A 244,482-nucleotide genomic window follows, 5' to 3' on the forward strand; every position below is an offset into this window, starting at 1 on the left:
GGCATATCCCCAGTAGGGGGTGTGCAAGAGGCAGCTGATCGATGACTCTCTCTCATTGATATTTCTAACTCTCTATCTCTCTCCCTTCCTCTCTGTATAAAATCAATAAAATATATTTAAAAAAAACAAAAACATAATAAGTAGTCAAAAGAAAAATAAAATACAGGATTGGTAAAAGTATGTTTACAGTTGTGAGTATGCAAAATAGAGTTAATAAAGCTATTGTAATAATCATAACCTACATGTCTTTTTTCATATAAACAACTGTAAACCTATTTTGCCCACCCTGTAATTGTAGTACATGTAGATTTTTATATATAGCTGGATCTGTTATATTATATATTTCTGCCTGTGTTTTTCTATATCAATAAATGCCCAATTTTAAAAAATATTAAGACTTTTTTTAGAGCAGTTTATTTACAGCAAAATTGAGGGGAAGGTGCAGAGACTTCCTATATAGCTCTGCCTCCACACATGCACAGTCTCTGCCATTGTCAACATTCTCCAGTAGAGTGGTACATTTGTTAAAACTGATGAACCTACATTGACACATCATAATCACCAAAGTCCAAAGTTTATATTATGGTTCACTCTTGGTATTGTACAGCCTATTAGCTTGGACTAATCTATGATGACATGTATCCATCATTATGGTATGATAATGAGTATTTTCACTGCCCTAAAAGTCTTCTGTGCTCCACCTCATCATCCCTCCCCACCCAACAATCCTTGGAAACCACTGTTTTTACTGTCCCCATAGTTTTGCCTTTTCCAGAATGTCATGTATCGATAGTTGAAATCATACAGTATGTGGCCTTTTCAGATTGGCGTTTTCATTCAATAATATGCACCTAAGGTTCTTTCATGTCTGTTCATGACTTGACAGTTCATTTCTTTTTAGCACTGAATAGTATTCTACTGCCTGGATGTACCACAGTTTATCTATCCATTCATTTACTAAAGGATATCTTGATTGCTGTCAAGTTTTGGCAATGATAAATAAAACTTATAAACATCCATGTGCAGGTTTTTGTGTGGGACATAAGTTTTCAGTTCCTTTGAGTAAATACCAAGAACACAATTGCTGGATCATATGGTAAAAGTAGGCCTCATTTGTGAAACTGCCAAACTGTCTTCCAAAATTATTGTATTTTTCATTCCCAACAGGAATGAATGTGAGCTTCTGCTGCTTGACATCCCTGCCAACATTTGGTGTTGTGTTTTCCAGATTTTGGCCATTCTAATAGGTTTGTGGTGGTTTCTCATTGTTTTATGTTTATTTAAATTTATTCCTTGTTGAAAGTTATTAAAGATATCCCCTTTCCCCCACTGATGTTCTCCACCCCATTGCCAAATGTCCCCTGTGGTAGCAAAATTACTCCTGATCAAGAACCACTGCTATGAGATCTAAGGGACGATGAAGCAAACAAATAACCAAAGTGAGCATGTGAGGTCAGCTTACAGGGTGCCAGTGGTGAAGGTTGTGTTCCAGGCAATTCAAAGTCTTGGTCAGTTGGTCTCCTGGAAAGGAGAAGTACAAGATACCCCACCCCAACTCTGCCACATCCTGGTAGAGGAGGTGGGATGGTGGGGTAGCTGGTTTCTTAGGATTGTCCCAGCATCAGCTCAGGTGGTGAAAAAGCAGACCAGGGGCAGAGACACAATTTGCTCATGGCCATCTGAATAAGGGAGACTGATGGCACAGAGATATTTATCTCTGAGAAAAATTCCAGATTTGGGGTGGAGAGAGGGAAATGACAGTTAATTTCACTTCAAGGTGTTTACTTAGTGCAGTCTTGTAAGATGTTAACTAAAAGTCAGTTTCCCTAGTCTGCAACAGCTGTGGAGGCTTGCTAAAATGCCCTTACGTGAGATGGGCTGGAGTTATGGGTCATGGTTGTGGAAATCAATTTATCCAGACAGTGGGCATTGTGAACCTAGTGAGGAGAGTGCTCAGCACAGGAGTATGCAGGTGCTGCTGGAAATGAAAGGATTGAGTTGGGGAGGGTACTGAGAGGTAGGGGCCAGCATTTTACTATCGAATAGAATGCAAGGAGACAGACCTTAACTCCAATCCCCATCACCTAAAGAGAGAATTAAATGTCTGTAAATAGGTTTAGTTGGACAATATTTTCCCTAAAGGGTTTCTATAGCTACAGAGAAATGGGCAGGAAATGAGGAAGGGGAACTCTGAAAAGCTTACTGATCTATTTTTAAGAGAGCTGTAAAATAATTATCTGAGAGCATTGATAGTTGGAATCCAAATGAAAGGTATAAATTAAACTCAATTGAAGGAGGCTGTGTCTTAGACTCTATAAAGGGAATACTGAGGAAGCAAGTCCCATTAGTTCAATCCTATCTAATAAAGAGGGAATATGCAAATTGACCACTACATCATAACAAGATGGCTGCACCCCCAGCAGAGGCAGGGATTCCGTAACACAAGATCTCTGTGCCCCCAGCAGAGGCCGAGTTTTCCTAACGAGCCTTAACAAGCAATCAGCAGAGATCTGAGGCTGTGTGGTGCTGGGCCAGGGGACCAGGGAACCTGAGATTGTGCCTCCTGCTTGGTGAGGATTGACAGGGACCTCAGGCCATGCCTCCTTCCCACAGGGCTTGGCAGGGGACCTCAGGCCGTGCTCCCCACCTGCAAGTATTGGCAGGGGACCTCAAGGCGCACCTCCTGGCCCAGACCGGGGGATTTCAGGCCGTGCCCCTGCCCCAACACCGGGCCAGGTGACCTGAGTTGTGCCCCCCACCTGGCAGGGCTTGATGGGGGTAAGGCTGACCAGGGCAGGATCTAGCCCAATGGGGGTGGGGCCAGCTGGGTCTGGGTCATGCACAATTTCAAGGCACACATACATGGGCAGGGACTTGACTCTGGTTCCCATGGCACACACCAGACTTGGACAGGAGGAAGATTTTCATATATATTTACTAATTTACTAATTTTCTTTAATCTCTGACATTTCTATTATAGAGAAAGGGCAAATAGCAACATTAAAATATTTCCTCTAATTAATTCCCTTTTAATGTGCACGAATTTTGTGCACTGGGTCACCAGTCTCAAATAAAAAACTACTTTGGGTAATTCAGATAGTAAGAGGTAGTCAGAGGAGGTGCCAGTAAGCAGAGAAACCCTATAGATGGGGAGCATAAGGGATCCCTTCTCAATGCTCAGATGTGTATGGAACCTATAAACAACTGACTTCTATTCAGGAAGACAGACATAGGGGCTGGGCTAATATTTAGCTAGGATGCTCCAGTATGGCAGCACTAATTGTTAACAGCTGGTATCTCTGTATGTTGGCTGGCACTCATACTGCACAGGAAATATCATCCCTCCATGGGAGCAAATATCTCCATCATATAGCGAATCTAGTGAGGCCAGAGGTGATCTGTGGAGTATCAAATGGTAACAAGGCCTGTCCTCAACCTGTCCATTTTCCCTCCTCCCCTTCCACCTGGAATGGAGGGATGGTTCCACATAGAAGTGGTGGCTAGCAAAATTCTGCTATGCTTTGGGGTAATATGTATACAGATATTACCAATTATATATGCCCAAATCATGCCAGGAAAATATGCCCCAAACCATAACACTGCCTCCACCAGTTTGAAGTGTCATACTCATGCATATGGGGTGCATGCTTTCATGCTGTTTCCATGAAATTCTCACTCTGCCATCTGCATGGCCAACTGGAAACAAGATTCATCGGTCCACGTGACCTTTTTCCAATGCTCGGCTGTCCAATCCTTGTGTTCCTGTGCGAATTGGAGATGTTTTATCTTCGTAACTACAGACAGCAAAGGTGTTCAAACAGGCCTTCGGCTTCCATATCCCATACGATGCAGTGTACGGCTAATGTGCCTACAAACGTCGGGTGGTCATAATAATCTGGCCACTCAGTGTGTGTGCCAGATAGTGTTCTCTATGTGTTACATACTTGAATTTTCACAACAATGTTAATAGTTACAATTTTGAAGATGAGAAAATGAAGGCACAGAGGTTAAGTAATATGCCCAAGGTCCCAGCTTGGTAAATGACAGAGCTGGGATTCTGATCCAGCCAGCAGAGCTTCAGAGTCTGTGCACTTAATGATTGGGTGCTATATAGAAGAATTGCCAAAACTCTCAAAATGAGAGTCCTCATTAGAGGTCAGCCAAAGCCCCCAGGTGAGATATAGGGACTAACTAGCCTATCCCCACCAAAGAATCTCATCTAGAAGCACAGAGTTATTATGAAATCGCTGGGGTCATCACAGTGGTGGCAATTCAAAGAGAAATTAAAAAAAAATCATAAGATGTTTAAACTAATGGGGACAGCTCTGGACTTTTCCTGGCTGAATATCCTCTTTCCATGCCTAAACTCTGAGTTTTATTTCCCTAACAAAGGAAGTGTAGTGGTTACTTTATTTTAAAAAACAAATATTCTTTATATATATCCAAAATTATTTCCATGAAAATAATCTCTTACATGTGACCTGAAATGTATTCAGATGACCCTGTAACTACTTGAGGTTGTGGTGGAATAGTTTCCTCCTGGAAGTCTCTCATTTTCATTGCACTTATTTATTCTATTAGGGGTAACTTTGTCAACTTAGCCCCCCCTTTCTTCTCATCCCTTTAGTTTGTGTGCTTACCTTTAGTCTGGGATTAGGAGGGAGGGCACAGTACTTTTATCATGCTGATACACTGGCCCTGGAGGCCTCTTGAATCCTAGCTATGCCATGGAAAAATTCTGAAATAATTCACTGCATGCGCACTATAGGATCTGGTTAGCTTTGCATTGAACATAACTCCACATCTACAATGGCTCTGCTTTTGCTTCTAAATATTAAATGTTCAGGTATATCAGGACTAAGCACTATTATTTATATCTTTCAAAGAGACATAAGATGTTTCTCTTCAAGGATACGACATTCAGAAGACTCAGTGACTGAAAAAGACTACCCTTGGATTACCTATGAGATTATTAGCAGCTTATCTGCATATCTGCCCATTGAATACTGATTGTCTCAATGATTCATATGCCTGGCTTACAGTGAGTAATCAATAAATGTATGATGAATGGTCTGCAATTGCCAGATTGTAGCCATGATCTACTCATATAATAGCTTCCATTGTTTTCTATCAAAGGAACATGCAGGCGACATGCAGGATGAGGAGTCCAGAGCCTTTAAGATTCTCAACTCTAGGAGATCTACTGAAGCAGTTATTACAAAATACTATAATACAGAAAGAACAAGACTTATAGGTTAGAAATTGAGGTTGCCTGAAAAGTTTTCTACCAGGAAAACAAAGCAAATTGAGCATAGTTTTTCTGGACAAAAAGAAAAGGCTGATTTACTCAGGTTGAGTCTAAGACAAAAGGATAAGGGAGTCAGAAAAACAAGACAGAGAGAATGTTATCTGATTTTATTCTAATATTATTTTTGCTTTTCATGTTCCGTGCAGTAGTGGTCAGTTCATATAACAAAATGAAGAAGTTAATTTTTAATTTCCTGTTAAAAACTCTGCCTAAGGTGCTTCCTCAACACACACACACACACATACACACACACACATACACATCATATTAGTTCCTACCCTCCTTCAAGGCTCTGTCCATGCCTGTTTCCTCTGCAAGCTTATTTTTGTTCTACATCTAGAAGGGTTCTGTCTACTTAGAAACTTGTCATTAGTACTGATTTACTATAAGTAGACTTCTTCGTATTCTCTTTTTTGTTAATCCTAATGCAAGGATTTTTTCCCATTGATTTTAGAGAGTGGGGGAGGGGAGAGACAGTAAGAGAAGCATCTATGTGAGAGAGACACATCAATTGGTTGCCTCCCACATGCACCCTGACGTAGGTCGGGGATCCAGTCTGTAACTGAGGTATGTGCCCTTTATCAGAGTCAAACCCAAGACCCTTCAGTCCACTTAACAAAATTGGCTAGGATTGTATTCCCCACCCCTCCTTTCTCCCTCTTTGTGCTGAAATCCTCACCCTAGGATATTTTTCCATTGATTTTTTTTTTTTTTTTTTTTTTTTAGATAATGGAAGAGAGGGGGAGAGACACAGAATGAAAAGCATCGATGTGAGACACAACCACTTGTTTCCTTATGCATGCGGGGATCCAGCCTTCAACCCAGGTACATGCTGACACTATCCACTGAGCCAAACTGGCTAGGGCTGTATCCTTTTTATACGACTATATTTTACCGTACAATCTCTTTGAGCACAGTAATACTGTTCACGTTGCCTTGTACAAAGAGAAGGCTCCAGAAGTATCTGTTTGTCTAAACTGGCTTTATTTCCTTGAGACTGCTTAAACACTTATTCTGTGCCAGGCACTTTTAGGTTTTGGAGAAAAAGAAGTGAAAATCACAGACTCTACCATTATGGAGCTTACTTTTTTAGTAAAAACATAGAATTGAACCTTTTTTGGTCTCCCTAGAAATTGCAACAAACCACAGGATATAATATAAAACTAGAGGACTAGGGCATGAAATTCATGCAGAGGGGGAGGTTTTCCCTCAGCCCGCTGCGCACTCTTGTAATCCCTAGGATCAGGCCTAAACCAGCATTCAGACATCCCTTTCAAAATCTGGGATCACTGGCTCCTAACGGCTTGCCTGCTTGACTGCCTGATCGCCCCTAACCACTCTGCCTGACTGCCTGATCGCCCCAACCACTCACCTGCCTGATCACCCCAACCATTCACCTGCCTGCCTACTCAGTGCACATCATAGCAACTGGTCATTCTGCTGTTAGGTCGATTTGCATAGTACCCTTTTATTATATAGGATAGCTGAAATACTATGGACTGTGAGTCAAGATACTTTGGTCTCATTCTAATTTGATGTGTATATTTAATACATTTCTTAACCATTGCCATCTATTTCCCTATATGCCATATAGGAATAATATGGTTACTATAAGAACAGAATCAGAAAACAGATGCAAATCATACTGGAGGGGAATTGTCTCAATTTGATAAAAGGCACATATGAAAACCCCACCCCTAACACCATACTTAAAGGTAGAAAGACTGAAAGCTTTTACCCAAAGATTAGTAACAAGACAAGGACGTCTGCTCTCACCACTGCAAGGTTCAAAGTAAGAAAATTAAAGAAAAAGAATCAAGATCTGAAATTAAGAAGTAAAAGTCTCTGTATTTTCAGATGACATGATCTTATATAGAAAATGCTCAAGAAGCCACACACAAAAATAACCTTAAAGCTAATAAATGAACTTAGCAAGGTTTCAGGATATAAGGTCAATATATAAAATCAGCTATATGTCCATAAACTAACAATGAACAATCTGAAAATGAAATAAAAAACTCCATATATAATAGCATTAAAAAGAATAAAATATTAAGGAATAAATTTAACAAAGTACATGACTTGTACACTGAAAACTACAAAACATTGCTGAAAGAAATTAAAGACCTAAATAAAATTTTAAAATTCTGCATTCATGGATTAGAAAACTTAATTTGTTAAAAAGGCAGTAACACTCACATTGAATTATTCACAGCAAAGCCTACCAAAATCCCAGCTACCTTTTTTTTCTCTGAAACAAAATTGACAAGATGAGTCTAAAATTTATGCAAGGGAAATGTGAGGTACTCAGAATATGCAAAATAATTTTGAAAAAGAAGAACAAAGTTGGAGGACTCACACTTCCCAATTTAATAACTTACTACAAAGCTACAGTAATCAAGATTATGTGGTACTGGCATAAGGACAGACATATAGATCAATGGGAATAGACTAAGAGCCCAGTACAAACCTTTACACTCATGGTCAAGATATTAAAGAATTACAAACTGCCACTGAAATTTTGAGCACCCTATTAAAATACAAAATTATCCTTAAATAAATAATTTCATGTGCCCCTGAAAGCTTAAAAATGACATGTAACGAAAAATGGCCAAGGGATTACTAGCATCTGGTCAAGATGTCAGCATATGTAAATGAGGTATTCACATTCTTCCACAACCACATCAGAATTACAGCTAAATAACAAAACCACCATTGTTCAGAACTGCCTGAAATCTTGCTGAACAGATGTCCTACAACTACGGATATAAAGCAGCAGTCATATTGAGGCTGGTAGGAGGGACAGAGATGCAGAATGGGTTGGTCCCACACCCACAGGCAGGTAAAAATTGGGAGAGATATCTCAGCTGCAGACATCACCACTGAGGAGTGAGGGGCCACAGCCTGAAACCCAGGCCCCTAGACCGGTGTTCCAATGCCAGGAAGAGAAGTCCCCATAACTTCTGGCTGTAAATACCTGTAGGGATTGTGGCTGAGTGAGACTAAGGCTGCTGGAGTCCCAGCTGTTCCTCTTAAAGGAGCCATAGACAGATTTACTTGGACTCACTCCATTTGAGCTCCAGCACAAGGGCAGAGCTAGAAAGGCACCAGGAACATATGGGGAGAAACTGAATTATCTCTCTTCCTCTCACTCTAAAAATGCAATAAAAACATATCATCAGATGAGGATTTTTTTTTTTTTTAATCACTGGTTATAAGGATGCTCAATGAACAAAGAGATAGAAACATAAAATGGAACTAGAAAACATAGAAAGGAACCAGTCAGAAATGAAGAATACATGAACTGAAATGGAAAATACATTACAGGGAATCAACAGTGGAATATATGAAGCAGAGAATCAAGTCCAAGATTTGGAAGATAAGGAAACAAAAAACTTCCAATCAGAACAGCAAAAAGAAAAAAAGAATTAAAAAATAAGGATAGTATAAAGGAGCCTGGAGACAACTTCAAGCATACCAACATTTGCATCATGGGGCTGTCAAATATTTGAAAATCCTACACAAAAATATAATGATAGAACCCTACCTGGTTTGGCTCAGTGGATAGAACATTGGCCTGTGGACCAAAGGGGCCTGGGTTTGATTCTGGTCAAGGGCATGTACCTTGGTTGTAGGCCCTGGTCAGGGTGTGTACAGGAGGCAACCAATCAATGTGTTTCTCTCACATTGATGTATCTCTCGGTCTTTTCCTCTCTCTTCCATTCTCTCTGAAAGATCAATGGTAAAATATCCTCAGGTGAGGATTGACAACAATATATATGTATATATGTGTGTATATGTGTGTATGTGAGTACACATATATATATTCAAATGGAGCATACTGAGTGGAGAGAATGGTATGTGTTATTATATAAATAACTTGGTATTATGATGCTATCTGGCTGAAGATCTTACTTATTTTGCAATTTAGAGAACATAGACAAATCAGGCATTGAAAGTGAGTATGCATGCCTAAGTGCATGACTTTATTTTCATCTGTAATGACCACATGACTGGTCACCAGGAGATGCATTGATGGGTCCTGTGGCATGGTGGGTCTGGTGTCTCACAGTGTGGCAGATCTGGGTGAGGCTGCATGGTGTGTGTCAGGACTGGGGGACCTGAGGCTGCACACACTTGCCCTCCCCCTCCCCCCCAGCTCCAGCACCAAGGGACCCGAGGCTGTGCCCTCCACCCAGGCGCCAGGACATGAGGCTGTAACCCCAGCCTGGCGGGTTTGATGGGGGTGGGGCCGGCCAAACATTACTATTATAGAGAAAGGAAAATAGAAATATTAAAATATTCCCTCTAATTAATTCTTTTTTAATGTGCACGAACTTTGTGCACTGAGCCACTAGTTAATAATAAAATGGCAATAAATACATATTTATCAACAACTGAATCTAAAAGAGCCAAACAATCAAACAAACTGAATAGAAACAGACTCATAGAGAACTTTTTGATAGTTTCCAGATGGGAGGGGATTTGAGGTGGTGGTGAAAAAAGTGAAGGTATTAAAAAATACAAATTTGTAGTTACAGAATAGTCATGGGATGTAAATTACAGCATAGGAAATATAGTCAATAATATAGTAATAACTATGTATGGTGCCACGTGGGTATAAGATTTATTGAAATGATCACTAAGTTATGTAATGTCTAATCACTGGGGTATAAACCTGAAACTAATATAATAGTGCACATCAACTGTAATTGAAAATAAAAATAAAATAAAAAATGGCTAATCAGATGCAGAATCTTAAAGATTTACTTGATCATGAAGTATTTAAAAAGCCAAGGCTCCATACAATCCATTTATATTTCAGTGTTTGTTTCTTGTGTTTGTGTCTGTAAAATAGGCTAAACTACATAAGAAAAATAAGTCTAACACTTAAAATTTACATGGAAGGCAGCCAAAATTATACAGATAATTCAAGCTAAAAACGTTCTTCACATCTTGGTTTCTACTGATTTATTTAGGTAGTCTGAGATTTCTTTATTATTAGAAATGCAATCCCTAACTTGCAGTTGTTAAGTCTATGCTGGCTATGTATACTGACCCAAGAAATGCTGCAACCATCAAGTTCTATTAATATACTTCCTAAACTTATAAACTGAAGAAAATAATCATTACAAATCCACACCTCAGACTCTGCTGCTAAAGCGTAGAAGTTGCATAGTATGTACTGACTGCAGATTCTCAGAAATGTTTTGTTTAGCTTTATGGATAGTCTCAGATGATAAAGTTCTGGCAACAAATTCCACTTGCTAGGGAAACCCATGCCACATAGGAATCCCTTGTCTTGTGTGTTTGAGAAGACCAACTTGATTACCTGGCATCATCAGGTCAAAACTTGAAGGAAGCTTGGATGGTGTTGCTCAGTGGTTGAGAATCAACCTATGAACCAAGAGGTCACAATTCTATTCCCATCAGGGCACATGTCCAGGTTGCCGGCTTGATCCCCAGTGGCGAGGGTGGTGGTGTAGGGGGATAGAATGCAGGAGGCAGCCAACCAATGATTATCTCTCACCATTTTTTTTTTAGAGAACGTGGGAGGGGGAGAGGGAGAAACATCGATGTGAGAGAGACACATCGATTGATTGCCTCCTGTAGGCACCCAAACTGGGGCTGGAGAGGCAACTGAGGTACATGCCCTTGACTGCAATAGAAGCCAAGATCCTTCCAATCATCAATAGGCTGAGGCTCTATCCACTGAGTCAGACTGGCTAGGGAAATTCTCTCTCATTCCTTCTGTCTCTCTCTCCTTTTTCCTTCCTCTCTGAAATCAATAAAAACATATTTAAAAAAAGACTCGAAGGAGTATTTTTTTAATGTATGTGCTCTTTTTGTGAAATTTTCCTTATTAAATAATGCTTTTGTTTCTTTTGGCCCAGCATGATTTCAAATTATCTCCCCAATTGGAAATACCCATGTTTTATGGAAATTTGATCATTTTTTCCTCTAAGGATTAGTATAATGAATTGAGCTTCCTGTCAAGAAAAATGCTAAGTTCAAAGTATTTTCTTCACTTCAATTACAAATAAGTTTTACCTTTTATTGTGTTCTGTTATACAATTTTACATAGTACCATTATTATTTTAAGCAATAATTAAGCAATTTGGATTAATGTTTTTTGAGCTCTATTTCTCAGTATATAGATTTACCTAAAAAAGTACAAACTAAGCACAGGGGTGCAATTTTCCAGGCACTTCCACGTTGCTTAAATATTTACAAATATGTAAGCACCCTGTTTGAAAGCATGAAAATTTTGGTGTCAGAAGGGAACACTCCATGTATATCAAGTCGTTAAATTTTAACATTTGCACAGCTCCAAATATTCCTGAGAAAGGTCAGTCTCGTTCTCACTTTACATCTGTGGATCCTCATATTTCAGCGGCATATCTTGGGGAACCATAACTTCTGTCACTCGATGTACCACTAATTGCACAAAATACATGTAATGTGTCGTTCATCCAGGGAGAATGCATTGTGTCTTCTTGTATTATCTAAAACAAAGGAAATATGCATGTTTATCATGAAGCAAGCAGCTACTGCCAAAAAAGTATGCGTATATGCAATTACAGGCATATTCAATTTATCAATGACACAGCTATTTAAAATAACATCAAGCAAAAAGAGCAAAAAATAACATTACCAACTTAAGTCTTCAAAGCTGTATTACAAAGGCAGCATAGTAAAAAAGCAGAAAAGATCTGGTTATTCATTAAGAAAAATAAAAGACTGTAAAATGCAAAATTCAGTGAGAAGTGAGAGGTAATATTATCTTTAAAAAATATTTTTTAACACACGGTCATAATAAGAGCTCTAAACAGTAGACTCTTTTGACATGACTTTATGGACCATCTTCTAACACAGTGGTTCTCAGGATCACCTGTGGGGTTTTATAAACATGCAAATACCCATGAACCTTCTCTGGAGATTTGGGAAATAATATTAAATGAAGAGAAATGTTATAGTGCATATTTCTAAACACACACTATAATTATATAAGCTACTAATTGATACATAAGATTTTTATGTAAATGAAGAATTTCATAAAATATATTTTATAGCCCATAAATATAATATAAACATGTATATTCCTATTAGTATATTTTTAAATCACCTATTTTGTGTGATCAAAAGAAACAGAGATCTTATGTTTAGATTAGATGAAATAAAATAGCACACACATAATATCCAACATCTTTAAAATTATACCATCCCAACTTAGGTTTCAAATTTTCAATACTTGCTTTCCTCAAGTTAGCTCTGAAACTTGAGTATTAATCCTGCAAATTGGTCCATAGTGGCAGTAATGCATCATATCACTTATATTGCTATAAATCATGTCTTATATAAAATCCATAATAGAGACAGTTCCTCTTTACAACAATCATCATGCATGACATGTGTCTGAAAGCATGTTTTAAGAGATGACTAATTGCCGAAACCGGTTTGGCTCAGTGGATAGAGCATCGGCCTGCGGACTGAAAGGTCCCGGGTTCGATTCTGCTCAAGGGCATGTACCTTGGTTGCAGGGACATCCCCAGTAGGGGGTGTGCAAGAGGCAGCTGATCGATGATTCTCTCTCATCGATGTTTCTAACTCTCTGTCCCTCTCTCTTCCTCTCTCTAAAAAATCAATAAAATATATTTTTTTAAAATTACCTTTCAGATGTAATCAGTGAAATGGGCAACTCAATGGCCAACAAAAACTCTATTTAATCAATAAATCTGTAATTAATAATTTTAAGACATTATAAGTCCTTTTGAAAAAGTTAACAGCTTGAAGAAGTTTTTAAACTTCTTTTTAAAAGGACTGTATATTTTGGTATACTGTGACAGATTATATTGAAAAGAAAAAGCCAGGCTATATGTTTTTGTTAAGTACTCATTTAGCAAACTCAACAAAATAAATCATATTTCAATACACATTTTTAAATTTTGTATTACATTTTCCTTTGGGAAACAATGTCTCAATGTATATGACTGAAAAGCAGTTCTCTTTTATATGAGAATCTAATAAAAATATTGATTTACAAAAAATTCACTATAAAGTCAATGTTTTCCCCAAGTAAGGCACATTTGAATAAGATGTATTATGACAAGAGAGCTTGCATAAATATAAACCAATAGAAACTAAGATTTTTTCTTGGTTATCTAACAATATATAATCTCCTGGGTCTAAAATATTGGTCTCTACAACTAAATAAAACAGTCATGATTTATGGAAATTAAATGAGACACGTGGAAATTTATAATAGCAGATTTGTAAAATTTATAGTTCAAGGAAAAGAAACTATGAAATGACTGCTCTAAATATCTTGATCACAGTCATTGCAATAAATTTAATAATTGTTTTCAATTTGAATAACAGTTCATGCAGCTAGGTCATGCAGTTGCATGCAAATTAAACAATTTTAATATAGTACACACTGGCTTAAAATAACGTGTAATTATTTTATATCTTTTGTGAAGGAGGAACTTTTGCTGTTTTTCCCCCTATGGATTGTGAAGAACAGAAACCCATAAACTGGACAGTTTCTAGGAATAAATTATGTCATCTATTTGATAAAAGCATACCTCAGAAAAGTGATGGTAAAGAAAGGTATACCCCCTATACTGATGAACTGAGCTTGAGAGAGAGACAATAATGAAAGTGGAATCGTTCCCCACTTTCCTAGTTTAGATAACCTGGCTGCTTTGAGAAAGACTAAAAAGAGCCTATGAAAACTGAGCAGCAAAGGGATGCATTGGAACAGTATGCACTCATTCCTAAGGGGGCTAATAGAAGTAAAGATAGAAAAAGAAAAAAAAAAATAACACTGACTCCAGATTCCTTAAGCCAACAAGATTCCCAGCCATAAAGAAGGGCGAGTAGGAGATTGGGACAACCAACTGGTCATTTAAAGATGGGATGATGAAAGTCTGGCTGACTGGATTCTCAAACTATGACGATAATGAAAGTTAGACTTCTGTCACTCAATGCAGCCTTAGGCTAATAGTAACTAAATTCCCTATTGCTCTTCCTTAGAAAAAGCAGACAAAATAAATCCAGAGAAGTAGAGCTTGATTTAAAATCAACTACTTGTTTTCCTGGAAAAATTCTTCTTTTCTCCATCTTACCACTGTAGTTCTTTGGATGCTAACCACTGTCAGCCTGTTTATTATTATTATTATTATTATTATTATTATTATTTTATTAAATTATTACTGTCAGCCTGTTTGTAAGTACACCCTTTGTGTGGCAGTCTCACACAGGTGACTGCCTTCAAACTATCACTGAAATACAGACAGCAGAACAGATGTTGGTCTCCTTTCCGGAAGCAGCTTTAAGAATGTGTTCTCTAAATGGCTGTACTTGAATGGCATAATTTGGCTCACCATAAAGTGGTGAATGGGTCTTTGCTTCTACACTTTTCAGGTTGGGTTTTACCAAGTTAGCTATAATTGTCATTAACACTCAGTCATAGATTAAAATGCTAATAAGTTTTATGAAAATAGGGAGTTTTGCAGGCTGTATGGGTATTAAGACAATTTCCAAATTTTGGAAGTCACTCAGGATCTCACCTAAATAACAGTATCTAGTTTCTTATAGCCACAATAGGGATAGTCATTTAGGGATTTGGCTATTGAGCCAATCATTAACTTCTTTAGAGACTTCTAGAGAGACTCATCCATGTTCAAAGCAGAACTATGAAGACTTGTTCTGCTAGTCACTTCGAATGGCATTGTTACGCACAGAACAATATGGTTTATTTCTTACCATTGCCTTAGCAATTGCCTCAGATATTTGCCTCAAATTTGATTTGCATTATGCCATTTAAATGATTAATAATATGAGCAAATTTTAAAATACAGACTGAATAATTTCAAGGTAATGCATTTCAAACAGATTTTGTTAAGTAACACTTAAGGATCCAAGATCTTGTTTTCATATTCAACCACCCTAATACTTGCCTGCTCGTGGATAATGTCAGACAATTCTTTCACCATTTCTCTGAAATTTGACTTTAGGCCTTCATGGTATTCTATTTGATCCTCTTTAATTAGCCGCTCATTTAGTTCAAGTGCAATACTGCATGCTTGTATGAATTTCCTGTGGATGAAGATCAAAGATAAAGGTTTTGTTATTTACTCCCAGAAAGTCTCATTGATAATCATTTTGACATTAACTTTAACTATGGCTTTCTTATCTATAAGGAATATTAGAATCCTGTAATCTATCACTGTGTCTTTGCTAATGCCACATCCTATCTGAAATACTCTTTCTTTTGTTTTCTATCTTTTCTCTCAAGTTTCTTATGTCGTTTAAAACCTGGTTCAAAACATATAACCTTTAGGAAGCCTACTTGTTCAGTCATTTACTTGATATTATATCAACTAAATTTGTGCTAACATTAATTTGCATTTGTAGATAATGAGTCATCCACTCAAAAATACTTCATTTGGTGCTCACTATGTACCCAGGATAGTGCTGGGTGCTGTAGGTATGAAGTATTTGCCCCAAATTCATAAGAGTGGGGGCAAAGTTGATGACTTGCCATGAAAGTACTTATCCATTATTTCGTGTATTTATGTTTAATATCCATAACTAGAGTGTAAGGTCTTAGGAGACAAAATACCTCATTGCCCATTTGTTTTTTATTCCTGTCATAGCAACTAGAAGAATATTTTTGTACATGCCAAGCCCTAATAAATATTGGTGAATGAATAACTACTGTTATTCTGCAACCCAGAACAGCTGGTAACACACAGGAAAAGTAAATGAAATAAGTTGGGAGCAAATGAATGGGTAATTTTACTCTATTTTACTCAACTGTCTCTCTTATTCTGAAACATTCCTTAGCTTACAGTGATGCTCATTCAAGAGAAGTTATTACATGTCCGAGACTGGCAGAATTCAAGTGGATTTAAGGACATAGGACAGGAGGCAAGCCTCTCCAATCCTCCCAGTTCCACTTATATTCCTACCCTAAATGGTCAGAAATGCTGTGGCATGAGGTTAGTGGGGCAAAGGAGGAAACTGCGTAATGAATTTAGGCTTGTGTTTGTGTCACAACATCCAAAGCAATAAAGTAAGTTGGTATGTTTAATCTCTTGCATCACTAGGGCATTGTTAATGTTCTGCAGCAAGAAAGAGATCCTGCACTTACTCTCTAATTAGCCTTAGGAGGTCACTTAAATATTGTAAAAGAGAACAGAGAATGTCTTTTTCTGGACAGATATTACTTGGTGAACATTTTGGTTTCTTTAAAGAAGAAAATGGAGTACAAGAACAGTGAAAACTACAAAGCACTTACCTAAACATATCTTTCAACTCGCTGACTTTCTTAGATGGATACTTGCTAGCTTGGCTGTCATTTAAGAAAGCTCTTGCATATGCTAATGGACCAGCATTTACCTAGATTACAGAACAAGAAAAATGAGAGTTGTTAGAATGTAAATTTTTGCATTTCTCTTAAAAAACAATACCCAAATACATTAAAATTCCGCATCTGAGAAACATATTTACTATTCTTACTATAAGCTTACATGAGAAATGATTAACTAAAGCAAATAATCTGCAAAGATGACATGCTAATAAACTAGTTAATGATTTCTGATTGTAAATACAGATCTTGGCTATAGTCAGAAGGATTTATGTTAAAGTCCTCTGACATACACAACATTTATTCAAATTGACATAGTTTCTGTATTGAATTAATCAAAATTAATGCACAGGTATTTGTACTCGATAGGACTATATCACTTAGGAAAGCAAGAAAACACCAAGAAACATCTAAGACATGTTTGACAACCATCATACCTGCACTGAAACACAGCCCTGCAATTTCAGTTGGAGCTGAATCATGTCCACATCAGCAGAAGAGCAAAGTTTTTGCAGCTCTGCAGTTTTATCTTTTATTTCATCAGTAGCAACATCAATTGGCTTTAAGTTAATCTGCTGTTCATAGTTTATAGGGATCCTCTTCTTAACATATGGAAACGAGTTTGAAGCTATTAAAATATTAAGATAGATTTACAATCTCAAAAAGTCATTTGTTCAAACAGTCAAATTGATTCTTAAAAATTCACTGTGCTTAATTTTCCCAAGGCCTTCTCTAGACAATATCTTAGGGTACCACCTTATTACTTCAGAATTGAGAAAGAAATTATCTTTATGAGAGACTTCAATCATGATTTGCATATAGAAAAACTATGATTTAGCACATACCTATGTTTGTACAAGAACAATGAATGATTAAAATTTCAGTTATATTTTCTGGCTGGCCAGCTGCTACCTGTGTTTATTTCAAAGGACCAAGTCAAACAAGTCATATGCAAAGTCCTACTTACTAGTCAGGATTGTACGACGTTTGCACTGTTCTTCTATGCAGCCTTGCTTTTTGCCAGATAATGTATAAGGAGCCTCAAAAACAAATTTGTTGATATTATGGTTTCTTTCAAACTCGGTCTTTCTTTCTGTGAGTTCTTTGTCATCAAAGTAAGGCTTCACGTAAGTGACTTGGATATGAGCATATTTTGGATCAAGCTCTTTGGCATTTACCTATAAATAAGAAAGTTCTGGTTTTTATTGAATAAAATGGAAAAGGGGGTACAGGTAAGCTACCAACTCTTTTGAGATTAATTGAGGTACATTGCCACTATGACCATGTTCCCAAATGAACAGACACTTGGAGGAGGTCTTTGTTCTTTTTTAGGGATCATTTCCTTCTAGATATATAGAAGTTACAGAAACCTATTTGGAGATTACAGAAATGCAGGAAGAATATAAAAACTATAATCCTACCACTAAGTAGTGACCATTATTCACATTTTCATACATTTACTCCCAATATTTTTCCTATGCACATATATTTACAAAACTGAAATCATTGTTTTATAATATGAATCCATACAAATATATCAAAATTATTAATTGTATATTTGAATTCTGCCTCAATAAACATGTATTAGAGAGAGGACTCTGAGATGACAGAGCAGCAGAAATCTACCTTTCTACCTAGAAAACAGTTACATTGGCAGAATCTGTCTGATGAAACTATTTTGGAACTCTAGAGTCTGTTGATGATTTGCAACTTCTGGGGGAAGACTTAAACAGAAAATTGCAGTTGATTTTGATTTTGGTCAGTTTCTGCTCTTGGCACAATGGCAGCTCATACTCCTCACCTCAGTCCCATGTCAGGCAACTGTGCACATGTTCCTGGAACAGCATTATTCATAACAGCAAAAACATGAAGGCAACCCAAGTGCCCACCAACACATGGATAAACAAAATGTGACACACACACACACACACACACACACACACACACACACACACAAAATAGAATGTTATTTAGCCTTGAAAAGGAAGAATATTCCACAATATGCTACAACGTAAATGAACCTTGAAGATATTCTTTTTTAAAAAAAACACATTTTATTGATTTATACAGAGAGGAAGGGAGAGGGATAGAGAGTCAGAACATCAATGAGAGAAAATCATTGATTGGATGCCTCCTGCACTCCCCCCACTGGGGATGTGCCTGCAACCAAGGTACATGCCCTTGACTGGAATTGAACCTGGGACCCTTCAGTCCACAGTCTGATGCTCTATCCACTGAACCAAACCAGTCAGGGCAAAGATTCTAATTGAAATGAGCTAGTCACAAAAAGACAATTCCACTCATATGAGGTATTTAGAGAAGTTAAAAATCACAGAGACAGAAAGTAGAATGATGGTTGCTATGACAGAGGGGAGGGGAATGAATTATTGTTTAATGGGTAGAAAGTTTCAACATTACAAGAGAAAATGGCTTTGAAGATGGTGAGTGGTAATGGTTGCACAACAATGTGAATTAAGTTCATATCATTGAACTGTACACTTAAAAATAGTTAACACAATATATTTTATTAGAGGCCTGATGCACAAAAATTTGTGCAAGAATAGGCCTTCCTTCCCCTGGCTGGCTTCCCCTAGCCACCAGCAGGCACCCAGGATCCTGGTTGGCTTTGCCTGGACCACCTGCAGGCACTCGGGACCCTGGCTGGCTTCGCCTGGGCCCCAGCTTCGTCAGGAAGGATGTCCGGAATGAAGTTTGGAAGACGTCCAGTCTAATTAGCATATTACCCTTTTATTATTATAAATGTATTCCAGGTCAGTGGTTGCCAATCTTTAAAACCTCACAGACCACTGATTGACAACCGTTGTTCCAGATAGTGCCCAGTACCCTCTTTCTGTGTTTAAGCCAACTAATATTGGCTTGTGTTGTTGCTAATATCCTTATATTTTATGATAGTCAGGCCTTTTTGTGTTTAGTGTAGGAAGCAAAATATCAAACAAAAAAACAACAGAAATCTTCTAAGAAATAGTCTCTGTAACTCTTTTTCCTTTCACATATACAGGGTATAGAAAGTTTCTTACATCTTTTTTAAAAATATATTTTTTATTGATCTTTTACAGAGAGAAAGAGAGAGAGATAGAGAGTTAGAAACATCGATGAGAGAGAAACATCGATCAGCTGCCTCCTGCACCCCCCACAGGGGATGTGCCCACAACCAAGGTACGTGCCCTTGGCTGGAATCGAACCCGGGACCCCTCAGTCTGCAACCCGATGCTCTATCCACTAAGCCAAACAGGTTTCAGCTCTTACCATCTTTTACCTTCTCCAAATCTATACTACTTGCTTTTACATAAAAACCTAAAAGCCTTTTTCTAGAATCCTTAACCTTCTTTTAGCTCCCATTAAAAAGCTAGATCTCTCCAGAAAACCATCAGAAGATAGTTGAGTTAATTATTTGGCTAAGACAAAATGAGGAAGGAAAATTAAAAAGGCCATGCCTGAGTTTAACTTTATAAAGTGAATTATGTGTGATAAATCATTCCAAAAGTACACAAGGGAATATATAAAAAGCAAAAAAAAAAATGTCTTTCTTCCCATGTAAGACTCTAGTTCCTCTCCTCAGGGCTAACTAGGGTTAACAATTTTATATGTATTGTTCCAGAAATTTTCTAAGCATAGTTTATACAAGTGAGTATATGTTAATAAGTTTTTATGCAAATGTGATCATACTAGCTATACAATCCTGCACCTCATCTTTTTCCCTCCTAAGCAATATATCTTGGTAGATTTCTAAGTATTGATATGAAACTCTTAACACTTAGGTTACTATATCCATTGGGGTAATACTACCATTTCTTTAGCCATATGGACATTTAGTCTGCTTTCAGGTTTTTGCTATATAAACTTTGCCACAATAAATACCTATAAACATATATCTTCATGTATGTACATCTACAAGATAAAATTTTAAATGAGCAACTGTTGGGTCCAAAGAAACATACAGTTTAAAATATTGGGATATTTTACTGAACTGCTCTTTACAGTGTATGTACAATATTGTTCTTTGGCAATGTAAAAGAGTGTTTTTTAAATTTTTACTCTCAAACATTAAGAAATAGGAGGAGAAAACAAGATGGCAGCATAGGTAAAGACCTAAACTGCTGCCTCGCACAACAATTTCAAAACTACAACTAAAAGACAAAACATCTATCACCCAGAACCATGGGAAAGATGGCTGAGTGGAAGTTCTACAACTAGAAGAAAAGAGAAAAGAGCATTGAGATGTGCACAAGCGCTGAAAAGCTAAGATATAGAGGCATGCAAATTAGGCTGGTGGCAGGCATTGCTTTTTTCAACCTGAAGGGAGACAAGCTCCCGATTACTCTGAACTCCAGTTTCTGGGGAGACACTGGGGACCCAAACTCCTACAGGGAGAAGCTGGACTGTCTGCCATTGGGTCAGAAAGTGAAGGTGGCTTGCTTGTAGAGCTGCACGCAGAAATCATTGTTTACTGCACTGGGACATGAGACATGAGGATGCAGAAACTCGGAGACACAGAGACAGCTGACTGGCAGCCATCACTGTTTTCCACACCATAGCCTAGTGACTCCCTGAGATCCCGCCCTGCACAATCTACAAAACTACTCAAGCTCCAAGCAGCAGCTTTTGCATATAAATGGCCTGCCCTATCACAGCTTAACCTAACAAACTGCAGCTCTTGCCAAAACTGGTTTGGCTCAATGGATAGAGTGTCAGCTTGGGGACTGAAGGGTCCCGGGTTGGATTCCGGTCAAGGGCATGTACCTTGGTTATGGGCATATCCCCAGTAGGGGGTGTGCAAGAGGCTGCTGATCGATGACTCTCTCTTGTCGATGTTTCTAACTCTCTATCTCTCTCCCTTCCTCTCTGTACAAAATCAATAAAATATATTTAAAAACAAACTGAAGCTCTGGTCAGATAGCTCCAAAACCTCCAAAACCCAAGCAAAGAGGAGAAAACTGTAGTTCTCACTGTAGCTCCTGCTGGGTGCCCTCAGACAGTAGCTGAACTGCACCCCACTGGAGATCCAGAAGCCAGTGTACCTAGTGGTCAGTGTGAGATGACACCAGATTTCAATTACTCACATCCATAAGTGACACATTCTAGAGGTAGACTCAGTGAGCACCAAAGCCCCACTCAAACAAGTCCTGCCCCATAAGCATGTCTCCAGCACAGCAGTTCTTCAATTATAGACACAGCAGGTCCTCACAGCTAATTGGCCTGGAGGTCAATTCCTCCCAGTGTACCAACAGCAATCAAGGCTTAACTACACCAAGACTTTGCACTCAGCCCACAAAGGGATGCACCAAGAGTGTCCACCTCAGGTGATTGGGGAGGCTGAGCCACTGGGCCCTATAGGTCACCTACCACACAAAGCTACTCTATAAATACAAGGAAGCAGCCAAAATGCAGAGACAAAGAAATATGTCACAAATGAAAGAAATGGAGGAAAGCAAACTACTGGACATAGAGTTCAAAATCACATTTATAAGGTTACACAAGAATCTTCTAAAAACCACCGAGAAACTTGATGAGACCTCCGAGGAGGTTAGTGAGACCTACAAAAACCTTAATGTGAATGCTAAAAAAAAAAAAAAGGAAAATGACCAGTCAGAAATTAAGCATACACTGTCTGAAATAAAGAATATACAGAAATTCAACTGTAGATCAATGGACCCCAAGAATCAAACCAAAAATCTGAAATATCAGGAAACAAAGAACACCCAACCAGAAAAACAAAAAGAAAAAAGAATCCAAAAATATGAAGATAGTGTAAGGAGCCTCTAGGACAACTTTAAGTGTACCAACATCTGAATTATTGGGGTGCCAGAAGAAGAGAGAGAGCAAAATATTGAAAACATATTAGAAGAAATAATGACAGAAAACTTTTCCTACCTGGTGAAAAAATAGACTTACAAGTCCAGGAAGTGCACAGAACCCCAAACAAGAGAATCCAAAGAGGACCACAGCAAGACACATCATAATTTAAATGCCAAGGGCAAAAGACAAAGAGATAACATTAAAAGCAGCAAGAGAAAAACAGTTAGTTACCTACTAGGGAAAACCCATATGACTGTCAGCTGATTTCTCCACAGAAACTATGCAGGCTAAAAGGGAGTGGCAAGAAATATTCAAAGTGATGAACAGCAAGAACCTACAACCAAGATTACTCTGCCCAGCAAAGCTATCATTCAGAATTGAAGGTCAGATAAAGAGCTTCACAGACAATAAAAAGCTAAAGGAGTTCATCACCACCAAATCAGGATTATATGAAATGCTGAAGGGTACTCTTTAAGAAGAGGAAGAAGAAGAAAAAGGTAAAAATAAAAATTATGAACAACAAAATGACAACAAATACGTACCTATCAACATGTGAATCTAAAAATCAAGTGAATAAAAAATGTGATGAACAGAATGGACTGATGAATATAACAGAATCAGGGACATAGGAAGGGATTGGACTGACAATTTTCAGGGGGAAAGGGGTGTGAGTGGTGCAGTAAGAGATTGGACAAAAATCTTACACCTATGGATGAAGACAGTGGCGGGGCGTATGGGCATGGGTTGGGGTGGGGAATCAGGTGGAGGGAAGCAATGAGGGGAAAAAAAGAGGAACACCTGTAATAATCTGAACAATAAAAATTTATTTTTTAAAAAAGAAATAGGATGTTAAAAGCAGCAACTTCTTATATCTGTTGCCTATAGGGAATGACTAAAATACTGTGCATACAAATAATGTCAGGAGTCCAGGCACCTGATGGTGGTTTGTCATTAGCACATGTTGTCCAGGTTTTCAGAGGCAGAATAAAACAGAAAACTGTATGCTGTTCAGCAAGCCTGGATTTCCATTACTTCCCCATTTATAGTATCAGTAGTGTGGCGGCAAGCCTAAGACTATCTGGCTATAAGGAGATAAAAATCTTCTGCTCTCTTAATCCAATAAAACACAAAATAGTTAAAACTAGTAACGAAAGAAGCCAGGAGGTCCTGCCAAATATTAATGAATCTTGGACCTACCAGTAAATCTATTTTTAAGATATGTAGATAAGTCTACAAAGTGAAGAGATGATTTACACTATGGGCAGTGAAGTCTCCACCATTGCCATGGGCTTTGCACTCTGACAATGCTGCCTACTAGCTGTTAAAGGCTTTGCAAAGCACCATTTTCCATGGGGAAATACTGCTGTGATCTACAGATCCTAATTGTATATGTCCTTTATACCTTAAAGATCAGCTATCTGGTATAGCCACTGTGGCAAAAAGTATGAAGTTTTCTTTAAAAAAAAATTTTAAATGGAGTTCCCATTTGACCCAGTAATCCCACTTCTAAGAATATATCATAAGAAATCAGACACACCAATCAGAAAGGATATGTGTACCCCTATGTTCACAGCAGCACAATTTATAATAGCTAGGGTTTGGAAACAGCCTAAGTGCCCATCAGCAGATAAGTGAATTAAAAAATTGTGGAATACTATGCTGCTGTAAAAAAGAAAGAACTCTTATGATTTGCAACAGCATGGATGGACATGGAGAGCATTATGCTAAGTGAAATAAGCCATTCAGAGAAAGATAAATATCACATGATCTCACTCATTCACTCATTTGTGGAATATAATGAACAACATAAATTGATGAACAAAAACAGATCCAGAGACAGAGAAGCATCGATCAGACCATCAAACCTCAGAGGGAAGACAGGGGAGGGTGAGGGTAAGAGATCAACCAAAGGACTTATATGCATGCATATAAGCATAACCAATGGACACAGACAGTAGGGGGGTGAGGGCATGTGCTGGGGGGGGGGGGGGGTGAGAGTGGCCAGGGAGAGATCAATGGGGGAAAAAGGAGACACATGTAATACTTTGAACAATACAAAATTTAAATAAGAAAATATCAGCTCTGTTCCTGGGCACTCCCACAGTAACTAAGGAAGATCAGGAATTCGTGCAATGCTTTCCTGAAATTCTGTCTATAGGGACCTATGCATTTCCCAGGAAAGAGCCTCTCTTGATGGAACCTTTCTCATGCTGTCTTGGCAGGGCCTGATGAGATGGATAACCTTTGGAGTAAGACCCAAGGTATCTCTCCTTAACCCACTTCATTATAAATGTAACTACTGAACTAAGGATATGTTTAGAATAAAATGTGTGCCTCAAGATGACTTTAATCATTAACTATAGCATTAAGAATCATGATGAGCAATGGCAATCAAAATAATAGCTAACCTTTATTAAGCATGCTGGCTTCTATTATTCTTAATGTTTTTTATATACCAGAAACTCTAATTATTTTGCATATATTTACTCATTTAATCCATATAAAACTCCATGAGGAAGGCACTTATTATTATTAGTAGTAGTAATAGTAGTAGTATTAGTAGCAGTAGTAGTAGTAGTATTATCAGCTGTTTCCTGAACGCCGCCCTCCACCCCCCTCACTGGGGATGTGCCTGCAACCAAGGTACATGCCCTTGACTGGAATAGAACCCAGGACCTTTCAGTCCGCAGGCCGACGCTCTATCCACTGAGCCAAACTGGTTTTGGCAGGACATTTTTTTTATTGATATGAGAGAGAGGGAGAGGGGGAAGGGAGGGAGAAAGACACATTGATCAGTTGCCTCTCATATGCACCCTTACTGGGGATTGAACCACAACCTGTGTATGTGTTCTGACTGGGAATCGAACCTGTGACCTTTGTGTGTATATAATGACACTCCAACCAACTGACCACACAAGCCAGAGCAAAGGCACTATTATTATCTCCATTTTACTGAGAAAAATAAGGCACCACAAGCCAGAGCAAAGGCACTATTATTATCTCCATTTTACTGAGAAAAATAAGGCACAGAGAGGTTAAGTAACTTCCCCATGGTCATACAGATAGCAAGTGACAGGGAATGGAGATTTGGATCCTGCTCTCTTTGACTCCAAAGCCCCTGTCCTTTCTTTCACTATCTGGAAAGACTCTATTTCCATGCTTCTCCTCCACCAGCTAACAAAAAAAGTCAAGAGCAACATACCATGCTTGGAACTACCAATTAATGATTTCACGATGTAGGGTATAGTTACCTTGTCTGAATCCTGAATTATTTTCACATTCTCTGTACCAAATTTTTCACCATAAAGTTTAACAAGTCTCAAGGAAATCTCTGAGAGGCCAGTAAGCTTTGGCTCTTTGTAGATGTACTCCTTTCCATCTTCTTCTTCAAAAAATGACTGTTGTAAAGTTAAACATACAATCATTTATAAATAGTATGAGAAATATTATTTAAAGAAAACATACTAAATAACTACCAATAATGCATTTGAAATAAAAGTACTAAAATCCAAGTCCATATCTTCTCCCTTTTAACATCAGATAAATGAGAATTTTTCAAATTCACAGTTATATGAATATGACTGGCCTACAAATTTCCACACTAGATTTTTCTTGTTCTCACTATACTTACCTATTTTTTACTTGAAGCTTGAACTACTAGATATTAAAAATATACTTTTAGAAGCTTCACAGAAAATGAAAGAGAGGGAAAAATTTAAATGTTATATGCTGGACTCTGACCTAAATGGGTTTAGATATGACAGCCACAGTGAACTTTGGACTTACAACAGAGGCTTCCTGCGGTTGTGATCGGCACTTTATCTGGACAGAATTCTAATAATGTAAAGGTGAATATTTGAAAAGAAAAAGAACTTTATGAACTAATGTTTACTTACTTGGCCATAAAAAGCAACTCTGAAGAAAGTGCCTAAAAGTCTTTTTTTTGTGTGCATAACCTCCAGAATTTTTGTGTAAGCTCCATGAAGAGTTCTATAAACTTGAGTTAGTTTCTGAAAAAATGAGAATATACAAATCAGCTTTGTCTATTGGTTAAATATTAAAATGTATTTAAGATAAATGCCCAAGGGTAAGAAGAAAAATGCCCGGGGGGGGGGGGGAGACACACAATATTTCCTTGTCAAAATGGTTTTGGTGGGGTCATTCACACCCCCATCCCTACTATCACAATTAGACAAAATCTTAACTTTAGGTCTAAGGATAGAGCTAACAAAGGTCAAACAATACTATATTTTTAAATATCATACTTTATTCCATTAACATCTCAATGGTAACATGCACTTTAAAAATACTACTATTATTACTGACTACTATTTTCAATATTTCTGAATTATTTAAACTGAAACAGAAGCAAAATGTTTTCCTTGAATCCTTAGGTGGAGAGGTAGAATAAACAATTCATGCAAATCCAGGCCAGGAGCGGCCAGGCCTAAAGCGGCCGGACCCGGAGTGGCCGGACCTGGAGCAGCCTGGCCCAGAGCAGCCGGGTCGGGAGCAGCCAGGCCTGGAGCAGCCGGGCCCAGAGCTGCCAGGTCGGGAGCAGCCAGTCCCAGAACAGCAGCAACCAAGCCCGGAGCAGCCAGGTCGGTAGCGGCCAGGCCTGGAGCAGCAGCAGCCAGACCTAGAGCAGCCAAGCCCAGAGCGGCCAGGCCCGGAGCAGCCGGGTCGGGAGCAGCCAGGCCCGGAGCAGCCGGTCCCAGAGCAGCCAGGTCGGGAGCAGCCAAGCCTGGAGCAGCAGTGGCCATACCCGGAGCAGCTGGTTGTGGAGCGGACCAGAGCAACAGAGGCCAGGCCCGGAGCAGCCAGGCCCGGTACAGCTCGATCCTCGTCTGCCCACGCCCCAGGGCTGCCTCTCAGACATGGCTGGAAACTTTTGGGGGAACTTGAGGGTCTGCTGAATCGAGTGATGAAGGCTTAGATCTGGATGTGTTGAGTTAGTATAGCGCTGGGGTGTTGATCTGTGAGTGCCTTGTGTGGGGTCTGGATGAGGTTGGTTGATCTTTTGGAAATGTCTTTTGTATGAAGTGTATCCTTGGGCATGTGAAGGTATTGATTTGAGAAAATGCTAAGTAACTGATTTACTATCTGAAAAATCTAAAGTTCTGAAAGTTTAAGGTCTCTTGCCAAAAAGAAGTTTTAAAGCTAACACCTTAATTTTAATGGAGAAAGGGAATGACAAGCCCTTCCCACCCAGAACAGGTAATCCAATTCCAACCAGCAGCTATCTTTAAACAATGTGTTCATTTACATTTGAATGGCTACACCTTCTGATAGCCTAAGGGCAAGTTTACATGTAAACAAGTTTGCTTTTCAATTCCCAGGGCAGAAAAAACAAGGTTTAAAATTATTAGATTTTAAAATTTATTCTTAGAAGTGTAAAAGTTTATTAATTAAAAAACAACAACAACAACAACAACAAAAGGAGATTGAAAAACCTGATGAACAATATTAGCTGTTGATGGTAGTAGAGTCTGAGATAAGGGAGAGGAGTGGCCTGACAGTTCTTGGGGAAAAGGGGAAGTGGTGGATGCGGGAAGAGACGGAACATAAACTGTGCACCTAAGGATGAGGACAATGGGGGGAGGGGAGGGGGAAGAGGGTGGGGCGGGAACCTGGTGGAGGGGGGAAGAAATGAGGAACCTTTGTAATAATATGAACAATAAAGATTGATTTAAAAAAAACAATTCATGCAAAAACTTTTGGATATAAAAATGAAATACAGATACAAAAATAAGTAATAGTATAAGCCTCAGTGAGGTGTGCTTTTATACATGTAGACAGATGTTTTCAAAGAATATGTTCTTATGCACACCCAGAAAAGGAGAGCACATGGTGCAAAGAACATTATTAAGAATGTGAAATGACAATCTATAGAGTGGGAGAAAATTTTTGCCAATTAAAATCTGAATGAAGGTTTTGGATTAGGAAAATATTGAGAACTCTCATAATTAAAAAAAAGACAAACAACCCAATTTTAAAGTGGGAAAATCAACAGGTACATGAAAAAAGATGCTCAACATCACTAATTATTAGGGAAAAGCAAATAAAAAAGATACCACTTCACACCTGTTAGAATGGCTATTATTAAAAAGGCAAGAAATAAATGCTGGCGAGGATTTGGAGAAAGGGAACTCCCTGTGCACTGTTGATGGGAATATAAATTGGTGCAATTACTATGGAAAACAGTATTGAGGTTCCTCAAAAAATTGAAAGTAGTATAATCAACTGATACAACAATTCCATTTCTGGGTATTTTTCTAAAGAATAAAAAGAAACATGCATCCCCATGTTCATTTTAGCATTGTTTATAATAGCCAAGACATAAAAACAATGTAAATGCCCATCTATGGATGAATGGATAAAGATGTGTGTGTGTGTGTGTGTGTGTGTGTGTGTGTGTGTGTATTCACAATGGAAAATTATTCAACTATAAAAAAAGAATAAAATTTTGCCATTTGCTACAAGGATAGACCTTGAGAGCATTATGCTAAGTGAAATAAGTTAGACAGAGAAAGATAAATACTGTATGTTCTTATATGTGAAATATACAAAACAAAACAAAAAATAACCACCCAGAGCTCATGGATATAAAAAACAGATTGGTGGTTGCCTGAGGCAGTGAGTGGGAAGTGGGCAAAATGGATGAAGGGAGTCAAAAGGTACACATTTCTAGTTATAACACTAGTAAGTCATGGATATGTAATTATAGTACGGTGACTACAGTTAATACTGTATTGCATATTTGAAAGTAACTAGAAGAGTGGATCTTGAAAGTTTTGATCACAAGAAAAAAAATTGTGTAACTGTATATGGTGATGGATGTTAATTGGACTTATTGTGGTGATCATTTTGCAATACAAATATTGAGTCATTATGTTGTACTCGTAAAACTGATATAATGTTATATCAATTATACCTCAATAGAAATTATATATAAAAGAAAAAAATATGAGCAAAGGACTTGAGTATACATTTCTCCAAAGGAGAAATACAAATGTTCAACTAGTACTTAGAAAGATGTTCAAAATATTTGGTCATTAAGGAAATACAAATTAAAACCATATCTGATACCACTTCACACCCACTAGGATGACTTTTCCCTAAAATACATTTTTATTGATTTCAGAAAAGAAGGAAGAGGGAGAGAGAGAGAGAGATAGAAACATCAATGATGAGAGAGAATCATCCATCAGCTGTCCCCTGCATTCCCCCTACTGGGGATCGAGCACACAACCCAGGTATGTGCCCTTGACCAGAACAGAATCATGACCTCCTGGTTCATAGGTCAATGAGCCATTCCCAGCTGGGCTAGTATGACTTTAATAAAAAAAAAGTGTTGGTCAGGATGTGGCATGTATACTTTGCTGATGGGAAATAAAAGGGAAATCATAGAGTTATATGGCCCATATATTCCACTCTTGGGTATATACCCAAGATAAATGTAAATATGTCCATACAGAAATTTACAAACAAATGCTTACAAAAGCACTATTCCTAATTGTCAAAAGGTGGAAACCACCCAAATGTCTGTCAGTGGATAAATGGATAAACAAATTGTGAAATACCATTCAGGCATAAAAAGAAATAACATTCTGATACATGCTACAAACATTATACTAAGTGAAAAAAAGCCAGCCACAAAAGGTCACATCTTGTATTAAACCTTCTTATATGACATATCTAGAATAAATCCATAGAAACAGAAAGCAGATTACAGGATGGTGGATGAGTGCACAGTGGTTGTTATAAAATGAGTATGGGGTGTTTTTCCAAGGGCTATGAGAACATTTCAAAACTAAAGAGAGGTGGTAGGTGTACAATATCATTAATGCACTAAATGCCACTGAATTGTGCATTTTAAAATGGTTAATTGTAAGTTATGTGAATTTCATCTCAATAAAAAAAGGAGAGTATAGAAGGTGTTCTATCTAAAATTCTTTCCATATTATTTCCTGCATTTGAGCTCAATTTGAAGGAAATTTTCCTTACCTTGATGGTTGCTATCTTTGACATTTTCTAGCCTATCTTTACATACCAGCATCCTAAAAACAATTACTTTATCACATGCACAATGCTAGGGTATCTATAATACACAGGCCCTTACATCCCTACAAGAAAACAGAACTCATTCCTATTAAAAAAAAAAATTGTTTCCTTTAATGTGTAGGGAAGATATATTTTCCTTTCCTCACTATTAGTTGACGGAGTAGCAAAATGCTCCATGGATTTCTAATGGCTTGATATTTAACCTAACAGCAAGAAAGTACATATTTTGAAACTTTTCACATAGTATTGATAGGAGGGGCAATGCCAATTCTTGTCCCATAGGCTATTCTTTTCCATCTAGATGACCTAGATTTATTTAACTCTTGCTTAATTAACACAATCACTTGACCTCCACTATAATTTTTCAGGCATGCTTCATATACACCAAAAGTATGGGAGAGAAAGACCCAGAACCTGGGAAGAAGATGTGAGTTTCATCAGAGCCAGTTTAGAGAGGATATTAGAACACTATCCATATGATGATATTAAGTATCTGTATTCTCAGTCTTGGAAACTTCTTCAATAAAGAAAGACAATCTACCTGCTTGCTATATTTAAGTATAAACAGCTTTTCTTTTCTTTTTTATAATATATTTTATTGATTTTTTACAGAGAGGAAGAGAGAGGAATAGAGAGTTAGAAACATCGATGAGAGAGAATCATCAATCAGCTGCCTCTTGCACACCCCCTACTGGGGATGTGCCCGCAAACCAGGTACATGCCCTTGACCAGAATCGAACCCGGGACCTTTCAGTCCGCAGACCAACGCTCTACCACTGAGCCAAACCGGTTTTGGCAACAGCTTTTCTTTTTAAAAAGAAATGGCTTGAATCCTAAATGAAGCCTTGCTGGCACAGAAGGAGCAGAAATCATGATGTGGACTCAGAGACAAAATTAGAGAAAAATCCTGTTTAATGTTGGTGGCAAAGCTGTCAATTATACTACTATTCTTTATGAACTACCCTTTATCAATAACTTTATCTGGCAAATTAAATTGGAAAAACTCTTAATAGAACTATTACTAGTGTCGTATTACCTCTCCAATTGTCACCTGCCAGCACCTTTAGTCTCCCCTATGGAATTGCAAAGAATAGAATCAAGTTTATGCCTCCTCTGGGGCAACATGAAAATTCAATAGATTTTTAAAGTGAAGGTTTAGTGAAGTCAATATTGATTTTTTATGCCATGAGGGAAATTAGGGAGGTGGCTAGAAAGAACCTCTGGTTTCAGAACCACTGTTGCAATCTAAATTTATATTTTGGATGTTTTACCCTTAATTTCAATTGGAGCATTTATGTAAATATAAGGTAGGATTCTGAGGATTGAACAGCATGTTTTTTTTTAAACAGAGGAATGTCTCTTATTTTATTTTTAAATATATTTTATTAATTTTTTACAGAGAGAAAGGGAAAGAATAGAGAGCTAGAAACATTGGTGAGAGAGAAACATCTATCAGCTGCCAAATGCACTCTCCCCAGCGGGGGTGTGCCCGCAACCAAGGTACATGCCCTTGACTGGAATCAAACCTGGGACCCTTCAGTCCGCAGGCTGATGCTCTATCCACTAAGCCAAACCAGCTAGGGCTGAACAGTATTTTTAAGGATTCTAACTTCCCAAGTGGACAAATGTGTCAAAGTGATACATTAAGTATTTATATTCTAGGATAAGAAAGAAATGACATAATGTAATTAACCTTTCTTTCTTCAGAGGTCATATAATAATAGTAACATAACTATATTACTACTTTTTCCAAGACCAAAATAAAATATTAAATTACAGATTTAATATCTAGAAAATATAAAGAATTCTCACAATTCAACAAAAATGGGCAATGATGCAAATGTGCTTACCTCAAATTCACGGCGTTTCTCATAAATTGGAATGATCAGCTTGGAAATCTCAGAAATTACTTCATAACGTTCTGCTTTCCATAAGCCATCCACACATTGTTCTAGCAACTCCAGCAAAACTTCCTGCATTAAGAGAAAAAATGTAATCAGGAATTAAAAATAGTTTTAGAATTCTGGGCAAATAAATTATGAACCATTTCAAGTCAATAAAGAATAGACTGTACTAATCTAGGGGAAATGGTGAACAGCATAGACTGATGAACAAGAACAGACCCAGAGATAAGGAGCCATGGGTCAGACTGTTGGACCTCAAAGGGAAGGTGGGGATAAAAAGGAGAGATCAACCAAAGGACTTATGTGCACACATATGAGCCTAACCAGTGGTCAAGGACAATAGGGAGGTGACGGCGTGAGTGTGGGGGGTGGGGGATTGGAATGGGGGGTTGAGGACAAATATGTGATACCTTAATCAATAAAGAAATTTAAAAAAATAAAAAAAATGAAATGCAAAGGATTATACTTGAAATATTTGAAATTAAAACCGTTCTTAAAAATATGAAATGAACGTTGACAATAGTAAACTACATTCATTTGTTTTGTTTATGCATATAATGAAGATGTTAACTATACTTACAAATGTTAATATACTGAGAAGGATTATCTTTGAAAAGGGTAAATTGTTTGTTCCAAACTGAGGAGGTCTGAATTAAATTTTATTATTATTGGTTTAACTCGTGTATTTTAATACAGGCACTAAATCAGGAGTGAAGAACGTCCAGCCCATGGGCCATATAAGGCCCATGATATCATTTGGTCTGGCCCTGCCAAAGTATTAGGGGTGAGTTAATTAAATTTTTGACCAAATATAGCAGGCTAATTTTTAAGTTGATAATTTTATATGGCCCAAGAATGTTATAAATATCCAAATGGCCCTTGGCAGAAAATAGGTTCTCAACCCCTGCATTAAATGGACAACCATTTGTATTTTTCATTTAAATAAACTTAGAAATCAATATCATTTATTTTTCTATTGGCTAGGGTATAAGGAAGAAGCCTTATTAAGTAAACTAAAACATAAAAGAGCACTTCCTAGAACATGATTTATCTGTATATATCAAATAAAGTATATAAATTATGACTGCAAATCACAAACAAGTTGTAACAAACTGTTTACATAGAACACTGAGCATAGTTATCTACACTAATCTACATTAATAAAAGAGAAAAATGACAATTGACCGTGCCTTCGCTATGCCCACAGCCAATCAGAGTGTGCAAATTAATACAAGATGGAGGTTAATTTGCATATGGAGGCCAGAGTGTTGTGAAGCCTGCTATGAGGGGAAGGGGGGTGGCAGAGGGAGCTACTGGAGTGATGCTCCAGACAGAAGTGAGGACTTGCTGGCTCTGGGCGGCTCAGGAGCAGGGACTTGCTGGCTCTGGGTGGCCCAGGAGCTGGGATATGCTGGCTCCCAGGTGACTTGCCGGCTCCCGGTGGGAGTGGGGTCTTGCTGGCTCCAAGGCAGCTGGGGTGGGGAGCAAGGACTTTCTGGCTCCTGGGTGGCTGGGAGTGAAGCTAGGGGCCTATTTTTGCACCAATATTGTGCAACAGGCCTCTGGTTGTCTAATAAGAAACATTACTGCTTTCCTTGAGAGTATAAAAGAGAGTCAGGCTCAAGGACATTTCTATGAATAAGCCAAAGCTGTTGTTTTGGAAAGCAAGGACAAAACTAAAGTTGTGCGGATCATTTAATTCCCCTGAACTTCCTGGAATCTTTCTGCTGCCGGCCATAACAACTGGAATTCTATGGAAAATTATGTAAGATTCAAAAAGTGAATTAATTTACCCAAAGGGTCACAGTCAGATAATGAATTGGAATTAAAATTCAAGTATTTTGATTTTGTTAGCATTAATTCAGCAAACATGTTTTAATCTAGATACTCTTCTAGATTCTGGGCATAAAAAGAAACCTCACTCTCAAGTAAGTCAGTGATAAAGCCTGACATTTATGCAGCATTTAATGACTTATAAAGAGCCTTCAGATTTACTGTGAAGTAACCAGGGTAGTATTACTATCTTTATTTTATGGACCAGGAGACAGACCCATACAGAAACAGTAGGAAAAGCTTCCAAGCATATCATTTTAGCTTAAGTAAACTAGAGCTAATTGAGATTTGTTTGTATTATAAAGAACTACTAATAAAGTTTTTGTGAAGTGTGTCTCTATCACTTTAATCTGACTGCTTCTTGTGTTTCTTAATACAACTTAAAAATGTATTCATATGGGACTACAGTTCCTCAAATCTCCCTGCTTTTGATTTCTCTCTCTCTCTCTCTCTCTCTCTCTCTCTCTTTCTCTCTCTCTCTCTCTCTCTCTCTCTCTCTCTCTCTCTCTCTCTCTCTCTTTTTTTTTCATGTTCCCATTCTTCAATTGTGAACTTCTGTATGGTTCAGTCCTTAGTCCTCTGGTCTTCATTTGCAATATTATCTCCCATCCTCACTCTGCTTTGATTCTTACACAGATATGACTTCCAGATGCAGATTTCCAATCCCGATCTCTCTGCTTAGGTTCAGTTCTGAATTTCTCATGGCCTAATATTTATTTTCATTTTGATAATCTTTTACTTCAAATTCAACACACATCAAAAACTGAATTCATAATCTTCCCTTTAAAATTATCCATCTATCATTTTTCTCTAATATCCAAACCTGAAACCTCAGAGTTATTTTGACTCCCTCCCTCCCACAGCCAGCAAGTTTTCCTCTTTGTGTCAAAGAGTTGCCTGAATTGGTCACTATCTGGTTTAGGCCAACTGTATCACATCTGGACCCTTAGGGTAGCCCCTTCTCTAGCCTTTGCCTCTAGCCCCCATCTATCTACTTCCAATACATATTACCGCTGAATTAACATTTCCTCCTTTTTGCTTTGACCTTATCATGATTCGGCTCAAAAACCTTTAATAGCAATTCAACAGTCTAATGAATAAAGCCCAAATATTCAGTTTCTCAAGATTAAGACCTCAGCCACTATTTCTCTCTATACAAACCCCTGGTTTAGTCCAAAGGATCCATTTACTTGTGCCTAAAACCTGCCTTATACTTTCCCACCACTTAACTTTTGTGCCTGCTATTCTGTTATTCCACCTTCAGAGTGAACTCATTCTTCAAACCCTTCTCTATTCTAATACCTCCTCTGTTCTACCTCAGTTCAAAGGCATCTCTTTCACCTTTGACTTTGCATGGAACATACTGTTTATATTATTCAAATGGCACTGTCTTGTTTTCATTCTGTGATGGTGTCTTATCTCTCAGGTAGACATTAGAGGCCAGAGATCAGACATATCTAATTATTTATAGCTCCTATATCATCAAGTCCAGAGCTCATAAGTCAGTGCTCAGTAAATATTTGTTGACTATGTGACAACTGAATCCATTTTCTATCCATATGAAGTTTATAGTAGAAATTTTCCATTTCAAAAATATTTGTATAGATCCTCTGTTTAACTACTACCTTAAAATATTTTAATGGAAGATTCTCCAAACTATGCTGACCCTGATCTGGTTAATGTGATGGTGATTTGAGGATAATAAATGTTGCATTTATAAAACCAGACAATAGGAAGAGTTCCAGAGACAGGATTCTCCACATTCCTAACACAAACATCATTGCTCTGGGCAATCTTAATGCTTACAGTTCATCAACCCTTAGTTATCTTCCAAATTAAGTTAGTTGTAATAATTGTTAAATAAACATATATTTAAGAAGTTTATATAACTGGCAATGCAGGCCCTGGAATCTTACTTCAGTATAATGGACATCCATCATTCCAGCATCTTCTTTCATTGCTCCTTCTTCATCTATATTGGGAGTAATTTTCTTGAAGGCTGCACATCCATTAGGGAATAATTCTGTGTGAACAAAAAAAACCAAACAAACAAACACACACACACACACACAAAAACAGTGAAGTAAATTTATATAAGAAAGTATATTGTAAATAATAGCCTTACAGTGATTAGTTACCCTTAAAAATAAACCTGGGTATTTTTTTTTTTTTTGTGAAAATCAAAGGTATAAGTACAATTTTCAGTTACAAATTTTTTAATAAATTGTTTTTATCTATTACATATTCTACCAGTCTTTCCCCAAAAAAGTGAGCTCAACTTATTTACAACTAAGTTTCATTCTCCGACTACATATTATTTTCACTGGCTAGTACAGTAAGTGTTTCTCTAGTGAGATCTAAAAGCTGTTATAAATAATTTCATCCTGTGTTCAACTATGGTCTCGCCTAAACAAGGAGGGCATGTATTTTTCAGGTAATCACTGAAAGAGTTTCTGTTACCATCCGTAGCTCCTAACTTTACTGGAAATTTTTTGGGAAAAGTCGGTTGTTGTGGGAGTCCTAACCTAGAACTTGTAAGACAGGCAGAATAATAAAACAGATGGTGCCCAATGGAGCAGCTCAGTAGTTGAGCATCTACCTATGAACCAGGAGCTCTTGGTTTGATTCCCAGTCAGGGCACACGCCTGGGTTGCAGGCCTGGTCCCCAGTGGGGGGGGGGGGGGCGTGCAGGAGGCAGCTGATCGATGATTCTCTCTCATCATTGATGTTTCTATCTCTCTCTTCCTCTGTCTGATATACATAAAACATCCTATAAAATAAAGAACTAATAGGCTAATTAGATTGAACAGCATTTGGATGAAGCTGGGACTATGAGGGCTGGTCAAGGCAGCTGGGGCTGAGCCTCTTGCATGATTTTCGTGCATTGGGCCTCTAGTATTTTAATAAAATAAAATAAAATAAAATAAAATAAAATAAAACAAAACAGATGGAAAGTATGAAGCATTCTTAGAAAAACAGGACAAGACACAGAAGAAATAGAGACGTGGAGTTAGATATACCCATTTCTGTCACTAATTGTTTGCTTTTAGACATTTATCTCTCTAAGACTGTAAAAGGTTTCATCACCTGTAAAACCATAACTACCTTAAGATAATTAAATGAAAGTAAAGTGTTTAGAACAGAACCTAGCATTAAGAAGTATTCAAGCCCTAGTCAGTTTGACTCAGTGGATAGAGCATAGGCCTGCAGACCTAAGGGTGCTGGGTTGGACTCCCCCAGTCAAGGGCAAGTACCACAGTTGCATATTCCTCCCCTGCCAGGGCCCTGGTCAAGGTTTGCGCAGGATGCAACCAATCAATGTGTTTCTCTCACATCAATGTTTCTGTCTTTCCCTCTCTCTAAAAATCAATGGAAAAATATCCTCGTGTGAAGATTAAAAAAAGAAAAAGTATTCAATGAATTGTTATTACCAAACAAAGCTGCCAAAAATATACTAGCTTTCCCAAAATAGAATAAAATAATTGCTGCCAGCTGGTATAGTAAATGACTCTGCAGCTGGATCCCTGGGAAGTTGGAAGAAAGTTCAAGCTGAGAACAGGTGCTGTAGAATCGTGGGCCAAATTGTCACTGTCAGGCAGGAGTTCAGGTATAGAAGACTACATGATTGCCCTACAGATTCTAGACAGAGGAATATATCCAACAACTGCTGTTGTTGCTATTTTTACCCTATCTAAGTAGGTAGTTTTAGAGTTAAGAAAAATTCAGCCTCCTTATGACAGAATCTGCTAGTCAGTGAAAAGTAGCTGGTCACAAAGGGAACAAACTCCTATTGCAATCTATTCTACAATCTAGATTGCAATCTAGAAAAACCTATTCTACAATCTAAGTGATGCTTAGAAATAATAACTACCCAAAGCTAAATATCTGGTAAGCATCCCAGGTGAGAGAGGTTGGATAAGGAAGAAGGAAGGTTTAAGAAAGCCAAATCACATGTTGCGATTTCTCAGAATTCCTGTGGGAAAAAGTCATGTAACAGGGCTTGGAGTTTGCCAACTCTTCTTGTCTAAATGAAAGCTAATAAGACATACATATATCTTCTGATAAGATGCTTAATACAATGTGGGCTATCAAGTAAGAACCACACTATTATTAGAGAGACGGAATTCTGGCGAGGGAAGATGGAGTTACTTTAAAGTACTTTGTCAGGAGTGGAGAAACACATAGGGGATGGTCAGTGGATTTCTGTTAAGACAGAAAGCGTGTCAGAAATAATGACATTTACTGGACTTTAAAACTGTTTCTGTTTAAGCATATTAGCTAATACAAACCACTGAAGAAATAGCATGACATATTTCTTTTGAGAGTGTGATACACTTCATTTCTGAAGATAAGCATGCCTAAAATGGTCTTTTATGGACTTCTCTTCAAAATACTGACCACAACAAGATACAGAACCCACACCAGAATGTAAATCAATTCATTTCCTTCTTCGACAGTCTTTCCATGAAAAGAAAAACAAAATCAGGTGAGCTAAACATTGTGCTCAGTGACACAGTTGATTTCCATTCAGGACAACATTCCTCCCTATTGAGGACAGTAACAAACAGGTCTTAGATCGGCAGCTGGTCTGCAGGGCACTCAGAGTAGTCCTGCAGTAAAACGTCTCAAATTTAGGAGAAAGCCTTCCACTTGATCACCTCTATGAAATTAAGAGCCAGGCAGTAAGGAATAGGGCCCCAAAACTTGAGTGAAACCACCCCCCGTGGAGGGTTGGGCAGTGGAAGAAGGGGCAGCAGCCAGGCAGCCTAGGTTCCAGAAGGTTGTCGGCACTCGCCTGCCCCTGAAGCCATAATGCCAAGAGAATGGTCAGTTCCACCAAGGGGGCAGTGAAGGAGCCCAGGAGAAGGTGGGCAAGTTTGTCAGCTAAATCTGCTCCTGCAAAAGTATAAACAAACAAAAAAAAGTACAAACAAAAGGGGGAGAGCAAAGGAAAAACAGGCCAAAGTGGCTAACCAGGAACCTAAAGATCTGCAGAAAATGGAGAAACTAAAACTGAGGGGAGTCCAGCCTTGGATATAGCAGAAGAGAAAGAAGCCAGGTATGATTAATATCCTGTACCATGTCTCATCAGTGGTCCTGCCTCCCTTGTATAATCCAAAGGAATATTTTTATCAACCATTTTGGAAATGCAATGTTTGTAATATAATAGCTCTAGAAACATTTTTAAGAAGGAGGGAATTCCACCTCATCCTATTTTTTAAGTCTAATTTTAGCTTCTTTTGCTGGATTTTTTTTTTTGGGGGGGGGACAACCAGAAAATAGTGAGATATTGAATATGGGAGAGGCTTTGATTATCTTGGGTGTCAGCTTAACATTCCATAGATGGGGTAGTTTTTATATCCTATGATATAAAAGCATCCTAAATGGCAATATGGAGTTAGTCATGCATTTAATATGCCTTGAACATATTAAATTACTTCTATTCTCGTGTTTTTGGTAGAACTGTTTCCTAAAGAAAACCATTCCTTGATCTTGGCCTCTCCCTTTCAGGATTTTGTGCATCTGTAACAATTTTGGTGTAGTAGTTCCAGTTTTCCTAGTAACTTTATTAATGTGCTGTGAAAGATTGAAGATTTGATTATTCTAGAGCATATGATATTAAATTGTGAACTAGTGGGACTTTGATGTAACAGCATATCAACATTTGAAGATATTGGTACTTGATACTCTATTAAGGGAAATTGCAAACTGCACATTTTAAGCTGGAAAGCTGCTGAAATAACTGTTTAGAAAAAAATCACAACCACATAACTTTTTAGAGTTTGGTTACGAAAGTTAAGAATTGTGTACAAACTGAAATGTCTATTACTTATCCTCAAAACACCTGATAAGATCTCAATTATGAAAGAAAAAAATGTGAGTGAATAGATACAGAATGTAGTCTTTACAAAGGAAAGGGGTCAGTCCTAAAGGCCTCAGGCTGCTAGTCCATGGCTGGGGGGGGGGGGGAGGGAATTCCTGTCTGCTCTGAGATTATCACTTTAAGTGATTCCCAAATCTAGGGATTTTCATCATTTCCTTCTTCAGTGATGTATATAATGCTGTGATTTGGGGGAGGACAAAATGCCCGAGATCAGATGAGGTTAAAGCATCTTGGGAGAGTGCCTTTTAGAAGGAGGGTAATTCGGTGTCTTCTCAGAAACAGGTCAACATCTACTTTTGGAGGTTGTGTCTACATCATCTGGTATAAAGGCTTCTAGCATGATTTTCAACTTCAGAGTCTACTGTTTTTGCTTAAATGTGTTATGTGGTCCCTATGCCTGATGATATCTCTACCTAGAGGAGACTATATCTCCTTTTCACTTACATTATCAACACCCACATAACTATCCAAGGATATGAGGGCCCTTTTGTTAGTTACCATCTTAAAAATACTTGGGGGGAAATTCTGATTCCCCTTAGTTCCAGAAAGGTTTTCAGATGAAACAAATTACTAAATCTAGAAGTGACCGGTGTATATATCACAAGAGAAGGAGGCATGTATTGGAGGGATCTCACAAAGCCCTACGTAGCATTATATAAAGTGGTTTTGGAGAGTTTATTGGTATTTCTGGTATGTGACCTGGATTCCTGACCTTACCCTTTATAAACAGCTGTCACTTGTGTATTCCTGACTGCTATCCGAGGGAAAACAAGATGCAAACTGTCCAACCATTGATAAAATAAGACCCCTAGTCAGAAGAAAGGTAAGACATAAAAGTCCTGAAGGGAGGGCCAAAAAGAAAAAAAAATGTGATTTATAAGGCACTGGGGAATAAAAAGCTTTGTAGAACTTAAACTACTAGATCTTGAGTACAAAAACTTGGGAAAGGGATCAACATTACCCTATAAGGAATGAAAATAACAGACTATCTGGGAAAGAAAATTCATTTTCCAGGGTTGATGGGGGAGCCCTACAGGCCTAGAGCTTTGCTGAATCTTGGGTGCTATCTGGCGGTGGAAGAATGCAGAAACTTGACTCTGGAATTCCCTGGGAGAAAACAGCTGTGCCCTCACTCAAAAAGAGATACATAAAGTCTGACCTCCAGAGAGTGAGATTTAAAACATTTTGAGGTTTTCAGACAAAACAGAAGTAAAGACATTTGGGTCTGTTATTTTATATTTTTGGGATGGGAATAACAGCCAATATAACCACCTCAAGGTTGATAATCCTTAAGGTCTGTCTAGTATTGATAGAAAGAACTAATGCTCTGGCTGTAGAAAAGATGTTTGAGGCTGGGGGTGGGGCCGGGAGGACTGTAAGCCCCCCCTTTCCCCTTTCAATTCAGTGTCTAAAACATGAGAAAAAGGATCTGTAGATACCCCTGGGGAGCAAGGGCCAAAGTCCTTGCTTGTATAGGCAACCTCCCAACCAGACAAACTATTTTTTCTTAAAAATTCTATATAGGGAGAACTTGTCCCCAATGTGACAGCTGGTCACTAGTATTTCATTCCATCTTGATTTAAACAATGCTTCATGCCCTAGCTGGTTTGGCTCAATGGACAGAGCCTCGGCCTGTTAACTGAAGGGTCCTGGGTTCGATTCTCCTCAAGGGCACATGCCTGGTTGTGGGCTCGAGGCAGGTGATCAATGATTCTCTCTCATCATTGATGTTTCTCTCTCTCCCTCTCCAGTCCTCTCTAAAATCAATAGAAATATATTTTTAAAATTTTTAAATAAACAATGCTTCACAATGACTTCAAGAGAAATGGCATACGACTTTGAAAAAACAAACTTTTTGGCAATTAGTATGACAGAGATTTATAATACAGCTAACTCTCCTTCCCTTTTGTATTCATTATCAAAGGACACTTAATGATAGAAAAAGAAAGGGCTCCAGAATTACTCAATTATTTTTGTTAAATAAGTTTGTCTTAAAAGTATAAATAATTTTTTTTCAGTTCTGCACTCAAATATACTTTCATTTATTCTGTGAATATCCAGGTCTTGCCTAGATCATGGCATTCTCTGACTGGATGACAAGTTAGATGCAGTTTTTAACTTGTTTTATTTTTCTAAATTTCTTTATTGATTAAGATATCACATATGTGTCCTCATCCCCCATAAATTAGTAGTCTGCTTTAACACAACTATCATAATTTGGTCAGATAATTAACAAAAGAAGGTGCTTTAAATCATATGAATGATTGGATCTAAGGGGGAAAAGTCTGAGGATTTTCCCACTGCCACCATTTTAGAATAAGGTTTTCTAGTTGTAGCAAGTAGCATAGTCCAGATTTAAAAATAAACAGCACCTATAAATAAACATGTAAACTTTTCCTAAATTTAACATTATTTCTATTTAAAATGAAAAACATTTTTTCCTACTCAGACAGGGCTCTTTGGTTTCTATGAAGTATAACTTAAAAAAAAAAACACCAACCTTGAAGGTATTATAAAATAATAAATAAATAGTTAAAAGCACTATTTCCACTTGTTGAAACATGTCATAGTGTTTGGTGTTCAGGCAAGCTGCCTCATGCTAACATCCAAAAAAACCACAGCAATATGTATATTCTATATTAGTTGCTATTTTATCTCCTATTGTTATATTTCTAAAGCTTAAGGATTAAGAATGGAGATAAAAAGTTCTTGAATTTTGTTTCATTTTAGGGCCTTTGCACTTTTGAAAAACAACTCTAGGAAAACATTTAATATATTTAACTATTTAAATATCTAAAGAATATAGTTTTATACTTAGCAGACAAAAACTTATTTCATATGTCTACTAATTAAAAAGATGAGATAATATAAACCTAATTTCTCTGAAAGATACACTTAAAATTTATTCAGAACTGTCTTTAGGATTCTCATATCTGTTAGCTTATTTGGAATTGCAGGTGTTCAGCTTCAATATTTATTTTTACTGTAATTTCACATATGCACCAAAAGGAGAAAACTAGAGTATAGCAATTGCAAGCAAATGTATTGTTCAAAAAATTTTTTCAGTATCAAAGCTCTAGGTGTTGGCTCAGTGGATAGAGTGTCGACCTGCAGACTGAAGGGTCCTGGGTTCGATCCAGTCAAGGGCATGTACCTTGGTTGCCTTATGCAGGAGGCAACCAGTCAATGTGTTTCTCTCACATTGATATTTATCCCTGTCTTTCCATCTTTCTAAAAATCAACGGAAAAATATCCTCCATTGAGGAATGAAAAAAATTCCAATATCAAAGAGCAAGTGTTAACTTAAAATATAAATAAAATGAATCTACATTTTAATAATGATACTAAATTTGGAAAGACTCCTTTTAGAAAAAAATTCTCCACATGCATGGTATTAATAAAGGCAATCAGACTCTGAGCCTTATATGTGAAATGAAAGATACATAATTCTGGCAGAAATTCTTTAATTAAAAAAACAAAACAAAACATGATTGTATTCTCATAGCCAAAATCAGAGTGATATGACTCCCACAGGATGGTTTCATTTTTATCTAAGATTACTCATTCAACTGCCTTAAAAGAAGTAGGTTGGCCATTATGATAAATAGTGAGAGACTTTTTTGCAATGTCCATTGCCAGTTATTTTTTAATATACATAACACTGTATAAGTTTAAAGTACATGTGTTCATTTGATACACACACATACTGAAAAATTAATACAGTAATGCTAATCAGAACACATAATTACATTTTTTTTGGCAGGGGAACATTTAAGTTCTACTTTTAGCAACTTTCAAGTATATATTGTTAACTATAATCACTATGCTATATATTAGGTCTCCAGAACTTATTGATCTTGTAAGTAGTAAGTCTATACCTTTTGAATAACATCAATTAAAGCCAAACTTGTATAAAAACCATTGTACTGTTTTTATAGAAGTTTAGCTTTTTTAGATTCCACATATCAGTGAGATCATATAGTATTTGTCTTTTGCTGTCTGACTTAATATAATGCCCTTGGGAGTCCATCTTTGTTGTCACAAATTACAGAATTTCTTTCTTTTTTTGTGGCTGAATAATATTCTGTTGTATATTCTGTTGCCACATCTTTATCCATTCACACAGATCCTTTTCACATGTTTTCATATTACTAATTAGCATCCTTTTATTTTAGCATGAGGAACTTCTTTTGGCATTTTCTGTAAGGCAGGTCTAGTGGTGATGAATTCCTTCAGCTTTTGTTTGCCTAAGGAAAGTATTTGTCCTTCATTTCTGGACAGCTTTGCTGGATAGAATATTCTTGGTTGGCAGTTTTTTCTTCTTTTAGCACTTTAAATATATCATCCCACTCTATCCTAACTAAGGTTTCTGCTGAGAAATCCACTGATAGCCTTATGGGGGTTCCCTTGTAAGTTATGTGGATGAAAGGGGGCCACATAGTGAACCTGACAAGCTCAGGGGTCTGTGTGACAGCCCTATAAAATCAGAGACCTCAAGTAACCATAAAAGATTATCTGAAATTTAAACTTTTAAAACTAAAAGCAGTTTACAGCAGGTAATCATGTCCTAGGCTAGAATCTTCCTTAACAAAAGTCAATCTTGACCTTAACTGAGCCTGAGCCTGACTATTGTCTTTTGCATCTGTGATAACAGGCCTTTGGAGTGTCAAGGTAATGTCTGAAATGTTTTTCTGAAAACATTTCAGACATACCACCACCAGAGCAGAGACCATAAATCCCCTTATTATTATTGTTATCATGTTATTTTTTCACTGTTATCTATCCTATAACCAAGTAAAATAAGTTTATGTCTGTTATTTTACTTTTTATCCATACCCAGAGGTCCCCCACCCCACTGCTTTGCTTTCTTCAGCCTCCCTAATCTGTCACCAATGGATTTCACTTCGTCCTCCTCCTCTTTTGATTGTAATATATAATAAGGTACAAAACTGTCATTTTTTGGGAGCATTTTCCCAATCCACTGAGGTTTGGCTTCCCAGAAATTATCATCCGTTTGGCTAAAAAGTCTCATAGAAATTTTAACAGGATTGGGTGTTTCTTTTTAAAAAAATATATATTTACTGATTTTTTAACAGAGAGGAAGGGAGAGGTATAGAGAGTTAGAAACATTGATTAGCTGCCTCCTGCACAGCCCCCACTGGGGATGTGCCCGAAACCAAGATACATGCCCTTGACTGGAATTGAACCTGGGACCCTTCAATCTACAGGCCAATGCTCTATCTACTGAACCAAACTTGTTAGGGCAAGGCTTGAGTGTTTCTTAGGTTGACACTTTCTCCATTATTTTCTCTCCTCTGACTGGATAATTTTAAAGGTCCTCCCCTTTAATTCACATAGTATTCCTTCTGTTTGATCCTGCTGGTAATGCTCTCTATTTCATTTTTCACTTCATTGTATTCTTCAGCTCAAGAGTTTGTTTGGTTCTTTTTTAATGATTTCTAGTTCTTGTTTAACTTCATTTTGTTCACATATCTTTTTCCTGATTTCATTGAATTTTCTTTCTATTTTATTGTAACTCAATGTGGTTCCTTAAACAGCTATTTTGAATTCTTTATTAGGTATATTACAGATCTCCAAGTTTTTGAGTTTGATTACTGGAAGGTTATTGGTAATGTCATGTTTCCTTAATTTTTCATGCTCCTGTAAGTCTTGCATTGCTGTCTTCACATTTGAAGTAGCACTCACTTCCAACTGTCTTTACTAACTGACTTTGGGAAATGCTTTCCATCTGCCTTGCTAGGGATTCTGAGGCTTGCACATATTTTTTTATGGATACATCTTCTCCATACTTCTTGTTCTCTCTTGTGGCAGAATTTGTAAGCTTGTATGCCTTCTCTACATTATACAACACACTGATCCAGGTGCTAACAGCCTCCATTTGTGTTTTCCCAAGAGTGGTGATAAAGTTCAAGTTTGTGGTCTCTCCCTGGCCTACAGATTCTGGCCTACTTATTGCTTGTTCTCACTAGCTGGCTGCTAAAGCTTGCTCTTGTTGCCATCAGGAGCATGCATAAGCAGTTGGCTATAGAATAGGAGAGGTGTGGTTGAGGCACACGGAACACTGGGGGGTGCTTATGGGCCAGTTGGAGGGAACCACAGACTAAATGTCCCTAGCAACTTATAGGTGAGTTTCTTGATCTAGTATATGACCTGTGTCTCTTTAAACTTCTGAGAGTCCTATATGCCACTTTTCCAGCTTCTTCCTGCCCCCACCCCAAGTCATGAAGCTCACAACTCATCACTCTGGATGGGGCAAAAGAGCAATGAGCCTATCTGCAGCATCCTGTACATCTGGGGAAGCCAGGTGGCCATTCTCATGCTCTCTTTTCCCATGAAAGAAATCACAGGCAAGAAGTCTCTCTTGGCACTGAGCTGTGTCACCTTGGGGAAGGGGTGACACAAGTAAACTTTACCCTCTCCAATGCATTTAAACGTGTGTGCCTGTGTGTGTGCATGTGTGTGTGTGTGTACGTGTGTGTGTGTGTGTGTGTGTGTGTGTGTGTGTGTACTCTAGTGGCATCCTGGAATTTCTCCACTGGACTCCTTCATTTCCACCAAGGCTCTCTTGTCTATGGATCATTATCTAAGACTAGAGGCCTGGTGAATGAAATTCGTGCACAGCAGGGGGTCCCTCAGCCCGACCTGCACTTTCTCCAAACTGAGACCCTTCTAGGGATGTCCGACTGCCTCTTGCAATCTGGAACCACTGGCTCATAAGTGCTCACCTGCCTGCTTGCCCCTAACCACTCTGCCTCCCTGCATGATCGCCCCTAACTGCTCCCCTGCTGGCCTGATTGCCCCTAGCCACCTCTGCCTCACCCCACACTCGGGACCCAGGATTCCCTCCTCTGGCCAGTCATACACATCTGGGACCTGGGCTTGCCTCCCTCTGGATGCCAAAGGGTTAGGATCTGGGCTGGCTGCAGCTGCAGGGGACTGTGGGTGGGCGGCTTCCCTGGGCTACAGCCGCAGACACCTGGGACTGTGGAGTGGGTAGCTTGTCCCTCTCCTGGGCCGCAGCCCCAGCTGCTGGCACTCGGGACTGCAGGGCATGCAGCTTGTCCCTCTCTTGGTCAGGGCTGCAGGTGCAGGTGCAGCTGCTGGTGCCTGGGACCTCAGGGCGGGCGGCTTGTCCCTCTCCCGGGCCACAGCCCCAGCTGCTGGTGCCATGGACCATGGGGAGGACGGCTTGTCCCTCTTGTAGGCCACAGCCTGGCTGGTCCCATTCCTCTCTCACAAGCTCATTTGTGCCTGGCTGGTCCCCATTCCTCTCTCCCCAGTGTTATGTCTGAGCTGTTACAGCATGATGGTGTGATGACCATTTGCATATTAGCTCTTTATTATATGGGATTATATAGGATAGTATTCGCCAGGGGCTCCTAGACTGAAGCTGGGAAGGGCTGGAGCCAGTGCATGAGCCATTGCAGGATCCACAACCAGGACTGATATCTGTCTGCCTATTACCTAATGCAGAGGTTAGTAACTTTCCTCCCAAGAACTAACTTCCACAGTTCCCACAAAGGCAATTTTGTCTATGAATGGATGCCAAATTGTTGTTGGGGGGGAGGGGACAAATAAGGGACGTTTTATTTGGCCATCTTGATGCTGTGCTGACTACTCTTTAATACCAAGGTACTGTTGCACTAAAGTGACTGTGGAGATTAAATCTATGGGCAGTTGTTGGTGAACTTGAGGCAGACGAAGGGAAAATAAGTGATTGGTATTATCCAGAGCTTCTCATGAGCCTTAAGAAGAATTTAATCTGTGGCAGACTTCCAGGAAGACAGTGTTGGAAAATAAACATTGAATATCAGGCTATTTAACTCTGAATGAAAGCAGAAGGCAAAATGAACAATCCAGTTTTGTTTTTTTAAAGAACAACTTCTGTTAAACATTGGATGAGGCTAAAGGTGAACATATTTTTCAGAGCTCAATTATATCACATTCACAGTTGCAAGCTACAAGGATAAAAACTACTACACTAACTGAAATTCTCCCCATCTTTAATGACAGAAATATCTTACTTTTTCGATGAAGAAACTCTGCAACCAAGGCTGCTACATGGACATAACACATTGCTGCCTGAAAAAGGATGACAAAGAAAGAGCTGTTAGAATGTGCTCCAGGGATTTTGCAAGACTGTGTTTAGAACAAAGCCTTAAGTAGTTACCTCTGAAAAATCTCCATTTTTTACATGGATCTTGGCCATGCTATCAAGCCAAGTTTTCCTGAGCTCTGGGGTGCTTGCATAGGACTTGGCTAAGCTATACTGGAGATCAATTAGCATTTCAGGATCTTTCTCATGTTCCTTCATTTGAGCAGTGGCCATAAGAACAGTACGAATTCTCTTGGTCAAATCTTTGACTTCTGTGGGAAAAGCAGTTGCCTAATTTAAAAACAAACAAAAAAACATGTTTATTAATATTATTAATGTGCTCTAAGTTTCATCATTCAATCCTAGGAATAACACACAATTTTTTAAAAATTGATTTTAGAGAAAGGAGAAGGGAGAGGGAGAGGGAAGGAGAAGAGAAAGGGAAGGGGGGGAAACATTGATGTAAGAGTGAAACATAGATCCATTGCCCCCTGCACACATCCTGACCAGGGATCAAACACACAACGTGGATATGTGCCCTGACTGAGAATTGAACCCACAACGTTTTGGTGCACGGGATGATGCTTCAACCAACTGAGCCATAACACCTGGGGCAACATACAATTTTTTAATCCTTGTTACAGTTCTGGGTATTGGTTCTTGGCATGGGACATGTCTAAAGAACTTTCAATTAATTCTTTTTAATATATCCAATTAGCTCAGGCTTTAAAGCACATGTGTCAAACACAAGGCCCGCGGGCCAAATCCGTCCCGCCAGGCCTTGCAATGTGGCCTGCACCGCGCTGTCATCACTGTACCCCACTGCGTTTCCATCACAATGACAGTTTATGACTGTTCAGTAAACCATTCGGCCCGCGATTTAGGCTGGATTTTAGATTTTGGCCCCTTCTCTGATTGAGTTCGACACCCCTACTTTAAAGGTTCCAAACTTGATGGCAGTATATTAACAATATCTAAAAGCATGGACACTGGAGCCATACTACCAAGCCTTGAACCCCAGCTCCTCCACTGAATTTTATAGCCATGAGAGTAATCTATAGTCACCTTATTATGTAATTTTAGTTACAACAGTAACTAAAAATGTTTTTGTTGTTTTCTTCTTCTCCCTTATTTTATTTTTTCATCATCATTTATCACTTCTATGCCCATTTCCATCTCCACCAACCCCCCTCCCCTGCAATCATCATGCTGTTATCCACGTCCATGAGTTCTCCCTATTCTTTTCTTTTTGTTCAATCCCTCCACAACCACCCCTAACACCTCCACACACACCAGAGTTGTCTTCCTGCTCTCTATGAGTCTGTCTCTATTTTGCTTGGTAGGACGATAACTAAAAATTGACAGTTAAAATATAATAATTCATATTAGGCAGTGGTCTAGGCATTCTTACAACAATCCTGTGAGTTAAGGACTATCATAATTCACTTAACCAACAGAAACCTGACGCACACAGCAGTTAAGTATCTTGGCTAAAAACTTACAGTTGGTAAGTGGCAGAGACAAGATTGACACCCAGGTAGTTTGGCTCCAGAGCTAGTGACCTTAGTCACTCTTCCATACTGACAAGCATACCCACCCCATCCACCAACTATACATACATACACTAAGGGGAACACCATACTACAAAGTGCCTACTTATAAAATTAGAGCTTATGAATCACAGAACACTCTTGAGTTTAAAGAGATAATTAACCTCTCTCAAAGTGTTACCTTGGTACCCCAAAACCAGTAAGTTAGTTTCCTCTTTCTTATGGCCATTAAAATAGTCTTATCAGTTTCTCTTAACCCCACTGGAGTAATCACAATTATCTGTATGATTAAAGATATAGGGAGGGGTTAGGGAGTTTTTCAATGTGAATATAACCCAAAGTGGAGGAAATAGTTTTTAAAAGTGCCTTCTTTATCCTTTTAAAGTAATACCCGTGTTTCCCCCAAAATAAGACATCCTCTGAAAATAAGACCTAGCACAACTTTGGGAGAAAAAATTAATATAAGACACTGTCTTATTTTCGGGGAAACAGGGTACTTCTATACATAAAGTACCTTCTTATGTATTAAGATTCCATTTACAGGGGCAAGGCATTCCTTGCTGTAACAAAATTTATTGGCAGTGACTGGCCAATAAACTAAGTGACTGACTAATAAAACTAAGTCATTTAAGAAATCAGTCAATGCAAAATATTTCCTATCAAGAAAGCCAAAACAGACCCCCATGACTGTGAAAAAGTTGCTCTTCTAACTTTTATATAATATGGAATTAAGGATCCTAAGTGACAGAGGCTGTTTTTGTATTCATGGGATTAGTTGGAGTATATACTTATATCCTGGGGAACCAGTAGAACTGGCTGGAAAGCAAACTTTCCCAGCCTGACAGTGTTTTGTTTTGTTTTTCCTTTTCTTCAGTCTAAGCAATGTTCCTGTGGGAATGTTTTTTGCTACATAGATCTACATGTCCCAAACATCAAAGACACTGACTGTGAGCTTTATTTTTTTCAGATTTTAAACAATATTGTCCAATTATGTTGGAAGATGACCTTTCCCAAGAATGCAGATGATTCCTCTGGGAGAAAAAAATTCTTTATTGGCAAAAGATTCCTCTTCCCTTGTACACATATAGCCCTAAAGATCAGAACTTGCTTTTTGTGCAACAAATGAATTTTGACAATGGTATAGGTTTTAAGCATATAGGTAAGAAAGAAGAATGGAGTTCAGGGTCTTTGCGAGTGCCAATAAGTATCTTTGGCAAACCTGACAAACTAATCCAAAATAATATATTCACCCTTATGCTCATAGCAGCATTATTTACAACAGCCAAGATTTGGAAGCAGCCCAAGTGGCAATCAGTAGATGAGTGGATAAAAAAGCAGTGGTACTTTTACACAATGGAATACTACTCAGTCATAAAAAAGAAGGAAAACTTACCTTTTACAACAACGTGGATGGTCCTGGAGAGTATTATGCTAAGTGAAATAAGCCATCAGACAAATACAAGCGCCATATGATTTCACTTATATGAGAAATCTAATGAATAAAATAGACTAACACTATGAGACAGACTCATAGATACAGAGAACAGACTGACAGCTGTCAGAGGGGAGGGGTTTAGGGGCTGAGTGAGAAGGGTGAAGGAATTAAACAGAAAAAAAAAGGAAAGACTCATGTACATAGACAACATTACGGTGACTGCTAGAGGAAAGGGGGCTGTGGAAGAGGTAGAAGATGGAAAGGGGAGATAAATGGTGATGGAAAGAGACTTGACTTGGGGTAATAAACACACAATACAATATACAGATGATATGTTGTAAAATTATATACCTGAAATCTGTATAATTTTATTAACCAATATCACCCCAATAAATTCAATTAAAAAAAGGAAAAAAATTGTCTATGGCAAGCCACAATCAGTTAACAGATGATTCTTAAAACTCATCCTATCTAGTAAAGAGGGAATACAGTAATTGACCCTCACATCATCACAAAGATGGTGATGCACACAGCCAATAAGGAGGGAATATGCTAATTGACTGCCCCACCCTCAAACATGGCAATGTCCACAGCCACAAGATGGTGGTGCCCAGTCCCCTCAGCCCTGCTGGGGTGGCAGGCGCATGGCAAGGCCAGGCCTGCCCCTGCCTCTGGAGTTCCCCAGTCCCCTCAGACCCCAGCTGCACAGAGCCAGCCCAAGTTGCAGGCAAGTAAGTCTCAGATGTCAGCTACCCAGGACTGGCCTGAGGCACAGGCAAGCCTTGGATGGTGGTTGCCCAGCTGCCTAGGGCCACCTGAGGCTCAGGAACTCAGGGATGGCTGAGGCTTGTGCTGTCAGCAGTGGCAGCAGCAGAGGTGTGATGGGGCATCACCTTACCCTGATCGCCGAGTCACTTCCTGCCCCTGAGGACTTCCGGACTGTGAGAGAGGGCAGGCCAGACTGAGGGAACCCCCTCTCCAGTGCATGAATTTTCATGCACATGGCCTCTAGTCAGATAATAAATCCCTTCTGTGCAGGTTCTCATCTGTTGGCAATGGATCAGATCATCTGTTGGCAATGGATCCTTTCCTATAAGCAGCTGTTAACTGTTCTAAGAAGTGAGGTTTTGTGAAATTTCAAACTCAGTGCTTAATTAATCAATATGGTAAATAGTTAATAACTGTTAAGAAAGGATCCATTTATATTCAGAGTAAGTTTAGAAATAAAGACCAGAAAAATATTCAAATCTTACTAGCCATCACCATTTATACTGCATGCACAGTATAGTCAATCGTCCATTCATTCAACTAACATTGATTATCTGCTATGTACCAGGCAGTTTTATAGGTGCTAGAGATACAATGGGGTACAAGACAAAGCCTGGAATAATGAAGCTTACATTCTCTACCTCTATTTAAAAAAAATACTTTTATTGATTTCAGAGAGGAAAGGAGAGGGAGAGAGAGATAGAAGCATTAATGATGAGAGAGAATCATTAACTGGCTGCCTCCTGCATGCCCCCTACTGGGGACTGAGCCTGCAACTTACGCATGTGCCCTTGACCAGAACCAAACCTGGGACCCTTCAGCCCACAGGCCGATACTCTATCCAGTGAGCCCAAATGTCTAGGACTATACACTATTTTACTGAAAGTCATGAACCTGCCCTAGCCAGTTTGCTCAGCGGTTAAAGTTTTGGCCCAACTGAAGGGTCACAGGTTCATTCTGATCAAGGGCACATGCCTCTGTTGCAGGCTCAATCATAGGCCCTAGTCAGGGCATGAGAAGGAGACAACCAATCTATGTGTCTCTCTCACATAGGTGTTTCTCTCTCTGTCTCTCCCCCTCCCTTTCAGTCTTTCTGAAAAATCAATGGCAAAAATATCCTCAGGTGATGATCAACAACAACAACAACAACAACAAAGTAAGTCATGGACCCAATAACAGTTTAACTCTAGGAGTGTAAACTTTTTTAATAGTGAAGGCGCTTCTAATTTATTACTTGAAGTGAGAACATACCTTCATAGGTCTGTCACTGTTAGCAAAATTATTGATAATGAATAAAGACTCCTGGAATCTTGATCCTCCGCTTAGTGCTACATCAGCTATCAGCTGACTTACAGCAATTATTATCTGTGGGAAAGAGCAAATATTGTTTTTCAATTGTCTTTTGAACAAATGCTACTTTCATCATTGTATAAGCCCATAAGCACGCATATGAAATGTTTCTTTTAAAGATTCTACACAGTTCCACCATAATCTACTTTCTTCAGACATGAGGAATTTAAATTATTTTATGGAAATAGCAACTTCAAAGGCTCCAATTTCCAATTTTATTGGGACTTTTCTTGATTAGATGTGAAAAAATTTTCTAAGCTCATGGTACAGATAGATCCAAAACTGTTTCATAATAGTGAACTGAAAGAACAGTGAGTCAGGTCTCCATTTTGAACAAGCTTGCTAGGTAGGTAGCAGCTATGGCCAAGTTGGGAATAAATGACATTTTCTTCTATGATTTCTCATTCCTTTTCATTGGTCTATTTTAGTGTCTTGAACTTCCAACTCCAGCACCTCAGCTCCCTTCTTTGTTTCTTTGTTTCTTTTATTTTGTTTCGTTTTTCTCTCCCCCACCCCTTATTCGTTTCTGACTAGCACCTACCTAGTTAAGACAGCCCTACATGTAATGCCTTTGGTTGTGCTTTTTAATCTCTCAGGATCCCTTTGAGGAATGCCTAAATGATTCATGGTAAGGTGTTAATGGTTGGATGCTTTACCTCTGATCTTGGGAAGCAGGAGCTATGATTGCAGGCTCTAGAATCAAACTGCTGCAGATGCAAATCTTGACTTTATCAATTATTCACTGTGGGGCTTTAGAAAATCTAACCTTCCATTCCTCACTTTCTTAATTGTAATATTGTTATGAAATGTTCTGAGGATTAAAGAGATCATAATCATAATAATACTAGTTAACTCTTTTTTGAGTACTGTGTCAAACATGGTTACAAGTCTTCAAACTTATTAATTCATTTACATTTGAATAATGGACTTGAGAGAACTAATGGTTTGACCCAGAAGAATACACCCTAATGGGGAATTTCAGGCATACTGGCACACTAATTGCAGAAATGTTTTGGGGAAAGATGGCATTCAAATGACACCTCAGATAAAGATGAATTATAAAGGCCCTTACATATAACCTTGCCCCTACATAGCAGATTTTTTACAGAAAGAATGCACTTCAATCGGACTTCCACATCACTGATGACAATTTTAAAAACCTGATATGGCTGTCTCCCCATTTATAACCCATTTCCAATAAACAACTGCAATGGCACCATGGCAGTGAAAAAACCAAAGGTTTCCCATACTACAAAGAGGTCTACTAAGCTAAGAAGTCCCAATTGTGTTTTAGTTCAAAGCAATTTCATTAAATAAGCAGAAGAATATGGAGATGTTGAATAGCAACTATCATTTACTGAGTGTCTATTACATGCCAATCATTGTGCCTGGCACTACAAACACTTTATTTTTATCCCTCCCTACAGCCCTGCAAGGTGAAATATATTTGGCCTCATTTTACAGATGAGGCAAATAGTTAAGACAGATTGATACCCTTGTCTAGGGTCACATAGTAAGTAACTGAGCTACAATTAAGCCAAGGTAGGTCTAATTCCAAAGTTAATTCTTTCCACTACACCTTGAAACTTCTCTCATGTTTTACTTACTGGTGATGCTGGAATGTGAAACACACAAACTGTATTATGACCTACTATATAATCCTACCTAATAAAAGAGTAATATGGAAATTAACCATCACTCAACTCAAGCCACACCCACCAGCTACGCCTGCCAGCCAATCAGAGTGAGTATGTAAATTAACCCCAACCAAGATGGCTGCAGCCACCGAGAGTAGTTGAGAGGCTTGGGTTTCCCTGGTAACGGAAGCCACACTTTCCAGACACCCTGGCCGACCTAGGCCTCGACTCAAGGAAACAAAGTTTCAATTATAGAAGGTAAATCCCAAGAAAAATGGCGGCAGCCACGGAGCTGGAGAGAGCAGGCTAGGGTTGTCCCTGGCAACAGAGGAAGCCAAGCTTTCCACCTGCCCAGCTGGCCTAGGCCTCCACTCAAGGCTACAAAGTTTCAATTATAGAAGATACATGAACCCCAACAGAAATGGTGGCAGCCACAGAGCGAGCAGGGGGCTTGGCTCCCATCCAGGCTACAAAGTTTCAATTGTGGGAGGTAAATGAATCCCAGATATCAGGGACTCTGCTTGGGTTGCCAGGGGGCTTGACTGGCCTGCAAACCACCACAGGCCTCTCGCCTAGGTGGCCCCACACCTCAAGGGAACCCCCACCCTGATCCGGGATACCCTGCATGGCAAACCAGCTGGCCCCCACCCGTGCACCAGGCCTCTACCCTACATAATAAAAGAGTAATACGCAGATTGACCATCACTCCAACCACAAGATGGCTGCTCTTATGTGGTCAAAGGTCCTGCCCCCATGTGGACACAAGATGGCCACCACAAGATGGACAGCAGGAGAGGGCAGTTGGGAGGCAACAGGCCTGCAAGGGAGGGCAATTGGAGACTATCAGCCCTGCAGGGGAGGGCAGTTAGGGGTGACCAGGCCGGCAGAGGAGGGAAGTTGGGGGCAAACAAGCTGGCAGGGGAGCAGTAAGACATAAATCAGGCTGGCAGGGGAGTGGTTAGAGGGTGATCACACTGGCAGGCAGAAGCGGTTAGGGGCAATCAGGAAGGCAGGCAGGCGAGCAGTTGGGAGCCAGCAGTCCTAGATTGTGAGAAGGATGTCCGACTGCCCGTGTAGGCCTGATCCCAGTCTAAACAAGCAGTTCAACATCCCTCAAGGGGTCCCAGATTGGAAAGGGTGCAGGCTAGGCTGAGGGACACCACCCCCCTTCTTCCCCCATGCATGAATTTCATGCACCAGGCCTCTAGTCTATTTATATAAAGAGGTAATATGCAAATTAGCCAAGATGCCGTAATATTACAACTTCTCAGGAGAAGGCTGTGCACACAGGTGGGCATGAGGGGACTGCATGTGCGATGAGGCAAGCCACGGATGGCGCAGGCCCATAGACAACAGGGCCTGCCAGCTGCTGTGGTGGCGAACAGGCCCTATGAGCAGGCCCACAGAGAACAACCCTGTTCTCTGCGGGCCTGCCACCCACGAGCACCGGCAGTCCCACCTCTTCACATGAGCTGCAGAGGAAACACCTTTTCTGACCGCTCATTGGTTAAGCTCCCTGTATGCCACTCTCAGTATTCTTGGTAACTTGGGTAATAATCCAAGAAGGTGATCTAGGGTTTTTCCACCTTACTTCTGGAGGAAAAAACGAAGGTTCACTGCTGGAAGGGCTAAGAAATGTCATATCCTGCCCTAGCTGGTTTGGCTCAGTGGATAGAGCCTTGGCCTGCTCACCGCAGGTCTGGGTTCGATTCTGGTCAAGGGCATGTACCTAGGTTGCAGGCTCCTCCCTGGCCGGGGCCCAGGTCAGGGCTCATGCAGGAGGCAACCAATTGAAGTGTCCCTTTCACATTGATGTTTCTCTCTGTCTTTCCCTCTCTCTTCCTAAAAATCAATGGAAACATATCTTCAGGTGAGGATAAAAAAAATAAAGAAATGTCTTATCTTATGAAACAGACATATTGAAAATGCCTAAAGAAAGTTGTCATTTTTTCATGGTGAAGGGACTGGAATCTACAATATGTTGATGAAAACATCTTGGCGGCTGCAGTGGCCAGCAGTGGCAGCAGCAGTGGGGTGATGGAGGTGGCACTTTCCCCTGATCACCCGGTCACCTCCTGCAGAGGGAGGCCAGACTGCTGCTTAGGCCCATAGCTGTCAGTAGGACATCCCCTGAGGGCTTCCAGATTGGAGAGGGTGCAGGTCAGGCTGAGGGGACACCCCCCATGATGCACAAATTTTGTGCACCAGGCCTATAGTATTTAATAAGTGTCTTGTTTGTTATTTAAGCATCTCATTTAATCCTCACAACAATTGTATGAGGCAGGCACAAATATTTACCACTATTTTACATATAAAAAAACTGAGACACAGACACACTAAGGAAGTAACTTTCTCAAGGTCATACAGTGTGTGACCCTAGTCCTGAAACCTGAAGTAGGGTCTAGCTCATAACACCTATGCTCTAGAATAGCGCTTTCCAATAGAAATATGAAGTGAACCATGCATGTAATTTTAAATTGTCTAGTAGTTGCATTAAAAAGTAAAAAGAGCCCGGTTGGTGTGGCTCAGTTGGTGGAGCATCATTCCATGAACCAAGAGGTCGCAGGTTTGATTCCCTATCAGGGCACATGCAGCAGTTGTGGGCTCATCCCCAGTAGGGGGCTTGCAGGAGGCAGACAATCCATGTATCTCTCTCATGGATGTTTCAATCTCTCTCTCCCTCTCCCTGTCTCTCTTAAAAATCAATTAAAAAAGTAAAAAGACACAGGTGAATTTAACATAGTTTACTTAACCCTATTTCAACATATTGTAAATATAAAACAATTGAGTCATTTCACTCTTTTTGGTATTTAGTCTTCAAACGCCAAATTTAGGGCACATCTCAATTCAGAGTAGTTACATTTTAAGTACTAAATGGCCACATGTGGCTAACAGCTATTGTATTGGACTGGGTAGCTCTAGATCTTGATCTAGAGCAGTGGTTCCCAACCTATTTTTGGCCATGCCCCCTCTAAGCATCTCTAAAATCCTGATGCCCACCCCCGTGACATATAATTCTTATTATTCAAAAAGGGAACTCCTACTCACATGGAGGAAGCCTAAAGGTCATTAACTTGGTCTAAACAAGCTGCCAAAGAACATGGCATCCATGAAAAATAAAAGAACGAAAGGACAGTTAAAGTACTGAGGAAGAATCACTAAGGAATTATTTAAAAATATATAAAGTGATATGAAAAATTAGCAAATAAAGTTTTAAAAAAATATAATAGAGAACTGAAATGTGTAAATATGTCACAATATATATTTCTATACTGTATATGAGGCCCCTGTAACCATAAGAAATGCAAAAAATTCACTGTTAATAACTCATTCTTAAATTTCCCCCCTTTAAAAATCAAATTGCCCCCTTTGGGATGGTGCCTCATACTGGGAACCACTGATATAGAGGCTAAAGACTCAATTGAAGAATAGGAGCTTTGGTTTTCACTGACCTGCAGATGTGTCCTCAGAAAGGTTTTCCTCTTGGTGTATTCAAAGTTGTTTCTCATCAGAAGATACAAAAGTGCAGATGCTTCATTCCTGGTTGAGCTAATCTTCGAGGTGCAGCACTTTAAAACCTCATAGCAAAATGCAGCACACATGTTTACCCTTCCTTTGAAAAAGGCCGAGGGAAACTAAAAAATAAGACATAAATAAGTATCTGAAAACCCAATCATCAAAATAAATCAACTATCAAATACCAACTATATTCTCACCTAAATCTATACTAAGTGCCTTGAAGATACATAATGAACTTAAGATTAGGGCTCTGCTCTAGAAAACATGAACTAGTTAAACACACAAAGGCCAGCATGTGTCAGTGACAAAACAACGCAAGTCAGTACACAAGTCATTACAACAATGTGAGGTGCTAACAATAAATGGTACCGATTGAGAAGAACTCATCATGATCTGGAAAAAATGATGTTTGCTCTTGATAATATGTGCTAAATTAATGAATGACTGAAATGATGAATGATTGATGAGTCTCCATCTGACCCTTAAAAATGGGAAGGGCAATCTACATTACTTACTCTTTTGATTTATATTTAAACAGTTTCTTATATTATGAACTTCCAAATGCTGAGAAAATTATACTGGGAATCTATTGAGCAAGTTGACCTTTTAACAAAATGGGGGATAGATGAAGTGTAGATACACAAACATATATGTGTCCTTTACTAATAAACTGTGTTAATTAAGATAAATTTTTGAGCCTGGCCAGTGTTGCTCAGTGGCTGAGTGTCAACCCATGAACCAAGAGGTCCCCAGTCAGGCACATGCCAGGGTTGCAGGCTCGATTGCCAGTAGGGAGTGTGCAGGAGGCGGCTAATCGGTGATTCTCATTGATGTTTCTATCTCTCTAACCCTCCCCCCCTCTCTCAAATCAATAAAAATAACATTAGATATATTTTGCATAGGGAAATTAGTCAACATTATCATAACAACTTTGGTGACGGATGGTTAAGAGGCTTACTGTGGTGATCACATCTAAGGAATGTGTAAATCACTATGCTGTATACCTGAAAATAATATAATATAGTATGTCAACTATACTTTAAAAGATATATATTGGCATAGAGAGTACAAAAGTGGCTGTTACTTTGAGAATGCATTCAGTCTGCTTTGTAGAAGATAAAACATTCATATAACATAAGCTTGTTATAATCTCTCATGCTTACATGTCTAGGCAAGCAAGGAGTAAACTGCTGCAGGGCACACAATGGATGCTTTTCAGGGAATGTGAAACTAGAGGGCCAACCTTTTCAAAATAACTTCGTGGGAATCTTGAATATAAAACCATGTTGTATAATTCAACCTTCTTTTAATCACATTAAGAGCAAGTGCAATACTATGTATCAATAGATACGAATGTTTAATAAATGTTTTCTGATTGGCTGCCTGGAAATCTCACCAACAGGTTCACCAGATGAAAACAAACCTTGATGGACAAGATATTCTAGTATGGAAATGAAAATAAAGGAGTATGAGAGGACATAGCTGTAATGTAGTTAATTCATTATATTAAATCTTCTACTCACATTACTTCTCTGAGTGGGCAATGGCCAAAATCATCAATGGTGACTTCCTAACTGGCCCAGTCACCCCTAATTGCCTTCCCCTACTGGCCTGGTCACCCTTCACTGTCCTCCCTTGCCAGCTTTGTCACCCCTAACTGCCCTCCCCTGCAGGCCTGGTCACCCACAGCTGCCCTCCCCTGCTGGCCATCTTGTGACCACATTGGGGTGGCCATGTTGTGTGAGGGTGTGATGGTCAATTTGCATATTACCTCTTTATTATATAGGATTGTATCTCCAGTATCTATTACAGTGCTGGGCAGATAGAAGGTATTCCATAAATAAAGTATGGATGAATATATGGATGATGACTTTTCAAGTTTACTAGTAGTTAACTCAGATCTCTCTCCAGAGCAAAGATCTATATATCCAATTGTCAATCCTATCAGCTCTAACTGCATATCCTTGAGGCACCCTAAACTCAACAGACCCACAAAACAGAACTCATTATCTTTTATCCCCAAAACTGGTCTTTTCTCTACATTTTATATTAGCCACCATGACCCACTAAAGAATCACTAAATTGATGACCAAATCCTATAAATTCTATATCCTTACCATGTCTAATATTTGCCTTTGACTCTCCATTTCCACTGCCACTGCCTTACTTTAAGCCCTTATTTTTTATATTTTAATTTTTAAAAATATATTTTATTGATTTTTTACAGAGAGAAAGAGAGAGGGTGTGCACGCATTGACACAATACTGGACCATATCCCCAACACAGTGTCTAACACCAATAACAACCTATCCAGTAATTGTTAAATAACCTATTTTTTAAATCTCTTTCCCCTAGTTTCTTATAAGATGCTTATAGTGAACTGAGTTTTCCATTTATTTATTTATTCACAAATTGTATTAAAGAATAATTTAAAAAAACCTTCAAATCCACCTAACCTCTATATCAATTAAATGCAATAAGTAATGATGACAAAAAAGTTTTCCATGCTTAGTTATCCTATTATACAAATCAATTAATTGAATTTCATTATCTTGTTAAAGTTACACATACCAGAGAGGAAGGCCTGAACCGGGCCTTTCCATAATTTTTAACTCCATCTTGGTTTATGATGTTTTTTTTTTTTTTTTATTACATTTAAAAGCTATCAGAAGCAGACCAGAAATAAATCTTTGCTAACAGTTTCAGTCATATTTACTAAAAGTCTAGCCTGAGGTTTTTTTTAAATGAGGTAAAGCCTGAAATTTTACAGCCCACAGATACAATTAGCATTGAAAGGGAGGGCTCATTCATTTGACCCTATACTGAGTGTCTCTCACTGCTTCCCCACTCCCTTCTACCCTCTCTAAGAAAGTCAATGGGAAAAATATCTTCAGGTAAAATTTAAAAAAAAAGATAATATCCTGTTAATTTAAAAATGCTTTTAACCAAGATTTTCTTATAATTACATTAACAGGCTATTTTTTTTGTTATTAATTCACTGTTGTTGTTTTTTGTTAATCCTCACTAGAGGATAGTTTTTCCACTGACTTTTAGAGAGAGTGGAATAGGGGGAGAGAGAGAGAGAGTGGGGGGGGGGGAGAAAGAGAGAGAAACATACATGTGAGAGAGACACATCAATTGGTTGCCTCCCAAACACACCCAGACCAGGCCAGGGATAAATATGGCAACCCAGGTACGTGCCCTTGACTGGGAATCAAACTTGCAACCCTTCAGCCTGAGGGCCGATGCTCTAACTATTGAGCAATCCACCCTTATTTTTAACAAATTTTAGTGGAATAGGAAATACATTGGGGAAAAAAAAACTAGTAATTTTACCGACATAAATAAATATATTTACAACTATAGTCTGAGTATTTAAATCCAGGAGTCACACTGCTCGTAATCAATGTTCAGTGAATAATCAGCATGTGATCACACCACATAACACATGGTAATTGGTTCTGTTGTAAAATGGCATGGCTTTCTGCAGCAGTTTTGTAGGCAGATGTTCCCACTTTCGCTAAGTCATGCCTATGCATTTGTTTACTCAAGGTGTCTGGTGAATGCATGAATTTACTAGGCCTATCCAGTATAAATTTAAAATTACAGTAATACATATAGAAAGCTTTTCTGTGAAATTAAAACTTTTCATATATACTTAATTTTAATTACACAGACATGTCTATTTAAGTAAAAACGGGTAAACTAATTTGTCAAATTTTTAACATATGCATTTAGAAAACCTACTTGATTACATAACAGACTTTCAGCTTAACAGAAACCCCCTCGCCTGAATTAGTCTGTTATATGGAGGTTTTACTGTACTGACTTAATGGGTTCAGTGTCTGAGGTTTGTAGATGTCATAACAATAATCCTTTTTTTCTTGCCATGAAGCAAGCCCACTAGCAGCTATAAATTTGTCCTTACCTTACTGATGAAAGCTCTCAATGAAGCAAATACATGTTTCAGCGATACCTCAGATTGTCCATTTTTAAGAAAAGCAAGATGAATATCAAATACTTTTTTCATTAATGGGTTGTGGCCATCATTATTTAAAAGTTGACTCTAAAAAACATGAAAATAAATATATTTTGCAGAAAGTTTATGCTACCCCTTCTTAGAGTGAAAGATCTGACTTACCCAATACCTGTTTATCAATCCATGTCTGAAAATTCCAGAAAAACAAAATGTTTAAAACATCTGTGTCATCTTTCAACTTGGAAATCTCAAAATACTACATCAACTTCATCTATACTTGCTTCCATCATTTTATGCATAAGATGAAAAAAAATATTTTTCCAATGTAACACACCAAATACAGAACTAGTATGGAAAGAGTAATTTATATTAACCTAGCCAAATTTAAAATAAATGGATACAAGTGTATTTTTCTGAGGTAGACTAAATAATGTAAGAATTAAGGAAAATATTAATCATATTTTAAAAGTATATTATCTAATTTAAAGTAGGTTTACTATAAGATATGTTTAGTCATTGGTGAAAAATTAAACCCTCTATAAGTAGAGGTCATAACAGTATTACAATTGAATAGACCATATAAATTGTTTAAATGTTCCTTGTAAAGAGACATAAATGAAACGATAAATTGTAGAGAGATATCTATTGGTTTATGAACCTTTAAAAAACAAAAAAGCATTGGTTAACTTCTCCAGCCCTATTCTCTATCCCAGTGGTTGGCAAACTCATTAGTTAACAGAGCCAAATATCAACAGTACAACAATTGAAATTTCTTTTGAGAGCCAAATTTTTTAACCTTGAACTTCTTCTAATGCCACTTCGTTAAAATAGACTCACTCAGGGCATGGTATTTTGTGGAAGAGCCACACTCAAGGGGCCAAAGAGCCACATGTGGCTCACAAGCCACACTTTGTCGACCACGGTCCTATCCCTCAAAAAACTAGCAGGTTACAACCTGGCCAAAAACAACAACAAAAATCCACAAAATAATATTCATAGTTTTGACAAATCTAATGGTAACATCAACAGCCAGAATCCATTAACGGTGTTAGATTTTTCTGGCTCTTTCCTTAGTCTATTTCGAAGCATGATATATGGTTAGGAGTATAGATCCTTTGATAATTGGCCTAGATCTGAATCTTGAGTCTGCCACTGACCAGCTATATGACATTAAACTCCCTGTGAGCCTCAGTCTGCTCATTTTTAAATGGGAATAATAGTATCTATGTCATAAAGCTATATGAAGACTAAAAGTTAGTTCATATTTGTATTTTTTAGTTTATTAGAGTATAATTTATATACCATAAAATTTATTTTTTAAGTGTATGGTTCAATTATTTTTAGTAAATGTACAGAGTTGTACAACCATCATAATCCAATTTTAGAGCATTTCCATCAACCCAAAAACATCCCTGGTGTCCATTTGTAGTCACTCCCATTTCTCCCAGCCCCACTATAAAAAACTGATTTAATATTCATAAAGCACTTAGGGTAGTACCTGAAATCTACCAAGAGGTATGTTTATTAATAAATGAGATGCAACTGAATAGGAGGAAGAAATACAATGCAAGCCTTGAGGCCAGATATTCTGTTATTGGCACAATTAATTTGGTTTGCATTTTAATGAGAACTTAATATTTCATAAAGGGATACTGTAGCCTATTTCTTATTAGTATCTAATTCGGTTTTCCTTCATGAGCCTCTTGAAAAGTACAGAAGGGGGAGAAAAGAAAAAAAATTATCTATATAACTCAGGTGAAAGTAAGCACAATTTTTCACTTTTGAGTTCTCCCACTGATATTACATTACAGCTATGTATTTTTTATTTTTCAAACACATCTACTAGCCCAGTTTACTCTTTTAATAACCCTGAAAGTTCATTGCTTTTGCCTTATTCTTTTTAATGATAGCAATAATGATTTGTACTGAGGCAAACATCTGAGAAAAAAACACTAAGCGCCTGACTAGGGAAGCCAGCCAGGCTGCCTGGACATCATCTAACCTAAAAAGACACCTAATCACAACAGGCATTTGAGAAAACCAATTCAATCATGATTTGGGCTAAAAGTTACTGGATATTTTAATAAAAGTATGAAAGAGATCTATTTTTAACCAGAAAAATAAAACAATTGGGCATGGCAGGTGAGTCTTGGTGAATTCCCAAGGTCACACAGTAGCCAAACTCAGACTATCATCCAAGTTTCTTGAGTGCTCACTGAGGCTTTTATTCCTATGACTGGTTACGTTTTGTTATAATGTTTTCTTTGCAATGATGCCATCTGAATTTTAAGTCTTCATTTTTACCTTGAAACACTGGGTAAAAAATGATATGGTATCTAACACGGTTAAAGAAACTTCAGTAGCAGTATTGCCTTCTAGAAGTGCCTGATGGAAAATGTCTGCTTCAGTTGTTGTAGAACCTAAGATTAAACAAAAAATAAATTAAAACTGTTGAACACAGAGATTAACATAATAGCTTTGAATTACTCCCCCCCCCCAAAAAAAAAAAAAAACACCTCAAAGACAAGCAAGAAGAGAGGAGGCTCTGGATACTTGCAGACCTAATGAATTTCACTGTTTGTTGCTAAATCAATTATAGTCTTGATTAATCAAGTCTACCAATTTTTACTTAGAGCTGTGTATCAACAGCTCTGCACACATAATTAGGTGCCCACTCCTTTGGAGACAAGATTTTAGTGATGCACTATGGCAAAGTAACTAGGAAATAATGTGGGAGGCATTTTAGGCCATACAGGCTGTAGGTTGAATTTTTTAAAATATCTTGAGTCTGTCTCCTTAGAGCACATCTGCTCAAGACATTCGTTTTTATTATTAGTCTTTATCACAGGCCACTTTTGCTGGCTTCCTTCTCTGCATCCTCCAGAGGACTGTATGGAAATGTAAGTTTTTCTCTTTTTATTAATATTTGCATTTCAGGGCGATAGCTTCCAATTATATAACCCTCTAGCTTTCCCAGATGGGCAAGATTTCTCTCCTTGCCCTACTTGCCTTATCAATACTTCAACCTTTGTGAACACTTTTGTTAAAAAGTATTTACAGTTCTTTAATCTCTTCATTCAGCACAGCATGTGTAATCCCTTAAAATCATTGAACAATAACTCTAAATAAATATTGCATACACTATTATTTTATACTATTATGCTAATATTTGCATTAAAGTTTAACAGTAGAGCCCTGACCAGTGTGACTCAGTTGGTTGGGCGTCATGCTTTGCATCAGGAGGTTGCTGGTTTGATTCACAGTGAAGGGCACATGCCTGAATTGTGGGCTCAATCCCCAGTAGGGGCCATGCAGGAAGTGGCTGATCAATGTGCACTCTCACATGGATGTTTTTGTCTCTCTCCCTTCCTCTCTCTCTAAAAATCAATAAACTATTTTTTTAAAAAGGTTTAACAGTAGTAATGAAGGATATCCAATGTAAATAAAAACAATTCAGTGAGAAAAATTGATTTAATAATGAATTAAGAAAAACCATACCATTACCTAAAATTGCTGAAAAATCCATGCATATTTTATTATAGACATATATTATGAAATGATGATATACAAATACACAGATATGCAAATAGATTTTGTCTGTGAAATAATTTTCAATCATATTGGTTATTTAAACCAGAACTTCTTTAAAGTAAAATAGTATTACATATCTGTTTCAAATGGGGACCCCACACACATTTTCACTTACTGTGATTAAGTGTAAATGAACTTTCCAGGCTACTGAGATGCTGAAGCCGGGCCTGCATTACTCCTGATCTGTTTCGAAGAGCTGGCATGGTTTGAGATTTTCGGTCTACTCCAAAGTGTTTTGACAGCCAGGCATCCTGTATCCTAAAATAAAATTTAAAGTTAGGAATTGGAGTAGTCTTAATACTATATCTCAATGTTAGATTTTTTTTTGCCTAAAATATGATTAGGTTTCCACATAAATACAATACTATGATCAATATTCTCCTATTAGTTGGCTTAAATGAGACATCACTGGAAATTGTATGAAGTTTTAATATATATTTAAAAGAGCTGATACTATAAGAATATAATTAAGGAATTTAGAGAGTTACTTACTTCCCTCTTTCTCATCAAAAAACATCAGCATAAAGTGGACAACACTCTAATAAGATTCAGTCTTTTCTCAGGAGATGAGGAAGGGCAAGAGCAAAGTTAGTAGGAGGGCTGTTCAAAAGATATGTGGGAAGGGATTCCTGAATGTTGAAGAATGAGTGTCAATCAAATGTTTCTAAACTTGAGTTAACTTGGACCAGAAATTTTTACTCTTTAAACATGTCTATTGCAAGAATTTGTAATTTTTTGTTTAATATTAAGGTTCTATTAAAAATTACAACTGGTTCATAGAGGAACAAAAGGACAAAAATAGTTTGTCTAGGAAACATGTCTAGAAAAATAGTCTAGGAAACAGAATGTTAGCTGTTAAGGCTCATGGTGGTAGTAACCATGCCAGTTTCAAATTATGGGAAAAGACAATGGAAAATATCACCTGAATTACCCATTATTGGAATGTTCCAGAGACTCGGCAATTATAAACCCTATCCAAACAGCCTCTTCAGTTTTTGGAAGTGCAATGGAATTCAACATTTAAAAAATGAACTCTATTTGTGTTGCTTTAATGACTACAAGCTCTACCCCTATAATTTATCTCATTGAAACAAGCAAGTAATAGTTTCCTTAGGGTCCCTGAAACATGTTTAAATTATTTATTTCACTAAGATTTAAACAGCAAAAAGAAAAAATGCTCATTTATAATGTTATCCCAATCACTGTTTAGAATTTCTGTTTACCTTAGCAACTGAGGTGAGTACTGATAGGTTGTAGATAAAAATACAAACCTTACAACTGTCCTCAGTTTATGATTTCTGCCTTCTCTTGGGTCTAGCCCTTCCTCACACATCCTTTAGAAAAGACAGCATCTGTTTCAGGATTGGGACAGAAACCCTGCATATAGGGCTAACCATTTTCCTTTGAAAAACTTAAATGTATCAGCTAACATTAGTTTAATTTAAAGTTTGAGTTGATATATACATAAATCATGGGTTGTCCTTTTTAAAATTTGTATTGAATTTACTGGGGTAACATTGGTTAATAAAATTTATATAAGTTAGATTTCAATTCTGATTTTTATTGTAGTTTTCTTAAATAATATTAAAATAGCTCAGCATACCATACAGGGTGGTGCAAAAGTAGGTTTACAGTTGTTAGTATGGAAAATAATACAATAATTAATAAAAATTATATGAGAATTCAAAATGAATAATGTACTTTTTACATGGCATGATCAAGACTGCCCTCTGTTGGAAAAAAAACAAAAAAGTGAAAATTGCCATGCTATGGGAATTACCTTGCTATGTTTCTTTTTCCCATGTATCTAAAGTGAAACAAACATACTCTAGAAAGAAAAACAGTAGCATGTTAGTAAAGTACTATCATTCTCTGCAATTTAACAAGTAATATTTGAAATGTCATGTGCCACAAAGAATGATTACTTAACTCATATTGTAATGTATGTTTTGATAGAAATATACACATAACTAATTGGGGGCTTGCCATATTATATTTCTCCACATTAATTTGCTAAAATTACATTGGTATCAAAAAGGTCCATGTCTTCATGTATAATTTTAACAACCCAAAAAAACCTATCAATGTTAATCATCCTTCATGTTCTATAATATATCATAGAAAAAAATCTCTAGTATAGTTATAAATACCTAAAAAAAAAAGTTTCATAAGCCCTAAAAGTTGGAGTAATTGCTATGCTTTTTTATAATGACATTAAAATACTTTTTATTACTAAAAATCTCTAACACATACAGAATTAGGGAGGATAGCATACCAATCTCCTACATACCCAGCACCCACCAGCTTCAACAATAATAAATTCATAACCATTTTTATTTAATGTCTACCCTGAACAGGTTCTCTGCTCTCCCTCCATCTTCCTTACCTACCTACTTCCTATAGTTTTTGACCCAACATCATATATTTTCATTAGCAAACATATCACTATAATTAGAGTAGTTTATTTTCTTTTTAATCTTAAGTGCTGTTCTGATTGCTGCTATTTTTTTGAAAATTTTTGAAATACTTTAATAAATATTTATGAATTATCCTCTTTGTGGTTTGATAGACATGCACATATAATATATATCTGTACTATTTATTTAAGTTTGCTAGATTTCATTCTAATTTTTATTATAGTTTTCTTAAATAATATTAAAATAGCTCAGCATACCATACAGGATGGGGCAAAAGTAGGTTTACAGTTGTTAGTATGGAAAATAATACAATAATTAATAAGTAATGGTATAAGAATAAACTGTTTCAAGTAATCACAACTGTAACTATTTTTACCATACCCTGTATACAACTTTCCACTTCTATCTAGAAAAGACTAGATTTTCCCAAGTGCCTTGGAATGGAGATATCTTTATATATATTAATCTATCAATCCATCATCTATCTATATATCTGTACATTTCTGAAGTGGATGAAATTACTCAGCTCTACTTTATAGTACAAATTATAAATTCTAATAAGTTAAGCTGCTCTATTAAGCCAGCATCTGCTCCAAATGATTTAGGACAGTTGATGCCACTTCTAGTTTTCCAGAACACAAAAAGACTCCTGCCAGGCCATAAAAATGGTCTATTATTGGCTACACTTTTCTATATCACAATTATCACCATGTTTTTTCTCTATATGTGAAGAACCTGAATGTCAGCATTTATATTATCAAAATTTTCTACATTATTAGCAAATAAGATGTTGAAACCAAGAAAAATGGTTAACGTTTTATTATGTATAAAAATTAAGCTTCCCAAATAAGGGGATATACATGAAAATGTCAACTTACTCTAAAAGTATGAGAATGTTTATGAGCTCCTGAGGAGATACTTTATTCCAGTAAGTTAAGAGAGTATCTGAAAATGAAATATATAAAGCGTTAGATCTTGAAATAGAGCAAATAGCGTTGTGAATCTCAAAGTACCAATAATTTAGCTTAAACAACTATCAACTCATGGTCAGTTCTGCACAAAACACACACTGTATTCTTTTGAATTAATTCCAAATATGTATTTTAATCTGTAATTATTTTAATTTCAACATTTTTATTTTATAAATCTGCTTTTGGATAGCTTATCCCAATCTTCATATCATCCCTGAAAACAAAGGAAGGAAGCAGACCTGGGGTTTTTAATGAACATCCTAAAATTTTATACAAGATGGTGCATTTATGTGCGTTTTGCTGAATGGTGGGGTTGTCCAGTACCTTTGTGTGCTCTTCAAAGGGTTCTCTGAAGCAACAAGCCTAACAAATGTAAACTTTGGAGGGAGGTAATTTTTTCTCTTCTTTGCCATTGGGTTATAAACTGTGAAGTTCTGTCAATACACACAAACGTAGTATTTCAGATAGAAAAGTCCCTGAAATTAGGCGACCAGACGTCCCTAGTTTTAACAATTTGTCCCACATCCCACGGCATTTTAAAACAGTCCAAAAGATTTTTTTCCCAAAAGTCGAGACTTTTTTAAAATGCCGCGGGACACGGGACAAATTGTTAAAAATTGGGACTGTCCCGCCAAAAGCGGGACACCTTACCTTAAATCTATTACATGTACTTATCCTTTTTGCCTATTTCTCTTCCAACACACCTACTTATGGGTATTATTTTTAATAAAATAAAACTGCCGCCACTTAACTGTCTAAGCCTTTCTCATCCTACTCAGATATGTCAGCAGATGCTCTTCTAAAAGGTAACCATCTTGTAGGTATCGCGATAGTTGGCAAAGATCGAATTGCAAACCCCTCGTGAGCCTCCAGCAGACAGCAATGTAGGGCCAGGCAATGTTGGCCATACGGTGGGGGAGGACTCTAGGGGTTTTTACTTGACTTACAATTTTTTAAAGACCAGGAGTATTGACAGTTTCTAATGATTATAAAATACTGCTCGTTAAAAATAATAATGCTCGAATTGAGTCCAATTAGATTTGTGGTGCCTTTTAAAATTAAGCTATAAGTGACTTCCGGTTACCGCAACCCCCCTGCCTTTGGATGTGTTTGAGCTGGGCTCCCAGAAGTCATCGGGTTTCCGGTTTTCAGCCTCTTCAAAACCAGTTGACTGAGGCGCCATCTTCCCTTTGTTGCGGCGCCATTTTCAGCTGCTGCACACTGGCTTTTCCTGTCGAAAAGCTGTTGGGACTTTCCACCCCTGAGCTACCCAGCCTCCACACCATATCCTGAGGCAGCGTGGATTAAGGTCTGTAAAAACGGTGAAGGGCTTATCCCTGCTGTGGCCTGTCGGAAACTCTTAAACCATCTTCTAGTCAGCGGTGGCAGCGTCAAGCCGCCGGCCAGTCTCAGCCGTTTCCAAATCCCAAATCGGTGAGACATAATGCAGGCAGGGAAATATGGTGGAGAAGACAAGAGAGATGATAGGGCCCTTTCAGATTCTGATAAATTAGACTTAAGTATGTGTGACGTGTCAAATGACGAGTTTAAAAAAGCCTGGCTAGTACTAAAAGAGCTCCATGACAGAGAGCTACACCGTTTACAGACCAAATTAACCAATTTGAGGAAAGAGAAATTGGGAAATGGAAGGTGGACAGGCTCCATAGCGAGAATTAAAGAGTTAACTGAGCAACAAAAAGTCCTCAATGGGACCATTCAGACTTTGCGAGAACAGTTGCGCTCAAAAACCTGTGACCGCTGTTCAGTTAATGAAACATACAAGAGTACACTACAGCAAGAATTTTATGATATCCAACAACGAAACCTTAAGTTTATTGCCGAGATCACTGCAGAAAGGAATAAACTAAGAGAAGAAAATAAAATGCTTTCTGAAAAACTTAAAGTGACTCGGCAAAAGCTTTGTTGTTCTGAGAGTAGTGAAGACTTCCTTCTTAGTGCTCAAAAGGCTGTGAACGTTTTTACAGTCAGGGATCCTACAGATGATAATCAGATGCTTATGCCTATGAAATTCAAAGAGCAGCCAAATACTGCACAGATTAAATCTAAAGGGAAAAGGGAAAGGCAACAGAGTCAAGAGTTAACAGTTCTACCTCAGAGTCCAGACCTCTTTGACATGGCAGAGACATCTTATGATAAGGCAGCTTCTAATACCAGTAAGTCTACCACCGAATCCACCCAGAAGACACCTACACTATTCCCCTTGATATATACACAGAGTACTCAAAGGGACAATGAATTGCAAGTTATCTCAAACCTTCCTGAAGAGAAGCCTGGCCAGGCAAAAAAGTCAGAGCTATTTACACACAAGAATTCCACACAGAGGACCCCTACTCAGATGGACTTCACCTGGGCCTTTTCCAATATGGGTACAGAACAAAACCCAGTAATTGAAGCAGTATCTGAAACTTCAGAGGAAAACGTGCCTGAAAATAGACTCACAATACAGTCTTATTCAGAGAGAAGGCAAGCACTCTCTAAAAACATATTTCCTCTTGACTATACTTCAAGTAGGAAAAGATCATCGATTGGTATTCCTCGTTACAACATTGGGTATTCAGAGAGACCTAGCAGTTACCAGAGATCTTGCATGACCGTGAAAAAGAATAATGAATCTACTGTGGCAACAGGGTATGGTGCTGACAAGCCTCAGTGTGATGACCAGAGTTCCACTGTGGGGTCTAGGATAAAGAGAAAAGCCAAGGTGCACACTGAAAGAAGAAAGTAAATCTCCCTCATCCTGCTTTTCTTTCACAAGAGGACAAACTATTAACTAACTGATAACCCCTGACCCTGACTCCATTTCTAAGGACATAATAAACCAGGCAATAAGACTTAAAACAATTTGGAAAATGTCTTAGACTTTGAAACATTTATTTGTTACCAGTCAATAAACTATAGCTCCCTTTACTTTCATATACAATAATCTTTTTGATGAAATTTAGTTGCTACTGTTTATGAACTAATAAAAAAGAAAACCAAGAGAAGACCTGAAAGGAATTCTTTTTGTTGTTGTTGAAATTAAGTTGCTACTGTTTATGAACCAATATAAAAGAAAGCCAAGAGAAAACCTGAAGTGAGTTCAACATTTAAACACATACAGAGTGACTAAAAATATTTACCGGATGAGACAACTAGACTACTTCTATTGACAAGGACCTACAAGCTGATATTTTTCAGAATACAATGAATGTGACTTTATAGATATAGCATGACTTTACATGTATAAAAGCTAAAAAGGAGATGTGACAATGACTATGCACTACTTATTAAAAATCAAAAAGCAAAAGCTGAAGAAAGAACAATCTAATGAAGATCAAATGTTTAACAAGTAAGATAAACATTTACAAGATAAGAAGGACTTATGAAGTTCTCAAGAAACAAAGCAGTTATGGTTTTCCCCATGACATTAAAAAAGCAGCCAGAAGTTTGTCACTGGTATCACAGTATATGGTGTGTGTGTGTGTGTGTGTGTGTGTGCATGCGTGTATCAAGCACGATGCCACAGTACATGGTGTGTATGTGTGTGTGCATGCACGAACCATGTGCATATTCCACAGTATATGGAGGGTGTGTGTGTGAGTGTGTGTGTGCATGCGTGTATCAAGCACGATGCCACAGTACATGGTGTGTATGTGTGTGTGCATGCACGAACCATGTGCATATTCCACAGTATATGGAGGGTGTGTGTGTGTGTACGCGTGCGCCTGTGTGTATCAAGCATGATGCCACAGTACATGGTGTGTATGTGTGCATGCATTCACATGTCATGTGTGCATGCCACAGTATATGGAGGGTGTGTGTGAGGGTGTATGTATGCGTGAGCATGTGTATGCATCATGTGCATATGCACAAGTATTGGGGTGGAAGAAAGGAGAGCTAGTTAGCAATGCATCTCCCACCTTCTTTCTTCAGTCTGCCACCCCCAACCCAATTTTACTTTCCTTGAGCTGTGATGGTGGTGAATTTTTTCAGGTATGGTTTTTATTTTCATGTGTCTGTTGGGTCTTTTTTTTTTTTTTTTTTTTTTGTAAACAAATTTATTGAGAAAGTAAATTTGCCTTAAAACTCACCCATTTAAACAGTACACAGTATAACAGTTCATAGTATATTTGAAGAGTTGTAAAATCACCACAGTTTTAGAATATCTTCATCACCCTTTGAAAAAACCCTGTACACATTAGCAGTTACTATCTACTCTTCCCTACTTTTCACCTTGTGGGAAAACAAAAACAGTGAGTTGTAGTTGTCAACTGATCCATCATCTACTAAAACAAAAACTACCAGGTTGAAAATGCTCTCTATTTGTTTTACAAAACATGGAGGCCCATTATATAGCCTCAATATATTCTTTTTTTTTTTTTATAAAGTACTATGTAAGCCTAAACATACTTTTATTTAAAAAATATTCTTTTTTTTGTAACAGTTTTCTTTTTTAAGTGTTAACAGTATTGCAGATGCCCCCCATTTCCCCCACTTTGTCCCCCTCCACCAAACCCCTGGCCCACCCAAAACCCTCCCCCAACTATTGTCTGTGTCCATGGGCTATGCATATATGCATATGTTTTCTTTGACTTTTACTTTAAGTTCTTTAAAGATGCTATTTATTTTATATGTTTACAGTTTTATTAATATGCCTTAGAATTTATTATTGATTTGTATTAATATCTCTCTAGCTATCAACTTATTTTGTTTTTATTACTATTTATCCTGCATTGTTAAAAATAGATTTAAAGCAAGTTATATATATATATATAATAGAATTTAAGTAAGAGATAATGACTATGGTAATCAGAACCCAGGTGCTTTTAAGTTCTTCATTCCTGCATTTTTTTTTTTGAGCAAAAATATTCAGAAAAGAAAGAAAACTGTATGAATAAATGTTGCATTTGGAAATAAGATAACCTGATTTTACTTCCAGGTCCAGAAGACATAAAGTTTATGAAAATCCTTTGGTTATATTCTACCATATAATATAGGAAGGAAATGATAATACTATTATATAATTATATAGCAAGGAGAAAAAAAAAGTGTGAAAAAGAATCTGGAAACATACAAAACCATACAATTGTACTATGTAACAATGGTATTCCTTACCCTCAAAGAATCCTTCCTATTTTTTTGTTTGCTTTTTGTTTTCCAAATCCTGGGTCAAATAAAAGTTAAAGTATTAAATATGACTTCTAGTTAATGTTATATTTTCCTGTTTACATTGGTGATTTAATGCATTATTTGATCTGTATGAAAAAAATGTTCAGCACTTCTAAAACTATTGCCTCATTTTAGAAATTAAATTTTAAAATAAAAAAATATTTCAAAGAATCAAATGTATATGACTAAAATGAACCTATTTTAAGTTAAAATACAGGAACATTTAAAAGGTCAGAGTCTTTAAAAATCTGTTTCTAATAAGCATGTGCTTATTACAAAACTGAGCCTGTGAGGGTAAATGTAGAGTTCAGGTTTAATATGCTGGTAACTCACCTTCAGAAATCATTTTTACGATATACAGATAGCACATCAAGAGGCTTCTGATTTCATATTGATCCAATCGGTTATACTGGGATGATACACTGCTCCTCGTAGAACTCTGCCGGGTCTATGATATAAATACAGCAATTTTGTGAACAATATTGATACTATAGTTTCCTATATCCTTTAATTAAAAAGAAACATTTTTATCATTTGTCCTATTTGGGAAAATTCTAAGCATAAATGCAAATTTTAAAAATATATATTTTTTATTGATTTTTGAGAAAGAGAGAAAGGGAGAAGGAGAGAGATAGAAACATCAATGAGAGAAACATCCATAGCTGCGTCCTTCAATCCCCTACTAGGGATCAAGCCTGCAACCCGGAATGTGCTCTGACTGGGAATCAAAGCAGCGACCTCTTGGTGCATGGGATGACATCCAAGCAACTGAGCAACAGTGGCCAGGCCATACATCCAATTTATATCACACTTGCAAGGTAAATGGGCTGACTCTATTGCCATTGCAACTACAATAGTAATATCCTGCAAATTACCTTGGGATTTTCACCAAGAAATAGCCATGAATACTGTGAATGTTTTATTCCCAAAGGTCCCGTGTTTTAGTAGTAAACATTTTAAATAATTGTAGATGGCTATTCCCAGAAAAACAGCTTTTACATCAAGGAGGAACTTACCTAAGGTACATGAAAGTATAAGAAACATTTTACACTTTTTAATTTAAATCTCTCCTTGGAGTTGATTAAAATCCAAACTGCAAATTATAGGTCAGAAAAAATCTATCTTTAAAAAGGCTAATAATATTATAGATAATTAACTAAGGAGGATCCATCAATACTTCAAAACAAGAGCTTCTACAAAGAAATGATGTTCCTATTACTTCTTTTGTTGAAGTATCAGTTGTTAAGCATGACAAGATCTGACCTTTTTGAGGATTTATATGAATAAATAATCTAAAAAATTTACCCTTGCTAAAAATCAATACTTTCAATTGAGCTAAACTGTGCTGGGGATATATAAATATTTAATAAAGTAAGATTTACTAAGAAAGAACTTTCACTTGGAGTAAAACATCTAGGTTCTGAATGATTGATAGCTGTATGACCACTAGCAAATCATTTATCCTCTTTGTCCTTTATTTGTCTTACCTATGATAGTGTCTGTTGTCATATTTCTAAATGGTGTGAAATAGAAACCTTTGTACATAAATTACTATTTATCCAAAGTCTCCAGGAAGTATAGTCCAGTAGTTCTCAAGGGGTGGTTCCCAACCAGCAGCATCAGCATCACTTGGGAACTTAGCAGGCCCCACCCCAAACCAACTAAATGAGAAACTCTGGGGCTGAGGCCCAGCCATCTATTTTATTAAGCACCCCAGGGGATTCTGATGCACACTAAGAGTGCTGGAATTAGAAAATCTGGTTCCGGGTCTGGCCCTGCCAGAATTGTGTGACTGTCCTAAATCACAATCTCAGTTTTCATTTGTAAACTGAAAGTTGAAATTTATTATTTTCATGGACCTTTCTGTTTTTAAAAAAGATTTTACATAGCAACATGACAAGATTTTACTGATCTAAAATGAAGTTTCTCTAACTCAAGGCCAACATCTCATAAACTTTAATATTAGGTTTGAAAAATGATTTGGAAGAGTTGGAGAATATATTCTAATACTAGATACTGAGATCCTTAATTTGGAGACCCAATTTTCTCTCCCAAATTGGTACAATTATTCTATTATAAAAGAATGAAAGGGGGAGAGATCAACCAAAGGATTTGTGTGCATGCATATAAGCATAACCAATGGACACAGACACGGGGGGGGGGGGAAGGTGGGATAAGGACACATATGTAATACCTTAATCAATAAAGGAAAAAAAAAGAAAGGCTGAATTAATCCTGCTAGGAAGTGATTTGTTTTAACTGACAAGGTAGCAGCTGCCAGGATAGGAAGCAAGTGCTAAAATATCCAAAAATTATGGGATTTTTTTTTTACAAATCCAGGATAGACTACAGGAAAGTAGAAAGCCTATTATTTACACAAAAAGAAAGATTGTTGTAGCCTAAGGTATCATTAGGGTTATCTTATATTTAGGTTCTTACATTTTCGCCAGTGTTGCCCTGATCTGGAAATCCTGTTGCTCCTTCTGGGATGAGGGAACCTCTTGAGTCTTCTCTTTTAAGTCCATGTCCATTTTGAAAAGACCCATAAGCTAGAAAATAAAATCCAAGTCCTTGTTAGCAAAAGGAGGAACTGCCAAAATATAGTATAAGTTAAGCACTGGGTTAATTTTACTAAAATTAACCCAGTGCTTAACTTATACTATATTTTATGGATTAGGTCTTCGTCATCTAAAATTGTGAAGTTTATATATTATATCAAAACACATAAGAAGCCAAATAATGGGTTAGCTTTTTTATTTCTTGAAACACTTTACTATGTATAAAATTACAAGAAATTCCTTGAAAATAATCAAAGAAAACCACACAATTTGAGAGGTAATTTTATAGATATGGAAATTTGGGCCCAGAAAAGGGAGGTGTCTTGTTCAAGACTAAAGACAGATAAGCGGACTGGAGGCCAGTGTTTTTCTCATTATCCTCTAATTTCTTAGTATACTAAGATATGTTTTTAATAAGCTTAGACAGGGAAACCTAAGCAAAGAAATGTATCTGCAAGTGGAAGTCAGATTTTAATTAAACTTTAGTAGAGATCATGCTATGTATAGTTTTTATTATAAAACTAGTAGCCCTGCACACGAATCCGTGCGCCAGTATCTTGCCAATATCTCACTATTGCCCTCCAGTAGCTCTCTGCCCTGCCCTCCTGTAGCTCTCCCCTCCTCTCCCCTACCCCGCATAGCTTGCTTCCCTGCCCCTTCCTGTAGCCCTCCGCTGCCTGCTTGTAGCTTGCTGCCCCACCCTCCTGCTGATCCATGATCCAGGGTCTTTACGCTTCACGGCATAACGACCACTTGCATATTACATCTTTATTATATAGGATATTTAAAAAAACACAGAAGGATAGAGTACATTTCTAAACAGCCATAAAATGTATAATCATTAAAGGACTTACCGGTATCTTTGTCAGTGCTCAGACTCCCTCTATTTGCAGGTGAAGTGAAGCCACATGCAAATTCATCCCTGGATGCCTGTAACACAATATGATACCTCTAACACTTGTACACTAGGGTAAGACATCAAATTAATAGACTAAAATGATGCCTTGATTTTAAACAAATCTCACTGTGAAAGTCCAGTATCAGTATCGGTATTTAGATGACAAATATTTAATAAATGGGTACTAGCATATTGTAGTAACTATGACTTCTAGATAAGGTACATAACTCTAGATGGCTGGTAAAAGCTGCAATTGGTGCAGTCTGGTTCAATTCTCTTTGCTTGGAACTAGGAGTAATGCTAGAAGGAGGGATGTGACCAGAAGCCCTGGGTGAACTTGAGCTGCAAAAGGAAAAACAGGTAAGAAAAATATTTCCAAATATCACTGTCAAATGTTGTGGAGTAAGCAGAAGTATGAGCTACCGTGTCTTGTAAAGAAAGACCAGCTTGACACTCAGGTGGGTGATGTAATTGGGAGCTACAGGTAATCAAGCCATTAGGGAGGCTTAGAGTGGCTTTCTGGGGAACCCAGCACAGGCTTGACAAATCGAGATAGGGGTACTTCCAAAGGAAGCTGTAAAGGACACAGTTTAATCTGCCACTAAACAATGTGACAGAACTACTGAACATGTAAAGGTGATCTTGGGCCACACAGAACATGGAGTGGGGAGGGGGTTTAAAGTGGAAGTTAATAGTCCCACCATAAAGTGTACAGTTCTAAGCACTATGTTTTAATTGGATGATGGATAAAATGGAGCATATCCAGAGGAATATAACCAAGAATGTAAAGGTTTTGGAATGACAAATGATGAAGTGGAGATAGCTGATGTGGAGAAAAAATTAGAAGGCACATGTGTAAGAAGTATCACGTAGATGTAGGAATAGATTGTTCTATGTACTATCTCTAGAAGGCAAAACTAGGACAACTGGACAGAAAACTTTTTAGGTCTAATGTGAGAAAGAAAGTTTTTATTATTATAATGGCAAAAGGTGTTTGGCCATGTGGGAGACGGATCACCCCCAAAGTTCCTTTCAACTCTTAAGATTCTAAGGGGAGAAAAAAAAGCACAGACCAATTGTGATGAGCTAAAAGCAACTCTTTAAGAAGTACTAAAAGGAGGCTGTCAAGGGAGGGGAGAAGCAAAAGAAGACAGTTTAGTCCCTGGTGCCTAATATTTTGGAAATGAAGAATCTTTTGTTTTGTTTTCAAATTGAATAACTATATGAAGGCACAGAACAACAGCAAATCTTAAAATACTAGGTTCAAGGGATTCTTGGTGTTCTCTTGGATTTTGTTACTTAGTGTGCTTCTGGGACCAGAAGCAGCCAAACCCTTGTTAGAAACGCATAATCTCAAACCCCACCTAGGCTGCTGAATTAGAATCTTTGTTTTAACAAATTCCCCAGGTAATTCATATGCACATTAAAGTTGGAGAAACATTAGTCTAGGAAACTGTAAATGTAAAAATGGAGTAACAAGTGAACCATATAACATATGATCCCAATTCCAAATGTAGTTAATAAAAGAAGATAAAACGTCAATAGAAACACACTACTACTTACAGAATTAGGCATGGCTGCACAAGAATACAAGGTATCTCGACCTGCAAATCGCTGTATATTTTCCAAAAGCAGTCCAACAAATGGGAGGTATAATTGTGCTATTTTGGCTTGTTGGTTCTGAAAGAGAATTATCAAAAGCTTACAGGTATAGTGATTTCACTAATTATGGAATATAAAAAACAAAATAAATTAACATATAAAACAGAAACTAATAGATACAGAGACTAAACAGACTGTTGCCAGATGGGAGGTATTGGGGGTAAGGATGAAAAAGGTCAAAGTATTAAGAGATACAAATTGGTAGTTATAACATAGTCATAAGGATGTAAAGTATAGCATAGGGAATATAGTCAATAATATTATAATTACTATGTATGGTGTCAGGTTGGAACTAGATTTGTCAGGGTGATCACTATGTAAGGTGTATAAGTATGTAATCACTATGTTGTACACCTGATACTGATATATTTTATGTCAACTAATTTAAAATACACTTTTTAAAAACTTAATAGGTATAAAATATGTATATATTACAAATAAAGTTGGCTTCACCTATCAGTTTGAAGATTAAAAGCAGGCTAATATCAATAACAAATTAGTAAAGCATGAGTCTTGGAATTACCACAGAACATTATTGGTATTTGGATTTAAACGCAATCCAGAGTCAAATCACATGCTTCAAACACAATTAGATAACATAAAAGGCAAAAGTTTATTTTTTAAATAAGATTGAACTATAAAGCAGATCATATTAGTCCTATTCTTTCACTCCAGTGAGTACTGAGTTTCATGAAAGCAGGGATCATGTATGTCCTATTCACTGCTTCATCCCAATTTCTGGGCAGATATAGACTGAGTGGCCAGATTATGATGATCTCTGAATGCATAATAATCTGGCCACTCAGTATACATTAGCTAAATAGCTGAATGAATTAATGAAGTGAAAAAAGAATAATTTACTGTATTCACTCAAGAAACTTTTTTGCTTTGATTAAAATAGCAATTAAAATAATGTGATTTATCTTGGCCCCCTAAATCAATTATAAAGCTTGGGAGATTGATACATTTATAAATATATAAATAAAACTGGCCACAATAGTCTTACCTAATGTGAAACCTCTTAGTCAAATTTATTTTTTGTTTTTTGTCAGCTATAGACAATCCTCACCAGACATGTGCATACACTCATAGCAGCAAACACAGTTGTTTTCATGGCACAGGAGTTGCCCTACATATTTGAGGACTTTAGGAGGCTTGTCTGGAGATTTAGATAAGACCTCCAGGGCACAACAGTCAACCTAGAGAACACAGATCAATAGTATCTTATCTGACTTTAAATTTGCATATTTGCATTTATTCTTGAACAATATTTTGTGTTAATTGGCCATCTGCACTTCTTTTGTAAAGTTTAGGAACCCATCTTAACAGATTTCTAATTTCTATCCCTATCAATAGTCTCATATCACTAGGAGATTCTAGTTTAGTAGTTCTGGGCTGGGTCCTGGGAATCTACCCCAGATGATGCTGATGTGCACAGAGGTGTGAGAACCATGATCTATGCAACTTCCTATTCAAGGCAGGAATGGCCCTCATCCTTATCCCTGACAAATGGCTAGTTTCAAAGGCTCCTTAAATACTCCAATTTTTTTTTTTATGGACTGTTAGAAAGGTCCTTTAGCTGATTTACTCTGTGAAGGTTCTACCTGCTAGGAATATCTCTGTCTACTTCCACTTTACATGGAAACCCTTGAAATATTTGGAAACAGTTACCATCAATTGTCTTAGCTCATTCTTCACAAGGCTAAACAGTCATTATTATTTTCCTTTATTCTTTCCATTAGTGTCCCAGTACATGGATTCATGCACATTGAAAGGAAATTAATTAGTCCCTCTGGTGCAGGGACTAATGCAGGCAGTCCCTGGGTGGTGGCCAGTGAGGTGGGACTGGGAGAGAAACGGGCAGACATGCCCTGGAGCCAACCTCCCATGGTCCCTCCCTGGCCAGTGGCACCTGGGGTGGCACTGGGGATCGAAGGACAGCTGCAGAGTCAGCGGGATCCCTCTCACAGGTGAGGCTCCCCAGCCTGGTCTGCAGGAATCTGGCCCGAACCAGCAGTCTGACATCCCCCGAGGGGTCACGGAGTCCAAGAGGACACTGAAAAGTTGCTGTCACTTGGCAGCTCCTGCATTGAGCATCTGCCCCCGGTGGTCAGTATGTGTCACACTGCTGACCCGTCGCTTAGCCTTTTATATATAGAGATGGCTTTGGTTTCAAAATTTTTCGCCATCATGACCGACCGACCTTGGCCATTCTCTAATATTATAGTGTCCCACTTAAGACTTGAGAGCCAATACAGTATAGTGGGTAAGAGCACGAATTTTGGATTTTAGAAATACATGAATGCCAGCTCTCCTGATACTAGTTATGTGATTGTGATCAAGTCACTTAATCAGTTTTCTATTTGGTAAAACGGGGATGATGATAATAATTCATGTGAGTTATTTAATAAATGTCTGGCATATAGAGTCCTCAATACATTTTAGCTGCTATTATTAATATTACAGCTTCTGGATTCGAGCCCATTTTAATTCTGATAGTGAGTGATCACTAGGGAAGGAGATCTATGAAAAATTTTGCCTGCACAAAAGATAGACAATAACCTCAGAATCTATTTACTAGAAAAAGGGTAGATAAATAAAATAAGGTGTATCCATATTTGCAATGTACCATCATATAATCTAACTTTATGGTGTATTGTTAAATGAAAAAAGAAAAATGCATAATGGTATCTATTATACAGGGTGGGGCAAAAGCAGGTTTACAGTTTTTCGTGTGGAAAATAATACAGTAATTAATAATACAAGAATAAACTGTGTTTCATATACTCACAACTTTAAACCTACTTTTGTCCCATCCTGTATATACATTATGCCTGCATACAGTAAAAGTATATATAAGAAAATGATAACAGTAGCTGCTTCTGGAGAGATAAATTAGAGCATGGAGGTAAGGAATGTGAGAAAGGCATTTTACTGATAGATTGATTTTTACCATGTATGCAGATTATTCCTTTTTTAATTTTTATTTTATTTTAAAAAATATATATTTTATTGATTTTTTACAGAGAGGAAGGGAGAGAGAGAGCTAGAAATGTCGATGAGAGAGAAACATCGACCAGCTGCCTCCTGCACACCCCCTACTGGGGATGTGCCCGCAACCAACGTACATGCCCTGGGACCTTTCAGTCCACAGACCGATGCTCTACCACTGAGCCAAACCGGTTTCGGCTACCCTTTTTTTTTTTTTTTTAAAGGAAAAAAAGAATTTGCCCACAGCCCAAGTAGAAATTGCAATTGTCAACATCTCTTGTAGTGGCTTACAGGAACTGATATCGACCCCAGAACAAATGTAAGACATTAAACATTCATGTTCTGAATAGGAAAGATGTCTCCTGGTAATTATAAGAAGTTAGGAGATCTCCTATAGCAGTTATGAGTAACACATAATAGGGACCAATGACACCTCAATAATTTTATTAGAGGAGGGGCTGAGGAGTGGCAATGCAGTTGGAACTGAGAAGCGGGGTAGGGGGGAAAGGGGAAGGCAGGGGATGGACTAGGAGATATAGTGTCGAAGCAACTTTTCCATAGGAAGCATTTTCTTTTCTTTCAGTCCGCAGACCGAGGCCCTACCACTGAGCCAAACCGGTTTTGGCCCGCATTTTCTTTTCTTGACTGTGTGTTTATTTGGAGTAACTTTTGGGGACATGATAGAAATTATAGGTACTTGAAGCTCCTCTGTCTACCCTCACTTTGGCATCATTATTTGTATTTTACAAATGTGCTCTAAGTCAGGCCATCTGTGAATTCTTTGGACCAAAGAAAGTGAAGAATTGAAGCTTTGGTTAACCAGGCCCATGAAGCAAAGTTCTGTTAGAGAAAATCTTATGTTCATTCATACCTAAGATTTTGAACAAAGAGGAAAGGACTTCAAAAGTCACTGGGAGAGTAATGAGTTTGGTATTTCAATCTTTTCCATAGTCTCAAACCTCAAAACACTCAAACGGGCATAATATTTAACTTATTTACAGATAACAATAGTTGTGTATGTATGTGTATGTATATATACTATTTTCAGAATTTTAAAAAGTGTTTTGGACATTTAAAGAATGTTCAATATGTGGCATAAAATACAGATTGTCCCCATCTTATGATGGTTCAAGTTACCTTTTTTTTTTTTTTTTTACTTTACAATGGTGGGAAAGAAATATACATAGTAAATTACATGAGATATTCAACACCTAATTATAAAATAGGCTTTGTGTTAGATTATTTTACCCAACTGTAGGTTCATGTAAGTGTTCTGAGCACATTTAAGGTAGGTTAGTCTAAGCTATGATGTTCGGTAAGGGATGCATTTTCAACTTATGATATTTTCAAGTTACAGTGGGTTTATCAGTATGTAACCCCATCAGAAGTTAAGGAGCATTTGTATTTAAAAATCCAATTCTAGGTAAGGCACTAGTGAAATCCCTTTTTCCTTCACTTTGATCTAAAGAGATTGGGTAGGGGGGAGTGCAACTTCCTGCTTCATAGAGGGAAAGTTCATTTTGTACTTCTCCCATGAATCCTTTGAAATCACAGCTAAAGACATATTCCTCTACATTGTATAAGATCCTTTTCCCTACTACGAGGGCATAAGCAGCAGTTAACCAGAATCCAGTGGTAACTAGCATTTTTAAAGGAGTGACTAAACTTGGTTGGAACGGATGGCTTTAAGATAGCTTTTCATTTAGATATATTATACTAGTTAACTGCGTTAAAATGATATAAAAAAGGGTACATAGAGCAACTACATTAAGTGGAAGGATGTTACTTTATTAGTTATAATCTGACAAAATGCAAATGCAATAAGTAATTAATAACATCTTAAAGGTGAGGAGTTTAAATCTACTATATAATAGAATTGCATAAATGAAAGTAGCAAATATTGTAAGTAAAAAATTTAATTAGGCCAGCTGGTATGGCTCAGTGGTTGAGCATTGACTTATGAACTAGGAGGTCATGGTTCAATTCCCAATCAGGCCACATGCCCAGGTTGCTGGTTCGATCCCCAGTGGGGGGAGTGCAGGAGGCAGCAGATCAATGATTCTCTCTTATCACTGATGTTTCTGTCTCTCTCTCTCTCCCTCCCTCTCTGAAACCAATAAAATTAAAAAAAATTTATCTGGGTATAAATAATATAGTAAACATATAGACTCTATCTATTAAGAAAAAGGAGAGCATCTGCCAGTGGAGAGGACATAAGCACTTGGAAGCCACCCATGAAATCCAGACCCAAAATCACATAATGTGGTGCTGAAACAGCGGGTCTATGAACAGAGTGCAGGGAAAGAATTGGTTGATTTGGTTAAAAAACAAAATAACTAAAACTAGTGCCTAAATCCACCAGTCTGTTCAGTCAAAATGGCTGACCCAGTCGCCCTGATAAATATTTTAAGAAATGAGAATTTGTAAGTATCATGTCCTTGATTCAAGGTGGAACCAATGCCAGGTCCAAGGACTGCTTGAGAAAGACTTATTTCATGGACCATTCCAACATATCAGATCAGCATGCCAAGAATCCCACTTGATAGTCTATAGCAGTTTCTATTGGCAGGTTCCAGTATTGGAACATATTTTTGTCTTGCAACTCTATGGTAATAAACAGAGGAACTTTGACATCTTTCTAGATGTGTTTCATAAAGTTTGGCTCATATAACTTTTGAGGCATGTATACCGGTGAATAGTACTTTATGCAAAATCCCTTATCACTAACTCATAAATAGTGTTTTGGGGGTGACTTATATTTGGATATGATAGTGGCAGTCAGGGCAATGTGTTGATGTCATGTAGAGCAAAATCAATCCACAGTAATGCTGCTATTTGTGACAGAAAATGTTTATTTTCTCAACCCCAGTGACAAAAGAAAAATGATTTTGGGGTGGGAAGGTATAAATAGGACATCCATGAAATGTAGTGAAGAAATTTACTAGGCCTAAAGAAACTATTAAAAGGAAGAATGAAATTATATTATGAAATAGTATATCCTACTTCTGATAGAACACAAATCAGCTTAAATTTAGGAATACTCAGTAGGCTTCTAAGTGACTATTTTCAATTTTAATTTCATTCTTAATATTCTCCCAAAACCCTTACTCCTCAGAAAAGCAGGTCAAAATATGGCCAAAGGGAGAAACCAGTGTTTTCTTCAACAGTTAACAAAACAATATTTTTAAAACCTAATCATACGAAACAGAAATAAGACTTATTTATAAAAATAAGCATCAATGCTCATGTTATGTTTCTCACAGAAAACTTCATCATTAGTGCAAAATCTTAGCAGAAATTTACTAGCATGATACTGATGAATTATATAGACATTCTTACCTTGTGCTGGTATCTAGTATCAAATGCATGCTTTATCAAAAGATTCTTTATGACAGAGATAGCTGTATATCTGATCTCATAATTGTCTTGAAGAGCAATGGAGGTTTCCCTCAGAAGCAGACCAACCAAGAAATGATGCTTGCAATACTCATCTGATAAACTGTATTCAAGGTTTGAATCTGCAGTACAATGAAATTTAAAGCCCATTTATAAAAATATTCAAAAATCATTTTAATATTAAAATAACAGACTATAACTTATTATTTAGTAATACATGATCATGCTAGCAGAAGGTATTATTTTATTAATGAATACGAACAATTATTTTATCATTTAAATGAGCATGCAAAATTTTACAAGACAGGAGGACTCATAATTAGGGCTAGATGATAGCCTTCATAATAATTTTAGTGGGTAGGATAATCCCTAGATTCCTTTCCCCATACTTTTTTTCAACTCTGAAAAATCTTAAAGCAGAACCTAGAATGAAAGAATACCATAATTGGCAATGTCTTAACATATTTCTTGATTATCTGAAGAGATTTAGTTGTAACTACAAATTGGAGTAATTCAATATAATAATACTTGATTTACTTATCTGTTTATACTTGCAAATTAGGAAAAGGAAGAGAAACTAGACAACTAAATGATTCTAACAGTACTATTGGCTGTTCTAGTAAATGTTACATATTGACCTGCATACAATAGGACATAAGAACAATAAGAAAAGCAACCTCATCCCTATCCAATTCATCATCACGCAAATACAAATCTTATATTTCATAAAATCAATACTTCAAACTATGCCTTTCACTCCCCTTTGGATCCTCAACCCATTTTCAATCCCAGCTGCTAATATCCTGGTTGGGACTTGCCTTATAATTACTCAGCAGGGATTGTGATCCAATTTAGTAATTTTTAGAGTAGATATCTACCATATTTCCTCTATGCTTTAATTTAATTAGGCCACAAAGCTGAAGGATACATCTTCTATTTTGGTGTTTTTTTTGGGGGGCCTCTTTAGCACTTTATATAATACTATGCACTCAATTAGGAGTGAATAAGTGTTATGAGTAGTCATATTTAATCCTAAATCCTGATGGTCTGTCCACCCCTTTTCTTTGACTTCCTCATAACTAGTGATAAATACTGGGAGCAGTATGTGGGCTATACATGCTCAAAATCTAATAAGGGAGTAGTTGAGTATTTTCCCTCCATTTTCACTGGTTGTAATTCAATCAATAAAACCACTGCTCAGCACCAACCCCCTAGAAACCAAGGCAGCTGATTTTCTTCTAGCCACTGTTGTGTTAATTTAGGCCTGTTGTGTTAACTCTTTCCTGCACAGGTCAGCTCTCCAGGTATGCTAAAATACTAAACACTTCTTTTCTGAAAATTAACATTCTGTATTTAATTATTAAAATAGTAAATATGTATTTGTGTATGATTTCTTTCCATTTAGGTCATGCTCTTTTGTGAATCCCTATCACTTTCTATGCAAAAGGGCCAGTACTGACTAACCTGGATGGCCTTATATGGGTAGATTTTGCAATGGTAGTTTTTCACTTCAGTGATTTAAAGAAATCTAATCAGATTTATAGAAATCTAATCACGGCTTTAAAATTGTGCCCAAGCAGCCCTGGCACAGGTCTGAGAAGCAAGGCAAAGCATGGAAAATGACGCACACTTAAAGGACAGCTACCCTCAAGCCCCCATGCTGGCTTGAGCAAAAACTTGTTTTCTAACAATAATGTTTTCAAGTTGATTCCTCTAGCAATCAGCACTTAAAGCTTATTTTAAAAGCAAACAAATACATTGCCGCCTACATTTTATGGGTACATTAACTAAAGCCTCATTTTGGCTAGGGAGGATTTGAAAGCAAACAAAGCCCCCATCCATGTTAGCCATTCATCAAATCATTTGTTTTTAAAGAAAGCAAACTACTTTAGAGTGAACCGAGTTAAACCTACCTACTGAAGTCAAACGGTCCACCGCAAATGAAAAAAAATCTAATTAATATATGAAAAGAAAAGGGACAAATAAAAAACATAGTAACATAAGAATAGTGCTACACAACAAAGCATTCAATAAAACTAGCAATGGAGATAACTGAAGGCATTTCACAAATTTAATACATATATATTATTATTTTATTCTACCTTTATACATTTCTTTTGATGCTCCTTTCAGCAGAAATGTACTGATATGGTTTTCTTAATTCAGTGTCAAACAAGAGTTCAAACACTACTACAGAGAGCAATTTTTCTAGCATCTAACATCTGTGTTTAAGCAACAATCTATATAACATACCAGATTTCTTCATACTACAAATACTACCATACTGACATTCTGAAGGAAATGAGGAATACTATTAACAAATCTATCTTCAGATAGTAACAATTGCGAGGTTACCTTTAAACTGTTTTAACTAGAAAACATTATACTACACTAGTGCTAGCAAAAGAAAAAGAAAGAAAAAAGGAAAACACAATTCTAAATGATGGAAAATACAAATACCCACCTTGAACTCGCTGAAGTTTAGGTTTTGCAAATGCCATTGGCAAATTCAGAGGAATGTAATGTTCATGGTTGCAAATTGTTTGCAGGAATTCAAACTTGTATTCAGCCAACACCTAAATGGAAAGAAATCATACACGAATACATATTTACTATTTTAATAGTTAAATACAGAATGTTAATTTTCAGAAGAGAAGTGTTTAGTATTTTAAGCATACCTGGAGAGGTGACCTATGCAGGAAAGAGTTAATACAACAGGCCTAAGACTGCTCTCCTTAAAAAGACTGGTTGGTCTTTGGCTGGCATTTGGGAAATTAGATTTTGAAACGTTTCTTATATGATAAGGGTGTACGTTCTGTGCCAGCCTGCTCAGACTGTCTGAACAAACAATGTGATTTATGGTGAACACCTGCTTTCCTTTCTGTTCCAAGACTCTGGAATTTTAACCAGCCTCCAATACATGAATTGCTCCCAGTAATAACCCTAAACCCCAAGTCTCAAATGGGCTTCCCTGAACAGAAACATTGAATGTGTTGCTGCATTTGCACTGTTGGAGAGAAGGCGTGTTGTGTGAGCCTTCACAGGAGGAAGGGCATGCCCAGGAATCCTACACACACATTGCACGGACTCCATTTGATACATCTTCCCTTACTGATTCAGCTGAGCATCCTTGCTGCGTCTCTGTAATGAATCTTAGCCATAAGTACAACTACATGTTGAGTCCTTTGAGCCTTTCTACTAAACAACTAAACATGTGGATGGTCTTAGGGGACCGCTCAAAAAACACTATGCAATATTCCCTTCTTTAAAGTACAGCATTCTCAAAGTGCCTAAATGGAAACAGCAGTTCTAATTTCTCCAGAGGACAATAAATGTCACCCTTAGCCTCACACTGTAATGTCTGACATCTACTATAGTTATGTTCTTATACCTTACCTTAGGATCTTTGGGGCTGAATCCAGATATATAGTCATTTATCAAATTGAAAATAAATCCTCTATCCATTAGTGTCAGACAGCGCTACAGAAACCAAATAAAAATGAACAGTTAGCTGAGTATGTCTGCCAAGTATAAATTTCTAAAATTTTTAAATTTGTTTCACATCTGCAGGAAGAATCTCTCTCTTTTACAGGAAATAGAGTAACAGCTTTCAGAACTTTAGGTGAGACTAAAAAAGAGACAGTTAAAATTGGAATTGGAATGCAACTGTACAATTTTATAAATAAAATTTTAAGTATGCACAAATACAAATATATATACATCTATATATCCATACAAATATATATATACATCTATATATCCATACAAATATATATATATATATATATATATATATATATATATGTCTATGTAACCTATTCAGTTGTACTGCCTTATTTTAGTCAACTCTCAAAGTGTAAAGTGAGGTGCAAAGTGGTCATTTAGCTATTGAAAGTGTAAATATTTCAGATCAGAAGCTTTTCTTTGTGTCTTGTCAAGTCTTAGCAATTAAAATACTCTTCCTCTATGACTGCCCTCCTAGTTGTTACATTTGCCTGCTGTCATTCTCCTAGTTAAGGCTCTTATTACCTTGCCAACTGAACAACTGTAGTGAGACACCTAACCAGTTTCCATGCCTCTCTTTCCATTCAAGTGCTTCCAGATTAATCTCTAACTCCAAGCACTAATCATGTCACCTTCCTTCCTAAAAGCTTTCAAGAGTTCCTTGTTGCCTTTAATAAAATGTCAAACTCCTTACTTAGTATTCAAGGACACCCATAAGCTTGTCCCAACCTACTTTCCAGTTTTATTTCCCAATACAGTTCATCTACTTATTATCCCCTCAAGATGTACTGTACAGTCCTACCTCTGGGTCTTTGCTCATGCCAGGCCTAGCTAGAAATTCTATACCAATTTATACCTAATCCTGCCCATTCTTCAATAGTCTGATGAAGTTCCATCTTCCTTAACCATCTTGATGCACAGGTTCTTTAAATCACTTTCTTACTAGTTTTTGTTTTACTTAATATTTCCCTGTGTTTTCATCTAGGTAGAATAACAGGAATTATCTTTCTTTATGTTCTCCACAGTGCTTAGAATATTCCTGTGAAATAGAAGGATCGCAATATTTGATTAATCAGCCATTTGCATCTCATTTTTCACCTCTCCTTTCAACTTTCTCTGCCATTACCTTAGGTCAGATCCTCATCACCTCTATCTCTTAGATTAATGAGGTAGGCTTCTATTTATTCATTCAATCAACAAAAATTTTTAGGTGTTTGAGACTAACAAGACATGGTCTTTACTCTTGTCCAATGATAGAGACAAATAAATAATTATAATACCACACAATAAGAAGTATACAAAGAATGGGTAAAACCCAAAGAGGTGATAGACACTGAGGAGGGAGGCTTGGGAAGAGCAAAGCTTCTAAAAGATGAATAGACGCTGACAGGCAGACAAGAGGGGTGGGGGATTTATCTTCTAATTGGTTGTCTTGACTCTGATCTTCTCCTCACTTCTATCATGCCAGCAATAAAATTATCCTCAAAAAATCTTTGGTATTTCTCCATCGTGTACAACCCAAAATCTAAATTCCTTAGCTGGATTTTTAAGGCTTTCCATCTTCTGGCACCAGATGGCCTTTCCAAGTCCACACACCCTAACCTGTCTGCACAGTGACGTTCTTGCTCACCCCTTAACAATTTCTGAATGTGCATATCACATCTTTGTTCATAGGATCCTCTACCTACAACACCTTCAACTCTTCCTGGTTATAATATTTCTTTTTCTTGTGTTTTCCTATTTTATTTTTTGTGCTTTCAGTATTAACAGTCATCACACTTTATCTTGTCTATGTATTTGCATGTGATTACAAAGGCAGCCTCTTGCATCTTTGAACCTTCACAAAGAAGGTGGACAAATGTTTAAACTCCATGGAAGAAAGTGACATTTTGAATTTCAGATAGTTTCATTCTTAGAGGTCACTTTAAAAAGATATGTGGATGTTTGGTTTTTATACACAAACAGTTTTATGTAGCAACGTTAAAATTTTATTTTAATTCTGGCAAAGAATGATCTTATATCAGAAAATCATGCGCTGGAGATCTGAAACCTAGCTGTGAATTTTTAATAAGAAAACAAGGGTAAGGTTAGAAATCTAACTGCTTGAATGGATTACTGACCATCAGGTTCTTAATGTAAAGTTGGTACATGATAAAGAGCTATGACAAGAGGGGAGTGGAAAGGAGCAAGTCAAAGCTAAGTGCATTACAAACCCATGCCCCTTCTCGAAAGCAATTCAAATAGTATTGTTACCCACTTTATAGCACGGCATTCTAACATTGCCCTTACATGCTGATAACGAAACATAACAATAAATACACTGTCTTCCATAACTATAAAAGTTTCTAGGATCTCTCGAACAAAATAATCTCACTGACTAAAATAAACAATTGGCATCTATATGTATTAGCAACATGTAGACTGTGGTTATATCAGGAACAGGTTGCTTTAATTCAAGGGCTTCAAGTTCAAAAGGCCAATAGGGGTCAGAGAAGTGATGTAAATGGCACAGAGAGTCGGGGGAACTCTAAGGCATGTGGGAATTTTGGAACCTAACTGAAGACAATCAATATAATATATTTGAAAAAAAATTATGTAAAACATGCCTCTAGCTAGGCCACCAGTGTGGGACTGCTAATTTAATTAATTAGCTATTTCAGTGGGAAGAAAAAATCAATTTGGCTGTTTAACAATAGTGATAAATTAATTCACTTACAAGTTTCTCCAGCAGCCTTATAAAGACCTTGCTGAATCTCTAGAAATTGGCTAATTTTTTTTCCTTTGGCTTTAAAGAAGATATTGGTGAAGAATAATCTCTTACCATGTTCTGGCTGCCTTTAACTCACCTTCAGGAAGCTAGCCAAACTATAATTGACATTTCTGGACTCATCAGGAATCTCTGCATAGCGAATAGTCACATGGGGAATTATTGCAAGAAGCAAAGAATGTAAGACATGATGATATGCCTCAGGAAACCTCTGGCCTCTGGGAAGCTTAAATTAAACAGGCATATAAAAATGTCAGTTGCAAAAGGTATAAATCAAATGCCATTGTTATTTTCACATACATTCTACATATACTAGTAAATTCATAGTTTTTACTAGAGTATATTGTTTCTTCCAACTAAAAAATAACATATTTTACATCATTGTAGAAACTATCTGGACCTCTAACAATTTAACTGGCTGATCTAATCAACAATAATAGGTAATTATGACCTAACTTTAGAATCATGTCCCTCAGATTCAAGCACATCCCAGTTTTTTCCCTGACACACAAAATATAGATGCATCCGTGCACCTCAATTTCAGTAAACCCTTTCTCTGAAAATAATAATTAAAATGATACATATGAGGTAAATATTTATTTGTTTATAAATCTTGGCTTTATAATAACTAAGAAAATGCCTTTGTACCTTAAAACAGTTTGAAAAACAACTAAGTGTATACATCACATTTCAGGAATACATCTATTGCATAAAGTGTTTTTAACCTTGTACATGCCTTTGACCTTCTAAAAGAAAGGTTATTTCTGATTTGGTACTTGTTATTCCAAATGAATGTTTTCAACATGGACATTTTAAAACCATAAAACAAATGGAAAGCTTCAAAGATAATACATTTTACATGGCAAATAACTAATATGAAAGAATCTAGGTAAAAGAGCCTCTCAAAATTAGACTTTAAATAATATGAACTATCTCCTATCACTGGCCAGTGTTGGTCAGTGGTTGAGCATAGACTTATGAACCAGTAAGGCACAGTTTGATTCCTGGTCAGGGCACATTACTGGGTTGCAGGCTTGATCCCCAGTGCAGAGCATGCAGGAGGCAGCTGATCAATGATTCTCTCTCATCATTGATGTTTCCATTTATCTCCCTCTCTTTTCCTCTCTGATATTAATAAAAATATATTTAAAAACATGTCAGATCATGGATTTATGCAATATATTAAACAATTTTTTATTTTTCAATTATAGCTTACATTCAATATTATTTTGGGTTAGCTTTGGGTATACAGCATAGTGCTTAGACAATCATATCCTTTCCAAAGTGTTCCCCCGATATTACTAATACCTACCTGGCAACATACATAGTCATAACTATATTCCCTATGCTCTACTTTATATCCCCATGACTATTTTGTAACTACCAACTTGTACTTCTTTGCTTTTAATCCTCACCAGAAGATATTTTTCCATTGATTTCCAGAGAGACTGGAGGTGGAGGGCTGACAGAGATAGAGAAACATCGAGATGAGAGAGACACATCAGTTGGTTGCTTCCCACACACAACCATACCAGGACTGGGGAATCTGCAACCAAGATATGTGCCCTTGACAGGGAATCAAATCCATGACCCTTGGTTCTACAGGCTTATGCTCCAACCACTCAGCAAAACTGTCCAAGGTCCAACTTGTACTTCTTAATCCCATCACCTTTTGTCACCCAGTCCTCTAACACTCCCGCCGCTCTGACAAACAACAGTATGTCCTGTGTCTATGAGTCTGTTTCTCTTTTGTTTGTTCATTCATATTATTCATTAAGTTTGACATATTTCTGAAGTTATATGGTATTTGTCTTCTTCTGACTGACTTATTTCAATCAGCATAACACCCTTTAGGTATATCCATACTGTTGCAAATAAAAGATTTCATTCTTTTTTATGGCTGAGTAATACTTCATTGTATTACCTTTTTACCCATTCATCTATCGATAATTATGGGCACTAGGTTTGTTTCCATAGCTTGGCTATTGTAAATAAGGTTGCATTGAACATAGGGGTGCATATATTCTTTTGAATTAGTGTTTCAGGATTCTTCAGATATGCCCAGAAGAGGAATCAATGGATAATAAGGCAGTCCTATCTTTAACTTTTTTAGAAACTACCATACTATTTTCCTTAGTGGGTATGCAATACATTTAAAAAAAAATTCACATGATCTCACTCATTTGTGGAATATAATAAACAACATAAACTAATAAACAAAAACAGATCCAGAGATAGAGAAGCATTGATCAGACCGTCTGTCAAACCTCAGAGGGAAGGTAGGGGTGGGTGGGGGTGAGGGGGAGAGATCAACCAAAGGACTTGTATGCATGCATATAAGCCTAACCCATGGACACAGACACCAGGGGGGTGAGGGCATGAGTGGGGCGGGGGAGGGGGGGCTTTAGGGGGTTAAGGACACATATGTAATATCCTAAACAATAAAGGAAAAAAAGTGAAGAGCTAAGAGCCCTTAAATATAAAAGAGGCTTTGCATGTCATACAGTTAGCCTTCTTCATCTATGTTAAGTATTACCCTTGAGCCTACTTACCTTAATTTTATTTTCTTCCAACAAATATATAGCCATAGACTTTGCAATGATTTCAAAGAAAAACCATGAGTACTAAAATAAACAAAGAAATAAAATCAATCTTCAATAGTTTCCCAAATTTTTGAACCTTAGCAAAGTTTAACAAATACATATGGATCTAACATTAATAACATTTTAAAATGAATCCCAATTCACAAAGTTCCACAGAGTAACTTCAACTGGTGTTGGCAGAAAGATAAAGTTCCTCAGAGCCAACTGTGATGTGTGAATGGGCTTTTGGTAAGAATGTTTGCCTAGTGGAAAATAATGACAATAATAAGAGCCACCATTTGAGTGTCTACTATGCGCCAGAAACGATGTCTTAAACACTTTTCTTATATTTTAGAAATGAGGAATTGAGGCTCAAAGATGCTAAATTATAGCTTCAGGTCATAGAACTATTAAGTAGTGGATACATAATTCAAACCCATGTCAACATGATCCAAAATTCTTTCTATTACACATTTGACTGAGGGCTGGGGGGGGGGGTGGTTGGGGAGGGTGAACAAAATGAAATTCTGGAGAACTTGAAGGTAAAGGATACATGGGCAAAGTGATAAGTAAAGTGAAGGTCACGTGAAAAAAAATGATGGAAGACTAGAACTGAAATGGGAGGGTATGGAACATATATTTCTGGCTGCTTTTTCCCTGTTGCGTCCTGATCCCTTACCTTTAACAGTTTGTTTATTGCTAAAAAGTCTGCAGATTGTTTCAAAATTGCTATCATTGTAGTAGCCAGAATTTCATGTGTTAGCTGGGCCTGAGGAGCACTCGGTTTTTCAGGTCGGAAGTTATACTACAAATAAAGAAAATGAACCATAAGGCAAAATTCTCCCACAAAATCAACTGCTCAGAAAGTAAAATTTTCCCCCACAAACCTTTATGAAGGATCTTAAATAATTATCCAAGCCTTCTTCATGACACTGTGAGACGATATGTAAAAGAACCCTGAAACAACATTCACAGAAGCCAGCATGTCAGGCTAAAATTAATTACCAGTTTGATTGTTAGATAAGACCTAAAAATTCCTATCACTGTCTGAATAATTAAAGGTGAGATGATTGCATAAGATATAATGGTAATTTGGGTCTAACTGATTCAAAAGAAAGATTATTTTATTTTGGCATTCCAGATGTTTCATCTTTATAAATTTTTGTCTACATTTGAAGTATGGTCATAGCTACTATATAGTAAAAGACGATGAGTAAGGTAAATACTGAAATTCTCTCTAGTGAGAAGAAATAGAAAAATAAAATGAACAGCATGTCAACAAATGGGAAAAAAAGAAAGGGAAGAAGTAGGAAGGTATAAGGACATGAACTAAATTTGGAAGTAAATATGAAAGTCATAGAAAGTTTTAAAGTTAGGAGATTAGTAGTGGTTCTCAAAATTTAGCATAAGTCATAATCACCCAGAGGGGAGACTGCTCAGCTCCTTCTCCCAGATCTTCTGATTTTTTAAGGACTGAAGTGAAGTTCAATGATTAGCATTTTAAATAAGCTCCCAGGTGATACTGATGTTGCAGGTCTGGGAACCACATTTTGAGAAACCCTGGACTAGAGTAATACTTCTTAAATTTTCCAAAAGCAAGCAGAGAAGAGCAAACAGTATGCAGATGTGTGTAGCCTGAGTCCTGATGGTGCAATAGCAGAAGCAGCAAGGCCAGAAACATCCAGCCCTGAGCTCACGATTTTTTTCTATTTTTGTCTCCTACTTTAATTTCAAAATTCAGGTACATTGTATGCTCTACTCTACAATATATCTAAATTTGTTTAATATAAAAAGAACACTTCCTTATCCTTTAAGTAAAAATTGATGGCTTAGGGCCATTCTATCCAATATATGAGAGCCATTCGCCACAAGTGACTATATCAATTTAAATGGAATACAATTAAAAATTCAGTTTGTCAGTTACATTAGCCGCATTTCTAGTGCTCAATAGCAAAATGTGGTTAATGGCCACCATACTGGTCAGCACACATGCAGTAGTACATTTCCATACTTGGAGAAAGTTCTATTGAGTCATAGCAATGGTCAAGGACAATGGTTCTCAAACTCTGTTGCATTATGGAATCACCTAAATTAAAAAAAAAAAATACTAATAGAGTTCTGCTGCCAGAGATTCTGGTTTCATTGGTGTGAACTGTGGTCTGGCAGAGGAATTTTTAAAAGCTCCCCAGGTGATTCTCCTGTGCATCAAAGTGTTAGAACACCCCTGGTCCACAAAAAGCACATTAAGTTTACCCTATGTCTTTTGGTAGCATCGATCCCTGGGGACACAAGTCCCCCCATCTGAGAAGCATGAAACTAAAGAAAACCAATATTAAATTTCTGATTTTGGGGTTCTCATTTGGAAGACCAATTTATATTTAAAATGAAGAAATTCAAAAGGAAACAAAACTTGCTTCTTTGTATTACAACACTGAAACTCACATGGTGCAGTTGATGGGCACATCATCTTCATGGGTCATGTTTGTGAGAACTCGGAAGAGTTGCATAAGAATTACAGGTAGAAACTGTATCATGACTGGGATCTCCATGACATGCAAACACTGAAATAAGTCATTATTAGTTATGAAAACAAACAGAAACATGATATAACTTGCAAATGTGAAACAACAAAAAATTAAGTAATGAGAAATACATTCACTAGAACACAAACTCATTTAAATGGGAGTTTCATGGAACAGGGGACTTTGTTAATTATTTTATCCACATTTCTATTTTGGCACTCAGAACTCATTAGTATATTTAATAGTAAATGCTTTACTGAAATTAACAAGTATTACTGAGATAAACAGGTTTTGAATAAAGCCAACTGACTTCTGGTAAACTAATACTCAATTGAGGAGAGAGCAGATGTGTTTGGAGGTACTGGAGATGCCTACTAGCCCCTAGCACTCAGTGTGTTTTACAAGGGAATGTGGGCCATCAATTGTGGGATTTAATAAAGTATGTTTGTGTGTGTGTGTATATGTGTATATATATATATATATATATATATATATATATATATATACACATATATATATATATTAATATGTTTTATTGATTTTTTTTTTTTACAAAGAGGAAGGGAGAGAGATAGAGAGCTAGAAACGTTGACAAGAGAGAAACATCGACCAGCTGCCTCCCGCACACCCCGCACTGGGGATGTGCCTGCAACCAATGCATATGCCCTTGACCGGAATCGAACCAGGGACCCTTCAGTCTGCAGACCGACGCTCTACCACTGAGCCAAACTGGTTTCGGCTATGTTTGTATATTTAGTTGGCTTTACACTGACACCCTCTACAAAACGGAGGCAGTTCTTCATTCTAACACCCTGATAATACACTTTCTAGCATTCTGTTTCTAGTGAAAGGTGTGTTAACATAAAAAAAAGAAATGTGTTCATATATACCCCAAAATGATACAAGCATCAACATTTATAAAATTTCTTTCTTCCTACTCCCTTTCTCTCCACATTCACTCACTTATTTAAGCAAGCAGCCAACAACAACAACAAAAAAAGAAAGAAAGAAAGAAAACAAATCTCACTGAGCACCTCCTACTACATAAACTCAATGTTTAGTGCTATGGGAAATACTGAGATGGATGAGACAAGCCTCTGTGCCTAAGGAACTTAATATTTAGCTTCCAGTCTCCCTGACTTTTGCTCCATCTTCCCATCCTTACTCTCATCATCCTTTTTCTGGACACTAATATCTATGCCTGAGTCACATCAACAGTGACCTCTCAGATCTCTGTTCAACTTCTCTTCAATCAGATGGATAAAAGCAGGACATTGAGCTCAAAGAACCCATGGTCTATCCTTCAAGTTTTTCCTTCCTTGTCCTACCTTTCTAGTCTTACTACTACTATCATCCCTTTTCATGACCTTCTTATCTATAACCAAAATAGACTAGTAATTTTATAGCAGTTCTCTGTACAATTTCTCTTTAATCCCATACACCTAACTCTCATTTCCAAATCAATCTTCCTCAAATACTGATTACATCAGACATTTCCTGCCAAGATTTTTTTTGAAGCTTCCCCATTACCAAGCACAGTGGATCTCAATCAGTGGCAACTTCCCCCAACACCCATCCCAGAACATCTGATAATGTCTAAAGACATTTTGTATTGTCACAACTGGGGGATGCTACTGAAACCTAGTGAGTAGAAGCCAGGGATGCTGCTAAACATCCTACAATGCACAGGGAAGCCCATTACAACAATTATCCTGCCCAAAATGTCAATATTGAGAAATTATGACCTAGGATATTAAGTCCAAGTTCCTTAAAACCCAACCTACATTTTTAGCATTGACCTTCATCATCAAAGACCAAACTAGCTCAAACCTCCACATCAATGAAGCCATTTGTTCATCCATTCAACAAAGGCACACTGAATAAGCTTCTAATTACCAATCGCATAAAAAACATGGTTCCTACCATCAAGCCATTCCCAGTCTATGGGGTGGGGGGTGGTTAAGACAAGGAACAAAATCACTGTGATACAAATAATAAACAGTACAAGACTGGTATATACAAAATGCACGAAGGATGAAGAAACAACGGAGTCTGCAAGTGTGTAGGGAATGTCCAAGAGGAGGAAGTTTAAAGGTTAAGTGGGATACTGTACAAGAGTAAAGAGAGTTGGACATTGCATGCATAATTGGATCTCCCTGTACCAACATAGCTCCTCTCTCATCTATTCTCAGGACAGCAGCCAGAGTGTTCTTTATGAAAGGCACATTCAATGCCATTTCCCTTGTGGAAAAAAACAAAATACCATGAACAAAAAGATGTCAAGGGCTTCCCATACCTGCATGACCCTGCCTATCTCTACAAATTCATCTCATGTCATCTTCTCCCATCACAGTTTAGTGTGCTCTACACAGTCTTGTCTTTTCTTTACTGTCCTTCAAGCATGCCATCACAGGGATTTTACACCTGCTGCAAATTCTGTTAACCATTTACACAATGTTATGACCTATGTTTGTCTTCCTCTCATCAGTCTCTTCTTATTTTTTTAAATGTATTTTATTGATTTTTTACAGAGAGGAAGGGAGAGGGAGAGAGAGAAACATGGATGAGAGAGAAACATCGATTAGCTGCCTCCTGCACATCCCCTACCCACATTTCCTTTACGTCTCTGTCAAATGTCACTATACCAAACAGATCTTCTCTGATAGTCTTCAAGAGGGACTTATCACCCTTTATTCCCCTCACTATGCTTTAGTTTTCTTTACAGCACTTATTACTACCAGACATGGCACCATATATGTATTTAACCTTTTTTTTTTTTTTTTGCCATCTGCTTCCACAAGAAAGCAAGCTCTTTGACAATAGGGACAATGCTTTCTTCACTTACATTCTCCATGCTTAGAACATACCTGGCCCATAGGAAGTACTTAAGAAATAAGTATGGAATAAACGATTACTATATAACAGATACCCTATCTTGCTTCAACCTCACAAGCACCTTACAAACTGGTGTTATTGTTATCCCTGTGACAGAGGAAGAAACAAAGGCATGGGGAAGTGAAGTAAGTTGGTCAGGGTCAATCACTAAGATAGTAAGTCACAGGTCTGGGAGACAAAGTCTGTGATTCCAGAACCCATCCAGGTCATCTCATGTCATACTACCTCTCTAAAAGAAAGGAACATTTTTGTTTCCTGAGACTATCTCTAAGCAACAACATAGGTCCAAGGGGGAATCCTATGGAGGCTTCATTTAAAAATCAAAATTCCTCAGACTAGCCATGGCTGACCAAGTAAAGGAACAAGTAGAGAAAGAGTTGCTGTCAGCTAGGTCTTATGACATGAATTTCAGTCCTAGCATGTGAAACGACATCTTGAGTTCTCAATACATTTGGTAAGTAGATATTCTGGCCCTTTTCCCCATAGCATGCTCCACCTTTTCAGGGAAGTCAGCAGGAAAAGACCCGAAAAATCAATTTCTGGAACTGATATAAACATTGTCATGAGATTTTCCAAAAGATGTCATCAAATTCTGGCTATAACAGTTTCTTCCTGATGTAGCAACCCTGCTTCTAAATAGTCACTTGGTGGAAAAATACATAACAGAAAGTGTTCTCTTGAGGATACACCACCAAAAGTATCTTAAAGTGCTAGTTTGACCACCCTCCCCATCAAAATGTGGCAACAGAAAGACATCAATCAAAAACAATCCTTTCAAAGAAAGCTGCTGTTCATTTACCTTTAAATATTTAACGAGCTCCCCTGGAACTTCTTTCGAGCCTGACTGAATCAGCTGGCAATGATGGAAGAATTTGTGCACATGTAGATCCTGGAAAACAGATGGACACAGCCTTATGAAATTTGATTCATTACCCTCAAATGCAAGCTCTGCTCTCTCCCTCTTCCTGCATCTTGCAAACCTATTTATCCGGGTATTCTAATGCCCAGATTTGGCAGCTGCAGCCACCAACATGTGTGTCCATGTCTCATGGGCTTCTTTACCATCCATCCCACAAAGCAGCAAGACCAGGTCAATTCAGCATGTACTTGAGCACATCATGTAGGCCAACTAGCCAACATTTATTTAATGCCTTTTTTTACTGGTGTAGTCTCTGGAGTTGGGCTGCTTTTACAGTTTAAAGAAATAAGCAGGAACTGAGGCCTGAACTGACAGGTGATGCAAAGATAGCAGCAGGGGTTCCCAGAACAATAGTCCCAGGCATTCAGTGCCCAAGTTACCATGGCACTTCAACGGCCAATGAGTCCAGCTGTCCTCTATGGAATTTACATATACTGATTCTGTGGACAGGACAGAGTACATCAGGAATTGGCATAATGAAATTTAGATTTTGATCTGCTTCCTCTAATTATTACTTGTGTAATGTTGAGTAAATCACCTAACCTGACTGAGCCTGTTTCTTCACATATAAATGGTGGAGTGGGGGGTGGGAAGTGAGAAGGACCTTGGAGGCCACATCAAAGAACATGGACATGTTCTCCAGCCATGATTTTTTAAACTGTGCCTGGGGCTTCCCAGAGACATTTGACTGTAATTTCATGGGTGCTGATGCAAGGAGTCAACTACACTATCCTCACAAATTTTCTGTAAATCTAAAACTGTTAAAAATAAATTTTTAAATGGTGGTAATAGCCTCCATATTCCTTTCAGAGTTTTATGAGGCTTAAATTTATTAATGAGAATAAAAGAATTTTATAATTTGAGAAGAATTACACAATTTGAGCTATTAGTAATATTATTATTAAGAGTGATGTTATTACTAATGAAAGTCTTTCAGGTCACAACTTCTCTAAGAATGCAGGAATCAAATGTAGTCTATTTTAATTATGAAATATACTCAAGTATTAAAATGGACAAAATTCAGATAATGTCACTTACTTGACTGTAAATGGTAGACTCTAAGTGGCTTTTAATCTTCAACAAAGGCTTTGCACCATCTACCCACTTAATGTCCACATTAGATTGCTGGGAACAGAAAATACACACATGAGTTTCTGTACATAGCAATGGCTAAATGAGCAACATATCACACCTTTATTCATTTCAACTTTTATATTTTCAGAAACAAATGTGTTAGTGTCACACAAAGGAAATTATTAGAGAAAATAACCTGCCTTTAGAATAAATGTATCCTAGATTATTTCCAATTTCCAATCCTTTGCAAAATACTTTTATAAAGTACAATAAAAGTGAATTACAAAATAAATGAATTTTTTTAAATGATGCACAAAACCTGAAACCATTTTTAAGATTGTTATTAAAACAACCAGACATGAGGTTACTTTTTTTGACTATTCTAAAAGTTTCTAATATTAATTTTCCATACATATCTTTATTGCAAACCAACAGCAGTCCTAAAACTACACCAGACCAAACTATTAACTAGGCCAACAGATCTCTGCTTTTTCAGCATTTCATCGTGATTACTTCAACAAATGCAGATGTTTTCCTACCCTTCTCGATTCTGCATCGTTCAGGTTCAAATAGCCCGGGGGAAGATTGGCGGAAACTGGCAGCTGCTGCTCAAATGTGATGATTCTACCATCCTTCAGCAAAGGTACCCAGGCAAAGCCAACTGCCAAGACAATGATCAACCATGAGAAATGAAAACAAAAATGCAATTAGCTACACAAATGTCTGGCTGCTGGGGAGCAGGACAGGGTGGTGATATTTCTGGGGGTCTGCATGGTGGGCATTTGGGTACTGGGGAAGGAACAATGAGTTTGAGTGGCTTCCTAACCCCAGCGTGACTATTAACAAGTTATTTACTTTATTCCCTTGACTATAAAAATAGGAACAACAACATGCAAACTTTCCATCTAACAGAGTTATAGAGAGATCAGAGTGAGATAAAATACTTGAAAGTATGAAAATACTTTAAAACATGAAAAGTACATCAATATCATTATCTACACATGGGAATCATTTTGGGCACACTTACTTTCTAAAGATCCAGATATCTCTCATCTATTCTTACTAGGAGTGCAGTCCCCTATCTGAGTCTATCTCAGACAGCCATCACCAGGGTCCAACATTTCTTCTAGCAACCCTTGGGTAAGGGACTATGAAAGATTAAGGTTGCAATTCCAGGTTGCATTCCATATTTACACAAGGCAATATTTGATTGGGCAGCTTTCCTGATTACAGAAGAGGTGTAATAGGAAAATATAATCAGGGCATAGTGTTTACAACTTAAATCCACAGAGAGATTTCACCCAGTCTCTAGATTTCTTAACAGTTCTATCCAGAAGCGTCTCTTGGCTTTGTATTAGAAAACTCATCATGTTCTAGCTAAAAAAGCCAGAACCATCTGTGTCAGTATTTCCATTATAGAGATTACTCTGGGCTTCAAGTGTTTATAACTCAGCCATAAAAAGCTTGCTCTGGACAGAGTTTTGGCATTTGAAAGGTGGTGTTAGCTGGAGAGCACTTTTTAAAGCTGTTACTTTCTGATTCTTTACAATTCATTGCGCTAGTGTGTGTTTGTGTGTTTTTATGTGTGTTTTTATACTGTGAACACATAAGTCAACACAAATATGGTTAGAATATTTTCATTCACGTATTTAATTTGGCAAATGCTTTAATTCTTAAAAGACAAATATGTTGTTTTCCCTAAGTAGACTAAAGGGTTTTCTCAGACTTTGAAACACATCTGAAGAGCATCTTTACTAGTATAATTTCAGAAATGGTTTACCCAGAGCTTTTCTTTTATAGCAGGCACAGGAACGTAACATGAACAGAAAAACCATTTATAAGGACTCTGTCAAAGTAATTAAACTGAAATTAGACAAATGACAAAAGGTTTCCAGCTCAAATAGGAAAATATATTTCTTGTTCTTAGGCGATATTTCTTTCTCACAGAAATGTTTATTGAGATATAACTCAGATACCACACAATTCATCTATTCAAAATACAACTCCATGGTTTTTATATTCACAAAGTTGTGCATCCATTGTCACTATCTAATTCCAGAATTTATTCATCACCCCAAAAGAGAATCCTTATCCCTTAAAAGTCACTCCTCATTTCCCCTTCCCCCAGCCCCTGACAACCACTAATTTACTTTCTGTCTCTAAGGAATTGCTTAGGCAACATTTTCCCACTGTGATTTCTTCACAGCACAGTCAGGTGTGTCTCTCAGTTAAGCTTCATACAGAGCACCTGGAAGCTGTAAAGGTGCAATGTTAAGCACACGCCATCTGTCTCTAAGGTGTGAAGCCACTTAAAGGATGGACAGTTAAAAGCATTGAGTGGCACATAAAATAACCGTCTCATGTTCCACTGAGCATCTTGCCCACTCGCTTCTGTCTAGGATTTGGATAAGGAAATAATTATTTGTCTTGCAGGAGGTACACCATCATGGATGGGTTTGCATTGTTCTGCCAGATTTCTTCTTAAAACCTCAAGGTTCCTACCCTGAACAAATTGCAATTTCCACGGAGATACAGAACAGGACCACACTATCCACAAAGAAAACTTCCTAATATTCAGTCCTGCCACCTGCCAGACATCACTCAGATGTCAAACTCAACAATGGTCCAAACCGTCATTCCCATCTACAATTCTGTTACTTGGCGATTCAATTGGCACCAAGCCCCACACAGTCAAAAATCTGCATATAACTTAAGTCAGTCTTCCACACACGTAATTCCCAATTGCCTTCCTTTGAACAATGCAGTTTTGAGCTGTGTGGGTCATTTGAAATAAAAAATCCAGTACATATAAGTGGACCCGTGTAATACAAACCTATGTTGTCCAAGGGATAACTGTATCTTCTTTCCAGAAACTGCAGAGCTAATTCTGAGTCATCTCTCCAGTAGCCACTCATTTGCTAGGTCCAATATATTCTTATTTTGCACTTCTCATTTTCTCCATCCCTCTGCTACTGCCGAAGTATGCCCTCTTTCTTTCCTGGGCTCTTAAAATACCCCCTAACTAGTGTCCCTTCCTTCTTCCTGCTCCAACTCACCTCGCCCATTATATTGCTACCTGACTGGATTTCTTGCAAAGCAGCCCTCACTGATATTTATAATGCTTTAATATTTTCATATTGGTGATGGAATAAAATCAAATCCACAGCCTGGCATTCAGGGACTTCCACAATCTGATGCCCCCTTTTCAAGTGACATCCAATGATTCCTCTCACAGCACTCTGTGCTTTGGTTGTATTGAACTCCTTTTGGTTCTCTGTCCATTTCCCTCAATATTCTGCCTCTGTATAAGCTGCTGCTTTATTCTGGAATCCTCCGCCTTCATGTCATCACTACATTATCAAAGTCTACCGTGCCCCTAAGGTTTCACCTCCTGGAAGCCTTCCCTAACTCCCAGCCATAGTCCCTCCACTAGCTAAAGTAAAAACTCGCTTTTCTTTGAGATCACACAGCACCACCTTACTGGTAAGTGCTACTTTCTATCTTGTATCAAAGTTGTCTACATAGGTCTAATGTCCCCTAAAATATCACATGCTTGCCCAGCTGGCATGGTTCAGTTGTTGAGTGTCGACCTATGAACCAGGAGGTCAGGGTTCGATTCCTGGTCAGGGCACATGCCCAGGTTGTGGGCTAGATCCCCAGTGTGGGACTTGCAGGAGGGGCCAATCAGTGATTCTCTCTCATCATTGATGTTTCTATCTCTCCTTCTCCCTTCTCTGAAATCAATAAAAATACATTTAAAAAAAATCATATGCTTTAGGTGAGATCTACCTTTGACTCTTCACTGTATTCCCTATAGTACTTATTACAACATCTTGCACATAAAAAATACGCAGACATATTTGCTGAATGAATGACTAAATGAATGAATTTAAGATTAATCCAGGTTAGTTTGGACCCGAATCATGAGGCATGCTGACATTTATATAGTGGGTGTGACATAGGCCATGAGCATAGAGACTTCTATGTTCTCCCAAGGATGCTTCCCATTGGTTTATCTAAAGCCTTGCTGAATGGGACCAGGACTGGGAGCTTTACTACTTAAACTTACTCAAATTCACCAAATATGTTCTATCAATTAGACCCCAATCTCCCCCAGGCCCAAAAATGCCCCGAGCTCTAGATTTACTTCCCTTTTCCTCAGTGAGCAGAACTGGAAAATTTTGGTTACTTGGCTATTCTACTTAAAAGAGATACTACAAATACTGCATAGCAATGTCTTTCTCTCTGAGAAAGGCAATATTACTTACATTGCTTATGGTAGTCCAAACACACTGGCAAGCATATGGACATTTGTAGAAATGATCATAAAGTGAACATATAATTCATCTTCTACCAATTAAAATTTTAACTCAGAAATGGGACTTTTGGGTGAGGAAAAGAAGTGGTCTGTAGCTTTATGAAAGGAGGTTGTAATCTGGACAATTTCATCTCAAACAGCCTAAGAGACACATTGAAAGCACACACGTACCTGGAGTTTCAACTGTGTCCTGCTTTTTGGTTGTTCCCTTTGTATTAATTTCACAACTTACATGATAAAAAGTGAAAAGCAAATGATGTTTTTGATGTAGGTGAATAGGAAGCTCAATTTTAATCTGAAATGACAAAATTACATGTAGAATTTTGTTTTAATTGTTAAGCTGGACTTTCAGTTCTTTAGTTGTTTCATCATATTTTTACAATGTCAAACTTTTCTAAATGACAGGCCAAATGGTCAAATAGATATCATTTAAGTGTATTCCAAATGATTTTCTGGTCAGTTTCAGTTTGAAGACAATATTCTCCTGGGTTGTGAGGGCTGACATTGTGAGGGAAAGTCCAGTAGATTCTCCTGGATTCCACTTTGCAGCAGGATTTTCTAAAACAATGAATCAAAACCACATCTTCACAACCCAGGGATGCTATGTCATTCAACCTGAGTCAGCAAATACAATCCATCTAAAATAGGCACTAAATTTGATGCCCTGGTCCATGTTCCTCAGTGGTTGGAGCATCAGCTGCTCACCAAAGGGTCACAGGTTTGATTCCCTGTCAAGTGCACATACATGCAGGTTCTGTCCACCACCCCAGTCAAAGCATGTGCAGGAGGCAACCAATAGATGTATTTCTTTTCACATTGATGTCTCTCTCTCCCTCTGCCAACTCGCTCCAGCCTCCTTTCCATTCTCTCTGAAAATCAATGGGGAAAATATTCTCGGATGAGGACTTAAAAATAAATAAATAAATAAATAAATAAATAAATAGCTCTAAATTTGAATGGCACTAAGTTGTTGCATGAAAAAAAAATAAGCTTTGCTATTAAGCGTATAAAATATCACTATGGTATTATGTATATACAAATTATAGTTCATATAAATTTCTATAGTAGAAAAATACAACATGACCCATGAATAAAGAAATAAAATTTGTCATGAATTTAATCCTGTTTTGGTAACGCTCTTGAAAGTATGTGAGACAAACTACAAATTTCATTGACTTAACACACATGCGTGTACCTATACAGAAACACATACGAACACTTTTCCTCTTGCTCTCTCTCCCTCTTCCTACTTCTCTCTTCCTCCTCCCCCATCTCTCTCTCTCTCTTTCTCTTGGTAAATCTATAGTAAATAATTATAAAGCCTGTTTAGTTCTGGCTAAAGATAATATGGATTACTTTCTACATTATCAAGTTTTCTGTAGTGACTGGCGTTGACTATAGAGGGGGGCATGTTTAACAGCTCGGTGAGGGACATCTGGCTTAATTATCATTCACACAAGGCACGGTTCCGGTGTTATAACTAAGTTCTGTTGTAGGTATATTTCTCCACAGAATGTGCCTATTGGCATCATCCTTACCATCTGGCTACCTCACGCTCTGCTGTACATAAATATGGCCATATTCCTTCCTGGTAGAAGAACGAAAGGGCACTATCTTTCTCCCCATCCCCCATGAGACTAGGGGCACTGGATTGAAAATGGGATGAGTGAGGTCTAAGGCTGGGGTACAAGGCCTCCATGTAACAAGCAGACCTGGGGACATTGTGATTGGGGGAGGGGGGTGGCGTGGTTTGATATGAAGCCAGAAATGGAGATATGAGGCCTGAGAAGCAGAAACAACAGAACTTTTGGCCTGGGATTTACAGCCAGGGGTCATGGAGACAGACATGTAGGAAGGCATGGGAGGGTGGGTGGGTCAGAAGACATCAATCAATGAACTTGTATGCATATATGAATAACCCATGGACACAGACAATGAGGTGGTGAGGGCTGGGGGTGGGGTGGGGGGTGTTAAGGGCCGGGGGTGGGGCATGGACACAGACAATAGGGGCGGGGGTGGGGAGAGACAGGAGTGGGCTAAAGAGGTTAATGGGGGGAAAAGAAGGACCTATGTAATGCTTTCAACAATACAGATTTTTAAAGAAGAAAATAAAAGCAGCTGTAGATTTGGATAAGCCAGATAGATACGGACTAGAAGAGGGTGTGACAGAAACAATAAGAGAGCCAGTGGAGAATACATAAAGTCATAGAGACAGAGACATGGGAAGAAAAAGAGGCAGAGGCAGCGTCTGCGGAAGGGAGGGCAGTGACAGGGAGACCATGCCACTCAACACTACCAGTGGGATTCTGGTGGCCCAGCCTTACTGCTGTCTCAAAGCACTTCACTTACAGAGAAACTACACCCTCCTATGCAAAACAGGAAGAAAAAGCTAGACGGGCCTCAAAAGAACCTCTTCTGAATTTCTTATTTTAAAGCTAAGGGGAAATGGAGACACAGAAAGGGGAAGTGATTTGCTCAAAGTCACAGAGTCAGTTGATGTCAAAGCTAGGGCTAGAAACCTAGTCCCTATCTGGTGTTTGTTTTCTAGGTTGTTTCGTCACGCCAGAGCCCTTCAATTTGTGGGCAAATCTTCTGCTATTATCAAAGGGCACCATGCTGGCAGTGGTCCTTTGTTTTAATGCAACATTTTTCATTTTCAAGGGATGAAACATTGAAGGGATTAAAAGCACAGATAAAATGATGAAAACAACTGAAAGAGAAAAAGAAGAGTAACCACTGTATTTTATAAACATCAAAATAATGAAATTTTACCTCATCATAGAACTCTGGATTTTGGTTGTGATGTGAAACAACAGCATAAGCATTTGTGGTAAAAACAGACCCTGCAGGTTTTCCATAAATACACTGCAAAAGAAGAAACAGAGTCACCACTCTCAATGCAGGTCTCCAAACATGATGCTATAGAACCACATACAGCTAGAAGCATCTGTGAGCATAAGGCCACGGCCAAGGCCACTGGGCTCTCACCATGGGCATATAAATTCCAAGTCATTTACAGTCACACTCCAGGCTTCACCCAACTTGACTGCATAAATGCTTCTGAATTTCTGACCATTAAAGAAATGCAATTCCAAACTTGTTACCAGTAAGAAGTCTAACACAGCTACTCATTTGTGAGGAAAACACTCTCAAACCTAGCCTGGAAAACTCTCATGCTCTTTGCATTTCTTAACATGAGAAGTCTCCACTCAGCCAGTCACTAGCATTTGTTGAATGCTTGTTGTGCAGTGGGCAAGGTGAAGAGTTAAAAACAAACAGCCCGGCCAGTGTGACTCAGTGGTTGAGCATTGGACCGTGAACCAGAAGGTCATGATTCAATTCCTGGTCAGGGCACATGCCCAGGTTGTGGGCTCAATCCCCAATGGGGATCAATGATTCTCTCTCACTGATGTTTCTACCTCTCTATTTTTCTCCTTTCCTCTCTCTAAAATCATCAAAAATATATTTCAAAACAAACAAAGAACAAAAAAAACAAAAAAACAAAAAAAACAAAAAAAAAAACAAAAAAAACAACACTCAGCAGACACATTCCTAACCTAAAGGATTTAAAAATTAAGCTACAGACAACTTACTGTTCTATAACTTTACAAGCCACATTTTAAAAGTCACTGGCTTTCTGTTATACCAGTAAAATACATGCAAGGCTTTCTATGGTTCCATGGAAAGATCCGATTTCATTTCTAGTGTGAGTTTTTCACTTCCATAGGCCTAATAAGCTCAAGGATGAATATGGAGTCAGCATGCCAAGGTATTAATTGCCTCTGTTACTTCAGAGCCAGCCTCTAGGCCGGCTAAGAAATGAAATTGAGACTCCATGTGAGTATAGAGCCAGCTCTCCTTAAATATGGTTATGAAGACAATTTGCAGGAACTGCTAAGAGGTAACCTAAGAATCTTCAAGTACACAAAAAGAGATTGCGTGGGGGGAAAGAAACAGTTATTCTCATTTCCATTGAAGGGAGAACCAGAATAAATAGGCTTAATTTGAGCCAGCCTTAATTTAACTTGGGCTTCTCTATGAAAAATCAATCTCTTTTCAAAGGTGGGGGCTATAAAACACTCAACAATTTAGTTAAGGGGAATTCCAGCCTCTTTCCCTAGGTGGTTTGGGTGGAAGACTAGTCATCCATCAGTCTGATTTAGGCTCAAGCGAGAGATATGGAGAGCTAGATAAACACTTCTCTTTCAGACCTCTGATTAATGGGCTAAAGAGCAAAAATTGAAAACCAGCTATAAAGAGTGAAAATGTAACAGCACTGTGAAGTCACAGGTACTTAAGGATTGCTGTATAAGATAATACTGAGATGCTGCTTTTCATAGATCACTAATCCAAATTTGGAGGCACCATTTGGCCAGTCACAGAGTGGATGTCTATCTCAGATCAAAGCAGTCATGCTGTGCTTCTGTCAGCTCAAAGCCCGGTCAGATTTCAAAACCAAAGGAGTTTATACTCCCCTGATAGTACCATTAGAACTGTCTGGTCAAAGGAGAAAATGACCTTGTTCTTGGGCATCAGAGAATGTGAAAATCAAAGGGAGCAAAGGCAAAAATCTGGTATATGAAGCTTACCCATTTTTAAAGCTCCTACCTCATTTTGTTATTTCTTAATATGTAACTTATGGCCCATATGTAAGAGTAGAAAAGACAGTATTATACGTATCACTTTAGTACATTTTCTTTTTGACATTGAAACAAATTAAACTTAGCGTATGGAACTACCAAGCATCAAAATCTCTACCTCCACTAAAGTGCTTATCAGTATCATAAACAAACCTTTAAAGCTCTGGCATCGCTTTCATCTGAATCCCGGAATTCCACACAGACCGCAATGTTCCTTGCCTATAACGATTAATCATTCCAAGTGAGTCACAGAATGAGAAGATTATAAATAACATTTTATATCCCAAAATGTACAGTTTGCACTGTTTACCTTGGCAAATGTTTTCTGGCCATCATACTTTAATTGCAAGGGATATACATACAGATGGTTTTTGTAAATGGTAAATGGATAACAATATTTTGTCACTTCTGGAACAAATTCTTCAACCTCCACAGTAATATTTTGACAATTTTTTTCGAAAGGCTTCAGGGGCACATATGAAGAAGTAATACAATCTACAGCCAAAAATAAAAAACAGGTAAAGACAATGCAATTTAAAAATCATTAACACATTCCTCCATTTATAAAAATATACATTGTGTTCACTAAGTGATTTTTAAAAATGTTTTTATTTTAGAGAGAGAAGGGAGGGGGGAAGAAAGAGAAAGAAACATGGATGTGAGAAAGAAACATCAGTTGGTTGCCTCCTCTATGCACCTCAGGAATCAAACCCAAAACCTGGGTATGTGCCCTGACTGGGAATCAAGTCAGCGACCTTTCAGTACATGGGATAATGCTCAGCCAGCTGAGCCACAATGGCCAGGGCTCAAAGAGTGATTTCAAAAACAGAATTCTCAGTGATTGACAAAAAGTCATACAACCACTTTAAGAATCCCCAAATAAAAGCTTGAGTAGCCTGATGATGGTTTCATTGGAACCCTTCAAACTAGACATGGATTGCTATTTCATTCTCAATGTACAGTAGACTGCTTTGCCAAATATAACACATTATAATTTTGACAAATTTAAACTCTGCAAAGAAATCCATTTCACTTTTGGTCCTGGAGCTGCAATTTTGCTTTCACTGCAAAATTTTATTGGTATCAGGAAAATAACAGTAAATTTATGCCTCCAATTAGCTCATGGCCAGGCACTTTTAAAAAGTTAACTTGGTGCAGGTGCAAATTTTCACCTAAGACATAATGGAAGCCTTTTGAAACTACAGATCTTATGATGTGTTACCAAAAATAAATTCAATACTCCTGAGCATAAAAAGTGTAGCCGCATAGTTTATTGAAGTAGCCACTGTACTAAAGGTTATTGATATATTTAAGGGCTTTATGACTGCTTGTCCTTGCTGCAAACTCATATTGATGGAGAAGGAAGATCCAGCAAGAGTAGGACCTGGGAACACAGTATTTTTTTTTGGGGGGGGGGGGAGTTCTCTGATTATTATAGCAATACTTATAATAAAATATCTGGAGTAAAGGTACGCAGACACATGTGATCATTCCACTATCCAGAGATAACTACTGTTAATATTTTGGCATAATTTCTTCTAGTCTTCTTCCTATGCATGTTTTAAATAATAATAATAATAATAGTAATAATTAATAATTAAAAAACTACTATATATAAAGAACTTGATCCTCTTTTGGGGGTATTTTTAGCTATGTCTTATTTCATAAACTCTTTTTTTTTTCATGGTTGCATAAAGTTTCATGACATTGTAGTACCAATAATTGCCTTACCCTATGTGACAGTGTTGTACTCTGGTTGTTTCCAATTTTCTCCCAATATAAACAATGCTGCAAAGAAAATCTTTATGCATAAACTGTCTAAATTTTATATTATTTCTATAGGAAAAATAAACCATTATACTCTTAGATGTTTTAATATGTAAATTGCTACTCCCCTACTTACAATCCTTCCCTGACTTTTCACTGCACTTGGAATAAAATCCAATCTTTTTTTGTGTGTTTGTTAATCCTTACTCAAGGATACTTTTCCATTGATTTTTTATAGAGAGTAGAAGGGAGGGGGAGAGACAAGGAGAGAGAAACATTGATGTGAAAGAGACATATCAATTGGTTGCTTCCCGCATGTGGCCCTGGTCGGGGTACCTGGATCAGCCTGCAACAGAGGTACATGCCCTTGACCGGAATCCAACCTGGGACCATCTAGTTCCTAGGCTGACACTCTATCCACTGAGCCAAAATGGCTAGGGCTAAAATCCAACTTATTAAGAAGTTACCATGGTCTATCCAGGCGTCCTCAAACTTTTTAAAGTGGGGGCCAGATCACGGTCCCTCAGAGAGCTGGAGGGCCGGACTATATGAACTACTAATTCCTACTGTAACACCTCGGCTGCGCTCACTGCCCAAAAAACCTGGCGGGCCGGATCAGACTCCTCTGCGGGCCGCATGTGGCCCGCGGGCCGTAGTTTGAAGACGCCTGTTAATTCCCTGCATGATGTGACGCTTTCCACTTCTCCTATTTCATCTTATGTCCCCCATGTTCCCATTAGACACCACACTAGAACCACCCTGGCTTCCTTTCTGTTTATATAAGCCAAGCTTTTTCCCACTGCAATGTCTTTTCATATGCAATGCATGCTGGTTGGGCCACATGATAGGCATTCCTTGGCCATCTTTTTGAAAGCAACCCATCCCAATCATAGACTGAAATTAGTAACTTGTTTTCCTATTCACTCCTTCAAGACTTTAACCTCCATAATTTTAAATCATCTAGTAGGTATTGAATGTTTACTGAATAAATCCTTATTCAGTGAGAAAATGGATAGATAGAATCTCAGTTAGAATGCCTTAGTTACGGACTTCTATAGGTATCTATTGCCAAATTATACTCCTATGGGTGACGGTGTTTGGCCAAAATGAAGCTAGAATCAGATGGCTTCACTTTAAACATTTTTGTAAATTTGATAGATGAGCAAAAGCTGTTTTAATTTGCATTAGTGGCATTATTATTAAGACTGAACATTTTCAAATATTTACTAGCCACTTAATTTTATTTTCTACAAAGTGTCTTTTATGTCTTCTGTTCATTTTCTCCTAGGATTTTAGACTGCTATCTGTAGACAAGAAAAGAACATCTTCTTTTGATCCCTTAGTTGATGAAAGTTATCCCTGGCAAAAGGCAGCAGAAAATGACTGGGGCACACTCACAACAGCATATATTATACACTGAGTGGGAAGATTATTATGATCTCTGAACACATAATAATCTGGCCACTCGGTGTATTTCTCTTGAGTACCTCATTTATTTGATATCAAAGTACTATATATAAATCATGCACCTGATCAGTTTTCCCCTTTGGACTGGCTGATAGAAAGCTCAGGGCAAATAGGTGGTTGTTCTCCAGCAAAAGTCTAGAATACTTTTGGTACCCATTTGAGATACAAATACACTGAGTGGCCAGATTATTTTGCATTCAGAGATCATAATAATCTGGCCACTCAGTGTATATGAAATAGCATCTTATACAATCAATTTTCTGTAACTATTCATCATGTATATTGGGTTGAATTAGTGTCCCACTTTCCCCCCTCCCCCAAATTCATGTCCACCAGAACCTCAGAATGTAACCTTATTTGCAAATAAGGTCTTTGCAAGATGTAATTATTTAGGATGAGGTCATACCAGATTAGGATGGACCCTAAATCTAACAACTGTAGATTGTAGAGGTAGAGAAAGGAGTGATGCAGCTACAAGCTGAGGCTGCCAAGGATTGCCCAGCGTCAGTAGAAGCTATAGGAGGAGGCAAGGAATGGTTCTTATTTAGAGGATCAGTAAGAGAATTCATTGGGAGCACAGCCCTGTTGACACCTTGATTTTGACTTCTAGCCTCCAGAACTATGAGGGGGGGAAAATCTGTCATCTTAAGCCACCCAGTTTGTAATACTTTCTTACAGCAGCCTCAGAAAATGAATAAAACATGTAAACCTCGAGAAAAATATTGCAAAGGTAAAATTCTAAGATTCAAACATAGCCAGTAAGGTTTATTTGCAATACATGAGTTCTTACTTGATAAATCCACAGGAACACATTCTACTGTGATGTTTAGCTGCCCAGGAATAATCTGCAATTTGGTCTTCTCTGGCCTATGTATAAAATAAGAATATTTTATACTTAAAAATTATGATTACCATGTATCCAAACTTAAAATTTTTAAGCATTCAGTTTCTCCCATAGAGAGTGGGGCAAAAGTAGGTTTATAATTTCAGATTACACAAAACAGATTATTCTTTTACTATTTAGTATTGTATTATTTTCCATACAAAAACTATAAATCTACTTTTGCCTTATCATGTATGTGACTCACATTCATCATTTTAAGAAATTAGAATTCTATTATATTTCCTGCAGTAATTCCACACACTTACTTCTTGTACTCTGAGAGCAACTTGAGAATGTCCTCATTTGAAAGCTTACTACTGTCTTGTTTATACAAAGGAGAAAATCTCCCATCCAGGTCCAGAGAGCCTTGAGTGTCTTTGAAAATAGGTCTAAATAGCAACAAAAAGGGTTTTTAATTTTTTTTTTTACAGGATTGATACATAACAATAAAATTAGGGCTAGTAATATAAAATTGTGAAAATAGTTTGGCAGTTTCTCAATAAGTTAAGCATGCACCCTCCCTATGATTCTATAATTCCACCCCTAAGATTATAAGCATAATTCCACATAGTACATGAATGTTCATAGTAGATTTATTTGTTACAGTCCCAAACTGGAAACAATCCAGATATTAATCAGAGAAGCATCTAACAGACCATCAAACCTCAGAGGGAAGGTAGGAGAGGGTGAGAATAAAGAGGAGAGATCAACTAAAGGACTTGTATGCATGCATATAAGCCTAACCAATGGACACAAACACCAGGGGTGAGGGCATGAATGGGGAGGAGGGGGAGCAATGAGGGGATAAGGACACCTTAATCAATAAAGAGTGTAAAAATGTGACTGGATAAGCAAATTGTGGTATATTCATACAATGAACTGCTACTCAAAATGAACAATTGAAGCATACAAAAATATGGATGAATCTCAGAAACAATAAAATATAAGGATACATGAATAGATCAAAGTCATCTATAGTAATAATCAGATTGGTGGTTGCCTGGGTAGGGGTGGGATGGCTAATTGGACAGAACGGTGTGGAAACTTTCTGGAGTGACTGACAATTTCTCTATTTTAGTTGGGATGGTAGTTACATGACTATATACATTTGGGAAAATTCATTAAGTTGGACATATAAAATGTGTACATTTTTATCAAAGGTAACAGATATCTCAAAGTTGACAGAACAGAAACTAGAACTTTAAGATCAATTTATATAGAGTTTATAATATATATGTAGAATTTCCAATATAAATTTGATTATTTCCTCTCCTAGCCCCTCTCCCATTTTAAGCAGCTATTTTACCGCAAAAAAAAAAAAAAAAAAAAAAAAAAAGGAAGTAATGTGCAGGTATCCAACACCGAAATAGCTATAGTCAGAAACATAGTTTCCCAGGCAGAGCCTCTGAAGATGTGGTCATAGGCATTAACCACTGTTCCTACTTCTAAGCACACATCCTTTATTTTCAGTAAACAAAGGTTTATCATACATCTTTTAAATACCCCAGCCAGGCCTGTAGAGTGAGTTCCTGCTACTGATGACAGCCAAAATAATTTAGGAAGGAAAAATGGAGTAATTCCTCATCAGAACTGGGGATCAAAGCTTCTAACTTTGAAGATTTTAAAATTAATTTTCCTATTGGCAAAACAGCATCAAGCAGCTACTGCTATGGCCTGAAGGGGGCGCAGTGTGCAATAGCGGTCTAGAGTAGGCTTTGAAGTCAGGAGCCATGGGTTCTGATCCCTGCTGACACAAACTTGGGCAGAAACTTTGTTTTACTTTTGTGCCTCAATTTCCTCATCTCTAAGGGGATAACAGTATCCACCTCTTAAGAACATGTAAACTAATTATTTAGACTGCCTTATACAGAGTTAGCACTCAATAGGTATAAATAATAACAGCAGCAACAGCAATTGACTTTTCAGGCTGGGGCATCACTAAGGATGCTTATATTAACAAAGTCATATGTCACCTTATATAATGCCTAACCATACCACTTTCCCCTACTCTTTGTCATTCACCTATCCTTGGCTATAATTTTTAATCATTCTGTAAAACAAGGACAATGTGCCTTTTCATCTACCAACATACAATGCATTTTGGGACCTTCCCCAAAAACGAAATGATTATAAATAGTGACAGAAGTGTTCATTAACTTAGAGTCTCCTACTCTTATGCTACTCCCAGCACACACAGAAAATAATTGATTGAATTATTCAGAATGTGGTGCCCTTTCCCCAGTTCTAGTGAGATGTTGTACAGGCTGTACCACAAACAAGCCAATGAACCTGCACTTCAAAGATGGAATAAGCAAGAAACACATTTTAAGTCACCAATGTATGTAGATTTCCAATATTTGGGTGGGGGGTGGCTCATGTATGTCTACCATAGGATGTGGTGTAGATCAGCGGTCGCCAACCTTTTGGACCTCACAGACTACCAGTGGTCTGTGGACCACCGGTTGGCGACTGCTGGTATAGATAACACATTTCCAAATAAATACACACACTACCTCTAAGGAGCTTACCGAATTAGTCATTAGAAAGAAAAAAATCTGTTAATTACAGACTTGCACTTAACAACTGCATTTTTTGCCTTCTCATTTTTGGTATGTTTTCTAGAATTATTTTATGCTAGTTTTTCAAAGCATAAACCCAGTCAACTCTTGAAATAGTGGGCATACTGTTCTTCATTTACGATAATTTCTGGTTTTCTGAAAAGAATTTCCATCACATAAGCAAGTTATCTCTGCTTTAAAGCACAATATAATTAAGTGGTGTCAGTGAGATCAGTAATCCAAGCCAAAGAAAATTTCCCTAAAGTGAGATATATGATAAAGGGTCTTTGATGTAAATCAAATTCTAAGACAAAGAACTCTTATATCCTGTTATGTACTGAATGTTTGTATCACACACACACACACCCCAAGTTCATACGTTGAAGCCTAATCCCAAAATGATTATATTAGGATGATTAGGTCCTAACGGTGGAACCCTCATGAATGAGATTAGTGACCCTGTAAGAACAGACCAGAGAGCTTGCCTGTCCCCTTTCTACACCATGAGGACACAAAGCAGTCAGCTGTCTCAAACCTGGAAGAGAGTCTCACCAGAACCTGATCATACTGGCATTCTGATCTTGACTTCCAGCCTCCAGACTTGTGAGAAATAAATGTTTGCTGTTTAAGGCATAAACCTTTTGCTTAAATATTTGTTGTTTAAGCAGGTAATTTGTTATAAGAACCCCAAGGGACTAGGACATATCTCAGGTGCCCCAAAGCATAACTGGCAAATTATAACTTGGTTTGTCAGAAACAAACTGCTGACTGCTTCTAGCAAAAACAACATCTTTCAAATTCACATATGAGTGTGATGAGAAGGGTCCGGATTACATATGTACACACCTGGCAGCCCAGGCAAAGGGCATTCTGTATTGTCCGAGGCGGCTGCACACTTGCTTGGCTGTCCTATGTACCTTCTGGGCCGTCTAAGGTCAGAAATAAGAAGATAGGCTCATATTTGTTCAAACCACCAGGGATTCCCCCCAAAATAATTTCCCCAACTTAATCTAATATAAAATACCAAAATTTAGAGGAAAAAAAATATTCAAACAGCCACAAATAAAACACAACACACATCGGCTACACACTTTCCAAGACCAAAGCTGTATTTCTTAAAGGTTTTGTGTTTTTCCATTGACAGAGCCTTCATCAAGATATCATTTAAGCAGTTTAAATGTATATTTCTTTTCACACATGAGCAGAGAGACACTGGACATTCTTGGAAGAAGTGGACATAGTTGACCTTTTTACTCCCAAGCTAAAAGGCAAGTGACCGAGAGTCAATACAATTTGTTTTGCATGGGCAGGAGCCACTATATGCAGCGGCACCGGGAGATAACAAAGGATATTATCTGCCTATAGAATATCTGCCTGTGAAATGCTGGCTGCATACTTATCATCAGGGATAGAGATGCTAGAAGCTTTTATCTATATCGAGACCTTTTTTCCTTCACAACTTAGCCAAATGTGTCCTCAGCATCTTCCACTTCATAAACACTGTTCAAATGCGCAAGTAAATGCCACGTAGAACAGATGAACTCTTCATAAATACTCAGTAGCTGGAGAGCTGCTAATGAACTGTGCCACAAATACATTCCCTCTCTGGGCGTCAGTTTTCTCATTTACAAAATGAGAAAAGAGGATTCGATCAATAATTTCCCTAAGTTTAGATGTCAGGGTCCAGAAATATGGGTGATTATATGGGTTACTGACTTTCAATGTTGCCATTTAAATACTACAAGACATAGTAAAAACCCCTACCATTTAATGCACCAACATTTCATGAAGGATAGATAGGAGGAATGATTACAAAATGGCAAGGGCAAAAATCTCTGAATAAAAAAGCCCTTTGAATTGAATACATTGAGCTTCATGACCCACTCACTATCTCATCTTTCTTTTCTCACTTCATCTTCATACAGGAGTAAATTTGAGTACAGATTGGCTTTTGGAAACTATAGAACTGGATCAACTTTACCATTCCACCTCTGATATTCTAGGGCTGGGTGTAAAAAAAAAAATTAAAAAGTGGCTATTGCCAAGGATATAGTGTCAATGAACAGATGTTGCTGAAAAACCTTTAGCTCTTATTTTGATAAGGCAGCAGAAATCAGATTGTCATGTAAACAGAACATAAATATTAAGGGGAAAAAAGTCATGTTCAAGCTTTAGCATGCATAGTCACATAGCCAGGATGCAATATTTTCATATTAAACTACATGCTGAGTGTAAGCTAGTGGGGTGTCATTGAAAATCCCATTTACCAATAGAATGTCAGTAAAAGGCAAGTTCTACATGAAGCCGAAATGTTCACAGATGACCTTTATAAATACCTTTGCTGGGTCTGAATTTTTTATGTAAGGCTCTGCACAGTGTGCTATGTTGCCCTGGAGCACCTTCTCAATTCGAGCAACCAGAAGAATTTCAGGATGTGGAATCGTCACTGAGAAAATTCCCTAGGGAAAAAAATTATGTCCATTAAGACTTTTTTTTATGTCATCACTTACATACAATTGTTAAGGATTTCTTATAGTGTGTTTAGTATAGGATGTTGGTAGTCAACATAGACTCATGTCTGGCACTATGGCAATAGATAACAGTTCCTTTCAAACCATTTCCAACTCCCAATGTTCCTTCCAAATGGATTTCCTATTTTGTCACCAATTTCACATCTATTAGTCTCAAAAGTGCAGGTGGTCATGCTTGCTTGCTGCTTAGCCTGTGTTTAGCTGTTTGCAAGGTGCATTGTTGGATCTCATTAATACAATGTGTGCTGTTTGGCTTAATTGGTGTATGCTAAAATACTGTGCATTTCTCAAATGAAACTGGGCATTTTTTATTTTTTGTTAATCTTCACCCAAGGATATTTTTCCATTGATTTTGAGAGAGAGTAGAAGGGAGAGGGACAGAGAGAGAGAGAAACATCAATGTGAGAGAGACACATATATCGATTGCCTCCCACACACGCCCCGATAAGAGCATGTGCCCAGAACAGGGCCAGGGATCCAACCTACAACCAAGGTACGTGCTCGCGACAGGAATCAAACCTGGAGCCCTTCAGTCCTCAGGCCAGTGTTCTATCCACTGAGCTAGGACTGGATAAGCATTTTTAAATGTGTTGCATGTGACTCCAGAGTAATTCAGTCACAAGTAATGCTGACTGCAGCTAAGAGGAAGAAAATAGACGGTACTGGTCTGTGTAACAGTTTTCAAACTGCATAACGTAAAAACTAAATCATCCTATAGAAAGAATCCCTGTGTGACAGGTAAAGAGCTTTGGGGCTTTCAATATAAAGGTAAGGGACATAGGATCCAAACTACATTTTGTTCCTATGCGCTTTACTTAAGGGTACTAAGGTAGACGCAACCAAAGATACAGAGGTTTTCTCTGGGTGCATGTGGAACAACCATATACCCTGTCCAGCTCAGCTCTTTCAAAATATAATGCCTTCCAAACAGCCTGTTAGTTGATTATGTCTGCTGTTTAAAGGAGCATCACACCAAGGAATTCAAATGGAAAAATCCACTATTGGGACTCTTATCAAGTTTTGTTTTTCTACTTGGTATATTACCAGCTGTGTTAAGATAATGCTTTCCAGTTTTCAAAGCATTTCAGACACATTATTTCATTTGTGCCAGATAGAACCCTCTGAGGTAGACAGAGCAGAAGAGAAAAATGAGTGCAAGGTGTTATGTAATTCCTTCCATAGTCCAAAAGCTTGTAAGGAGCCCAGGTTAACAGCTGATACAGTTTTGAATTCCTAAGAAACAAGCATGGAATGAAGTGGTTAAAAACTGTTTGGTAGCTAGGATTTGGAAACAGCCTAGGTGCCCGTCAGCAGATGATTGGATCAAAAAACTATGGTACATTTACAATGGAATACTATGCTGCCATAAAAAAGAAGGAACTCTTACCATTTGCAGCAACCTGGATGGAATTGGAGAACATTATGCTGAGTAAAATAAGCCAGTCAATGAAAGAGAAACACCACATGACCTCACTCATTTATGGATTATAAAGAACATTATAAACTGATGAACAAAAAGATAGATACAGAGATAGTAAAGCAACAAACAGACTGTCAAATTACAGCGGGGAGGATAGGGAGATATGGGGGAGATAAGAGATCAACCGAAGGACTTGTATGCATGCATATAAGCACAACCAATGGACGAAAAACTCGGGGGGGGGGGCATGTACGCGCATGGGGGAGGTGCAATGGAAAGATATGTACACATATAATACCTTAATTAAAAAAAACTGTTTGGAAGCACAATTTCCTGGTCTCGAATTCTGGCTCCACCATTTACGGGGCTTAGGCAAGTCAGATCCTCTCTACGTCCCTGGTTCCTCGTCTATGAAATGGGGATGGTGATAGTACTAGCTACTGAGACTCCTATGGATTAAATTAAGTCATGCACATTGATACCTGGTTATTACTAGAGTGGCCCAAAGTATCGCAAGATCACAGAACTGGATTTCCACTACTGCCAGGAACACGCTGCTCGAGCTGTGGGATGCGGCTGGCAGACTGCCTCAAGTGTAATTTCATTCGTACTGATTGTCATGTAACTGTGCTAGATAGTTTTCATGCATTATCTCAGTCTTCATAAAAACCCTCAAAGAAGGCACTACGATGTATATAGTTTTTAAAATATATTTTATTGAATTAAGAAAGGAAAGGAGAGAGATAGAAACATCAATGATGAGCGAGTCATTGATTGGCTGCCTCCCGTATACCTCCTATTGAGGACAGAGCTTGCAACCTGGGCATGTGCCCTGACCTGAAATCGAACTGTGACCTCCTGGTTCATAGGTCAACACTCAACCACTGAGCCACACTGGCTGGACGATAATACATATTTTAAAGATTAAGAAATTGAGGCTTAGAGAGGTTTATGTAGCAAGTAAGTGAGCAAAAAAGACTGTGGCCAGGGCTTTCAGACTATACAGCCCATGCTATACTGCCTCTCAACCTCAGGGCCCCTGCAGCCAACATCTCATGCAATGAGGCTGGATGAGAATAGAATACTGAATACTGCTGTAGCTAACGTCCACTGAGTACCTTTATTCCCATTCCATGTACTCTCAGCATTTCCCCACATTGACTATGCCAGTTAGGAGTATTATGATCTGAAACAACTTAACAATTGATAAGAACAAGCTGTTTTTACTCATTTATCTGTGATTACTATTACTGCTGCCCCTACTAGCAGCCACACAGAACTGAGCAAACATGGTGGGCCTGGTCCAGTGGTGAGTGATCTCCAGGATGGCATGCCTTGTCTGATCCTCTCAGCAGCCCTGGGATGCAGGTACTAAAGTAACCTGCAGTTTACAGATGAGGATGCTGAGGCACAAAGATGCTCAATTTTAAAAATATTTTTATTGATTTTTTTACAGAGAGGAAAGGAGAGGGATAGAGAGTTAGAAACATCGATCAGCTGCCTCTTGCACACTCCCTACTGGGGATGTGCCCGCAACCAAGGTACATGCCCCTGACCAGAATCGAACCTGGGACCCTTCAGTCCGCAGGCCAATGCTCTACCCCACATGTATCAAACACAAGGCCCGCGGGCCAAATCAGTCCCGCCAGGCCTTGCAATGTGGCCCGCACCGCGCTGTCATCACTGCACTCCGCTGCGTTTCCATCACAATGACAGTTTATGACTGTTCAGTAAACCATTCGGCCCGCGATTTAGGCTGGATTTTAGATTTTGGCCCCTTCTCTGATTGAGTTCGACACCCCTACTCTACCCACTGAGCCAAACAGGTCAGGGCAAGATGCTCAATTTTTAACTGACCAGGGATTCCAGTACAGGGGGATATTCTCTGGAGCTGTTCTGCCTTTGGTCCAATTAGCTTCTAGCCTTGCCATCCCCAAAACACAGAAGGAGAGCCAGAGAGAGTCCAGGAAGCCCACACATGGGCTGGGAGTCTGCCCTTTTGGACAAGGCCTCTGGTACAGCCCTCCTTTCCCACTAAGGAGGAATAAACTGCACCCCCCCCCAAACACAGGGTGACTGTTACTCATTTCAATGTTCCCTCCCTCAAAAAAATAAGGCAGGTCCCCGAGACCCCTGCACTTACATAGCCCCCTGAGGCATGGCAAGACATGCAGTGGGAGGGGGGGGTAGCTCTGTACCCTTTCACCAATCCAACAGCTGCTACCTTCTAGTAGGGAACCTAGAGCCACAGGGAGGCAACCCGCAAGAGTCAGCAGCTCCCCCACAACCCTGACTCAACCTTGGGGGACATGGAGCAGTGAGCTCTACCAGGTTATCTGGGAACAAACTGCCAGGAGGCTAAGAGTAAAGTGACTGCTCACAGTGGCTGTTTGGTGTCAGGGAAGCAAAACTACTGGATGGAGCCAACTTCCTCCATTTCCTGTGGTCACCCCGTGGCTCCTCAGAAAGCCACTGGAGGGCAAGACTAATGAGCAGGTGGGGAGAGCCTAGAATGGTCCCAAAACACTCAATATCCACCAAACCCTGGAAGCTGCCTGTCCCTATAGATCAGTGGTTCTCAACCTTTCTAATGCCATGACCCTTTAATACAGTTCCTCGCATTATGGTGACCCCAACCATAAAAATATTTTCGTTGCTACTTCATAACTGTGATTTTGCTACTGTTAATGAATCGTAATGTAAATATCTGTGTTTTCCAATGGTCTTAGGTGACCCTGCTAGCAATTCATGACCCACAGGTTGAGAAATGCTAGCAGGGCCACCTAAGACCATTGAAAAACACAGATATTTACATTACAATTCATAACAGTAGCAAAATTACAGATATGAAGTAGCAACGAAAATAATTTTATGGTTGGGGGTCGCCACAACATGAGGAAATGATTAAAGGGTCAACAGCATTAGAAAGGTTAAGAAGCACTGCTCTAGGGTTACATGAGAGCAGTACAGTACAGGGGTAAAAACATGGGCTTTTTAGGGAGCCTTCTAGACCTAGGTTCATGTCCTCTTTCTCATCTATTAGCTCTGTGACCTTGGGCAAGCCACTTGACTCTTCTGTGGTCAGTTTCCTCATTTACAAAACGGGGATAGTAATAGTATCTAGCTACTTTACTGGGGTGTTGTGAGAATTAAATGACTTCATACAGATAAATGCCTAGCGAAATATATCAGCAATAATAAGTGCTTGAATAGTTGTTATTGCTGGAAAGTGGTTGAGCTGAGGTCTGCTAACACTAAGTCTCTCTCACATAGTACTGTTTCCTCATCCTAAATGGGAAGAAGTTAAGAAAAAGACTTATTCCAAATAAAATGTTCAACTCTTTGAAGTAAATGACCATTTCCTGGTGCCTTCAGCTGATTTGAAAGAGGGTTCAAAATGATAAGGCCCTTTGAGGCCACTGCCCATCATTCTTACCTGCCCAGCTCTCCTCTATTCCTTTGAGGCCTCTTTCGAGCCCCACATCTTCTGTGGAGTCGTCTAAGTGAACACCTGACCACTGATCCCTCCTCACATTCTAAACTCTTCTACTACCATTATGCTATATACTTCAGCACTGAATTGCACCCTGCCTAACATTGTTGAGGTCTTTCACACAGGCCTAGGTTCAAATCCTGATGATAACACTACTGGCTCTCTAATGGTGGGCAGCTTACTTAACCCCCCTGAACTGCAGTTCCCTCATTTGCAAAACAGCAAAACACTCTATTTCAGGAGAGTGTGATGATTCCATGAGACACCAGTGGAAAATTCTGGCACACAGGAGATATTCAAAACATGCTGGTTTTCTTCCTGACTTAGATTACAAGTGGGATGACACCCAGAAGCACAATTTAAACTTCTCGCATTGAACATACAACTAAGTACATTGAAGTAATACAGTAAACACATTGTTGGCTTAAAAGGACTTATTTGATATCATGTGGGGAATTTTAAACATACAATTCAATAGCAAATTCTCAAATATTTATCCCACTGACCCTGCTGAATCTCTCTTTTAGAAGCACAGGCCATTTTGTGGAATGTACACATATAAGACAGCTATAGTCTGAGTAACAAACGAAGGGGCCATAAGGGAACAAGGGGCAATGGACAATGCAGGAAAAAGCTACAAAGATCTGTAGCCCAAAGAGGGTAGTAACATCACATGTAAAGTCTTCCCCTGCCATTTAGCAGTCTACCATATTAGCCTTTAAGAATGTGACTATCTAGAAATTTGATAAAGAATGATAACCATGTTGAATGAATACAGTAGGTACAAAACAGCATGAATATGATACACAACATGTATAGTCTTATACAAACTGTATGTGTTTACATATACACACAATAGAGCTGTCCAGAAAAATATTTGCCAAAATATTAATAACTACCATCTATGGCTGGTGATTTTTACTTTCTTCTTTATACTTTTTGTATTGTTTGAATTTTCTATATGATAATGTGTTTATAATCAGAAAATAAGAACATTTTTATTTTGGGAAAAAATAAATCTCCTTACAATGTGAGCTGCTTTGTTCTTCCTACTCTAATTCTTTGCCTCACTCTATAGTTTCCTTTCAGTTGCAAAAGTCCAGGAGGCAATTAGTTCTGCTCTGCCTAAACTCTTATAGCTGCCACTCTGGTCAGAGGTCAAATGCCAGGGAACTGTTAGGCTCTTTCTAAAGGAGATTCTTTGCACAGACAGGACAGAAGAGAGTAGCATTACAGCAGTAACACAGCAGTTCCCTCCCATTGCTTTTCAACCAGAACTCCTTGTATAAAGAGCCTTTACGCTCCATTAAAACTATATACTCATAATGGAAATAGGAATTAGAGATGGGAGGTCAATGTAAGGTCACTGTTTCTTCAAAGAAACAAGGCTCTAAGGCACCTATTGCCTTGCTCAGAAGTATGTGCATGGGTATACATGTGTGCATGCATACATGTATGTATGTCTCTGTGTCTCTGTGTGTGTATCTATGTGATCTTAAGTCAATGTCACAAAACACTTTTGAGACTCACATCATAATCCCAATTAAAATGTTACTTCGCAAGTATATTACTAGCATACTTATTTTCTGTTTTTTCTTTAATTTCAGTCACTAGAAAAACACCTATACACAGACCTTACAAGATATAAAAGTCCATAACATTGTCCTTAACCATGAAATAACCCAAGGATGTTTCTGTTTCTTATTCTAAAAGATCATTGTTTACCTGCTTTACATAGCGTAACTGAGACTCAGCAATTCCATGAATGAAAGACTCCGGTGAAGAGCTTTTTGCATTTCCATCACTGGCTAGTTGGGTTGAAGTACTCCACAGCATTTCACGAACAGAAGGGGGATTCAAATCTATGTGGAAGTCAGCTGAAATCTTACAATTGTTCCTCACATCAAATAAGGCAAGATTGATAAAAAAGGGTTCAACCTGGGAATGAAGACAATTCCAATTTTAAACTAAAATGGCTTTTTTAGGTGGAGTGTGTGAAGGGACACAAATTACAAAAATTTTTATTCCTCAAGTTTCTGTGATTACACTTTCTGAGTTCAGCATTTAGCTAAAATTGCATTAAAGCTCATTTGCACATAAGAAAGAATATTCTAAATAATAGGCCTACAAATTTTGACTTTTGTCAGGTATAAATAATTTCACCAGTTATAATTTTTCAATTGATGAGTAGAAATCAGAAGTCAAATTTAAAGCACACCAACTGTTCTACAAATAAAATTTAATTTTCTATAGGTTTATTGAAGTTGCCCCAAAATAATGCCAATATTATAGAATCAAAATAAATCATCCCTTTTGTTATGTTACAGCTTACTGGATTTACATTTCATAGGAGCTAATAACAGTCAACATCAAATTCTTGACAAAAGCTTTGTTGCCCCATCAGCAGTTTTGGAAAACATGATTCCTCTCTACAGATGGCATTTGAAAGCTGGTCACAAAGAGAAATTTCATGCCAGATGGCAAAAAGATTAACCCTTTACACACAGAAAGTCTGCTAGTGAGTTTCAGCTACATTGTAAGAGAGAATAAATAATTGTGGATATTTTTCAAAGATAACACTAGAATAAAAAATCAAGCTGGAAATATTATATTTATAGTTTCAAGAATTTCTGAGCAACTCAAATGATCCGTAATAGCTAATAATTAGAATTTTCTGTGCAGAACAAAATTAATTCACTCTGAGAACAGTGAATGAGGCTGACTGCACAACATCTGGACCCCTGCATGGCTTTCGTGTTCATTACTCATGGCTATGAGACAATTTCACAAAAGTCACATTCTCTAGTAGAATTTACAAATTTGAGGGTTTACCAGGTTCTGGGGATGTGTCTCTCTTGAATGTCAGGAGCCTATAATATTTGCTTTTTGAATAGGAAAATTTTTCACAAATCTTTCAAGATGAAGATATATTCACATTTTGGCAAAAGAAAGACATAGTATATAAAATTCTTCCATGCCAAATGTATCAAAACATGTAGCAATAAGATTTTCATTCAGTAAATTAGTTCTCAGTTATAAAAAATTAAAATGTTTTCTTAATGCACTGGTTTAGGGGAAACAGAAGGAAAAGTCATACATACATTTGTGGGCGGTCCTTTTACATTGTCTCCAACTTGACCCAAGATGTTAAAAGTTAAATCATGGCAATTCACCAGGAAACGTTTATTATACTTTTCTTCAAATGGCTTTATATCAGGTTCAATTCCTGAAAAGTCCAATCTCTACAAAATAGATAATATGAATTATTTCCAAAAGAAAATCGGATTCATATTAGTATTGATGCATGAGTAAAAATTGCAGTACCCAACAGTTCTCTGTCCATTCTTCATTTGAGTCCTTTTTATTTTTTCATTCAACAGCTTTTGTAAAGCTCTTTGACTAAGGTTTAAATACCATTAAAGAAATTTTGGAGGGAGATGAGACTATAGACTCTGATCTAAGACAAAGAAAAAGTCACAGTGTACTCTGACCTACAAAGCCCTATACATCATGGCTTCCTACCTACCCCCACTCCTCTGACCTGATTCCCTACCACCCTTGCCTTTTCCTCTACCCTCTCTGTACCAGTCACACAGGCACCTTAGTTGTTTCACTAGCACAAGTATACTCCCACCCAGGACCTTTGCACTTGCTATTCTGTCAGGAACCCTCTTTCCCCAGACAGACAGATGGCTTACTCTATTTCATTCAACTGACACTTCCAGAAATCTCCCTTAACTCTCTATAAAAACTGCACATACTCTAAGAGTCTACTCTCCTTTCCTTGATTTATCTTTCCAACATTTTTTTAAATATTTACTCAGGTGTTCACTGTCTGTTTTCTCCACAAAATATATGTTTTGAGAACGGTAGGAGCTTTGATTCTTTTATGAGCTGTACAGGAGGCAAAATTGACATGAATGGACATGGGAGGAATCAAGAATTATACAATGGTCTCTACCCTGGAAGGTTTAATGGACTGTGATGTTATGAACTTAACTGTGAAATAAAGATGGGAGGAGAATGAGTACAGATGACTTCAGTTTGGGATGTGTTGAGTTTGAGGTGATGTAAGTGGTTGGAAAAACAGGAGAGGTCTGGGCTGGAGATCTGGATTTGGGAGTCAGTGGCAACCAGATTGAGAAGGAGGATAAAATGGGAATGCAGACTGGTGCAACCACTGTGGAGAACAGTTTGGAGTTTCCTCAAAAAACTGAAAATGGAACTCCCATTTGACCCAGTAATCCCACTCCTAGGAATATATCCCAAGAAACTAGAAACACCAATCCGAAAGGATATATGCATCCCTATGTTCATAGCAGCACAATCTACAATAGCTAAACTTTGGAAACAGCCTAGGTGCCTGTCAGCAGATGATTGGATCAAAAAACTATGGTACATCTACACAATGGAATACTATGCTGCCATAAAAAAGAAGGAATTCTCATCATTTGCAGCAACCTGGATGGAATTGGAGAACATCATGCTGAGTGAAATAAGCCAGTCAATTAAAGAGAAACACCACATGACCTCACTCATTTATGGATTATAAAGAACATTATAAACTGATGAACCAAAAGATAGATATAGAGACAGTAAAGCAGACTGTCAAATTACAGCAGGGAGGGTAGGGAGATCTGGGGGAGATAATAGATCAACCGAAGGACTTGTATACATGCATATTAGTACAACCAATGGACACAAAACTCTGGGGAGGGAGGGTGTTTATGGGAGGGGGGGGCAATGTTAAAATATGTACACAGATAATAATTTAATAAAAAAATATTTAAAAAATAAAAAATAAAATAAAATAAAACAGAAGGAGGAAAAAGCTGGAACCCTAGTAACCACTGCCCTTTAAATCGGGGGTGGTGAACATCCTGCATGAAACCATTTGGTCTAGTCCTGCCAAAGCATTAGAGGTGATTTAATTAAGTATTTGACCAAACATAGCAGGCTAATTTTTAAACTGATAATTTTGTATGATGCTAGAATGATGTTATAAATATCCAAATTGCCCTTGGCAGGAAAAAGGTTCCCTACCCCTGGTTTAAAAGATAAACAGAGGGAGAGGCATCTGCTTAGGAAACTGATAAACACTGAGCTTAGCTTCTAACAGTGCTGGGGATGTACCCTGGCTGCCACAGAAATATACATATATTTCATTTTTGATATTATGATTTTTTTAAGTTTCAAACCAAGATATTTAGAGTCAAGGAATTTCTCTGAGCAGGGGAGGAATCTGTCTCTCCCCAAACACACTCACAGAGCCTCCTTCTCAGCTCACAGAGCTAAGGCAACCTAAGTCCGTCTGCTCATTATGAATGTCTAAACAGACTTATATTCTGTTCACAAGTGGGAGGAAAAGTATAGATTGTGGGACAACTTACTATACTTTCAATTAAGACAAGATATATGGTAGGCGGGAAATGAATGGGTGAATCTAGGCAGAAATTACTGCCAATATGGAAAACTCAAGCCAAGAAACACAAGAATTTTTTTCAATTGCATAAGTAATTCAAGCCAAAACAGGTTTTGTGCATGAACAATCTTGGATAATTGTAGCCATTCTGACCCAGTTTGTATCAGGGTTAAAATCCTCCTTAAAAGAGCCTAAAATATAATATGCATACCTAAAAACACAATCTCTCCGCACCCCACCCCCGAGTCTATTTATCTACAAAAACAATACAAATATGTGTGTGGGCTTAGACAGCTCCCCCTTGAACACTTATCTATCTGTGGAGCAAGAGGAGGCAAGTCATTGCCATGATCAATTCTAATTTCCACCCATTTATCTGTTCTCCTTTCTATCTCAGACAGTGGAATGTGAGGAGAAACTGGACTAAATCACTAAATACCAGCCCCAAATCCTTTCCCTTCTCAGGTCTGTGAGTGCAAATAGTGGGACATATGACCTTCCCCAGTAGTTCAAAGTTGGAGCCATTCATTTCTGTGGGTCAGCATTGCTTTATTCTAAGTCCATGACAGAAAGCATATCTGTAAACACTGAACTGTGGCCAAAAGAGAAGGCTGATGTTATAGGATGGCACTGCGCCTAATAATACTCAACACAAACCACATGGATTTGTCTGTAGTGAGCCTGCCTTCCATAATCAACACTAAATGCAATCTTTTGTCCTTAAAGTTTCATCACAACTGTGAATTTTCCTCTCACTTGTAGCTCACTGATAAGCAATTCAAACATAAAATCAGTTTAGTTCCATGACCATAAAAACACTACACTACATTCATTTTTTACGGATGCTGAATTGAGTTTCAACCACAGTCAATTGGCTTCTTTGTATACAATGAAAGGAGCTAACATGTCCAATTAAAGCCCAATCATGGTGCTTGCAGAGGGGGGAGGGGGATCAAAGCCTCAGATATGTTTGGAACAAGGAAATTTCTGAATGAATTCCTGAGGCCTGCTATACTTTTTAAAAATCATATAACTTACACAATGTAATAATGATAGGGAGGAATGAAACATTTAAAACAAATTTTCCTCAAGTAAAATACCACATGAAAAAATTAAAAATATTTGGGGGGAAATTCTGCATTATTTACAGATTATATACTTTTTCCATTTCAAACTAAAAAATATACTGTAATTAAGAAGCTGTAATGAAGCAAAAAGAAAACATCAAATCAATCTTCACAAAATTATTTTATATTTTCACTAAGTAAAACTGTAGTGCTTATATACTGCATATTTTTCTATTTCCAAAATACCCCAAATATTTGAATTATAAATCATATGTGGAAAAACTAAAAAGAAAAAAATTAGTCTCCCCTCAAATAATCTCATTTTCTCATGAAATGTATTTTCATTAGGAAAAATACATATAATGCTTTACATGCTATACAAATTTTGTATTTAAACAAATTAACAATTTAATTAGAAAATATCATGAAATTAGCCCAGCCAGTGTGGTTCAGTGGTTGAGTGTCAACCTATGAACCGGGAGGTCATGGTTCCATTCCTGGTCAGGGCACAAGCCCCTGGAGCTGGCTCAATCCCCAATGGGAGGCGTGCAGGAGGCAGCCAATCAGTGATTCTCTCTCATTAGTGATGTTTCTATCTCTCCCAACATCTCCCTTCCTTTCTGAATTTAATAAAAATATACTTAAAAAAAGAAAAATATCATGAAATTAATTATTAACTTCATATCTCTTAGTTCAAAAAGTACCTAACTCTCATGGAAAAGGTTAAAATCCACATGCACATAAACTTGCACCACTTTCGACTTAGAGTGAGCCAGAAGAGAAAATTACCCCCATTTTCCAGGCCTATGTCAACACTGGAAAATAAATCACCTGTCTCATATGACTTGGTGTTCTTCATACTGCAGATACGCACTATTACTAGACCGCAATTGTATCTAAAAGGTTACAAGAGCACAAATACCATCTTTAAGAATTATTTAACTTATCCATTTTAAGGCATAAGATGAAGTGAAAAGAAAATAGAGATTTGAAATAAGAAAACCATGTATATTCAGTCCCAAACTATTTGCATATGTGACAGTCCTCTTGAGTGAAGTTAATTGTTAAGCTACCTGTTCAAAGATAACAAAACAAATATAAAGCGATCAACATTGCCCAGGTGTGCAAAAATCAGTGATTTCAACATTTTAAAGGTGTTTTGTTCCAAATAAGCAACAATTATAGGATTATTTAGAGAAATATATTAATACCTGAACTTCCGAATCAAAAGAAAAGAGGTTCTGTCTTCCATCTCCTCTACTGAGTTTGTTTAGTTGCTCTGTTTCTCTTCCATACTAAAAAATTTAAAACATATATTTACATATATGCGCACATATTAAACATTACTTTATTTCCTTCAAAACAGTATTAAATACCATTTAAATATATAGTTTCTGTGAAACTAGCAATATGGCACAGCTTCAAAAATATACCATTCTCCATTTCTATGTACTTAGGATGGATAAAGACTGCTTGTTTGGAGGAAAATCGCTATGACTAGGACCCACAATAAGCTATAGATCAAGTTCTTAGACTCTATGTTCCTCTCATAGCATCAAGAATGTTATTCAGTCCTAGCCAGTTTGACTCAGTAGATAGAGCATCGGCCTGTTGTGGACTGAAAGGTCCCGGATTCAATTCCAGTCAAGGACACATGACCAGATTTCGGGTTCAATCTCCAGTAGGTGGTGCGAAGGAGGCAGCCGATCAATGATTCTCTCTCATCATTGATGTTTCTCTCTCTCTCTCCCTCTCCATTCCTCTCTGAAATCAATAAAAAATATATTTAAAAAAATATTATTCACCGAAACCGGTTTGGCTCAGTGGTAGAGCGTCGGTCTGCGGACTGAAAGGTCCCAGGTTTGATTCCGGTCAAGGGCATGTACATTGGTTGCGGGCACATCCCCAGTGGGGGGGGTGCAGGAGGCAGCTGGTCGATGTTTCTCTCTCATTGACGTTTCTAGCTCTCTATCCCTCTCCCTTCCTCTCTGTAGAAAATCAATAAAATATATTTAAAAATATATTATTTAACTCATAGTAGTACAAAAAGGAATCCAAGAGAATTTGGATGCAGAAAAGAAATAAACAAGACAGAAAACACTTTTATATATCCATGGTGTTAACTATAGACTATTATATACAATTCTGATTTTGTCACCTTAGGAGAAACATAATGGACTATACAGTCTAAAATGACAAAGAGTCAGAGGGGATACATTAAAAGCTATAAAATTATAGAAAGCCTATATCAGGGAATCATAAGTATGTTTCTAATTTTTGGAAAATAGCTTTGAAGTTTAAGAGAAGGATAATTGTTAAATATAAAAAGTTACTTCTAAAATTGTGTAACATTCCAGGAAGAGGACTAAAGTGAAAATAAATAGGTTTAACAAGGTTTTAAATAAATAGATCTATGGTAGTATAGACTCCACAGAGTAAAATATCCCACCCTACTAAAATAGGTGTGATAACCACCTCTGTGCTTTGAAAATTTGCTCATTTCAAACTCCAAGGAGCAGAGTAATTAACATAAATGATATGTGTTCACCAAAATCTTTATCTGATGAAATTATTTATATACATATGTATTTACATATAGAACTATATGATTTGCATATGAAATTAACATATACAAGTCATTAGATTGACTATCATGTTCCATCTGCATCAAAAGCCCCTTGAAAAAAGAATAATTATTTTATGAATGACATTGTGTACAGTTGGCCTTCCATGTCCATGGATTCTACATTTAGGAATTCAACCAACCACAGATAAAAAATATTTTAAATGTTATACTGTTGCTGAGGCATAGTATGTAATTAGTCCTAAGATGGGTGTCTCTTGTACTGAATATGTACAGATTTGTTTCCTGGTCATTATTCCCTAAACAATACAGTATAACAGCTATTTACATAGCATTTACATTGTAATAGGTATTATAAATTAATAATCTATAGATGACTTAAAGTACACAAGAGGATTTATATAAACTATATGCAAGTATTATGCCTTGTTCTATAAGGGACTTGAGCATCCTCAAATTTTGGTATTCCCCCAAAGTCCTACCTATAACCAATTCTCTGAGGATATTGAGGGATGGCTGTAATTGAATAGAATATGAAGTAGCAAATAAAATTAATAAAGTCATAACAATCTTAAAGAACTTCCTGGTATCTAGAAAAATTTTTTTTCCCCAAACTGTTAGTTGGCACTTCATAAGTCCAACTTTAAGAGTGTAACTTTCCTTTTAAAATCTCTACCTGTTGTACTAATTTGCTGTGGTTTTTAACTTGGAAAAATGACATTGCCAAATGGAATCCAGCATTAAAATTTTAATAGCTAACCCTGCATTGCCTCAGCTGAAGGCAAGTTGCCATAAGAAAGATGTACCTTCATCAGTTCCGGATGCATGCTCCTTTCCAAACTGGCCATGATGCTCTCGGCTTTGCCTTGGCTGCTAGTTTCATCATCTGTAAATTCATTAAAAGCAGATGTCCCAAATCATACAGACCATTACTAATCACCTAAGAGGAATATCCTATCTCTTCTCCCACTCCATCCTCACCTACTGGATTTATTGCAAAGAATTTTGATTATGAAAGCATAAGGGAAACTTTAATGGGTTTTTGAAAACCTGCCATGAATTCCCTATCCATTTTAGTCTGGTTATATTTCATGTGTTAGAGTCTATACGCTATCAACTCTGAAAAACAAATCTATCAAACTTCACAGTCACTTTTAAGGAAGAAGCAAGTCAACCTTTAAGATTAAGAGTTCTAGCTGAAACCGGTTTGGCTCAGTGGATAGAGCCTCAGCCTGCAGACTGAAGGGTCCCAGGTTCGATTCTGGTCAAGGGCATGTACCTTGGTTGCGGGCACATCCCCAGTAGGGGGTGTGCAAGAGGCAGCTTATCGATGACTCTCTCTCATAGATGTTTCTAACTCTCTATCTCTCTCCCTTCCTCTCTGTAAAAAATCAATAAAATATATATTTTTAAAATAATAAAAAAAGAGTTCTATAATCACCCTACACAACAGACATTTCCATGGATTAAAGACAAGGGCTTTACCTCAATAACGAATCATTTAAAAATTCTGACCTTGTGCTGTTTCTACTGTCTCCTTTTTCTCTTGCACTAAACTGTCGGTATTGATCTGGATAATCTTTTTCAAAGTTATCAACCATTCTTCCATCTCCTGTTCAGTTTCAGCGGCCAGATAATGGCTATACTTATCTAACATCTTGAGTTCAAAAGCATGACGGCGCATTTTGGGGCACTAGAAGAAAAAAGAATGCATTGTTAAGTTAGTTTATTTGCTCTTTTCATATTAGTTTTTGTTAGTTTATTTCTACCTCAGAACAGTACATAGATATACCAATACTTTTATGAAAGAACTAGAGGCCCAGTGTGCAAAATTGTGCAAGACCCCAGACCCGCCATGCTGTGGGACCCCAGACACAAGGCACCGTAAGATCCATCAATGCACCTCTGGGTGACCAGTCATTTGGTCTTTATGGCAACAGGCCTTTTATTATATAGATTGCTTCTTTCAATTAGATGATGAATGAATGACCATGTCAAACATCTCTTTTTTATTCCCTCAGTACTGAGCTCAGTGGTATATGCACAAAGTGGGTATAAAATACTATTTGTTGAGTGAGTATTATCTTTTAAGGCCTTTTGACATCCATCACATGTAGATAATTATAGTGCCCCATGAAAGTAACCAAATGTTTTATAATTTCCCCTCTGCTCAAAGTTTTCCTTGCATATTTATAGATTTTTTCAGAATCGGCACTTAAAAACAAGTTTACATATGGCCCGAAATAAATCTGGCACTTGATTTATATCATAACATAAAATGCAATATCAATACCTAATTCATTTTACCACACATAATATGCACAAAAGAAAACTTGATTTGACTCACTTTAAATTGTGGTTCTCTAGATTTATCACAAAGGACAATATAGAAATGGCCAATGCTGAACACTAGCACACAAGGCAAATAAAATCCACCTCCTTTCTTCAAACATGATGACACATTCTTTTATATTACTACCTTCTCTGTTACGACCAAAGAAATGACACACTCCCTCTCCCAAATAACACAGTTTTAGTTTTAAGGTTCATGAATCAATAATTTTCCACTGCATAGTCATTACTCAAGAAAGAACCAAGAAATTTCCCCTTTGTCATCTTCAAAGAATAGTAAAGGATGACATCAAACTACTGTAGCAAGTTATAAATATTTATATATTTGAAAATATTTGGAAGGGGGATCATAAATAGATAAGGAAAGCAGAGCCTAGGAACAAATTGTCAATCCAGACTAGAACTAATAAAGAATTTTTATAATTTGTGTGTGTCCTCTTTTTTCCAGTAAGATATGATATATGTGTGTGTGTGTGTAGTGTCCCCCAAAGGTATACACAATGAATAATTATAAAGTCAGTTTATTAAAATATATTTCATTTTCAAAATTGATCTACTAGCTATTAAAGTGTGTATGTATTTTTGGGGATACTATATCACCTTCTAGTCACATAGATTTTCATATTCTTACAAGTTGTTTTTTATTTGATCCTTATAACAATCTCATTTGATCAGAAAATAGACACTTTAGTTTTGAAAATTAAGATTCAGGTAGGTTAGTAGCATTGAACTCACATCTCATGCCTCCTAATCAGCCCTGTGCCACTTCTGGTTGACCATGCCACCTTGGCTCTATAGTATGGCTTCTATCAGGGTGAACTGACTTCTTATTTAGATCATCTCTGTGGCCGGTTTCCCACCCAGTCTTTGTTCATGCCCCCTCAGTAATTCAAATCAGTAAACATTTGTTAAATCACTACTGTGTGCAAAACACCGCTAATTACTATAGAGGACGCAGACATGAATATGACATGGTCCCTTAAAGTCTAAAAATGAATGCAGAATTATCCACAAGTTAGAGTATGATTCACAGATTAGAGTATAATAGAAAAAAATGCAAGTGGTCATACAGGGGAGGTGAAGCTTAATTCCACTTGGTGGGCATGAGGGTATGGAAGGAAACAGAAAACATTTCATGGCAGAAGTGCTATTTGAGCTGAGTCTTAAAGATAAGGTTCAAACAGGAACAGAAAGGAAAAGTATATGTCAAGCAGAAAAATAAATGTAAGAAAGGGATATACTTGTGAAGCTCCATAGAGGGCTTAGCCTAGAATGATTAGAGCACAGAATGTGTAAGGGAATGCAGGGGGATGAGGTTAGATATCAGGGTGAGGGCCAGTCACTATGGGCCTGCAATGCCATGGTAAGGCCTTTAAATCTCACTATGCAAGACAATAAATCAAGAGCCACAAGGTTTTGGGTAGACAAGTGAAGGACCCCATCTATATCTTAGGAAGATAAATTGGAGCAGGACAACAATTCAGAAGGCAGGAAGGCAAGAGAGGAGAAAATGGAGAACCAGAAGCAGCACAGTGAGAAAGGGAAAATGGTAAGAGATTCAATAGGTACTTGGAAGCCAGACTTCAAAGGACTGGGTAAACACCGGAATACTAGCACAATGCAAGAGTGGGCCAACTGCAGAGGATTCTGAGTTGTCTAATATAAACATTTTGGCAGATGAGATGCCATTAACCAACAGAGAAAAATGCCAACGTTCTTAAGAGTTGATCAGCCTGGCTGGCATGGCTCAATGGTTGAACTTCCACTTATGAAGGTCATAGTTTGATTCCCAGTCAGGACATATGCCTGGGTTGCAGGTTCCATCCCCAGTATGAGGCCTGCAGGAGGCAGCCCATCAGTGATTCTCTCATCATTAATGTTTATCTCTCTCTCTCTCTCCCTCTCCTTCCTCTCTAAAATCAAGAAAAATCTACACTGAGTGGCCAGATTATTATGATCTCTGAATGCATAATATTCTGGCCACTCAGTGTGTGTGTGTATGTGTGTGCACGCATATATCTATATGTGAGGCCCATGCATGAATTCGTGCATGGGTGGGGTTTGGCCAGCCTGGCCAGGGGGAGGGGAAATGGGTGGTTGGCCAGCCTGCCTGCTGGTCAAATTCCTGGTCAAGGTGAGAATTTGCATATTAGCCTTTTATTATACAGGATATACACTGAGTGGCCAGATTATTATGCATTCAAAGATCATAATAATCTGGCCACTCATGTATATATTTTTAAAAAGAGTTGATCAATAACCATTTTCAAGAAAGAGAAGAAAGATTACCTCTCTAGCCCTACCTGAACAACATCAATGCAGGCGTCCAAGTAGATGCAAGTTTTAGGTTCTTTTGAATTTTTTTCATCTTTATAGGAATTGAGAATATATGAACCATCAGGAAGTTGAGTTAAATAAAAATACCGTCTCTTGAATACCTATGGAGGAAGGAACAGCAATGATACATTTGTTACATATACACTGCATCTTAAGTTTCTTTTAACTAAAAACCTTGAAAAAGTTGCCACAGGTATATGTGGACAACCTTCAGAAAACTCTGAGAAGTGTTAAGAATTATAATTATCTTCATTTTTTTAAGATAGAGAATTTGAAGTCAAGTGATTTACTTGGTTAATCAAATATCTAGAGGCTTTAACACTCTAAAGTTTATAAAGTATTTTTGTGTCTGAATTAGTGTCCATTTCATTATAGCATCCATTTCCCAAATTAAAATACTGCAAACCATGACTGGATTCTTATAATTTCCATCATATCATCACAAATCCAAGTATAAACATGATATATATATACACATAAACACACCCCTCTATCATTTATTTATCTCTCACCTGCACATCTTACTGCACTCACCTATGCTGTTCCAGTTTCCCCACTTGTGAAAGTGCAGCTTATAATGTACTCACTGAGCCATTAGTTACTTACCATTGTTGAGTGTTCTGAATGCTGAGATTTTAATCTAAAGGCCCAATGAGATTGTGCCATTCGTTTGCAATTAGGGATTCACAACAGTTAAGAAGTAGTCTGTTACTACAACTCATAGCAAAAGCCACAGGAATTGGGGAAAAGGAAAAGCCTGATACATTCATGCTTCCTCTCTATTCTCCCCTAAAAAGAGTCTTGGACCCAATGAAGGAAGTGAGAATAGGGGATTCTGAGCTCTCTGATGAATCTATGCTTCTTTCAATAAGCCACAATCTCCAAGCTGTGTCAAGCATTTCTTATAGTAAAATTCCCCAAGATGAGTGGATAGAGCGTCGGCCTGCAGACTGAAAGGTCCCGGGTTCAATTCCAGTCAAGGGCATTTACCTTGGTTGTGGGCACATCCCCAGTTGGGGTGGGGGGGTTGCAAGAGGCAGCTGGTCGATGTATCTCTCTCATCGACATTTCTAACTCTCTATCCCTCTCAATTCCTATCTGTGTAAAAATCAATAAAATATATATTTTTAAAAAAATTCCCCAAGATGATGGATCTAAAATAATGTCAGGGAATGGGAAAAGAGAGACAAGGAAATAGATTTTTGGTGATATTTGATAAATCCATTGCAATGCATCTTATGTTACTCACAGGAGTTCTTTTTTTAGATTCAAGCTTGCCATTTGCAATCACCCATCCAATTACCCAGTTATGATCTCTATTTTAAAAACTATAATTATGAAGAGTTTTATTTGGCAACACCATTCTTGAAAACTACTTTACTTCTGGCAAAGTAGATGAAATACCAACAATTTATTTCTCCATAGCATGAGTAAACAAAAAATAGAAACATGTTAAAGAGCATTTCTTTTGAGGAAAACCAGATGTAATAAGATGTAAATAGATGTAATAAGCTTGCAGTTATCTTGGACTTGTTTAAACATCATTGATTTTGCAATGAGTGACAAAAATATACCAGTGGGAGGAACACCCTAACAGGTTAGACTGGTAAATACTACAGCTTCTGTTTCAGGGAGTGGCCATGTGGGTTATGTCATATCAAGAGAAAGGAGTCCAAGAAGAAAAATATCACTTTGTTTTTTAATGCCAATCAAATAAATGTTGCTGCCTTAGTATATATATACATCCCTAATATGCAAATAGACTGCATGGCAGAACAACCAGTCACTATGACATGTGCTGACCAGCAGAGGGCTCACTCGGAACATGGCAGGCATTGGCCGTGGTGGGATGGTGGCGCAGGTGAGCGGGGGTGCCAGACCAAGAGGGCACCAGTCACTATCATCAAGGACAGCTTCTGGTGGTTACTGAAAATTCTTTGTTCCTGTGAGCCATGGTTCTTCCCAGTGCTGGTACCAGCTGCTGGCCCCAATAGCCCCTCAAGACTTCTCCATCTTCTCCTGCTCCTAAGGGGTGATCAGGGCAGCAGCTGCCACTCGCACCTGCTGATAGCACCAGCTCCACTCACAAGTGCTGCTGGCGCCAGCCCAAATCACTCTATGCCATCAGCAGGTGTGAGCAGGGCTTGTGCCATCAATGCATGGGAGCAGTGGCAGTGGGAGCGGGGCTGCTGGCAGAGAGGGGACCGGAGGCCACAGTGGGAGGAGTCTTGTGGGGGCACATATATGGGCTGAGATCTGCTCCTGTGCCCACCAGAGCCTTGCGGCCCACAGTTCCTTTCAAGGTGCACAAATTCATGCACTAGGCCTCTGGTACACATATATTTTCATATTTGATTCACCCACAGTTAAGTTTACCAGTGCTATGATTAACAAAATTTAGATTCATATATAAGTATAAACATGATAAATATATACAGAAATATGCAGAGAAATACTAGTATTTACAGAAATATATGTGTTTGCTTATTTTCACAGCAATGGTACATTCACATCTGTTATTAAAATGATGGAACCAGAAGACCTAAAATTATATATTGAGCTTATTTAAAATGAAAAAATACCACTTTCTAAAGTTATTATAATAACTATTTGAGAAAAATTAAAATATGTTTTCCAGGCAAAAATTAATATGAAAAAAATTAACATCAGATTAGAATCTGAACAATGATCAAATCTAAAACTCAGTGATACAGTCTATAGAATCCACTTGCAGAGTCCATAGCCAGCAACAAAGAGGGGCAGAGGAAGGAAAAATACAGAGCAAACAGTTGTGGCACAGAGTCAAATTATAGTCTGTAAAAATTTTTTCATGCACAGCTGCCTCACCAAGCAAAGACATTTTGTGGCAGCCGCCACTTCCAATATTAGCCAAGCACATCACTACAAAAGAGATGGAAAGGGATCTGAAATTACAGTAAATCACTTCCTGTAACATTGTAATTATGTCTAAATGTGACACTGAGGTAGGTAGCTCATGAATCTGGGGGAAGCAGATGCCTGCAAGTCATATGATCTTGATTTTCAACCAGCACTCCTGCTTGCCAGCAGTGAAACTGTCCTCAAGACTCTGCTTTTCTCAGTTTCCTCACTTATAAAATGATGGAACCAGACTACATAATCTGTATGGTCATTTTTTTCATGATCTACAAATAATTTTATTGAAACTGAATGAATAACACAACAGCCTCCCCAAATGATTTTCTACAGGAAATTGGGGATGGAGTAGAAGAGGGTAAAAGGGAGATAAATGTTATAAAAGGAGATTTGGCTTGGGATGGTGAACACACAATATAATATACATATGACATGTTATAGAATTGTACACATGAAACCTGTATAATTTTCTTAACCGATGTCACATCAATAAATTCAATAAAATAAAAATAAATAGCACAGTTTGTAGAATAAGGAAGTTTTGAAAAATTATTTCTGTCAAAATCAGACTCTGCCTCAAAAGATCTGTAAAATCTCTTCTCTTTCTAATATTCTATGATATGTTAGATTTCAACTACTGGGAAGCTTTTAAGGTGACTTTCAAAGAAAAAAAAAAGGAGTAATCTAAACCTCTCATGTGGAGCCAAAAAGAAAATCAGAAAAATTATTTCCCTGACATTTTTTTTAAATTTCCAAGAAGTTGCTATTTTGGGTACAGGTCTACATATTTTTTTCCATTTCAAAAAGAAGTCAGCTGTTAAAATAATGACTATACAGTGGCAATTACTCTATATCGTACCTTTCATCCTTTGTAACCAATAACTTATTCTTTTAATGTCACTAGGGAATAAAAACCATTATCCACATTTTACCTAAGAGACCGAGAACTCGCTCAAATTCACACAGGCAAGTCAGTTTTGGAACTAGAATCATAATCCTGTGACAGAGACTAAGAGAATTTTCCCACACCCTTTTAATGGCTTCCCATGGAGTTTCAAATAAGACTCAAAATATTCACCATAGCCTAGGATGATGTACATGATCTGGCTTCAAATGATCTCTTGGACTTTTTTCTAACTAGAGCCCAATGCACAAAGATTCTAGCAAGAATGGGCCTTCCTTCCCCTGCCTGCCAGCACTGCCTTCGCTCTGGCCTAGAGCCACCTTTCTGCCTTCCCACACTGACCAGAGGCCCAGAGCAGCTAGGGCGGTGCAGAATGCCTGCATTGCCACATGGTGATGACACAAGTGTACTTCTCAGTCCCCAGCTGCTTGGCGCCTGCATATACAAATTAACTCACCATCTTTGTTGGGTTAATTTGCATACTCATTCCTGATTGACTGGCGGGTGTCATGAAGGTATGGTCAATTTGCATTTTACTCTTTTATTAGTGTAGATTAGGGGTGTCGAACTCAATCAGAGAAGGGGCCAAAATCTAAAATCCAGCCTAAATCGCGGGCCGAATGGTTTACTGAACAGTCATAAACTGTCATTGTGATGGAAACGCAGCGGAGTGCAGTGATGACAGCGCGGTGCGGGCCACATTGCAAGGCCTGGCGGGACGGATTTGGCCCGCGGGCCTTGTGTTTGACACATGTGGTGTAGATTATGCTACTCCAGTTACCTACAGTGGCTTACCTGCTGTTCCTCAAAAACCCCAAGCAAGCTTCTTCATGAATCCATCTCTGACTCCAGGTCACAGTGATCTGGACTCATATAACAATTGGTCTCTGTACCACCTTTAGACATTCATTACTTTTATTGTGTCTCATCACCCCTAATAGGTTTTAAGCTCTACATGTTACTTCTCTTTACCCTCCACAATGCTAACATGTACTAGTGCTCAACATATATTTGATGATGAATTCATTGATTTCTAATAGTATCAGGTGTATAAGAAATCCCTAATAAATTATTTTTGACTGTCACCAATGAATAAGGGGAAATAAAACATAAAAAACAAACTCATGAGAAATATGTTACCCATAAAATGAGTGCAATCCATTTGTTAGTTGTGAAAGACAGTATGGTAGACTTGGAAATACAACTTACTAATATATCAAAGATAAAAGGTTTTCTCTTCTTTTGTTCCAACAAACACAGTAATCCCAGCCTCCTATCAATTATTTTAGTATTTTATGTGCTTTTTAAGGTAAAATTCTCTTTTGATTTGTTGTTCTCCCACTGTACGAGGGAGGGGGGGGAACCTCCTGTAACAATCAAAGAGTAAGTGTGGACTTTTAGATCCCAGATATATAACAAATCACTCTCTTTTGTACAAAAAAGAAAAGGAAAGAGCCCCAAAAGTGAGTCATATATCAAGCAGTTGAACTTGCAACCTCGATAACATACCAAGACACTTCAATGTTTAATGGCTGAGCATGGGGAGGAGGAAGCTGGAGGAATGTGACCAAACTGAGCCAAGAAGATGCATAAAGGTGGGTGTCTCAAGGGTTGGCTAAGAATCTACAGCAGATTTTTTAAAATGAAAAACCACCTTAAAGAGCAGATTCTTCCTTATTCCATATATCATTCTATCCCTTAGGAAAAACAATTCTGAATAACACGGGAAGGTAATGTCCAATATCATAGCTATCTACTTCACATTAAATTCCTTCACTAATACAAAAAAAGTTAACAAAAGCAGATGTGCCACCAACTACTTGAGAAAGAGGGAATAAAAATGAATAGGTTTCTGTGGGAATTGGAATCTCTGCTAAAGGGATCATTTATTTTCTATGATCTTAAACTTCTCTCCAAAACTTTTCCAGGAATTAAGGAGTAGCAATGGGTGTGTTTTCATTAATTAGAAGTACACATTGAAGAAATTAATCACCTATGACAAGACTTACTTTAACATGAACACCAAGAATAAAGCAAATTATAAGCTCTGAGTAAAGTGGTTACTCGCCCCCAACAACCAACAGTGCTCTGCAAGAGCTGAGTGAGGCCAACATCCTCCTAGTGAGAGGAAGTGCTCAGGCACTGAGACTGTGACTTGTGGAGTGATCCACATCATTAGCCTCTCTCCAGTAGTCTTGAGTTCCTCTGGGCTACTTTCTCAGTCAATAATGGGGATGCTCAAAAAGCACTTCTGGGCCGAAACCGGTTTGGCTCAGCGGTAGAGCGTTGGTCTGCGGACTGAAAGGTCTCAGGTTCGATTCCGGTCAAGGGCATGTACGTTGGTTGCGGGCACATCCCCGGTGGGGGGTGTGCAGGAGGCAGCTGGTCGATGTTTCTCTCTCATCGACGTTTCTAGCTCCCTATCTCTCTCCCTTCCTCTCTGAAAAAATCAATAAAATATATTTAAAAAAAAAAGCATTTCTGGGGGAAAATGACAATTGCAAAAAACGGTGAAGACTATATCAACAACAGACCAGATCTGGAGGGAAAGTGTACACTGGGAAAAATGCAAACTTTTATTCCATAAAAAAGGGTTGTATGCTAGTAATCTTCCAATATGAAGAACTCAGCTTAGTTCCTTCACTGGCTTTTTTTTCCCTAGAGCCCATCACCATCGACTTGAATGTTCTTGAAAACTCTGTGACAGCTACCTAGGGAGGTTTAACTTTCTAATGCAACCCATATATGAATTACGTTAGCTACCTTATTTAATCAAATTACAAGTCATGTGGATGCTTTCTCAAAAGACCTTACAGTAGGCATCTTCTGATTGCCTTCTATCTACTGGATATTGCTCAATCTCTTCTCTTTTTTCTTCTTTTATTTCCATCTTCTCTCATAAATTTGTTTTTCCCTTCATTGTTAATGCATTCCCTTATTTCTGACAGTCAAAATGTCCAGGACCCAACCAGCATGGCTCAGTGGTTGATAGTCGACCTATGAACCAGGAAGTCATGGTTCAATTCCCGGTCAGGGCATATGCGTGGGTTGAGGGCTCGATCTCCAGTGTGGGGTGTGCAGGAGCAGCCGATCAATGATTCTCTCTCATCATTGATGCTTCTATTTCTCTCTCCCTCTCCCTTCCTCTCTGAAATCAATAAAAATATATAAAAACAATAAAAATAAAATGTCCAGGAAAAGAAGTTGGACTTGTTGATAAAAGCACTTAAAAGTGGTTGTGGCTGAAACTGGTTTGGCTCAGTGGATAGAGCGTCGGTCTGTGGACTGAAAGGTTCCAGGTTCGATTCCGGTCTAGTACATATTCATTGATTGCAGGTACAACCCCAGTAGGGGGTATGCAGGAGGCAGCTGGTCGATGTTTCTCTCTCATTGATGTTTCTAGCTCTCTATCCATCTCCCTTCTTCTCTGGAAAAAATCAATAAAATATATATTTTAAAGTGGTTGTGCATCATTTCAAACCTTCCAAAGGATTAATTCTACATAATTTTTCAAATCCAGAAATACGTACAAGAACAAAAACTCTTACATGCACAGCTCACACTAAAAGGCACAAAGCTGCTCTGCTTTAATACCTGACAGCCCCAGAGTGATCTACAGGCTAATGCCAAGCCTCAGCGCATCAAGAAGGCACAGATGGGAAGACCAAGATGGCAGCATAGGTGAACAGCTGCTCTGCTGCTCGCACAACACTTTTTAAAAAATTAAAACTAATACAAAGGACATCTATCATCCAAAACCACGGGAAGGCTGGCTGAAAGAGAGGGGAGCACAAGCACTGAAAAGCTGAGGAGCCTAGGTACGGAGGCACGTGAATCAGGCTGGAAAGGAAACAAGCTCCCTATCACTTTGAAATCAAGTTTCTGGGGTCACATGGGGGACTCAGACACCTATGGGGAGAAGCTGGTCTGTTGGCCATCTGTCTGAAGTGAGGGCGACTCTTGCAGAGGTGCTTGCAGCAATCATTGTTTACTGCACTGGATCTCAGGGAAGCAGGGACTTGGAAACACCTGGGGTTGGGACAGCCATTGCTGTTAGCCACACCCCAACCTAGTGGCGTCCAGAGACCCTGCCCCACCCTAAGGCCCCACCCTGAGACCCTGCCCTGAGGCCCCACCCGCAGATTCTACAGACCTGCCCAGGCACAACAAAGCTACGTTTATGTAAGAATGGCCTGTATTGAGGCAGCTTAACGTTATATAAACTGCAGCTCCAGAAAAAAAAAAAGAAAGAAAGAAAAACAAAAAACAAAACAAAAAAAAACACCAAGACCCAACCAAACAGGAGAAAACTGTAGTTCTCACTGTAGCTCCTGAACTGAATCCTATTGGAGATCCAGAAGCCAGTGTTTCTAGTGGTCAAGTTCAACCATGCATACCCATAAGTGACACATTCGGGAGACGGACTCAGTGAGCACCAAAGCCCCAGTGAAACAAACCGTGTCTCCAGCGCAGCAGTTCTTCCTTTATAGATAGAGCTGGTCCTCACAGACAATTGGCCTGGATATCAATTCCTCCCAGAGTACCAACAGCAAACAAGGCTTAATCACACCAAGACTTTGCACTCAGCCCACAAAGGGATATACCAAAAGCGACCACCCCAGGTGATTGAGGAAGCTGATAGGTCACCTACCACACAAAGCCACTCCATCAACACAGGGAGGAGACACAGAAACATGTCACGAATGGAAGAGATGGAGGAAAGTAAACTAGACAACACAGAGTTCAGAATCACATTTATAAGATTACTCAAGAATCTTCTAAAAACCTTTGAGAAACTTGATGAGACCTCCAAGAAGCTTGGTGAGACCTTCAAGGACGTTAAAGAGAATACCAAAAAAAAAAAAAAAAAAAAAAAAAAAAAAAAAAAAAAAAGAAAAGGACCAGCTAGAAATTAAGCATACAATCTCTGAAATAAAGAATATACAGAAACTCAACTATAGATCAACGCACCCCAAGAATCAAATGAAAGATCTGGAATATAAGGAAGAAAAAATCACCCAACCAGAGAAGCAGAAAGAAAGAAGAATCCAAAAGTGTGAGGATAGTGTAAGGAGCCTCCAGGACTGCTTAAAGCGTACCAACATCTGGATTTTTGGGGTACCAGAAGAGAGTGAGCAGGATATTGAAGGCTTAATGGAAGAAATAATGATAGAAAACTTTCCCTACCTGGTAAAAGAAATAGACTTACAAGTTATAGAAGCATACAGAACCCTAAACAAGAGGAATCCAAGGAGGAACACACCAAGAAACATCATAATTAAAATGCCAAGGGCAAAAGACAAAGAGAGAATCTTACAAGCAGCAAGAGAAAAACAGCTAGTTACCTACAAGGGAGTACCCATACAACTGTCAGCTGATTTCTCAACAGAAACTATGCAGGCCAGAAGGGAGTGGCAAAAAATATTCAAAATGATGAACAACAAGAACCTACAACCAAGATTACTCTACCCAGCAAAGCTATCATTCAGAATTGAAGGTCAGATAAAGAGCTTCACAGACAAGAAAAAGTTAAAGGAGTTCATCAACACCAAACCAGGAATACATGAAATACTGAAGGGTATTCTTTAAGGAGAGGAAGAAGAAGAAAAGTAAAGGTAAAAATTACGTACAACAAAAAGACATAAAATACATACCTACCAACAAGTGAATCTAAAAATCAAGTGAATAAAAAATCTGAAGAACAAAATGGACTGGTAAACATAATAAAATCAGGGACATAGAAAGGGATTGGACTAACAATTCTCAGGGGGAAGGGAGTCTGAGAGGTGAGGGAAGAGATTGGACAAAAATCTTACACCTATGGATGAAGACAGGGGCGGGGGTAAGGGCATGGGGTGGAATTGGGAATCAGGTGGAGGGGAGCTATGGGGGAAGAAGGAGGAAAGAGGAACACCTGTAATAAACTGAACAATAAAGATTTATTATATATATAAAAAAAGAAGGCACAGATGAAATAGGAGGGAAGATGCATGGCTTCTGCAGGCTGTTATTTGCCAATGAGTCATGATGAATACCCAGATCCTTCTGCTGTAGCTTTCTGGTTTGTCTGCTGCGAGTTTACAGGGCTATCAAAGCTTGAATTATCCAATGGAAAATGCTCTCTGCTCTCAATTCTGTGAGCTCTAGCACTGTGGTGCTCGTTGCTAAAACTACCAAAGCTTCTCACCAGTGTGGACTGAAGGTCTCAGCAGGCAGGGGCCTCCAGATGCATCCAGGGTATAACTGCCACCAACACCAGGAAAATGACTAGATAATAGCACACCTGAATCATCTTCCTGTCTGCTTCTGAGACTCATTAATTTTCTTCACTTTGAAGCCATTGTATTATAATAGAAACAAATATATAGAAATTTCCTTTCAGAGTGTCTCATAGATTCTTTCAGCCCTTTATTTTAGTTCTTTTGCTTCTGCTTTTCCCAGCTCTCCTAGAGCTGGGTCAGCCAGTCACCTCACCTGTAGGTTTAGCCTCTCTCCTAGGCCTGAGCCAATCCAGGCCTGAAGCAGGAGGAAGGTGCATGACCCCCACCTTGGAACAGAACACCTCAGGGTACAAGCCCGAGTCCCCTGGTGCACCTTGGTTCATGGGCCTGGACTTTGACTATTCCAAATTCCATCCTGGTGACTAGAAAATGGCTGCAGATGCCCAATCTGCTCCCAGCCCACTCCATACACGCACGTGCTCTCTACTTATAATATATACAGAGAGGGTACAGTAAACATTGCAAGTTTCAACTAATTTCAACGATGGTGAACTAAATAACAGTTAAAACACAATTACTCTAGGAAAAAATATCTAGGCAAAATCCCTCAGACACCTTAACTGAATTGGGCTGAACCTTCTTCTCATGCCCATTCTAGCAGTGATTAATCCTGAAATACAACACTACTGCTATGGCTTAGGAGGTGAAACCAGGAGAATACAGGATATATATATTCACCTCCCAGAAATCCAAAATGGGAATTCATAATCTATAATGGAGAATAGCTGGGATAAGTGAAATCCATACCCAGAGACAATTCCCAAATCTCTTTATAGGGTTTACTATTTCAAAATAGTCCCTATTCTTTTTCTTTTCTTTTCTTTTCTTTTTTTCTTTTTAAAGCTGTGTAGTACATATAATCAATTTGGCTTATTCTTCTTTTCCTTCCTTTGCCTACTGGTTGATAGAGGCTTTCCAAAGAAACGTGTTTTTATGGTCTGTGAATTATACCTCACTGAAAACAAAACAAGTGTCCAAAATATGAACAGCTGGAGATAAAAAGAGGGAAAGCAAAGAGCCCGTGGTCAGCATCAGCAGAATAACAATTAGCTGGAGACAAACCACAGCTGTCCCCTTCAGCCAGGCCATATGGTCACCAGGTTGCCTCAGACGCTCCAACCTTTCATGAATTTCTGCTTCCTGGCTGGGAACTTTGTGTGGTCACCATCAGGACGGCAGGCATCAGTGACACAGCACTGGTAGTGGGCGGCAGTAGAGGTGCCCCACACCAAGGGATCAAGCCCACAACCCAGGCATGTGCCCCTGGCCAGAATCGAACCTGGGACCCTTCAGTCCAAGGTCAATGCTCTATCCATTGAACCAAACCAGCTAGGGCAAAACATATACTTTTTATAGTAACTGTATTTTATATTTGTGAGTGTTCACTATAATGGGGACCTTAAAGAAGTTTTAAGTAAATCAAATTATAATTTACAGGCATTAGATCAACTCACTATTGAAAGGAAACCTGTGGTGAATTGTTTTATGAAGATACTAGAGGCCTGATGCACAAAATTCATGTCCGAGTGTGGTCCTTAGTCCTGGCTGGTGATCAAAGTATGAGCATCTGGCGTGGAAGGGCAGGTCCCAGATGACCTCTGGGCCCCGGGCAGCACCTGGGTGCCCACTCACACTTTCCTGGGCCTGGTGTCACCCTCTCACCTGCTCCACCATCCTGCTGTGGTCCTGCTCTCATCAGGGTCCATCGGGGCTGGCAGCACCTCCACTGCCGCCCACTGCCAGTGCTGTGTCGCTGATGCCTGCTGTCCCCTGATGGTGAGCACACATCATAGCGAGTGGTCAGACTGCCAGTCTCCTGGTCGAAGGACTGCCCGAGGGGACAATTTGCATATTTGGCTTTTATTACATAGGATTAATTCCCTAATGTTTTATTTTATGCTTGAGCATGGACAAAACCTTGAAATATTTTGAGAATGTTAAGGGGAAAGGGGTAGAGTCAAAAACTATAAAACTGCCCTGGCCAGTGTGGCTCAATGGTTGAGCCTATGAATCAGGAGGTCACAGGTTTGATTCCCAGTCAGGGTATGTGCCTGGACTTCAGGATCGACCCCCAGTGTGGGGCATGCAGGAGGCAGCCAATCAATGATTCTCTGTCATGATTGATGTTTCTATCTCTCTCTCCCTCTCCCTTCCTCTCTCTGAAATCAATAAAAATACATTTTAAAAACAAACAAACCATAAAGATGCCCTGGCCAGTTTGGCTCAGTTGGTTGGAGCATTATCTCACACTAAAAGTTTCAATCCCCAGGCAGGGTGTGTATGGGAGGCAGCCAATCAATGTTTGTGTTTTCTTTCTCTCTTTCTCCCTCCCTCCTTTCTTCCCTCCCTCCCTCCCTCTACCTTCTTCAGCCAATCAATGTTTCTGTTTTGTTTCTCTCTCCCTCCCTCTACCTTCCTATCTCTCTGAAATCAATAAAAGTATATTTTTAATAACCATTTTCTAGTAACTCGCATAGAATTTTAACCTTCACACATGCATTTCTTTACCCAGTATTCTTACAGGAGATATAATGAAGACTTGAGACTCACCAACTCAGCCAGTGAGCACCAAGCGTATGCTGGATAAGAGCATAGGCTCAGGCATTAGCCTGTGTAGGTACAAATCCCACCTCTGAAAAGCTAAAGTTGTGTGACCTTGGATTAATCATTTAATTTCTTTGTGTCTCACTTTCCACATCTATAACCTAATAATACAGTACCTCTAACACAGGCTTCCATGAGGATTAAATGAGATCCAGAATATGAAACACTTAGCATGGTGCCTGGTACATATTCACTAAATGGATTCTCTTATCATGTGCAAAGGCCTGTGATTAGGTGCAGGAGGCATATAAGAAGCATCCTACAACTTATTATTCATTATTTTCAGAGCTTGAAAATGAAAGTGAGGATAGGACTTGACCACTAAATGGAAACCAGGAAGTGAGATATTAAATTAAGATAAAATTTGAGTCTTTCCTTGGTAGATACCCATGATTTCTGCTTGCAGGCAATGTGCAAGACATAATGACCTTCAAAACTTAATGGAAGTGTGAATCATATGCAGCAAACCACATGATCTTATATTGAATATCTGATAGAACAGTTCTATTGGGATATCAGTGATTAATTTATTTCCCTGCTCAGAATCTCCAAGGAGCTTGTTAGTTTTACCTTTGGATTTTAATGGTTCTTCAAAGTCTCCCAAAGCCAAGCTCATGTCTGACACATTCAAGGCCCTGTACAACATAATCCCTTTCTCTGTTTCTACCTTGTGTGATAAAGCCCTTACACAGACTCACTATTCTGACCAAACTAGAAAACTCTCTAGTTGTGCCCTAGCTGGTTTGGCTCAGTGGACAGAGTGTCAGTGTATGAACTGAAGGGTCCTGAGTTCAAGTTTGATTCTGGTCAAAGGATCATGTGAGGACTTCAGCCTCCATTCCCAGTGGGAGACATGCAGGAGGCAGCCGATCAATGATTCTCTCTCATTATTGATGTTTCTCTCTCTCTCTCTCTCTCTCTCTCTCTCTCTCTCTCTCTCTCTCTCTCTCTCTCTCTCTTTCTCCCTCTTCCTTCCTCTCTTATGTCAATAAAAATATTTTTTAAACAAAACAAAAAACTCTCTAGTTCTGACAGTATTGATGTACAGCTTTATATAGTAATTTAATATGTTTCAAATCTAGCTAGGCTGGAGGTTATTGGAGTCAAGAAACCCCATCTTACATAACTTTGTATTTTCCCTCTACTCATTGCATTTATTTCCACATAGAAATATTTGCCAGAGAGTAGGGTTTGGGGGGCTGGATGAAAAAAGTGAAAGTACAAATTGGAAGGTACAAAATAGTTGCAGGGATATAAAGTACACCATAAGGAATCTAGTCAATAACATTGTAATAACTATGTGTGGTGCCAGGTGGGTACTGGAAATATTAGGGGGAATCACTTTGTAAAGTATATGATAGGCTAACCACTCTTCTGTTCACCTAAATCTAATACAAAATAATATAAAATATAAACTGTTCTTGAGAAATAAAAATACTATATAATAAAAGCCTAATATGCAAATTGTCCCCTCGAACAATCGTTGGACAAGGAATTAGACAGGGAGACCAGGAGTTTGACTGCTCGCTATGACATGTACCAGTGGGTGGCACGAAACATGGTGGTGTCACTGACTTGCTGCGACCCCTCACCAGCTACCTGGGGGTGGGGGTGATGGGGATGGAGGAGCGATGAGAATACAGGGTGTCCACCCAGCCCACTCTCACTCCCCCTGCTAGCCTCCCCCAGGACACCAGGGCTCTTGAGCAGAGGAAGCCCCCGCCTGTGCTCAGGTGCTGGCGCCCACAAAGAGCCTGCCCTGCATTCCTGCTGCCTCTTCCGAGTGAGCCAGGCCAGCAGCCACCAGGACTGCAGGGGCTGGTCGGGCTCCCTGTGGGTTCACGCAGGAGCCCGTCTGCAAACCTGGCCAGGAGAGAGTTTGTTGCTTGCCCGGCTTCCATGCAGTGCCACTGGGTGGCCCAGACGCCCATGCTATGCCCCGACCCTCGGTGTCCAGCCATGCTCACTGCATCTCCATGTGGGAACTCGGGCACCATGACTTAGCCGGCAAGGGATGTGCGGGGGGCCTAGGGGCCCAGGTACTACTCAGGGCCTGGAGGTCAGATGGGACCTGCCCTTCCATGCCAGATGCTCACACTTTGATTGCCAGCCAGGCCTAGGGACTGCACCTGTGCACAAATGTCATGCACTGGGCCTCTAGTAAGTAAATAAAAGAAACAGAAATTCTGATGCCCTTTTCTTTCAAAGCTATTTTCTTTATTCCCCTGAAAGCCTCCTTTTTCAACTTCTTAATTCAGAAAATAATAACTAGTTTTCTTTTAAAGGTACACTTCTCAATTCATCCTGAGACTTCAGATTTTTTAAATTGCATACATCTGTGAAAATCTTCTCATTAAAGTTTTTTTTTGTTGTTGTTAAAGTTCATTATAAATATTTTTTTAAAGAAATATTCTTTCCAGACAGGTTACTAATGAGAATGTCCTTAAAACGATGAAATACTATAACTACTTCTTACCTTCATGGTGACCGTGATGGTGCTATTTACATTTGCTTTGTACAACCAGCCTTGTTTTATCACACCACCCTTCTGAGAACACAAAGAAGATGAATCCTGAAAAGAGTAAAAACCATCAATGAAACAACAGCCAGACATCTAATCAAATAGTGAAATAGTGTTTGGGGGGCACGAACTAGGCCCTGCTCCAGTTTCTAATCAAAGCCTAACAGTCCCCTCCCTCCGAGAAGATGCCTGATTAAACTTGTAACTGTTAATTATAAAATGAAAGACTCTGTGCTGTGCACACAGTAGGCTCTTATTATTTACTTAATTGTATAAGCTGTCATCTGGGAAAGTCTTCTGCATTATGTCAACAAGCAAAATGTCACAGATATCCAGGCCATCTGTCCCCTGAGGGATCTATCAGGCAGAAGAGACCAGATGAATCACCACATCACATGCCCAGTGCAGGAAAAGCAACTCCACAAGCATGTCCCACAAGTGATAAACATCCTATCTAATCCTATACAATAAAAGCCTAATATGCTAAGTGTCTGACCACTTGGCCAGTCACTATGACATGCACTGACCACCAGGGGGCAGACGCTCTGACAAGTAGGTTAGCTTGCTGTTGGAGTCCGGCTGATCAGGACTGGGTGAGATGGGCCAGACACACCTTGGAGCCCTCCCTCGGCCCCTCCCTGGCTGGCCAATCTCCCGCATCCCTCCCTGGTCCCAACCATGCACCCACAGGGCCCCTCAGCCTGGCCTGAGCCCTCTCAGAGTCCAGTACCCCTCAGAGGATGTTAGAGAGCTGGTTTTGGCCCAATCCCCATAGGCCAGGCCAAGGGACCCCACCAGTGCACAAATCTGTGCACCAGGCTTCTAGTGATTATATACAAATCACAGCCCAGTTCACTTGATTCCCACCCCCCATTCCATTTAGAAATGCAAGAACTTATTTATTTTAAAATGTCTTTAAGGTATCACATATTTGTCCTCAACCCCCCATTCCAATCCCCCACCCCCCATCCTCTCATGCCCCCATGCCCCTATTGTCCTTGACCACTGTTTAGGCTCATATGTATGCATATAAGTGCTTTGGTTGATCTCTCCCTTTTATCCCCACCCTCCCTTTGAAGTCTAACAGTCTGACCCATGGCTCATTATCTCTGGGTCTGTTCTTGTTCATCAGTCTATGTCGTTCAAATTAATTAGTTATTTTTTAAAATAACTAATTAATTTGAAAGTTGGCCACAGGTCATTCAAATACAATTCTTTCCCTCATCTTTTCTCAAGGAAATCTTTCAATAGAAGGGACCTTGAAGAAAACAGTGCAGGGGCCCCAGTCTTTACCTCATCTTTTTCACAATCCTCATCAATTTCAAATACATGATTTGGAATCTTTTCTGGTCTCATGGATTTGCTGAAAATGCAAGAGAATTATCTTAAACACTGAACAAAACAGAAAACAAAACATAATAAAAAAGACTTCTTTCTTTCACAAAAAAAATTAAAATGCCAAGACACGAAGAGGAGAAATTCTTTTCTTCTTCCCAAACTCAGATTCTCTCCTCTGACTAAACTTATATTACCTTTTACATAAGGATTCCCACACGAGCAGCCAGCAGCAAAGATATAACTAAGCCCAGATACTTTGCTGGGGAAGGGCAGAAATTGTCAAAGAATGTGTATTAGAGCTGTTATTGATGGCAAAACCTTATCTTTCCCCAGGTCAAAAAGCAACATAGTGTCCCGGCCACTGTGGTCGAGTTGGATGAGTATCATCCATGCACAGAAAGAAATGCAATCAGTTGATATCCCTCTCTCTCTCTCTCTCTCTCTCTCTCTCTCTCTCTCTCTCTCTATATATATATATATATATATATATATATATATATATATATGTATATATATATATATATATATATATATATATATATATATATATAAAGATATTTTTTAAAAAGTAGCAGTGTAATTATGACTCTATCATCTGTTTGGTATATGACCTCCAACAGATCATCTTAGGAGTCAGTTTTACAGGACATCTTTAGGACTCAGTTTTCTCCTCTGGGTAAGTACTTTAAAAACTATAAAAGGGCCGAAACCAGTTTGGCTCAGTGGATAGAGCTTCAGCCTACAAACTGAAAGGTCCCAAGTTCAATTCCGGTCAAGGGCATGTACCTTGGTTGCAGGCACATCCCCAGTAGGGGGTGTGCAAGAGGCAGCTGATCAATGATTCTCTCTCATCGATGTTTCTAACTCTCTATCCCTCTCTCTTCCTCTCTGTAAAAAAATCAATAAAATGTATTTTTAAAAATAAATAAATAAATAAATAGAAACTATAAAAGGATATACAAAGTCTTATTTCTCCAAAACTTTATCTGTATGTTACTCTGTGAGGTTGGCAGTATTATGGATGAGAAAAGGGGAGAAAATGAGGGCTCAAACAGACTTGAGTGACTGGCCCAAGGTCATCTAGCAAGTATGTGGTAGAAATAAAATTTGAACCCTGAGCCAGTGTACTCATAGTGGTCCTTCAACTCAACTGAAAGAGATATACTTTGTCCAGAGATTATCTGGGGTCATCAAATTGAGCCATATATTTTCTAGCCTTTTCAGTGACACCACTGGAAAATACTCAGTATGTTATCCAGAATCAAATAAAGATAATTTTATGGTCAATATAGATAAACCAAAGTGAAAAAGTGAACTCATGCATTTTGAAAAGAATTTCAGTGAGCAAAGTAAAGACATATTCAGTTATCCAAAATATCGCATCTACAAAACATGCTGGTTGTTTGAGGTTTTGCTTTAGCATAAATTGTAACTAAGAAGTTTCATAAGTGGTTAAAAAAAAGATAAAATGCTTAATAATTCTCCTTTAGAAGGCTTCACTTGAATTCTGTACTTACCATGGCAACATTCGAAAGTCTCCAGAGAAGTCTTCATACTTGTAGTTTACCACATGCCAATCTGTGTTGTAGGTTTTAATACACTGAAAGAAAAGAGAAATCTGTAATTTGATAAATACAAAAAATATACATTTAGCCATTTTTAAAAAAATCAGGTAATAAGCTGTAAAACTTAAAAATCACTTGGGAAATTTAGGTACTTGGATCTTCCTTTGGGGATTCACTGTTTCCCAAAACCAATTGGCAGCAACAACTGCCAATTTCATGCTCTCTCCAACACTGAGTCCAAGTGCAGACAATATTCAAATCCAAAAGAAAAAGACTAAGAATACATGCTACCTGTGAAAGTATTTAAGCTGTAATCTCTGTATCACATCATATAGACTTGTTCTGTGGGTCAGTTAAAGTAACAGTAATTTTATTTTCCATTTACAGTAAAGGAAGAATATTTGAAATATACGATGAATGTTCCTCTGCGGCCTTTGAGCCTCTTACCTCTTTGACAAACAAACTCTGAGCCCTTTTCTCGGCATCTTCTGGGACAGTGGACTGCACTGTTCTGCGCTGACGACTTATCACCGAGATCTAGAAGACAAGGATCATACTTGCTGTAAAAACTGGCTTGGCAAATGCAGGGTGTTACTTCTTTTTAAAAAAATGCTTGTGAACTCACGGATATGTCTTCCATTGGAAACATAAGCAGGTCTCTGAGAGGGTCACTGTAAATCTGGGTTTTTCTTTGGATGATAACATTCTCATAGTCCAAGGGCTCAACAACTTTGGTCTTCTCCTTAATAAGAGATAAAGGAAAGTTAATATGGTCAAACTCACAAGGTAAGTTTCTCTCCAGGTGCTATTTATTATTTCACAAGAGAAGAGATTACAGATGATGATAATCACTTAAAGGAGACACTTTTCAAGAGGAATATCCTCCCTAGCTAGACACACACCAAACACATACAGACCTCTCTGCTAAAGACAAGACTTCTGGTGAGATGACACTGAACTCTGATTATCCACGTACCTTCCAAAATTTATTGAATTTAAAGTAACAGCCCAGCCAGCATGGCTCAATGGCTGAGCATCAACCTATGAACCAGGAGGTCACAGTTCAATTCTCGGTCAGGGCACATGCCCAGGTTGCAGGCTCAATCCCCAGTGTGGGTGTGCAGGAGGCAGCCAATAAATGATTCTCTCTCATCATTGATGTCTCTATCTCACTCTCCCTTTCCCCCCCTCTCTTTCTCTCTCTCTCTCTCTCTCTCTCTCTCTCTCTCTCTCTCTCTCTCTCACACACACACACACACACACACACACACACACACTCACTAGCCAGATTATTGTGATCTCTGAACTCATAATAATCTGGCCAATCAGTGTATTATATATCCCATATAATAAAAAGCTAATATGCAAAGTGTCCCTTCTACCAAGAGTTTGACCAGCAGGTATGCAGGCCAACCACCCAAGTCCCCTCCTTCTGGCCAAGCTGGCCAGACCCCATTCATGTACGAATTCATGCACCATGCCTCTAACACACACACACACACACACACACACACACACACACACACACACACACACACTGGCCAGTTTAAAGTAACACAAAAAGTTGATATTTGTTGAATATGCATTATTCACTGAGTAACTGGGGGAGAAAGTATCAACATTCATGTGTCTACTCTGTACCCGGCACACTGTCTGAAGGGTGTATCAATTTTTGGCATAGTTGGGGCAAGCAGAGGTACTAGAGATGCTTGATCCAATGGTCATGGCATAAAAAGGGTGAGGTTCCAAGTAGCAAAGTCAGTGGATCCCTGTTGGACTTCCAGGCGACCTGGGCAGTGATAGTAGGGCCCCAGCCTGAGGCTAAGGTTACAAGGAGTAGGGTCAGTGACTCCGAGTAATCTAGGATATGATTTATTAATAACCGTGCTAAAAGCATTTACGGAGCCCTTTCCATATACAAAGCATCATGCCAAGTGCTTTCTCTACATTTTCTCATGTAATACTCAAAACAACCCTATAAAATAGGTTTAATCTTTATCCTCATGTTACAGATGAGGAAATCCTGAACTGAATTCAGGTTAAGTAACTTGCCTGCCTTCAGAGCTGGAATTCAAACCTGGGACTATGACTACAAAGGTGCTGTTCTTTCTACCTCAGGCAGCCTTTCCTCCCCTCAGAAATAACAAAGCTACTAATATTCAAGGTACTGACCTTGGAATAGGGTCCCATTAGCTACCTTCGTACCATCTTTTCCTTCACTAAACTTCCATGATCTGACATACCGTCTAGTTACCTCTCTGCGTAGCTAAGAACAGGGATTCTCCTTTATAGTTCACTGCCAAAATTCCAGAACCTAGAACATTCACTAATTGTTGAATGAACTTTGACATATTCAGATTCAACCAGAGCCATATCTCAATACACTATGCTAAACCAAGATGGATATATTAGCGATTTCTAATAATATTTTACTTAAAGTATTTTTCTTAAAAATTTTATAATAAATTATTGGGATGATCACTTAGTAAGTTATAAAATGTCTAATCATTGGGATGTATGCCTGAAATTAATAGAATATTTTATGTCAACTGTAAAAATTAAAAATGATTTTAAATTTTTATAATAAAAACTATATAAGGAAAACTGAATTTAAGATATATTAAGACATCATAACCGATGAATTTAAGATTATTTAAAACTTATAATGATGGATTATGGGGTTATATTTATATTTGTGTACAGAGTATCTAAGGCAGTTTCCAGCACAATGTATCAACACAATTCTTTGATAATGGTTTTTAATTGGTTCACAACAGGTTACAGCTATATCACATGTCCATATCTGAAAGGCATCTCAGAGCTTCCTCTATAAGATTACTTAGAAAGATAAGTATAAACCACTCTAACCAATAAGAATCAGCGTTCAACAAGTCTAAAAGATTCTAACAATAACAGTAAAGAGGTTCTTCCAGAAATTAAAAATAGAACTACCATATAATCCAGCAATCCCACTTCTGGGCATTTATCCAAAGGAAATAAAATCACTATCACAAAGAGATATCTACACTCCCATATTTATTATAGTGTTGTTCACAATAGCCAAGACATGGAAACAACTCAATCCCCAGTGTCCTAACAGATGAATGGGTAAGAAAATATCACACACACACACACACATACACACAATGGAATATTGTTCAGCCACAAGAAAAAATAAAATCCTGCCATCTGTGACAACACTGATAAATCTGGAAAGCATTATGTTAAGTGAAATAAGCCAGACAGAGAAAGATAAATACTAATGGTAACACTTAATGTGGAATCTTAACAAAGTAAGTAGAGCCTGGTCGGTGTGGGTCTGTGGTTGAGCATCCACCTATGAACCAGGAAGTCACCAGTTCTATTCCTGGTCAGGGCATATGCCTGGGTTGTGGGCTCACCACACAAAAAAAGTTAACTATGTGAAGTGATAGATGTGAATTAAGTTGACTGTGGTAATCCTTTCATAATGTATAGATATATTAAATCATCACATTGTATACTTAAAATATTTACATTTTATTTTTCAATTATACCTCAAAAAAGCTAGCAAAAATTTTCCTAATAAACCTATATATTTCACTACAAGTCCTAAATTTAGACTTGTAGAACCGTGAGATCAAATGAAGCAAGTCACCCCTATCATGTTTGTGAGTATTCATGAAAATTTAGTCAAAATAGAAAAAAATACTATTTGGGGACCTCAGAGATTTTCTAATAGAAAAATTGAACTCTTTGTCCCTTATGTACCATGTTCGCATGGACCCCAAGAGAAAGGAAACTGACTGCAGCTTCCAGCTTTAACACTCAAAGTCTGTGATCAATTTCTCAGAGAAATTAAATTAATCAAGCCACATCTAGGAAGGCAAGCCTTAGGCACTGAAAATAATTTCAAACAAAGTCTTGCCTTATGCCAAGCATCCTCCTAATACAGAATGCAAAAAAAAGTCCTCAAATTTCAATGTTTATCCTATTGAATTTGCATCTTTTAATCTCTCCATACAATTTCACAAGTACCTTCATCAAGTAACTTTGGGAAAAAAGAAAGAAAATGCTCCTTTCAGCAATGCAAGGTAGTTGACAAATGAATTTGAGAAAGCATATGTTAAAATGAATCACTTTTTTAAATGCACAGTATATACCTTCTAAAAATGAAACTCATAGTTCCCCATGTGTTTTGAAAGCCATGTATTCATGTTATACAATACAAGGTTTCACCTTTTATTGAAAACTGATTCAACTAAGCATTCTGGGTCTTTACTCCTACTTCCTTTATCAGGGCTAGCTCTATTACAGAAAAAGTTGGGGGTGGCTATTCTGGGTCCCACAAAGCTTCCTCTAGTAGAAGATCTAGGCCTGTGAATCAGATTTCATCTTTTGAAGAAAAGAGGAGGGGCTGAGCCACAACACCCCACCTGCCTCCAATCCCCATTTTGAATTCCAACCATCTCCCAGGCATTAAAAGCACAATTCAAACTAGAAGTGGAAGAGAGGTTACAGTAGGAGTTAGTCCCAAAGAATCACACCCTACATTTCCTTTCCAGTTGGATTTTTGTAACTCAGTTGGATTTTTGTTCCTCATTGGCATCCAAAACGAGGAACACCTTTGACTTAAATAATAGCAAGGTCCCACTGTGCACTGCTATACAGTTCTGCAGCAGTTTTAAGTAAAAGGCGAAAGCATTTATACAATCTTGAGAGAAGCAAGCATATGTTTCATACTTCTCTCTTCCTGAATAGTGACAGGCAAACAGTCAACCGAAATATGGAACCTACTCAGTTGTCACCCATGAAGGGGAAAAAACAAAACAAAACGGTTTGTCTTTGAAAGTTCTCATTCACTGATGTCCTAATCTCTCTTGAAATAAATTGCTAGTGATATTACAGGTTTGCTATTGTTGTTTAACTTGAAGATCACTTTGCAGTCTTAAAAAAACACTTACATATCATTGTTTCATATCCTTGTCCAACCACTATGCTGTACACCTAAAACTAATATAAAATAATATTGAAGGTCAACTATAATTGAAAAATAAAAATTTTCAAAAGTGAATCAGCAAAAAACAACAACACCCACTTTCAATATGCATTCTACCTATTTCACACAAAAACCTTTCCATTAGACAAAAGAAAATACTATCATTTCAACTTATACATGAAGAAACTGGCTCAGAGGCTTAAGATCAGCTGTTTATATTTCATAGCAGAACCAGGATTCAAATGCAGGTCTTCCAAATCCTACTCCTCTTCTTTTTCTTTTTTCTTTTATTTAGTTTTATTTTATTTATCTTTATTGTTGAGAGTATTATAGATGCCCTCCCCCCCTTTTCCTCCTTACTTCCCTCCCTGGTTCCCACCCGCCCCAGGCCTTCACCACCCTACTGTTTGTGTCCATGGATTATGCATATATGCATATAAATTATTTGGTTAATCTCTTCCCACCCACCCAACCACCAACCCCTTCCCTCTGAGATTCCACTTTCTTTTCTTAGCAGTGTTTCCCAAACTTGACTTACATACAATTGTCAAAATTTTTGGCACATCTTCTGAAGTACCAAATATTTCATATTTTTCTTCAAATAAATATCTTCTTTACTCAAATACGTTTATTGAAACAGTAATCTTATATCACCCTCATACAAGAAAATAAATCAGTATTTTCCAAATCTCTAATAAAATAAAATTTAAAATGAAATCTTTGTACCATGGTTTGGGACATGGTGTACTCTTCCAGGCTTGCTCAGGCTACTAAGGACCAAATCTAAATGGACTTCTTCCTTGTGTAAGCCCTAAAACTGAATACACAATTCCACAAATGGAGATAACGTTCTGATTTCTAACATAGAGTGGAAGGATAGACAGTGAAAAAGGAAACTTATCAGTGCAGATTCAGTTACAGTCTGGTTTCTCGGTCCAAGGAGAGGAAACATGGATCCTAACTAGGAGTCATTAACAGCATCAAATACTTAGATTTAATGATTTTGGGGTGGTTCTTGTGCATCCTGTACAGGATGATTAATCTTTCATCATCTAAACTATATCTGTACAAATATAAAACCAAGCTGGTAATCCTAAAATAAATATGTAAATATGTATGTGCCATGTAGGTATTCACTCATCTAACCACTCATGTATTTAAAAATACACATAACTAGCAAGCCTATTTATGCTATCATTAGAAACAAAACCATATAATTTCAATTTCCCTTAAAAAGCAATAATAATTGCATGATATTTATCGGTCGAGAATGTGAAATAAGGCTGGGTTACTTCTGCTTAGATATTACATCAAAGGTCATTAGTTTCCTGGGAAATCTTTTACTTTAGAAACAAGTTCTCTTTAAGAATTCTAAGAATGTCTCTTCTGCAAGTCTAAAGTGAACACTCACTAGCTTCACAGAATCCCTCCTATAGCACTGGGAAGGGAACAGAAAATTTAGCAGTGAGGCACAGGGCCAACTCAAAAATCTCCCTGCGCCAACATCATCACCCAATTCACCAAATTAAATTTCAGTCCAAGAAGGAACATGGAGCCAAGACCGGTTTGGCTCAGTGGATAGAGTGTCCAGTGGACTGAAAGGTCCCAGGTTCGATTCCAGCCAAGGACATGTACATTGGTTGCGGGCACATCCCCAGTAGGGGGTGTGCAGGAGGCAGCTGGTCGATGTTTCTAGCTCTCTATCCTTCTCCCTTCCTCTCTGTAAAAAATTAATAAAATATATTTTTTTAAAAAGAAGGAACATGGCAACAGTTGGTTTAAAAAAGAGAATTATTTGGCCCAAAAGTTAGCAGCTCATTTTCACAGTATTGCTATCAAACTACAGTTTCAATGGCATCTGAACCCATTTTTATTGAAAATAACAATCTTATGAAAGAAATAACACACTCAAAAAGGGTGGGTTACTCAATGAGTCTCTTCTTCCCATCACTTCTCCACCTCCCTCCCCTTAGGGATTTCTCCAAACCCTTTGGGCATTCAGCTCCCTTTCGTTTCAGAAATTTGTACCACAGTTTGGAGTGTTTTCTCAACAGAGTATCTTAAAATAACACTTCGCACTCAAAATGGCCACTGGGGGCATGCAATTTCCGGCAACACAGAAAAGAGAGTTTGGTGGAAGGCAAATTTATCAAGTCCCTACTGTGCTCTAAGCTCTGTGCTGGCTGGCACCTGTTAATGTAGAGATGAGAAGGAACCAGATTCTCCCTTGAAAAACTCACAGCTTAGTGGGGAGAAAAATAAACCCAAGACGGTCTAGTTAATCGCTGAAGCTATGGTAATTTATAGCCCCACTTGGCTTCCATGCATCTATCATACTCTCACTGCCATATCTTGTTCCAGCAAAGCGAATGCACACGTGTTTTTGCATGTTCACATTGCAAGCCCATCGATCCACATCTATATCAATCAGAAGACGTCCCTGTATGGGTATTTGTGGTCCCTGACTATCCCTGTTCAAGAAAATGAATCAGTATTTTCCAAATTGCATATTGTCTTCTACTTTTGTTGAAAACTCTGTAAGATTAGAGACTAAGTAATTGTCAGGAGTGGGAGGATGAGGAGCAGCAAAAGTTGTGCTGTGACTAACAGAAAAGAGAAATGTCACTACTACCCACTAGAGATTTCTAGAGGAGGGCCCTATACAGCTTGCCAACAAACCATAACTATATGGAATTTTTCCCTTTATTGTCTAAATCATAAGATTACCTTCACCAGATCATTTCTTTTCCTCTTCACAGTAGGAACTCCAAGTACTGAAGATCCTTTGAATTAATAGAACTTGGTGATGATGCTAGGAGAGGGAAGACCATCTTTTTAATTAGTACAACCCAACTTGGCAAAACAGATGAACATATTTTAATAAAGATTGTTTATCAGAACAAATTTGGCACAAAATCCCACGTACAAATTGCATTCAAGACACTGACCTTTATTAAAGCTAACAAGTAAGGGAAAAATCATGCTTCATGAGACCCATTGGGTCATGCTTAATCCTAATCCATACTCTGACTCATGTTCTTCCTCTGACAGCCCTTATTGTCTTTACTGACCATTATGGCATTTATTGATATAGAGCACGGAACAGCTTTGTGGGGTCGTTTTGCTTAACAGTCTCCTTAGGAGGACTGTAATCATCTGGAGGGAGGAATAGAGTGCCTTGTACTTTCTCTACCACTTGCTTAAGCATTTTATATCTATTATCTCATTTAATTCTTTCAAAAACCCTGCAAGGGAGATTATTATGCCCATTTTACAGATTAGGAAATTGAGACTCAGGCAGGTCTAGTGTTACACATGAGTGGAGATGGAATTCAAACCTATATCTGATGGACTCCAGAATCGGTGCTCTTAACCATGACACAAACTATATTTGAAAACATTTCCCCACCCTTGCTCCTATCACTTTTCATTTCCTTGAATGGACTTTGCATTTTAGGGTTTGCTAAAGCTTCTTCAAACTTCCCTACCATTTTAACTGAACTGAGATGAGATCTTTCCTTCTCATCAACCTGATGATGCTGAGCATGACTGGCTTAGACAGTCTGTAATACAATAGGATAAGGAGTTTTGCAAACTTTTACTTTCAATTTAGTATTTGCCATCAATGAATAGGGATTAGTACTTTAGGTCTTTTACTTTGGGGGAAGGGGTGGGCTGACTCAACTTCAAGTGGGTAAGAATCGAATTACCGAAGAAGAAGAAGAAGAAGAAGAAGAAGAAGAAGAAGAAGAAGAAGAAGAAGAAGAAGAAGAAGAAGCAGCAGCAGCAGCAGCAGCAGCAGCAGCAGCAGCAATAATAACATATTGTCAGGGGAACAGGTCTAATTCATCCCTGTATCCTTTACAGATCCTAGCAGAGAGCCCTGAGAACTAGTACAAAGCCAGAAGCTTTTGTGGCTAATGAGGGACAACCAGCTGAGTAATACAAGGACACTGATCTTACATGCATACGCCTTCCAAGCCAAAATGGCAGCACACAATGAGGGAAAAGTAATTGCTAACTAAGGCTTTTAGAACTAATTATCAGATTCAGCTTTAATTTAGAAACAATTTACTGTTCTAAGTATCAGCAAAATAAGATTTAAATTTAATATGGAAACACTGAGGAAAAATAAAACACATTATTCCTCTTTAGAGTTTTTGCATAGGGAGGAAATATTTTAAATGCCAAATTACTTCCCTTTTCCAAGTCTATTTAGCTATTTATATAAATATATAAATAGCTAAATAGAAGAACGATTTTTTAAAACTTACAATGAAGTAAGTTTTAAAAAATAGTTCTTGGTGCCCACTATAAACTTTTAACAACAACAAAAAATCTCACTGATTTTTCCCCCTGAGTTTTATAAACAGAACCAGAACATACCTTGCATTCTTAAGCAGAACAAAATGCAAAGGTAAAGTGCACTGATGTTCTATGGGTTTGTGGATTTAGTTAGCTATATTACCATCCCTTGGATAATCATCCCTTCGCTATTCAGCTTTTTTACACACCCTCCACTTTTTTAAAAATGCCTGTCCTATCTATAATCTTTTTTTTCCTTTTTTAAGACAATTCTCTCCCTATTGGCAAATGCCCTGTCACCAGAGAGGGCATTTGAAAGAAGTGTCTCAGGGGTTGAACCTTATGAAAGTCTTAAGTAAAAAACCTTGAAGTGATGAAAATGTTCCAAAATTGGTTGTGGTGATAATTGCCCATTATTTGTGAATATACTAGAAACCACTGAAATAAACACATTAAATGGGTGAGTTGCAAAACTATTAAGAAAACTAAGAGAGAGAAAAAATAAATAACCTACTGACTGAAATATAGTCAGCAATATGCATAGTGCCAGGTAGGTACTGGAAATATTGTGGGAACACCTCTTAAGTTATATAAATGTTTGACCACCGTGCTGTATACCTGAAACATAATATTGAATGTCAACTGCGATTGAAAATTTTTCTTTAATAATAACCTACTCAGTTTTGCCTCCCCATACCTAAAAAGGCTCCTCCAATATTTACTAAGAGATAAGTCCCCAGTACAGACATTACAGAAACCATGGTGCCCCTCACTAGAATGGCTAGGTGTCAATGTCTGAGGATCCTACACTGTAGCCATAGATCCCACTGCCCAGCCAAGTACAAAAGTGAGGTTGCCCCTCGTTCCCTGGGGGCTCTTCTGGAGATCTCATAAACAGAAATCCAAAGCACAGAGTTTAGCCCCATAAAGTCACTGAGCATCAGCCAGGCAATGGGCTACAAAGCTGAGAAAACAAAAATGGACAAATATGGGCCTTACACTTTATGAACTCATGGGCTCAAGGGAGAGATAGACCACTAACGAGAGAATTCAAATATGATGGGGTAAGGGCTAGCATGCAGGACACAGAGAGTGCTATAGGTATACAGGTAAGGAGATATTAAATCCACTGGTGAAGAAAGCTCAGAGAGGAAGCAGAAGGTGTGCCGAGCCTTACAGGACTGAATAAAAATGTTCATGGCAGACAAGGCGAATAAAGAAAGGCATTCCAGGCAAAGAAGAGAACATAATAGCATGGAAGAGTAACAGCATGTGCTCAGAGTCTGAAGATGAACACAATAGGGAGAAATTACCAAGATGAGCCAGAAAGGCATGTTTACGGAGGACCCCATATGCCAAGACAATGAGTTTGAACTGTTTCCTATTGTAGGCAATGGGGAGCCAGCGGAGGTTTTTAAGCAGGGGAATGACATGAACAGATGTTTTATTCATATTTATTATGCATGGAAAGCCAGAAGGTAAGCTCTAATGGAAATTAATCCATAAAATGATAGCATAGGCTAAAAATTTGTCCCATTGTCTACATTTTCCAGGAGCAAAATGCTGAATTATGGAAAACTACTCTTTTTTTATTTTTAAAATTTATTTCTTAATTAAGGTATTACATGTGTCCTTATTCGCCCATTACCTCCCAACCCCCCCCCCCATTCATGCCCTTACCCTCCTGTTGTCTGTGTCCATTGGCTAGGCTTATATGGGTACATACAAGTCCTTTGGTTGATGTCTCACCCTTACCCTCACCCTCCTCTACCTTCCCTTACTTAGGAAAACTACTCTTTAGAGTTGCATACAAAACTATTGAAGAAAATAAAGTAGGAGCTGTATCTGTAAAGAGCCTTTCTTTGGAAGGAAGAAATACTTGCATCTTCCTTGTGTGACAGAGACTAAATTAGCCATAATATTTCATTGTAAAAAGATCAGCTACCGCCCAACTGGTTTGGCTCAGTGGATAGAGTGTCAGACTGCGGACTCAAGGGTCCCAGGATCGATTCCAGTCAAGGACATGTACCTTGGCTGCCGGCACATACCCAGTAAGGAGTGTGCAGGAGGCAGCTGATCAATGTTTCTCTCTCATGGATGTTTCTAACTCTTTATCCCTCTCCCTTCCTCTCTGTAAAAAATCAATAAAAGATATTTAATTTTAAAAAAAGATCAGCTACCAATCCGCACTTAATTTGGCTTCACACCTTCTCTTCTTTACCCCTAAAAATTTTAAATATTTTAACTGATTTTTAGAAAGGAAGGGAGAGGGAGAGAAACATCAATTGACTACCTCCTGCACATCCCCTACTGGGGATCGAGCCCGCAACCCTGGCATGTGCCTTGACTGGAATCGAACCAGCAACCTTTCAGTGCACAGGACTCCACCCAACCAATTGAAGCACATGGGCAGGGCCATCCAACACCTTTTCAATGGCTAATTTGATCCCGCACAGTTAAACTTTTTATGAAACATAAGTTGGATCATAGCATCCCTTTGTTTAAACCCCTGTAATGGGTCCCCATAGCCTGCAGAAAAAAGAAAAAAGAAAAAAAAAAAAAACACTCAAACTGTTCAAGGCTTCTAAGATCCAGCTTCCACCCCCAGCTTCGAGTCCAGGCTTCCAACCACAGTGGGTAATCTCCTAACGGGCTTGTTATGCCATCTTTGCTGATCCTGAAACCTCTGCCTAGTTCTCCCCCAACCCCACTGCATAAACTGCCAATCTTTCTAGGTATAAAGGGCCACTCTGCCTATCCATTGCTACCCACCTCCTCAAACCCAGAGCTAGTACCTGCACTTCCTTCCCATCCCAGCCCCATCACAAGGTGCTGAGGTGCACTGCCTTTCCACTTCCTTTTTCTGTCCTCCCCACCCCCCAACCAAAATGAAAGCTCTATAATTACAGTGTTTGTCTTACCCACTGTTTTGTCCCCAGCTCCCCCCAATTCTATCTTGAATTACTGAATGAGCAAACTACAAATCCATTGTCAATATTTTTCTAACCTTCAGCATTAAGATTTTCTGCCTCTTCCAATTTTTTCAAGATAACCACAATTTACAAATTATTCACTGAAATATAAACATTTGGGTAGCTGTTCAAAGGAACCCTGCTACCGAACACTTTCATAACATAAATAATCACCCATTAGTTTCTCTTTTGGTAAATTCACAATGTCATATATAAAACTTTCACAGAACCAGGCACACCTTCAATAAGAAATGTAAAGTGTCTTTCAGGAAGTAGAAAATCGTGTTGGGCATTCAAATTAAACCAGAAAGAAAGTTGATGATTCAAGCAAAGTTCCATTTGTGCTGGTAATAGTTTCCCTCCCCATTGCCAAACTTTCTCCTAAACAGCCTCTCTCCCCCCATCTTTCCCTTCCTCCAGCTCACATTTACTCTGTTTACTGAATGTGCCCATAGGGACATCTTCTTGCTTCTTCCCCTAAAAGTAATCCAAAGTGTATCCCCGTTACACATGCTCAGCAGCAAGAAGCACTCCCCCAAGTCCTGATCTAAGAATCTTGCAATGCTACCCGCCCATCCCTTGCTAATGCCACCATGAGACAAACTTAGAACCCTGCCTCTACCTACAGCATGTGGCTGAACCACTGTCACAACAACAAAATTATTCTTTTCTGAGAAAATCTCTGTACCTTCTCCCCAGTACATTCTCTATAGACTAACAAAAGCCCATTCTTCCAATATGACAGTACATCCCTGCTTTATTTTCATTTTCATTTCAACCTGGACCCCCACTCCCACCATGGCCAACAGTCCTCTTACTAACCCCTTGTCATTCTGAACTACATCTACCACCCATTCCCAGCCCTCGATCAACCCCCCAGCACACCACCCCCTTCTTCCCTTCCCACCCTCATTTATTTTTCTTTGCTGCTGCTGGAAAATATCCTGTCAGGGACTTCATTTACACAGACATAAGCCCTAGGCTGAGCTGGGCTCTCAGTACCACCCTCAAGGCTTTTACTTATACCGGGTTAGCTCTCCAATCTATAGAACAGGACATTTGGGCTTTCACAGGTGGAAAATCCCCTCTCTCTTAAAAATGCCTCCTGATTGAATTACATAGCCTGACCCAAAGGCTGTGCTACTAAATCAAATGTCCCCACACTGATGTTAACAACACACATATAACTCTACTTCCTTCCACGTTTTATTTGGCTGCCAACCCCTTTTTGGGTGCCTCTTTCTCCATTCCGAAAGTGACTCCTAATCTGGGGTCTTAAGTGATTTTTGGATGGGCAACCTGGGATGTGAAACTCTGAGATCATATGGAAAATGCTCTGTGTACATCTTTGTAGGAAAAGGTGCCAGAGCTCTCCAGAATTTCAAAGGAGTGTGTGACCCAAGGAAGTTTAAAATCTACTGCCTTACTAACTACATATAAACAGGTTACATTATTTTTATATAGGATGTATTGGTTTTGTATAATTATAGAAGCAATCCATGTTCATTGAAAAAACTTTAATCTTGGACTGAGGGTGGAGATAATAGTCATGGTGTTTGTAATGAGTAGTAAATAACCCATAGAGATCCAATGTATACTGTAATAAATACAGAAAATAATACTGAACTATAATTATGTGTGATAAATATTGCTACACTGGCTATCATACTGCAATATATAAATGCATCAAAGTAGCTCCTTGCACATCTTAAACATACACAACATTAAACGTCAAATTTATTCAGTTTTTAAAAAGAAAGAAGAGCCCGGCCTGTGTGGCTCAGTGATTGTGCATCAACCTATGAACCGGGAGGTCATAGTTCGATTCCTGGTCAGGGCACATGCCCAGATCGCAGGCTCCATCCCCAGTGTGGGGCATGCAGGGAGTAGCCAATCAGTGATTCTCTCTCATCATTGATGTTTCTATCTTTCTTTTCTTCTCTGAGATTAATAAAATACATATTTTTAAAAAGAAAAAAGAACTGGGGGGAAAATGAAACTTCTATTCTGATGGGGGGAAAACATTTTTTAATCAAAAATTTTTAAAAAGGAAAATAAAAGTCATTTAGAATCTATCTGCCCATAGATGACTACAGTTGCCATTTTAATGTTCCTCCATCTCTTCTATTTTTTTCTCTTTCCACATGGGATTCACACTGTTGATTTCTGATAGTTATAGTGTTCCAAATAATATAAGATAAACTTTACAGTACAAAGAATTTGGGACAAATGTTCAAAAATCCAAGACACATCCACCAAGAAATATTTAGTGAGCACCTCCTGTGTGCATGACATACTACTCCAACATAACAGAGGGAAATCCTTACCCAAGTTCTTCACACAATGAGTTTAAAAATTATAGAGATTTCAATAGGCTATGTGTAGCCCCAGCCTAAAAACAAGGGGAGGAGGGTAAGGCAGACAGCAACAATGATGTCATTGTAGATTTAGAGAAATGCAATTAAACCAATAGAAGTCAGGTTGTTGTTTTTTTTTTTTTTAATGATAGTTTTCCTTTATTGCTAAAATGTAGACTTTCATCTAATGATAAAAATAAATACATATGAGAACTATATCATAAAGGCCCTGGTAACCTCGTATGACCCATAAACTCATTCTGGGGGAAATTCCATGTTTTGAGCAATAACATTAGGGAGAAATTGTGGCCTCCTATAGTGGTGACTATTTCAAGGGACAACATATGTTTGCATGAGGAATTCCACTGTGTTTAAGGAGGAAGATCAGTGTAATTACTTCACCATCACTGCTTACATATTTCACAACACATATTTCAAGATAATTCTGGGAAAATGGGATTACTGGTTCTCTGCTTTAAATATATTGTATATAAGGCAGAGGATGGGCCAGCTGAAGGATTTCTTGCCATCTAAATCCACTCTCTACAATGCAATTCTCATCCCACATTTAAATAATATCCTGTTTTCAAGCAGGAAAGCAAATAAATCTCTTTCCAGAATTCAAGGCAGAAGGCCGTGAAATGCCTGAGAGCTTTCTCTGTTAGGTTGCCCCATTCCTTGCTAAATCATTGAGCCTTTTCCTCTTTCCTCTGACCGTTGGAGGTTTCTCTGAAGGAGCAATCAATCGAAGCCTAGCCTAGTAAGAGTTTCCTGGAATTCAGGAATGTACTAGCATCTTCGGTGGAAGCCTCAGCCTCTGGCCACTTTAAAGGCTTGCCCTGCTTTCTTGTAAACCCCACAACCAGAGAGCAGGCGCTTCGCTTTCAGGCTGTAAATGAGGTGCTCATCAGGCAAACAGGCAGAGGCGGCCCCTTGTGATGCTGCAGCATCTTTCTCTCCCTCAGGAACCTGTGGCCAGAGCTTCTTTTGGAAGGCCCCGAGATATTCAGGGGACAACATGGCTTAAAGTGGACACGAAAGATAAGAGCCACACCCAGTATAAAGAGGACTTGAATGATGACTAAATGGGATGCTGCTTCAGGGCTTAGTGTGTAGCATGAGAATGAGCAGACCTACAAGCCCTTTTATATACTTCCCATAAAACTGTAGCTAGAAGCCAGGCCCACTGACCCTAGGACTCTGTGCTCTCGCCAGCAGCAGCTCCCACGATGTGGTCATGGCCTGAGAACCACTGTGCTGCGGAGGAACGGCTTTGCAACAGGAGGTCTGCGGTGGTGGCCATGGTTTTCACTACTCAGTGGCCTTTTTTATTTCTTTTCTGTTTGTGAGCACCAATATTTCACCAAGGAATGAGTAGGTGCTATTGTACCGCCCATTCAGGAAGTGGTAGAAAGTGACTGTCATTTCTACTGACAAAGGGAAGGCAGTTAAAAGTAAATGTGGTCAAATGAGTAGTGGAATTATGGGTAATTTTTTCTTCTTTTCCCTTTTCTGTTTTTTTCCTGATGTTTCTCACACAAAAGTATTATTGTTATAATAAAAAGAAAACATAATCAACTTTGTTTTTTATGTTAATAAACACAACATAAAATTTACCATTTTAACAATTGTTAAGGGTGCACTTCAGTGGCCTTAAGTAACTTACATTGTTTTGCAATCATCACCACTATCCATTTCCAAATCTTTTCATCACCCCAAACAGAAACTGAATCCATTAAATGCTAATCCCTCCATCCCCACACCCCTGCCCCGGTAATCTCTAATTTACTTTCTGCCTCTATTAATTTGCCTATTACAGGTACTTAATATAAGTAGAATCACACAATACATGTCCTTTGTGTCTGGCTTCTTTCACTTAGCATGATGCTTTCAAGGTTCATCCATGTTATGGCATGTGTCAGAATTTCATGCATTTTAAAGACTAAATAATATTCCATTGTACACATATACCATGTTTTGTTTTTAAATATATTTTATTGATTTTTTACAGAGAAGAAGGGAGAAACATCATGTACAGCTAGAAACATCAATAAGAAACATTCACCAGCTGCCTCCTGCACACCCCCCACTGGGGATGTGCCCACAATCAATGTACATGCCCTTGACCGGAATCAAACCTGGGACCTTTCAGTCTGTAGACCGATGCTCTATCCACTGAGCGAAACCAGTTTCGGCTATCATGTTTTGTTTACCTGATGATGGACATTTGGGTTGTTTGGACCTCTTGGCTTTTGTGAATAACGCTGGTATGAACACTGTTGTGCAAGCACCTACACATGTCCCTGCTTTCAGTTCTTTTGGGTATGTATCTAGAACTGGAATTGCTGGATCATATGATAATTCTATATTTAACTAACTGAGGAACTTACCAAACTCGTTTTCTCAATGCCTACGCCATATTACATTCCCACAGCAGTGCACAAGGGTTCCAATTTCTCTAGACCTTCCAACACTTATTATTTTCTATATTTTCTATTGTTTTAAATATATACATTTTTTATTGATTTCAGAGAGGAATGGAGGAGAGATAGAAACATCAATGATGAGAGAAAATCATTGATCAGCTGCCTCCTGCATGCTCCACAGTGGGGCTCGAGCCCACAACTCAGGCCAGGAATCAAACTGTGACCTCCTGGTTCATAGGTTGACACTCAACCACTGAGCCACACCAGCTGAGCTCCATGGTTTTTAAATAATAGCTACTTGGTGTGAAGATGCGTCTCATTATGGTTCTGATTTGCATTTATCTAATGATTAGTGATTTTGAGTGTCTTGTTGGTCATTTGCATATCTTCTTTGAAGAAATGTCTCTTCAAGTTATTTGCCCAATTTTAAATGAAGTTGGTTGGTTATTAATCCTTTATCAGATATATGCTTTGCAAAGATTTTCTCTCATTGTGCCTTCTCATTCTCTTGACAGTGACCTCTACTACACACACACAAAAAAAAATTAATCAATTCTATTTTTTTAAATGAAGATACAGGTAAAATCTTTAGGGAGCAGGCAGAAAGCTTAATGTATAGATGTGAAAGAGAATCCTTATACCTCTTTTTAGACTTCCCTTTATGGCCAAAGGAAGAACTGAGGTCTTCTCAATGAGGTAACAACTCATAACTCCTCCCCCCAACTTGACTTCTCCCTAGACATCTAATGCTGCAGGACACTTGTGTGCTAGTGAGAGTCACAGAAAGGGAACTCATGCTGGGTGTGGTAGGTGAGCCCAGTGGAGGCAGGGATCCTGTAGACTTTTAAGGTTCCTCAGTCCCACCCAGTAGACATTTCTTTTTTTCTTTGTTTTTTTGTTTGTTTGTTTGTTTGTTTGTTTAAACAAGCTCTGGACAGTTTTATTAAAAATTTTTTTTTGCATGACTTAATTTTCACCAGTCTGATCTGGCATGCTTCTAATGATATAAGGAATCACCTGGGTCAGTGAGAGCCAGTGTGCACACTCTGTAGTATTTTCCATATGCTGTGCCCGATTCAATATTATTGCCACTGTAGTGATGGACACCAGTCTTGGCAACATGGAGTAGTACTCTATTACCACAAGACTGGCAGTTGTTGGTGAGGCTGTCCAGTTTCACTTCGCTTGTCTGGTCATTTTCAGACTCTGCCTGTATCCCAGGACATACTTTGCACTTTTCATAACAAGTGGAGCTCAGAGTTGATAGACTCAAGTGACGTTTTTGTCTTCTTTGTGGCCACCTCTTCCTGCTTTTTATGTGGGATGGCCTTCAACCAAGAGCAGCATCAGAAATGGCCAGGGAATGAGACCGGCCAGGCAGAGGTTTCAAAAGCTATCCCTTCGCTGGCTGGGTCTTGATTACACACAGACTTCCAAAACTTTCAACTTCTCACAGGGAAGATAAACATGCAGGCTTGTTATTACTGAATGGCATGTTTATGTCATTACTGTGAAAAGTGACACCCAAGGTCAGTACCATCAAATTCTCCAAAGTGGTTCCCTCCATTTGTAAATTGGAAGCATTGCCTTTTTTGTTTCTCCACCCTTTTAGTTTGATTTTGTTTTTGTTTGTTTTTTTGCTCTCCTCTCCCTGCTCCCTTCCACTCCCAACAGGAAGATGAGGCTTCTCAACAATCAACTATCACGTGGGAATTTACTTTCCAAGTATTTCTGAAGTATAATCAATTTCAATAAGAAGCAATACATACTCATTTTCTTCTAGGGATGGCCCTGGAACTCTCAGGGGATAGTCAAATCCGCTGTAATGACTGTCTCAGGAGCTTATGTGAATAAAGCAAGTCTAAATTTCAGGACTACTGTGAGGCTGAATCATTGAATATCCCTTAGGCTAAAGGTGAGAAACCCAGTGAAAGTCCTGTAAATTGGTATACCTGCTCTACAAAATAAACATTTGTTATCAAAGTTGTTCTCAAGTATACATCACTGATCTACAAAACTTTTTTCATAAGTAGACTAATACCTGAAACTTTTTCCTTAACTAGGAAACATACCTCAAACCCCAGGGAAGAAGGGAGCATGAACTGTGTCCCGCACATGCATACATTTAACAAGAATCAAATTAGAAGGATATCTGTAGGAAAGCCTTCATCTAGACCAGCGGCTGCCAACCTTTCGGACCTCACAGACTACCAGATTCTAGACATTCCAAAGCAACTGTCTTAAAAATGTGTTTAAAATAACCTTTATTCTTGGGAAATCAACTCCTCAACTCCTTTACCATCCGCTCACATGCTGTATCCTCAAAGCCATTTCATTATTGGGGTTGGGGCCAGTAAAAGGTAAGAAGAGAAAAAGAAAAAGTAGCTCTTCTCTACCATGAGTCTAACGTATTGAAAGCTTACCTTTATTGAAAACATTTATTGCTAAGCACCAGGTGCTGTGTTATATGTATTACATGTGTATCTCATTTAATTCTCAAAATAATCCTACAAAGTAGAAAATACTATCATTACTTAGATTTTATCAAAGAGAAAACAAAGACTAAGAGAGGTTAGGCAACTTGCCCATATAAGCAATATAGTCAGTGTGGTAGGGAGTATCCCAAGATGCCTGTCCCGTCTACTGGCCCTGTATAATCCCCTCCACTTCAGTGTAAGACCTATGACTATTATGAGATGTCACTACCCCCCTGATTATGTTACTACTAAATTGCCTCTGAGATCATCAAAGGGGAGATTATCCTGAGCCTGGCCTAATCAGGTGTCCCTAGAAGAGGAATTAGCCCTTCCTGGAGAGAGAGATTCACCTGTTGGCTTTAAAGAAGCAGACCGGCATGTTATGAAAACCCCATATGGCTAGAACCTAAGGAGTTGGCAACTATCCCCAGCTCAGAGCTAGCAAGGTAATGGACCAGTCAGCCCTACAACCACAAGGAACTGAATTGTGCCAACCTGAAGGACTGGGAAAGGCCCCTGAGCCTCCACATGAGAGCACAGTCCTGCCAACACCTGTGAAACCCTGAGTAGACTCCAGCTGAGCACTGCCCATACTCCAGAGAAACTGAAATGAGAAGTATTATTTTAAGCTGCTAAGTGTGTGGCAATTTGCCACAGAAACAAAACTAATACAGTCATGATTCAAACCAGGGCTGTTTAACTCTGGTGTGCATGCTTTCAACTACTTCAGGAGTTTCTGTATCAGTTTCACAAATTCCTAACCATTTTTAACTCTTCAAAAAGAATAGAGATATATTTCTATTGAACAGTAGTGGTTATGATCTTTTCCTTTTCTGGTGCAATTCTCACATTCTAGAAATGTTTTCATCATATTCTAGTATAGACACTCATTTATCGATTCAATAGAAAAATTGCTCAAATACAATGTGATAAGAATTTGTGAAAAAAATCAATAGGACATAAAACATAAGATTTTATTTACCAAAAACACCTTGTTAAACAGGTGTTGTTTTGGTAAGGGCTCCAGGCTCAGGCTGTGCTACTTCAGAATATTTGACTATTGGGTGATCTGTAAGATCTGTCATCTGATGCCTCCAAGAAGATGACAACACATTGCCTCTTTTAATAGGGCCCAATTCATTGAACAGAAGCCAGTGAATTCTCTGCTGAAATGAAATCGATTTAAAGAGAATCCCCAAAAATTAAACCCTGTAGTTGCTTCTTTGAGGACGTCAGTCAACAAACTCCTGTTTCATGGTCTCCTTTCACACACAAACACAACCACACACACAAATTACACATGGTGGCAAATTATCGATAGATGAATAATAAATAACTAACAGTAACTGAGCTGGTGCCACGTGTTTACTATCGATTATCTCATTTAGGCCTCACACCTTATTCTATCACCATCACTCCCATTTTATATGCAACGAAATTGGGATTTAGAAAGATTAAGTGACTTTCCCAATACTGAACAACCAGAAAGTGACATTTCAACACACATGCTGACACCAGAGCAGAGCTCACATTCTCAGACACTCTGCTGAATTACCGATACTTCCGTTGCTCTCCAACTAGGAAGTTTAGACGTCCTTCACACTGCCTAGCAAGGTTCTTTCACATAGGAACGCTCAAGATATGTTTGCTGATAATGATAAAGAATGAGGCCTGGGCCTGAGCCTAGTAGTAGGAAAGGCTACCACGCTATTCATCGCTGTGAGAAGATGGGAGGTGTGGAGAAGGCAGAAGTTGATACGGGGTAAGGAAGCAGGCTGAAGGCAGTCCCACACACTTATGTGGGTACCAATTTAAAAGTAAGCGAACAAGGATCATACTACTGAGAACTTCAAATATATATTGGCTAACCATATACAAGAAGATTCGATTCTGGCACTAAGATCATAAAAAGAAACTAACCGGGTTTTCCAGAGTTTATTTGGAAAAGTTGCTGCTACACATCTGGAAGTTATTTTCTAACACACTAGTTCCAATGAGTCATATTCAATATTAAACAATGATTCCATAGGGTGAACCCTGATTATATTTTTCCATTAAGTGGCATTCACTGAGGTCAATGAAAGGCAAAGACTGACTCAAACTTGGAGAACCTCACCCTCCACAGCCCTATTTTATATTGTCAAGAACATGAGTTTTAAGAAGTACAGGAATACAGTCTATCTCCTAGCACTAATGGAAGGCATTCTAATACACTTAATTTCCTTTCACTGGTCATGTGCAGAAGATGGATCCAAAACCTGATTGAGGGAGTCAGTAACCTGGAGTAGAGCTGGCAGAACAAACATTTTGGGGCCCTGTTTAAGCATGGACAGTCAGAAAGAAATGCAGGGTGGGGAGCTCCTGAACAAAAAATAAGACAACCTGTGGTACACAGAGTACAGCCAGAGTTCAAGACCCTTCAATCTGTCAGCAAGATTTCCCCCAAGGATTACTATGGAAAGGTTAACTATTCATCCTTGCCCTTTCAGCCAGATCCTACTATACTGATTCCACCCATCAACTTTCAACCCATATCATAATGGTTTCCTAATATTTCAAACCTCTTATATTTGTGTTTAGAAGTATTAACTTGAGGCCATTTCCCAGTGTCTTTTGACACTTGGATTTCTTTCAGATTACAAAGAAGGGATGAGTCATGTTCTTTCAGAGACTGCGGAGCCACTTACAAAGGCTATTTTAAATCTTTCAGGTGACAAGGGTATTATTTAGTTCCCAGAAACAATCATTGACTAAATGGCTTCCTCAGATTTGAAGGAGTTAATGCACCTTCCCCAGAGATTCTCCTCTCTCCGCCCCCACAACAATTGGATTTTAAATGGCACAGGAGTTGAAAAAAACCAAAAGCATTAACTCCTACCTTACAAAAGATGCAAATTAGTGGGTGTCCATTTGCATTATAAAGGATAATTTGCTTTGCCAATGGATTCCAATCAAGTTTATTCAAAAATCAGATTCCCCTAATGTATACTAACTTTGTACATGAGTGTCATTTAGCAAGCATAGCTGTACCAAAGCCTGAGTTTGATTAGCAAGTACCCTTTTGTGCTTTGCACTGCTTCCAGAGCCAAACAGTGAGGAGTCCACCTTAAAATTTCTGACTCACTCCCGCATTCTAACAATAAAATTGCCTTGCTTTTACCTAGCACTTTTCATCAAAGCCTTTAAAATACTCAATACACATTTGCTAGTCTCCATAATTATACCAAACAAGTTGGCAGGAGAACTGGAAATGCATCCTTTCAATCTATCAGGGATGGGGGAGGGAGGGGAAATAATTAGGACCATCGACAGGCAGAAAAATTAAAGTTTCACATAAGAACAAAAGAACTACATTTAAGTTTTATTTTTTATAAAAAGGAAAAAAATATTTCATGCTTCTTACTTTTTAAAAATAGGCTTTATTTTTTTTAACAGTTCACAGCAAAGCTGGGCAGAAATTACAAAGAGTTCAGTTCCCATGTACCTCCTACCCACAAAGAAGCACAGCCTCTCACATTATCAGCATCTCACATCAGACTGGTGGTGTATTTGTTACAATCGATGAACCTACATAAACACATCATAATCACCCAAATCCATAGTTCAAATTAGGATTCACTCTTGGTGGTGTACATTCAATGCATTCGGACAAATATATAAGGCCGTGTATCACCATTAGAGTCTCAAACAGAGTATTTTCACTGCCTTAAAAATCCCCTGTGCTCTGCTTCTTCATGCCTCCATCCCCCTACTTAAGTTATCAAGAGGAAAAGTCAATTTAATAAAACAAATCCATTTTTATATATCAGTTTTATATTATGATCAAAGTGGGGTTTAGAAAGAAAAAAAGTGAGAAATGTAGTGCAGAAAGGCAGATGAATAGAAGCAACAAAAACTCAAAGATGGGCATGCTAATAGGGGAAAAGGAACAGCAGAGACAGAAAGAGAGACCCTGCTTACCAAGAAGTGCATCAGAATCTAATTATCTTAAATGTCAGAGGCAAGACCTTCCATTTCAAAGCCAATTCATCAGCAATTTTCCCATGCATTTGTTTTTAAATCCACAGCAACTTAAGATTATTTTTAAATAGAAGAAAAAATACAAATGATCAAAATCAGGAAAGTTGCAACCATATCAGTGCATATCATCTATTAATTAGCTTTACACTTGAAATTTAAACTCCTCTAGTGATTAACATTAGTAGCAGCAGAGGATGACTATAGCAGCAACAACGTAAGACACATTTTACATGCAAGAAAGATGAACGCAACTTTAGATTTCAGGAAATTCAGGGTAGGCATTTCTGCTTTTCAAAAATTATAAAGATAATATGAAACATTAATTACATAGCTATATGGAGACATACAGGCATATACAGCATGTGTGTGAGTATATATACATATACATGTACTCTCTGAAACTTCAATTTATAAAGAACGCATAGTGATCAAAATTTGGGGAATATTTAAGCAGATAGGAATGAAAAGTAATGGGAATTGAAATCAAATTTCTAGACCATCCTAATTTTATTGGTTTAACAGAGAGATAATGTGAGATATACAAACTGATGGTCAATGACCTGCAGGATTATAGGAGAAATTATCTTAATAATAATAGCACCATGCTAATTACTATATAGATACTATACGTCATAGAAATATAGCAAACTGAAAAGTATAAAACTTATTTGAAATGTTCATTTTTCTATTATAAAAATACATGGTCATTGGTTGACCTTTTACCCTCCCCACACCCACATGCATATAAGCATAACCAACGGACCCAGAAAATAGGGTGAGAGGGGTGAAGGCCTGGGCTGGAGGATAGGGGCATGCTGGGAGAGGACAATGGGGGGAAAGGAGGACATATGTAATAATTTCAACAATAAAGAATTTAAAAAGTACATGTTCAATGCAAAATAAATGAGTAAACATTTTTGACACATTTATTGGGGTGACATTGGCTAATATGATCATATAGGTTTCTGGTGTAGGTTTCTATGATACAAGATATGTATATTGCACTATGCCTACCACTCAAAGTCTAATCATCTTACATCAACAAATGTTAGGCCTCCTTCACCTAACCCCCACCCCCACTCCCAATAAACATTTTAAAAACAGAAAATATAAAGCAAGAATAAAACTTACTCATAGCCCCATCACCCAGAAATATGTGTTAATATTATACATACACACATACAGTGTAGACATATTGGTAGGCATACTTTTTGATAATGTTTTCTTTGTAACAATAAAAATAGTTAATATTTATTCATTGCTTTCTCGTGTTCTAGGCATTATTCTAAGTGCCTTTCTGTATTATTTTACTCAATCCTTACAGCAATCCTGTGAGGTATTATCATTATCTCCATTTTACAGATGAGGACACTGAGGCACAGTGTGATTAAGTAGCTACATTCACATATATCACATATACATTATTTTAGCAAAATATGATCATAGCTCACATGTTGTCATAACCTAGATTTTTTTCATCAATAATAAATATAGATGGCATTTTAATTTTATTTTTAAAGATTTTTTTATTGATATTTTAGAAAGGGATGAAGGGAAAAAGGAAAGAAACCTCAATGTGAGAGCGAAACATCCACATATGCCCCAACCAAGGATCAAACCCACAAACTGGGTATGTGCCCTGATTGGGAATCAAACCCAACAGCTTTTCAGTGTAAGGACAATACTCCAACCAATTGAGCCACACTGGGCAGGGCTATAGATGGCATTTTAATGATTGCATGGCTTTCTGGTGTTTGGATGTATATTTGTCCAGTCCCTCACTTTTGTACATTTAGGTTGTCTAAGTTTGAGTATATGTTTGTTGTTGGTTTTTGTTAGTTCAACTATTATAAACAATTCTATAAGGTTCATTTAGGTCGATACCATTTCCACTGCACAAATGATCACAAGAGGTTCCAGAAAGTTAAACAGCCTGTCCAACGTAATAGAGATTGTCAGGGGGAAAGCTGGTCCTTCTGGCCCTGGGACTAAGCATTAGTTCCTTCCACTCTCTTGCCAGCTCCTTAGTTATGAGGCAGAATGAAATCAATCTTCTCTAAAACTTGAGGAACTAGCATAATAGGATGAAAAATGCCACCCAAAGACATTCAGGCTGAAAAATGCCAGAGCAGCCACCCCCCCCCCCCCCACACACACACACACCATACAGCCATCAAAATCCCTGGAACCTGCTAACATTCCTTTATGGCAAAAGGGTCTTTACACAGGTGACTGAGTCAAGGGTCTTCAGATAAGGACATCATCCTGGATGATCTGGGTGAGTCCTAAATGCAATCACAAATGTCTCTATAAGAAAGAGGGAGATTTCACACAGCTGAAGAGAAGACAATTTGACCATAGAGGCAGACTGGAGTAATGCAAGCCAAGGAATGATGGCACCTAAGGTAGCTGGGAGAGGCAAAAATGGATCCTTCCGTAAACTTTCCAGGGGAAGTGTGGCCCAGTGATACTGATTTCGGATTTCTAGAAGCGAATAAATGTGTTATTTTAGGCCACCCAGTTTGTGACCATTTGTTACAGCAGCCACAGGAAACCAATACAACTAGAAAGAGGCTATAATCCTACAGGAGCAATGTGTTCCAAATTGGAGGGGAGGAAGAGATTTCACCTAAGCCCTGCAGGAGGAACAGGATTCCCTTTAGAGGGGAAGGGGTTGAAAGAACATTCTAGGAAGAGGGGACAGCATGCACAAAGGCATGGAGGTAAGAGAATGTACAGTGCATTTGGGCAGCAGCAGTGGGCAGTGTGAATGTAAGAAACATTCAAACCTGTGGAGAATTTTTGTGAGTTTACTTGAGTCAAACTGTCCACAATTACTAGGAAACAAAATCTCAACAGACTGAGATAATGCCCCAAAGCATGGCAGTTTTGCACCTCATTTTATGCACCAGAGGCCTGATGCACGAAATTCGTGCAAGGGGCTCGGCCCTTGCAGCTCCAGCTTCGCCTGGAAGGTCATCTGGAAGGACATCCGGGAGGTCATTTGGCTGTCCGGTCTAATTACCATATTCAGCTTTTATTATTATAGATTACAATAAAAAAGTTACAAGAAATTCACTGGTGATAGATTAAGTAGGCAAAAAGCGGGGGGCGGGGGGGCGGCGCTCTAGATAAAAAGTAAATGATAGCCGGCTAGTTTGGCTCAGTGGTATAGCTTCGGTCTGCGGACTGAAGGGTCCCAGGTTCGATTCCTGTCAAGGGCATGTATTGTACATTGGTTGCAGGCACATCCCCGGTAGGGGGTGTGCAGGAGGCAGCTGGTAGATGTTTCTCTCTCATCAGCGTTTCTAGCTCTCTAGCTCTCTCCCTTCCTCCTCTCTGTGAAATATCAATAAAATATATTTTTTAAAAAGTAAATGATAGGCATATACATTTTTTACATAGATGGGTACAGGATACTTAACAGTCCACAATTAACATTTAATAACTAAACAATGAGATGATTTGTGGTGGTCTCTGGTCTGGTGTGGTTGTTGGGGTCAAAAAAGGGAAGTTACCTTGACATTCCAAAGGTATGTTATCATAGATGTAAAAGACAATAGACAGGCTCAGTTAAGGTAAAGATTGATTTCAGTCAAAGAAGACTCTAGCCTAGGACATGACTACCCACCATAACCTGCATTTAGCTTGAAAGGTTTACTTTCAGACCTTCCTATGTGGTTACTTTAGGTCTCTGAGTTTGTAAGGCTGCCTCACAGGCCTCCCCTGAGCTTGTCAGGTTAGCATGTGGCCCTTTTTGTCCACAGCCATGGCATGGCTGGAATACAGGAAGGAATGTGATGGAAGAGAATTCAAAGGTGGACAGGGCTTTCCTGATGGGTTTAGGAATGTAGGTATTTTTCCTTCATCCTCTCTTGAGATGCAACAGAAAGATGGTCAGTTACTAGCTAGAAAGACAATAACATATTTGCTTACTGTTAAAATGATCCACCCTGATTTGTCAAAAAACAAAACAAAACAAAACACCAAACACACACACAAAAAACAACAACAACAACAACAAACAAACAAAAACCCTGGGGCTATGTGAACAAAATCCTGCCTAAATTATTTCTCTAGGAAAGCGGGGTATAGCAGTGAAGCAGACCTACTCAATTCCACCTGGTGTCAACTGGAAAGATGCTCCTGCCCCCCCCCCACACACACATACACACACACACACACACTTCCCCCGCCCCCTCTCCCCTGCAAAAGACAGACCAATTCTGAAATGTATTGATACTTGGTTGCTCTGACTTGGGCATGGCTTCTGGCAGATAATTACCCAAACAAAGCAAAATCCTCCATTCAGTTGGGCCACTGGAACTTCTGTCTCTCACTTAGGTTTTACTTTTGAAAACTCTACTAAGCCAAAGGCCCTTCTTTTTCCCAATTAAATTGCGCCAAAAAAAAAAAAAAGTGACATAAATTGGGCTCTGTAGCTGTAATTATATCATTTCTTAAACTCTTCATTCTTACGCGGTAATTTCACAGATCAGAACCTCCACTTCTTTTAGTTAGAACTAAATCCAAAGCCAGGACATTTTAGGGAATAACCTTGCCAGATGTGTAGCTCCACGACATTCCCTTACCATCCAGGTCATTGAATTTCCAGAAAAGGCAACCAGCCATCACTTGCTCAGGCCTTTGGAATTTTCCATCTTTGGCTAAAAAAAAATAAACACAGTAACAGTCCTGTCCCTTGCAGAACACTTTTTGAGCAAACACTGAGGAGAAAGGGAAGGAAAAGGTGAGAAAAAAAGACGAAAAGGGGGGAATGGAAATGTGTCCACAATGGAATGAGCATGGTGGAAGGGAAAGCAAAGGGGTTGGCTATGGGAGAGGTACAGCAGTGGAGTTGGACCAGGGAGCCAGTTATACATATTATCTTGGAGGTGAGTACAGTGCAGAGGGGTGAACAGTAGGAACAGCAGTTGAGGAAAATCAGAATGAGGGGATAACAGTAGGGGATAGTAGAAGGTGAAAAGAGGAAAAAAGCAACTCGGTAGGGAGAGGATATAGTAAGAGGAAGCCAGTCCCAGTGAGGGCCACTCTCAGAGGAAATCTCAAGGGCTCAGAGGGACATCCTTCCATGCTCCCTTTCCTGTCTAGCAGGGTTTGCTGCCTTGAGAAATATGGGTCTGGTAATGACTGTGAGCTGTAGCCCCCTTCTACTTGAGGATAAAAGGAAGTGAGTGTAGGCCAATCTGGCACATGAGTGTCCCCACCCACCCACCAACCCTAGAATCCTCAAAAGAAATCGGTCCTTCATAGGTTTCTGATGGTCACAAGTCTCTGTCTTTCATCTAAATTGGAGAATTGGGTTCTAACTATCATAACCAGTGGGGAAATTCATGCAGGTATTCTCTAATTGTTTTTAGGGTCTTGAATTATGCAAATTGACAGTGTGCACTGTCTTTATATCCTGAATAAGTGTCTAGTCACCCCTTAGGGGTTCACTGCTTGGGACACTCTATTCAAAACAAGAGGTGGTTGTTGCAAGGTAGTGTTATTTTACTTGCATCAAGGAAAAGAGACAAGGAATTCTTACCTAAAGTTCTGCTTCCCTGAAGGAAGGCCTCGCCATTGCTTATATATGCTATTTGGTCAATTACATGTTGCTTTATTCTTTGCAGTTGACTACTTCATCCCTTTGTATTCCTGTCAGCTCATCTGTTTACAACTGCATCTACAAAATACTATGCTATGCTAGATTTTTAAAATATATTTTTATTGATTTAAGAGAGGAAGGAAGAGGAAGAGAGAGAAACATCAATGATGAGAGAGAATCATTGATTGGCTGCCTCCCACAAGCCCCCAATTGGGAATGGAGCCCACAACCCAAGCATTTCCACTTGGAAATCGAACCTGGGACCTTTCAGTTCATAGGCCGACACTCTATCCACTGAGCCAAATCAGCCAGGACGCTATGCTATATTTTAACGTTTAGCAAGAAATAACATTTAGAAATGCCCAGACCTTAAGACCCTTGTCCTATCTAACAGTTCATTTACCTAGTAGAATTTCTAAAAGGTTGATTTCTTCCTGTCTGATTCTAAAAATATACTGCTACCCTCATTAAAAATTGTTAATATTTTAATCTCTGATCTCTTGATCTATTGCAATGGGGGGGGAAAAACCTCTTCCTTCCGTCTTAACGTTTTTTATCTTTTAGTTTCCTCATATTAAGTCCTTGTCTTGCCTTCCCTTCCCTAACCTCCTCTGCAATCTTGCCCTAAGTGGATTTAATCCATTAAAAAGAAAAAAAATCAGTGGAAATAATTCTGTGCTTCTTTTCAATTCAAGCAACAATTCTAAAAGCATTTCCCTTGGGATTTGAGCATGAACCAAAGAGTATCTATCTTTTCCTTCAGCTAAGGCTCTCTCCCACAGCTCAGCATGCCTTTCTCTCTCTTTAGCTTACTCTCTAACAACACACTTGCTTTCTATTTCTAGTTCCTCTGGTATACACCACAGCCCCAGATGTTCAAGTTCTAAGTCATCAAATCTGTAACAAAGCTCATTGATTGAATCCATATATAACCCCCCATAAGCCTTGAAGGTCAGAAGAGAGCCAGTAACAAAGCAAAAATCCCCTTGCCCTGACCCAGTAGTTCAGTTGGTTAGAGCATCATCCCTATCCATCAAGGTTGTTGGTTCAATCCCTAGTCATGGCACATCAACCAATGAATGCCTAAGTAAATGGGACAACAAATCCATGTTTCTCTCTCTCTCTCTTAATAAATAAATAAAAAGTTAAAAAGCAAAAATCTCCAACAGAAAAGTAGTAAATCAGTAAAAGAATACAAAATAAAATATAATAAGTCAGGTTGAAGGGCCTATAATTTGAAGAAAATGAACACCAGTTTCTAAATAAGACTTAAATAGGACTACAGTTAATAAATACCCTTTCATGTTTTGGAAATAGTAGAGATTAGTAGTATATAAATACAATAGAAAAAAAATTAAGATAATTATAGTGAAAACATCTGAATTTTTTTTACTTATAAAGATAATTGAAACTGTTTTCCTGTTGAGGTAGAAAAAAGGGATAATGGACAGGAGAAAGTAATTGGTTAATGTATATTTTATACATATCTATAATAAAAGGGTAATATGCTACAATAGTTAGACTGACCACAGCCAAACGACCTTTTTGACATCATTCCTGACGTCCTTCCAGATGAAACTGCCATGGCAGGGGCCAAGGCAGAGGTGGTTAGGGGCAATAAGGCAGGCAGGTGAGCAGTTAAGGATGATCAGACAGGCATGCAGAGTGGTTAGGGGCAATCAGGCTGGCAGGCAGAGTATTATAGTTAGAGGCGATCAGGCAGGCAGGCTAGTGTTTAGGGTGATCAGGAAGGCAGGCAGGTGAGTGGTTAGAGCCAGCAGCCCCAGATTACAAGAGGGTGAAGGCAGGGCTGAGTGATCCCCCTCCCTCCCCCTCCCCCGTGTACGAATTCTGTGCACCGGGCCTCTGGGCCTCTACTCTATAACAATAAAAGCGTAATATGCTAATTAGACCAGACAGCCAAAGAACCTTCCAGATGAAACTGCGAGGGCCAAGCCCCTTGCACGAATTTTGTGCATTGGGCCTCTAGTTTGAAATAAAATCTGGGGGGTTCCTAACTTTTTACATAATGATTTTCAGTCCATCAAAGTCAGGTAAAAAAAAAAAGGGGGGGGGGCCCTAGGCTAGGCCTCTGAGAAATATAGCCATGGACAATTAGAATTGATGTAAAAATAGAAAATGCAATCCGCATCTGATAGAGTACTTTTTTGAGGCAATAAGGCTCTCTGCCATCAGCTCATCATGTATATTTTACTAACCAGTGTAAGGAGGGCTGATGCAAATGCGATCAGCCAGGAAGCTTTTGTGGTGACTGACTCTAAAATGGCAGCGACTGGATTTGGTGAAGAGAGGAAGTTTCAATTTCTATCTCAATTGAAATCATGAAGCCAGAAGGAATATGAGATTTTTCCAGTCCTCTCTGCTTCTCTAATCATGTGCTTTAAAAACCCATTTCTGAGAAAGGGTCCTGCAGTTACCTTGGGAATGCAGGAGGGACAAGTACAGTCTAACTTGACCTTCAGGATGGTTGAAGTGCCTCTCACACAGGACACATGAGAGATGTCTTGGGGCTTATCAGCCAAAGAAATATTCTGTGATGTAAAACCATCCCTTTATTTTAAACACACACACACACACACACACACACACACACCTTTTTACTCTGTTCTTTAACTGAGGCTGGAAAATTCCATAGGCCTGACCTGGCTAAGTGCCTGCTAAGTGTCTGGCCAACTTGTATCCTGAAACACCTCAAGTCTGAAAGCAGTGCCCACTTACAAGAACTCCAGACTGAGGGTTTGTGTGGGATAAAAAATTTTAATTATGAAGATTTAAAAAAAAAAAATCCAAATGGAAACTGCAGATTGCAAACCTGTATCGCTTTCTTTTAGCCAAAATTCTCAAAAGTGATTATGCACCCTTGTTATTCTGTGAAGGCTTCTGCATCTGGTTAAATCTGCCAGTCTATTGGATCCCCCATCCCTCCCCCACCATGTCAGTGTTCACGTTTGGAACCCACCTGATCCCAGGATTCTGCCATTCCTCAACCTACAGCAATGCCTGAGGAGTTGGCAGAATAGTGGTTCCCAAAGATATCCTCATCTTAATCCCTGGAACCAGTGACTATGTTATATTACATGGCAAAGGGAACTTGGCAGATATGACTGAGGTAAGAAATTTGAGGTGGGGAGATTATCCAGGATTATCCAGATGGGACCAATGTAATCATAAGGATCCTTCCAAGTGAGGGAGAGGCAGAAGAGTCGGAATCAGAGAAGGAGATGTGATGGCAGCAGCAGTGTCAGTATGATGCAACGTAAAGAGGACTGGACCGGCCACAGCTGGCTTGAAGGTAGAGGAAGGGACTATGAGCCAAGGAGTGCAGGCAGCCTCTAGAAGCTGGAAAAGGCAAGGGAACAGATTCCCCCATAGAGCTTCTGGAAGAAGTGAGGCTTTGCAGACACCTTGGTGTTAGCCCAGTGAAACCCACTTCGGACCTCTGACCTCCAGCCCTGTGAGATAATAAAGTTGGGTTGTTTTGAAACACTAAGTTTGTGACAATTTGTTAGAACAGCCACAGGATACTAATAGGCCATGCACCTAGTCCTGTGGTCGGCAAACTGCGGCTCTCGAGCCACATGTGGCTCTTTGGCCCCTTGAGGGTGGCTCTTCCACAAAATACCAAGGCCTGGGCGAGTCTATTTTGAAGAAGTGGCGTTAGAAGAAGTTTAAGTTTAAAAAATTTTGTCCTCAAAAGAAATTTCAATCGTTGTACTCCTGATATTTGGCTCTGTTGACTAATGAGTTTGCTGACCACTGACCTAGTCCAACCCTCTGCAGTGCCATTGGCTAGAACTCATCATCTCGGACACTTTGTCTCCTCTGAGTTCTCTAAGCAGACACTTCTTCAGTCCACCATCCCATCATGCTGACCTCAAGCAATTATAAGTGTAAGGACAGGACAGCTCTGCTCAAGACCAACAACAAGAACAGACCACAGCCAAAACCGATTTTGCCCAGTGGATAGAGCGTAGGCCTGAGGACTGAAAGGTCCCAGGTTCGATTCCAGTCAAGGGCATGTACCTTGGTTGCGGGCACATCCCCAGCAGGGGATGTGCAAGATGAAGCTCATCGATGATTCTCTCTCATCGATGTTTCTAACTCTCTATCCCTCTCTCTTCCTCTCTGTAAAAAAATCAATAAAATATATATATATTTTTTAAAAACAAACAAAACGTCGAAACCGATTTAGCTCAATGGATAGAGCGTCGGCTTGGGGACTGAAGGGACCCGGGTTCGATTCCGGTCAAGGGCATGTACCTTGGTTGCGGGCATATCCCCAGTAGGGGGTGTGCAAGAGGCAACTGATCGATGACTCTCTCATCGATGTTTCTAACTCTCTCTCTCTCTCTCTCTCTCTCTCTCTCTCTCTCTCTCTCTCTCTCTTTCTCTCTCTCTCTCTCTCCATTCCTCTCTGTACAAAATCAATAAAATATATTTCAAAACAAACAAACAAACAAAAAACAAAAAACAAAGAAACAAAAAAACTGGACCAGACTCCTAGAAGAACTGGGAAAGTGGCTGGAAAACCAAGGCATACGGTTCGATACTGGGTAGGGGCTCAAGACAAGGACACGGTGACTTCAAGGGGACAAGGAAGAAGATAACACCCAGTAACTGGAAATAAATTTTAAAGACAGAGCAGAACCAGTGGCCTATAGGATTTGAGGCCCAGAGTCTGGGCTCTGAATGTGAGAGCCCTCCGATGTCCCCTGCGTAGACCCCGGCTGGTCTCTGGACCTGGTGCAGTGCTGAGCCATCTCTGGACATCAGAGTAGCTCCCGCTATATGCAGAGATAGGAGGGGGGGAGGCAGGGAGACGGAGCTGGGCTTCAATTACTGAAGTATGCATCTTATGGAATTCTCCTCGGGCTCTTCCGGTGAGAATTCTGCCAGACCATTTTGTTTGAAAGGGGCAGACAGAGGCCAAGTTCCTCTGCAAGCAGTCATTTTGGTCACCAGTAGTGAAGGAGCAATTATCCCTAGTGGCAGGTTAGCAAAGAGAGCATTCTTTACCCCACAAGCAATAGAGCATGGTGTAAACACTTTGCTGGGCAGAAGGAGCCCTATAGGCCCCTGTGAGCTTTTAAGTAACGATTTTGTTCAATTTTTGCAATAGTTGATTCAGAGCCCTGATGAACTTGTTATTTCTTGGTGGTAAATTAGGCACCTTGGAAGGTGGTATTCCCTCCTGCAGATCTCTGGGAAACCATTTAATGCCTCAAAGCATTAGGAACTTGGTAACCTATGAAAATAAATGGGTTATGCCAATAGCATTTTCCCCTCCCACCATGGACACTGACAACAGGTCCTGTACGGCATAAAGCTGGCAGTTTCTCAAGTGGGAAGATTAAACTAACATAAAAGGCATGGAGAGAAATATATATGTTGTTATTTTTGGACAGCACTAACCGACTTGAAAAAAAAATCGTAAAAACAATTCCATGAAAATGATCCCATGGACCTCTGCAGGGCCAGTGTCTGTAGCCTTTTTTCCATACAGTTATTCAAATAGCAAAGAAAGGAAGAACGCTAATTACAAACAGTTCTCAAAATCCTTAGGCTTATTTTGGCAAGGACAAATCTATACTGATCATACCCACATTTCTCAATAACAACCCCACCCCTCCATTTTTATTTTTTTTTTTTGCCTCACCTACTTTCCCACTAAAAGACCTAAGCTTGTTCAGAAATAAATACTATTTCCCAATAGAAAGAGTTAATCAAGAAAGCCATATAAAAAAGCTTTCTCCACCTGACTTACTGTGGAATCTGGTTCAGGAGCTAGTACTACCGTGTTTCCCCGAAAATAAGACATCCTCCGAAAACAAGACCTAGCTTATGGAAAGCTAAGACATCCCCTGAAAATAAGACGTGGCACAACTTTGGGAGAAAAAATTAATATAAGACACTGTCTTATTTTTAGGGAAACAGGGTACTTTACCTAATTACTCCAAAGGAACCTAGACACCTGGAGTTCATTACAGGTTCTGGCATTTATTAAATTGGATGTCCTGCAGCCTGCTTCATTTGAAACCATGCCTCGGTTTCCCCACTTAGAGGAGAGAGGTGACAATAACGCAGTATGTACTTAATCGTGGCCTGTAAGAACATGCAAGACCACAAACATAACAGCATTTTTAACTCTTCCTAAGTTGGGAGCTATAAAAATGCAAGCTCTTGCCATCATGTTAAAAACATTTCTGCCCTACTGATGTGGCTCAGTGGTTGAGCATAGACACATGAACCAGGAGGTCACTGGTTCGATTCCTGGTCAGGACAAATACCCAGGTTTCAGGCTCAATCCCCAGTGGCAGGACATGCAGGAAGTAGCTGATCGATGATGTTTCTCTCTCCAGAGATGTTTTTATCTCTCTATCCCTCTCCTTTCTTCTCTCTCTAAAAATCAATAAAAACATATTTAAAGGAAAAAAAAGTTTCCTACAAAGACATTCCCCAGTCTCCTGACACATTTCACTGAAACACTTCAAATAAAGATGTTCTGTCCCAGGAGCTTGGAAAAACACTCGACTTCTTAGTTAAATCTCAGTCAGTAAAATGTTTCAGCCATTAGGGAAAGCAACATGATGGGAAAGCTTAAGTACCAGAATATCTTCAAACGTTACAAAGCAGCTTGAAACATACACAATCTGGCATAAGCTGTCAGGAAAGGCAAAAATACAGCTTCCTGTGAGCAATAAACTCAATAGGTAATAAAAATAAGGTGGAGAAGAATTTCAGGAAATCATTAATAGCAAATTTAGGTGTGATCCTGTGAGGTTGTACACAGAGACAATGGGTAAACTACATGTCACTGGAACAGCTGGCATACTTTCTGCATTTACTGACTCTGTTGGAAACCTGTCCACGCTATCCCTCCGAGGACTTATCCTACTACCACAAAACCAGAAGAGCCAAATATAAAAGTGCATTGATTTCTTAGGAGACCTTTAAGCTTTAAAATCTTTTCACTGAAAATGCGTATTTCCAAAATAGAGCTTTAAAGGGGCATTTGACTTTAGTATTCACTTGATTTTTTAAAAATATATTTCATTGATTTTTTACAGAGAGGAAGAGAGAGGAATAGAGAGTTAGAAACATCGATGAGAGAGAATCATTGATCAGCTGCCTCTTGCACACCTCCTACTGGGGATGTGCCAGCAACCAAGGTACATGCCCTTGACCGGAATCGAACCCGGGACCTTTCAGTCCGCAGACCGACGCTCTACCACCGAGCCAAACCGGTTTTGGCTTCACTTGATTTTTGAAAGTAAAGACGAATGAGTGAAAGAGATGTCAATAAAATTAAGAAGGAAAGAGCATTGAAGTGCCATTTTCCCATACAGAGCCTAAGTTTCCTCTAGCCACCCTCTGCTTAAACCACACTGAATCCACTGTATGAAAGTGACTGCTTCTGCCAGAGGTTATTCACTCCAGTTCCACAGACTGGAGGACCTTCTCCCTGGGCACAGGACTGGGTGTTATTTCTTGCTAAAAGAGGAGCAGCCTTCCCACATCAGACTAGTCTAAATGCAAGAACTGCCAAAGACTCAGAGCCCTAGTCACATCCCCTGGGCTCTTCAATATGACCGAGCCTGACAGGAAATGGTTATCGCCAAGAACGTAATGGAGATGGAGGGATCTGCAAGCTTCTTTTTTCCAGGAAAAGTATGATTCCTGGCTCAGCCATGTAGCTCACCCTTTTGGGTATGATACCTGTGTCTCTTCTGCCAGTTTACTTTTGTCTGTTGGCTTGTAACACACAACACACTTCTCTTGCCCACCATAAAGCTTGGGAATAATGTGAGCCCATAGTCATTCCAGTGCTTTCCATGTGTCAGGTCCTGCTTGAAGTGCTTCACATGTAACAACTCCCACAGAGGGTTGTCAAGGTACAGGAATATAACTGACCCCAGGTCACAAGCCAGTAAGTGCATAAGCTGAACTCTGAACCTGGGCTGTGTGCTTCCAGAGCCCACTCTGAACCAGTCTGCTCTGACAAGCACAAGCTTCCAGGCAAATTCCAGCCAAATAAGACTGTCCCTTGCCCTGCTTACTGCTCTGGGAGTCTCCAGGGTGGGGGGAACCTGCACGAAACAATAAGGCATCTGGCTCTAGGTTGATATAAACTGCAGGCCAATGTTACCCGGGAACCCTTCTGCACTCCTGACAAATGCTAACGGAAAACAAGAGATAAATCCGAGAGAAATATGTATCATAAAATTACCGTTAGCATTTACAGAAAAAAAAGAAACTACTCTAGCTACTTTTCCCTTCTGTGGTTTCTGGTCTTACCTTCTGGTTTTGTTTTGTGTGTGTGTGTGTGTGTGTGTGTGTGTGTGTGTGTGTGTTTTAACTAATTTTTCAATATGCCTTGCTGACAATTCTGTATCTCAGAAGATAGGAAAACCAGGTACGTGAACAAATGAGTCCTCTTAATTCCAACAAACTCCTGGGGATTTGGGAAGGCAGTAAATAAGCACTTTGTACAGTCCACGGAGGTCAAGTAAAGAAATGCCAAGGTGACTTCCACACGTACACTATATGTGAATTTCTCAGAGTGTTAGATCTACCATTCATTTACTTTCCCCATTACCATTTTTATTTTATTCTTTTTAAAAATATATATTTTTTCATTTATTTCAGAGAGGAAGGGAGAGGGAGAGATAGAAACATCAGTGATGAGAATCATTGGCCGGCTGCCTCCTGCATGCCCCCTACACGGGATCTAGCCTTCAACCCGGGCATGTGCCCAGACCAGAATCCAACCATGACCTCCTGGTTCATAGGTCGATGCTCAACCACCAAACCACACTGGCCAGGCCTATTCCCATTTTGAAAAGTATATCTTATTGATTTTACAGAGAGGAAGGGATAGGGATAGAATTAGAAACAAGGATGAGAGAGAAACATCATCAGCTGCCTTCTGCACACCTCCTACTGGGGATCCAGCCCCCAAGGAAGGTACACGCCCTTGACCAGAGTAGAACCCTAACCTTTCAGGCCGAGGGCGAATGCTCTATCTACTGAGCCAAAGCAGTTAGGGCCCATTCCCATTTTTAAAAGGCCACTGTAGTCAAATAAATGTGGGAAATGCCATAGAGTTTAACACTGTTCCTTAGCAAAGGCCCACTGAACACAGAAAAACATTAAGGATCAGAATAAAAGAGCTTGAGGGGCAGTGGCAGAGATGTTGTAACAAAGTAGAAGGCAGAACCACTAGCCTCCTGCTGTGCTTCTATCTTCTCTGTTTGCACGCATCTAATCTCCCTTCTTAGCCTGTGAGTCCCTTGAGCTCAGGAAGCATCCTATTCAGCTTTTTCAGGTACCTGGGGGAAAGACTAGTCAGCCCCTCATCAACATTGCTCAAACCCTATTGGCGGAGCTGCCCCAGGAGTGTGACTTAATTTACCATCACTGATCTAACTGGAAATATGGGGCTGGCCTACACACCCTGCCTGCCTCCCATTTCCCCAACCACACACAATGATGCAAACCTCTTCACTCAGCTAATCTCACAGTCTCATCTCTGTCATCGGCCCTGGCTCTTCCTCCCCTTCTTGATCCCACCTGGAACACTTCTCTACCCTCATGAACCTTGGTCTTTGGCCAAACACATCGCTACACTGCTCAGCCTGGAATGTTCTCTCCACCACCTTGCTTAGATGAAACCTGGCTTTGTGCTGACAGCACTCTCAAGTTGAGGTGGCTCGCTTTCTTTTCCCATCCCCTCGCACCAAACATGCTTTTCCTCCAGTTTACCAAAGCTGAGAAACCTCAAAGTCATCTTGACTGCACCTCCTCCCTTCCCTCTCTCTTCCTCCCACTTCTTCCTCCTCCTCTTACTCCCCCTTCAAGAGTTACCAAATCCTGTTGATTTTATCACTGAAATACCTCTTACACTTTTGCCCTTATCTCCATTCTCACTGCCTCAGTTAAAGCCTTTGTTATATCTCTCTCTGGAACTGCATATTTTAACTGGTTACCTGGCCTCCAGACACCCAACATCCGGTCCATCTTACATATTGTTGCCAATGAATTTTCCACTGAGTACCTACTGCATTCCAGGCAGGGGGTGGGGGTGAGTGAGGCACTGGGAACAGAGATGGATACACAGTTTCTGACTTCATGACTCATATCTAGAATGTGTAGGAAATATTGTCCCCTTCCCCCCTTCCAGAATACAGTTCTCCCCCACCAGATATCTCTTTTTTTAATCTTTATGCTTTATTTATACATCAGACACATTCCATACATTAATCCTCACAAGAACGCCATAGGTAGTACAACTATAGATCCCCATTTCAAAGATGAGGAAAATGAGATCTGGTTATTTGCTTCAGTTCACAATGCAAGTAGGTGACAGGTTAGATTCAAGCTCAGGTCTGACTCTTGGGCCTGTGTTCTTTCTCCCACATTTTAAGTAGGACACTGAGACCTTGTAAAAGAACCCAAACAGAATGACCAGGATGATGAAGAATCTTGAAACCAAATAATGGGTGAAATAAAGGAAATAAATGAAGGCTCTTTGGATTTTTAAAGAGTGAATTTACAAATGACATGGTAGCCTTGGTCAGTTTGCTCAGTGGTTAAAGTGTTGGCCTGCTGACCAGCAGGTCTTGGCTTCGAGTCTCAGTCAAGGTATCTTGGTTACAGGTTCAATCCCGGCCCAGGATGGCTCCAGGCTCCTGTTGGCCCCAGTTGGGACACCAATGAGAGACAGCCATTTGATGTGTCTCTTTCTCCCCCTCTCTTCCTCCCTCCCACTCTCTCTCTTAAAAAAAATCAATGGAAAAAAAAATCCTCGGGTGAGTTTCAAAAAAATAAATAAATAAATATGACATGGTGGCGGCCTCCAAATATTTAAAGGGTTGTCATGTAAAAGAGGAAGCAAACATATTCTGTGTAGCTGCAAACAGCAGAGCTAGACCTAGCCCATGATGGAACTTCAGAGTAAGTTTCAGCTTAAGAACCTTTTTTAACATAGCCCTCTAAAAGGCAGGGAGTGATGCACCTAAGGGACAGTCCTACCTTGAGTGGGCAATGGGCCACAACACCATTTCTATGCACATCAGACTCACCAGTTTTTAAAAACACAGATGCCTGGTCCCACCCCAAACCAAACAGAATCTTGGGGGTGGAGACTGTTTTTTGCAAGAATTACAAACAAGGAAATAAGCCTGTAAGATTCAAATCGTCAAAATGAGAAATACAAATGGCTAATCAACATACAAAAAAACTGTTCAAGCGTTCTCAAAGAAATACAAATTAGAACCGTTATGTACCACTTATCTCCTATCAGATTACACAGATTAAAAAATATTGATAACCAGTGTTGGCATGGGAGAGGGGAAATGAACACATATTCATTCTGATGGTGAAAAGAATAAATACCAACAACTTTCTGCAAAGCAATTTAAGAGCGTGTTTAGAGAAATTTTTAACACTAAAAATGTGTCTAATGTCTGCACAAGCAATTCCAATGCTAGAAGTTTATTTGAAAAGGACAATCTAACAAGTTTGACAATGCCTGTTCAAAGACATTCATTCAATTAATGTTTATACCATGTTGTCCAAAGAAACTTTCTATAATGATGGGAATGTTCTCTGTGCCATCCTATGTGATGGCCACTAGCCACATGCATGTGGCAATTGAGCACTTGAACTGTGGCAAGTACAATTTAGGAGTTATTTTTATTTTTAAATTAATTTAAATTTAAATGTGGCTAGTAGTTACTGTACTAGACAGCTCAGGTTTACAATCCCACAAAATTAGAAATTATCAAAATATCAAACAATAAAGGATGATTACCTATTGTACACCCATAGTAGAAGTTTTGCAGTCATTAAACATGATTATGTAGAGCTATGTTTATTGGTGTGAAGAAATATTCAGCCCTAACCGGTTTGGCTCAGTGGATAGATCATCGGCCTGAGGTCTCAGGTTCGATTCCTATCAAGGGTATGTACCTTGGTTGCGGGCACATCCCCAGTGGGGAGTGTGCAGGAGGCAGCTGGTTGATGTTTCTCTCTCATCGATTTTCTAACCCTCTACCCCTCTCCCTTTCTCTCTGTAAAAAATTAATAAAATATATATTTTTAAAAAATATTCAGAAGATATTGGTAAGTGGGGAAAAAAGTATTTTAAAGTTTATATGATATAATTATCCAATCCATTTTTTTCATACACACACAGAGAAGACAGACATGTATACATATGTTAGAATATTGAGTTCCGTGAGTGATGAGACGCTGGTGGTTATTCTTTGCTGTTTTTCTAACTCTTCTACAACACACATGCATTTTGTAATGAAACAATAAATGTTTCAAAAAGAAGGATTACTGAAGATTAGAATAGGAAAAGAATCAATCTGGAGAATTTAACATGTTCATCTTAAAAAACAAATTCTACCATTTGATGCTTCAAAGAGGGCTAAGTGAGGAGGCCTCTCTGGTTTCACAGTAAACTCTGCCCTGGGCTTTTAGAAAGATCCTCCAGGAGTGACTTGCCCCAGGCTCTCCTAACCTGGAAAAGCCCACAGGCGTGGTGAGGAGCCATATTTAGGAGCCAACAGTGAGGGTAACTTTCCTGACTCTCAGTTCATTCAGGTCCAGGCTAAGTCTCTGAATTGGTAACTCGTGGCCAAGAAGCCCACTGAAACTGGCTTTATCCCCCGAGTGTCAGTTGTTTTGTCCTATATTATTATAAATACTTTCAGCAAATTCCCCTGGGGATGATGGAGCAGAGGAGTTCCCCAAGTCCTTTTCAGATCTTCCCTAAATTCCAACCTAGCACACATTCCATGCGGAGGTAGTGTGTACCAGGTGGGGGGAGTCAGCAGCTGTAGGCTTTTCAGCCATTCTCAGCTTTGGGGGAGCTTTTCTCTACTGGAGTTATTATATGAAATCTGGCTGATGCGAGCCAGGGGATATTGCATGCATTACTCTGCCTCAAGGGGCTACAACCTGTAATATCTAGCAACTCTTTCCTGATCCTTTGACACACAAAGAATTGAGGGTAAATTCAGCAGCAGCAAGCAAACAGTATTTAAACACCCACTAGGTAACTTTCCCAGGCACTATGACTTCTCTTAAGAAGCCAGCATACAACAGGTTTATCAAATGCCTTTGTTCCCCAGATACAAATAGCTATATCCCGAATGATAACAAAAACAGCATTTAAAAGTCTGCATTGAAAACATGTATATATGTAAACACTTCTCAGTTAATCACACACATTCTCAAGTTATAATATTCTTCCCAAGCCTCCCTTGACAAATCTCTGTCCAGGTTCAATTCTGTAATTACCCATTTCCTTATGTTAAAACTGACCCTCATAAAAATGCTAAACTTATAGGAAAATGCAGCAACGGAACAATGCCTCTCTGAGTACTTCATTAATACAGCTAATGGATTTGTGGAAGTACTAATAACTGAATGAAGGTCTGAATACATGACTATATGCTATATATAGTCCATGCCTTCTGAATTTTTCAAACAGTGAGCAAAACGGGATGATGTTAGCAACATACACCTACAAGGGTATGATTGTAAAAAAAAATTTTTTTTAATTAAAAAAAAAACCACACACCTAAACAGGAAGCACTGTATATTTGCTCAGCTTGGTGGGTTTTCAAAGTTCTAGTGAGAGATACACCAGAGGAAAGCTTGAACTGTGTGAGAATGACTCCATAATGAAGTCCTAATAACAGGAGTGCCATGAGTTTAAGGTAGCAAGTGTATGTCCAACTTCAGATATCCCTCATAAACACTTTCGGGCTTATATCGGAAAAGAATCAGACTGCTCTGGATACAGCTGCACTGTTGTCCACTGGCTCTCCGGCCACCATGACTTTGCTAACTTTAGTTACCAGCTCTTTGTGTCAGAAAAGCAGGGGCCAAGAAAGCGAGCCATTTAGGAGAGAACACTCTATTTAAGACCGTTTCCTTATTTCTTAACTGACTGAACTGCTTGAAAACTGCATTCACTAAGTTGCTATGAATAATCTAAAAATTGACTTGTATGCATATTCTGGGTGTTCTTTTGACAAACACATGCACACAGAAAGATCCAACCCCAGTTGGCACTAATAAAGATAAACGGAGAAAAATTCATTCACATTCACTTATAATTATAGGGCATCGGGCATTGTGTCTTGAACACAGTAGAGGTTCCATAGATAATGGCTGATTGAGATTCATAGAATCTGTTCTCCCCCACCGCCCAAATCTCAATGTGCATCACACACCAGAGTAGTAATAAATATTACTCCTGGGCCTTGCCTGGTAAAAATCTATGGCCTCCGTTCCAATAAGCTACGCAGGCACTCTCCAGAAGACTCTCTTCCCACTAATAGTTTTTCCAGCTTTGCCACAGGGCCAATGGTTAAGAACAACTGCACCTGTGCTACACAAAATTCTTTTAAAAACCTGAGCAAGAATGCTAAGGTTAACTTTTTGCTGCTGAGGGTGGCAGGTCAAATGCTGGTCAAATCCCATTGGAGGTTTGCTGTGTCCCATTTATTCTCTTGAGAACATGTGTCCACTTCACAGGCTCCCTTCCCGCGATGTGCTAAGCCAGCCACCCTGCTCAAGCGAGGTTTTCTTTCTTCCCGAATATATTGTAGGAAAGCATTTCTTGTACTAGACGGATTGAATCACTTGTTAACAATTGCGGGAGAGCCCTGGTAGAAATGCCCTGCACACAGCTTGCCTTCCTCTCTTAACTGGCTGATGACAAATCTAGGTTCTAATCTGACCCAACAGGACCTCATTCTAAAATCAGTGAGACATACAATAAGCCAAGACCATTTAAAAAACATTAAAGGTCTGGGTTTTGCTCTGCTAAACAGCAGGATTCAACTTCCAAGGGTTCAGCCAGATAGAGAGATTTCTTTAAAGTCACTTGGCTTTGCACAGTTATAGCTATTAGGGATCAGATCATTATCTCAAAGGTACATATTTTACCTTTGATCCTCCTCCAGAACTCCCACTAATGTCAACTTTCTCCACTGTTGGGATCAGGCCCCTGGCCTCCCTTTAATGTTGGTTTTATCGCTGATTCTACAAGATCAACAGAAAAATTACAAGGAAAAGCTGTGAAGTTCTCTGTCGATGATAAGTTGTTTTAACAAAAAGAGCCCACTCTTAAATGATGAAATTTAAACACAGCATACGATACGCTGTAAGGTAGAGAGAGTGGAGGGGGGGGGGGGGAGAGAAACAACAACAAACAAAGCCAAAGTAACAAAAAACGCTCGTTAACCAGTCTGATTGCTTATTTAGGGCTTGCTCCCCAGTCCAGGAAATTAGCGAGAGTGTCTAGAAACAGGAGGAGCAGCAAGTGCCCTTTAGCACCCACGATCTTTCTCCAGAGTCAGACAATCTGGATGAGGCTGAGGATGTGAGAGGAGGTTCCCAGGGGATCAGCGCGCTTTCAAATCCCCATCCCCCCAGGCCTAAGCGGTGCGGCTCTCACCCCAGCTTCTCCACACCAGAACTGAAAAATTACAAGAAAAAGCTGTTAAGTTCTCCATCTTCCCCCACACCTCTCACAGACCCCCATCTCCTGGGTCCCAGGGGACACCTCGCCCAGAAGCGGCCGCCCCGCGCCCACCAGCTCTGGAACCCCCGTTGTTTCCAATCCCCACTCTCTAGGGCGGCAGCGGCAGAAGCGCCCCTTCAATGCCCATCACACCAGCCTCTTTCTCCCCAGTAGCAGGAGGAAGTGGCTCTGCTTCCTCTGTTCTCATCGCCCGCCAGAGCTGGGACGCTCGGGGCGTTTTGGGTGGGGTTCTTTCTCTTTTTTTTTTTTTTTTTTTTTTGTATTCACAGTGTGGGTGGGTGTGTGTGTGTGTGTGTGTGTGTGTGTGTGTGTGAGCGCGCGCGCGCTACTGTGTAAGTGCAAAACCTTTAAACGCATCCTTCTGCCCAGGCTGCCTCAGGTGCCAGCAGGCGGGAATCGGGATCTCGTAGCGCCAGATTCCCGGTTCTTTGTGGCGGGGCTAGGACAGCGAGGGGTCCGCTCCCCAGCTCACACCCTGAGCCCAGAACCCGGTCCCGAGCCCCCGATGGCCCGCCAGAGTCCAGCGGGCACACGCCCTCGCCGCGCGCTGCAGCCGCGGAGCTGTCAGCGGGCGCCGGGACTCCGACCCCGGCCAGCGCGGCCAGTGCGCAAACTTACAGACCCGGAGACGGAGGGCGCGGGAGCGGGGAGCCGCCGGGAGCGCCTGCTGGCTCCCAGCCCCCGCACGCGGAAACCTCGCCATCGCACCGGCCCGAAGCGCGTCCCCCAGACGCCCCGCGCCCCGGCCACTCACCAGCACCACGGAGCCGCGCACGGCCTCCGACACGCTCTGCCGAAGCTCGGCCGCCGTGCCGGGCTTGCTGAGCCGCTTGGTGAATTTGCGCACTTCGGCCATGGCCACGGGTGCGGGTCTCGGCGGGTGTGCTCAACGCCCCGGGCCGGGCGGCCGAGGCCACTGCTGCTCCCTGTTTACCCGCAGGCCGGCTGGCCACATAGCCGCGCGGCGCCCGCCGCCCCTCCCGCCCTCCCTCTCGCGGCTCCTCCCCCCTGCCCCCTCCTTCCCTCCCTCACTCTCTCGCCGTCCAGCCCCTCGGCGGCAGCGGCCACTCCCTCCCCTAGAGAAATCTAGCCCCGCGCGCGACCTGCCCAAGGAGGAAGGCGTGTCTAGGAGAAAGGGTGTGTGAATGTGGGGGTGCGGAGGGGTGAGACCTGGCGGGGGGCTCCGAGGTCACGAGGGAAGAGGGGGGAAGTGGCAATCGCTGGGCTCCGCCCGCAGACGCTGTTGCTGGTGCAGCCGCATCCGGGAGGGGAGATCTGGCTGCTGCTGTTTTTGCGCCTGTGGTGGTGGTATTGGGGCGGGGGAAGAGCGGAGAAGGAGGTTAATAAAATGTCTCCTAGTGTGGGGCGTGCGCTACTCCAGAGTTCCTTTGCCGCCCCAGCGGCTGCAGTGCTCGCGTCCTCCCCACCCCTCGAGCTCCAGGGCGCTGGCGGCATGGATTTTGAAAACGTGGAGCAGCCGCCTATTGTGTGCCCCGCTGGGGAGGGGTCGAACCCCTGTGGAAAGAGGGAGAGCTGTTTTCTCGCCCGAGTGGCTAGCCTGGATCCTCTCCCCTCCCAGGGCGTTTTTCTTACTCAATTGGCCCTCTTTCTCGGAGTCCACCTCCTTAGAGAGCGGTGAGAATTGGAAACTTGCAGTGTCAGGCTCCACCAACACCACCTCCAGGGCTGGAGAGCTGGTGGTGAAGCCTGAGCCTAAGGCGAGTTGTCTAGTTCAGTAGTGACTGCGCACCAGGGCTGTGGTTAGGGTGGCATTGGGAAGGCCATTGCTTGGGCTCTGGAGGACTAGGGGTTTCTAGAAGCTTTTCCATGTGCCCTGCCATCACCGCTCCATTTCCTACTACTTCTTCGCCTTCCGACTGTTTTCCAAGAACCAAAAGATATTTCCTAACTAGTTGTAAAACAAACACGTTTAAGGCAAAAATAAGAATGGGAATCCTGAAGTACTAGTGACCCCTAAAACCTCCCCAAGTGCAAAATGAGAGAGGCTCCACTCATCGAGCAGTATTTGTCTGGTTACCTCATTTGTGGAGAGTTTGAAACTGACCCATAATTTCTGGGGAACCATGCAGACCTTCTAAGAGAATTCTTACAACTGCCAGAGGGCACTTTTCCCAACTTCAAAGACCAAGCAGTCACACCTTCATAAGGAACTTTGTTATGAAAAAAAAAAGGGGGGGGGGCGTGGTTAATGGTTTCTGGGAACCTGGCAAAGAACAAGTCTTTTAACAGCAAGCCTATTTCAGCAGTCTTCATATTAGTCTTTTCAAAAATATATATATTTTTATTGATTTCAGAGAGGAAGGGAGAGAGAGATAGAAACATCAATGATGAGAGAGAATCATTGATTGGCTGCCTCCTGCACGCCCCCCACAGGGACCAAGCCAGAAACCCAGGCATGTGCCCTTGACCAGAATCAAACCTGGGACCCTTCAGTCCACAGGCCAATGCTTTATCCACTGAGCCAAACTAGCTAGGGCTTCATATTAGTCTTGACATTGCATAGATGGAGGGTCCTGGAGACCCTGTGACTCTAAAGGCAGGGGCCTTGTATTAGCAGTCTTTGCTTTGCACACTGTGTGTGTGTGTGTGTGCGTGTGTGTGTGTGTGTGTGTGTGTGTGTGTAATTTGTTAATTGTTGCATGTAGATGTATCAGCATGAATTCATACCCTCCATTCCTTGAATGCCTGCATGGCCCACACTGTTGATTACCCCATAATAAGCCACACACTTTTTGCTTGCTAAGAAAACCTAAATATGCTTCAGGTGTAAGACAGAGCCACAGGGCTTAGTAAAGGCTGGCCCAGATCCAGGAGATGAATTATGACTGTTTAAAAAAATCATGATAATTCTCACTCTGTTTACTAGTGGGATAGTCTTGACACTGACTCAATTTGGGCCAAATGGAATGTAAAAAAGAAGTGTGGGAGGAGTGCTCTTGAGAAAGTCTTTCCACCCTGACAAGAAGGGATGGGCAGAGACACCTACTCCTTTTTGAGAGAGATATTTTCTTGTGATGCATCTACCGTGTTTCCCCGAAAATAAGACATCCTCCAAAAATAAGACCTACTTACAGGTTTCCTTCTGAGTGAAATATAAGGCATCCCCCCAAAAAATAAGCCCCCCCTCCAGGCTAAACATGAGAGATTTGGTCCACTGATTCTGAAAGAAATGGAGTCACAAGAAATTCACCAGGAAATTCAGGAATTGGATTGTTATGATGATGTTCCAGAAGATTCTCATTGAATAAATGAGTAAATTCTTGATACTATAGGATTCACAGTTTATCTGATTTGTGTTGACAACTACCGTACTACCGTACCGTATACAGGTAATAAATTTCCTTTATTTTCATTTAACAATAAATGTGTACCGTATTCTTCTTCATGGAAAAATAAGACATCCCCTGAAAATAAGGCCTAGCGCATCTTTGGGAGCAAAAATTAATATAAGACACTGTCTTATTTTCGGGGAAACAGGATACCCTTGACAGCCATTTTGCAACCACAGGGGAAGGCCAAGATCATTGCAGAGAAGCCAGTCCAGAATCTGGATAGCACTGAACTGTTGAACCCATCTTAGCACTGCCTGCCACCTATTATAGTTCCTTTCTATGGGATACAAGTAAGCCCTTTTGCTTTATGCAACTTTTTGTTGAATATTTTCTTCCTTTCAGCCAAAAGCATCCTTTACTACTACAGACTCTATTGTAGCCATTGAAAGTACACAGGTTGAACAAGACAGACAAGGTCCCTCTTCTGGTGCAGCTTACATTCTAGTGCAAGCAAATAAACATGTTAATTTCAGAGAGAAAAATTCTATGTGGAGAATTAAGTTAAGGTAACATGATAGAGAGTAATTGGAGTTGGGGACCAAATTTAGAATAGATGGTCAAGGAAGGCCTCTTTGAGGAGGTAAAAATTGAGGTGAGTATTGAAGGGAAAGGAGAAGCCAGCAGAAATCAGGAGGTAGAGCACTCTAGGCAGAAGGAATGACAGGTACAAAGGCCTGAGGGTGAGAGCAGAGTTAGTGTGTTCAAAGCCAGAAAAAAAAAGGCCAGTGTGGCTGGAGCATTGAAGAAAGGAGAATGGTAGATAGTTGAAGAAGATGGCAATTTCTGCAGAGCTTCTGAGCCATAGGAAGCATATGTCACACTGATGGTGTACAAACACCATCTGGTCAGTGTGCAAGTTCCATGCTCATTCCTGAGATTCCAGGGTGCACTTTTTTGCTTTAGGGCTTCTGTTTAGTTACATTGTGCTATACGCTGAGGAAGAATGCAGGATGAATTAAAGGCACTGTCCATTCATGAAGAAAAATGAAAGTCTAGTAGAGGATGTATTTCTGACTCAAAGTAGTCTCTGATTAGGGCCATATTTAAGCTAAAGAGGCATGTGAGAGATTACATCCAATTAGGGTCTATGGAAGGCTTCTTGAAAGGAGAGGGCATTTGAGCTGGACCTTGAGGATGAGTAGAAAAATTTGGACATAACTATGTACACATATAAAGGGAAATTGTAGAGGCAGTTGTCCAGTTTCCAATAGGGCATTTTATTGGGTGGTTTACACATTAAATAAATATCTGATCTCAACACAAATTAACCTGTCATGTGAACACTATCCTAATTGAACGTGAGATTCAAGTATTAGAAATGCCATTGAGTTTTTTGAATCAATGCCAAATAAAAACTCTCACGTAAGAACTGATATGCTCATTGTATCAATGTAATAGCTAAGTATTAGAAACACCCTAAATTATGCCCATCAATAAGGGACTGCTTTATCCTTAATCCCTAGACATAGTGGGTGCTCAAAAAATATTTGTGGAGTGAATTAATGAATAAATGAACATACATGATTTAACATACAGCTGTTAAAAAAGAATGAGGTATATATGTATGTACTTACCAGGTGTACCAGTTAGTAATGTGGATTTTGTAATCAAAGAAAACACGATAATTTAAAAATAATTAGAATAGATGGTTAAGGAAGGCCATAAACATCAAAAGTGCTTTATTCAAGTAATGTCCATCGCTAGCTACACATTTTCCCCAACTTTAGGTAATTTGTGAATACCATCCCAATAGGACTTTTCTTGTTTTGAGGCAAACCATTCAAAGACCTAATTTTTCACTTCTTCATATGTTTTGAAGTGCTGCTCAGAAAGTGTGTGTGCCATCAATAGGAACAAGTGGTAATGTGAAGGAGCAAGGTCTGGTGACTGTGATAGGTGGGTTAATACTTCCCAGTATTATTTGTTGCCAGTAGCAATCAGTATTAATGGTTTCACCTGGTTTTAGAAGCTCATCATACACCATACCTTCCTGATCCCATCAAACACAGAGCATTGTCTTCTTTCCAAAAGGATTTGGCCTGCAGTTGATGTTGATGGTTGACCTGGATCAACCCATGATTTTGTGTGTTTGGGATTCTCAAAATAAATCCACTTTTCATCACCTGTCACAATTTGGTGCAAAAAATACTTTCTTTCGTGCCCTTGAAGCAATCTTTTACTGATGACTTTTTTGTTCATTTGATGTGGCACCCATTTTCCTTCTTTAAAATCTTTCCCATTGTGCCAAAACCAGTTTGGCTCAATGAATAGAGCGTCGGCTTGGGGACTGAAAGGTCCCGGGTTCGATTCCGGTCAAGGGCATGTACCTTGGTTGCGGGCATATCCCCAGTAGGGGGTGTGCAAGAGGCAGCTGATCTATGAGAGTCATCAATGTTTCTAGCTCTCTATCTCTCTCCCTTCCTCTCTGTACAAAATCAATAAAATATATTTTTTAAAAATAAAAAAATAAAAAATAAATCTTTCCCATTGCTTATAAATGCTCAGAAATTGTTTGCTGAGCAACGTTTAATGTTTCTGAAAGTTGTTTTTTAGTTTGACATGCATCTTCATCCAATAATGCTTGTAATTGTTGGTCTTCCAACTTTTTCAGTTGACCTGGACATTCTTTGTCTTTCACATTGAAATTATCACTTTTAAAGCATTTAAACGAGCATTCACAAGTATCTTAAGATGGAGCATGTTCACCATAAGCTTCCCGAAGTATACGATAACTTTCAGTAGCACTTTTCTTCAAAATAATGAATTAAAACTTCCCACAAATGCTCTTTTTTTTGGCTCAAAATTTGACATTTTTAAATGTAAAAATATCTATGATGTTAACGCCTTCAGCAAATTTGACATATGGAGTTTTGAAGCTTGCTATCAATACAACAAAATTATATATATATATATATATATATATATATATATATATATATATTTTCAAAACGTGTAACTCCATCAATTGAAAAAAATCCACATTAATAACTGGTATACCTGGTACATGAGAAAAGCTCAAATAGAAATATAATGTGAGCCACATATGTAATTTTTAAAATTTATTAGTAGCTATGTAAAAATTCAGTAAAAAGAAACCAGTGGAATTAAATTTTTGAATTTTTTTTATTGATTTTAGAGAGAAAGGGAGATGGAGAGATAGAAAAAAACATCGATGCAAGAGAAAAACATAGATCAGCTGCCTCCCGCACGAGCTCTACTTGGGATCGCACCCAAAATCCAGGTATGTGCTCTGACTGGGACCTTTTGGTGCATCAGATGACACTCAACCAACTGAGCCACACCGGTCAAGGCTAATTTTAATAGTATGTTTTCTTTCACCCACTAGACCAAAAGTACTATCATTTCAACATGAAATCAAAATAAAAATTAATGCCAATTTAGAAAAATTTTTCTTTAATAAGTCTTCCATCAGAAATCCATGATCTGTATTTAGATTTCCTTTTGGTTGACAGAGTAGATTCACATGTCCAACTTGTTTAAAAGTTTGCCAATAATTGTATTGCACATCACTTTTTATATTTAAATAAAAATTAATTAAAATTACAATTTCAATACCTCAGTTTCACAAGCCACATTTCATGTGCTCAATGGCCATATGTGGCTAGTAGTGATTGAGCAGGACAGACTCAGAACATAAGGCCCCGCACCTAAGGGTCACTCAATGATTAATTAAAATATACAAATTCATCATGTGAGGCTTTTCCAAAGAGAATATATTTATGGTAACTTGGATAAGATAAGCTTATAACAAGCAAACTGTAATTATGGACAGCTGTATAGTCTCCAAGCACATTGATATTCATTATCTCTTTCAATCCTTAAAACAATCTTGAGAGATAGGTAGAGCTAAGACTATTTTTCCCCTTTTACAGGTGAAGAAACAGAAAAATAAGTCACATCATAGTTGGCAGAGGCAAAAATAGAAAGCAGGTTTTCTAGGTCTCTTTTCAATACGCCATATAGTGTTGAGTAGCATGAAAGGCCCTAAGAGAAACTCCATCTCACTTTATCTCATTATGAATTTATAGTAATGGTGTCATATTGGATACAATACATGAATATTTGTAAAAGTTAAAAGCCCTATTGCAATTATAAGACATTTAAAATAATATAAACCTTATGGGATATATATTAATAGTCAATTGCACCATTTGGAATGTTGAGAATTTTCTTATTTCCCAGACAAAGCTGGAAATTCACCCTCTTCTTAAAACTTTTTCCAAATTCACCTCCTTCCAAGAGTGTAATAACAATTCTGTACCCAGCCCTTGCTGGTTTGTCTCAGTGGATAGGATTCCAGCCTGCGGATTGAAAGGTCCGGATTTGATTCCTGTCTAGGGCACAGGCCAGGAGTTGCAGGCTCGATCCCTAGTATGGAGTGTGCAGGAGGCAGCTGATCAATGATTCTCTCTCATCGTTGATGTTTCTATCTTTCTCTCTCTCTCCCTTCCTCTCTGAAATCAATAAGGATATATTTTTTAAAAAATTAAAGCCACACACAAAAAAATTCTGTACCCATAAAGTGTTTGTGGATTTAAGGATGACCCTTTCCCCTACAGGAGGTTAAGGATATGTCTCTGATCAAATATAATAAAATTAACAATGTGGGGGTCTTCAGTATTTCAAATGTTGTAGGAAGTACTAGGTGTTACTTGTGTTGTAACTATATTCTCGAGTGAGAAACTCATAAAAACATCAAATGATCTAGGCTGGGGAAAGAAAATGAAGACTTGGTGCTGAGCAAGTTGACCGGAAGCTATCTCTGGAGCAGGGTTGAAAAGAGCAAAGGCAGACTTTCAGGAGCCTTTCACACAGATAGGTTGCATCCAGGAAATTTCAGGGACTAGGATCAGAGGGCAAGAATAAAGAGGGCATACACTTAGAGCTGGACTAGATTCTAGTTCAAACTGCTTCATTGTACAAGAGGGAAGACTGGGTTTAATTCAGACATGGGAAAAGAACTCATCTAAAAGATGGGGCCATGTCACAGGACAGAGAAAGCACCTAGTCTGACACCTAGTAGTTGTGCAATAAACTTTTATTTAATAAAAAGGACCTTACATCTACTGATGCCAAAATTAGGACCTAATGGTAATAAACGCAATGAAAATTGGATGGCATACTAAGGGTAAAGGAGGAAAGTGAAAGTTTTTTGAGTTCCTATTATGTGCCAGGTACTATGATAGCTTCTGCTATCTGACTGCCCCTGGAGAAATAACAGGAGTGTAACAAACCACATGATTAGGGCCTATGAAAAGGTTTACAGTTAACATGAAAGAAACTTGAAACAATAAGAAATATTTGAATATAGATTGGATATTAAATGCTATTAAAGAATAATTGCTACTTTTATTAGATTTGATCATAGTAGGAAAGTTTTGCTAAAAAGGTCTTTATAGATTGAGATGCAAATTGAAGGGTTTTGTTTGAATATATTTTTCTTTTTTTCTTTTTTTCTTTTTTTCTTTTTTTAAAAATATATTTTATTGATTTTTTACAGAGAGGTAGAGAGAGGGATAAAGAGTTAGAAATGTTGATGAGAGAGAATCATCAATCGGCTGCCTCTTGCACACCCCTACTGGGGATGTGCCCGCAACCAAGGTACATGCCCTTGACCGGAATCAAACCCGGGACCCTTCAGTCCACAGACCAACGCTCTATGCACTGAGCCAAACCAGCTAGGGCAACATCATGTTATTTCATTTATAAAAACTTCAATTTGGCGATTCCGGTCAAGGGCACATGCCCGGTTGCAAGCTTGATCCCCATCAGGGGACATGCAGGAGGCAGACAATCAATGATTCTCTCTCATCATTGATGTTTCTCTCTTCCTCTCCCTTCCTCTCTGAAATTAATAAAGAAATGTTTTTTAAAAAGAAAGAAATGACATGATGTTGAGGATTTGTGAATGTCTTGCCTTTGGTCACCTGTTTAAGTTTAAAATGCATAATTATAAAAAAATATATACTACAGAAAGTGCCAAGACCATTAAAGTGGGGGAAAAAAATAGTCTCTTCACCAAATAGTCTTAGGATAACCAGATTCCCACCTTCAAGAGAGTAAAGTTGAACACCCTCCCTCACTCTCTAAATAAAAACTAGTAGCCTGGAGAACAAAATTCATGCACAGGGCAGGGGGTGTCCCTCAGCCTGGCCAGCACCCTCTCCAGTCTGGGACCCCTCAAAGGATGTCCTACTGCTGATTTACAGGGATCAGGCCTAAAACAGCAGTCGGACATCCCTCTTGCAATCTGGGATTGCTGGCTTCTAACTGCTTACCTACCTGCCTGCCTGATTGTCCCTAACCACTCTGCATGCCAGCCTGATCACCCCCAACTGCCCCCTGAGCCAGTGTGCTTGCCCCCAACTGCCCCCCAGCTGGCCTGCTCACCCCAAACTGCCCTCCCCCCCTCTGTCCTGATCACCTCCAACTGACCTCCACTGATGGCCTGCTTGCCCCCAACTGGCTCCCCTGCTGGTCTGCTCACCCCCAACTGCCACCCCCTGCCAGCCTGATCACTCCCAATGGCCTGCTTCCACCAGCCTGATCACCCACAACTGTCATTCCATCCTGGCCTCTAACTGCTTTTACCTCAGCCCCAGCACCATGGCTTTGTCCAGAAAAATGTCTGGAAGGTCTCCTGGAAGGTCTCCCAGTCTAATTAGTATATTACCCTTTTATTAGTATAGATAGAGGCCTGGTGCACAGGTGGGGGCCAGCTGGTTTGCCCTGAAGGGTGTCCTGGATCAGGTTGGGGGTTCCCTTGGGATGTGGGCAGCCTGGGTGAGGGGCCTGTGGTGGTTTGCAGGCCGGCCATGCCCCCATAGGGTGAGGGTCCCTGCTGAGGTGTCATGGGTGAGGGTTTGAGGGCTGTTTTCAAGCTGGCCACAACCCTTCAGGGTGGAAGTTCCCACTGGGGTGCCTGACCAGCTTGGGTGAGGGGCTGATGGCTGTTTTTAGGCTGGCCAAACCCCTTTCGGGGTGAGGGTCCCTGCTAGGGTGCCTGGACAGACTGGGTGAGGGGCTGATGGCTGTTTGCAGGCTGGCCATGCCCTCTAACGGAGACCCTCACCCCATGGGGGCATAGCCAGCCTGGGGGAGGAGCTGAGGGCTGTTTTCAGGCTGGTCACACCCCCTGGCCACCCAGGCTTCCAGATCCTCTTTTGTTTTCCCAGACACTCCTTCAGTGGTGGCCAGGGCAGGTGGGAAGCTTGGATTCCTCCATTGCTGGGGGAAACCCAAGTCTCCTGCTCACTTTAGCTCCACAGCTGCCACCATTTTTGTTTAGTTAATTTGCGTACTCACTCCTGATTGGCTGGTGGGTGTAGCGGAGGGATGGTCAATTTGCATGTTTCTATTTATTAGTGTAGATTAACCAAAAATGGATCAATGACCTAATTATAAAAGCTGAAGCTATAGAACACTTGGAATAAAACATAGGGATATATCTTTATGACCTCAGATTTGACAATAGATTCTTAAATTTGACACCATGATCCCTCAAAGAAAAAATAGATAAATAAGACTTCAGCAGAGTTCTAAAAACTTTTATGCATCAAAGTGCATTATCAAGCAAGAGATAATGTACAGAATGGAGAAATATTTACAAATTATATAGCTAAAAATAATTTAATATCCAGAATATATAAAGAAGTCTTGTAGCAACCCAATTTAAAAATGGACATTTCTGCAAAGACATACAAATGGCCAACTAGAACATGAAAAGATGCTCAACATTACTGGTCTTTAAAGAAATGCAAATCACAACCACAATGAGATACTACTTCCCATTCACTAGGATGGCTATAATCAAAAGCAGGGGAAGAGGGGAAAGGTGGGGGGGAAGAGGAGAGAAAATGTGCAGAAATTGGAATCTTCATACATTGCTGATGGGAATGAAAAGTGGTGCAGCTGCTATGGAAAAAACATTTTGGTGATTCCTCAAAAAGTTAAAAATAGCCCTGGCTTGTGTGGCTCAGTTAACTGAGTGTCGATGGTGCACTGATGGGTTACTGGTTTCAATCCTGGTCAGGGTACATGCCCGGTTATGCCTCTATCCCCAGTTGGGGTGCATGCTGGAGTCAATGGATTGATGTTTATGTCTCACATCAATGTTTCTCTCTCCAACTTTCCCTTGCTCTCTAAAACCAGTAAAAAGATTTTTTTTTAAAGTTATGCCTAATAAGTTTGGCTCAGTGGATAGAACATTGGCTTGTGGACTGAAGGATCCTGGGTTTGGTTCTGGTCAAGAGCAGGTACCTTGGTTGCAGTCTTGATCCCCTGTATGGATTGTGTAGGAGGCAGCTGATCGATATTTCTCTCTCATCAATGTTTCTCTCTCTCTCTCCCTTCCTCTCTGTAAAAATTAGTAAAATATCTTTTTAAAAAAATAAACATAGAATAATCATATGATCAACTAATTCTAATCCTAGATATATATCTAAGAGAAATAAAAGTATGTGTCCATAAAGACACTTGTACATGAATGTTTATAGCAGCATTATTCATAATAACCAAAAGGTGAAAACAACCCAAATGTCCATCAGTAGATGAATAGATAAATAAATTATAGTATAGCCATATAATGAAATATTTTCAGCCAAAAAAGGAGTGAACTACTGACACATGTTACAACTTGGATGAATTTTGAGAACATTATGAAAGAAGCCAGACACAAAAGGTCACATTTTGTATGATTCATTTATATGAAGAACCTAGGAAAGACAAATTCATAGAGACAGAAAGCAGATTACTGGTTGCCAGGGTTTCACTCTTCATAGAAGGGGAAACAAAGTGATTATTTAATGGATATGGGCTGTTCTGCTGCGATGATGAAAAATGTTTGAGCCCAGCTGGTGTTGCTCAGTGGTTGAGTGTCAGCCCATGAGCCAGGAGGTCATGGTTTGATTTCTAGGCAGGGCACATGCCCAGATTTTGGGCTCGATTCCCAGTAGGGGGCATGCAAGAGGCAGCTGATCAATGTTTCTTCATTGATGTTTCCATCTCCCTACCCTTCTTTCTTCTTTCTAAAAATCAATAAAATATATTTTAAAAATATGTTTGAAACTAGAGAAAAGTAATGGTTGCACAGCATTTTAAAGCACTAAATTGTACATTTAAAATTATTAACTATAGAATACTATTAAACCTTTTATTTTTAAAATATTTTATTGTTGTTTTGTTTGTTTTGTTTTTTTTTGTTTTGTTTTTTTTTTTTTAGAGAGAGAGGGAGAAAGAGAGAAACATTGATGTGAGATGGAACATCAATCATCTGCCTTTTTTATGCCTCCTACAGGGGATTGAGCCCGCAGACTGGTGCCAATCAACTGAGTCACACCAGCCAGGGCATATTATTCAACCTTTCAAAGGAAGGAAATTCTAACACATGCTACAACATGGATGAAACTTGAGGACATCATGCTGAGTGAAATAAGCCAATGACAAAGGAACAACTATAATATGATTCCACATATATGAGATATGTGGAGTTGTCAAAATTATGAGAACAAAAAATATAATTTTTGCTGGGGCGGAGGAGAGGGTAGGAGGAAATAGGCAGTTGTTCTATGGGTATAGAATTTCAATTTTGCTAAATAAAAAGTTTTTAGAAATCTGTTACCTGACAATGTAAATATCATGAACACTACTGAACAGTACACTTATAAATATTTAAGAGATACCTGGCTAGTGTGGTTCAGTGATTAATCACTGACCCATGAACCAAGAGGTCACTGGTTTGATTCCCAATTAGGACATATGCCTGAGTTGTGGGCTTCATCCCTGATATGGGGCCTTCAGAAGGCAGCCCATCAGTGTTTCTCTCATTGGTGTTTCCCTCTCCCTCTCTCTCTCCCTTCTTTCTCTAAAAATCAGTGAAAACATTACAAAAATGAAACCATGAAAAAATATCATAGTTAAAAGGGCAAATTTTATATGATGTGTTTTTAGCACAATTAATATTTTTAGATTTAAAAATGGTTAACTATAGCCCTAGCCTGTTTGACTCAGTAGCTTGAGCGTCAGCTCACTGACCGAAGGGTTCTGGGTTTGATTCCCGTTGAGGGCACATACTTGGGTTTTAGGCTCTATCCCCAACCTTGGTTGGGGCTCCTGCAGGAGGCAACCAATCGATGTGTCTCTCTCACATTAATGTTTCTCTCTGTCTCTCCTCCTCCTTTCTATTCTCTCTCTCTCAAAAAAAAGAATCAATGGGAAAATATCCTCAGGTGAGGATTAGCACAAAATGGTTAACTGTACGTTATAGAATTTTAGCTGAATAGAAAAAAAATAGTAAGGAAAAACAAAACAAAAACACCACAAGGATGGGGGTGGTAGATGAAACAGGTTTACAAAAAAGGCCGTAACTGTTGAAGCTGGGGGATGGGTGCATGAGGATTTTGTTTTATTATCCTTTCTGCTTTTGTTTGTGATGTATAGTATATACAATTTCCATAGTGAAAAATAGAGAAAATATGCCTGTAAAACAGTAGCAATATATACATATTGTCTGTTTTCAGAAATGTCCTTATTTTAAAAGTCTTAAGTTAATCATGCCCTGATACACTGCTTGTCTGTGCTGGTTTTATGGGGAAAAAAAAAAAAAAAAAGACTAAAGTGTTGGGAATGATGATGTCTAAGGGACACATTCATGTAGTTGTTATTTTTATGTGCTTTCAAAATCTTTCTTTTTTGAAACTGATTTGAGAGAGAGAGAGGAAGGAAGAAGGAGGGTGGGGGTAAGGAAGGGTGGAGGAGAGAGAGAGAGAGAGAGAGAGAGACGCAGCACCCAGATCATGGATCAAACCCACAACCTGAGTATGTGCCCTGCTCGGATCTGAACTGAGACTCATCAGTGCATGGGACAACACTCCAATCAACTTAGCCACACTGACCAGGGCTGTGATATTTTGCCTTTTAAAATGGTGTGCCATGCCCAGAAATTACTGAAAGTCCATAAAAGATTACTAGGAGAATGAAAACATGATAAGGAATGAATGAATAGGCAATATTTATCAATTAAACATCACTGAAATATACTGTGTCCCCCCCCCCCAGTGATTGCACTTTCTGTGACACCTAGAACTATGCATTAAACATATGCACCACCACCAGGACTGCCACACTGAACAATTCTAGAGGACACCGATCACATCCTAGATTACTCACATGACAGCCACCTGGAGATGTGTAGAGACAGACTGTTTAGCTGTCTGAAAGTGGCCATGTGTTATATAAACTCATTCTCCTCACTTCCTGGGGATATTTTGGTTGAAAGAAAAGTTATAAATAAACAAACATAAAAATAAACAACAACAACAACAAAAAACCAAAGTCTTACAGGACTCAAACTACATCTGAATCTAACAAATATAGAGTTAGAATAATTGCAAGTGAATGCAAACAATTATAGCTTTCGATTTCAAAAACTTAGGAGCTGAGTAATCTGGAGTGAAATAGTGATTTCTGAAACAGCTGAATAAAAGAGAACCTAAATATTATAAAATAGAATATTTGTGTTCCTCCCTTTGTTCCAATAATATATTTTCCAAATGGCTTCTTCATATTAAGTTGCAATTAAAACAAAATATAGTGGGGTGGTGGTTACATGGTTATGCACATATATTCATATATATACAGAATGCCTCTCCAAAAATGTATATACATGTTGAATAATTATTAATTCCAATGAGTTAGATCTTAAAAGAAAAATATCAATCGAGCTATCAGCTGTTAAAATGTGTTTACATTTTTTGGGACACTATACATATATACGTATGTGTAAATATATATACATACTAGAGGCCTGATGCATGAAGATTCATGCAGGAATGGTCCTTCCTTCCCCTGACTGCCAGTACCACTTTCACTCTGTCCGGAGCCACCTTTCTTCTCTGGCTAAGAGCGGCCTTTCTGCCTTCCCACACTGCCCAGAGGCACGGAGTGCCTGGGGTGGTGTAGAATGCCTGTGTCCCACCCTCCAGCCACTCAGCTCCTACGTATGCAAATTAAACCACCATATTTGTTAGGTAAATTTGCATACTCACTCCTGATTGGGCATCACAAAGGTATGGTCAATTAGCATGTTACTCTTTTATTTGTGTAGATCCTATATAATAAAAGGTAATATGCAAATTGACCGAATGGCTGAAAGGCTGGTAACTATAACTTGCACTGACTACTAGGGGAAGATGCTCAATGCAGGACCTGCCCCCTGGTGGTCATTGCTATAGAAGCCAGGCTCATGGCTGGCGAGCACAGTGATGGTGGTGGGAGCCTCTGCTGCCTCTGTGGCAGTGCTAGGCTGTCCAAGGGCTCCCTGACTGCGAGTGGGCTGAGAGACAGCCCCCCCCCCCCCAGTGCAAGAATTTCATGCACTGGGCCTCTAATTTATATATGCTAACTAGACCAGGTGACCTTCTGTATGAAGCTGGGGCTTCAAGGGAAGCCTGGATCCTGGGTGCCTGCCAGTGGCTGGAGGGAAGCTGGAAGGTCCTGGGTGCCAGAGGGAAGCTGGTGCCAGCAGCCAGGGGAAGGAAGGCCTACTCTTGCATAAATTTCATGTGTCAGGCCTCTAGTGTGTGTGTGTGTGTGTGTGTGTGTGTGTGTGTGTGTTTTGTTTGTTTGTTTTTTGTCTGTTTTATTCATCCCTTTATCCGCAGCACCCAGAACAGTGCTTGGCACAAAGTAGGCACTCAATAAAAGTTGCGTGACTGAATCTTGTAAAATTCCCATTCAGCACCATTGTTCATATGAAGAAAGTATGCAATAAAAAGACATAAAAACACTTTTCTAATTTTTAAACACTGCTTTTGATGTCATATTTTATAATAAAACTTGAAAATACAAGATATCTAAGCTTAGTATATTTTATTCTTTTTTATTGATTTGAGAGAGAGAAACATCCATTTGTTGTTCCACTTCTTTATGCATTAATTGGCTGCTTCTTGTATGTGCCCTGAACGGGGATCAAACCCACAGCCCTTGCATATCACGATAACACCCTAAATCAACTGAACTACCCAGCCAGGGCAATATATTTTATTCTTAATAAAATAAATAATTTAATCTTCTATAGGTGTTGTCATAGGTATTTTGGTATCTTGTAAAGTTTCTAAAACATGTGAATCAAATTGTAATAATTTCTTAGAGCAAGCAATTTGCCAGTAAAACATTTTTGTTCTTTGGTTATCTACTTTAATTCAAATAAGCATTATATCTTGAGTTCCTAGTAGAGTTAGAGCCAAGTGTAATAATTTCCAGAGTGTCCCTTAGTCAAATATGCATGGTAAATGCCATTTATCTATTACAAGCATGTCAAACTCAAAGGCTAACATGGGCCAAATAAACAAGGTTTACATTTATGCGGGCCTCAAAAAAACAAAAGCTTCAATTTTCATAGAAACGTAGGTTTATTTCAATAGAGACATGTTGAATATAAAGGGCTGAAATAAATAAGTAATCTTTGACATAAAAAAATAGAACACTTAAATAAATTTTTTTCTTGAACTTTAACATACCAGACAATGAATAACTGCACAAATTAACAAGTGTAATGAAAATAATCCTATTTTTCTTGTACTCTGAAAGTGAAGTATTTTCTATTGAACACACCAAACAAGTCAGTCTAAGACTAATGATGTGGCAATCGGCTGCTAAAATATTCACTGCTAGTATTAGTGGAGAGAAATGGTGTGCCTGCACATAAGGTACATAAAGGAAATGAATGCAACACAATTATAGTAATCAGTCATTAGCTAACATTGTAGTTTGCTATTAATAATTATGTATAACAGGATATTGTAAAAATTAAGCTACCAGAAATGTTTATTAAAACGTTTCTTACATACCGTTATATTGGCTGCAAAAATATATGTGGCCCACTGCCAGAAGTTTGACATGCTTGGTCTATTATCCCGTGGAAACTATTCCATATCCTTGGTCTTTTACTTAATTTTCTGGACTTCTTCCTGTTCAGTGAATTCAGGTGGTTACTTGCTCTTCTTTTCTCATGATTTGTGAATACAAGAGAGCCCAAATCTATCTACATCAGTTCCTGCTTGGCCATTGTATTGCTTTGCCTCTACTAGTTAGAGAGCAATATTTCCCTCTTAGTGGAATGTTTTTGGTATTTAATCCTTAATGATTATTGATTTTGATTTCATTTTTCTCTTGAAATGGCTGAAAATGTCTATGTATTTTTGACTTCCTGTCATCACAGTACTCCTTCTGATATTCTTTTTCTGCTATGGTGACGTAGTACATTCTAAAAAATTCTTTTTTTTTGCTGAAACCGGTTTGGCTCAATGGATAGAGCGTCAGCTTGGGGACTGAAAGGTCCCGGGTTCAATTCCGGTCAAGGGCATGTACCTTGGTTGGGGGCATATCCCCGGTAGGGGGTGTGCAAGAGACAGCTGATCAATGACTCTTTCTCATGGATGTTTCTAACTCTCTATCTCTCTCCCTTCCCCTCTGTACAAAATCAATACAAATATATTAAAAATTTTTTCATGTGAATACACTAAATAATAAATTAAAATAATAATAATAAAATAAAATAAATCTTTTTTCATATTCTCTTTACACAAGCTAAAAATTTGGAGATATATATATAATATATATATATATTATATATATAATATAATATATATATTATATTATAATATATAATATATTATATATTATATACAAATTATACAAATATTATATATATATTATATTTGTGCCTATGTTTACAATTTTGTTCACGGTGACAGTTTTTGAATAGTCTGTTAATTAGCACTGTGAATGATTAAAACATATCCCATTATATATACTTACTAGAGGCCTAGTGCACGAAATTCATGCATGAGATATGGGGGTGTCCCTCAGCCCAGCCTGCACCCTCTCCAATCTGGGACACCTTGAGGGATGTTAAACTGCCCACAGGGATTAGGTCTAAACAGGCAAACATCCCTATCACAATCCAGGACTCCTGGCTCCCAACTGCTTGCCTGCCTGCCTTCCTGATCACCCCTAACCACTCCCATGCCAGCCTGACTGATGCCAAACTGCTCCCCTGCCAGTCTGTTTGCCCCCAACTTCCTTCCTCTGCTGGCCTGCTCACCCCTAACTGCCCTCCCCTGCAGGGTTGATCGCCTACAACTGCCCTCCCTTGCAGACCTGGTCCCTCTCAACTGCTCTCCTCTGCAGGCCTGGATCCTCCCCCTCCCAACTTGCCTCCCTTGCAGGCCTGGTCCCTCCCAACTGCCCTCTCCTGCTGGCCATCTTGTGGTGGCCATCTTGTGTCCACATGTGGGCAGGATCTTTGACCACATGGGGGCAGCCATCTTGTGGTTGGAGTGATGGTCAATCTGCATATTACTCTTTTATTAGCTAGGATAGAGGTCTGATGCACAGGTGGGGGCCAGCTGGTTTGCCCTGAAGGATGTCCCGGATCAGGGTGGGGGTTCCCTTGGGGTGTGGGGTGGCCTGAGCAAGGGGCCTGTGGTGGTTTACAGGCTGGCCACACCCCCTCGTGACCCAAGCAGAGGCCCTGGTATCTGGGATTTATCTTCTACAATTGAAACTTTCTAGCCTTGATGGGAGCCAAGATCCCTGGTCACACCATGGCTGCCTCCATTTCTGTTGAAATTTGTTTACCTTCTGTAATTGAAACTTTGTAGCCTTGAGTGGAGGCCTAGGCCGGCTGGGTAGGTGGAAAGCTTGGCTTCCTCTGTTGCCAGGGGAAACCCTAGCCTGCTCTCTCTGGCTCCATGGCTGCCGCCATTTTTCTTGGGATTTATCTTCTATAATTGAAACTTTGTTTCCTTGAGTGGAGGCCTAGGTCTGCAAGGGTGTGTGGAAAGCTTGGCTTCTGTTGCCAGGGAAACCCAAGCCTCTCAACTGCTCTCTGTGGCTGCAGCCATTTTTGCTGGGGTTAATTTACATACTCGCTCTGATTGGCTGGTGGATGTGGCTTGAGCTGAGTGATGGTTAATTTGCATATTACTGTTTTATAAGGTAGGATTTCTGTGGTCTGAATATTTGCATTCCCCTAAAATTCATATGTTGAAATTTAATCCCCAATATGATATCAGAAGGTGGGTTTTAAGAGATGATTAGGTCATGTGGGCAGAACTAGAATGAATGGGTATAGTGTTCTTATAAAAGAGACTGCACAGAGCTCCCCTTCTACCATGCAAGGATGCAAAGAGAAGTCTGTGACCTGGAAGTGGTCTCTCACCCAACCATGCTAGCACATTAATCTCATACTTCTTGCATCTGGAACTGTAAGAAATAAATTTATATTCTTTATTAGTGATCTGATTTGTCGTATTTCATTATAGCAGCCTGAATGAACTAAGACATGTATATACATATATTTGTATATACATATGTATGTATACACATACTTACATGTATATACATACATAAAGTCTGTGATGTACTTCCTATGCAAGTTTTTCTACTTTTGCTACATATTTATCTTTAAACAATAGAGTCTTCCCCTCCTTTTCATGGTCCATCTTCTAAAATGAATGAGCTACTACTGCTTTCCCTTTCTTTAATGCTCACTTGTTTCTTAGGTGTCTGATACCTGGACTCTCATCTTTTCACCTGAAAGTCATCACCATATTCAATAATGTTTCCTCAGTCCTCATTACCTGACTACACATTATTCCTCATCCCTTCCCTCTGGAATCTCTTCTCCATTGGACACTCTTTAAATCTTGGTCCCTGTGATGTGATGAAAGACAGGGACTTAGGGCCAATTTCTTGTTTTGCCACTCCCCCTTGGCAGGCTAGTTTCCCCTCCCAACTCTGGCTTAACACATCCTAATGTACATTTCAAGCTGGATGTTCTGTGGTTTCCCTAAGATGAACGTGCCAGAAATAAAGCTTCTTATCTTCCACAAAGCCAGTTTCCCTAGCTTCTCTTTTCCTGTCAATAACATCATCACCAGACAACTGAGTCATCTTTGACTTCTTTCTTGACTGACTTCACACACACTCTATCAATCACCTACTTCTTTTTTTTTTAAGTCCCACCAATTTAATCACAATAAAAACACCAAAAATGGAAAACAGTGGGTAGGAAAGAGGCCCCTAAACCAGGGGCACAGGGAGCCCTGCTCATGGCACCAGGCCAGGCTGCTGGGTCCCGTGGTATTGCTGCTGTTATGAGGTCAGGGGAAAGCGATTGTCCGGTGGGAGCTACCATTCACCTGGGTTGATGACCCTTACTTCTTCTGGGGTGTGCTCCGCTTCTGCATGCCTCTAGTCTTATAACTGTCAATCTTGATTTTATCATCAATTCTCCAGCTCAGGGATCTCATATTCCAGGCAGTCATAGAGTTTATTAACTACAATACATTTATTAACATCCATAGAGTAAACTGCCTGCCAGATTGCCCCTAATGCCCTCTTCTACTGGTCTTATCTTGCCTTCAACTGCCCTCCCTTACTGGCCTGATCTCTCCCCTAACTGCCCTCCCTTGCCAGCCTGATTGCCCCTAACTGCGCTCCACTGCCTGCCAGATCTGGCCCCCACCTGCCCTCCCCTGTAGGTCTGATCTCACCCCCAACTGCCCTCCCTGCCAGCCTAGTCACTCCCAACTGCCCTACCCTGTCAACCTGATCTCACCCCTAACTGCCCTCCCCTGCCAGCCTGATCACCCCTAACTGCCTCTGCCTCGGCCCCCACCACCATGGCCTTATCCAGAAGGAAGTCGGACATCTGGAAGATGTCTGGTCAACCCAGTCTAATTAGCATATTACCCTTTTATTAGTATAGATAGATTATATAGGATGGAATTGCTTAATGGGGGGGGGGGCTTTTTCAGCAGGAGGAGATGCTCTTGGCAAACAAAAACACATAATCCTTGTATCTGGACTCATAGCCAGCCATATGCACTATACTGCCAAACCAGTCATTTAAAAATTGAAACACTTTCTTACACCAAACAGCTGTTGCCCTTAAAACCCCTCCTCAGTCCCCACCTTAGATTCTTTCTTCACAGTTCACCCAGAATAGGTTCTGATTGGTCAGTTTCTATGCCAGTCAGCATCAAAAGCTCTGCCTCCTAGGCAGCCATTGGGTCCTCACAATTCACCCAGATTTTTTTCTGATTGGTTGGTTACTATGCCAGTTCAGAATCTCCGAGCTTATCTCTGGATCATAGAGGTGGAACTGATCAGCAGCCACCCCAGGGTGCTGGTGAGTGGATGGAACTGCTGACCTCTGGGAGAGAGAGAGAGAGGCTTGGCTGCTGGTGAGGCTTGAAGAGAGAAGCAGGGTCTGATCACCCTGCTTCTCTCTCTGGGCCTCACCAGTAGCCACTGCCACTGCTGATCAGCCCCACCTCTCTCTCTCTCTCTCTCTCTCTCTCTCTCTCTCTCTCTCTCTCTCTCTCTCTCGGTCAGCATTTCAGCCCAGTCATCTGCTGCGAGTCAAGCCTTCGGTCGTTTTGGATGTTACTACCCTGCTTCTTTATCTATATAGACTAGAGGCCCAGTGCATGAAAATTTGTGCACTCAGCAGAAGGGGTCGCTCAGCATGGCCTGCCCAGTCTCACAGTCCAAGAGCCCTTAGGGGATGTCCGACTGATGGCTTAGGCCCACTCCACAGAGGACATCCTTAGTGCTGTCTTGGAGGCAGGAGAGGCTCCTGCTACTGCGCTCCCCCTGTGGGAGCGCACTGACCATAGGGAGCAGCTTCTGTGTTGAGTGTCTGCTCCCTGGAGGTCAGTGCATGTCATAGTGACCAGTGTTTCACTGTTCAGTCAATTTACATATTAGCCTTTTATTATCCTATCTAATAAAAGAGTAATATGAAAATTGAGCATTCCTCTGCTACACCCACAAGCCATGCCCACAAGCCAATCAGGAGCGAGTATGCAAATTAATTCATCCAAGATGGCTGCAGCCAAGGAGGGAGCAGGAGGCTTGGGTTTCCCTGGAAATGAAGGAAGCCAAGCTTTCTGCACACCCTGGCTGGCCCAGGCCTCCACTCAAGGCTACAAAGTTTCAATTAAGGAAGATTTTAAAAATCCTAACAAAAAATGGGAGCAGTCACGGAGCTGGAGAGAGCAGGAGGCTTGAGTTTCCCCTGGCAATGGAGGAAGCCAAGTTTCTGCATCCCTGGCCTGCCTTGGCCTCCACTCAAGGCTAGAAAGTTTCAATTATAGGAGATAAATAAAACCCAATAAAAATCGCTGCAGCCACGGAGCAAGCAGGAGGATTGGCTCTGCTCAAGGGTACAAAGCTTCAATTATAGAAGATCAATAAATCTTAGATACCACAGCCTCCACTTGGGTTTCTGGTGGGCGTGGCCTGCCTGCAAACCACCACAAGCCCCTTGCCCAGGCCATCCCACGCCCCAAGGGAACCCTCACCCTGATCCAGGACACCTTTCATGGCAAACCAGCTGGCCCCCACCCATGCACTTGGATCATTAGCTTATTTTTCCTCTGTTATTTTCCCCCTTTCTAGTTTGTTAAACAGTGAATATGAATTACTCTTGTAATCATACAAAGATACCTCTTCTCTAATATTGTGGATAGCCTATACCTCACCAGGCAGACGCATTTCCATTGTGCAAACAAGATTGGGTGATTTCTGTGGGGGTGGGGATTTGAGGCATGGAATTTTAGAGTGACATCCCAAATTAGGCCATGGGCAAAGAATAGCCAATCAGTGCTTCACTGCATACCAGTCACAACAGAGATCCTGAGAAATTCCCCCAAGACCCTTGTGTTGATTCTGATTGTTTGGTTTTCACTTGCTTAGGAGACCTCCACTTCCTTCTGGCATGCCTTTTCCTCCTGTAGGAAGTGGCAAAGTCTCACCAAGCAGATCTAAACATTATAATCTGGTTAACAGCTTTTAGTACAGGATAAAAGGGCTTCTTTGGATAATTGAGCCAGGGAAGAGTGGGGTAGGGTGGATGGAGAAGGAGCCATATGTAAAGCAACAAGAAGCATCTTCCTGGAGTGTCCCTTTTACTAGATGATGTGTACTTTTAAATAGTATTTTTATATTACAACCATTTTTGACATATTATGGAATAAAAAGAAACATTTGCATGGATTTTTAAAATAAAATCTAACTCAGGGCATGGCTCAGGGTTGGGCATAGACCTACAAACCTGGAGGTCAAGATTTGATTCCCCATCAGGACACACGCCCCCATTGTGGGCTCAATCCCCAGTGGGGTGGGCATGCAGAAGGCAGTAGATCAATGATTTTCTCTCATCATTGATATCTCTATCTCTCTCTCCCTCTCCCTTCCTCTCTAAAATATCAATAAAAATATATTGATAAAATGTATTTTTAAAAATCCAAGGCTTCAATTGAATGTTATGCTTATAGCATTCATTCGCCTCTACTTTGGGATATTTCTGTGGGAGAATGTGCTAAGTATGGAAAAGTATATTTTTGCTCCTCTGTAAGGTAGGTGATTGATTTCTCCCTGTATCTGAACAATTAGGTTCTTCACAGTACATCTAAATCTGACTACACAGGAAGCCCTCAGGGGTCAACTAAGAAAAAGAATAAGGCCCATTTTATTTAATAACTCAAGATTTATTGAACATGATTAGGTAAATGAGCAGTAATGGTTTCTAATTTTCCCCTCAAAGCTTATGAAAGGAGTTTTTCTCATCTGTCTATTTGGTTTACATCCTGGAGATTTTGTGCAAGACTGGGTAATGTGTTATCTCTATACAGCTTTACTAGATAAATGCCAGAAATCAAGTGTCATCAGAGAGCCCTCTCATCAAGGCTTTCCAGATGCATTCTGTAATTGCAGAGTCAGACCTAATTCCAGCTTGTAGATTCCTCTTCTAAAATCTCTTGAATAAACTTTGTCCTTTTGTAATATTTGTGTGTTTTTTTTCAAATAATAGAGTGACCTCTGTTCTTTGAAATTATTACAAGATGACTTTTCTGACTTAACTATGAAATACTCTGAGATTCTACAAAGAAAGGTGGGGCATACACAAACTCTAATGGAACATAGAGATCCTTATTTATTATTATTTTTTTAACTAAGATTTGTTCATTTTTTTATTTAATAAATCTTTATTGTTCAGATTATTACAATCGTTTCTCCTCCCCCCGCATAGCTCCCTTACACCAGGTTCCCACCCCACACTCTGCCCTTATCTCCCCCCCTCACTGTCCTCTTCCATTGGTGTACGATTTTTGTCATCTCTTCCCGTACTCCCCATACCTCTTTCCTCCCAAGAATTGTCAGTCCACTCCCTTTCTATGCCACTAGTTCTATTATATTCACCAGTTTATTCTGTTCATCAGATTTTTAATTCACTTGATTTTTTTAGATTCACTTATTGATAGATATGTATTTATTGTTCATAATTTTTATCTTTACCTTTTTCTTCTTCCTCTTCTTAAAGAATACCTTTCAGCATTTCATAATTCTGGTTTGGTGGTGATGAACTCTAGTTTTTTGGGGTTTTTTTGTTTGTTTTTTTCTGTGAAGCTTTTTATCTGACCTTCAATTCTGAATGATAACTTTGCTGGGTAGGGTAATCTTCATTGTAGGTTCTTGCTATTCGTCATTTTGAATATTTCTTGCCACTCCTGGCTTTCATAGTTTCTGTTGAGAAATTATCTGACAATCATTTGAGTGCTACCTTGTAGGTAATTAACTGTTTTTCTCTTGATGCTTTTAAAATTCTCTTTGCCTTTTGCCCTTGGCATTTTAATTATGATGTGTCTTGGTGTGGTCCTCTTTGGATTCCTTTTGTTTAGGTTTCTATGCACTTCCTGGACTTGTAAGTCTATTTCTTTCACCAGGTGGGGGAAGTTTTCAGTCATTATTTCTTCAAATAGGTTTTCATTTTCTTTCTCTTTCTCTTCTTTTAGAATTCCCATAATTCTGATGTTGGTTCACTTGAAGTTGTCCCAGAGGCTTCTTACACTGTCTTCAACTTTTTGGATTTTTTTTTCTTTTTTCTTTCCTGGTTCAGTTTTTTTTTTTTTTTTTTTTTTTTTTTTTTTTTTTTTTTTTTTTTTTTTTTGCTTCTTTGTATTTTAAATGTTTGACTTGATTCTTGTGTTCCTCTAGTCTGTTGTTGGGTCTCTGTATAATAGTTTTTATTTCAGTCAGTGTATGTTTAATTTATAGTTAGTCCTTTTTCATATCCTCAAGGGTCTTGTTGAATTTATCGGCCTTTTCTAAGAAATTCTTGAAAAACTTTATAACCATGGTTTTGAACTCTATATCCAGTCATTTGTTTTCCTCCATTTCTTTCATTTGTGATCTGTTACTTTATCTCCATATTTTTGCTGCTTCCTTGAGTTGGTAGGGTAGCTTTCTGTGCTAGGTGCCCTATATGGGCCAGTGGTTGGCCTCCCAGTTACCTGAGGTGGACACTCTTGGTGCACCCTTTGTGGACTCTGTGTACAGCCTGTTGTAATTAAGTCTTGATTGTCGTTGGTGTCACTGGGAGGAATTGACCTCCAGGCCAATTGGCTGTGAGGACCCGCTGTGTCTATAATGGAAGAACTGCTGTGCTAGAGACACACTTATGGAGCTGGACTTGCTTCAGTGGTGCTTTGATGCTCACTGAGTCTGCCTCTAGAATGTGTCACTTATGGATGTGAGTAATTGAAATCTGGTGTCATCTCACACTGACCACTAGATACACTAGCTTCTGAATCTCCAATGGGGGGCAGATTAGCTACTGTCTGGGGCCACCCAGCAGGAGCTACAGCGAGAACTACTGTTTTCTCCTCTTTGCTTGGGGTTTGGAGGTTTTGGAGCTGTCTGACCAGAGCTGTAGTTTGTTTGGTTAAGCTGCGATAGGGCAGGACAGTTATATGCAAAAGCTGCTGCGTGGAGCTTGGGAGGGTTTGTAGATCATGTGGGGTGGAGTCTCAGGGAGTCAGTAGGCTAGGGCATAGCAAAGAGCAATAGCTGCTAGTCAGCTGTCTCTGCATCTATGTGTTTCCAAATCCCCTCATCCCACACCCCAGTGTAGTAAGCAATGATTGCTGGGCACACCTCTGCAAGAAAGCCGCCCTCACTTTCTAACCCGATGGCAGACAGTCCAGCTTCTCCCCATAGGAGTTTGGGTCCCCAGCGTCTCTTCAGAAATTGGAGTTTAGAGTAATCGGGAGCTTGTCTCCATTTGAGTTGAAAAAAGTAGTGCACCCAGACACCCGCCACCAGCCCGATTAGTGTGCCTCTGTACCTCAGCTTTTCAGAGCTTGTGCACATCTCAATGCTTTTTTCTCTTTCTAGTTATACAACTTCCACTCGGCCAGCTTTCCCGTGGTTCTGGGTGATAGACATTTTGTGTTTTAGTTGTAGTTTTGAAATCGTTCTGTGAGGCGGCAGTTTAGGTGTTTACGTATGCCACCATCTTGGTTTCTCCTGGAGATTCTTATTTATTTATTTATTTATTTATTCATTTACTTTTTTATACATGGATTTTATTTTTATTTTTAAATCCTCACTCAAGGATATTTTTTCCATTGGTATTTATTTATTTATTTATTTATTTATTTATTTATTTTTAATGTATTTTATTGATTTTTTACAGAGAGGAGGAGAGAGAGGGATAGAGAGCTAGAAACATTGATGAGAGAGAAACATCAACCAGCTGCCTCCTGCACACCCTTTATTGGGGATGTGCCCGCAACCAATGTACATGCCCTTGACCGGAATCAACCTGGGACCTTTCAGTCCGCAGACCGATGCTCAACCACTGAGCCAAAACGGTTTCGGCTTTTCCATTGGTTTTTAGATAGAGTGGAAGAGAGAGGGAAAGACAGAGAGAAATATTGATGTGAGAGAAACACATTGATTGGTTGCCTCCTGCATGTGCCCCCACCAGGACACAGGCCTGGTAGGAGCCTGCAACCAAAATAAGTGCCCTTGACTGGAATTGAACCCTCCTTAAAGTGGGACCAACATGATGTACTAAGAATATGCCTGAGATCTCAGTGTTGTTTGGTCTGGTCTTGAGTTTCTACCTCCCACCAATCTCTCAACATTTGTTAGACTCTTTGGGCCCCTAGAATGGAGATATTACTATCACATTTTCATTTCCAATGGCATGGAAAATCTGTCTCCCTTAGGAAAAGGAGGATTTCCTTGCCAGTGTCCAGGAGTTTAAAAAGATTGGAAACTATCCATATTTTTAAGTTGTATCTTGTTATGAAAAAGTTCCCAGTAATTTAGTAGCTTTAAGGTATTTCATAGATGCAAACAGAGTATGTCTTATAGCCTGGCTGTCCTCTGATCACAAGCACCCAAGGTAGAGGCCTCTCCACAGTGTTATCTGAGGAGAAGAGATTTGTCACTTCTAAAGCTTTGAGAGAACTGATAGGGATTCTGCTTAGAAGTTACAAAAAGGAGATAAATGTACTACTGTGTGTAATACTTTAAACAATAAAATAAAAGTTACAAACTTATTCAAAATTCAAGGCCAAGGATATAAATGTGTTATTTATATATCATCTAGTTTAATCCTCCGAACATTTCTAAGGTGTTACTCTTCATTAAAAAAATTGTCCACCCTGGCCAGTGTGTGTCAGTAGTTAGAGCATTGACCTGAGCGTCAAAGTGTCTCAGGTTAAATTCCCAGTCAATGGCACCTACCTGGGTTGCAGGTATGGTCCCTGGCCCAGGTCAGGATGTGTGCAATTAATTGATGTGTCTCTTCCACATCGAAGTCTCTTTCTTCCCCTCCCCCTCCCTCCTTCCTTCTCTTCCTTCCTCCCTCCCTCCCTCTCTAAAAATTAATGCAAAATTAATGGAAAAAATTAATGGAAAAAATATCCTCGGGTGAGGATTAACAACAACAATAAAAAATAAAAAATAAATTAAAAAAAAAAAAAACACACACCCCCAATCCAATATTACTAAGTACCTACTAAGTGCTAGATACTATTCCAGATGCCTGGGAATCTATCATTAAACAAACTAGACAGCCCTAACCGGTTTGGCTCAGTGGATAGAGTGTACGCCTTCAGACTGAAAGGTCCCAGGTTCAATTCCTATCAAGGGAATGTACCTTGATTGCAGGCACATTCCCAGTAGGGGAAGTGCAGGAGACAGCTGATCATGTTTCCTCCTCATCCATGTTTCTAACTCTCTCTCCCTCTCCTTTCCTCTCTGTAAAAAAATCAATAAAATATATTTTTTTAAAAATAAACTAGACAAAGACCTCTGCCCCTGTGGGCAGTGGGGGTGGGGGTTGAGGGGGGAGAGACAGAAATTATTAACAATGTTAAATAAATTAGCTAAATAATATTTTAGAATATAATGGTTGCTTTGTAAAAAGAGAAAAAGTATGATTATTATCTTATTTGGAAATAGGATATTAGTATTAAGCATGGGTTCAAATTTCAACACTACCACATAATAACTAGATGATCCTGGGAAAGTTACTGAACTTCTCTGAGCCTGTTTCATTTATACAACCAGAATAAAATCTCTCTTCAAGTATTGAGTTGAAGACTGTGATAATGCAGTAAAATGCTATCTACAGTGCCTGATCCATGGTAAGTGCTCAATGATTGGTAACTGCCTCTGCTGTGAATATATTGTGCCTGTGGTTGTAGAGATGTTAGGTACCTGGTCAGGATTTGCAACCACATATATTTTTTAAAGCTTTTACATTTAGAAATATTTTTTTAAAAGTTGGAATAAGAATGGTACAGGAACTATCTATTATTACCCTTATAACTCATTTGCCCATGTGTTCTCTCTCAGCGTACAGATTCATATTTTTCTGAACCATTTGAGAATAAGTTACATAATTTATGACCCAATACTTCAGTGTATATTTCATAAGAATAGGGGTATTCCTTTACATGATTGCAACACAGTTATCAACCTGAGTAAATTTAATGTTTACATAATTTTATGTAATCTACCATTGTATGCTAATTTTATCAATAACCCAATGATGTTCTTTATCATATATCCCCTTTCCTGTACAGGATCCAGTCTAGGATCAGGTATGTCATTTCTCTTTAATTTCCTTTAATCTGTGAACATTTCCACAGTTTTTCTTTGTCTTTTATGACACTGACTTTTTTGAAGAATACAGTTCTCTCCCCCGCTTTTATCCCTTCAACAGATGGTGTCTTAGTTGGGGTTTGTTTGATGTTTCCTGATGATTAGATTCAAATGATGCATTCTCAGCTGAAATATTACAAAGGTGATGCTGGGTTCTTCTTAGAGTCTCACATTTAAATATTTACTTTGTCTACCTGCATCTCACTGGTTATGTTAATTTGATCACTTCATTAAGGTGTTGTCCAATTTTTTCACTGTACAGTTGTTTTACTATGCAATTAATAAGCAATACAAGACCATGCAAATACCTTACTCCTAATCAAAAGTCAATGATTCTTATCTGACCAATATTTAACATTATGGTTGCAAAATGCAGATTTTCCAACTTAAGCACTTCCTTTCACCTTCAGCAGTTGCACTATACTCTCTACTGTAAACAAGATCCCCTCCCATCACCTCCATTTTATTTATATAGTTATTTATCTGTTTATTATTGATTTGGACTCAGGGCTTTCGCTGTACTTGGTTTCTCAAATTGTCACTGATTTGGCCTACTGCCCTTTCAAGCTGGTTCCTGTCCTTTGTGACATAGCCCATCATCTACTTTGAGTACTTCCTTAATTTCTGGCATAATATGTGCTAGGCTCATGGTACCTTGCCTAGCCCTAAAACCAGCCATTTCTCCAAAGAGTTCTGTGCAATAGGATCTTTTGACTCCAGCTTGTGGCTCTTTCTAATAAACCACAGCTGGATCAGCCTGGCAAACACCAAGGCTATGTCTGTGGGATTTTTATGGAAAGGTGCATCTCTGGGGTACAGGATAATTCATGGGGAGTAATGGAAAACCAACTTGATTAGAAAGTTGTCCAGAGATCAGGAATTTTTTCTAGTAAGTAAATGGAAATAAGTGAAATCTCCTGATCAAAATTCTTGATACTATTAGAAATGCCAGTAAAAAGAATGAGAAAGAAGTGGGTTGAAATTTGATTTATTAAAGATTAAATTTCTTAGCTGAGGATAGACAGTCTATATGTACTTGATCTCCTTATATTGAATAAAAAGAAAATTATGTAAAACACCTCATAATTTCTTTGTGTAATATAAAAGCACAATAACTAAGACAAATGAAACTAACAGAAACCTATTTTTTTTTTTTTTGCCATGTAATATCAATTCCTTCCACCAATTTTTTTTTGGGGGGAGGGGTGGGGAGAAAGGGGTCAGGACTGGCTACAAAGAATACAACTACACAGTAACTGTTTTGAGGCTCATCTCCTTTCTCTGGCTACCCTCTAGTGGAGAGAACTGAAATTACTAGGTTTACCAGTTAATGCGTTTTTATTTCAATAGGTGGAGTTACACATGTGTTGATATATATGCGATTTGATATGTATGCTATTTTGTTGTATTGACAACAAGCCTCAAAACTTATGTCAAATTTGCTGTAGGTGTTAACATCATAGATATTTTTACACTTAAAAATGTCAAATTTCGTGCCAAAAAAAGGAGCATTTGCGGGAAGTTTTAATTCATTATTTTGAAGAAAAGTGTTGCTGAAAGTTATCATATTCTTCAGGAAGCTTATGGTGAAGATGCTCCATCTCAAGATACTTATGAACGCTGGTTTAAATGCTTTAAAAGTGATGATTTCAATGTGAAAGTCAAAGAACATTCAGGTCAACCAAAAAAGTTTTAAGACTAACAATTACAAGCATTATTGGATGAAGATGCATGTCGAACTCAAAATCAACAGGAAACATTAAGTGTTGCTCAGCAAACAATTTCTGATCATTTACAAGCAATGGGAAAGATTTTAAAGGAAGGAAAATGGGTGCCACATCAAATGAACAAAAGGCAAATGAAAAACCGAAAAGTTATCAGTAAAAGGTTGCCTCAAGGGCACAAAAGAAAGTCTTTTTTGCAGCAAGTTGTGACTGGCGATGGAAAGTGGATTTATTTTGAGAATCCCAAACACACAAAATCACGGGTTGATCCAGGTCAACCATCAACATCAACTGCAGGCCAAATCCTTTTGGAAAGAAGACAATGCTCTTGTCTGGTGGGATCAGGAAGGTATGGTGTATGATGAGCTTCTAAATCCAGGTGAAACCATTAATACTGATCACTACTGGCAACAAATAATCAATTTGAACCATGCTTTGATTGGAAAACAACCAGAATGGGCCAGAAGACATGGCAAAGTACTTTTGGTTCTTAATAACACACCATCACACACTTCAAAACCAGTTAAAGACAAGTTAAAAGATCTTGCCTGGGAAGTATTAACCCACCTGCCATATTCACCAGATCTAGCTCCTTCAGATTATCACTTGTTCCCCACTTTGTGATCAGCACTTCAAAATGTATAAAGAAGTGGAAAATTGGGTCTCTGAATGGTTTGCCTCAAAACAAGAAAAGTTCTTTTGGAACAGTATCCACAAATTAACTGAAAGATGGGGGAAATGTGTAGTTAGCGATGGACATTACTTTTAATAAAGCACTTTTGATGTTTCTCTTGAAATTATCGTATTTTCTTTGGATTACAAAATCCACATTATTAACCGGTTAATCTGCACTATTAACCGGTTAATGATTAATCCACATTTTTAACGGGTTAATGATTAACCGTAATAATGCGGATTTTGTAAAAAAGAAAACACGGTAATTTCAAGAGAAACATCAAAAGTGCTTTAACCAGTTTGGCTCAGTGGATAGAGTGTTGGCCTGCAGACTGAAGGGTCCCAGGTTTGATTCCAGTCAAGGGCATGTACCTTGGTTGTGGGCACATCCCCCAACACGGGGTGTGCAGGAAGCAGCTGATCAATGTTTCTCATTGATATTTCTAACTCTCCCTCCCTCTCCCTTCCTCTCTGTAAAAACGTCAAATAAATATATATACTATATACAAATATATATTAAAAAGTCAAATATATTAACTATTAACCAGTTAATATATATATTAAAGTGCTTTATTAAAAGTAATGTCCATCACTTGCTTAGCTACACATTTCCCCCATCTTTCAGGTAATTTGTGGATACCGTCCCAATAGAACTTTTCTTGTTTTGAGGCAAACCATTCAGAGACCCAATTTTCCACTTCTTCATAGGTTTTTAAGTCCTGCTCAGAAAGTGCTTGTGCCATCAATCAGAACAAGTGGTAATCTGAAGGAGCAATACAACAAAATAGCATACATGTCAAATCACATATATTGAAATATATCAACATATGTGTAACTCCATATATCTAAAAAATTCACATTATTAAATGATACACCTAATATACAATGGCCTAAAAACTAATTGCTGAAGGGAAAATAAAAACCAACTATGCTCATTAGGTAGTGAGATCACCAGTTAGAGCTGGAATGACTTGAACTATTCTTGTGTCCAATCTCTTGTTTTGCATTTAGAGAAAAAGAAGTCTCAGAAGGGGAAAGCTACTTGCCCAAAGTTAGAAAGCTAATGGCAGAGCCAGAACACATGCTGCTCCCTGGCATGCCCCATCATTTAAAATATATATTTTTTTTATTGATTTCAGAGAGAAAGGGAGAGGGAGAGAGAAACAGAAACATCAATGATGTGAGAGAATCATTGATCAGCTGCCTCCTACACACACCACACTGGGGATTGAGCCCGCAACCTGGGCATGTGCCCTGACCAGGAATCAAACTGTGATCTCCTGGTTCATAGGTCAATGCTGAACCACTGAGCCATGCTGGAAGGGCATGTCCCATCATTTTAAAGATGTCCTTGAAAACTTGGCTATTAAAAAGAAATTTAGCCCATTTACATGCAGAAGAATTGATTTAAATTTTGTAATACTTTGTTATCAAACATGTATATAATTTTCAGAACTTCACTTTCAGGAATGGGTGAGGGGCAGTCAGTAGTTACTCCAAAAACCATACATCTCGCCCCATTCCCAATTTTATTTTTTAATAACAGCTTTATGAAAATATATTTCATATACCATAAGATTCATACTATAACTTGACAGCTACTATCATACCTTCTGTTTATTTACTAGAGGCCTGGTGCATAAAATTAATGCATGGGGAGGGGGTGTCCCTGCACCCTCTCCAATCTGGGACCCCTTGAGGGATGTCCCATCAGGACTAAACGGGGCAGTCAGACATCCCTTTCACAATCCAGGATTGCTGTCTCCCAACTGTCCTCCCCTGAAGGCCTGGGTTTCCCCCAACTGCTCTCCCTTGCTGGCCTGATCTCACCCAACTGCCCTCCTCTGCCGACCTGGTTGCCCCCAACTGCCGTCCTCTGCTGGCTTGGTCCCCCTAACTTCCCACAACTGCCCTCCCCTGCAGGCCATCTTGTGTCTTGGTGTGATGGTCAATTTGCATATTATTATTTTATTCGATAGTATTTTTAATCTTCACCCAAGGACACATTTTTATTGATTTTACAGAGAGAGGAAGGAACAAGGAGAATGAGAAACATTGATGTGAGAGAGAAATATTCATCAGTTGTCTCCTGTATGTGCTCCAAACGGGAATCAAACCCGCAATCTTTTGGTATATGGGATGATGCTGCAACCAACTGAGCCATCTAGTCAGGGAAAGTGTACTTATCTTTAACTACAGCTGCTCCAACCCAGGATTCTAAAATTTTAGTTCTTGGCAGAATTGCTTGGTACGTTTGTAAATATACAAATTCCTGGGCCTGATTTCTGTGATTCTGATTCAGAAGGTCTGAGGTGAGGCCCAGGACTGCATTCTAAGCACATCTGCTTCCCTCATCCTACTTGATGCTAGAGTATAAGATGCAGAGGACAGTTTGCCTCTGGCATGTAAGCATACACACATGCCCAACTACCTGTGGCCTTTTTTTTCTTATATCAGGCTGGAGGCAGGCCTCTAAATGAGGCTACAGTTGCTGCCTAATAGGTTCTGGATGGCCATATTGCTCATGTGTGAAGATTAGTCCACAGGCCAAAGGAGGGTTGTACCTTTCAAGAATGGTTGCAGGCTGGGTGTACTAGTGCCAGCTTATAACACCTGTGAGGGTCAATCATTGAATTAGCAAGCTATTTGTTTGTCATAATCCTATATAATCAAGAGATAATATGCAAATTGACTCTCAGACCCTCTCACAAGATGGCCACTCCCATGTGGTCAAAGTTGGCCTCCACAAGATGGCTGGCAGGGGAGGGTAGTTGTGGGTAATCAGGCCAGCAGGGGAGGGCAGTTGGGGGCAACCAGGCTGGCAGGAGATGGCAGTTGGGGGGTGACCAGGTCAGTAGGGAGAAGTTGGGTGTGACTGGGCCTGCAGGGAAAGGACAGTTTGGGGGGGAGTAGGCCTGCAGAGGAGGGCAGTTTGGAGAACCAGGCCTGCAGGGGAATGCAGTTGGGATAACTGGGCCTGCAAAGGAGGGCAGTTGGGGGCAATCAGGGCAGCAGGGGAGCTGTTAGGTGTCAATCAGGGTGGCAGAGGAGTGTTTAGGGGGTGATCAGGTTGGCAGGCAGGCGAGCCGTTGGGAGCCAGCAATCCTGAATTGTGAGAGGAATGTCCGGTTTAGGCCCGATCCCTGTGGTATTTGGCCTAAATCAGCAGTCCAATATCGCCCAAGGGGTCCCAGATTGGAGAGGATGTAGTCTGGGTTGAGGGACACCCTCCCCCAGTGCACGAGTTTTGTGCACTGGGCCTCTAGTTAAATTATAATAAAGACAAAGATAAATTATAATAAGACAACACATCACTTCCTAATTATTTCTTTACATTTTACTATTATTTATGATCTTGAGATTATTTATGTCTGTTATGGTGGCAATGTTACATAACAGTGTACTACTGTGAGTCTCTTCTCTAGCCCATATCAGGTGGTCATATTGGTAGCTTGAAATTGGCTATGGTGAGAGTATTTACAAGATGAAAATGGCAAATGCTAGAAACTGGGGCTCTCCCTTGGAGAGCTTACTGTTAAACATTTACCAGCACACCCATCTCTGGTTGCTGGGCTTCAGCAAATCCATGGCTTAACTTGTTTGCTTTTGCCCAAATGAGTTAGCTGCTTGAACTTCCATCCCTAGCTAAGGGATTTTAAAACTTTAGGATACTAAAAAATCTACTATTATAGAAAGTTGTTAAAAATCTATTCTTGCCTCCTTCCCTCCTGCCAGAGATTCTTATTCAGTGGAACCCTGACATCTGCATGTTTAACAAGTTCCCAGGTGCTTCTGAGGAAGGTGGGACAATCAGACCACAAATAGAGAAGTGCTGTTCCCTCAGACTGAAGGGAGAGGACCTTGAAAAGGGAGAAACAAAATGTCCTGTTCTTGATATTAATTCATGAGAGCAGAATGCTTCCATGTAATTGTTTACATTAATAAGCTTAAAATAAATGTTCCCTAATGGTGATGCATGCAAGCTTGGCTGACTGAACCCAGAGTCTACATGGTTTATTGAATGTCTATGTGAGAGTAAAAATTGAACAAAGGAAGCCACACAATTTCCAATTTCTCTTCTATTGTTCTAACCTTTTTTTCACATTGTACTGTATACTGCAGCAGACTCAATTCAGATTGAGCATTTGTTGAGCACCTCATACTACCCTGTTTCCCCCAAAATAAGACAGTGTCTTATATTAATTTTTCTCCCAAAGTTGCGCTAGGTCTTATTTTAAGGGGATGTCTTATCTTTCCATGCGCTAGGTCTAATTTTCGGAGGATGTCTTATTTTCGGGGAAACACGGTAGTAAATGCAAAGCCCTGTGATAAGCTGTCATACACATTCTATGGATCAATCAATAATAATCAACAATGAAGTGAATCTCTTCTGTCTTCTGTATCTTTTTCATCTTCATTCTCGGAGGGCGGGCGTGTTTGAGGCTTTCCACCACCTTCCACTCTTGCCACCTGTGTCAATCCCAACTGCCAACGCCTCTGCAGTTTGTCAGAGCTCCTCCTTCCTTACACTTCAGGGTTTGCTCTTGCCACACACACCTTCATTAAAAGCAAGTGTGCCTTTATTTTTTGCTCCCCACCCCAGACTCATTTTTTAGAAGACTCCTGATTCTCTGACTTACCAAAGCGAGATTCAATTTAAGTTCTATTTTTATGGTTAAAGCTCACTCATACTTAACATTTTAAGAAAATAATTATGATTTGCACTGTTTAAGTAAACACTTGTTTTGTAAATAATTTAGATTAGTTTCATGGTTCACTAAAATATGTGAAATCTGTTTGGGGGTTCAGCAGATTAATACAGTTCATTCTTGCTTTTTGGTTCCCTCTCTGGTCTGGTCCCAGGAGAAGCAAAGTACTACTATCTACTGCAATATTCCTCCCTACTGTCCACAACTAGGCATGGTGAAAATGTAAGGTCTTTGTTCTCATAGCAATTTTAAGTTAAGCTTTTTGTCTTCTTATCCAGGTAATGAATAGTATGCACTGTAATGTTTTAACTGTTGAGTACCACCTAGAGGAGACAATATTTACTGATCCAGCTGACGAATGTATTTGGGGAAATGCTTCTCAATATTTTGATTTGGGGCAAGGTCAGTAGTAATTAGAAATTCTAAGGGTGGAATTCAGTCACCGAGTGTGCCATTCTGATACCACAGGTCAAAAGTTATGTCAGCATGAACATAAAGATATTAAGAGGACAAAAGCCTGATCTGTTCCGGCAGTTGGGTGATAGGCCTGGCCCTATTGGGGTTTCTAGTTGCCATGGGCCCAATATAGTGTCAGGAGCAGGTGATGTTTCTGCAATGTAGCTTAAGGATGCTCTGACTTAGGACCACTAGTGCCTGCCTCTGGTAGTTTTGTTATTGCTGGAGTTGGGCTGTGAATTACCAGTTTATTATCATCAACCTTGAACATACTACAGGTAAGTAACCTTGGCATAGCCTTTAACAGTGATAGAGCTAGGAATACCCTACACAAAAAAGTGAGGTCTGTGGAGATTGTTTGGGGTCTTCCTAGCTCCCATATCTATTTCTCTTTCTTCCTTAATGGCACCTTCCAACATTTTCCATGCCCTATTTTTCTTTATACTCAACTATTAAAATACTAGAGGCCTGTTGTATGAATTAGTGCATGGGTGGGATCTGGCCTGCCTGCCCCGATGGGGGCCAATTGGGGGCCTGGCTGGCTGGGGGAAGGGGCCAAGAGAGGTTGGGGAGGGGTTTATTGGGGCCCTGATTGGGCCAGTTGGCCACTGCAGTGTGTGTCATAGCAACTGGTCATTCCAGTCACTTGGCTTTTATATAATAGATGCCAAGTGATAAGGAAAATGAACCAATACCAATTTAACTAGTTATTCTTTCCCAAGGTGAAAAACTTTCAAGATTCAAACAAATGAAACTATGGAAGTATAAAAAAGGAAGAGTTAGGACATCTGGGTGTGGTGGTTGGCCTTATAGACATGTGGGGAAAGGTGAGTGAGCCAACTCTGTTACTCAAACCCTTTCTCCTGGGAGTCAATTTTATTGCCAGGAATCTCATCTCTGGAAGTGAGCTCCCAGGGTTGACTTCAACAGAGTTCACATGACTATGACTTTGCAGGGCACATAAACTACGAGTTTTTTCCAAATCACAAGTCCTCTATATCTGTTGAATGAATAAATGAATAAGAAATTGAGTAAATCTTTAGCTACAATGCCTCAGAAGAAATGCTGACAAGCATATGGACCATTAGAATTAGCAGAAATCTTAAATCTAAATTAAACACTGATGTTTGTGAAGTGAGTGAAACCTCAGTGCAGCAACAGGGCAGAACTGTAAAACTGCTTTAGGATAGTGCTAAGCATCTGAAAGCAAGCCAGAAAGCTGCCTACTGAAGAATGTCATTGCTTATTTACTAAATAAGTATGGCTATGTACATTATCAAATCCCAATAGATTTTATTAGAAGGGTAATTTTAAGTGAATATATTAAAAAGGTAATGTAAGGGGAAAAAATGAAAAGGTAATGTGAGTGTGGAGAAAAGGCGCTGATTTAAGTAATTATGGAAAAGTATTTTGACTGGAAACTATGACACCAAAGACAAAGAACATAAACACTGTACTCTAGTTGGCAAAGTTGTTTCTCAGTTAGGTACCAGTTCAATTCTGAAACTGCGGAATATGCTATGCTGGGATTGAACAAATAAGTAAACGGATTATAAATGGTGGGAGTCAGGTTTCTACTATTGGAGGTTACTGATAAGCAAGAAGAGGAAGCTAGAATGAACCACGTGTTAATGGCTAGAGTTAGTGACATTAGCACCTCCAATTTAATATATAGTTACATAGAAATAGAAATATTTACAGATACATATATACAGAGATTAACATACAGCCCTCGCTGATGTTTCTAAATGGTTAGAGTTTCAGCCTGCGAACCGAAGGGTAGAGGGTTCGATTCTGGTCAAGGGCACATACCTGGGTTCTGGGTTTGCTTCCAGGCCCTGGTCAGGGCATGTGCAGGAGGCAACCAATTGAAGTATCTCTTACATCAATGTTTCCCTCTCCTCCTCCCTCCCTTCCACTTTCTCCCAATGGAAAAAATATCCTTGGTGAGGATTAACAAAAACAAAACAAAACAAAACAAAATAGAGATTAACAAATACACATGGATGTTCTTGCTCTATCAGCTAAGAGAGCCAAAGAGAAGTGACACCTCAGTAGCAACAAGTACACATGGTTTCTAGTACCATTCTCGAATAAAGGAACCAGAGCTAAACGGCAGATTCTAGGGCTGGGGCAGGAAATATATAAGATGAGCCTGGAATATGCTGAAGTGACAGAAAAAGTAAGGAAGTGCTAAAAAATGAGGGCATGTCAAAGGGATATAAAAGAACTCCCAATGGCTATGGTTGGAATAAGTTCAATAACAAAATAAATGCAGTTTTGGATTTATAACTCCAAGTATAAAATAAATACCCCTAAGTCCATGTTGACATAAATGAATTTAAAAATATATGAGGGAGAAGAGACTTGTCTTCTGTATAAAACAATCCCAAATAAGTTATATAGATATTTGCTCCTCAAGGAGGTGGGCCTTAACTCTTCCCTACCGCTTGAGTTTCAGTTAGTGATTCATTTACAATGAGATTTGTGTAAAAGGATAAAAAATTATTTTATAGTGGAGAAACCTGACAAATACTACCTCAGCCAGGTGATGTCAAATTGATTATGTATCTTTGATATGATGGAATGAAAAGTGCAATTCGCCTCTGTGGTCTTCCCCCTAAACGTCCAGAATCCTGGTCTAATCATGAAAGAAAGAAAAAAGAAAAAAAACAGACAAACTCAAATTGAGGGATATTAAAAAAAAAAAAAAATACCTGACCAGTAATCTTTGAAACTGTCTAGGTCCGTGGTCGGCAAACTGCGGCTCGCGAGCCACATGCGGCACTTTGGCCCCTTGAGTGTGGCTCTTCCACAAAATACCATGGCCTGGGAGAGTCTATTTTGAAGAAGTGGCGTTAGAAGTTTAAGTTTTAAAAATGTGGCTCTCCAGGGCGGACCGGGCCGGGTGCTTGGGCTAAGCGGCGCCCTCGACCCGAAGGGCGCCCTCGATCCGTCTGGTGCCCACTGTGCGGGACCCGCACTTGTCCGCCTTCCTGCAGCAGCTGCGGGTGGACTGGCCCGCGGCCTCGGAGCCGGCCTCGGCCGAAGCCCTGCGGAGCCGCGCTCTGGCGGAGGTCACCGCGGCCAGGGACCCGGAACTCTGCCCGCCGGCGTCCTGGGCAGTGTGTGCCTGAAGGAGCTGTCGGGGGGCGCGCAGCCGGCTGTGACTCCAACCTGGACCACTTCCCGGTGACCAAGGACCTGCTCGCCCAGCTGGCGGACCTCTAGGCGGCCGCGCAGCCCCGGTCTGAGGACGCCTCCCCGGGCCTGGTCAGTAGCTGAGCCGCCTGTAGCCTGGGCGAGGCGGAGCCCGGTCCCGGTCCCGGTGGTGACAGTGCCTTCCCGCAGGCTCCCGCCCCCGGCGCCGCGGACAGCTGCGGAGGTGCACGTGGGGAGCGTGGGGAGCGCTGAGGAGGCCCAGCAGCAGCAGCAGCAGCAGCAGCAGCAGCAGCAGCAGCAGCAGCAGCAGCAGCAGCAGCTGGACCTGCTTTGGCGGGAGCTGGCCAAGCGGGCGCCTCTCACGCAGGCTCCAGCTGGCACAGGTGCACTCGGCCTCGGATCTGAAGCACGGCAGGGACCTGGCACAAGACCCAGCCTGGACAGAAACCTTCAGCGTTCTCTCTGCGGCTATCATCAAGTTTGAGATGCTCAGCAAGGCCCCGCAGGGTCAGCGCGGCGTGGAACAAGGTCTGTACCCCACTTTTCCGCCTGTGAGCAGCCTGGACTTCTCTCTGCTCCGTGAGGAGGGCGAGTGGCTGCTGCTCTTCAACAGTGTCCTCCCTTCCCAGACCTGCTGAGCCAGACCGCAGCCCTGGACGGGGCCCACACAGACATGGTGTGCAGGTTCCTGGTGCAACTCAGCATGGACTTCAGCTCTTACTATTAATATAACCGGGTGCACGTCCTGGGGGAGCCTTGACCACACCTGTTTGGTCAGATGTTGGCCCGGCTGCAACTCCTGCGGGCTGTGCAGGAAGTGCTCCACAGATGCCTGGCCACACTGGGCCTCCCCCCACGGAGCTGCCTCTGAGGCCGCACACGTGCCGGTGCCTGGTGTTCACCGGTCGTCACCACCTGAGACCTTGTTGGCTGGCGATGTGGAGACTAATAAACCTACTAAGCTCTGTTCTGTGAAAATAAATAAATAAATAAATAAATAAATAAATAAATAAATAAATAAATAAAATAAAATAAAATAAAAATTTGGCTCTCAAAAGAAATTTCAATCGTTGTACTGTTGATATTTGGCTCTGATGACTAATGAGTTTGCTGACCACTGGTCTAGGTCATCAAAGGCATGGGAAATCCAAGAAACTGGCGTAGCTAAGAATTGCCTGCCCTAAGGAGACCTGATGAGCACATGTAATGTCATATCCTGGATGGGATCCCAGAACAGAAAAAACATTAGGTACAAACTAGTGAGATCCAAATAAAAGATGGTATTAGGTAATAGTATTATATCAATGGTTGTTTCTTGATGTGAAAAAGGTACATTAATGTTACAATAGGGGGAAGTGGTGCTGGTGATGTGAACTCCTTGAAAACTTTTGTGAAAATCTAAAACAATTCTAAAAAAAAATATTTAAATTAAGAAAACATAATCTGCAATACTTTCAACAATAAAAATACATTTAAAAAAGAAAGCATAATGTGCTTACGTGCAATATGGGATTCTGGAGTGGATTTCAGAACTGAAAAAGGACACTAGTGGAAAAACTGGTGAAATGTGAATAAAGTCTGGAGTTTACTTAGTAGTAATGTACTAGTGTTGGTTTCTTAGTTTGATGAACGTACCATGGTAATGTAAGAATTAACATTAGTGAAAACTGGGTAAGGAGTATGTGGTAATTCTATATTGTCTTTGCAATTTTTCTGTAAATCCAGTTATTTCAAAGTTAAGAAAAAATAAAAAAATCTTTATTGTTTAAAGTATTATAAAGTGCCTCCCTTTCCCCCCATTAATCCCTTATATCCCACTCCACCCCCCACCCCTGCCTTCCCTCTGAGATTACTCAGTTTGTTCCATGGTTCTATGTCTCTAGATTTATTTTGTCCTTTAGATTCCACATAACTGAGATCATGTGATACTTGTTTTTCTCTGATTGGCTTATTTCACTTAGCATAATGCTCTCCAGGTTTATTTTTAAACATGTAATGGAAGGTAGCTGGATGTACAAGCTGCTTGGACCACCCCAGATAACCTACATGATGGCATTTGGTTTGTTTGGGACTCTGCAGTGGCTCTCTCCCCTCATCTTAATACCATCCCCCGGATCTGCTGTATCGATCTGAATGTATTTCATGTGCATGAATCTACACCAGAACAGTGGCTGTGGTTAAACAGGGTTGCCTGGGTTCCCCAGGAAACTAGATT

At 39.2% G+C, this 244,482-nt stretch overlaps 1 protein-coding gene and 3 pseudogenes across 6 annotated transcripts; 2 read left to right on the forward strand and 2 right to left on the reverse strand.

Annotated features, from left to right (window-relative positions):
• Positions 1-11,342: 11,342 nt before the first annotated feature.
• On the reverse strand, positions 11,343-203,117 carry DOCK11 (dedicator of cytokinesis 11). 6 transcript variants are annotated; one of them, XM_036443426.2, is made up of 55 exons: positions 202,888-203,108; positions 158,027-158,143; positions 157,849-157,938; positions 157,354-157,454; positions 155,792-155,861; positions 154,454-154,549; positions 139,260-139,394; positions 136,120-136,297; positions 135,411-135,490; positions 133,232-133,315; positions 128,633-128,773; positions 127,257-127,469; positions 120,424-120,546; positions 118,934-119,016; positions 115,796-115,918; positions 115,437-115,513; positions 111,723-111,907; positions 111,566-111,631; positions 109,545-109,637; positions 106,944-107,067; positions 102,994-103,115; positions 102,419-102,505; positions 101,261-101,350; positions 97,487-97,605; positions 95,932-96,001; positions 95,724-95,849; positions 95,015-95,086; positions 92,542-92,688; positions 89,588-89,671; positions 88,656-88,767; positions 88,105-88,143; positions 86,135-86,313; positions 79,706-79,822; positions 78,099-78,174; positions 77,126-77,235; positions 75,020-75,134; positions 69,425-69,491; positions 67,910-67,957; positions 66,245-66,387; positions 64,843-64,958; positions 62,488-62,625; positions 58,493-58,675; positions 53,305-53,418; positions 48,376-48,591; positions 48,230-48,287; positions 36,217-36,323; positions 32,414-32,536; positions 26,396-26,509; positions 25,751-25,897; positions 17,650-17,860; positions 17,120-17,310; positions 16,614-16,714; positions 15,271-15,409; positions 11,964-11,981; positions 11,343-11,814 (listed from the first exon to the last, which is right to left on the reverse strand). In XM_036443426.2, exons 1-54 carry the CDS (start codon positions 202,987-202,989, stop codon positions 11,976-11,978), a joined length of 6,168 nt encoding a protein of 2,055 aa, XP_036299319.1. In that variant the 5' UTR covers positions 202,990-203,108; the 3' UTR covers positions 11,343-11,814; positions 11,964-11,975. The 6 variants fall into 6 exon arrangements, with proteins under 6 accessions (XP_036299319.1, XP_036299315.1, XP_036299314.1 ...); XM_036443422.2 differs by lacking the exon at positions 11,964-11,981 and having other exon boundaries at positions 157,354-157,436; positions 202,888-203,107; XM_036443421.2 differs by lacking the exon at positions 11,964-11,981 and having other exon boundaries at positions 202,888-203,107.
• On the forward strand, positions 36,697-39,431 carry LOC118721902 (annotated as a pseudogene).
• Positions 175,406-202,836, reverse strand: LOC118721903 (annotated as a pseudogene).
• Positions 203,118-242,571: 39,454 nt separating the features above from the next.
• LOC118721974 lies at positions 242,572-243,186 on the forward strand (annotated as a pseudogene).
• The last annotated feature ends 1,296 nt before the right edge of the window (positions 243,187-244,482 follow it).

Source organism: Pipistrellus kuhlii, unplaced genomic scaffold, assembly GCF_014108245.1.
Source record: "Pipistrellus kuhlii isolate mPipKuh1 unplaced genomic scaffold, mPipKuh1.p scaffold_m20_p_19, whole genome shotgun sequence".
In the NCBI taxonomy this organism is placed as follows: domain Eukaryota; kingdom Metazoa; phylum Chordata; class Mammalia; order Chiroptera; family Vespertilionidae; genus Pipistrellus; species Pipistrellus kuhlii.

Coding starts and splice junctions, on each gene's coding strand:
- DOCK11 (XM_036443421.2), bottom strand. CDS start 202,989: ATGGCCGAAGTGCGCAAATTCACCAAGCGGCTCAGCAAGCCCGGCACG. Junction 66,388..67,909: donor GGAAAAAGAAACATAGCAAG/GTAATTCCCATA, acceptor ATTTTATTTTAG/GATACAGGATGCCTGGCTGT. Junction 62,626..64,842: donor TTTTTACCCAGTGTTTCAAG/GTAAAAATGAAG, acceptor CATGTTTTTTAG/AGTCAACTTTTAAATAATGA.